Source organism: Lycorma delicatula, chromosome 2 (genome assembly GCF_047948215.1).
Source record: "Lycorma delicatula isolate Av1 chromosome 2, ASM4794821v1, whole genome shotgun sequence".
Classification (NCBI taxonomy): Eukaryota; Metazoa; Arthropoda; class Insecta; order Hemiptera; family Fulgoridae; genus Lycorma; species Lycorma delicatula.
In genome coordinates this window covers 151,375,655-151,586,274 of record NC_134456.1, presented here as the reverse complement: position 1 = coordinate 151,586,274, position 210,620 = coordinate 151,375,655, and the positions used below count along the sequence as shown (strand labels likewise).

The following is a 210,620-nucleotide window of genomic DNA, read 5'->3' as shown; positions in this document are numbered from 1 at the left end:
TTTCTATTGTAAGTATTTAAATCCTACCCAACCCAACCAAACCCAAGCCTTTGCAAATTATAGTAGAACAGGTGTGAATTTATCTACTTTTGTTTATTTTCTTGGCAAAGTCCTTTTATACTTTGATAAAAATTTCTTGTACTCTACTCTTCTTCACATTCCATATAGTGCTTTCGCTTTTCATCCTCAGCTCTTTAGGCAGTTATTTAAAACTTTTTATCACTTCAGCTAAAACTATAAGATGAATTTCTTGAGGTAAAGATTGATGATTTTGAGTAATTTAACATAGATAAAATAACTAGTTATAGGAAAATTGACTTCTCCAGTTACCTTTTTATTTTATTGAAAATCAGTTAAAAAGTTATTTAAAAAAAAGTATGTTTAGTTTTGTTCAAACCGAAAACAATTAATTGAATCTGCATTATACTCTTATAAATATTAGGATTAAATAATGTTATTGAGAATAATGCTAATTATTCTCTTAGCTAATTTGCTATGAACAGAGAGAAATCTTTTTTATTATCTTTTACATCTATCTAGTTCTTTATAATCTTCTGATGTTTTCTGGCTGCTTGAGACTTTGAAAACTGAATGGTACTTTTATTTCCAGAGTGGTTTGCTCTAGAGAGTAATCAAACCTATAAGTCTGTTGTCATGTTTTTGCTGCCATTGTCAGCTTGTGACCTACATATTGGTGAGGTGGTAAATAAATTAATTACCAATCCTGTAACAAAGGTTGAATCAAACTTATAATCACTTAAAAACATGAAGCACATACTTTTATAAATCTCTTAGTTGTTATACATACTTATGTTCTTAATATAAAGTTCTATTCATTATGCGACTTAATTCCACCTGAAGCTGATTTCATTCCAGACTGTAGCCACCAAGTTGGATGTTACCTCTGCAGCTGCAGCGTTAATTCAAAGTCATTTAGTTCAACAAGATCAGCAGGCTAAGGTGGTATACAAACCCAATCTTTAATGAAATCCCAAAGAAAAAACGTAGCAGGGTCAAATCTGGGGAGCGAGGTGGCCATGCAATTAGACCTTCAAGACCAATCCACTGACTTGGGAGCATCAAGAAAATTTTGAACTTTTAGCTGGTGCCTCATCTTGCTGATAGTAATGGTGTCTATCTTGGTGATCTCGTCGTCAAAATTTTGAAGCATGTCCAGATAAACAATACTGTTTACAGTTACCTCCAAGAAGAAGAACTGGCCTTACAGTCTTTGTTTATTTAGGGCACAACAAACATTGACCTTAGAGTTCTTACAAATGTGGTGAATGAGGGTTTTGCCACTGATGTGAAATGTTGATTCATCATTAAAAATTACATTGTCTAAAAATGTATTGTTGTCTGCAATACTGTCCATCATTTCCTCACAAAAACTACAACTGAGCAACTTTTTCATCATCTGTAATGTGTTGAACTATGGTTAGTTTGTATGGCTTCAAATGCAGTTGTTTACATAATATGCACCAAATAGTCATTTGTGAAATGCCAGTCTCATATGATGCATGTCCAGACAACGTGTAAAGCTTTCTCTGAGTTGTTCTACAGCAGCTTCAGGGATGCATAAGCATCCTGGTGATTTTATATGTTTAACAGCCTGTCTCAACAAAGGTTTTGCCAAGAGAAAATCGTATGCGTCCTAGGAGGCTCTCTACCTATCTACAAAAATTACATTGAACTGCAGTTGCTGACTGCAAATTGGAAACCAAAAAACACAGTGAGCACGTTCTGCTCTCATAAATGTCAATTTTTTACAGCACTGGTAGCCAAATTTGGTACTAATGAACTATGTAAGTCAAAATTTGATGTCTTTTGCTATGAAATGGGGCCTAACCAAATCTGTAAATTCTCTAAAAATTTTTATGTGGTTTTCAAGTTGTGAGGTCCTTTTTGAATCACCTGGTAGTAAAAGCTGTAAGTTTATGAAATTTTGCATATTTAATTTTAATAGAGGTTAAAAGTGTGTGAAGGCTTGAAATAATGTTATCCTGCTTTGTTAGATTTTTTATTGGTAATTAAGAGATTACAAAACAAACAAAAAAACATCAATAAATAATTACATCATTTTAATGAATAAATTTTGTTCTGGAATAAGGTTTATGCCAACAAGAGTATAAAATACCTTTTTTTTTTATAATTATCGCCTAAGTTAAAAATTAAATGATATTTGGTTTCATATCTTACTGCAGTGGTTCTCAAATTTTTTCCACTCTTGGTGCCCTAGCTGAACCTAGATTTTCCCAAGATCCCCTATAGCAAATTCTAACAAATACACTTTGGAAAATAGACACTCGTTTTTGCAAGAGTTGGGTGTAAATAAATAAAACATCTTAGATCACAAAAAAGTAATTGACAAATTCAACTAATTATAATAATTAGTGGGATGGATGAGCTTGTTAATCACTACACATTTTGCTTCCCTGCAGGAAAAAATTTGAAACATGCAGCTTTTCAAAAATTTCACATCAATATGCTAGTTTTACCAAAAAAGATCTTCACTCACAAAATGTTTGTATATTTGTTTTCTTGCTTTTTAAGAAAATAACAATTTCTTGTTACAGTTCAAATGTATGAGACAATCAGTACATTACCATGAAAAAGCTATTGTGAAGTGCAGTAGTACAACAAAACCATATATTTTGATCTATCCTTATGCAGGTTTTTGAAAAATCTTGCCTTCTACGGTCAAGTTTTTGTAAAGTTTACTAATTTTCTACATATTCTAAGACATGGTTCAATTTAGGAATCAGATATTTTGATATGAGTGCTTCCATGTGAATAATGCAGTGGGTCTACAGTGATTTACTTGGAATAAATGCCTGCAATCCTCCATGACAGCCAGACATAGAATGGCCAGCAACACGACAAAACGAATACAGACACCAATGCACTTAGTCCACTCCAAACTGTTTTGTGATATATATGTATCAAGGATCTCAAACAACTCTTGTGCCTGCTTATAAAAACTATCATTTTGTTGATTATTTCTTTTAGCTTCCTACTAAAGTAGTCACAAAATTTACTAATAACGCTGGGATGAGTGAATTCTAAATGGTGTCTCAACTTAATTGGTTGCTTGCACTCTGGTACTAAAACTTTTATACACAAACATATTGTGACCTCTCTTTGTCATTGACTTCTGTTGGTGTAAAATCAAAGTTCAAAAGCTGTGATCCTATTCTCAATTTTTTTGCTTCTTCACATTATTGTCACTGGTTAACTATTTGTCTTCATTTTCACTTTCATAGCTGTTTAGTAAAAACTAATCCACATTTAAAAATACATACCAGAAAAAATACTTCAATAACTTCACTTGATTGATCACAATAATATTTATTAATTTGATATAATTTCTGAAAAGTAATTCAATGCTAAAACTGCAAGACCAACATTTATTTATATACAAACACAAAATTTTTAGAAACTAATAAAATAATGAAGAAACTAGTATGGTGCTATCTCTGTCAAATGTCATGTCCGATGTCATTAAACTGAAAATGAAAATAAAATTATGAAAATTTTATAATATTTTGCAGTGAGGAAGCTGTGCCTCTCTAGGGTGCCGAGGTGCACACTTTAAGAACCACTGCCTTACTGTTTAGAACAGTGGTTAAATAATGTAGACCATAAAACTGCTGCTTCAGTGACTAAGGTGTAGTTTTTAGTTTACTTTTCTTTGTCTTGGTTGCTATAGAATTATAAACTTGAATGAACTGAAGTTAATGTGATTTTTCCTTTTATTTTCAAATTAGTTAGTTATCAGTCTAGTAAATCCTACTTCTGACTGGTTTACTTTTTCTATGAAGTTCTGTAACTTCTGAATAGAAGTTATCTAAAAGAAATCTAATAGAAATTATCTAAAAGAGTAGAATTAAAACTTAAAAGACTGGAATTAAATTGTGTACATCAATTGTGATTGGAATTTAACTGTGTATAAAATAAATTGTTCATACTTTGAAAAAAAATTTAACATTTTGACTATTCCTGTTGAAAGAAGCTTCATTTTTACATTATTAACATGATCAATAATAGTCGCTGTGTAAAATTATTCAAAAGTGAAAAATTAATATCAATTGTTTTGTTATAATGTAATGTTAAATTTTATTGTGAGAAAATTATTACTTAATTTGATACTAATTTATAATATTAGAATTAACAATAAATAAAAACAATTTAATCGAATTGAACATAAAGTGGAGGACATGAAAACAGACACAAAATTATCAATTTTCTGCTGTAATTTGGGTATTTGTTAGCCGATTTAAAAAAATAAAATATTATTTTGTTCAAAATAAAAGGCTTAATATTTTAGCAACACATACATTTTTATAAAACTTATATTTATGGAGATATAATAGATTGAAAAATAAACATGACCATCATTTTGTAATTTGCGAAGTTATTTAAGCCCTGATTTTTTGCTAATTTTAAAACTTTATTACAAAAACTCTTACAAAATATTAATCTGATTCCTCTATCCGAACTTGAGATCTATATTTTTTTATAAAAATAACAAAATGGCGGACAGTGGGAGAACGAACGAGAAATTGCCATTTTTGCTAAGGATATTTTTTGTTTAGTTTTACAATTAGAATCTGAAAAAGTATACCCAGCCCACCATTTTAGAAACATCAGTTAATTTATTGTTAAATTAAGTAAATGATGATTGTATATGATAAAATGTATTTTTATAATTTAATCTGGTAGTAATGTTTTTTAAACTCCAAATATGAGGTATGTATTTTAAGTACTGTTTTGATACATGCTCACTGCAGTATGGCTGTTGCCTTTACAGACATATGCCTGTTGGTTTGCTGCAGATGCTATTACATAATTGTTAGTCTTTGTTTACAGTTTCCTGTGTGTATTTAAAATACCTATGACTGGAGACAATGCCACTGATTGTGAAATACGTGCTGTAATTCGTTTCTTGATACAAAAGTTGTCAAAATTCATTGACAGATTACTGAGGAGTACAGGAGTAATGCTGTGTCCAATGGAATGGGGAGAAAATGGGTTGGGGCATTTTAAGAGGGTTGTAAAAATGTATATGATGAGGCTCAGAGTCTGTGATTGTCTGTCATTACTTACGACCTGGACATCAGTTTGACAGTTTATGATTTCATCACTGTGTAATTAATTTTCTTTAATTTCATGGGAGTTATTGCTTCATGACAGAGCTTAGCCACAAACAGTTCATTGCATCATTTGGCTGAGAACAAATTGATTACCCAGCATATAGTCCTGACCTGGCACACAGTGACTACCCCATTTGTTCCTAAATTTTTAAGCAACACCTCAACCTTCAGTGCCATGACGCAATCAAACAGCCATTCGACAATATTTATCTTCTCAGGTGTAAGATTTCTATGCAGCTGGGATGAAGAAGCTGATCACAATATATGACAAGTGCCTTAATATAAACGGAAATTATGTAGAATTGCAAATTAATATTCAGCCTTTCAGGCGACTATAAATTTTAAAAAAATTTGCTTGTTATTTGTTATATCAAAACATGCCTCATGGCATAGTTTGACAAACTTTGCCATTTATTTTTATGGTATGCTGTATGAAAAAATTATGACAGTTTAGACTTGGAAAGAATGCACCTGTAAAATCATACATTCAGAGTGGTAGATGGCTACTGTTTACGTTTGAAGTACTTCTGTTGATCATCTGCACTGGTTTAGATGTGTTCCTATCCTGAAAACAGACCCCAAACTCATTTTTTTTAGTCTGTTTAATACATTATATCAGAAAGTTTTCATATTTCTAATGTTCTTTAATTTTGGGAATTGTCAGAAACTCTCTCATGATTAGTATACCATGGTTCTCATGGATAATACACAGTTTTAATTGATTATCTGTCGTGGCCTTATTAGACTACAATTCAGATTTTTTCTTCTTACAGTAACTGTAATATTTTCAGTAACTGGTAAGTAGTAGTGTTGTTGGTTGATCATTTACCCTTGTTCATAGAGAACCATGCCCTTCAATGAAGTACACCCAGCATGCTCTTCAACTGCAAACCATGAATAAACATGCTTTTTATTGGGCATAGAATACTCAGGGTTTCAACAAACTGCTGTTGCATCTGTCAGTCAAGGTCAAGATATAAATTTTGTAGACTTCTTTTGAATCACAATTTTTTAGTTAAAATCAAACTTATTGTTTCTGTATTCGTTTGCAAATCATTGGCATAATCTCACATTTTATTATTGTGTCAGATGTACCAAATTATTGTTGTGCCAGGTCACAACAGATCTTTCACTCTTCACATTTGCAAAGGTGATCTATGTTTTTGGCTGTCTACTTCTGGGTTATTTATATGCACCTTCCTCCAATTTTTTAATTTATTATGCCTCACAAAGATGTAAGACATTTTCAGAGCAACCAAACCATAATACCTGCTACTTTCATTTCTACAAACACTAAAAGTTTGTGATAATTATATTTCAAGATGTAACTCATATCAAAATAAGTCTATATTTTTACTGGTTAATAAAATGTGAAATTTATTTGTTCAGCAAATAGAGGGCCCAATAACTTAATGTCAAGGTGCAGTATCACTTAAAAAAAAAAATTGAATTAGATTCAAATTATAGAGATGTAACCTACACAGGGATCTGCTGTTCTTTTTTGACATGTTAATCGGTACTGATTTTGTTTAAAAAAATTAATTTGTCATTATAAAATAAACTATTAGATTCATTTACAAAAAAAAAAATGACTAATTCTTACAAAGTTAGATTTCCTGTATAAGTGATTTCATAAACTTGTATGGTAGGATATTTTAATAGGCAGGAATGTTGACTATTTTGTAAGTATGCATGGTCTATTAAAAAATAACAGCATTGCAAAAAATAATTCTATTGACTATTTACAGAATTATTTAATTAATTTCCTTACTGTTATATACAATTTTCCCAACATTCTTTCCACTTTGAAAAGCAACACTTGAATGTGCTCTTTGAAATAACTTTCAGGCTATTTCTAGTAAATTTTATCATATTGCCTCAAATTTCTGTTCTTTCACCAACAGTTTTAATTTTGGAATTACAAATTCAGCAGGGTTAAGTCAGTTAAGATGACACTGTTCAAACTTTTTGTACAAAACTCCCGAATTAGCTGCTACATGTAAGTTAGTGAATTGTAATGATGAAAAAACATGGCATGGTTGTCATGCTAGGTCTCTTCTTCATATTTTTGTGGGGGACGTCTGATGACTTCTAGATAATATTGGCTGAAACTGTCTGTCTGATAGAAACTCATAAGCACCATTGATTTCAAAATAGATTGCCAACATCACGTTTGTGTTTGAATGACCTTCATTGCAGGTGTAGTCAATTCCAAAACAATGATGAATGACAGAAAGTGAGAGGGTTTGATCAACAAACTTTGTAATGTAATAGTAGGGGAATGAAACAACAAGATGGCGTCATCTGTCACTTTGTATGAAATTATGATCTGTTACCTTCCAGTGTTAATTACATTTTAATCATCCTTTGTAAAATTTATCTTAGGCACTGTTACAAGATCAATAGCCATATGAAGCTTGTTAATTACTATGATTACAAGAAGAAGGTTCAATGTGTTTTCTGGCTTACTAATTTTGAGTTTATTGCACTTGTTAGGTGTGAATATCATCATGTTTTCAGTGAAAAACCACACACGAAAACTGAAAATAGCATTTGCCGACAAGAAAAGTGATATAGAGGTATGGTAATGGAAGCAATCACATTCAGGTTGACCATTAGTGTCTGATGAGATCGTTGATGCTGTGTGAACAAGTTATTTACATAACTTCAAAAAATTTATGTGGAATTATTCTATACAATCAGGTATTCAAAAACAACTATTCACAACGTTTAAAAAAATACTGCTTTTCTGGTTATAAGATTTTAACATTAAAGAAGTACAAAATTAAATGATTTGAATTTCTACACACATTCTGAATAAGTTAATCATGATAAGGAGTTTTTAAATAAGCTTATTTTTAATGATGAAGCTATGTTTCATGTTTTGAGGGGAATACGCCAAAATAATGTTTGAATATGGAGTAGTGAATCTACACATGTCATTATATGACAGGCCAAGAGTTAATGTGTGATGCGCAATCAGATGAGATAGATTGTTCATTTCTTTGGGAAACAATTTCCTGGAAGTGATCCAAATACCAAAATTTTTGTATATTTGTGCGAGATTATCTAAACTAAACGTTTCATCATTGATGGGTTGGTCAAGAAGGGTGGATTAACCTGGTGTCCAAATCCTATTCTTTTCATTTTTATTTTTGAATTTATATTTGATGGATTTTATAATATCTGGTGTATATAAAGACAGATGTTGTCTGTTCAAATAAAATATTTAGACCATTTAAGTGAATGGATGATTGAAGTTGTTTCATCTGTCACACCCGTTCCTGTCATTATGGCAAAATGTTTAATATAGTCTTTATGTCTGTTAGGTAACTAAAGGAGCACATATCAAAATCTATTGAACAGATAACATTATCAGAAAGTTTCTCGTCATCTTTGATGTATACTTCATGTTTCTGTCATTGTTCATTTCAAAACTATTGCAATTTGAAACCTCACCATTATTTTACAGGCTTCTGTATATTACTCACATACATACATACATACACTAAGTACAATTTTCCACAATATTCTTTATTGAAAAATTTGATTTTAATCTTCAGTTAGAATTTTATCAACCTTTCTGATTTTTAACATTTTTTCTATAACATTATATTTCAAAGTTTTCTATAAAATTTCTTTCTGGATTACTATTATCCATGTTTCCATAATCATAAAGTACAAAATTTTATATAAATATTTATAATAAACTTTTAATTCTCAAAAGTATTTAGTAATATTTGTTTAAAAAAATGTATATCCAAATTTCTGTTATATAACTGAGATATAAATATGAAAATAAAATAAATAAATAAATAAAGAAGGAAAATACAACAGAGCATTCTACCAAGACTGAATAATGAGGAGAGAAACATGTAAAACTAGGGAAAGGTGGCTAAAAGAAGAATGTAGACATAGAAAATTTAGAAAAGAAAAAGAAGTATGTCAAGGTAAAAATTGCCGCATGGGATAGATGAAATCCTATTTACAAAATAAGAGAAACTGAGAAGAAAGATAGTAAGAGTGTTTATAAAGAAAAAAGAGATAAATGGGAAGAATAAAGAGGACCTGTATGTAGGTAGACGGAAATGGAGAACATGGGAAAAGCTGAGGTGGGAAAAGAAGTTGTGGAAGAGGAGAAACACGCAGCGATTTTGAGATCTGAAATTGTGAAAGCTATGAAAGACTTGAACAGGAAAAAACATAACTAGATGCTTCCAATTGAACTTGTTAAATGTTTAGAAAATGAAGGAATAGATGAGATACTCTCAATGTGCAATATAATTTATGATACTGGAGTACGGTCAGAAGATTTTGTTAAAAAAGTAATAATACAAATGTCTAAAACGGTTAAAAAATGTGAAGAACATAGAACTATCAGCTTAATATCACGTACTGCAAAAATAATGCTGAGAGTTATAAATAGAAGGTTGATAAAAATGTTGGAGAGTGCTAAAGAAGAACAGTTTGGATTCAGAAAAGCAGCAAGAGAAGCTGTAGGACTGATCGGAATGATTGGTAGAGGTGTTTTGAAAGAGGAAGAGGATTAAGCTTGTGTTTTATAGATATGGAAATGGCATTTCACGAGAGTACAGTGCTAAAAGTTATTTGAGATTCTGAAAAAAAGAGAGTTGATTGGAAGGATAGGAGACTGATTAGAGAATTGTATAAAGCAAAAAGCAGCAGTGAAAATAAACGAGAATCTCACAAATTGGTTAGAATTAGGCAGAGGAGTGAGTCAAGGCTACTGTTTATCACCATCACTGTTCACCCTTTATGTCAAGGAAATGTTAAAAGAAATATTGGATGGCCAAAAGGAGTAAGCATAGGTGGAAGAAATATAAATTGTGTCAGATTTGCTGATTGAGACACTCAAACATTACAAGGAATGATAAAAGCATTGTAAGAAGGGATGAAGGAATATGGGGTGAAAATAAATGTGAGGAAAACAAAAGTTATGAAGGTGAATGAGAGGGAAGACATGGATGTTGTAACAGCAGAAGGAAAAATTGAACAAATAAAAAGATACAGATATCTTGGTAAAGAACTGACTGGAGAAGCAAAGAAGAGCTTAAGATTAGAATTACAATGGCAATGGAAGCCTTATTTTAAAAAGAAAACCCTATTCTGCAACAACATGGATCTGAACCTGAGGAAGAGATTGGTAAAATGCTATGTTTGGAGTATACTTTTATACAGTAGTGAAACATGGACAGTGGAGAAAAAGGAAAAAGATAGGATCAAGGATTTTGAGATGTGGATCTGGAGGAGGGTGGAGAAGATAAAATGGGTGGACAGAGTAAGCAACATAGAAATATTAAGAATAAATGAAGACAGAACAATATTGGCAACTATCAGAAGGAGAAAAGGAAATTGGATTGAGCATCTAATTAGGGAAAAAAAAATAAATACAATTCTTGGAGGCTCTGTTGAAGGTGAAAAAAAGAAGAGGCTGAAGTTAATAAATGACATAAAGGGTAGTGAAGGATATGATGAGATGAAAAGAAAAGCATGGGACAGAAACAGATGAAGACAAAAATGATTCCTGGGATCTGTTAACAGGCAGAATACCGCATAATGATTATGAACTGAAATATAATCTGATTATTACATTTCAACCAAATTTTGTGACTTTTAATTGTGCCATGAATGAAGATTATAATAAAAAAATGTTTTAATAATCCTCATTGTAGAAATGAAATTATTATTTTTTTTTAAAGATACCTGTTTTCTTGATAGCGCACGCACATGCAGGATGTATTATAAAAAAATATACTGATTTAACTGAAAGTTTTTCATGATTAAATATAAAGTTATGATTGAATTTTTCAAATTTTTCCTCCTCATCTTTTACTCTTCTGGATAATTTTTTTCACTATTTGGGTTTAATCTTTTTATTTTTTATGGAATAAGTGAACATGTACAATCTTGGCAATGGAAATTAGCCTAGCACTGTCAATTTCATTATTGTTTAAATAACTACAAGGGTCAATCAAATATAAACTGAACTTTTGTTTTTAATATTTCTTAGAGCATATTAAAAAAAAAAAACAAATTTATTGCTTTTCTGTGTAGTTTCTCTGAGGTTCTACACATTTTTTTTAAATGTGTGAGGAGTTGCAGATCCCTTCTTCATAGAAATATTGTGATGAGCTAATTGCACATGAACTTCTCTATTTATCGCTGTTCTGGAGTGTTAGTAGGAGGTTATCCTACTAGTGTCCTTAAATGACCCAAATAAAAAATAATTTACAGGATAATAGATCTTGGCTGAACAGGAGATGTTTAATGTTTTCCAGTAAATTTCACCCAGTTTATCTCAAGAGCTAACTGCTGTGATGTCTGGGATTGTTATGAAGAAGAATCAACCCTCTATCTCTGACTGGGTGATGGGATCTTTTGAAGGCAGATTTAATCTTATCTAAGAACTGGCAGTAGTATGCAGCACTCACAGTGCAACATTCAGGGAGAAAATTGATGAGTGAGACGCCTTTCCAGTCCCAGAAGACGATTGTGAGGACTTTTCCAGTTGAAGGATATAGTTTTGCTTTTACAAGGCAAGGGTCTCTACTCCTAAGCCACTATATACTTGGTGATTTTGAGTCAGGAGTGTAATGACGGACCCAAGTCTGTTCACATATGACAATTTGATGTAAAAAATTATTTCCCTCTCATTGAAATAGATTAAGAGCTTTTGGCAGTTTTCCTGTTTGACCTCTTTCTGATTTTGGGTCAAAAGTCTTGCAATCCACATCGCACAGACTTTGTGAAACCCAAGGTGCTTTAAGGTAGTGGAGTGGGAATTTCTATGACTGACACCCAACTTCATCAATCATAGTGCTGATCTGATTATCTTCAATAAGATCACAGAATTGAATTGAATCAATTGAATGTCAATTGAATCAATTTCCATCACACTAGTCTACTGATACAGATTGAGATTTTTAATTTTTTTTTAGATTTACACCCTCCTTTAAATTTGCTGGATCATTTCTAGATAGGATGCGTAATGTCATATCCCTACTGTGTTCTTAATGTTGTTAAAATTTTGGAGGGTTTGACATTCTCATTCGTGAAAACTTCAAAATATATGTTGTGTAACCGATAATGGAACCTCTTGCTCTGACATGACAAGACATGAATGCTGACCTGATTGGAGCATTCATAACTTTTATATTACAGTATAATAGTAATTTCATGAATGATAAAAAATATTCACGAAAATTAAGTTTTACAAAATAACTCTTAAGTACAAAATACTTCTAAAATGTTGTATTTTTAATGCATATTAAGCATATAAAATTACTAATGTGGTGTATATCGATAGAATGATTAATATGAATTATTATCTAGTTATTGTTTTAAAAGAAGAATTTTTTTGAGATTTTAAATTTGCAAAATCTGTAATATCTTCTTCTATTGCTAAAAGAGATAAATCATGTAAACATTTTCCTCCAGTAGAATTTCTTAAATAATTTTTATTATTTTTAATGTAGAAAAAGATCTTTCTGCTGTAGCCATAGTGACTGGTAATGTAAAGGATAAAAATAAAGCGGTTAGAACATTTGTAAAACTTGATGACAGTGTATTATATTTAACTACTAGCTGACCTGGCAGTGCTTCACTATTGCTAGATTTGAGTATATATATATATATATAGATTAAATGTACACAAATGAAAGTTTGATAAAACATTAAAAAATTGAACATTATTACATCATAAAATTTAATCTTTTCGTTAAAATATTTCTTTTCGTGTAACTAATATATATTCTGAATATGAAAACAATCTGACCACAAATATAATTTTTTTAAATATCTCGATCCTGGCAGTACCTAGTGGGTCCATATTTTGCAAAAATATTTATTTTCACGTAAATAATACATATTCTGAATATGAACCAAATAGGACCATAAATACAATTTTTTGAAATATCTCGACCCCAGCAAGTCCATTCTTTGCAAAAAGTATTTCTTTTCATGTAACTAATATATGTTCTGAATACGAGTTGAATCAGACTATAAATACAATGTTTTGAAATATCTCTACCCCAGCAGGTCCAATTTTGCAAAAATATTTATTTTCACGTAACTAATACATATTCTGAATATGAACCAATCTGGACCATAAAAACAATTTTTCAAAATATCTCGATCCCAGCGAGTCCATTTTTTGCAAAAATTATTTCTTTTCACATAACTAATATATATTCGGAATATGAGCCAAATCAGACAAATACAATTTTTTTAATATCTCAACTCCCACGCAATCTAGCGGGTACAAACTAACTCAGAAACCTTCACAAATGTACGCTCAACTCACCAAAGTTCCATTACAATCGGTTGAGTGGTATAGGAATGTATATGGAACAAACAAACATTCATTTTTATATATATATAAAATTAACAGCTCGGCAAATTCTTTCATATTTGAAATTGTGACAATTTCATCCCTCAGCATGGCAGATAACATTATTAACTAACTGCATAGGAAAATTATTTGTTAAATGTTCTGAGTAATTTGACAGAAGCGTCTCAGCAGAATTTAAAATTCCGCTTTAATTTCACTAAATTTTCTGGCAACATGTATGAAAATAAATTTGTGATATCATTTATTCCTTTAAACCCTTTTTAAATTTGATTAAAAACTAGATCTAGAATTTCATTAAACACATTTACCTGGAAAATGCCATATTCATTATCAAAAATCTATGGTCATTGGATAATTCATCAAAATGTTTTTTTTCAATTCTTTTTCTTTTTCGAAGAAAAGTTGGAGTGATATTCCATTTAGTTGCTACCAACACAACTTCATGTTTTGCAGAACTATGCATATCTATATATATTGTTATAGATTCTTATATGCTGTTTGTAAAGATTTTGTTGCTGTCATAAGGTCTAAAAAATTTTTGATTGTAATAATGTAGAAGCCAAGTGCGTTTCACTAAAATGTTTGATAAAATTACGCAGCGGAAAACAAATTCAAATCCATTCATTTTTTTATAACCTGAGATGCTTATTCTCATTCTTCTTTTTTATCACTTTTCAAAATTAATTCAGAAAGGGCTTTCAATAAATCAATAAAATATAATTTGATTGCCGCAAGTGAAATGTATCTTCTGGCCCAATGAGTGGGATTTAATTTTTTTAATGTAATTTTAGACTCATCTGTAAATTTTGACAGTAAGGTTCCACCTTTTAATACTATAACCAAAAAATTTGTATATATTTTCCACAGATGTAAAAAATTCAGAAACATTAAATTTTACAGCATAGTTGATAAGTAAATTTAAATTATGAGAGAATGAATACATTTATTATTATGAGATAATAATGAATGATGTACATGGCATTAGGTTTATCTTTCTTACCAAGAGCCTGGACTCTGTTATATGCTCCACTCATAATGTTTGCTCCATCATATCCTTGTCCCCTACATTTTTTTAATTTTAAGTTATAGTTTTCCAGAAAATTTATAATTTCTTTATATAAACCCGACGCTGACTGATCGTGAAATTAATTATTTTGTGCCGGATCACATTTAAATGATCCGAGGTCTACAAGAGTCAGATAATATAATCATTATTTTCATATCGTGTGTAAATCAATATTTTATTTTGAAAATTTGCAATGTCAGTTGAAAATGACGCACAGTACTCTCAATTTCAGTCTCAAAAACTTGTTGAGCAAATGTGATTTTATCTTCCTCCACATTTGAATGAACATCCTGGAATTCTGTTTCCATCTTTATTATCATTATTGTTATTGTACAGCTTTTCTTTGTTCACAGACATGCTTTGGTTTTCTGGTTTTGTTGTAACATGTTTTAGGAAATGTATTAATTTTGCTACTTTAATTCTTTTCTTAATTTTCTTCTTTTAGCTACATCACTAGTACTACTTGATTTCTTTTCCATCTTCACCCCTTAAAATTTATAATCATAACAATACATATTCATAATAACTGCACTGTTGTTGAAATGGAATAAAAAGATACACCACTAGAAACTTATCTAATTTAAATTAGGTTTAATTTTAACAAAATTTTGGGCCACTTTTGATTTTGGGCCCTGGGGATGTGCCGTATTATAGTTCCACCACTATATTTGACTGACTCTTGTATTTCGATCACCTGTAGTGAAGACGATCTTGATAAATAGATAATTTTTATTAGCAGTCCTCATTTTAAATTATCTGTTAAAACAGATTAAGAGTTGGCCATGTAGCAACTGCTATTTTGCAAATAAAGAATTCAAGTGTTGAATTAAAAAAAAGTTGTTTTAAAATTATTATGTATAAAAAAAAAAAAAAATAGTAAGAATCCTGAAAATGGTAGCAGTTTAAGCAACTGCTTTCTGTAACTTTGTTTACAATTGTATGTAATGAAAGTTTAAAATTTAAATAGAAACAGCCGATACAAACAAGATAATTACCTTTTATTACTAATAACTTCTACAAATATTCACATTTTACAATCTAAATTATAATTTATTTACAAAAACAGGTTGAATATTGAATAATAACACTTATTTTTTTTTTAGATATTCAGTAGCATTTGCAATTAAACTCTCTTCATCTATTCCTAACATCTTTTGAATATTTGGTTTGATTAAAAAATTAGGTGATAAACTTTTTATTTTCTTCTTTTCCTTGTATACTGATTTCTGTTGAACTGAAATAAAATATCATGTAACATTAAATTACCAAATAAGATAAACACAAAAAACTATTATTTGTTTCATTAAACTTAATTAACTTTGGTGTGAAACACTAATTATAATATAATAATCAATCTAAGACAGGACTGTTTTTGAAAACATTAGAAAAACACAAAAGGATTTTTAAATATTTAAAAACTGATTAATTTTTATATAAAACAAACTATTACATATTACAATACAATTATAAAAAATTAAAAATAATCTGTTCAGAAGTAAAAAAACAAAAACCAATAACTTAGTGCTGACTTCAATAAGTCAAAATGTAAAGGAGAATTAGAAAAGTATTGTTCTTTTTTAGTGTAGTTTTTAAAGCTTGCTTTAACCAACAACAAAAAATCAGTGTCTTTATAAAAAATAAGAATTGCAGAGAAGAAATGTACACAGACTGGGAGTGAGCTAAAGCTCTCTGGAATGTGAAAATATTTATTTATTTTATTAAAGATTTTAAATTAATTTTCTTCAATTTTCACATAAAAATGTTTTGAATAAAAGAATAAAAATCAGGCAATATACCATTATACTATGATAATTCAATTCTAAATAACAATATATATATGAGACAACACATTCATAAAGTAAAGGCTGTTCGGTCATTAAAAAAAATTTAACTTGCGAGAAAAGTTTTTACTTACAGTTTTGGTTTACTATAAATCTACTTCACTTTTCTACATAATCGCCATTCAGTTCTAAGCACTTTTTCAAATGCAAGAAGTAGTAACTAGGTGCAAGGTTGAGGGTCTATATGGAGGGTGGTCAAAAAGTTCTCAATGAAAACTTGAATCTTCTTGGTTGAGGCAGCGGTGCGAGGACGCGCGTTGTCGTGAAGTAGGATTATGCCGGACGACAGTTCCCGCGTCATTGATTGGATCATACGTCTCAGTTTGGTAAGTGTTTTGCAGTACATGACAGCTGTAATTGTTGATCACATTCCATGAAATCAATGATGCCTTTTCGTCCCAAAGAACGGTTAGCCAACATTTTTTGATTCGAGGATGGAGATTGCTTAAACTTTTTCAGTTTTGGGGAACTTGAATGGCGCCACTACATTGACTGTTGTTTCGATTCTGCGTTGGAATATATATCCAGAAATCATCACCCGTAACAATGTGGGAAAACAAATTATCTACATCTTGTCAATAGTGGTACAAAAACATCGGTGAGCATTTTCGGTATCCACATTGCACACAGTTTATGATATCCAAGCTTTTCTGTGACAATCGTGTAGATAAGAGGTGCGTCCAACATGTGGAAATTCAGCAGCCAGATCACTAATCATCAATCACATCGCAGTTTTAGGTTCACCTGTTCAACGATTTTGTTGGTCTGAATACTGGGCCTACCACTTCGCTCTTCATCATGCACATTTCATCGCGCGGCCATTTTTAAAGTCTCGACACCATTTCACTCATTACTGAGGTCCATACACTAGGCACAACTCCCGAAGAATTTTAGCAGTTGAAGATCCTTTTGCACACAAAAATCAAATCACAGCGCATACTTCACAACTGGCAGGAGAAATGATTGCCGCAGACATTGTGATCTGCATTCACCGGGGCAGGCAAACGACTAGCAATCAAAACAAGAATTACAGTGGCTTCATAAACAGTTGATGGCCCTTTTCTTTTTCCTGTTTAGCCTCCAGTAACTACCGTTTAGATAATACTTCAGAGGATGAATGAGGATGATATGTATGAGTGCAAATGAAGTGTAATCTTGTACATTCTCAGTTTGACCATTCCTGAGATGTGTGGTTAATTAAAACCCAACCACCAAAGACAAAGAACACCGGTATCCACGATCTAGTATTCAAATCCATGTAAAAATAACTGGCTTTACTAGGACTTGAACGCTGGAACTCTCAACTTCCAAATCAGCTGATTTGGGAAGACGCGTTCACCACTATACCAACCTGGTGGGTTTGATAGATGGCCCTGCATGCATGAAACTGTGTTCAGACCCGCTAATATTTAAATATAAGCCGATGGCCCTTACTTTATGAATATGCCTCGTGTATGTATATGTATATATATACACACATTCAAATCATTTAAGTCAACAGGTTTTTTGCATTTTAGTATTGTATTCTGCTCCAAATATATTCTTTTGCAACGTACAATTAAATACAAAAAAAAAATTATTTCATAATAATTATTAGGCCTTATCAAATCCTTCTCATATAACTTATCTTAAATACAAGTATTGCTTCCTATTTATATAAAATTATTCAACTAATCGTGCTATTAGTGGTAATGTTCTAATGTAACAGAATATGTTCTTTGCCTATAGCTCAGTTTCTTACTTCCTTGTATGAAGTAAAGGAAGTATTGTGATCGCAAAAATTTTAGTTTTCAGATTTCAACAAAAATATACATTTTGAATATATCTGAATCCATTTTGACTATTTTTAGCATGACATTTGAATCTCACATAACTCAAAAATGATTAGCAGTAGGATTTTGAAATTTTGGTTTTAGGACTGTTGTAACATCTAACTGTGCATCTCACCTTTTCATTGCAATCGACTGGACCAAAATGGCTAAAATCCAAAAAAAATTGGATTTTGGAATTTTTTTTAACTGCAGTAATAAACCATCATTGAGAGCTTTTCAGTGATATATCGTAAGTGGTACTTATTTTTGCATAGTTATAGTGAAATAAAATTCTAATTAATGAAATATTTGGATCTTACAAAGAGAAGGCACATCGGTTTGACCGACTTCATCTCATTTTTTTTTTAAATTTAAATATATTGATTTATTAATAATTATTAACCTCTGATTGTAAAAAAAAATTTACAATAAATATTACTTCAATAATAAAATAAAAGAAAAAAATATCGGAAGTTGTTAATGAAATTATGTACTTTTCATTTAAAAAAAAAAAAATTGTATATGTAATTTAATAGGTGTAAAGGAAGCCATCATGTGATGTCCACAGTTGTCGTTTGTCCACAACAGAAAAGACAATTTAATTTTCACAAAACCTGGAATGTCAAAGTAGATTTTGTCACCCGATGTGTTTGTTTATATCTTATAAAAAGCTGAATGCTGGCATTACAATGAATCAACACTCAGAAGTAAAATAGGGAATAGAAAGTGTACACAGTCAGAAGGTAGAGTAGATTGTCTTTCTCTATAATACTGTTTACTTACTCATGGGCCAATAAGTATACCATAGTCAATTTTTGTGAAAAGTAAATGGAGATGGAGAAAAAAAATTATTTGAGGGAGCTGTGCATTAATCATTTATTGCAGAACTCTATTAAAATTGGAGAAGGATACACTGTTTCAAGCATGGGAAATATATCCACAATGGATTTTTGGAGGGGTAGTTAAGAAAATGAAAGAAACATTCCTGTATGTTGTATCTAATCCTTAGCATAGTAACTTAAAACAGCATCAAAGATACAATTTTATCAAAAAAAAAAAAAAAAAAAAAAAGATTGACTTAGTAAAGGATATCACAGCCTATATAGTGATGAGGACATGCAGACTCTCCAACTCAATGTTAACTGTATGAGTGCAATGTATCCTGCTACGAATGCTTACACCAAATTATAGAATTAATATGGATCAGCAAAAAGACGTAATAAAACTGAATGCAGGACAAGTAGAGATTTTCTTGATTCATATTTATATGACTCCAGTGCAGACAGTGGCACTGAGAAGCGGTCTGTTTCATCAAATATTCAAACGTATCATTGAATTCTAGCGTATTGTTTAACATGTTGTTAAAATCTTATTAACTCATTTTTGATTCAAAAATAGCATTTGCAGAGATATAATGCAAAAACCCCAAGAAGACAAGTAATTTTTTATTAAAAAATACATTCCACATCTTCAAAAAAATATGTATAATTAAAAATTCAAGTAGCTTTCTTTATGAAAAACAAAGAAATCATCAACTTAGTGTAGTTTAGGGAAGAGTAAGTTTTGAATATAAAAAAGATATGTTTTAATTGCTTAAATTATGTTTTTATTTAATCTTTTTCAACACCCAACTCATTAAACATATGATGGCTGGAAATTACAGATTGTTTGTTTTATTTATTAACTTAGAAAAATAAGAAAACACTTAATTCAGTCTCAGTTAATAAATAAAACAATTTGCAACTTCCAGCAATCATATGTTTAATGAGTTGGGAGTTGAAAGGGAGGAAAATTTAATCTTATGAATCAGATCATTACTCAAACAGAATCTAAAAAACTTACTATATATAAAACTGTGCTTTGATGTAATGTAACCGACTCCCAAGCTATAGACGCGGGAAGCATTCTCCCATCACCAGAAACCATACTGAGGATATTTTTATGGACATTCCAATTATAAAAAAATATAGTTCACTAACATTCACTTATTAAGTAGTTGATACTTATTAAATAGTCCATTTATTTTATAATTATTTCTATAAATGGGAACTTTGCACATTCATCATCATGGTCCAACCAACATCTGTTGGTATTTGTCAAGTATAACATTTCAAACCTAACAGTAAAAATATTCTTAGATGTTATATTTTGTGTTCTTAAGATTGAAATTTAATATTATGAACTATTTTTACTTCTCATAACAATTTGATGAACTAATCTAAAGAGATGATTGGAGCTGATACATGGAAATTTTCAAAATATTTAAAAAAAAGAAAAAATGCTCATAGAAATAATACACCACACAGGTAGTACATTTACTATATGCTACTTTATACACTAAATGAAACTGTCAATGAAAGGAAGCAGAAAGATTAAAGTAATCACTGCAAATGCAATTCAAATGTTAAGTGTAGTGTAAGCCAAAGAAGTTAGAAATTTTCTTTGTACATGTTGGCCAGACTGCAGTTTGCGTTTGTCTATGCATGTACTAATACACAGCCGTATTACTGCCATTAGCTGACATGGAGCGGTGGAGTAATGTACTTAGTAAATTCGCTTAAAAGTTATACTAAAATAATGTGGCTGCAACCCATTTGTATAGTATTACAGAGGCATCTTCATTGCTGTGATCCTTTAACTCTATTCATATGATAATTACCTGGATTAGGAAACAACTCAATTTCAAAGCAATATCCACAGCACAAAAGAAAAACTTACTGGTAAGGCAAAAAAAAAGTTTACACACCTCCATATGTTATAGCCGTCTGGGTAGCTGTGACTGACCCAAGTCTAGCGATATTGAATGACTATGATATTGAATATTTATAACATATTGTGTATAAGTTTACAAAGACTATATTCAAAAGTCTTTGAATATAGAAAAACTGCTGTTTTTTTTTTGAGTTGAAACCCTTTTATTATATAATTTCAAATAAGATTGAAAATGACAAACATTTCCTTCTCAATGCATGTTAGATGAAGCAAAATTCTATTTAAACATTTTTTAAATAAATAACATTTCTGATAGAATGCATTAAAAAATCCAAGGTAGCATGCATGATCCTGTCACACAGAATAGTTACCATTTGGTGTGCTATCTCATCCTACGGAATTATTGAACCATATTTCTTTGAAAATGAGATTGATCGCTAAGCAACTGTTACTGGAGCTCGATATGTCAATATCATTGAAACATTTTTAACTGATGAGTTAAGATGATTTGAAGGATCATCTTTGTTTCAACAAGGTGGTGCAACAGTAATACTGCTTGTGTCTCTATTAGTGCAATGCAACATTTATTTGGAAATCATGTCATCTTGAAAAATGGAGACATCCATATGACAAACATGATCTCTGGATTTAACAGAGATCATGTTGTAAGGGTTTACAACACTAGATTTCAAAGTATTGATGAATCTAAAAAATAAGATTAGTGAAGAAATCACAAATATTACTGCTGAAAGTTGTGAGAGACTTTGAAAATGTAGAGGTGGACATTTGAAGGTGTAATGATTATAAGATACCTTGTAAAGGTCATATTTTGTTTTAAAATCTATAAGGTTTTCATATTCTCATTTCTTTGGCCCACTCTCTATAATAAAAAGAACAGTAAGTAGAATTTGTGGCACAAAAATGTATGATCAAAAAAGGAAAAACTTAAAAAGATGGAAAAACATAAGAGAAGAATTAAAATTTTATTTAATAACTATGGTTGCATAATTTAAAATAAAATACTTACTGTAAGGATCAAACCAAATAACTTCCAGTTTATCTGCAAGCCGTTCTCTTGCTGTCAAAAATGTATGTCCACTAACCATACTTTCCATCATGACTAATATATGCCTTGAAAGACAACATACACATTAGTAGTTTACTTTTAGAATTAAAATAAATCATTATTAAGAAAGTAATTTTTAATAATAAAACCCCTGATTTAGATATGCTATGAATAAATAAAAATCTTTTAAAGAAAAATAACTTTTCCCTCAACAAAAAACAGTTATGAATTATTTTAGGCTCAAATGATGTAAATAAATCCTTTATTCAGAATGGTACACACTTACGCATTGCATAGATTGTTTTTATAAACAAATTATAGGATAAAAAAAAAAGTTCATGTTAATTATTTAAATACAAGCATATTTCCAGATAATTTAAATACATTAAAACATAAAAAATTATAACAAAATAATTCACAATTAAAATAAGACGGACCAGTTGTATAACCAGATTGGTCAAAATTTTATATACACATTGAATGGGATGCAGAAAAATCAGGGTTTTTTATTATTATTAAACAGTTCTGTTGTCTTGTTTGGTGGAGGTGAATATTGTTATCTTTTTAAACAATAAATGATTATTTTTAGCAGAGTGCAGATTCATAAATACATAGATAAGTTAACATATTTAATTTTTGAAATGCTAGTCTATATATAATTCATTGCTTGTCAATACTTTGACAGCCCATTTTTAGCTTAATGCTCTGACAGCCCATCTTAAAAACTTGTTCTGATTTTTTGAAGGAGCCCAAAAGATAATATTATCAAGGTACTTCATAACAGAACAGAATGATTTGATTTGGTTACAAATGAAATCAATCTGAACATCCAATGAAAACTTGTTATCTAATAAAATACCCAGAAATTTTGCTTTATGGGCAACAGAATACTATTGTTATCATTAACGTTAATTCTATCCACGTGATCAGTAATGTTATGTCTACCTGAAAAAGACAATACAAATGATTTTATTTTTATTTAAAGTTATATGGTAACAATTCATCCTAAGAATAGTTTTTGGAGGTGGTGTCATTCAATTATCAATTGCTAAAAATAATTATCTTAACATGTTGATACGTTTGTCTAAGAATTGGGTTACAATCAAAGGTTTACACCTTTCAGACAAGTCATTAATAAATAATAAGAAAAGTGAAGTGCTCAAAACACTTCCCTGAGGCATCCATGTTTTACGCGTCTTAAAATGAAGATACTAAGTTTATGAGGACCATAGCTACTAAGTTTTTTCATCAGTAAAAAGTATGGATGAAGCCTTATGCTTTACTACTGAGATCACAAAAAAATCAAAGTTAAATCTTTTTGTTATCTGAGCAATTTAGAATTTTTTTAAAAAGTAAGAAATGGTTCTGTCAGTAGACATTATTCCCTAAAGCCAAGCTGAACATTTGTTATGTGTTACGCTTTTCAAGAAATGTTACAGTTAATTTTTCAATTTTTTTCAAATTCTTTAGAAAATATGGATCATATAATTGGCATAAATTTTTGTAAATTAAGTGAACCTTTGTTAAGGAGGGGAATAATAACTGAAGATAATAATACTCTGTTGTTGAAAGATTCGTTAATTAAATTTAGTGATAATACTTCTATTTATGAGTTCTTTTAAAGTACCGGCAGGAAAATTTTCAATATGCATAAAATATTTACTCTTTGTATTCAGAATACATTGTATTCTAAATTTGTAGTAATTACAATCCCCCTATAAAAAAATCTCATTGAGTATATGATGTACTAAATTAGGACTATTACTAACCAAATACCTAGAACCTTGTTGTAATATAATACACTATACTGATTACATCAATGACATAGTTATCTGTGAAATGGCATAGAAAACCAAAACTTGTTCACCAACAATAAACTAATTTTTATCAAACTGAAATATCACCTTATGATTTGATGTATGTAATTTTCAAAGGAATAACTACTAAAAACATGTTGTATTTCAATATGTCTCTGAACTAGGTTACTCAATTCAAAAATACATTTTTCATAAAGCTGTGCAATTACTCTCAAATACAGAACACAACATTTGGGATATTTCATCTTCCAAAAAGAGATTGTTTATTCTAATAAATATTTAAAAGTTTTAAATATAAAAACTGTGGTGGCTTTCCCGTTTTTCATTCGATCGGTTCTGGGTTCAAATCCCATTCGGGTTGGCATTTTTTAAATGCAAAAGAATTCAGTTATCACCAAAAGGGGTGAAAATTGCCTTTATGGTAGAATAGGCTTCTGAGTGAGATGAATATAAATATTATTCTTGGTACGTTATCATTCTTCTGTGTTAATAGTTAATGTCAACCAGTTGTCTAGTAAAATAAATATATTAACCGGCGGGAGTGTAACATCCAATTCGGTAAAAACAGAATTTCGAAAAGTTACGTGCATGTAGTATGTTATTATTTTAAACCCTGTCAAAGATTTTGTGTACAATCAAAATTAAGTTTAAGAAATAGTTGTTAATGAAAAATAAACAAAATACTGTTTCCACAAAAACCATAAAAAAACGGAAACAAGCAATATATTTTCCACTTACTTGCTTTTAGCCTTTTTCAGAAGAACATTTGAGAGGAACATTTTTAATTATTTTAGATTAATTTGTAATAACACACATGCGCAAATCTAACCTCAAATATCAACATTCACACTCAGTTTCATCGGGCTACGAAGTTGCCATAACACCTTACAATGCCTTATTAATTAGTGTATTCTTAAACCGGTAGATAATATCTAGCAAGTAAGAGAGGAAAACAAAAGTTTACAGCTGTTCGTTCCTTGTCGGTTATTAGTGCTATTCGTTTTGCTACTGACTAGTCATTTCTTGGGATACGTTGAGATACTGTGTATTTAAATTACTGTTTTCATTTTCATATCTTTCTGATTGTTATTAACATTGAAAGTAGTCCGTTTATTTATCTCATGGGATATAAATTTTAAGAGACAAGGGTGAGTAATTAGAAATAACCTCAAATTATTTTTTTCTATAATTATTATCATCGCCACCGACTGTTACTTGTGTTATATTTGCTTTTAATTTCAAAACACTGAAAATTTTTATTACTGTATTGTCATTACTTTTGTTTGTTTTAATTACGAACGTCTAACGCGCTTTGGCGATATTGATAGTTTAATTAGTATGATGAATTTCTATATTCGTCAGTGTTTAAAAATATTAGATTTTTTTAATATAGAGCTTGTAATAAGTATTCATTACGCATTAATAACAGACTGTGTTCTTGGGAATTTAACTCGCTTTTACTACATCAACTCTTATTAACGTTTACATCAGTTGGTTCCGTTACAAAATCGTATCATTTTGTTTATGAAAATTTACAAGATTGGCATTCGGAAGTCGTATGGTACTATATCCTTCTGAGCGATATGTATATAATTGTTATTCTAGGTATGTTATTATTCTTCAGAGTGAATAGTTAGTGTAAAACTGACATAAGAATGTGTATGATCACACAATGTTGTAATATATCAGATCATTAAGGTTAATATTGATAAGTTTTATTTTGTTGGACATTTACTATCAACTATTCTGATCATTTAACTCTGTCAATTCAGATGAATTTTACTGGCATTGAAAATCGGCTAATTCATAAAATATATTAAAAAGTTGTTTATCATAAAATAATACATTTAATATGGCTTACTTTAAATGCATAGAGATATGCTTACTATGTTTTGTAGGTTTGGCCTATAAATTTATTACATTTTACAAAATCCAACACAACACATATTTTTTAATTTGGTTACATATTTCAATAGAGTTTCTTAATTTGTTTAAGATGAGTGTCTTTAACACAGTGTCAGTTTCATACACCATTGACAGAAGTTAATAGTTCTGAATGGGTTTTCTGGAAATGTATTTTATCTGTTAAGAAAGGTCTTATTAAATTTCTTATTTTATAAAATATTAAACCCTATTGCAATTGTTATTTTCTACTTAATCATTGGTGTTTTTTATATGTTTACTTAATTGACAACTTATGTTGATTTCTGAGAATTTGTTGGTCTTGTTAAAAGATTGTGTAAATGAAATGTTATATAATTTTTTACTTTTTTATTTAATTCAATGTATTTAGTAGTTGCTGATTAGCTTTAAATTGAGTGAGTTAATAGTACTTATTTCTCAAAATAAAGTACGTCAAGGATGGCATTATCTTTATCATTTGGACATTGAATACAAACTTAATTCAACAAATAACATGAAAACAAGAGCCAACATAAAAGTTAGACTGTAAATGCTGGAATGTGGATGTAAGCAGAAGATATGGTGTGATTTTATCACTCGTTTGATCAACCAATCTATGAGATTAGGTAATTGGTGATCTTAGAGTCCACCTCTTCAAGCTTCTTGATGTTATAAAAGGCTTTTGACTCTAACAAAGTTTACATTATGGCATTATGTATCACACTTAATAGTCATCTGATGATTATTGGAGCCTGTTGTAAAACTTCTATGCAGACTAACATTAACTCCGATTTTAACCATTCAACCTAGAGTTGTCCGAGTTGACTTGATTCTTTTCTGGTAGTTAGTTAGTACACCTGATCTTATGAGTAGTTTCTCTCCAAATTAGTTATGCCAAAATCATAGCTCACCACTGTAAAGGTGTTAATATAATCTTGGTTTTCAGTATACTGACAAACTGGAACCAACTATATTGTGACAGATCCCTTCTGCTTTTCTAAAGTATCCAAATGGGAGAAGTGTCTTATAATCTGATTCTTTATATCAAATGATTGTGAAACAGCCCATAATAAATTTTCCTAATGTATTCATGAATAATCCTAACTCTCGGAGCAGGAGATCACCTCTTGCTGGTTCCATATACACATAACAATATGTTCAGCCAAAAACAAATTTGTAGTCTAACTCAAAACTCTTCAGAAGTTTGATATGACCAATATTATCAGATACATTTCTAAGATTGAAATACTTATTGTAGACTTTTTTCATTTAGCTTATAATCTGTTTTCTCTGAATTGTTTACATATTTTTTACCACATTCACAACACAAGGCATTAGATCACAGTGGTCAGGAGAGTAAATATTTCATACAAAATTACACTGCCAGGTGTATTATCTTCAGTATCGTTCATTATTAAGAAAAATGAGTCTTATTTGTTATACAAACACTATTTCTGCCATGACTTATATTTTTAACTTCTTGAAACCAGTACTGGATTAGGATAATATGTATTTTTAAAAAATAAGAAAAATTTATTATTTGTAAATTTATTAGAAAATAAAAGGTAAGGGAAAAAGTTATTTTGAATTGTAATGTAAAATTGAAAAGGGTTTTTATGTTTAAAATAAAGTTTATTAAGCCAAACATATGCCATTTTGGTCAACCAACTTATGATATTTGAGATAAAATCATAATTTCATCACTGTATAACTTCCAGATTTGGAATGAAAAACTGATAACTGCTTTTCATAAGCCTCTTTTGAAGCAAACTTGAAATTGTTAAGAGAGTTCTGTGGAGACCAAAGTTGTAGTCATGTGGTGCAAGTTCAGGACTATGTAAGAATGCATCAAGACTTTCCAACCTAGCTCTCTCACTTTTCGATGCGTCACCAAAGATATGTGAACTCTGGTGTTATGGTGGAAGACGACCTCTTTCCTATTAATCAGTTTTGGCATAATCTTTCTAGTTGTTGAGAGTAGAGGTTAGAATCATTCATTTGATGTGGTGGCAGCAGCTCATAGTGAACAACTCTTTTCCAATCCACCTTATACTTGGCTGGCATCACTTTTTTTAGTATCAGTCTTGGCTTTACCACTGTTTTTATTTATTTATTATTTTTTTTAACCTCCAGGACCACTGTTAGGTATTACTTCAGAGGATGAGCTGAAGTGACAATTTTTGTAGTGTGTAAAAAGCCACACCTGACCGGGATTCATACCTGGGACCTGTGGATAAAGGCTGAGACACTATCACTCGCGCCATGGAGGCCGGCTTTATCATGTTTGCAGAGTTTCACCTTACATTTCATCATGATCTTTTCTGTACATTATTGTCATATGTGATCTATTTTTCATCATCCTAATGAGCTGTTTCTGGGACTTTTTAATATTGTCTTTTGCAATAATTGTACATTTCAGAAGGTGTAACAATTTGATTGTTGACTGTCCTTTGAAGGCTTGCTTTAGTCACAGTCCTTTTTACAGTTCTACCAATTCCATCACATGGCCCTTTTCAGTGGTATGAGGCAAAAAAAATGCCATTCAGCGGCGATTTAAAAATCTTGATGGCAGCACAAATTTATGAAATTTTTTTGTTTTTATACTGGGCTGAGGAGTCATCAGAAAAAAAAAATTATTTAACTTGCGGTAACAGTGTTTTTACTTTATAACTTGCTTTTGGAAGCAGTAGAACAATGTAGTATTGTGCTTCAAGTACTCACTAATCACAAGAAGCTTTGGCTTTGTAATTTTCCTTCTTTTTTAAACTATATGAGAAATGGATGTACTGTAGCATCAATTTTTGACCAGTTATATGACTGGACTTCATCCTGTATCACAAAAGGAAAATTTTGAGAGAAGTCTCCCATTACAATACATTTACCATCAAACAAGTTTTCATTTTTAATGCTGAGGAAATTAGCTTATTTCGTTGCAACAAGATGATGAAGCCTGTTTAGATTATTTAAATTTTTAGTAAGTTTATCTAAGTACTCTTGAAGTGGAAGAATTTGAGTAGTTAGTTCACAATGGTCAACAGTAACCCACTGTTTGAAGATAATTTCAGAATCAAAATCATCCCAGCTCTCTTGCAGTAATCTGAGCACTTCATTAGTGCTTGGACATTTTTCACGCTGTGACAGCATGCATGTTTCATTTTCTATATCACATACCATGGTTGAAAGGAGAATTTTATAATCAAATTCATTTTTAGAGCAGATAACATGAGTTTTACATTTTGGTGGGTGACTCACACACACACACAAAGTGAGTACCTGGCCCACCAACCGGAACACAAAATTTAGGTTTTAAATCAGAAAATTTTGAAAAACCAATTTTTAAATTATGTTTTTCTTTGAAGGCTGTGAACAATTCTTTTAAGTTACATAAGATTAGCCTTTTTTGAATATTAATTTTCTTCCCGTCAGGTTGTCTTACAGAGACACAATCCTTCTTGCCTGGCATCATTTGGCTGTGCTCATCATTCTAGTAAAAATTTTGGACACATTTAATAAAATTTTCATCAATTACGTGACTGGGTTTCTTTTTGCTGATTTTTGGCAAAATTCCACTTAACTAATTGTTTGGATTGATGACTTAAATACTGACTAACACTAAACTCATTTTGAATTTTTTGAATGCTCCAGCTGCTTGGTAATAAACTTAAACTATCTTTTCCTGGGTTGATGTAACTGTTTTCATTTTATCCTTTAATTTAATGATTAATTCTTTATATTCCCTACCTAAATCGGCATAATTTTGTGGTACTAGACTGGTTTCTTCTGTAGACATATTTAAATCAAAGGAATCGTTTAATTTACAGGTAACTGACAGCTATTTTTTAAAATTGTTCCTTTGCGCTGCTTGATATTTTTGAACCGTAATAGGGGAAATGCCAGTTGCTGAACAAGTTTTATTCATAGACTCGACTACAACACATTGAGGCTCAAATATATCTTGAAATTCCGATTTCATTTTCTGAATCATCTTGTGGTTTTTGTATTTTGTTTAAGCATTTTGTACACAGTGCTCTGTTTTGAAAAATTTGAAAAAACAACAATTTGTAAAAGTAACTTCAGTAAACATTACAAGATGTGATTATGTAACAAAATGAATTTTGAGTACACTAAGATGAAGTTCCAGCTTTACTTTTTCTAAAAAGCCCTTTTGGCCTCTGTTTGATGTAAAATAAGAATGCTATGGAAAAAGTGACAAAAATGGCCGTTTTTACCTGTTGGCAAGTTAAAAAATAGTACGAATTTAATAGAACTCTCATAAAGGACTAGATTAAGTGAACCGTAAGTCATCATTCAAAGTCAATCATTTATTTTAAAGATTCATTTTCAAAAAAATAATTTAAAAATAAAATGAATAACGTATTATGATGAAAAAAATTGTTAGAATACAAAAAAAATCATAATTTATAAATCGATTTGTATAATTTCAATTTCGAATACGTAAATCCATTTCATGCAATTAACACGTGATCGCAACGTAATCGTAAAAATTATTCGTACTTCAGCTTGGTTTATTAATTCTATCTGAGTGTTTTATATCTGTAGAATATATATATATATATTAAATAATGAGAAAATAAATAAAATTTCATGGAATTGTATCTAATACTTCTATCCGATATAAAATAAACGATTCCAACTTGTCAGCAATCCAGGTAGCGAGTTATCTGGTTGTTAATTATCCCGTTATTCCTTAAAATTCTATAAAAATTTATAGATTTTTATTTTTTAAATTAAATTCTAATGAAATATAAATCACATTTATAACTATATATTATCACTTAATTTAAATTTATAATAAATCATTCCACAAGATATATGGATTAATCACTATCAATAATATAAACTATCAGTTAAATTATTAGTAATTAAATCTAAATTTAATTTAGTAATTAAATTCATTGATATATGAGGAACTCGTTGATGCAATTAAAAAAACCAAAAATAGGAAATCGATGGAAATAATATAGAATTACTGAAATACGGAAATTTTTCCTTGGACTGGAGATCGATTCATCTATTCATCATGTGTTGGATCATGTCTATTGTTCCTTTGTCTTGGAATACGGTAAAAATGATAAATATATTTAAAAAAAGGAAAATTAAATAATCCGGCTAATTATAGAGTTATAGTTTTACCAAATGTAATTTATAAGCTTTACGCTACTATTTTTAACATGCGTTTAAAGGTACTTATTGAGAAAAGGAGAGAATTTGATTTGGAAACGCATATCATTTTCATTGACTTTAAGAAAGCCTTTAACTATGTGAATAGGAGAATTTTATGGCGAATTATGCAACGGAAAGAATATCCAAGTCATCTAATCTCGGTTGTGCGGAGTTTATATGAAGATACTACGGTTTCTATTAAAAAGAGAAATGGCTTGGCCATATGAATTCTAACTAATAAGTGTATAAAATAGGGAGGTTGTCTGCCTCCAATTCTTTTTAAAAAATATATATATATACAGACAGGATACTTCAGGATTTGAAAGTAACGATAGATTCCGTGGTAAAAATGTATAAGTACCGAATGATCTTTTTCTTGTATGCAAATTATAATATTCTGGGGGATGACAATGAAAATAATTTACAAAGATCTATTTTGTAGAAAGACAATAGCTTTTTTGGCCGGCATCCTGTTAGGTCTACGATAGTAATAAATGACGTCTTTCTTGAACAAGTATCGAATTTTAATTAATTTGTTGGTCCTATTTAAAAGATAATATTGTGGTAACAAATTTTAGATCAATATGTGGTGTTATAGATGAAACGTTGAAAAATAAAACAAGGATGGTTTTACAACAATGAAGTGTTATAAAACAACGGACATACCTATCTTGAAATACGGAAGTAAGCGTGGGTCGCAGCGGTATGGGAAAGATCTTTCATAAGGCTGCTGAAATGAAGTTTTTGAGTGCGACGGCTGGGTATACCAGATTGATAGAACAGTGAGGATGTACGACGAGAGTTACAAGTGATACCATATTATATACTTTTTACTCAATATATACTTGTTACTCAAGAAATATTATATTATAAACTATTATATAAAATATTATAACCTATTATAAAATATTATATACTATTGTATACTTGTTACTCAAGAAAAATTTTTTTAAAAATATAAAAAAATATTTTTTGGCCACTACAAGGTGGGCAGTTATCATGTACCAAATATCTTCAAAATCAAAAATAGTGATTCAAAAAAATTTTTGAAAATTTGTTGAATTAAAATGGAATACCCCGACTGAATGTCTTTTGTGGGTACCAGTTACTGAATAGACAAAATTGTTTGGAATGATTCATTGTTAAATGCACATAATTCATGTCATAACATCATATCCATGCCATAAGTAAAAAAGTGAAGGAAGTCGGTCAATTAAAAAATGTGTAAGCTGTAGTGGTGGGGACAATGGTGTTATAAATATGGATACATTATTTCTTAAAAAAATTAAATTGTTTTGTCAAACATTATTAAAACATAAACAATTCAAGGTAACATGAAATGAAGCCCACGCACAAAAAATGCATGAACTGTGGTGGTCTTATAACCATAATACCCAGAATAATTAATACAAGACCAGTGATACATCAGTCTGCAGTAAAATTAATCATTATCTTCGCTTCACTGATAGTTGTTTTGTGACCTTTACGGATTTATTGTACATTAGAAAGATATCCATTGATGTAAAGGTTTTACCTAACTTTTTTACAATTGATTCAACTGCTTCAGGTGGAAAAAGGGAAATGAGGTTATAATTCTCACAGTCCGTTTTCGTCCTGTTGGTTTCATTTTTAAAGCAGACAATGTGTTCCTACAATTATTCACCCACAATATCTTATTCCCACTAGGAACAGACGCGTATCGATTTAAATTGAAATCTCTGTGAAATAAACGCTGTGTTACAATAACAGAGTCATTATTTATAAAATAAGCTTCAATCACAAACGCTTGTTCACCCGACCATGACATACTGGCTACTGAAATAGCATGAATAGACCTGTCGATGTACAACACTCCCGCCTTCTCATTGACAGTGGTGCCAACATAACAATTACAACAAAATCGTCAGATTCATATGCCGGACCCTGTATATATATCAATTGGATATTCAGGTAAATGTGTCTTTTCCATTTCGAATAAGTTCTGCTTATTCTGAATTGTATTCTTCAATGGAGGGGCCTAATTTCTTTTACTGGATTCAAGAAACCAGAGTTTAGTAAATGTAAATCCAGAGGATGCTTAAAACACTTTTCATTCAAGAATAATAAAACTATAATAGTATGTATATGATTCACTAATGTAATGCTTGATGAATTGATTTTATTGGTAGTAAAATGTCGAAAATATTTTTATAATATTAAATATATGTGATTTTTTAAGCATAAAACATATGAAGTATTGATGATTTTGTTGTGTAACAAATGGTTTGCCTCTTGAGAAAAAACCTTCAAAAATGAAAACTAATAACTTTAAAAATTTTTTTCAGAATCTATTGTACCTACCATATGTTCATTTTTAATGTTCAGTTATGTTTTAATTGTCTTCCTTTCTGAACTTGTGTGTCAGTTGACTATGTGATAGATTCCTGAACATTCGTTCTAGTTTAGATTATTATTTTAATATTTTTTTTTATTTTTATGGATTAAATGAATGTTTTTTAGTTATTTTAAAATAATTCAGTCATTAGAAATGAAATTAGAAAACTTTCTTAAAAACTGCTAAAAATGTTAATTTTTCTTTTTTACTTTTGGCTTTAAATTTTTCTTTGAAGTGTTTCTTACATATTTTGAAATCATTGAAAGATAAAACAACATTTAAGACTGCCTAGTTATTCAAATTCTGTTCATGCAGTTTTAATATTACTGTGCATTACATTTTTTAATTGTCATCTGTGTCTTCAAATTGTTAATGTTGTCTTCAGATTGGAATAATTGTAGTTATGTTAAAATAATTGCTGCAGCAAATATTTCTATATTTTATTATTATTGTAATTTTTAAATTGCTACATTTATACAGTTGTTAACCAAAGGATGGTTTTTATTCCATCTGCAATTTTGGGGTTGATAGGTTGTGTTAATCCTTAGTATGCGTTATCAGCTAATCAGTTAATGATTATATATATAAAAAAAATAGATTTTATAATAGAATAGACTGCACTTCCTTTCTTGAGGGAGCCATAAAGTTTGTAATGATACTTATAAAATATTTTGGGCATTTAGTTTAATAGAAATTTTGGTACTATGTATTATAACAGCACATTTAAAAGGCAATCTGTAGTTAGTCAGTTAGTCACTGTAGTTAGTCAGTTGGTTGTTAGGTGGTGCCTATTTTTCTTATTTCAATGTAGCCTTTCAGGCTACATTGAAATAAGAAAATGTAAAATAAGAAAATGTAGCCTGAAAGGCTACATTGAAATAAGAAAAATAACAACTAACTAACTACAGATAGGATTCTAAGTGGCCCCATTATAATACACAAGTACTAAAATTTATAAAAGTTGTTTCTCGTAGAGTTGGGTAGGTTTTTAGAATTGTGAATCTATAAATAACATTTTTTAATAACAACCAAACTAAATTAAAAAATAGAGTGTTCTTAATAACTTACTTCAAAAGTTTTCATTTACTGTAGAAGTCATTTTCAGTGATTGATTCTGCTTCTCTTAGCTTAGTGTCTTCAGATTTAAATCATAAGACATTTATGTGATTGTTGTTGGCCCTTTTTTTTGAATTTGGCAGACAAGTGTTTAGAATGTGATCAAAAGATGAAAGGACTGATCATAGTCAAGAGATGGTAGTAGTGTACATTTTTAAGGTTGTTCTTAGTTTCCTGTATTTCTGCTAAGAATATACACCAAGTTTCAGTCAGACACTTTTTGTTATTGGTAGTAGTTAGAGCCGATCAAGTATTGTGATTTGTGAAAAATGATGAAAGAGAATTTTATATGACTATCAAACATTACTTTTTGAAGGCAAAACTTGTCGGGAAAAACTAAATTGAAGGCAGATAAATAACATAGTGAGTTTTCTCCATTGATATGAATAGTTTACAACATGTTTGGTTATTTTTGTCGTATGAGCATAAATGATGCTGAAGTTGATACTGCAGAGAATGTTGGAAAAATCCATAATATGGTAATGGAAGAAGAAAATTAAATATGGAGGAAATTGCTAAGTCAGTAAGAATCTCAAATGAATGGTGCATTATTTTTACACGAATATTTACATAATGAAAATTGTTTGCTAGATGAATGGTGTGTTCCCTCACTGTCATATCAAAAGTGTGGATGAATAAACATCCTAAGAGTGATTTGAGCCTGTTTTAATATAAGTGAGAGGAATTTTTGCATCGTTTCACAACAGTTGATTAAATTAAGATACATCACTACCAACGTTTTTGTTACCTCCATACCTCCACCTTGAGAGCAGACCTGCTTTGATATGAACATAGCTTTAAGGGAGAATCCTAATGGCTTATTCACCCCTGAACTTCTTACATCTTTGTATGGATGAACTTGACCAACATCACAGACACTGTGTGCCACATCAGTTTGGTTCATAGCATAGACCCTATGATGTTTAGAACCCTAGACGTATGTGTGGTATCAGTGATTGGTATTAACCCTTTGTGTGAGACTTTGTTGGACACAATCCACCACTGCCTTCTTTCTGGTTTTTTTTTTATTGATGCAGATTCTTCCAATTCTTCTTTCCATTTTCTGGAGTCTGTCTGTCTTTGATTGTTCATTCTGGTGGAAGAGTGTTCCTGCTGCTTAGTGGCTTGTGGTTTTATTACTGTGTTGTAGTGTCTTATTTTTTGCGTTTATTGATAAACATTTTTTATTGTAAGTGTTCCAGGTTAATTCTTGAGTTTCAGCTAGTTTGTTTCTTATTTGGAACAAGGTTTTTCTTTTGGGTTGTTTGTTCTTATTTCTCTCATTTAAATTGGTTTACTATTTTGATTTTATTACCATTTATGTTACTTCCTTTAAACATTTTGTTTTTTTGAGGCATCGTTTTTGTCTTTTCGAATGATATTTTGAGGCCAATTTTATTTGCAAGGATTTTGAAGTTCTAATATCTGTGATTTAACTTTGTTGTCATTTGCTAGCCATACCAAGTCATCGGTGAAACCAAGATAATTTGTTTTCACTTTTCGGCTTATTTTTACTTTTGGGAGGCATTTTTTGAGCCATTCCTTCATTATCATTTCTAGAGCACAGTTGAATAATAGCGGTGAGAGCCCATTGTTTTGGTGCAGTCCTATTTTGATTTCAAATGGTTTCGATAGCTAGCTTTTAAATTTTACTTTTGACTTATTGTTAAAATTGAGGGTCAGTTTTATCATGTTTATTAATTTGGTGTGTAGTCCGAGGTGTCATAGAATTTTTAGTAGGGATTCTCTGTGGATGCAGTCATAAGGTTTCTTGAAATCGACAAATGTTATCACCATTTCTCTGTTTCTTTTCCTGTTGTAATCCATTATTAGCTTGAGACTCATGATCTGGTCTTGACAGCTCCTCCAGGGACTAAAACCTCCCTGATACTCTCCTACTTCTCTTTCTCAAGTTGTAAACTGATCCTGTTGAGGATGATTCTTGAAATAATTTTGTATGTTGTGTCTCGGAGTGATGAGATACCTTGTAATTGTTAGGGTCTGTTTTGTTCCCTTTTTTCTGTAATGGATGGATGAGGGCTGTTTTCCACTGTTCTGGTAGTTGTTCTTTGATCCAGATGTTGACAAGCAATTGATGAAGGGCAGTTTTTGCTGATCTTCCTGTATGTTTCCAAATCTCTACAAAAGTCTGATCTTCTGCTGTTTTGTAATTTTTCATCTCACCCAGTGCTTGGTAGACTTCTTTTATTATGGAGGGGGGTTGATGTTTTCTGGTAGTGTTGTTATTGGGGGTTAATGTTTAAGGTTAGGAATTTTGTCGATTCTTCGCAGTTTAGGAGTTTATTGAAATACTTAGCTAGGATTTCCACATTGTCTTTATTGTTATGGGCCAGTTTACTGTTTTCATTCTTTATTAATAGGGTTGGGGGTTTGTATTTTTGGAGCTGATTCTTGAAGGTTTTGTAATAGTGTCTTGACTGTGTTTTATTGAATTCTTCTATTTACTTCAGTGTGCCTTTATGGTGTTGTATTTTTATTCTCCTTAGTGTTTGTGTGCTTTCTTTAGTTTGTTTTACTAGATTTAGGAAGGATGTTTCTGATTTTTGGGATTTGTGAAATAGCCACTTGATGTCTTTTCTCCATTGTTTCATCACATTCTCTGTACCACTGTTGATGCTTTTTTACAGGATTTTATGGAGCTAATTCTTCTGTGATTCGTTTAAGGCTGCTGACTAGATCTTCGAAGTTACTCATGATTGTTTTTTTTCAGTAATTTTCATTCTTGATTAGTTGGGTAGGGTCCATTTTTTTTTTTTTTTTAGTTTTAGGGGCTTGGTTTTGTTGCTTTCTTTGGGGAGAAAATTGAATTTTAATTTTGACTACATAGTGGTCTGAGCCTGTGTCTGCTACTTATAGGACTTCTGCATCGTAGATCTCCTTGTGGTGGTGTTTGTCTATGAAGACATGGTCTAGTTGCTATTATTCTCCTTTAGTGTAGTCTGAGTGGTTCTAGGTTTTGAGTTTGAGGTTTCCTGTTGAAATATGTGGATTTGGAGATTAGTTGTGGTTTCTGCAGAGATCGACAATTCTCTGTCCATTTTTGATTGTTTTCTTTTGGGTGGACCATTTTCTGATGATTTTGGTGGTATCTTCTTTCTCTGGCCTAGTTGAGTATTGAAGTCTCCGATTAATTGTTTAACATGGTTTTTGGGGATGTTATTTATAATCAGCTTAAGTAGATCCTGGAACTTTCCTGTTTCTGTACAGTTTTTTTGGAGAGTTCTTTTTCTTTTTAGTGGGTGCATGGGCATTTATTATAGTGTAGATTTTATTAGATGCTTTTAAGGTGAGTGTTGGGTAAAGTTAACAAAAAACACACAGCTAGTATTTGCCAAAAGAAATTGGACTTTATTGAAAGTGTAACAAATGAACTTATGTTATAATTATAATCTTAAAACAAAACAGGAAATTATGAAATTAACATAACTTAATAATACTTAACATATCAGCTGAATCAACAAATGAATAATGCTGTTAAATACAAAAATACATGAATAAACCTTTTTAAATACACAATGTAACAGAGCCGGAAAATAAGAGAACATAAAACACCTTAATTTTAAATTAGATGCTTAAGACATAACATCAATAGAAAGTGGAACTGGAAAACAGTTGCACTACTAACATATACTGTACTATGAAGATTAGCAATGAACAGATTTCATTAGGTTAGGAAACATTAATTACAATAATTTCAGTATAGAAGGCGTTAAATCACAATATAATCACATTAAAATAAATAATAATATAAATAGAATTTATTCTAATAGTAAGCTTTCTTGAAAATATTAAGTTACAAAGAAGTACAAAAACATAACTTCATATCAGGAGTAATTTTCTTTAGATTAATTTAAGAGAATATGAATTCAGTGCATGAATAGATAAGAATTAATCTCGGCGATTATGGACGAAGAATGGACGCGGTCACTAAGGATGACGGAGGGAGGGTCGAACACGAGAACAAATAATAAAACAGGTAGTTTTGACAAGCCCAAAATACGAAACAAAGTGAAATTTAACATTCCTGTAACAAAACAACGGGACCCACCCTAGCTTGGAATTCATTGAAAATAACGGAAACTTTACGCTAAACGGCGTAAACAGTGAGCGTTGAGATTCTTGGGGATTGTAACTTGAATACTTGTACGGAATTTATTATTTTGAGCCTGACTAAAAAGCCTGTTCCAAACTGTGGGACAATTTTTCATTACTCTCTTCCCAGGTATACCTTAGTAGAGTCTACATCCTTGAGATTTCATGAGTCCTTGTTGGTGTTTCTTATTTCCTGCAGAACCATGATGAAAATTTTGTGTTGGTCCATTAGGCCAGTTATTATTTTTAGTTTACTGGTCTGCATGAGTGAGTTTACATTGTGGGTGGAAATGTAGGTGATTTGCTTTGGTTTGATTTTGGACTTTGTACTTTTCCTGTTTGTGTGTGTAGTATTGGAATATTCCAATGGTTCTAATTACATGTTTCTTTTAACTGGCAGCCCACTGTATCCAAATGATGCTTTCTCTGAACTCTGGTATTGCTTGGTTCAGCTGGTGGAGTATTCCTTAAAAGACCTTTCATGATTGACTGTCAAGAGGTCAGGTGGTGGGACTAGGTCCCAATTTGCAACCCTAGATGTGATCTAGAGGTGTGATTTGATGATGAATAAAGCTGTGAAGTTTGGTTAAATTCAGTTCACCAGACAAGTTTCTCTTATTTGTTTTGCATAATATCCAGGCGCACCTTGTGGAGGCTCAATCCGACTTTTGTTAAGGTTGTTATTTTTACACACACACACACACACACACACACACACATATATATATATATATATATTTATACAAGGTCTGTAAATAAAGTAATGAGACTAGTTTTTTTTTTTTTTGGCAGCCTATTTGGCAACACTGTAACACATGGTACACTGTACATGGTTATATGAACAGCTGATTTATATTAGGTATTAATATTTTTATTTCTATTGTTGCCTTGTGAGACATAAACAAACTTTTCATGAAACAAGTTTTTGTTGTGTTTCAAAAATGAGTGATACTAATTATGAGCAACGTTGTGCAATCAAGTTTTGTATTAAACTCTGTAAGAATGCTACTCAAACTTTTTTAAAATTGAAAAGGGCGTGTGGAGATGATGCTCTGTCAAGAGCCCAAGTTTTTAGGTGGTTTAAAGCATTTTCAGATGGCCTGGAATCAGTTGGAATCCATACTCTGGAAAATCGTTATTCAAAAAGTGATGACAGTGTTGAGCGAATCAGAGACTATACAGCGCAACCAGCGATTAACTGTTAGAATGATTGCACAACAATTGAATTTGAACCATGCAGTCCATCAAATTTTGACAAATGAATTGGACATGAAAAAAGTTTTTGCAAGATTGGGCCCAAAAAATCTCACTGTTTAACAGAAAAACAACAGAGTGGAAGTGTGCCGCAATCTTCTAGGGCGAATTGAAAGTGATCCTGATTTTCTAAAAAAATGTTATTACTGTTAATGAATCTTGGATATTTTAGTTCGATCCAAAACAAAATGCCAGAGCAAGGAGTGGCACTCTTCAAACTCACCATGTCCCAAAATAGCAAAAATGAGAAAATCAGAAATCAAAACCATGCATTTGTTTCTTCGACAGTAATGGTATTGTCCATAAGGAGTTTTTGCCTACAGGACAGACTAAATCAATATGTTTACCGAGAAATTCGTGAAAGACTGTGGAAAAGAGTTACTCGCATGAGACCAGCCATCAAAGACAACTGCATGCTGCATCATAATAATGCATCTTGTCACACTACACCTTCAATTAACAAGTTTTTGGCAAAGAAAAACATTCCTGTAGTTCCTCAACCATATTCTGGTTTCTGAGTTCCAACACTGCTAAGAAGAGTGGGAAAACCATTTAAAGCATTGCGTAGCTTCCCAAGGGAACTCTTTCGAAGGTGAGTCAATGTATAATTGGATTATAAGTAAAAATTTTTCTGAACCAGTCTCATTACTTTATTTACAGACCCCGTGTATATATATATATATATATATATATATATATATATATATATATAATATTATTATTATTGTTATTAGATTTTTAAATTCACCTTATTTACTACCCATTATAAAAAATAAAGGGATTGAAGATCTCATGAAAAACCTTATAAAGAAAAAAAAAGTTCATCTTTAATAATATAATTTTTAAAAGAAATACTTTGGTGCTGTTGGGTGTACAAGTGTCTATACTTTTATATCTCTTAAAGTATTTAATGCTAGATAAACATGATTATTGATTGTTTTTTTTTGATAATTTATCATTGCCTACCATTCATTTTAGTTTTCTTACTGGTTATTTGTATAAACAGATTTGTTTATTTAATTAGAAGTTTGTGTATTCATTAGTGATAATTACTTATAGTAAGTGTAACATGGAGATCATTCATCATTTAATACTCTGAATTAGTTAAAAGTTATTATTGTTTTTTGATATATCATATTGTGTTTACTAAAGATTTGTTTTATAATACTGTTTAACACACATTTAGTCTAGTTAAAATATGATGTAATTTATAAAATTGGATCGCAGGTTAATTTTTTGTGAGTACCAACTTAAATTTTTTTTTGTGATACTGACTTAAATATTTTTTATTGTTGTTCTATATTTATTTACTTTTAATTACCGCATTTATTTGATTTATGTGCAGATAGTTTTTTTTTAATGAAAATAGTTGTTGAAAAATAGGTGCTTATGTTTTGAGGTGGATAGGAGTAATTTATTTTCAAGCTATAATTCAGGAAAGTTTATTACAAAAACAGAGCTCTTCAAATTCGAGTCTTATTAGAAGTATGTTTAATGTTTGACCCTTGCTCTCCAAACCACGTAGTTCAGTTTGGTGACATCTGTTATAAATATTTGGAGATTATGAGAAATGTGAATTGTTTCATTCATCATGCCAATACAAATAAACAATTTTTTAACATGTTTTCTTATATTCATCTGTTAGTGTTTAAAAATTAGATGTTTCATATCCCATCCAGAAAGTTTTGTTTTTCTAATTCAGTTTTTGCAAATTTCTGTTCCAGGCTAAAATTGTATGTGGCTGGAAAAAGATTTGAGAACGTCATTTTGTCTAAGAAGAATTGCTCAATTCTTAGGCAATATTAACCAAATAAACAACCAGGAATATTTTCACCAGAGGCATAACTATATAATCAGTGCATCTGTTCAAGGAGACTTTTGTTTGTTGAGAAGACAATACAAAGTATAGGTGAGCTTAGAATTTATAATTTATGTAATTTTTATGTACTGAAACTAAATACACAAAACAGATTCAGCCTTTAGAAGCTATCTAATAGAAATAGAATACACTTTCAGACTTGTTAGGTGATAAATTCTTATGGGTCAAGAGAGGAAATGCTATGTACAAGTATATATGTTCTGTATAAGTATTGTATAAGTTATGAACTTGTCACTTGGGACGAAGTTTCCAGCAAGCTGAAAATTTGGAATGATGAAGATATTCATTTTATAAGGAAGAAGGGAAAGATCCGATTTCACCGAAATCGTATCGGCCCCTTACGTTGCTGCCAGTATTGGGGAATCTGTATAAAAAAATCTTGTTTACACGGATTTATAATAGAATGAATGTTGGTCTGTTATCAGATCATCAATATGGTTTCTGGCCTGGTAGAGGTATGGAGGACGCGGTGTCATCGTTGTTTAAAGATGTAGAAGAATCAGAAAGCAGCTATGTCCTGGTATTTTCCTTGATATCAAGAGCATTCGATCAGATATGGTGGTCCTCAGTATTATATCAGTTTAGTAGGCGAGGAGTGATTTGGGAGGAGTTTGACTTCCTAAGGAGATAGTTCGAGGAAAGAGAAGTAATGCTACGGCATGGAACAGCAATGGAAGAAGCAATTAAGCAGAGGGTGTCCACATGGGAGTGTGATGGGACCATTGATGTGGATCGTGGAATTTGATTCATTTCTGCGGTTGCGGTTACCGGAAGGCTGCAAGATAAGAGCTTATACAGATGACGCCCAGCTAACTGTGGAAGCCAATTCAAGAACGAAGTTGGAAGAGCGACCCGGCAGGGCGATTGAGGTCTTGAGGAAATTGAGTCTGCAGCATAAAATCATTTTTAGCATGGAAAATACAACAATGATGATTCTTAAGGGATCCCTATAACGAAAGCCAGTAGTGAAGATCGGGGTCTCTAACATCAAGTATGTCAAAACTCAAAGCATTTGGGTATTGTGATCGGCAAAAGAAGGACACAACAGCAGGTCAGTGGACGAGCATTCGACACGTTTAACAAGATTAAAAGAATAGTCAACAGCAAACGGGGATTGGATTTCCTGACGCTAAGAATCTTGTATGGCTGAAGGAATAGCGTTATACAGAGCGTCGATTTGGGCGAACAGGACGGACTTAGTACGTTTTAGGCGGATCCCATTGAGCGTGCAGATGTTAATTCTCTTGATTGTAATAAGAGGATGTAGGACTATCTCAGGGGACGCGGTGTGTGTGATCAGCGGAGTGAAGCCACTAGATATAAAGTTTGCCTCATGTATTGGAGGCAAAAAAAAAAATTGTAAACGGACCACACAAGTTAGGTGTTAGGGAATAGAAAGAAGAAAAAAGACGCCAGCCGAAAAGAAAAATTGAGGAAGAAGACATTGTAGTCTAAGAGATTTAAAAGAGGCAAAATTCCAGCGCTAAACCATGCGTAAAAATGCCCCTGGAGGCTAGAGAATCTGCTGCTGATTGGTGTGAGAATCAGTTTAGGTTTCGATGACGGGTGAGGAGGGCCATCTTTGCCCAGTGCCAAGTGCAGTGTTGTACAAGAAAAGTATGAGGGTTTAAGAAAACTACTGACAAAAGCCCTTTGGCTCTGAAGCAGCACGGGTGGCGGACTACCGGTAAAGTCCATAATGGGATCCTCTATACATCACTAAAGGTGTCCTGGTCATTATTTATTGTTTACAACATAATTAATTTAATTATTCTAGTTTCTTCAGATTTATTTAATTTATTTTCATAATAGCTATTTGTTTAAAACAGCTATTGATTTGCCGACATTTTGTTTATTTTTATAGATGCCTGCCATTGCTTGGATCTTGTTAGTAAACATTACTTTGTTTACTGGTGTTTGTGTTTGTTTTAGTGTTTTAGAAATTTTTTTTTTGGTGTTTTGTGTTATGATGTCAGAGCAGGAAGGCAGACGACAGGTTAGGCCCAGGCGGGGTAAACCCAGCGAGGTTGTTGCTGAAGTGCGGCTTGATGATTCGTTGTAGGAGGTTGGTGAGGGTGTTTACATCCAAGATTTTGAGAGAATGGCTTGGGGTGTTGGTAGTTCAATTGTGCTCACTAAAGTATTTAAAGAACGCTTTGGTGAGTTGTTAAAGATTATTGAGAACTCTAGGGTTGCTCTAGGTAAAAATCATTCTTAAATGAAAGCAGCTTAACCGATTGTGACTGCCCTGGTGGAGGGGTATGGGCGGTTAGCTGCTAAACCCACTGAGATTTGGGAGGTTGTGGTGAGGGAGACTGTTCCTGTTTCGGTCCTGGCTTAACAGCAAGTTACAATTCCTCAGAGTAAAAGACACAGGTATTTTAAAAGAAAAGTGTAAGACATAAGGTGGTCTTCATGTTTTTGAAGGTGGTCTTTGTAAATTTAAGAGAAGAGACAACTATTAAATCCAGCAAGGAGAAGGACGAATTTCAGGTCATCCTTAAACAAAAGAGGTTGAGCTTGAAGATTCATAATATTAAGGAAATGAAAATGGGGTTAGTCGTCATTGCAGAAAACAAGGAAACCATTAAGGTTATTTCTGACTCTCTAAAGGTCGGTAAGTCTGATATGAAAGTCGACCCTAAGTACAAGAGGCTTCCAAGAATAATAGTTTATGATATAGATCGAGGATGAGTTGATGACTCTCATTAGAGAGCAGAATACCCAGATGGATGAGACTTCTGTCAAGGCTGAATGTTGGCTATTGTTTAAATTGGGTAGGCGCAAGGCAAAGCGCTACCACGGTATCTTCGAGGTCAGTAATACTTTATTTAACAGGTTCCCTTAGGAGGGTAGGTTGTTTATAGACTTCTCCTCTAATCGAGTTAAGAAGTATTTAGATGTCCAGCATTGTTTTAAGTGCTGCAGGTGTGGTCACAGGGCTAAGTTCTGTAATCCGTGCAGTATGTGCTCATTGTGGTGACGAGGGGCACAAGTGTGATGGTGTCCTAAGAAGTCAGATGGTCTGACTTGCATTAATTGTAAATGCTTTTGAAAAGATCACAACCACCCTGCCATTAGTAAATAATGTGACACTATCTGAGAGCTGTTCAAATGTATTACAACTCAATATTTAATGGTTATATTTTATCTATAAAATGCACAGGATGCCTGCATTGTTCAGATTGAGCTTGGTGAGTTAGTGCTATGTCGAGGGTTGGCTGTTGTTCTATTACAGGATTCATACATTGTATCTAATGAACTGTCAGGTTTTTCTTGTTGGAAGAGGTTTTATTTTGGTTTAGATAGTACGTCCTCTGTTTTGTGCAGAAGAGAGGTTGATTGTGTCTTCATTTGACAGCTTTCAAGTAATCATCATGTTGTCCATGTGAATGTTCTGGACATGTATGTTGCAAGTTCATATTTTTAGTATAGAGATCCTGTTGATCGTCATCTTGAGGTCTGGGATAATATCCTTTACCAGATTCTCTGGTAATAGTCCAATCCTTATTGAAGTGTATGTGAACGCTAAATCACTTTTGTGGCATTGCAGTTTCACCGATGATGGCAGTGAATTAGTAGAGGGTTTCTTAGCTCAGCATGGTCTTTAGATATCTAATATACCTGGGGAGTTGCTCACCTATGCAGGTAATGCTTCCTAAAAACAACTGTCACCCATCTGGGTGACAGTTGTTTTCATGCCGCTGAAAATTCAATTCCCAGTAGTTTTTTCAAGAGAGGCTTGCTCCATGTTGGAGCAGGGAATTGTCAGCTTTGAAACAGGCTGTCAGTCGTTTATGGAGAGCTTCTCAATGTGAGGGGTTCTGAATGGAACGGCGGGCAGTTCTTGTTCCTGAATACAGAAATCGTAGATCTCAATATTTTCACAAAGTTGGGACGGTGAAGAGGGATTCCTGGTGTTCCTTTGTGCATGAGCAGAGGAATAAGGATCCCTGGGGAGTTTCTATAGGGTAATGGATCACAAATGATGTAAAAGGATGTTCTGTGTGCCTTCTCGTCCTGGTTTGATGCAATTTCAGACATGTCTGAGATCTTACGCAAATTACTTGATGATTTACTGCCTGACGACAGTGAAACTGGAGAAAGCGCATACCATCTGTGGGTGCAGCGTAAGGTTTCTCAGTTTCGCTGGGGTGCAGCGTTCTTGACGATTACTGATGTTGAAGTGCGTCAAGTTATCTGCAGTTTCGATAGGGACAAGGTCCCAGGCTTCAATGGAGTAACAGGGGAGCTCCTTGTCGCTTGGTTAGGGTTAGTGAGAAAACAATCACTCACGTGTTTAACAAATTATTGTTTGGAGAATACTTCCCAGTTTGTTGGAAGAAGGGTATTATTAAATTATTGTTTAAAGGGGATAACATGGATCCCGTTTTTACTTCATCATATAGGCCTTTGATGTTCCTGCTGATTATTGGTAAGGTCTTCGAAAAGGTTGTGTACCTGCATATAAATCAGAGGCTGATCTTATTGATGGAAAATCAATACGGGTTTTGTCCCGGAAAGGGTACTGAGGACACCATACTCTGGCTGATGAGTGTGCTAAGAGCTAGCGAGAAGGAATATGTCCTGGGAATTGTCCTGGACAACTGCGGTGCTTTCAACAACCTATGGTGGCCATCTGTCGTTTATCAATTACAAAAGAGACAGTGAACTGCGAGTAATGCCAAGTTACTCCAGGCATTGGTTACTGCCAGGCTTCGTGAGGGCAGGCATGAGGTAGGCAAGACGCTGTCCAAGGGTTGTCCTCAGTGCAGCGTGTTGGGTCCATTGTTGTGGGTGGTGGAGTTTGATTCCTTTCTGCAGCTGAGATTGCCCGGCGGGTGTCCTATTATGGCTTATGCCAATGAGATGGGCTCCTGTTGGTCGAAGGAAGCCTGTGGAGGGAGTTTGAGCTCCAAGCCACCCATGCGTGCAGGATACTTGAGTTGTGGGATCATCAACGTAATAAGACGACGTTCAGCCTGGAGAAGACCATGATGATGTTTCTTAAAGGCCGTGTGATAGTGAGGTATCATGTTCGTGTTTCAATGTCAAGCCTTCATGTTAAATATGTTCAAGTTCAAAATTACCTTGGGGTGTTTGTTGACAAGAGATTGCAGTTCAAGAAGCACTATAATTATGTCTTGGAGTAGGCCTGTTGTGCCTTCTTTGGTATTCGACGAGTGGTCAATCCTGATTGGGGTCTTAATTTTAAGACTATGAGTATCCTACATCCTTATGTAGGATACTATGCCCATGCCCTTGCATGATACTTTACATACCCTTGCGTGATACTTGCACATGCCCTTGCATGTGCAAGGTAATTATGCTATATGTGGCACCTGTTTGGGTTGATAGGCAAAAATTTAAAAGCTATCAGGGTATATTATTAAGAGCTCAATGGCTTATATTATTAACAGTAATGAGAGGTTACCGTACTATTTCTCAGGAGGCAATCTTGATGATTGCCAACTGATAGATTTAATTGTGTCAGAAAAGCAGCAGCATTATGTTGCTAAGAAGTCCGGTGAACTGACTTCAGAAAAAATTCATGAGATAAAATGGAATGGCGTGGTACTGCTTTATGGCAGGCCATATGCGATAAGGCAGAGGGTGGGTGTTATATACATGATCTCTTTCCAGATGTTGGTTTACAAGCGCCCCTCGGGTTCACCCTAACAAGTATGTGATGTAATTTCTTTCTGGCAATTGTACCTTCTGAGACGGACTCCACGATTTGGGCTTCTGGATTCAGGTGTGTGTCCAGATTGTGGACAACTTGATGATGTAATTTACCATGTAATTTACAAATGTGCAAAATACGAACTTATGCACACAGAGATTATTTGTTGGCTTAACATTATCGGGTCAACATTGGATCTCCGTGAGAATCTGAAAAACCTGGCTGAATGGGTAATCGTTGAAAATTTCATCGGGTACGTGGCAAGAGAACAGATCGCTGAGGGAATTTAGGATCCCGCCTGGTCTTTCCTGTGTTTAGGTTTTGTTCTTGTGTTATAAGGTTTCGTATTTTTGTTGTGTTTTATTTTTAAGTTTACTTTTTTCTTGTTTTGTGTTATGTTATGGTTGCGTGTTGAACTCATTTCTAACCTATCGGGTAGGTAGTTGCATTTTTAATTTCAGTTCCTTCATATAATATAAATTATAGATAAATGAAGGCAGCACTTCATATATTTGAGTATTCACTTTCTGTGAGTATTTCAATGATATTACACTTTTCCAAATGATCTCTTATCCTAAAAGTAAATATTTATTCACTCTAAACTCAATGTTTGCTTAAAAGCAAACACAATACTGAGAACTGAATGCTTTTAAGGTAAGTTACCACTCACGAGTGATTACTTTTTTTTTATTCACTAGGCCCATTATGTAAAAAAGTTTAAATTGCATTTCATTATGATAATTTACAAATGATATTATTAGCTAATTGTGGTAACATAGTGACAGTCAGTTAATGGTAATGACATTGTTTTTCCCATTCTGCTCCATTATGATAAAAATGTCTATTTCTGTTAATTTTTACTAAATATGGGAGAAAGTCAGGAAATTAATCACTCTGAAGTAGGACAGCTAAAAATAGTAGAGAAAATTCTAAGTGTCATTAGGTTACAGTATACACTCCAGCTCAATAATATTCAGGTAATAATAATGCAAGAGTGTTCTTAGCGCTCAAAGAAAAAGCTCAATAATATTTGACTGCAGTTGTTGGATAGCAAATACGTGCATATGTAGCTCAGTTTAAATTATTCACAAGGACATATGTTATAAGGCAACATGCTATTGTGCATTATTTGTGGGCAAACAGATTTTTGGCAAAGAATATCAATAAGTAAATGTCTTTTATTTAAAGTAAAAAGTGTTTGTTGCCTAAAATGGTGCACGCCTGGCTCGATATCTCAAGGGTGATCAAATGATTTTGACAAAAACTGACCTATTTGTCATGTTATATTGTAAGTGAATCAACTGTACAGCAGGTTAAGATGATTCAACCTGATTAAATTATGAAAGTGACATCAATTGGGTATACTTATGGTTTAGCTTCCATAAAATGTAAGCTAATCTAATTTTTGAAAGGTGTGCTCACATTGGCTGCCCACACAATTGAAACAACATACACAGCAACCAGGGGAAACAAACATTATTGATTATTTGGTTATTTCTTTTTCTTGTTGTAAAGAATACAAAATTAATAAAATGTTTGCAAAATCCTTCTTCATGCACAGATTAAGGAGAAGATATGTTAAATAGTATTGTTGTTGATGATAAATCATAGATGCATCGCTATTAAACTGAATCAAAATGTGATCAGTAGAAAATTTTCTCATTACCTAATAGCCAGAAATTCAAGATTATACTTTCAACTGATAAGGCTATACTTTCATTGTCTTGAAATTTACAAGAAGCACTGGTTACCCGGTTTCAAGCGTTAAATGGTGTGTGAATGCTCTATCGTGCATTCACATACCTATCTACATTCTGTAGGTATTTTGGGCTACAATTCGGAAAAAAACACTAGGTATCGCCTTTAGAAATACTGGTTCATACATGTCAGACTTCTGATTCTGTTTGAGACAGCCATCCTGACAGCAGTAGCAGGTTTTAGAGCACTGATAAATTGATGGGATGAGTGTTTCATTGTTGGTAGAGATTTTGCTGAAAAATAAATTTACTTAAATTTTAAATAAAGTACTCTAATTTAATTAAAGTACCTCATTAGTATTTTTATTATTCTCTTAAATTACTAGTTAACGACCTTGTGACACTTTAATATCTAGTGATCTGTTTACCGACTTTTCCTTGTTAATTTTCATTTGATATTTATATTTTTCTTGTCCTCACTTTCTTTTTCAAACATTCTTTAAGTCTAGTTGGGTCATTTTTTTCTTGTTAACACCTGTAATTAATAATTTTGAAGTATTGTTTCAGATGTTCTTCAGTTTAGTGTGCATGTAGATATGCTTAACATTCTCAAGAAAATTTGTTTTGAATGGTAAAGAGAAGAACAAACATTTTGTTGTAATTATAATAATTTATTCTTAATCGATAAATTAAAGATGGGTCATAAAGAATTTATGTAAAAAGTTAGCACTATGCAAAAGGTAAAGGAAATCATATATGTTTTTATTGTCATGTTAAAATTTATTAATTTTTCCTTTTATTATGAATTAGATTTACCCCTTTTTATAACTATTTCATAATGGCATGTGGATATTTTCATTTTAAAATTGGTTAACATTTTCGTTAGCAAATTAACATCATATAAAAAGTAGAATGGACCTCAAAATCAGTTATTTTGTGAATATAGTAGTAGTATATTTTGTTTACATTCGGGTGTAAAGTGGTGGGGGGCAATTACAGCCGTATGTAAACATCTTTTTTATGTGCGCTGATTGGTCGATTCTCCCCCCACCACTTTATGGCTCCGCTCCTTGTGCTCAAACCTCACCATCTTTTTCACGCGCGCTGAATGTAAACAAAATATACTACTTATAGTCATTAAGGTCCTTTTAGCAAAATTAAGTAACAAAAAAATATTTATTTATAAAATTTTTCTACTACCGGTTCTAGCCATATTCACAAAACTTGATTTTGGACTTTATTTTGAAATATAGATTGTATCTGTGTTAGTGCTTAAAAATAGAACGTTGAAAGAAAATATAATGGAGTGATGAGAAATTATATAATTTTTTTTTTTATTGATGACACTGAAGCAACATTTTGCATTCATTTCTCTTTCCTTCTGACCCTTTTCATTCCTGGTTTTCCCATAGTTTTTCATTCTTTCGCTTTGTTTTTGCCCTTCCTCTTCTAACCAGATGCTCTCTGTTAATATTTTCCTTTTCTTGGTAACTCTTGTACCAGTTTTGATATCTTGTATCAGTTTTCTGAACCTGTGGTTTTCTATCTTGTGTTATTTCTTCAGATATTTTCATTTATTTTAGGTCTTTCTGGGCTACTGAGGTCCACTGATTTCCATTTTTTTTTTGTTGTAAATGTGATTAAAGATTTATTTTGTGAGACTCATTCATTATTTTTATTTTTATTTTTATTTTATTTATTTTAATCTTATTTTATTTTCATTATTTTTATTTTTTATATTATTTTCATTTTTTTTATTCTTTTATTCATTATTTGTGTATTTTGTTAACGTTCATTCTCATAAAAATTCCAAAGAATTTGGCTCTTCTTTTTCTAATGGAATCTAACATTTTCTCATTTTCATTGTATTTATACAGATCTTTATTATTCATGAATTTGTATCCATTTTCATCTGTTTTTATTGGTCGTAGGATTTTTTTTTCTGTTGCAATTATTTCATTAGATTTCAAACTGCAGATGCATTTTAATGTGTATAGTCTTTCTGGTTTAATTCCTGTATTGTAATGCTTGATTTTGTCCGTTGTTGAGGTGTTCTATTTGGTGTAAATATCTTTTGTAAGTTGATAGGCAAATTCCGTATTTCTCATTCTTTCTTGATTGGCACAAACTAAACCATTGGTTTGAATTATTTCTCCTAGATATTTATATTTATTGACTTGATTGATTTTTCCATGATTGCATGAAAGTTTTATTTTTACTTTCTTCTTCTGGAATCTGTAAGCCTGCAGTATAATTGAGGGTGCTGATATTTTCAGGATTTTTATCAATAAAGATTTCAGTACCCTTTGTATGATAATCTTTCGAGCCCTGTATTGATAATAATATTATGAAACATGTATTATTTTAAAGCATAATTATTGTATTAAAAATATCATTGTACCTTTACATATTTTTTATATTTAAACATAAAAATTATTTAACAATTAAAAAACATGTCATTTTTTATGAAAATTAGTTTTGTAAAAATATAATTTTATTAAAAATACCATCAACATCTGTATTGGACAGGTAACATCTAAACTTTTATTTGGTTCGAATGTATATATGATAAGGCATGGCATTTTTCACATACTACAAAATTTTCCTGGCAAATGTCTTATATAATTTTCAAGCTTGTGTGATAAATTAATCATCAACTTCCCCCACAAGAAAATTATGTATTTGTGAATTTTTATTTATAGAAATTGTAAAATGAAAAGCTGTATAAAAATCACATTCACATTTTGTTTATTCTGAATCAACCTTTTTCTTCAAAATGTATTTGCTTGTTAATTTTTTGCCAAAATGTGGCCTACTTTTGTAATATAGTAATGAAATAGAAACCAAATTAAAGCAAGATTAAATAATGTTATCTTTTTACTGTAATAGATTTTTATGTAGGAGACTTTATTTTGAGTAAATTGTGAAAATAATGTTAAAATTAGGTTTTTCACAGAATTGATCAAAAAGGGTAATATTTAAAATTTATATCAGTAAATTTGTTTTGCAGTGACTCAAAATCAAATAAAAGAATATTGATATTGTTTAAAAATATCACCTTGAGATCATTTTAGGATGCCTAAAGACTATATGTCAAAAGAACAAGGATTTTCATCGTTCATTAACAAAAGATCAAAAAATTGCTAAAAACGTTTTTTTTTTGGACTAGTTGTTTCATTTCATGAACGTCAGTGTGGTAGGTATACAATTTAAAATTTGTTTAAGTCCTCAAAATGTAAAGTCTGTAATTCAGTTTGTTAGAACAGTTTTTTAGAGATTTTTTATATAAGCAAATTAAATATTTTTTATGTACTAAAGAACTTATGGAATTAATATTGATGGTCAACTCGAGCCTTTTTTTGACAATTCCAGTCTCTAAAGATGTAGAAGTTAAACATGATATTGTTGACTTACTATAAACTGCAGACAGGGAAAGTTCTACTGAATTACACTTTTTTATGATATGCAAAATAAGTTTTTACATGCGTTCATCTTTGAGAAATTATATACCTGATACAACACAAAGGCATAGGTACCTAATTGATAAGTGTGTATAGTGTTTACATCTTACAAATAGATTAACATAAAATTTACTTATGCATAAGGTATGTACCCTCCTTCTTAGGCGTGTGCAATTTTTTAAATACTTGTTAGAATAACCATCACTTATTTCTCTTTAGTTTACTTTGTTAAAAGAGAATGACAGAAGTAAAAAAAAAAAAAAAAAAAATAGACTTTTTTTATTAATTGAGGTACTTTGAATAAAAATTGGGTAATTATTAAATTTTAATTTGTTTATTGGTATGTTTCAGAGTTTGAGTATTATATATAACAGTATGATAGTACAGAGATCACATTTATTTACAAAGTGTTTCTTTCATGCTGTTTCTAAATCATCGCTAGCTTCAGATAACTCTGTTAAAATTATCAATGCAGTTGGTATGTATTTAAAACTATCTGTTGTTACTTGTATCTTATATTATTTCTGGTCTTTAATATTTGTAATTGGACCCTGTTCAAAATGTTTTTTCTTTTTCATATTTCTTCAGAATTTTACATTTTCTATCTTCACCTCATTGATAAGTTATACTACTTACTAGTTCTCTGTATGTCTTCATTGTTATTTAGTATAAAACTTTTATTATTTCTGAATTTAATTTGTGGTATTAATCTTTTTGATTATTCTCTTCTTAAAAAATTATTTTGTAAAATTGGGAAATTTAAATTAGAATTGAAATTTTACAGAGAATATTTCAAAAAATTTTATTAAAATACACCTTATCTGCAGAATAATTATATTATACATGATACTGGGAAGCCTCTGTGCTGCAGGTGATAGGATTAGGGTATTTATAGTAATTAATTAATTTCATAACACATGTATCTGTCATTTTGACCAATTAATTTTTTAGAGGGTCCACCTTCATGTTGTGCGGATTAGTAAAAGCACCTTCTTGTGTCCTATTAAGAAGTTTGAGTGCAGTTGTGTTGAAATCACGGCATAACACAAATTCTTTACTTATGTTGTAACAATATTAAGCTACATGTATCTTGATAATACCTCACATAAATTATTTTTTTCATTAAGATAGGGATTTCTTAGTGCCGAAAATAACAAAAACAGTAATACGGAGTACCACATCCAGTCTAGCGGCCAGGAAACTTTTGATTTAGGAATGCTTAGGTAGAGGAAGTCTAAGGGTGCTCCATCATGCTGAAACTGTATTCATCCCATGAGATATTTTTCTTCAAGCTTTTTTTATTTTAAGTCATGCTTTCACCAATGAATGTCCACAACCTCATAAAATGTGATGTCATTTTGACCTATATCATGATTTATGGTGGATTTTTTCATTAATCTTTTATAAAATGAGGCTGTTGTTCTTTTGCTCGGAAGAGTAGCTCTCTGGTGCACCGACTGCAGTAAGTTAATTATCTCAGTCTACTTCAGCTGTTCATTTACAAGGTCATTTTGTTGGAGGATTACCCTATATATGTTTCATTGGATTCAGCAACAGCAGCACATTTATTCAACTGGGTTGGTGTTCATACTCTTTGAAGCTTATCTTTAATGCTGTGCAATTGAAAAAAGTTTTTATCAAAGTAAGCATTATTGCTTGGTGAACTTAAAATGTTACCACTGTACATTATACATTTCTTTTGTGTTTGTCCCTTGCATTGATGACATCAATTGTGCAGTTACTTCCTGGGCATGCTGTACATTTAAAAATTTTCACTTTCATTTTTTCTTTTAATGTTGTACTCATTCATAATACATTATTACTTCTTCATTCATATCTAAAAATGAATATTTAGTATTTTTATTACTAAAAATACTAAATATGTTAGAAATGTATTTTTAAATACATTTTTAATACTTCCACCAGCGAAAAAGGGTTTTGTCTTTCTGCTGGTTGGTGCCTATTAACAGTATAGTTACTATTGTATTTATTACAATATAATTGTACAATAATAATACAATATTGCCCTGGGGTAGATAATCCCCACATCTGGAGCATAACATCTACGTTCCATGATCAGGGTGGAAACAGCTGTACATATCTACTATTTGTAATACTGGCTAACTGGGCTCTGAGTTTTTCCTCGGATATTGAATTTTCTTTGACCTAATTCCTCCTACAGGCCGTAACACAAAGACTGGTTTTTCAGCCACCTGCAGATATGAAAAACTTAATGATTAAAGAGATGGATTCACACCACCTTTAGAGCTGGCAATGTGGTGGCCAGGGTTGAAGTGTGTAACGTAGGTCCTTCCGCTCTCCACATGCACCCCGCAATGGCAAGCATGTAGTTAAGGTGCCCATGAATGTTGGCGCATGGGAGCCCTAAAAACTTCAGTGTCAGGCCTGGAGTCAGTGCAGAGACTCCTCTTCCCTCTCTGCCAAGACATATGCTGATTTCACTGGAGTACTGGATCAGACTTCCAGGGTTGGTAGACCTGAAGTGGGGGTGTACCCCGATGACTAAGCTCTGATACAGAAGGGATAGAACCATGCATCCTGGTCAAACATCAAACGTGGCAGAGGGTTCACAGAAACACCCTCGTTTAGAACCATTTACCTGAACCGTTTTACCTGAGGTGAAACTGAGAAAGAGTACTGAGTCAAGACGGCTAGAAAATTAGGCTAAGAGCTTGCAAAGAACTTTTTTCAGGAGTAATATACCACAACCAAAGTATTTGGTATTTATGAAAGGTGATGGAAATTTCTCAAGGGTAAGTGCTTTTTTCAATGTTCAAGAAATAACTAAATGTGCTGGAGGCCCATTAAAGAAATAAGAAAAATTTATAATGGACTTCATGTGGAGACTACTAATGATGCACAATCGCAAAAGATCCTAGGGCTCAAGAATATTGGCAATTTTGCTGTGGATGTCAATTCGTACAGCATACTCAATACTTCAAAGGGTGTTGTGGTCTGTCAGGATCTTCTGAACTGCACAGAGCAGGAAACGGTTCAGGAATTGACACCACAAGGAGTGATAGAGTGTCGCAGGTTGAACATGAGAAGAAACGGCGAAGTTGTTCTACCTTCGCTTCTCGTGTCTTCACCTTTAACCTACCAGCCCTGAAGTTTGTGCAGGAATCCAACATTCAAGTGCCAACATTTTGGCCACACCACTGCCAGATGTGAGAGACTGCAAATATGCTTGTGTGGTGAAAAGATTCATGAGGGGGAACCATGTAAAGATCCCCATTATTTGTAAATTGTAAAGGACAGCATTCATACAGATCCCGAAACTGTCCTGTTTACAAAGATGAAGTAGCTGTGCAGGAAGTAAAAACCCTGCAGAAATTCAGCTGCCTTGAAGCAAAGAGAATTGTTAACGCCCGCAAGCCTAGAGCAACAACAACTTATGCTCAGGCTGCAGCTGCTGTTCCTGCTCCTGCTCCTGCTCCAGCCAGTGTCGATGAAAACCAACTTCTTAGTAAACTTGTGCCCACTTTGGCTAGTATGATTGAAAGGATAATAGAAAGTAAAATGAAGTCTTTCAGTCTTCATTTAACCGTGAAGCCATCAATAACAACAATACAGCCTCCTGAAGACATCTCAACGAAAAACAAAAGTGCTTTTAATCAGAAGAAAACAAGACACCAAGCCAGAGGGCCATGTCTGTTTGCGTAATATTGGATGATAGTGCGAAGAAAATGACTGCTTCGCAGCATGTTACAGAGGCTCCTGAGCCTCCTGCAACCAAGGCCTCTAAACCACAGAGGCCACAAAAAACCACATATGCAGGGCTTGTGTCACCCCTGCCTGAGGCGGTGACTGGTGCAGCTCCTACATGGGGTCTCCCAGGTTCCCACCTCTCAATCGGGACCTAAACCAGGTGCCGATCCATGTCTATTGTCATCTGCGGCTTCGATGGTCTCCGATTCAGAGGCCAGTAGCTATACGGGCGACACAATATAAACAAACATGAAGCCGTTTGTAGATTGAAAAAGAAGAGGAGAAAAGCATGGCCAAAAGGCAAACCCAGACAATAAAATAACTGAACGTTAGTTAGTTGACTCTTCAGTGGAACAATAATGGATATTTGTCAAACATCCATGACCTCCAATGCTTGTTACATGATGTAGACCCAATTTGTATATGCCTGGAAGAAACACATTTCTGTAGAAATAAAAATTTCCAATTAAGAAGATACGATTCATTTCGGCAAGATCAACCGCCAAACATAAGAGTTAGAGGTGGAGTAGCCATATTAACATCGACTAGAGCTACCATCGAAGCTGTTGATCTAAATACAAATCTACAAGCAGTCGCAATCAGAATGAAGAGTCTGCTTCAGGTCACTATGTGCAGCATATACTTGCTGAATTTTGATTAGAAGGAGATGACATAGCACACTTAATTGATCAGATTCTCCTGCCCTTACTACTGGTGGATGACTTCAATGCACATAATTCTCTTTGGGGGTTGGATTGAGTAGATCCCTGTGGAAGAGAATTGGAAAAATTCCTGCTGAATTCTGATTATGCTTAAATGCTTAAATGATGGTTCAAGAACTTTTTTCAATGCCAGAAATGGATTAATGTCTTGTATAGATCTAGCACTGTGGGTCGATAACACCGAGTTACACTTTCCATATTTTAGAAGATCTACATGGAAATGATCATTTTCTGGTGCAAATTGTAACTGATGTTACAAGAAAAATATATCCCATCTCCAAAAGATGGCTGTTTGATAAGGTCGATTGGACGAGCTTCACAGCTAGGATGATACTCCCTGAAACAACTGGAGATATTGAAGCCGATGTCGGCGCTATAACTAATGCTGTACGTGTCTCGGCATCAAGATATATTCCCAAAACATCTGGGAAACTCAAGAAGTAACCCATTCTGTGGTGGAATGATGAAATAAGTGAAGCTATTAAAAGAAAGAAAAAAGTGTATAATGCTTTTAAGAAAGTCCAACACTAGAAAATCTAATTGCGTTTAAAAAATACAGGACATATGCAAAAAGACTTATGATAGATTCTAAAAAACGATCCTGGCAGAAATACATGTCGTCCATTGACAGAAACACAACTGCATGAGATGTTTGGAAGAAAGTGAAGACAACTTTAAGAATGCATGCTTTGTTCCCATAACTTGCCTTCAATATGAAAATGATGTTAAAGATACATCATACAAAATTGCAGAGCTACTGGCCAGTTATTTTGAAGAAGCTAGTAAGATGGCTAACTACGATGAATATTTTAAAATGCATAATACAGAACCTGAAGATCTACTAAATTTCAGAACTGAAATAAGTTATTCATATAATGTACCTTTTAAAATAGAACTTGTGATAGCGTTGGAGAGAGCCGGCAATACAGCTGCTGGTCCAGATGAAATTCATTATGACATGATCAGGCAGCTGAACACCACTGCAAAATGTAGATTGTTAGAACTATACAATCGGATATGATGGAATGGGATGTACCCACAGCAGTGGAAAAAAGCACATATTGTTCCAGTGCCAAAGAAAGATATTAATTCGACAGATTCCAATAGTTACCGTCCTATTTCTTTGACATGCGCTATGGGAAAAATATTTAAAAAAATGATAAATAATCGACTCGTTTGGATTTTAGAAAAAGAAATTCTCTTATCCTCAAATCAAGCAGATTTTCGGCAATGTCACTCTACTAATGATCAACTTAGAGAACATCATATACAACAGCGTTATCACAAGAAAACATTGTGTCGGAGTCTTCTTTGATTTGCAGAAGGCATTCAATATGACCTGGTGACATGGAATAATGCTACAAATGCATGAATGGGGCATTTGTGGCAATCTGCCAGTTTTACTCAGCAACTATATGAAGGACCGTACTTTCTAAGTATGCATCAACAACGAATATTCATCAGGAAAAAGATTGGAAAATTGTATACCACAAGGCTCGCCGTTGAGCGATACCTTGTTCACAATTGCCATCAATAAACTAATATTAGCCATTTCGCAAGAAATTAGCAAAAGTGTCTATGTTGACATAGACACTTTTACTGATAAACTCTGGCAGTTGTGTATGCCAGCAACATGACAGCTATGGTGAAGTACAAATTACAAGCAGCGATTAACGCCCTTAACAAAGTTGCAAGGAATAATGGATTCAAATTTTCACTAGAAAAAATGTGCTGTGTACATTTCTGTAGGAAGAGAATTTCTCACTGAAGTCCTGTTTTGACCATCGACGACAATCCAATAGAGTATAAGGATGTGAAATTTTTAGATTTGTTACTGGATAAATCCCTTACATATGGATTACATATACAGGACTTGAGTGATAGATGCAAAAAAGCCCTAAACATTATTAAATGTTTATCCAACATCAATTGGGGTTCAAATAAAGAAATACTAGTGAGGCTGTTTAAAGCATTGGTTCAATTGAAACTCAACTACAGATGTACTTTATATTCATCCACTAGGAAGTCGCATTTAAGAAAGTTAGATGTAATACATAACAGTGGAATAAGATATACGACAGGTACATTCTGTACAAGTCCGGTGACAGACTTGTACAGAAGACGGAATCTAATGTCACTACATTGTAGAAGAGAGATCCTATTGCTAAGATATGCAGCAAACATGTGGACCTTTCCTAACCATTCAAATAATAAAATATTCAACAATCATCCTTTGGCTGCATTATATGAACATCGTGCTACCTATTCCAGACCTGCCAGAATAATGTATCATGAATTGACAAGAAAATGTGAAATTACTTTACCAGAGATATTAGCAATTTCTACAAGTGAAATACCGCCATGGGTTTTACCAGCGGTAAATACAAGACTGGATCTCTGTCAGAAAGAAATAAAAAAGAAGCCAGCAGTAATCATCCAACAGGAATTTTTATCAACTGTCATTACTTACAAAGAATACATTAAAATTTATACTGATGGTTCTAAAACCGAACATGGTGTAGGATGCTCCGTTTATGTAAATGGAGAAGCCCATTTTTGGAAACTGCCAGATATGGCCAGTGATTACACGGCAGAACTTACTGCCACACAGCAAGCTCTTTGCTACTCGGAACACTACTGTGAAGAGAGAGTGCTAATATTTTCCGACTCTAAGTGCACTTACTGCAATTCAGGACAAGAACATCCTTATTGCAAACATCCTATCCATTTTGTACATTTTAAATCAATGAGGACAGCAATGTGTATTTTGTATGGACTTCAGGGTATGCTGGTATTGCAGGGAATGAAAATGCAGACGAAGCTGCCAGAAAGGCGACAGTCTGTGATAACTTGGATATAATTCCTGCACGAGTGGCAGATATTAAAAATTGTCTAATTAATACAATGAGAAACAGGTATAGTACTGATTGGAAAAGATTAAATTCAAAACTAGTCAGTTAAAACTACATATAAATGGAAAAGCGACATGATGCTGACTCACCGAGAACAAGTGGCTATGACCAGACTTAGAATTGGTCACTCACGAATAACAAATTATAAATGTTTTGTGTATTTTGGTGTTTTTAAATAAAATGTAAGGGCCTTTTATCTCCTTACATATGACAAAACTGATGGTGATCTAAACTTCTTTTAAAGAATGTGACAAGGGCTAATGATCTTAGAAGTCGATGCCATATAAAAAAAAAAAAAAAATTGGTGAATATAACAATATGATTTACTATTTTATCTTTTGTATGTTATTGTATTTCCTGTATTTATATTAAAAAAAAAAATCCCTTTCGGCATGCCGGAAGGTGGAGGTAGATTTCACTGTGCCAAGTAGGGGATAAAAATTTTTATCTTAAAGCTAAGAAAAACTTCAAATTTACTCAATACAACAATGTTTGCATGTGAAAAAAGTTTCACTTGTTTAGCATACGACAAGCCCCATCTTATAATTCAAGCAACATTTTGGTCATCCTTTGCCGCAAGGTTTGGTCATATCAAAAATTGTATCAAACAAAAGTTTTACATAATTTTTAGAGGACTAACGACCATGTTAAACGGATTCGATACTGTGCCTATTAATGGAGGTATGATTTTTTTGTCTTTGTAACCCCATCTTTTCCACCCCCTGGGCCAATGGTTGGGGATATCAAAAAACTTTACTTAGATAAGTTTTAGGCTCTTATACAAAGAATAGTAGGAACTTTAAATGAATTTGATGTTTTACTTAATAAGTTATATCGATATTTTGTTTTTTCAAATAAGCCCCCCTCATTTCAACCCATTAACAAACTCGACCGAGATTTTGGATCATTATATTTTATGTATCAATTTCAAAGTGATTGGCGCAAAATTAACATTATCATTATCATTAAAATCCTAGCATGTTGAGGGATGATGTTTAATTTAAAGCACATTTTATTAATGTATTAAGTGTGTTATATAAAATCTGAATGATAATTTTGCCTGGTCGGCATTCCTAATGATTTTTCTAAAGCGAATATTTATAAGACCCATATTCCTCTGTACCAGTATATTATATTTTTATAATCAAAAACCAACTTGAACAACCCAAGTACAGTAAATGAAATAACACTTACCCTTATCCCTAAATAAGCCATGATAAAGATAAAAAATTCCCAATTTATTAAATATATAACAAAAACAAAAAAATTTGCAGAAAGATTCAGAATGAAGCAGGAAATCAAACATGTATATTATAAAAGAAATTTAATATAAAGTTATATAATGCACACCTCCAGTTGGTACAGGTCTTGGAAGTTGTAATGTTTGGTTATATTTGTTTTGTTATTGTATTTAATTTGTTCAAGACTAACATTGAAATTCTTAAAAATAAACTTAATGACTCCAAAAATTTTTAAATTAATAATTTGTTAAAATCTAGAAATAATAGTAATAATAATTATAATTACGTTTACAATGAGTAGTATGGTAATATTAGGGGTTTAGACGATTATAAATTGCAGGAAGACAACAAATGATACTCTTAATGATTTACATTTCAAAGATGGACTTGTAGATTCAAAATTATTTAATAGTCTTGATTTGATTAATTTTACTAATGTTGATTTTACTAACGTTGATGATAAGGAACAGTTTATCATTGCTGATGCATTTAAATTTAATTTGAATGATGGTGATAAGAATAATGTTGTTAAAAATATAGTAATTGATTCTGTAATAATTATTAATAAAGTAAATCCTAATGACAAAGAACAATTATGTAATATCATTAGCATTAAAATTTGTAAAGTTAAAAGTAAAAATTTGACTTTCAAACAAATTTCCAAAAAAATATTAATAAAAAAGTAATTTTACAAATTAAAAATAAATTAAATAAAAATAATTGCATTATTTTAAAATTGGATAAAATCAATACACCTGTACTTATGCATACTGAAAAATATAATAATTTGATGAAACAGTATGTATTAGAAAATAATTTCAAAGAAATAAATGACCCCCCCCCCACTAATAAATTTTTAAAGATAATTAAAAGTTTAACAAAAAAATACTATAATATTTTCAATTATAAGAATAACTTAAAATATCATTCTAGATTATACCCATTTGAACCAAGTTCACCAAAATTAACAGGATTCCCAAAAATACGTTAACCTAGTATACCTATGCGACCTTTGATAGATTTCACAACTGTTCCATCTTATATTATATTCAAAACAATAGATAAAATAATTAGGATAAAAATGAATTTGGATTATAAATACAATATAAAAAACGGATTTGAATTTGTAAATAAATTAAGATTTAACAGTTGGAGAAAAAACTAAATGGTATGTTACAGAATTAGTAATATGTACCCTAGCATACCCATAGATAAAACAATTCAAATAATAAAAAACAAAATACAACAAAGAAGACCTGTTATTTGTTAATAATAATATTACTATTGTTACAAATATTTACCAACAAAATTACTTTAAACTTAATGATAAATATTATGTTCAGGAAAGTACTTTACCAATGGGGTTTTCCATTATCAGCCTCAAGTCTGAAATTTATTTACAGGATTTTGAAAATAAAATTACTTATGACATTCATACCCATGATATCCTATTATGGACTTTGTATATTGATGATGTCTTTGTAGTTTATAATCGTATTATACACAATGAACATTAATAATTATTAATAAAATTAATTCATACTGTAATAGTCTGAAATTTACTTTTGAAATTGACATAAATAGAAGAATAGATTTTCTAGATGTTAGTATGAAAATTAACAAAAATAATCAATTTATAATGTCATTATATAGGAAATCCACAACCAATAAAACTACAATACATAGAAATTCAAATCATCTGTGGTCACACAAAGTTAATGCATATTCAAACATGGTTAATAGAGTGATTAATTACACACATAATACAAATAAAAGTAAATTAAACAAAGATATATATATTATAAAACAAATTGCTAATCATAATGGTTATAATGTTTCTTTAATTACAAAAAACAAATTTCAAAAATTAATAATACTACAATTCTTATACCTATAAATGATAGACAAAAAATTGACAATGTATATTTAAAATATTTATACACTGATAATGTTGTTGGAAATATAACTAATGTTTACAATAAAAGTAAATTTATACCAACTTACAAGACAGACAATTATATAAGAAAATATTTAAAAAATAACTATCACACTGACTTATATATATATATATATATATATATATATATATATATATATATATATATAATTCATGCGGAATTTATAAAAATAAAATGTAATGATTGTGACCATATGTATGGGTGAAATTAATGTCTTTTAAATTTAGATTTTTAGAACACATTAGAAATTATAAAAATGGTAATTTGGGTTTATCTAATGTTGTTGACCATGTTATTAAGAAACATTCTGCATCTAATGTTTGAACAAATTTTGAAATAGTGGAAATCAAGAAATTTAATTAAAATAATAATAGTAAAAGTTTGGACATTTTAGAGAGATTTTATGTATATTTATATATATAAATACAAAAGAGATTCCAACTTGATCAACCTTTCAGACAGAGCAGAGTATGAAGATGACAGTCTTATAAAAGCAGCAACATATGGCAGCACAATTTTAGATAAAAATAGAAGTAATCATAGTATATATAAATAATTTAATTCAAATCCACTCAGTAATGTAACATTGAATGGCCAGGTTACATAGTATAAATTTGTTCTGTTTTATTTGATTTAAAAAATTTAATTTTAACTTTAAATTTGTAATTATAATTTCATATTTATATATATGTAATTATTTTCTTTAATTGACTTCATATGTTTTTGTATATGTGATTGTAATTTTAATCTTTTAATTTTAATTTTTCTTATGTTTGATTTGTAATTTTATATAAATATATACAACTGATGATGCGGAATCTCGCGAAAGTACTTATGGAATAAAAAATAAGGTAAGTGTCATCTCATTTACTTTGTAATTCTGTACTTGGGTTGTTCAAGTTGGTTTCTGATTATAAAAATACAATATATTGGTACACAGGAATATGGGATTTGCAAGTATTAACTGTAGAAAAATCATTTGCAAATATATTTGATTGATTTAAGTATTCCACGATATGAACATTAAACATCTTTGATAATAGTGGATTATATGGTATGATCCACTTATTGTTACACTCCAATTTTGCTAAACATTGCTGATTCGGGTAAGTAATTCGACCATAAATCCTCCATTGTTAGGACAGTGTCAATGATATTACGGATAAATAACTATCTGTTCCTGTTTTTGTTGACTTTAAAAACATTCGCAGATAGCGCTTGTAAAATCTGCTATTCTTCATGCACGGTGAATTTGGATTTAGCTGATTGTACAGTTCATGCACCTTATTCTTTGATATTATATCAAATAATTCAGGATCTGTGTTGCTATCAGGTAGCTCTGCTGAAATGTTCAAAGTTGAACCTTTTCCTTTAGCTAAATATGCATATCTGGCAAGCCTTGTTTCTGCCATTCTATGGAGTACATCCAACAAACAAAATCTGAAAAAATTTCATGGCGAATGATAACAACCATCTATTTTGAAAGATTTTATTTAAACACTCTGGAAATAACATTATTGCAATCAGAAGCTTGCTCATTGCCTTTCAAAATAATTTCAATTTCTGACCATTTAGGGTTGCATGTAAAGATACTAAATAGATCTGGACAGCCATGTTTTTGAAAATAAGTCATGGCTTCCTGTGTATACTCATGAGGTGTCACGGACTGCCCGTAAATGATGATGGTAAATACACATTTTTATCTGCATCTTGAACTGGAACATCTAATTGTATCGCATCTTGAAGGTGAATGAATGTGATCTTCACATCACAAACGTTTTTGATTCAGTATGATATACAATAGTCATTCACTTTGGATTTTTGCATACATATCTATGATGGATTAATTTAACAGTTGTCTGTATTTAAAAATGTGTATTGGTCATGATTAACATATGATAATTACACTTATCATTAAGAGAGAGCAATAAAATGATTGAGATGATATTTTCTTTGTTGTCAGTATTCCAATGGTAGGGTCGCTTTGAACATAATTGAAGTGGTATCACTTATTAAGAAAATAAATGTTTAATACTATGTCAAATTTTAGTAATTATCTATGTTTCAGTAGAAATTATTGCAACAAGTTGAAAAATAAATCATATTTTATATATATAATCATTAAATTGTTAACAAAGTTGTTTCTTTGTAATTATCAAAAGTGTAGTAAAATTTTTAAAAAGTATATACTAGTTCTATAGAAAAAAATAACTGGATATCTTGATCTTATCTTATATTTATTCAAAATTTAAAATCTGAAATATATGTTTTTTTCTTTTAAAGAAAACTGATGCAAGATAAATCTTTTTTATATTTAGATAGGTCTATTGTTCATAAAAGTAATTTATTGGTAGTTATTTTAAGCATGGACAATTATAAACAATCTCTGTGTGCTGCAGTAGAAATGTGTGTAGTGTATCTAAAATAGTAATATTTACTTTTCTGATTTTGGAAATAGACTTCTAATATAATATGATGATGATTCTGTATGGTGACTGTTTCAGGACAATTGGAAAAATGTCAGAGAACAGAAATATTGAACACATTATGGAGTCGCAGAATCAACATGTACACTTCATTATGTTCAAGTGATTTATCTAAAATACAGAATGAAAATTTGATTCCAGTAAGAAATGCTTCATCGGCAGGTAGAAAAGGAAATTCAGATTCAACTAACTCATCTCAGAGTGGAGATTCCAAAGATTCTAAATCTAATGGTAAAGATACAAATACTAAAAAGAGTGACACCACAACAGCTTCATCTAAAGACGCTGTATCTCCAGCTAAATCAGATACCACTGAAGAAAATGTTGATTCTAATAAAGATTTAAATAAAGAACCATTTACAGCTGCTGTTAGTACTGTTCCGGTTAATTTATGCCTGAAAAAAGAATTAAAGAAGGAAACTGAAGTAAAGAAAGAGCCTACTACTGCTGCTGTTGCTGCAGCGGCAGCAGCTGCTGCTGCTGCTGCATGTGCAAGTAAGTAAGACAAATAAAAAAGAGAGTTGAATAAGGAAATAATTAGATTAGTAAATTAACAAAATTTTATTATAAAATTCTAATGACATCAGATAGTCTCATTGCAGTCATCATTCTGAATTTCAAATAATTAACATTTCAAAATTTAATAATACAGTGGAACGTCTCAATTATCTGAATTTTCTTTTACAAGGCAGAATCCAGATAATCGGAAATTTGAATTTCTGATTATCCAGTAAAGCAAGGTAAATGAGTATCGCACTTATTAAAAAAATAAAAATAAATTAAAAGATACTCAGAGCGTAAGTGAAATGTAATAAAAGACTGACAATAATTATTTACAAAAGATTCAGCGAATCAAAATTTTCTAATAAAAGAATCGGAGTTTATAAAATTTTTCAGAAAGAAATTAAAATTTACTACCCTACTGTTTTTTTAAAATTGACATTTAAGAAACTTATTAAAAAAGCTTACAAAACATATTTGATTGAAATTGAGTTCAGATTGTGTTATTTCTTATAACACCCCATTTCTTATAATTTACAAAAAATAAAAAAATAATTACTGTATATTTAATAGAATATAATCTAGTGACAATTAATCAACCTTTAAAAACACTATTTCTTAAATAATTCTGTGATCTGTATTTGTTTTAATGTTGATCTTCGTTTATGAGTTGCAAGATCACATAACTGTTTTAAATAAAAACTGTAGAATCACATTTTTATTTGTCGCTTCTACCAACGTAGCAAACATTCATGAGATTTTTTGTGTGGTGGCCCTAAATGCAGGTCATAACATTATAATTTACTACTGACCAATAGTATGTTTCCACCAGTCTTTTCAGAAGTTAATTTTATAACTATTTTAACACAGGCTTAATTTTTTATACCTTATAGAAAAGTCAATTAAAAAACCTAGATAAAAGTACATTTCCTGTAGAAGCAAAAGTTTATTTGAATAGTATTATATTTTTTAAAAATAATGTACATTTTTAAAAAAATTCCCCAGTGTGGCTGTAGCAGTCTAATTAGTTGAAAATCTGGAATATTGTCATTCAAATAATCAGAGATATTTTTGTAAGAAACAAAATCTCTTTCCCTTTTACCAATATTCTGTAGACCAATCTATTCACTAGGACTCTACCAGAATCCTTACTTGAAATATCAATTTCTTTTAAACTTAATTTTCAGGATCTAGTATTAATATCAATGACATAGGAAATTTTTAAGAACAGGATTTCATGGGACCCAACTTAAAAGTTTTAAAAAATTTTTCAATTTTTTATAATTTCTGATGCTTTATCTGTTTTCCAAGTCATGGCTGTTATTAAAAATGTATGAAGTAACTGACAAGCAAGGTGGTCAAAAATGGATTCCATTTTTTTAATAAGAATTTTGAGTTTTTTCTCAATTTTACTTTTAATATTACTTATAAAAACCACAAGGTTTACTTTAAATAAAACTCTGTCAAAGGCAAAGTCAGGAAAGTTATATAATATTTTATATTTTATAAAATCTATAAATGTTTTTAAAATTTATATAATCATTTATTATTTCATAGAGGAAGGTTTTTTAGTGAAGGTTTCATTATAAACTTTTTTCAGATAGAATCTTAAGTAGAATAGTTTTTAAATAAAAAAGTTACATTTTTTACATAGATGATTTTTTATTTTTTGTTGCCTTTATTGGATTACTATTGGTAATGGTATGTAGCCAAAAGTGATAATATTTAATGATTTTGGTGGAATGGAATAAAAATGATTCTATTATAAATTTTTACATGAATATCTACAACTTTACGATTTCAGAAAGCTCTCATAATGATCATTTACTTTCAGTTAATGATCATTTAATGTGACATTGTGGATTTTCGTGACAATTTTGTCGGCTGTAGTGGTTTTTTCATCTTTCATCATGAATGTTTGTACAACCACATTAAAATTCAGCAGTCCACCTTTTACTGTTGAAAACAAAAGGGAAGCATCCTTTAAAGAGGAATGTATCTTTTTGAATGTCTGTTGAAGGTAAACCTTTTAAAACAAAGTTCTTTATAACAGCTTTAACTTCAATTATATCCATTTTTCAGAAAATGTCAAAACCTGTTTGCTTTATTCAATTGCCATAAACAAGTATCTGAAACTTCGCAGCATGCCGTCTAAAGTACCATCCTTGACAAATATCATAGTCATTGGCTCGTAAGTTTGCCATCTCTTCGGGCTGAAAACTTTCTGATCGACCCCTGGTATTATGTTGGTGTTAGCAGTTACAGATACTGCACTTGATTAGTTTTACACTTACTTAAATAAAATAAAACGGTACATTAAAGATGTAAATATAGGTGTTAAGGATGAAATTAGGTCACATATTTTAAAGTTCCTTACAATGGAATTTGGTGTCCCAGAGATCAATCTTACACCCTTTTCTTATATTTTATTTACCTAAATGAAGTAGGGAGTTTAATACATGGAAGTGTTTACATATATGCAGATGGCCAGTCAATCTGTTCAGGTAAACTTTTATTTTTTCTCATTATGTATTATTGCCTAACAGATTTTCCTTTAGCCTATGGTGTCTATATAAAAACATTTTAATAATAAATGAGGAAGAATTGTTATTAACAGAATGCTGATAACTTTTCCTTAAATTCATCATTTTATGAAATTGTATGCCGCATCATTTATTTATATTGAGAAAATTATTAACATTTTTAATGAACTCAAGTTAATAGAGATGTTTCTTTTGTGGAAGTCAAAGCATTTTTGGGGTTTTATGTATTGTGGAGATGCTCAAAGCATCTGACAAATTTCACCAACGTGACGATTTAAATGACAATATATGCAATGATATATCATTGCAGGTAATACAGCTGTATCTATCTGAAGGTAATTATGTGAAAGGATTTGAAAATTCAATATTTGCTGTTAAAAAAATTATTTACTAGATGGATTGTAACCATCTAACTTTAAATATGGATTAAACTGCAGTTGCATTGTGCTTCTCATGTAGTTGAAACTACTAATTTTGTGGATAGAATTTCTATTAATATTAACAATTTTATTTCTGTTGCCCATAAAGTGAAATTTCTTGATGTTTTATTAAATGACAAATTCTTTTGAGATAATTAGATAAAAGACAAAACTGACATTTTGTCTTAAGGGTACTTAGTAAATATTAGTTGAAAAATCGATTTTTTTGTTTTTTTCCGGATTATTATGGAGTAGAATTAATTCTTTAAAATGGCATATAAAACATGATGATGTTTTATATCATGTTCGTACATCGTAGTTCTAGCAGTAAATCAATTTTTTAGGGAGATTTTCTTTATTTCTGATGTTTTTGTAATTTCAAATTGACTAACCTGAACTCTTTGTAGAACACTATTTATTTATAACAACTGATTATGTACTGTTTTGGTTTGGGCTTTGTGTGTTGTTTAGCGTGTCATAGAGTAAGTTGTGGAGTTGTTTAGTTTTTTCGTGTGTTTTGAAAGTGCTCTGTGTGTGTATAGTTAAAATTTCTAGAAAGCACTGACTTTTTAAAAAGGAGGAAGTTCTATGGAAACAAATTTACGATCAGTCCTTCAAAACTGCTGCAGCCTATTTCTGTGCCGATCCTAACCATCAAGATAAAAGTTGTGATAATTATTCACCATCATCTTCGATTACAAAGTAAGTCCATGCTTAAAATTGTATAAACCAGACAGTGTAAACCAGTAGTGATTGGCAATATGATATTGTTAATTTGAATAAATTATAACAATTATTGGATAATATTGCGGTGTGTAAATTTTGCCATTGTGGATTGCAGTTATAAAGGAGATCATTGTCTGGACTGGCATGTGAAATAAGTTTGTTTTGTGTTAATGGTAAATGCAAGGAAAAAGTGGTTTCTAAAATCTGTGAAGTTATAGAAACCACAATCAATGATGAAATAAAAAAATTTGATGACTTAAACCTTAGGTTAGTTTATGGTCTACGCATTATAGGGAAGGGCAGAGCAGCAGCTGAGAAACTATGTGCTATTATGAATATCGGTCCTCCTGTGAATTTGTTCCACATACATTCCAACTATTTACAATCTATTTCAGAACTTGTGTGCAAAGGTTGTTTGACAAATGCGGTTGAAGAAACGGTTTTAGAAAATGATAACAATAGAGACTGCACTGGGACGTGGCAGAAGCGTGGACACACTTCCCTCAATGTAGTAGTTTCTGCATCATTCTTAATAACTGGAAAAGTAGTTCATTGAAATAATTTCAAAATTATGTAATTATAAAGATAAACTGAATAATAATCACAACAATAATTGCATTGCAAATAATTCAGGATCAAGTGGGGCAATGGAGGTAGCTGGAGCTGTAAAACATTTTCAACAATCTGTACCATCTTACAATGTTCGTTATACTGAATTCCTTGGCGATGGTTATAGAAAGACCTTTGCTGAAGTATCTTCATGCCAACCTTATGGGAATGATGTAGTATTAAATAAAATCAAATGCATAGGACGTTCAGAAGCATATGGGCTCCAGATTAAGAAATCTCAAAAAGAAAACTAACAAACTACCTGATGGGACTCTACTTGGAAGTAGACATAATCTAACTGATGCTGCCATCCTGCAACTGCTGACCTATTATAAACTGGCAGTTAGAAAAAACCCAATAACACTGTTAGTAATTTAAAACAGGCAGTTTGGGCAGAGTATTTTCATGTAATTTCATCAAACGAGAATCCACTACATCAGTTGTGTCCAAAAGATGACGGAACTTGCGAACTTGGTGCAAGTTCCAACAAGCCATGAAAAGAGGAGAAAAGTATAACCATGATGATCATTTCCATTTGCCCAAAAAATAATGCAATTTATAAATCCCGTTTTTCAAGATGTAGCAAACCCTGAGCTGCTAGAAAAATGCCTTCCTGGAAAAACACAGGATGTTAACGAGTTATGTATCCAAGAATGCATTTGTACAGTGAACTACATTGAAATTTGGTGTATCTCAAGCTGTAATACACTTCAATGATGGACATATTGGAAAATGTAAATTGCTTGAAAAAATTGGACTGGAATCTGATAAACGTTGTCAGTGTAATGAGATCATTGGACCTATGACAAATAAAGCAGGCGAAAAAAGCTCAGTTAGAACTTGAGAAAAAAGTTAGGAAGGATAGGCAGGCGTCTTGTAAAAAGGAGGCTAGAAGATCTGATTGAGAAGGAGGAAGGTGAAAATCCATCATATGCTGCAGGAATGTACTAAAAGAGGCAGGCTCCTATTTATATTTTTTGTTTTTGCATTTTCCGTAAATTTACTTTTTCAGTGGTTTAATTACTTTTTTTCAGGAACTATTAGAGATATCACCTTCAATTTTAGTTTTAGCTTGTTCAGCAAAAAAATCTGCGTAAGTGGAACTAACAATATTTAAAAGACAGCACAAAATTTCAAAATGCAACATAAAAAACTTCTAAAAAAAATCAGACGTTTGTAAAAAAGAAACTAAAAATATTATGAAACATTATTTTTATAACGTTTTTAGTTCAACATATGTAAAAAGATGTGTTCTTTAAAACAAAACAGAAATCATGTTGATAGCTATGTTGGTTACCAAAAAAAGAAAGTTTTATTAACATTGCAAGTATAGGACCAAGTGGTCCCCTTAATAAAATGCTTCTGGTTTATTGTGCTAATGTTTATTTCTGACTGAAGTTTGATGTCATCCTTTGGGGCTCCATCAAAAAGTCTGAATGAATTTTGAACAAATAAAAATAGTCATCAGATCATTGTTTGTTGTCCATAAGTATGAATCATGTAGACTGAAATTACAAAATTAAAAATGTTAGCTTATCCTTGCATTTATATTGATGAGTGTGCAATATTTACTAAAATGAATAATCATTTGTTGTAAAAAAAATAAACTACATATTACAGAAAGCCTATCAAGCAAGGCAGCAAAACTGGTTTCTTGTAACTCATCACAATACATTGGCTTATGAGATAGGGCTTTATTATGGTTCCATTAGAATTTTTAATAAGTTACCAGAAGATTTAAAGAAAAAAATCTTCCTACTGTTTATTTACAACTCAATTATAGAAACAAATATTATTGATAAATTTTTAAAAATTAAATTAAATTTTACTAATTAAAATTTTTTTTAAATCTCAAATTTTCTGCATTCTGTTCAACAGGTGCATAAATATTTGTCCATGTAACTTTCATTTACACCTTCTGAATTTTGATTTGTTTTGTAGTTATTTTTTATGTTTATTGTTTTAATATCCTCATGTATTTACCATAACATTATTTCATGTGTTTATAATTTAAATAATTAATATGAACTTTAATCACATGTATTTTATTAAATAAATAATTAATTGTGTATTTTGTGGTGCTGCTGTGATGAAGGATTTACCATGGTTTCCCTTGATCCATTCTGGCAGATTCTGGAACAGTTCCTTTTTTATCTATGGAGTAGCACATCTACCCATTCTTAATGTTACCAATATAATGTATTATTAATACAAATCAATACCATTTAAGATAAAAGATTTATTTATTTATTAATATGTTAATGTTTAGCATTGTTTTATAGAGAGAAGATGTGGTCATTAATTTGACATGCATGTATAAATGGTTGTAAAACAACTAAGCAAAAAAATTTGAAATGTTCGACCAGGCAGCTAATTAAAAAAGAAACTGTGTTACAAAATTATTTTATTTTGTGTATTTTTGTAATAACAGTATTCTGTATTGGATATTATATATAAAATGGGCAAATAAAATTTTTTAATATTATCACCTCTTATTTTCATTCTATTATTTTTACTTCTTTTAACAGCTAAGAAAGCAGCAAAAATAAGGCAACGAGCACGTGTTGATTTAACTGCATCATCTGTTGAACGGAATTTTATAACACCAGGTCGTGCAATGTCAGATTTTCTCTTAAAATCTTCAGATCTGGAAGGACTCAGACCTAGTAAGCGGCGATCACCTTTTGAAAATGAACCACCAATTACTGTCTACTGGAGGAAAGATGTTGAAGCAAAGTATGATTTTTTTAATTTTAGTGTATATATTTTCATATGCTTTCTTTTTACTTGTTTATTCACTATGTCTGAAAAGTTCCCAAACCAAATAGAATAAAAATATAGATTTAAAGATAAACAAATTTACTCGCATCAGCCTTCTACATAGAACCCTTCTCTAGTTATACACTTGTTGCAATGGTGGTAGAGCCCGTCAAATGCCCTGGTGAAATCACTTTGTGGGATTGCCTTCAACTACTCAGTGCAAGCCCTTTGGATAGCTGGAATGTCACTGAAAAAGTGGTCTTTCATCTTCAGCTTTATTTTTGGAAAGAGAAAATAGTCTGCTGGAGCCAAGTCATGTGGGATAAGACGGTGATTTGATTTGCAGCATAATAATGTGTTAAAACTATTGCCATGTGTGCTGGGGCATTGTTGTGCAAGAAAGTCCAACTGGCTGGATTCGACGAATGCAACACATCAGGCATTTCATTACTTCCAAATAGAATTTAGAATTCACGATTTGATCAATTGGAACAAATTCATGATGAATCAGGCCCTTTGGGTTGAAGAATGCAGTCAATATTGTTTTCACTCTTGATTTTTGTGCCTGACTTTCACTGGTCTTTGTGCTCCAGGACTCAACCAAGCAGCGGATTGACGCTTTGTTTGCGGGTCATACATGAAGCACCAGCTTTCATCCCCAGTTAGAATTGTTTGCAAAAAATTTGGGTCGCTATCAGCAGTTTCAGCAAAGTCTTGAGCGCAAGAAAGACGCACCTGTTTTTGTTCTTTGGTCAAGAAGTGTGGAATAAAACGAGCGTACACCTTTCAACGGTTCATTGTTTCTGGTAGAATTGTATGTACCACCTCTTTACCGATGTTTAACACTTGCTTTGGCCTGAAGGATAAGATGAGTTTGTTTGAGCAGAGTGCGCGCACTTTTGCAATGTTTTCATCGTGAACAGCTGTTGACCTGCCTCCTACTTCGTTTGTCGTCATTTCTCTGATGTCTTTAAACCAATTCCACCACATCTGTGTTATAATACAAGATGCAGCTTCATCACTGAACGCTTGCTGTTTCATAGAAAAAGTTTCAACCAAAAATTGTTTAAGTTGAACACAAAATTTTATCGCACTTCTCTGTTCCATATCGCAAACTTGCAGAAGGTCACATGAACACAACATATGCGGCCAAATATAACTCGAGACTAAAATGACGAAATGTGATAAAATTTTGTACACATACTTGTCAGACATTGTACTACATAGTTCCTTGATTGTCTGAGAGACTTGTATCAACTACAGAAATTTAGTTTGGGAACTTTTCAGATCTACTGTGTATAATTACCTCATCATAACAGACTAATTCATTTATAATCATTATTTCTTGTTATCCTAAGAGTTAAAGACTGCTTTTTTCAAGAGTTTTAAGCCGGTGAGAAATATTTTTTTTATTTCAGGTAGAGTACTTGCTATTTATGTATGTTCTTGTATTTCAATTTTTGCTGGATAAATTCATAGCACCAGTACATTGAATGAATTAATATTTTCAATGAATGATGTGAACATTCACATTATTTAGTGAACAATTTAAAATTGAACTGAGCCAGTTAATTTGAGTATCACCTGCTACTTACTAGCAGCATTATTGATTGTTATGTTACTACTCTCATCTAATGTTGTCAGTTATAAATTATTAATGCTTCAATGCAGTATAGTTTCATTCTTTGTAGTTGTGTTTTTATAAAAGGGTTAGTTTGAAATGTAAATGAAATAGGCAACCTTCCGTTAGGACTCCAGAGGTCTTTGCTGATATTAAAACAAGAATTTCTGGTGATCTGAAAAATCTACATTTTAATTTTTTTTACAAAGTAGTGTAAAATAGACATCTTGCCATATTCTTCATGATTTATGTCGTGTGGGAACTATGTAACAACTTAAGAGACAAACTGAAACATCTTTATTGTGACTGGTTTCTCAAAAACACTGTTGATGGGCAAAGTGACCTGATGCTGTATTACTTGTAAGATGAGGCATGATTTGCTGTTTCTGGTAATCTTATAACAGGACCAGAATTTTTGACTGGACTGTTAATCCACAAGTGTACCATACAATCTTTAAAGAATAGTTAACAATCATGAAAAAGATAATGGCTTCTTTCAACCAGTAGGAGCAATCTGTCGCACATCAAATGATTCACTAACATGTGTTCATGTGGCTTTTTACAGAAGATTGAACAGTCAGGAGAGAGTGGTGGCCTCTGCATTCCCCAGATTTGTCTAGTTGTGTTTTTCTTTCGAGGTTATTTGAAAGATAGAGTTTATGAATCAAATCCCCACACTATCTATGAACTGAAAGCAAACATTCAACAAGAAATTGAAGGCATTGAGAACAACTTTTTGTGTCAGGTGATTATATTATGTCTAAATATTATTATTTGAGCACAAAAGTTCATTGCTATACAGGGCAGTCACTTCTAACATATTTTATAAAAATATGGTAAATATGAAAACTTCCTAATGTAAACACAAAATTTAATTTAATTCTCTTTTTCATGGTTTTTTTTTTACATTCATAAAATGTTGCATGTCACAACCACCATCCAGTTTTAAGTTGCTCGTCGGTAGAATGTACATCTTTTACTCTTTCACTCTTGTGGTGTACGAGAGTTGTCTCAAAAGTCTTGAGCTTAACGTAGGAAGATATATTTTTTCTGTCAAACATAGTTTTATTTTTCAACAAAGTCTCTTTTCAAGTTGATACACTTTTTCCAGCGATGCTCTAACCTCTCGAACCCTTCCAAATAGTAGCTGGCATCTTTTCCCCCAAAATAGGCATTTAAATATGCTATAACCTCTTCGTCTGATGAAAATCTCTTTCCTCCAAGTGATAGGAAACAAGAAAAGGTCGCTTGGGGCCAGATCTGGTGAATACAATGAGTGGTCAACCAATTCAAAATGCAGTTCATGAATTTTAGCTATGGTGACTGTTGATATGTGAGCAGGTGCATATTCCTGATGGAAAAGTACTTTCTTCTTCAAGTGTGATCATTTTCTTTTGCAATTTCTGCCTTCTGCTTGTCAAGTAATGATGTGTAATACTGTTTCATTATTGTTTTACCTTTTTGAAGATAATCAACAAACAAAACTCTGATACTATCCCAAAAAAAATAGTCGCCATTACCTTCCCGACTGTTGGAACTGTTTTCCCCTTTTTTCAGAGGAGGTTCACACATTGCAGTCTACTGCTTTGACTGTTGTTTCATCTCAGGAGTGTAGTAGTGGATCCATGTTTCATCTACAGTTATGAATCAACACAAAAAATCTGACTGGTTATGCTTAAACTGCTCCAGAAGGGCCTTGGAAATGTTCATTCGAATGCGTTTTTGGTCCAAGTGAGCAAACATGAGACCCAACACCTGGATAGCTTACACATACCCAATTCTTCAATTAATACATGACAAACACATTCTTTCGATATGTCTGTAGCCTCTGCTATCTCTCTAACCTTAATTTGTCGGTTGTCCAGTACCATTTGGTGAACTTTTACGATGATATCGGTGGTGGTTGCAGTTTTTTACAGTCCCGAATGCTCATCATCAACATGGTATGACCATGTTTAAATTCAGCTGCTTTTCTTCCCATGGTGGCAAATGATAGGACAGAGTTCCTGTAAACAGCATCCAACTCTGTTTTAATTTGCACATAGGCCTTTCAAATGTAAGTATTTAATCATGGCACAATATTCAATTTTTTTCATTTTCACAAAAACACTCACAATGACTTTCTCAAATGATTATCAAACAACAACTGAGCGTCCAAAATGGCTGAAATTTCATTGGGTACCTTTCAACTCATGTGCGAATACATTTCCTAACTTTTGTTGAGTGCTACCATCTTTATGTTGAGGTTCAAATTTTTTCAGATAACCCTCATACTGTTTATCCAGTTCAAACTAGTGGATGGTGTTCAGTTACTATACATTCATGCTCAGAACAAGATGCATAATCTACACATAAACATACAAATGTATCACCACATAATGCTACATATATAAATTAAATTCTGTCCTTGAAATCTGTGGTAGAATGGCAACATCAGGCATTCATTTTTTTATAATTTTTCAGAGGAACAAAAAGAAAGTTCGATTTCATATTAAAAATCAGGTATTTTAATCATGAGCCTAACATTTAACCACAATTTAAATAATTTAATTTGTAACATACCCTGTTTTTTGTAAACTAAAGACTTTGAAAATGAGATGCTGAAGTTTTCAATTATCCTGATATTACAGATCTCAGGACCAGCCTTATTACTAAATGGGGGAAAAACATTTTTGAGATGGGATAACTGTATGTGCCTTTTCATTGCTTAAAGATTTTACAATAGTTTTTCAAAATATAATTTTAACTATTTTATTAACACAAAAAAAATACAACTTAAAATTATAATTTTGAGTACCATGTACTCCAACAAATTGTAATTGAACTTGCAAGTGTAATTAAATGAATAGTTACATTTATTTTTTCAAACAATGTTTTAATTCTGTTGAATAGTTACACCCACATAGGAGATCATATGTAGGATGGATGCTCTTTAATTATTTAAATTTTGCACATTACTGGAACATTTTACAGAAGTAAAGTTAACCAGTATATTTTTTATATAAATAAGTTTAAAACACTTGTATTCATATACACTTTCACACTGTTTTATTCAGATGCAAGAGTATTTGAATAAAGAGGATGCAGCACTTGACCGTAAACAATTCTGCCTTACTTCAGTTGCCCTGTGAAATGCTATATTGTAGTGATTTAAAAAAAAAATGGAACAGAAGAATTTTAGTTTAAGGCTCACGAAGCAGAATATTAAGATTATACAAATGCACTCCAAGCAGTAATAATTAATGTTGATGAAAAGTAGAAGGATATTTGGGTATCTTTTAAAGGATAACATTTCAGTAGGACCCTCTTGAGTACCATCTAATTGGCAGCCACACAATTTTCATCTCCAAATCTAGTCTGTATGTATTAATCACATATTGGAAAAAACTAGAAGCAGTTAAATTTACATGCTGGGTGCACAAAATTGTTTTTTTTTTGTTGTGAAAGACTGAGCAATATTTGATAGTGAAAAACTAGAGATGATCGAATTAGACAATTGGTAGTTGTTAACCAAGCCCTGATTGAATTTGGACAGCAACTTGTTGGCAGTGAGAATGCTGAACTAGGAAGAAAATATGTAGAACAAGTTAGACAAGACTGTAAACAGGAATTAGGCCAGACAAGATGTAGAAAGAATGAGACAAAACTCTGTGTTGTCACATTGGTTAGTCTATATGCTCCAGGACATGGTAGTAAAATCTATAGCAGTTATTGATAATGTTCAAACTGAGTAATGAGGGTATGGTGCAAAGTGAAGTTCACTTATTGTTAATCTCTAGAACAATGAAATACAGGATTAACATGATGTCGGTTTTGTTGAAGTTTTGCTTTTGTAGTTCCTCCCACTGAATGTTTATTGTATACAAATATGGTTTATCATATTAAAAATAAATTAAAAAACTGCAATTAAACAATATTTTAAACACTATTCTCACCTTTACTATTATTACTACTACCAGATCTTTTCATCTGGATTAACATTTTTAATTTAAGTTTGACCTTCAAAAGTCTTTTGTATATGGTTGGTTATAGGTCTTCAGTGTTTTTATATATCCACACCACTTTTTCCAATTGTCTGGAGTAATGCTTTGTGAAGTTTTGATTTGTATGCTTTCATAATTCTGAATGCAAAATTATGAAATACAGCTAACATTATTCTACAGCACTCAAGTCAGAAGATAAAGTGTAAGCGTATTATATCATGTTCTTTTTTAAGCTGTTCACCAGTTTGAATTTCTTTCCTTTTTCTCTTATAAATCATATTAACATGTAAAGTTCCACTTTTTTAAGTTATCTTCTATAAAACTGATTTTATTCATCTTTACCAGTCTACTGTAGAATTTTTGTTTCATGAAAAAATTGGTGGCTTATCTTCTAGGGCAGCGTTTCTCAACCTGGGGTTCACGACCTCTACAGGGGTTGTGGTTATATGAATGGGGGGGGGGGGTGTTTAATTAGCCTATAACTTTACAAGTAAGCAATAATGAAATCATTTTATGAAAAAAATCATTTATTCTAAACATTTGTAAGTTGACGTAAACATTTGTAAGTTGACTTGTCAGTAAATTAACGAGATTGTTGCATTTGTTTTTCATTTAAAAGTTTCTCCGTACATGGATGGATCTATGTTAGAAACACACAAAAGCAAATTGTTTTCAAATAATAAAAGATGATTCCTACATTTAGGCTTTAGTACAACATATATGGGTCTATAGTGAATGTCACTTTTGCCACCCTCGTCCTTGCGGCTAAAATTCAAGACTGGCGGGTGTGGGAAGGTTATACAGGGAGTGACCACCAGGCTGTCATTATGACGATTGACGATGGTAGACATCGTGTCATAGGGTGACCCCTGACTCAAGGATTGAGTGTGAAGGGAATGGACCCCCAGTTATTCGTGGATGCTCTTGATTTGAGGAAGGTTACCGAGATTATAGTGGCAGAAGGAAAGGTTCAATTATTAGTGGATGAATTGATGAGGGCTTGTGATGGTCTGCTTCCCCGAAAGTGTTACAGGGCTGGTTGTCCACCTGTTTATTGGTGGAATGAGTTCTCATGGAAACACAGTCAATGCCTAAGGGCCGGAAGGGAAATTCAGCGAACTTATTTCCACTCAGCTAGGGAACATTGTAAGGTACTTTACAAACAGAGAAGGAGGGAGCTACCGAAGCTCATAAGAGAATCCAAGAAGGCTTGCTGGGGCAAACTTATTGAAGAGATTGAAAAGGATCCATGAGAGAGACCATACAAGATTATTGTTAAATATGCTGTGAGCCTGGATACCCACTGCTATGGATGTGGAGGCAGCCCAGCACATCATTGATGAATTATTTCTGCATGAAAATGGGGTTCCGACAACTACCTCAGGTGAGATACTGGATCTACCAATGTTCACGAAGAAAGAATTGATCATGGCAATGGAGCACGTCCCTCGTGACAAGGTCCTTGGTCCTGATGCGTTACCGAACCGTGTGATTAAATTGGCAGTCCGAGCTAATATAGATGTATTTCTCGACATTTATAATACCTGTCTGAGAGAGGATGTATTTCCTGAAACATGGAAGGTACAGTGTCTTGTATTGGTGCTGAAACCTGGCTGTGATGTGGTGCTTCTATCATCTTATCGTCCACTAGCGATGATTAATACATTGGGGAAAATCATGGAGCACATGCTCCAGCAAAGGTTGGTTTGTGCAGTGGAGGATGCAGGCGGCTTCTCGGAGAGACAATATGGTTTTCAAGCTGGTAGGTCTGCACTTGATGTAGTGGAGAAGGTGATAGGCATGGCTCGGATGTACTTTGCAGAGCATAAAATGTGTGCATTGGTGGAGTTGGACATAAGAAATGCATTCAATTGCATTTCTCACATCATGCGAATGCTCTCTGGAATCTGCAGGTTCCTGCATATCTGTTAAAATTATTATTGTCTTACTTAAGAGACAGGTGATTGACTTATACGGCAGAGAATGGCATGATTGTTAGGACCATTGGTCGAGGTGTGCCACAGGGGTTGGTCCTTGGACCAACCTTATGGAATACGGTATATGATGGAGTTCTTCGAATTTCACTTCCAGAGGACGTTGCTGTGGTTGGCTATGCGGATGACATAGTATTCACAGTCGGGGCTACTTCAAAGAGAGAGATTGTGGATAAAATTCAGGCTTTGTATACTAGGATCAGCACTTGGAGGCTGGGGTTGGCCTTAAGATGGCCCCTGAAAAGACGGAGATTGCACTTATCACCTCTAAGAAAAAAGGTCAAACACTGTCGTTGGAACTGGCGGGAAGGAGGGTTGATTCCAGAATGGCCATTAAATTACTTGGCCTAGTGCCCGAGTGAGGTACGAAGTCCATTTTGTGGAAAGTTGTGAGAGAGCAGAGAGGACAATATGTGCAGTTGCCATCTTACTTCCGAACACAAGGGGGAGGTTATTAACAAGTGTGGTGTATTCTTCCCTCTTATATGGGGCAGAGATCTGGGCAGATATTCTGAGGTGTAAAAGGTATATGGGATTACTTGCTGTGCTGCATAGGAGATCCTGCCTTCGGATTTCGGTAGCTTATCGTACGACCTCGAGAAAGGGTGCAGAGATGCTGGCTGGTGTTATGCCAGTTGACCTGCTAATTGCTGAAAGAAAGAAGTGTAGAGAATTAAGGATGTTTCCTTTTTCGGAGAAGAAGAGATTGATTGTGGCCAATTTACAACAGTTGATGAATATTTGGCAAGAATGGTAGGATGCAGGAGAGAAAGGTTGGTGGACACCGTTTGATTGGGAATGTAAGGAGTTTGTGCAGTAGGACTCATGGATCAATTGATTATAGTAGTCTTACGCAATTCCTGGCTTGGCATGGTGGTTACAGATCATATCTGTTTAGCCTCACTCTTGACCATTCAGACTGCTGTCCGGCCTGTGATGTGGAGAAAATTCTGCACCATGTCTTTTTCTGTTGTACGAGGTTTCCAGATGCACGGAGGTGCATGTTGGATGCCCTGGGTTGGGTGGACATGTTCAGACTTGAGGATTTTCAGCAGATAATGCTTCAAGGTGTGAAGCAGTGGACTATTATTGCAAATTATAATAGAAAAGTTTTAGAAGAACTCAGTAAAACAGAAAAAAAACTCGTAGGAGACGGCGAGCATTGGCGCAGCCTGCAAGGGAATGAGGTGTCGGAGGGTGCCGGGTTGGACAGGTCTGCGGCTGAGTGCCTTGAGGGCCCTCTGGAGCATGAAGGTGGTCACTGGTGTGGTGAGGCTGTGGACATCCAACTCACAGGACCTGAGGGCGTTGCTCACGTTTTTAATAATTATGGTTGATGGTCGTGTGGGTAAGTGGTAAGTGGTAAGTAGTTGAGTTGTGTGTGTGTGTGTGTGTGAGTGTGTGCACATGTGTATGTATGTTAGTTGGTGGGTGTGTGTGTTTTATATACTATGGGTGAGATTGTGGAAATTTAATTAACTTTTGAGTGTACTTTTTGTGGGTAAGTTGTCTTATGGTCATGTCTTCTTGATTGTGTGCACTTGTCTTATGTTGGCTTGATTGTATGACTGTATAAATGTGTGTGGTATGTCGTAGTAACTGTTAGGTGTTCTATTTTTTCTGAATGTTTTTCTCTTTAGGTATTTGTGATGTGCAGTTTGTGCTTGTAGTGGCTTGGTGTGGATGATGTTTGCTAGTGGAAACCGAATGTGTGTGTGGGTGCTTACCCCCCTCCTGAACTAATGCTTTATTAGCAGTTTCCCAGGAGGTGGGGATGCCAGGGGTGGAGGTTTAGTCGGTAGAGCACAAGAATACATGCACATTTTCTGTAACAGCTTGTGGAACCTGTTAGCAAGTTTGACACTGCTTTGGCGCCCGTAAATGGGGTTCCTCCACCTCAAAAAAAAAAAAAAGGCTTTAGCGCAACCATAGATACAGAAGTAAGACATGGTGAAAGGATTAATATTTACAATGCTTCTGTGACTAAATTTCCATATTCACTTTTACAAGCAAGCCAAATATCTAAATCTTCAGATGTGAAATGTAGTTGTAATGTTTTGTTGGTAGATATTTCGAAGAGCTGGTCGTGAATCTCAACTGATAACTTAGCAGCTGCAACAACATTGTCACTAAACACGAGGGCTGATTTTTTTTCAACTTCCAGTGTGCTGTAAAAAAAGACAAATTGATATAACAAAATGATTTTATTATCAAAATTTGAGTAATATATAACTTATTTTTCTACATAATTTCAAAAACAATTGAGGAATTTGTTGTATCGTGACACCAGCTTTCCAATGCCCTCTTCAAAGAAGTTTGCTGCCAGTGAGGTAAAGTACAGTACATCTTGACAGCCTGCTAAAGTTCTTCGTTGGTGATGAAGTGTTGTCCACCCAACCTTGTCTTCAATTCTCAAAAGATGTGAAAATCACTAGGTGCTAGATCTGGACTATATAATGGATGGTTGAAAACTTCTCACTAGAATTGTTTGAGAAGGTCTTGTGTCACGTTGGCACAGTGCAGTCGTACATTGTCATAGATTAAAACCACGCTGGACGAGAGCTTGTTTCTTTGTTCTGGATCACTCTGTGGAGGCAATTTGAAGATTCACTATAAACTTCCTTTGTTATTGTCCTCTGCTCCACAAAGTCTACCAACAAGGCACCTGTCCCAAAAATACTGTAGCCATTGTTTTCCAGTTGCACAGTGTCGGCTTGTTTGGAGAAGAAATGGGCATCCACTACTTAGACTGTTCTTTGGTTTCTGGTGGTGGGTCCCAAGTCCCATCGCCAGTAATAATAAAAAACGCCCCTGGTGTTTTTCGCCCACAAAAAAAAGAAAAGTAATGATAGACTTTAGAAATCTTGCCCCTCATTATTATAATGCATGAGAAACATTAAGGCTGATGCCATTCACTGTTTTGAATGTTTGTGATCGGCACTCAACATTTTTGGGACCCATGTACATACTGTTTCCAGTATCCTAGGTCTCTAGTTACAAGAAAACTTGTAAATTTTCTGTCCTTGCCCACCATCATGGATGTCCATTTGCCCTCTTTAAATTTCCTACACCATTCCTGTACATTACCATCACTTATAAAGTTTTTACCCATAGCTTAGGCTCATTCTGCGATGGATTCAGCAGCACTACATCCTTCTGTTTGCAGAAAAAATATCACACTTGGCAGAGCATCGATTGTAGCGCCCATGTTCAATTGCTCATAGCTCGATTCAGACTAATGCAATGGAACCAGCAATTGCAGAGGTTAGGGTGGGAGAGCAGCGCAATTACATGATGTGCAGATCTGGGTCCTGCCTATCCCTTGTTTGCTTAGATGTACGATCAGAGGTTGAAAAAAAAACTCATACATTCAGTTCCTATCTTTTGAGAAAAAATTTTATCTTCCAGGAAATACTCTGCCAACTGAATTTTTAGCTCACGCAAATGCATCTTCATGTTATCCAAATGTGGTGAATAATAGTGTTGTCTTCTTCCAAATCTTCCTCATTATAATCAGTCATGAGTGGAAACATCAAAATTTTTGCTTTGAAGGCAAATAATCGAGATATCAAGCTTCTTATTGAAAGCATGAACTTTGTCTGTTATTAATAAAATATTTTTATCACGTCCTTGTAAATTGTGTGCAAAAATATCGCTCAATATACATTGAATGCAAAAATACATCAGCTAAGTACGCATATACTCATTGTGTAAAAACATTGAGATTGGGATTTGTTTATCCTAGAAGAATATTATTAATTTATATCGCAATTCCAAAAACCAGGTTAGTACTTTTATAATTTCCCTGCAACAGCTATCTAATTTTTGTATGGAAAAGAAAAGATATTTTTCTTTTTGTCTATTTCATCGCATAGTTTAGCAAACAACCTATTCTGTAATTGCCGACTTTTCATAAAATTAACCATTTTTACAGCTTTACAAAGAATTTATTTGAGATTTTCCAACATATTTTTTGTGGCAAGAGGTTACCTGTGAAGGAAGCAGTGCATCCATTCCGCCCTTTGTATAATTCGGTCTTCTAATTTTTTCAGAAATCCACTGAACTTTCCTGTTATCACCTTTGTACCATCACTACTTATTGCAATACATTTTGTCCAACTATGTTGTAGTTTTAGTAGCTTCATAAAAATCATCAAAAAGACATTTGCAGAACAACATACAGTCAAATTTCTGTATAACGAAGTACCATATGACAGTCCCGCAAAAAAATTTGTTAAATGGAAAATTCGTAAAATAGATTAATACAGTAGTAATACTGTAGTACTGTAATCTTATTTACATAAATAAATTTTCAGAAAATATGTACTGTTAATAAAAACTAAATTACAAGTTCTGGTGGCCTTCATGGCGCGAGTGGTAGCGTCTCGGCCTTTCATCCGGAGCTCGTGGGTTTGAATCCTGGTCAGGGATGGCATTTTCACACATGCTACAAATCATTCATCTATCCTCTGAAGCAATACCTAATGGTGGTCCTGGAGGTTAAACAAAAAGTTATATAAATAAGTTCTATATTTAAATACTGTACTGTAATTGTCTTTTCTTTTTTTTAATAAAAAAAAGAATAGTATTATTATATTAATCCAACAGTTTTTTTCTAATTGACAAAAATAATAAAAAAAAAAAAAAAAAAAAAAAAAAAAGTAAAAACAATCAAAAAGTAAAAAAACAGTAAAAAATTAATAAATTCGTTAAATTAATGAGTGTGTTTAAAAATCTGTAAAACAATTTGTTACAAAGAAGTCTGTCATTTTTGTTTGGATTGTTTTGCTTCCGAAGATAATTTTATTTTCAAAAAAGATTCTAAATTATTCAAGCAATTATACATAATATCTGGTACATTTTCAAATGTATTACTACTTCTTATCATACTGAATGATCGCAATAACTCATCATTAACAGTTGTTACATTATCCATTTCATCTACATCATCTTCAATTTGTGGGTCCATTAGTTTTTTGCATCTGCGTCTGATTATTTCCTCATCATTAGGACACTCTTCTACCACTATTCCATCATCGATCATTAGGTGTTCATCTAATTGCAGTTCTAATTTTGTGTTGCTTTGCAATTTACTGCAGTTGTCAGTAAGAAATTTTGAAATTTCGAGTTCATTTACATTTTCAGTTGTAAAATTATTGTTATTGATGGCTGTTACTGTCTCATTTTTACTTAACCTGGATTTTTAAAGCCAGGTTTAATAACGTTTTAGGTGTTACATAATTGTTTTAGGGGTTACATCATGAGACTATGCTTTAGATATTTCACAATACATTCTTCTAAAGTTATTAAATTTTTAACCAGAACATTGTCATCAATAGCTTTAAAAACCTTCATTAGAATTTTTATTCTATACTGTACTTTTAAATTTTTAATTATACGCTGGTCTACTGGTTGCAGTTTTTAAGTCATACCTGGTGGAAAGTAAGCAACAGTTACAAATTTCATGTTTACAATTACATGACGGGGGGGGGGGGAGATGGGCCGGGCAGTCATCAGATATAAAATAATTTTACGTTTTTGTCTTGACATCTCATCTTCAAGTTTTGTTACGATTTTGTATAAATTTCCGTTGTCATCCAAGCTTTTCTGTTGTAATCATATGATTTGATGGTGTAATCTAATTCGTGCTGTAATCTAAAAATCTAAAATCTAATGTTTAGTCTAATCTAAATCTAATGCTGTAATCTAAATGTAATCATATGATTTATGTTGTAATGTAATGATTTGATGCCTTTAAAGCAATGCCTTTTAGCGACCTCATTGCTTTACTAGAATTTTCCAATTACTAGAATTTTGAGCTTCTCATTACTGGTCATGTTAGTAGCGAACATTACAGTAACCCGTCTTTTGCTGTTCTTTCCACCAAAACGTTTTTAATTTTTAAAAGCTAATGTTTTGTCTGGAAGGCATTTAAAAAATAGCCTGGTCTCATTGGTATTAAAAATATCATTTTCATCATATTCCTGCAGTAAACTAGGCAAGATATTTTCCTTCCATGTTAATACATTCTTCTTTTATATCAGCCCTCTTGCTGCATAAAACCTTTGGACAAGAACATTGTGTAATTTAAACTTGACAAGCCAACCAGTTACTAGATTGAAAATCAGGACAATTTAGAGTTTCAGTGAATTCTAAATTCTTTTCTTTAATAATGGTTCCTGATAACTAGTAAATTTTTTTCATGAACTACAATTAACCAATTGACTACAGCTTCATCAATATCATCGTAAATACAAGATCTAAATCTCTTTCTATTATTATCAAAATTTTCTGTTTGTTTTTTTAATAGAATCTTTATTGTTTAATATTGTGGAAAGAAAATTTGCTGGATACCAAAAAGAATTGCTCTGTCTTTTTTCTTATCTCCTTTTAAACTTTATTGATTACCTGCATTTTTTCTTTGATATACAAACACTTTTTTTTTGGACATTTTTAACAAATCACATACACAATAATACCAGTACACAGAAAATACAAGTTACACCAATATATGGTATAGTACAGTACTGTACTTCAAAAAACAATACGGTGAAATACAGTATTCAAAACTACAAAAAATGCAATGTACTATTGTACTTGCAGTAAGAAAATCAAAATTACCCAAAAATACTACTGGAACAAAACAAAACCACTAGGTCTGTGTCGTACAGTTTAAAGATTAGGACTGAAAAGCAAGTCACTTATACATTAAACTTACTTTTGCAGAAGCATAACACAAAGATAAGAAAGGAATGCAAAACAATTTTAGTTGCTAACATACAGATTCTGGTAACTTTTTGTCATTCATACAGTACACTTATTGTCAAAAAATAATGTAGGCCTACATAAACACAATGCAGTACTTATTCATTATTTTTATCCACTTTATTTTTTTTGTAATTTTCATTTATTACATACAATATACATACTGTATTTACAACAAAAAAGTTTGTTATATAGAAATTTGACTTTGCTAAGTAGAGACAATTTGTAATGTAAGGACAACGTTCACTGTTCAAAAAATTTTGCCGAATGGAAAATTTGCAATTTAGATATTTGTTATATGGAAGTTCAACTGTATTTTCTTTTGATCTGTCCCTTTCGCATTCATACCTCACAAAACATAAAAACTGAGAAATGTTTGCAACATCTGTTGATTCATCAAATTGAATACTAAAATATTCGCTTGAATTCACTTGCTGAGTTATCTGATTGCAAACATTGGCAGCCATGTCATTGATTCGTCTTGATGGTATGTTGTTAGACAGCAACATTTTTTTTGCTTCCTCCATGCTATTAAAACACTGATCATATCAATTGCAGCAAGCAAAATCAGGTTTAAATAAATCATAATTTAAATAACTGTCATTATACAATCTTGTCTTTTTACCAATCGATACACTGGATGTAATAGCTCAATTCATTCTTTTACAAATTTAACCATTTTGCATTAGAATCTAATTGGAAAAAAAAATTGTATCATTTGATCACACAATAAAAAACCAAAACCTCAGTTATTATTTTTTTCAATGAAACTATGCCTTTAAAAATGTAAGTAAAGGCACCTGACATATGCTTTGGATTCAAAACTAAACTGATGTTCTGCAGTCTATTCTCTTTTATACTGCTGAGAGCACGATGTGTTCAAACATATCATGTGCATGAATAAACATGATGCTCTCACAGTGAATATTATGTAAGCAGTCCTAATTACAAGATCATACACATCAAGTTGGAAGCTTGTAAATTGCCCATGTTTGTACAATTATACATGCATGTTCATACCTGTTGCTATCTGACATAGCTAAATAGTTTTAACTAGGTTTCATTGGGTTTGGGTTGGGGGTCATGAGATGTTCATTATATTTTTTTATTTATTTTCATCGTGTACTTCTGTCATAGAGCTAAAAAGGTTGAGAGTCACTGGTCTAGGGTGTTGTGATGTGGTGGATTGTCTATTTTATTATATTATTTTGGCCAAATCAGGTTTAAATCTCCTGTTATACACCTAGAAAACATACTGTGACTCATATATGAGCTCAATGAAGAAATTGATTTCCATAAAGCAATCACAGTTAGAAATGAAACTGCCTGTATTATATCCAACAAGGAAAATTGCTATTTTGTCACCTTTCAAAATTGGGATTGATATTCCTTCTCATTCACATCATTGCTATGGTTTTGTTAGCAGTATTAATTCAAAATGCAGGTTTTGTCAATAATTAAGCGGAGTCTTGGAGCAAAATATGAAGCTGTTTCTTTTTAGTTGACAAATCTTTTATATTGAATGTAAAACTTTCAATAAGAATTTATTATTTTGAACTTTTTTCGACGTAAAACCTATTTATGTCAACAGAGTAGCTATGCTGCTTTTGCCACCACTAAATACACACCATTGATTAATTTGATAGGAAGCTTTTGAAGAAATTGAAAGCTACCTTCAAACCAATGGAAAGCAATTACTGCCTGGTGAATGGAATTGCTATCAAAACTGTCTGTGTTAGCCATTTCTTTGAAGCTTTTTTCTTTATGATTTAGGCCTTAGCTTCATCAGTTATCAATTTCGTTATATTTATAATTTCTTTTATTTGGTGTTAAATTTCTTTACTGCCTAATCTAGGAATTATATTGCCTTATTAAAGGAAACATTAAAAATTTAAGCAACAAAACATAAAGTTAAGAATTTAGTAAAGCAGACAATATAACCTGTTTGCTATAATCAATAAAAGCCGTGATGTTATTGCTATGGAATGGGACAGACAGCTTAAGTACTAAACACACACACACACACACACACACACACACACACACACACACACACACACACACACACCACAACCACCTCATGGATAAACAGCTAACCACATGACCAAGATGCATTTTCTGTGAATTTAAGTTCTTTTAAGGGTGAGAGCTAACCTAGAATGGTCATAGGTGATCTGTAGTGGTCTGAAATAAATTAACTATCAAAAAGCTCATTTTCACAGAAATGTAGCTTTATCAGGTTATCTATCAGTCTTTGTTTATGAATAATTTATAAGAAAATTATTTAAATTTTTATTTATTTAATGTTATGTATGATTTTATTTATTAAGAAATATTTTTTTACAGGGCAATAGAAAAGTGGGGCTCGTTAGAAGCATTAGAAAAGGAAAAACTACAAAAAGAACTTGAAAGAAAATTTTATGAACAGAGTAAGTTATGGGTTTTTTATGTCAGTTGCAGAATTATAAAACTTTATTCTTATGAAAATGAACTGTTTAATGTTTTGTTTTTTTATCCTTTTAACATTGTTATCTTATCTGTTCATCAAAATGTCCTAAGTATTTTTATTTTTTCACATTGGTTTGTTCAGTGGCAGAACAACAAATTTTGGGCCCCCAGGAAGAAAAAACACTTATATTTAGTTATAATTAAAATATAATAGTAATTCCATAAGTAATAGCAAATATTCACAAAAAGAAACAGTTATACAAAATATCTCCTAAATATAATATACTTAAAAAACTATATTTTTAACGCATGTAGAATATATAAAATCACTAACATGGCATGTATCAATAAAATTACTAATAAGTATTATCATCTAGATTGTTTTAAAAGGTGACAATTTTTTTTTTTGAGATTTTAAATTTGCAAAATCTCTTATATCTTCTTCTGTTGCTAAAAGAGATAAATTATGTAAATGTTTTTTCCAGTGGAATTTCTTAAATAACTTTTTATTATTTTTAATTTAGAAAAATATATTTTTGCTACAGCCATAGTGAGTGGTAATGTTAAGAATAAAAATAAAGCAGTTATAATATTTGAAAAACTCGACGAAAATGTATTATATTTAATTATTAGTGGCTCAGCAAATTCTTTCATTTTTAAATTGTGATATTTTTATCCCTCAGTATGGCATATAACATTATTAACTGCATAGGAAAATTATTTGGTAAATCTTCTGGGTAATTTAATTGAAGTGTCTTAAGGAAATTTTAAAATTTCTGCTTAATTTAATTTCACTAAATTTTCAGGCAGCATGAATAAAAATAAATCTATGATATCATTTATTCCATTAAACTTTTTTCAAATTTGATTAATAACTAGATCTAGAATTCAATTAAACACATTTGCCTGGAAAATGCAATCTCCATTATCAAATGTGTGGTCATGGATAATTCATCAAAATGTTTTTTACAGTTCTTTGTCTTTTGCAAAGAAAAGTTGGACTGATATTTCATTTAGCTGTTTGCTATTACCTGCATTACTTTATTACCTGCATTGCTTCATTTTTTTGCAGAAGTACATATTTCTGCATTGTTGTAAATTCTTATATGCTGTTTGTAAAGTTTTTGTTGCTGCCATATAAGATCTAAACTTTTTGATTGTAATAACTTAGAAGCCATGTTTGTTTCATTCAAAATTTTTGATAAAATTACGCAGAGAAAAACAAATTCAAATGTATTCTTTCTTTTTGTAAGCAGAATTGCTTTTTCTTATTCTTCTTTTTTACCACTTTTTAAAATTATTTCAGAAAGAGCTTTCAATATATCAATAAAGCATAATTTGATTGCTGCAGGTGAAGTATATCTTCTGGCCCAGCAAGTAGGATTTAATTTAACATAATTTGTGATTTCCCTGTAATCTTGATAGTAAGTCCCACCTTTAACTATAACAAAAAAAAAAAGTATAAATATTTTCCACAGTTGTAAAAAATTCAGCAACTTCATTACAACTGTTTGCATCATCATTAATTACTAAATATAAATTATGAGATATGCAGTGAATGTGTACGTATAGCATTAGGTTGATCTTTTTTAAGTAGAGCCTTGACTCCATTGTATGTTCCACTCATAATGTTCATCATATCCTTGTTCCCTATGTTTGCTTAATCTTATGTTATTGTTCACCAGAAAATTTATTGTTTCTTTATATAAACTCAACGCTGATTGATTGTGAGTTTCAAAAAACCCAAAAACTATTCTCTTGTTTCTATTCTTGTTATGTAATCTCTTTCATTTTTAATAATTTTTACAAACCTAAATATTTGACTGAGTTGGGGGTTTTTTTTGTTGTGTCTTATGTTGTATCCATTATAATAGTGAAGAAAGGTGCATTATTGATATCAGATATTAGGATTGTTTTCAAACCTGTTGCAAGGCTTTTTAGGAAATTTGTTAATTTTACCACTTCAGATAAACACTCCTGTTCTCTTCTTAATTTTCTTCTTTAGCTGCACCACTTGTATTACTTCATTTATTTATTTCTCATCATAATTATTATAGTATTATAGTAAAAATTATTTGTAGTCATAAATATTATAACTAATAATAATTTTATTATTTTGTAGATACACTTGACACTTCCATACAAAATAGCTGTTTGAATATCTGTTATATGAAATAGATGTTTGGTTAGATTTTTAAATGCCTATCTCACTCATTTCTTTTAACTATAGTGAGCAACAGCTACAGCCAGTGGCACTGCCAGGCAGACATCTTATACATTATCTTATCCAAAAGTAAGAAAAGAAAATATAGATGTCGTAACTACAGGGCTGTTTGCAATTCTTCTAGAAGAAAATAAATAGCAAAATTTGTATGTACTTTAATTATTAAATTCACTAATTTTTTAACTAATGGGGGCCCACCATATGTGCAACATGAACAAAAAGATATTTTTTTATAAGGATATTTTTAATCTAATTTAAATTGGGATAATTTTAACAAAATTTTGGGTGCTTTCGACTTGCCCCCCCCCCCCCTGCTGATGTTAACTTGTTTGTTTTTCCTGGTGTTGTTAAATTTGTTTGGGTGTAATAGTTAAATGTTTATGTAATCTGGTCATAGGATTTTAATATTGTTTGATCAGCCTTGTTTGTAACTGTTGCTAAAACTAGATTTTTATTATATATTTTTTAAAAGTACATGTTCTTTTCTTGTTATTTACAAAAAAAGTTGAATTATTATCTTTACTAAATTGAAAAACTAATCTGGGAAGTTAATAGAATAGCATGTTGTTATTGTAACAAGAAGTGGCAAAATTAATTTTTTCCATGGAATGCCATGCACCAAATTCCAGAAATTTGTGTTTGTATTCACTCAGGATTTATTTTTTATGTTAGTTTTGTGACAATCTACAGTTGCTGCTCTAATAAACTGAGATAGCGTTAAAATGTTCCCTGAATATAATTATTTTATAGAAATTCTCTGCTTTAAATTTTTTACATTGCATTTCTTTCTAAGTATTCTTCTTTGGTAGTTAAACTTTTCTCAGTGATCAGAAAGTTTTTAAAAAAATCCTGAAACAGTTCTTAGAAGTATGATTCATCTGCTTAGAAATATCATTTATGTCAGTGAAGATGAATTAACAACCTTATTCCCTTTCTTTCAGAGACAATCTGAAGCAGGGAAATAAGTAAAAATCAGCTGATGCAAACTTGGGTTATAAATAAGTAATAACAGTCTTTTCATTATTTATAATAATATTTATTTTTATAAATAATAAATATTATAAAATTATAAACTATATTTGTATTATATTATTGTGATATATAATATAATATATTAGTATATTATTATAAGTAATAAATATTAGAAATAATTAAAAGACTGTTTGTGGTTTGTTTTGGTTTTTCTTGATCAGTATAAAGTAATATGTTTGTAACATTTTTGGAATGGATATAATATTTTTCAGATATTTTGGAAAATAGCATAACAGTTTTGAATTAATATTTTAACTGTTGATGTTATTTACTTATAGCTTCTCTTTATTATTTTGAACCCATGTAATTTTTGCTATGTCATGTTAGAACATCTACTGTAACAGCTTCATACCATCAACACAAACATAATCTTCAACAGAAATGGCAGTATCCTTTGTAAACTTGTTTTTTTTTACTACCAGTTTACCTACCTTCATATCTTTTCATAAAAAAAATCTTTACATTTGAGATGTCAATTTCTGAAAACAAATCATTTTCATTCATGGTTTAGGCGACTTTCCTGTTCGGATTCCAGAACATTACGGTATATAAAGTTCATCATTGATTCTGAAGTTTACCCTCAGGGTGATCTTCAACCTGCAGAATTATAAAACATGGCCATCTTCAGTAATCTGTCTTCTAGGATTCCGTACTATTTTTCAGTTATACATTTACAGTTTTAACATTTAATTATTGACATAAACATTGACATAGCAGTCATGCTCGACTCCATAATAATGGCAACTGACAGAAAATGAGATTGGTATTTGTCAATGATTTGGAATATTAGTAGTAGGGGAATGAAACTGGAATATGGTAGTACTTGTTGCTTTGTGTGGCATTTGTTTTTCTGTTATGTTCCAGTTTACATTACTTTTCAATTGTCCCTTGCAGCACCATATGTCAAAAAGGCTGTAAGAAAATATTACTAAAATTATAGACAGTTGAATTTCTGTAACTGTACAAAGTAAAAGTTAAATTACTTCCAGCAAAATTTTTAATAACCAGATTTCAGTTGTTTTTTTGAAAGACCATATGAAAATTAGAACAATTTCTGTGACTGTACAAAGTAAAAGTTAAATTACTTCCAGCAAAATTTTTAATTACCAGATTTCAGTTGTTTTTTAAAGACCAAATGAAAATTATAACTTTAAATTAAGTTTGGGATGAAGTTGAAAATTTTGGTTCTAGAAAAATAAAAGTTTTTATGGGAAAAGGTGTAATTAATCGTTGGTGAACACAGTATATCCCAGTCCCAGTTGTACTTCATAATCCTAATGTTTTATTAAAAAGTATTAATTTTAGGATTTTTGTTACGATTTAAAAAATCAATCCAAAACTTATTTATACATAAATGTTCAAATTGCTAAGACCTTTTTTTATTTAAAATTAATACATATTAATGGCTCTTGCAGGCAGAAAATTGTATCAACTTAAAAAATTTCTTTTGTAAAATCAGTGTTTTGTATTGTTGTTGGTGTTAAAAGTGTTGCCTCAAAATGTTAACCCTTATTTCAGTTTAGAATGAATAAAGGCAAAATATATTTCTTGTGACAGTTTAGGACAAATAAACTTCAGATGATAAATATCCTTAAATTTGAGCAAAGAGTTACTCTAAGGTCTCTACCCACCTTATATCTCCAGAACTACTGGACCGATTTTGATCTAACTTTGTCAGATTACTTCTATATATGGGGCATTGATGCCCTAAATTTTCAGATTAAGCGGTCATGGGGATGAGGCTGTAGAGTAGTGTTTTTCAACCATTTTTTTATGGTGGACCAGTAAAATTATTAAAAAAAAAAAATATGTGGGACCATCAGTGTAAATTTTTTGATGAGCAAAAAAGGAAAAAAGTACTTATCATTATTTATTTTATTAGTAATTAAATTATATGTACATAATAATTAATATCATTTCTCTCTATAAACCAACAGAACAATGTTTTTCTTTTTTTTTGTCTTCAATCATTTGACTGGTTTGATACAGCTCTCCGAGATTTTCTATCTGGTGCCATTTTGATGTACCCCTACATTCGTAACAATTTTTCCTATCTGTCTGTCCCTCCAATACCAAAGCGATTATTCCAGGATGCCTTAAAATGTGGCCTATAAGTCTATCTCTTCTTTTACTTATATTTTTTAAAATGCTTCTTTCTTCATCAATTTGCCGCAGCACCTCTTCATTTGTCACTTTATCCATCCTTCTGATTTTTAACATCCTCCCATAACACCACTTTCAAAAGCTTCTAATCCTTTCTTCTCAGATTCTCAGATCGTCCAAGTTTCACCCCCATATAAAGCTACGCTCCAAACATATATTTTCAAAAATGCTTTCCTGATGTTTAAGTAACTTTTTGATGTAAGCAAATTATATTTCTGACTGAAAGCTCGTTTCACCTGTGCTATTCGGCACAGGTGAAATGAGCTTTCAGTCAGAAATATATCGCTCCTGCTTCATCCATCTTTAGTAATTCTACCTCCAAATAACAAAATTCTTCTACCTCCTTAGTCTTTTCTTGTCCCATTTTTATATTCAGTAGTCCATCTACTTTATTTCTAATACATTTCATTATTTTTTTCTGTTCCTTTTTATTTTAATGAGGTACTTCTTGTGAAGGACTTCATCCATGCCCTTCATTGTTTTTTCTAAATTTTTTTACTCTCAGCTAGAATTACTATATCATCAGCAAATCGTAGCATCTTTATCTTTTCACCTTGCACTGTTACTCTGGATCTAAATTGTTCTTTAACATCATTAACTGCTAGTTTTATGTAAAAATTAAAAAGGAACAGGAATAGGGTTATTTTTAAAAGTAACATTACTTTTAAAAGAACAAAAAAGGCAGTCCTTGTCAAACTTCCTTTTTTATTACTGATTCATTCTTATGCTCTTCAATTATTACTGTTACAATTTGGTTCCTGTAAATTTTAGCAGTTGTTCTTCTATCTCTATACCTGAACCCTAAGCTTCTTAAAATGCTGAACATTTTATTCTAGTCTATGTTATCAAATGTCTTTTCTAAGTCCATAAATGCCATATAATTTTTTTTACTCTCAGCTAGAATTACTATATCATCAGCAAATCGTGATTCCAGAGATATTCTTGGTCTTTGTTACTTAAATTTATCTTATTGCAGTTATTCTCACTTAAAGGTTTAGTTATCCATAAATTCATCTCCTTCAAGTTTATGTTTGAAGGGAAATATTTTTCAAATCCATCATATAATGACTGCATATGTTGACTTTTACTACATTCCTATTATCATCTAATAATCCTTTTGTGTAGTAATAAGAATTAAATACATTAGGATTATTTTGTTCAATTTTTTTTTTAAATGCATCAATTTTGTTAAATATATTAAATGTAATTGTCATACTTACCGGCAAACTTAAATTTAAGTTGTTTATGTAAGAAAATATTTCGCTTAAGTATGCCAGTTTTGCAGTCCAATACATATTGGAAAAATATTTTGATAACAGAGACTGTTTTTTCTATCAAAAATATCTCTCTACTTCTGCTCTTAATTTGTAAAGTTTGATGAGCACTTTTCCTCACGAGAGCCATCTTACTTCTGCATGAATTAAAAGATCTGGTCCTCCCTCTTCGTAAAGAATGGCAAATAATTGATGGCAAATTAATTGTTGATTCCAGGAAAACATCATTTAATTTAGGTGAAATATTTCTGGCTGCTAAGTGCTGGCGATGTATTATGCAGTGTGTTGGTAGTATATCAGGACAAGTGATTTCTTGAATCCTTTTTGTTACTCCACAATGTTTTCCAGTCATATTTGGTGCTCTGTTGGTACACAGACCAATACAATTGAATTAAGGAACTCATCACTATTTTCTGTATAGCGCATTAAATATTCCAAAACAGATCCCATTCAAATTTTTTTTGTGATTTTTTAAGATGTGTGGCACCCAATGTGCAGAAATCTTTCTGAAGCCTAAATGGTCATAAACAGTGTGACCAATAACAGCTCTTGAAACATTAGAAAAAAGAAGGGCCAGGTCAGAAATTGTTGAGGGACAATCTTTTCTGATTTCATCATCAACGCGTTTCAACAAGTCCTCTGTGATTATCAAGGGCCTCCCCGAACTTTCTTCATCATCCACATTACTTCTGTTATTTCTAAATCTTTCACACCATTTCTGGACATTTCTTTCATTCATTACATTATCACTATACACAGCGACTAACTGCCTTTGAATTTTAGCTGAATTAACATTTTAATGGCTTAAAAAACATATGACTCCACATATTTCACAGTCTGCGGCTGCATCGATTTTCCTATTCGCTTTATAATGTAATAACTCAATAGTTATCAAACATACTACAACACGACAACTTACAGACAACAATGCAGAATGTACATTACTAGTGTGGTCGTGAACAACACAGGTTTGCCAACCTTAAGGAGAGAAATGTCCCAGCGGTCTTTAGAGATACCCCTTGTAATTGTGTACCTCTGTTTTTGATTGCAGTCAACTGGACTAAAAGTGTCCAAAAAACCCAAAATTCAAAAAATCTTGATTTTGGACTTTTTCTTAACTGCAGCTGTCATTGAGGGCTTTTCAACGATGTATCATATGTTGTACTTATTTTCATTGGTTCCAGAGATATAGACAAATATAATTTTAATTAATGAAATATTTAGATCTCACAAGGGAAAGGCACATCAGTTCGAATCCAATTTCATCTCCTTTTTTTAACTTTAATAATTATTAACCTCCGATTGTAAAACAATCTTTTACAATAAATAATAATTCAATAATAACAATAAAAAAAAATGAAAAAAAATATCAGAAGTTATTAATGAAATAAAATTTTATATATACCTTTCATTTAAAAAAAAAAGTGTATAATTAATTTAATAGGTGTAAAAGAAGTCATGTGGTGTCCACATCAGAGTTTTTAATTTGTTTCTCATATTTTTGAAGTTTAATTTTTTAAGTGGTATAATTTGTTCAGGGACCAGTAGCATTATCTCTCAGATCAGCACCAGTCCTATGGACCAGTGTTTGTGAGACACTGCTGTAGAGCAAGGTAACAATCAGTTTATGAAAATTTTGCCTAATTAAAGTCATTCTTTCTTAGGCACATTTGTTAACAATTAAAAAGTAACAATATTTGCAAAAAAAGATTTTTTGCAAAATTGCACCCCCCAAAAATGCTGTTCTAGTCATCTGCTTTGTTATGACGTCACATGTGAGCAGTAGAATTGAATAAATGAATAATATTTATTTATGTAAAAAAGTAACTGTCTGGCTGGGTTTTGAATGAGCTGGGTTTCACCCAGTTGACTTGGTACTTAGGACATTAGTCTCGCAGCTACATCAGTCTGCTGATTGTTCAAGTGAAATTTCTTCTCCATAAATTCTGAAATTAGGAATCTGTATCATTAATAATATATTACTGTATGAAATTATATAGTTTTTACCTACCAGTAAATGAACATTTTGTGGTAAAGTTTACAATTAATGGTTGTAAATGGTAATGTATCACTTTGAATTACGCAAAATTCAACTCGACCTTAACTATCTCTTTTTAAAGGATAATTCATAAATAAATTATGATTTACATAATATTAGTAAAACTTAATTTCATCAAAGAAAATTGTTGTTAAATTTTACTAAGAAAATTATTCAGTATTGCTTAAATTTAAAGAATTTCTATGTTATTGAGCAAGATAAATATGTAAATTCATTTTCTGATTGCTATAAATTTAGATTACTGCTGATAAATATGAACGCTACAAAAAAACGCTGTTTTTTTTTTTTTTGTATTGGGAATATTACTTTATTTTTTCAAAAAACTGCGTTGGTTTGGTTCCCAGGAAGGATAGTGAGTCTTTATGTATTTTGAGTGACATCACAAAAAAGATTTTCTATGACAAAACATTAATTGGTTGACTGATTTTTTTACAGTAGTCAAAAGTGTTCTGATATTGAAAATAAATTGCTTCCATTTCTGTGTCTATATGGTTACTGTTTTTTGTTTCATAGCAATATTTACAACTAAACGACAAATGAGAGAGTTTAGAAGAGATGTAAGCAGCCAGACTGAGATGGCTTTAGCACAGACGTCTGGTATATTTTCACCTTCTGGCAAAGTGGTAGTTATTGCTGTTTTCATGTTAGTATGGAATTCATTTACTTAGTTCACTGTTTGTTATTTGAAATTAATTTATATTTTATTCTAACCAGTAATACTAGGGAGGTTAGTTTCAGGTATGATGGTAAACTGCATCCCCTACAAATAAATAGTTTTACTGTCCCACGAATTAATATCCTTGAATTAACGTTCTGGATATTGCAACATGTGAAATAATGTTAAAATATCAGTAGCTTAATTAATTGGTTCTTGTTGACCACAGTTAAACGATGCTGGTTATAATTTCACTGTGTACTGTCTAAATTATAGAAGAAAAAAAAATAAAAACATTGTTACATGCTTCTCAGAAATAGTACAAAACATAAATCTACAAACAACAAGATATGACATCACAGCATTATTATTTATAATGTTAAAAATTATGTTAACTCAATATTATTATCTTTTAAGTTTTTTTATTTATATTTATTTTTTCTAAATTAAACCTAATGAAATGAATGCTGTAATTGTCATACTGTTAAACAACTATTTACTATTTCATTTAATTAATGAACCACCAATTTTTCATTTAACTGATGTGGAAACTGAACAATAAAGTTGTATATTTGTGAAGTTTTCAAAGAAAATATGCCACATGGTAAATATATACCACAAGGTTTTTTCTTGAAATTTCTTTCCAAATGATGACTGAATATATTCCCCAAAGAAAAATTTTGAGGGTTATTTATTTTTACACAATACTCTTAAGTCTTATCTGTGAAGAATGTTTAATTCATTTATTCAGTATCGTACAGTCACGTAAGTTTTTAAACTGTTCACAATAGAGTGTAATGTTTGGTGTAATTTTTAAACAATTGACACCTTGTAAGGAAAATAATTAAACGTTTGTTCATACACTGTCATCTGCCTGTTATGCCAATTTGCTTCAATGATTTGGAAGGACTTAAATTTCATCAGAAAGTTTTAGAATCCTCCTGAAAAAAATTATGTTAACAACTTGTCAGTGCATCTAGATGCAATCTGGGGCCACTGTTTTTAAAATACATTTAACATGCCTAGAAATATTCAAGAAAGACATAACATATTAAAATGATCATTAAACAATTGAAAATATCAATAGCTAATTCATACAAAGTTAGATAGTGCTTAGAGTACTGCACCGTATTTATAAATATGATTTAGCATGCTAATTGCAAAAATTTTTTTTTGGTGTTTATAATTTCTATTTTTGAACTGCATGTATAATATGCTTAAAAATATTCAAGAAAAACATAACATATTTGGATATTTTCTATTGTTATTCAAGGAGATTCTTCTTGCAGTTTTCATTACAATTTTTAATGTCTAGAAGTAATTCGCAATAATTTATAAAATTCATTTAACGTATGTCTTTTGACATACTGAATAATTGGTTTAGAGTAAATTGTCTGAACCTGAACTAACTTAAAATATCTTGCACAGTTCAAAGTCTTTATCTGTCAAATATAATTTAAACAAATAATTTGAAACTGTATTTAAAAATCTTCGCTTTTTGGGTTTACAAATTAAAGGCAATTTTTCATAGGTTCACCAAGTTGAAAATTAGATGATTACTTGTTATAGGACACTATTTTAATTTTTACTGCGTACATTTTATTCTGAAATTTCTATATGCCAATTATAATAATGTTTTTTTTTCTTTCTAAAAGGAATGTTAAATAATTTTCTAACAATAAATTTTTAAAGAATTTTGTTAATTTATAAGTGTTATACATTATGCTTGATTGTGTTAAATTAAGTCAGCAGTCAGGAAAATTTTGATCAGTAAAGTATAACTAACTGTATTCTGTTATTGTACAAGACCATTGCACAATAACAGAAATACATGCTACTGAGCATGTATTTCACACATGCTCAGTAGTGTTAATTGCTTCATTTGCTAGATATCTTTTCATTACTCTGTTGTTTGCCTTAACATTGGAAGTAAATAATGATGACTAGAATAGTAAGCAACTATCTTCTCAACTTAGAAGATCGTAATGCTTCTGAAATTCACACAGTAACAAGTAACAAGTACAAGTAAACAACAGTAACAAGTAACAAGTACAAGTAACAAGTAAAAGAATGATGATGCAATGGTATCGTTAGTTTACTGAAGATCATATAAATGTTCATGATAAATAGTGGAGTGGAAAGTCTTTTGTTTAAAAAGATGACCTTATTTAAAGGAATGCAAATTAATGCTTACTATTAAGTTTCCCAGAATTAGAATTCTTCCACACATTTCATGAAGTAAAGTATAGAGAATTATTACTGCAAAACTAGTTTATTGTAAACTGTGTGCAAGATGGGACATGAAAGTATTGACTGATGCACATAAAAATCAAAGGATGGTATCTGCACATGGATTTTTGGACTGCTTCAAGAGAGAGGAGAACAAATTTTCTTCTTATAAAACTGATGATGAAATGCAGATTTCATACTTCAATGTCAAATCAAAACAATACATGGAATGGCGTCATTCAAGTTCACCTAAGCCAAAACAAGTTAATCAAATTCAGTCAGCTTGGAAGATCTTTGTGACTGTTTTTGGGACAAAAGAAGCATGTCCTACTTGTGGATTTCATGGAACTGAGAATAAAAATTACAGCAGAGGTGTACAAGGAATCATTTTCAAAACTACAATTTGTAATTCAGAACTGGTGATATGGGATGCTGTCATTAGGTGTTTTTCTCATTTATGATAATACATGCCCACATATTACTATCTGCGTTGTTGAAAATATACATCAATATTGATGGAAACTTTTTCATCACCTTCCTTATAGTCTGAAGTTAAAAATAGTTAAAATGAAAAAGGTTTAATTTAATTTTATATCTAAACCAGTTTATAATTCTGTTGCAGTTAGGATCCTCAATTAAGTTCTGAAGAAGTTTTACAGTTTTTTCTGACCTAATGAAAACTTAATTAAGAGGTATTTTTACCCTCGTAACTAATTGTGTCATTACAGCTTTAATTGTATTTTAAACTAATAATATTTGGTAAATTTCTCTTGACTATCTTGAAATTATAGATTCTAAATATTTTATAATTCTTGTTTAATTTTTTCAGCAACGGTGCAAACTTTTTATTTAAGTTATCAGCATGGTTGTATACTGGATCGCATTGTATGTTTTCTGAAGCAGTACATTCATTGGCTGATACAATCAATCAATTAATTCTTGCCTATGGAATACATAAATCAGTTCAGGTATTTACAAATTAGTCCTTCAAGCAGCAATATCTTATTTGGAAAATGTTTTTTTACTTAGATTTATTGTATAAAAAAATTTAAGAAATTCACTTGTATTTTATATCAGATTGCTTAATCCTCCATGGAACCCTTTTTTTATATAATATATTTTAGAAATCCTCACAGAGTATAAATATATTTGTGATTGATGGATGAAGGCTTCACTTGATGAAAGTCCATTATAACAAAAAGAAAATGAAAATGCATTTTTATGTATCATTGTCAGTGAAAAAATAATAAGGATACTGCTGCTGCCACCAATGAAGAATTATATATGAGGTTTCCTTTTTCTCATTAACAGCTTGTCAATATTTGCTTAAACAAAATATAAAATCCTAAAATACTAGAAGCTGTGAAGATTTTACATAGTAATGGAAGCTCTAGGCAAGCCTAGAGCTTGTTTCACTTAAAAAAACAAACACTTGATGCAGAGACATTAGTAAGTAGTTTCAAACATACACTACAAAGATTTCTATTAAGCTGGAAATACCCATAACAAGTTTACAAAAGTTTCTAAATGAGCTGAAGCTTCAGAGTTAGTAGCCAAGGTTATTTCATGAAGATGATTTTGGCTGAAAGGGCAAATTTTATACAGAATTTATTATTATTCAGTCTGAAGCATGTCCATTTCTCTAGAACAGCGATTTGGCCCGATGTTGAAGTATGCTTCAAATTGCCCTAGTAAACCTACATAATTGTAAAAATGTCTGAAATAAAAATGTTTGTGTAATTTCAGGACTTAATGTACTTGGAGTTCATGTTTTGTGTTGGATAACAAAAAAAGGAGTGTGTTGGAATTTAAAAATTTTTGATTGAAGTGTGTTAGGCAATTCATATCTTGAAGTGTTATTCCTGAGCTGATAAATAATTACATATTTTACTTCAGCCAACCCATATTTAATGGGCTTCTCTGCTCTTTGCTATTCAAGTTAGAGACTACCTTGATCAAACTATTCCTGAACTTGGAGGACACTGAAGAACAATTGAGTTTTCACATCATGTTCATGTGATTTGGCGCCTTGTGATTTTTTATTCCGGTCAATTGTCAAAAATATGGTATTTTGTTTTAATCAAAATAACATTAATTGCATCAATCTGTTATTGAAAAGGGATTCCATTGATTTTATAAACCAGGAGAATCATATTAAAAAGATTTGGAATTTAGGGGCTATACTGGATCAAAAGTGCACAAGGCCCGATTGATGATATGTTGAACATGTTCTCTGACATGTATTAAATATATAACAATATTAAACTTTTTTTTTACAAATTAAAAATATTGTAAAAATTGTTTAATAATAATTGGGGAAACTGACTTTTATATGACCCAGTATTTAGTAAAAGATAACTAATGACAAGGTTAATAGTTAGGCAATGTAATTTTTGTTAATTATTGTTTTTTTATCAATTATTTGTAGGCCCTAGATTGTTTTTTGTTATCCTTGTCAACAAGTAATTATCTTCTAAATAACTTCTAAAATACCTTTATCCTGTCTTGCTAGTGTTTTAAATAAAATTATGAAACGTGGAGGTTAAATATCAAAAACATCTGTTTTGTAAGGATACTTTTGAAAGTCATTAATGAGCATACAATACTTAAGATTGGAGTGTGCACATAATGATAAATAGCAAAATTTATTTATTATCTTGAATAAACAGTTAATTACAAACTAACTGTAATAATGAATAAACAGTTCATATGAACTCATAAATCTTGGAGCATGTATATAAAAATATCACAACTGCCCTTATTCACTTTCTTTAGGTTTTTGCTCCCCTTAGAATTTCTACTAACTATTTTTAACTATTCCAATATTTTACACATACTCAGAAAATCATATGCTAAATAACTGAGTTGTATAAAATTAATCTTTTACATAAAATTAATATTTACTGTTTGGACGATTAAGTAAAATTTATATAAACTTTTTTTTGTGTAATTGAATTTTTTATTTTTCTGAAGTGAATTCTGCAGAAATATTTTATGGCTTTTACGCCAATAAATATCCCTAATGTGCATGAAACAAAAATATATAGATTGAAATAATATTATGTATTAAATACAGATACTAAATTCCAGTCTCTTTTTTGTATATTTAACTAATAAAAGAAGTTACAATAAAATATCATCAGAGGTAAAATTGCATGGAATGGTATATCTGTTAACAACAATACATCGCTGAAAGTTATTGTTGCACTGCATGATGTAAGAAATTTTTGTAATTAAAAAGAAAAAAGATTGTTCTGAATGATGATTATTTTAAAATAAACATTCTGTATGTTAACAGCCTATTAATTATTAATTCAACACACATTTCTACATTGAATCATAGTATGTACAATTTAAAAGTGCATTTTGTATTAAAATATAAATATAAAATACTAATTACTAACAAAGTATGGCAACCCTTAAATAACTTTTCAACAGTTAAACATAGAAAAATGAAAATTAGCAAATACTTCTACTTGAATATGATTTATTCTTGATATGAGATGATGAGATTTTGTTATAACTCAGTACATCTCACTATTTGGAGTGTAGTGTAGGCCATTTTTAAATCTAGCTGTGAAAAGTATTCAATGACTGCCATTTTGAGTTAAAGATTTTTATAGCCTGAACTTTTTTATTTTATTTTTTTTTAATGCTCTCTAAAATCATGTATCACAGCCTTACTCATGTCATTCAAAATGTTTGAGTTGTTGCTCCATGGAGGCTTGTGGTATGTATGGTGATTTCATATTGAAAAATAAGCTATTTTAAGATAGAAGTATTTACTAAATTTAACTTTGCTGTGTTTTTAACTGTTGAAAAGTGGTTTAAGGGTTACTGTATTTTGTTAACACTTTGCAAGTTGTAGTTGTTATAAAATTTGTCTAGAATGTTGTGTGAAGGATTAATTCATGTTTTTTGATTTTTTTAAATTTTACTATGTGGAAAACTAAAAATGTGTCACTACATTTCCTTATGAAATGTAGTGGAAATGTAGTGTTTTTTTGTGAGGTGTTGATTGTGTTGTATATGTATGTGAGCATTCAAACTACCGTATTTATTTGAGTACGCCCCCCCTGCCCCTGAATAAGCCCTGCACCACAATTTTCCGGACCGAAAATCTAAAAAAAAAAAAAATATTGAGTATATACTGAGATATTTTAAGGTGCAACAGATATGGTAAAAAAATACGAAAATATTCAGAAAGTAAAGCATTTAATTCGTTCATTACTAATTAATTACCTTAAGTACTAGTTTAGTTCAGAATCAGTAGGCTAGTAAAATGAAAAGAAAGTATCATGTTGAAAAGGATCATTTCAATACACTTTTTAATATGGGATTTTATTTTTAATTACACACTGTCACTGTCAATGTCTGTAGAAGAGTTATACCGGTAGTCTCCACATCACTCTGCCAAAAGTGATCGTCTTCACTACCATCAAGTTCATTAGATATTCCACATTTTTTAAAACTTTTCCTTAATAATTCTGTGGAAATACCTTCCCAATCATCTTTTTTCCAAACACAAATCTGGTTAAAATCTGGGCATTTGATTCTTCCTGTAGGCGTGAGAAAGAAATTTTCATCAGCCATCCATTTACTGTACAGTTGTTTTAATGCAGATTTGAATGGTTTATTAATGCAGGCATCTAGTGGTTGCAATAGAGATGTCAATCCGCCTAGAATTATTACTTGGTCTGTCATACGCTTTTTTAAAATGTCTTTCACTTATCAGTCGTATGCCCCCGATAACTATCCATTACTAGCATACCGGTATTTTTTTTTATTAAGTAAATCTCCTGATCGCTTTTGCCATACTCACCTGATCCAATCTAAAATTAAGGTTTCGTCCATCCAACTTGATTCCTGTGCTCTGGTAATAACTCCATTTACCTGTACGGTAGGAAGAGTTTTTCTTTTAAAAACAATGTACGGAGGTAATTTTGATCCATCAGAAGTAATGCAAAGCATAACACTACATCTTTGTTTTTCATTACTACCAGTCCAAATTGTAACACTTTTTTCACCTTTTTTGTTTACGGTTTTGTCAATGGCATTTCAAAATATATGGGTGTTTGATCAGCGTGTTCTATTTGAAAAGGCAAATAGCCTTTATCTTTTCTAAGATTTATTATGTATTTGTGAAAATGTAGTATTTTTTGTTCATAAGTGTCTGGAAGTCGTTGAGAAATGGTCGATTTCATCTTATTGACAAATCATTTCATGCAAAAAATTGTGTTATCCATCCACGGCTTGCTTTAAAATAAACTTTATTCAATGATTTAATGATTTCCTGAGCATATGATTGACACATTTCTGTCGTGACAGCATAACCGCATTTCCTTTTTTCCATAACAAAGTCATACAATTTTTTTTCTATGTCTGTGTATTTTGGTTTTAAGCCACGAAAAGCCCTTTTATTACCAGTGCCTTTCACCAGAAGTTATTTCTTCTTATGCCAGTCTTGAATGCAGCTTTCATCTACGTCAAATTTTCTTCCTGCCGCCCGATTTCCAGTTTTTTCAGCCTCTTCTATAAGGTACAGTTTTTCATTTACTGTAAAAGATCGTAGACGCTGTCCTTTTGTACTCATTTTAATGGCGTAATTAAAATAAATCACCTTATTAAACTTTACAAGATAAACTAAACAGATAAAATGTACTTAACCATCCACATATACAAACAGTATAATGACTGGCAAATAGACAAGATGATGATGGGTAACTGATACTGTAACTGTAGTGTCATTAGAACCAGATGCAGCCTATACATAATGAATCAGTTTTATAAAAAATGCTGTAACTTCGTTCCTATCAATATGAACAGGATGTTAATAATTATTTAACATCCTATGTATTCTGTATAAGCGGCATCCGGTATTGATAAATGAAAGCCTAATGTAACTATATTTATGTTATTGAATTTAGGTACTTCTAAGAAAACATTTCCTTTACGTAAATTATCCTGGCTAAAGGCTATGTTTCAAGTACGCCCCGCACCCTTATTTTTTCTCTCCAATTCCAAGAAAAAAAGTGCGGGTGTACTCGAATAAATACGGTATTATCTGTTTTTCTTGTTTGTGAGGATCCTTTTACAGCCTTGAATTTTTGTTTATTTTATGTCATATTTAAAAATTTTATTTCAGTTCTGTTATTGTATTTTACTTTTTCTGAAAATTTACATCAAAACTTCCCATGGTTCATCTGTACTGCGGTATTTAGTTGTATGCAACTTTCAGGTGATAATGAGCACCCAATTGTTTCAACCTTAAAAAAAAGAAGAGAAATAAGTCTTAATTATTAGATCATCTATTATAATACAAGTGGTGGTTTTTTAATATTTTTATTTTCTGATTAATTTGAATCTATTTTTATATTTAATTTAATTTATAAAGTTTTTTTATTCAATGGAAAACTAAACTTTATAAAATTTATCAGTTATCAATAAAGTTTATCAATAAGTAAACTAAACTTTATAAAGTTTTTTTTTGTTTTATTTCATAGAGAGCTAACCAGGATCATCCATATGGTTACACAAACATGAAATATGTAGCGTCACTTATATCCGGAGTTGGTATATTTTGTGTTGGTACAGGACTATCTGTATATCATGGTATATATGGTCTGTTAAATCCGGAAGAGATTGAATCATTCTATTGGGTAAGTGTTCATGTTTTTGGATATTAAATTATTTATATTTTATAGCTCTTTTTTGTTTTTATTATGTTCATTATAAACTGATGATGATTATTACATTAACTCATGCTGGGTCATTTACCATCCTCTTCCATCTCTCCCTGTCCATACACCATCCTTCCTGTATTTCCCTATATCTCATCTTCTCTCTATCTAGGTCATCACATTATTAACCCATATTTCCCTTGGTCTCCCTCACCTTCTCTTAACCACTTTCACTGTACTGAAGGAATTTTTTTGGCAGTCTTTCATTCCCTATTCTGTTTACATGACCATACCACTTCTCATACCATATCTCAATTTCATCTACTAAGCTACTGATTCCAACTTATCCTTCTTATTGTATCACTTAAGTACTGTATCCATCCTAGTTTTTCACATCATATTTCTCTTAAATTTCATTTCGGCAGCCTGCACTCTGTTTTTTAACTTATCCCATTACCTAGAAGTCAGGATTTGGGCATAGTTTGATTTAAATAGAAATTTCTTGCAATCCTAACACCTCCTTATCTCACTAAATTACTCATACTTTAGTAAAAACCATTTGCACTCACTTCCTTAACCAGCTTTTCATCGTGAAACTGAACCCAGACAGTTTAAATGCTTGACATGTTCTAGTGCTACCCATTTTACTTCTTCATTACTTTTATTTCCAACTTCTCCCTCCCTGCTTTGTACCAACTTTGTTCTTTTCAACACTAATCCTCATCCTACACTTCTTTATTTCTTTGTTCTACTCATTTATTACTTCCTGGACGTCCTCCTCTGAATCCCCTCTTATCATCATATTGTCTGCAAACAACTAACGTCTTGCTTTTTTCATATTCCATCTTCTCTGTTTCATCTTTTTCATTCTATTTATCAAAATTATAAAGAGAAAAGTGATATTACACTGCTTTGTTGAACTTGACTCTGCTCTAAACCACCTCGATCTTCCTAACACATTATTCACACTACAGTTGTATTCACACTACATTCACTTCTTTCATATATAGTTTAATCATTTTAATAACTCCTGCATACATCTCTTTCTTTTTTAACTCCTCCCATTTCTCAGTCAATGCTATCATACACCTAAACAATGTCCAGAAACACCATTACCTGCTTTATACTCTTTTCCCATTTCTTTTCACAAACTTGGCATAGTATAAATATTACAGCTATAGTTGATCTCCCTCTCCTTAACCCCATTTTTTCTTCCAGTAGTCCCTCTGATTCTCTTCTCTAATGTAAGATCAAATAACTTCATCATATATGGTAAGGGGATTCTTCTGTAATTTTTGCAAACCAATCTGTCACCTTTTTAAAAAGTTGGGATAATAAAGCCTCTCCCCATTCATTTGGAACTACCTTATCCTGTTGAATGGCACTAAACATCTTATGTAACCAGTAATTCCAATAATCCCTGTCACTTTTACAACCTTTTTTTTATAGATACATCATCTATACCAGTTACCTTCCATTCTTCTTTTTCTTTAATCCCTCTTCTATCTTTCATTTTGTTTCCTTTTCTTCCTGAATCGTTTATTCCTACCCCATACTCCTTCGCTGCTCCAACTACAGCTTCTTTAGATTGTGTCCATTCCTGTTCTTCCTCTTTTATTTCACTCTTTGGTATTAGTTTCCTAATTTCTCCCCGAAATTCCTGCTTCTCCGCCTACTTTTTAAATTTCCAAACTTTTAAGTTATTCTTTCTTAATTCCATTCATACAGATATTTTACCATTTCTAAATTTATCAATCATAATTCGGTTATCCCCTCCTGTAACAACTTCCTCTGCTACAGTTGTGGTGTCCATTAACTTCCTTCTACAATCTTTCTTTATTAAGACATAATGAATAACACTTCTGGTACTTCGTTCTCCTCATCCATATCTGGCTACTTTCTTGCTATCCTTTTTTCTAAACCATGAATTACCAATAATAAACCACTTCTTTCACAAAAATGTAGCAGTTTCTTCATTTCTTTCCCATGCCCGTGTAGTCCCATTATCTCTTCTGCTCCACTTCTTTCTTTCCCCACTTGCCCATTGAAGTCCCCTATTATTATTGTTTGTCTCTTTTGAATTACATATTCCATTCTCTTCAGAAAATCCTCAGTTTTTATTTCTGCCCTTTCCTTCTATCCTCATTCTCATCCTTAATATTTACTTCTACATTTACAGGGATCTTTCTACATCTTCCCTTACAATAAAACCTACCCATTTCTAACCACTCTTCCTTTGCTTCAAAAATATCACAAAATCTTCCCTAAGATCCTTTTCCTTTCTAATCTTCCCTGATCCTTTCCATTTTGTTTCACTCAGTCCTAGGATCACTTTGTGGTATTTTATAGAGGGAGAAGTGCCACCAAATACCCCATCTTGCCTCAAGATCATCACTGCTTGTCTGCCACTGTTTATTCGAGTCTCCCCTTATTTGCAGCTAACCATCATACTGATGATGGCCTTTCCACCTATCTGCAACTTGGGTATGCACCTAGGTTTATCCCCGCTATGCTGCAGCTAGATTCCCAAACATTGGCATTGTATTCTGTTTGTATAAATTTTCAAATTAAATTATTTACAATGTTGTTGTTGATCTTTGATTACTGATTAAAGTAATAAAAAATTATGTATTTTTAAAGACAAACTGAACGGAGTTTGCTTTAAACTAACATTTTCTAATCTTAATATTTTCAGCTATTTTATAAAAACTGAAAAAGGTTTTTGAAATGCATTTGTTGGAAAAAGATTAAAAATTAATTTGTCTCTTCAAATTATATTCTACAAACTATTCTTATTTATTAAAATGCACAGTCAATAAATTGTTTAATTAAAAGAATCACCCTTATAATGGTAGATCTGTAAAATTTTCTAAATAAAATTGACTGAAATTATCTCAGTTATATTTTTGCCTTTCTTGAGGCAAGATTTAGTCTCTTTGCCTTTTCAGAACTTCCAATTTTATTATTTTTATATAGCAATGTAATTGTTGGCAGTTTTAAAATTGCTTTGTATGAATTTTTTTACTTCCTAGTACAAAGTAAAGGAAGTATTTGATTGTGAAAAATTTCTGTTTCCAGATTTCAACAGAAATATCCATTTTGACCATCACTGAATCCATTTTGACTAGTTTCGGCGTGACATCTGTACATACATATGTATATGTGTATGTACGTATGTATCTTGCATAACTCAAAAACAATTAGCCGTAGGATGTTGAAATTTTGGATTTAGGACTGTTGTAACATCTAGTTTTGCACCTCCCCTTTTGATTGCAGTCGACTGAACTAAAAGTGCCCAAAAAAAAGCCCAAAATCAAAAAACTAAATTGGATTTTGGACTTTTTTTAACTGCAGTAGTAAGCCCTCATTGAGAGCTTTTCAATGATATATCATAGGTGGTACTTATTTTCATTGGTTCCAGAGGTATAGCCAAAATAAATCTTTATTGATGAAATATTTGGATCTTATAGGAAGACATATTGATTTGAATCAGACTTCATCTCCTTTTTTAATTCTTTTTTTTTTAGTTTAAATATATTGATTTATTAATAATTATTAACTTTTCATTGTAAGAAAAAAAACAACAAATTACGATGAATAATAATTCAGTAATAATAATAAAAAAAAAAAAAATATGAAAAAATATCATAAGTTTTTAATAAAATAAAATTTAATGCTCTTTTCATTTAAAAAAAAAAAAAAAGTGAAAATGTAATTTAATAGACGTACAAGGAAGTTATGTGTTGTCCACATCAGATTTTTTTGTATTACTGACAACTTCTCCTTGAGCTATGTTTTTGAGAAAGTTAATAAAAAGATAATAAACAAAATTATATACATCTTTTAAAATTGTGTGGGGATGTGATTATAATCAGTGTAATCTTGGTGAGAGATAGTTACAATGGATAATGATAACTGATTCTGTGTCATAATATAAGGTTGGTGATAACCAAAAATAATCTGTTTTAATTAAATTAAATTAATGGTATATGTAAAAACTGTTGTTGGAGTCGCCATCATCTAGTACAAGAACTTAGAAATTTCTATTGTATCACCTAGAAGAGAAGATCCAGTGATTGGTGCATGTTATACAATAATATTACTAGTATAATGAATTAGGAAAACTGATTTCTTTATTGATTAATATAATTTTTTTCATTATTATTGCTAATAAAGTAAGTAAGTCTGCTTCTTAACATAAAATTCTGCAATATGGATCCTACTCTAGTCATATTATGAATTTTTTTTTATATCCTTCAGTGGTATAGTTTTGTTCTGAATTATCCTTTTAATTCATTTTTTGTTGTGTTATATAACTATTATTCATCTATTTATTATTATTATTTTATTGGGCATCTTTTTCCATAATTATACGAAGTCTGTTCAGAAAATAATCGAACATTTTTAATTATGCACCAAGATATCTAGTGATGTCCAGTTGGCAGCATTGTGTTCTGCATAACCTCCTCTGTAACAACATGTTCTTGGATTGTTGATATCTCGTTTAGTTTTCGTGTTACTGTTATTTGAGTGCAAAGCGTTTAAGTGTTTTAATGTGCGATCTTCAGGAATAATGATACAACATAAAATTTTGCGTGAAACTGGGGAAAACTTTCACAGAAACGTTTAAAATTTTAAAACAAGCTTATGGAGATGATGCTGTGGGTCGGTATGCAATGTTACGAATGGTTTTCACGATTTAAAAGTGGTCGTCAGTCAATTGAAATGATCCTCGACAAGGAGGGCCTTCGACTTCAAATGATGAAACCCACATTCAAAAAATTAATGATTTGGTGTGTGTAAATCACTGATTGACTGTCATCAGAAAACTTGCAGAAGAGATCAGCATTTCAATTGGATAATGTCATGACATTTTGACTGAAAAATTGACTTACATCAAGCAAAGTTTGTTCCTCATTTGATGAACGAACAGCAGAAAGAACATAGAGTGAACATTTGTTGGCAACTTCTTGAACAAGCTGGTGACGATGAAACATTCATGCAAAGCATCATAACGGGAGACAAAAGCTAGATTTACAACTACGATATTGACACAAAAGTTCAATCATAACTATGGATTGGCAAAAGATCCCCACACCCAAGGATGCACATCAGTCTCAATCCAGTGCCAAAGTGATGGTGCTCTTTGTTTTTTTTTCTTTAATGGAATTGTGCATTTTTATTTCTTGCCTCCAAGGTGAAACGGTGAGCTGTGCATACTATCAAGATGTTTTGCAACAGTTATGTGAAAATGTGCAAAAAGAGACCAGAGTTTTGGCGAGACTACTCATGGTTTCTTCACCAGGACAGTGCACCCGCACACTCAGCTCTGTCAATTCATCAGTTTTGTGCCACAAATAAGAACTTCCCTCAGCATTCCACTTGCTAAACCTGGCTCCTTATGACTTTTTTCTTATTTCCTAAATTAAACTCTGTGATGAAAGGACACTGTTTTGAGACTATTGATGTCTTTAAAGAAAATTTGTCACAGACCTTAAAGACCATTTCAAATAAAGCTATCCAGGGCTGCTTCGTGAAGTGGAAACACTGCTGGGAAAAGTGTGTGAATAGGGGATGGGGAGGGGAGTGTTTCGACAGGAACCAATAATTTGTGAGATTAATATTAAAGATTAAAAAAATAAAGTTCACTTATTTTCTGAACAGATCTCATATTAGTGTTTGGGTTTTTTTGTGTTATGTAGGTGTAAGAAAAAGTGTTCCTGGCTATTCTGTTTTAGATTGTGTATACCAAAACTAACAAAAAATAAAATGAAAATGATTTCTCCTTCGTTTTCCTTCTGTCTGTCATTTTATGGTTTTTAAAGAAAAATTTATATCTCTTAATACTGATTTGAGAAATCATTAGAATATTTGGGACACATGTTTACAGCATTGTTAAATAAAAAATTATGGTGTAAACATGTTCACAAATCTCAAAATGGAGGCCATGTTAAGTTTTCAATCTTTGATATTCTGTTAATTGTTAGCGTTATCAAAATTAACTTTTTGGGTAAAATGTAAAACCTTTCATTGTAAACAAAGTGACTCCTTTTCTTTGAAAATAGGTCAAAACTTGGAGTTAATTTGAGAAAATTGATGATGTAATTTTCAGACAAATTATTAACTCCTCTTATCTGTTGATAATGATTGTAACATTGAAAATGATTATTTAGTTCTAGATTTTAAGTAAATTTTTTTTTGTAAACAATATATGAATCTTTTCTATTTTTAAATCTGTTGTGCATAATTTAAAATGCTGATGGCAGAGTGCTTAAAATTTCTATTGTATTACCACCTAGAAGAGGGGATCCATTGAGTGGTGTATGTTGTAGAATAACATTAATAATAGTAATTTAAAAAACCAATTTCTTTATTGATTTATATCTTTTTTTTCTAGTTTCTTAATATAATTCCTTATTCATTTTTAATTTAATTCCTTATTAATCTTCTCTTGTAAAAATCTTAAAACTTTTCTTTCTGACATTAGCCTGATTGCTTTTATAAATATTTTTTTGAAAATTGCAGGCATATTTTGTTCTTGCTGGTTCATTTGTTTCTGAAGGAGCTACATCACTAGTTGCTTTTAATTCTATTAAAAAAGGTGCACGAGAAGAAGGCTTATCTTTTACTGAATATGGTTGGTAATATTTCATAAAACGTAATTTTGTTCTGTCTTGTCATTTGTTTTACAACTCCACTGACATTGCTGGAATGCCAGTGGATTAAAACTTAAACTTACTGGATTGCTAAAATTACATAAAATAAATAATCCTTTACCTTTAATAAATTTAAAGCAGCACCTGCATATTTCATAGCTACAATACTTAGAATAAAAATGAATCTTAACTATAAACATTGTGTAAAATATGGTTACGAAGTCATAAATAAATTAAATTCTATTAAAGTTAATTCTTACACTAGAATGATTAAATTATGATATCACTAACCTGTACCCTAATATACCATTTGATAAAACAATAGCAATAATAAAAAATAGTTTAAAGGGAACCCTAGAATACATTAATGCGTTAATCATATGTCTTCAAATTTACTTTGAATATGAAAACGATTGTTATTCATAAACAGAAGATTACCAATTGGGATCACCTGTATCTGCTGTTATATCTGAAATATTTATACAAAATTTTGAAAGTATAATAAATAGTTCATGGTTTATTAAATACACACAAAATACCATTATGGACAAGAGATATAGTTGATACAGAATGTTTCAAAATGGATATCGGGGTTTTAAAGTTATGTAATATTTATTAAGTTTTACCTACATTGGTAAATTATACATGAAATGAAAGAGCAACTCAAACAGTTTTTTGTATAAGTGTTCAATATACCATTTGTCACATGGCATTCATTCAGCCCCCATACCTTAATCAGCAAGTCTGGAGTAATTGATGCGACAGCTGCTTCAGTCCTTTGTCTCAAGTTGGGTAGGTCAGCTGGCAGTTGTGGGACATACACTTGATTGTTTATAAACCCCCAAAGAAAAAAAAATTGTACGGAGTCAGATCAGGCAAACGTGGAAGCCACGGCAAACAAGCCCTGTCATTTGGTTCCTGGCAACCAATCCAGCAGTCGGGGAGAATTTCATTCATAATGCTATACATGTATAGCATTATGCCAGTCAGGAAGCGCACCACCTATTGTCAAATAAAGTTCTGTCGTTTGTATTATGGTTGAGGAAAGTCATAGTTCTAGCATATCAAGTTAGTTCATTCCAGACGCAAAACTCCAACAGTCTCAAGTCACATGATATTGGTGGCCAATTCACATTACCTTGCTATGAAATAACAAAACAATTAAATTTTTCTTACAATAACTGCATGGGGTTTCATGGCAGTGTGGCATTTTGCCTTGTCTTGTTGAAACCACATGTGTTCCACATCCATATCATTAATTTAGGCCATAAAAAGTTTGAAATCATCTCAAATATCGAACTCCACTGACAGTAACAGCTTCTCCATTTTCATTTTTGAATAAGTAAGCTCCAATTAATCCCCCAACCCAAAATCCACACCAAACCATGATTCGTTGAGGATATATAGGAAGTTCTTTTTTAGATTCCCAGATCCTCAAATTCAACAATTATCTTTATTGACAATTCCGTTAAGAAGAAAATACCACATTTTCTTCTTAGCACTAAAGATGATATTTTTTGAAAACTCATCAACTCATTATATTTTACAATTTCTACAGGTTCAAGTATTTATTTTTACATAATTTAATCACAGTGTTTACTGATACCAACATATAAAAATCTCTGCTCTGGTTTTACAATGAAAAAAATGGTGCCAAGTTTTAAATATCAATTCATTTTGGAACATTCTTTACAAATATAAAGGTAATAAATATAATAAAATCTATATTGGTGAAACTAATAGATCATTTAAAAAAAAGATTTACAGAACATTACAATGCTAGCAGAAATAAAAAAATGAGGTGTATTTAATGTGGCTGACAATTTGTCAATGTAAGCATAGTATTTGTGGTTGTAAAAATAATTTAGAAACTTTGGAGGTTTGTAATAATGATAAAAAATGAATGTACTTGAAAAATATTTTATTTATAAATTTAAACAAAAGTATGAAATATTGAATCACCAGATTACATTTTAGATGATGTTTTGGTTAAAGATATAGATTTTAGCGATTGCAAACAGTGATATTACAAACAAAGGGAAGTATGACGTTTTAAATTTACGTCATTCCAGTAATGGCAGTGGAGTTACCTGTTTGTCATGACAAATTTTATGGTTATAATAGTGATGATTTAAGTTTTCTTTTAATAATTGATAGATGTAGTTATAGAATTGCATACCAACTGATGATGCAAAAGTCAATTATTGTTAATATTTTTTTAAGTTTACTTAATCTTACTGCGTTTTGATGGTTAAATTTTAGCTAATATTGAATTTAATTAGCGTAGCGGTCAATATGTTAATGAATTATATGAATTTAAAAAAAAGTTATATATTACACATCATAGTTGTGATATGAAAGATGGAGTCAATGGCCTTTATATTTTCTCAAAATTATTTCTAGACGATTCTTTTCATTTCTTAATGCTTTTAATATAACAATGCAATTTAAATAATACTATTAAAGTACAGCCCCTTTTAATTTTTCTTCTTATTTATTTTTCATAATTGATTTTGTTTCTAAATATTTTACTGTTTTAAAGTAATAACTCTTGCTTTAGTTTAAAATAATACAGTTTTTCTGACATTTCAGTCAGTTTGATTTTCATAAAAGTCAAATTTTTAAAACTCATGTTCAGTTGATGTTGCTTGCATAGATTCTCTCTGAATTAAATTCTCCATAAATTTTGTTTGTTTACTGATAATATAACAAAATTACTGCAGTCAAACCTACAAAAAAATAAAGTTTAAATCCCATTTTTTGTTGTACAATAATTTTCTAAAAAAATTACTAGAAATACAATTTTAGGACTTGTTTTATTCATTTTTCAAGTCAAAAACGATACAAAACTATAAAATTTACCCCTTAATTTTAGTTCCAAGTATTTCATTTTGGCTTCTTTTTATTTTTTAGAGCAGAAATTGGGGCAACATTTTTGACAAGCTACTGGTAAATCAAGGAAACAAGAAATTTTTAAAATTAAATATTCTTCTGAAAAAATTATATTAAATTTATTTATAACATTTAAATAGAAAAAAAACATGCTGTTTATGAATACATAACTAAAATTTATTTTTTGATCACATATTGCAGTTTTGTTCCATCTCTGGGTAGATATTTCTGCACTCATAGTGAAACTCAGTACTGTTCAACATAACATTTCAACAGGAATTTCAGCAATTGTTCTTTGAATCTTGGATTTTAGTTCTTCTGTCATAACAGGTCAACCAACTACTATACGTAAAAGGTTGTTAATGAACTACAAATATCAGCAGGAATAAGCATTAATTTTTATTATTAACTAAATGAAAAGACATTTATCTTATGGCTACTACAACATATAACATTAACCAACAATATAAAATACTACGCACTTTGCCTTTAAGATGACCTCAGAAGAAGAAATTGCACACCGACAGATCAGAACTTAAGCCTGGAATGTCACCATTTTTCAAAATTGTGTGGTTGCCAAACGATTGACACACACAGCCTGTTTTGTGCTGTGTTTAGCAAAGTTTTAAGTAATGAATAGAAAGAAAACACAATTTTAATGGGAGAAAAATTGTATAGATAGAGAAAAATTACTATAAAAGAAACGCATTTTGTTTTCTTTAACTCTTATAGCGTCTTAACAACACATACAAGGTCTGTTCAGAAAATAACTGAACATTTTTAATTACGTGCCAACAGAGATATTTAGTGACATGTTGGCAGCTTGTATCCTGCATAATCTCCTCTATAACTACATGTTCTTGGATTGTTGATATCTCGATTAATTTTTATGTTATTTGATTGCAACATGTTTAAGTGTTGGTAGAGATTTTTGTAATGTGTGATTTTCAGGAGCAATGATACAATGTAAAATTTTGCGTGAAACTGGAAAAACCTTTCACAGAAACATTATAACTTTTGAAGCAAGCATACGGAGATGATGCTCTGGGTCATATGCAATGTTACGAATGGTTTTCACGATTTAAAAGTAGTTGTCAGTCAATTGAACTTGACCGTTGACCAAGAAGGCCTTCGACTTCAACTGATGATACCCACATTCAGAAAATCAACGTTCTGGTGCGTGAACTTGCAGAGTTCACTTGCAGAAGAGAACTTGCAGAAGAGGTTGGCATCTCAGTTGGATCATGCCATGACATTTTGGCTGAAAAATTGAACATACTTCAAGTTGCAGCAAAGTTTGTTCCTCATTTGATGACTGAACAGCAGAAAGAATATCAAGTGAATGTTTGTTAGCAACTTCTTGATGGTGAAACATTCACGTAAAGAATCTTAACAGGAGACAAAAGCTGAGTTTACGACTATTGCATTAAGACAAAACTTCAGTCATCACAATAGATTGATTGGCAAAGGATCTCCATGCTCCAAGGAAGCACATCAGTCTCAATCCAGTGTCAAAGTGATGCTCTTTGTTTTTTCGATTTTAATAGAATTGTACATTTTTAATTCTTACCTCAAGGTACAGCACTGAACCATGCATACTATCAAGGCATTTTACAATGGTTATGTGAAAAATCTGGAAAAAGAGACGAGAGTTTTGGCGAGACAACTCATGGTTCCTTCACCATGATAATGCACCTGCACACTCAGCTTTGTCAATTTGTCAGTTTTGTGGCCAAAAATAAGAACACTGTCTTTCCTCAGCCTCCCTACTCACCAGACCTGGCTCCTTGTGATTTTTTCTTATTTCTGAAATTAAAATTGGTGTTTAAAGGATGCCGTTTTGAGACTGTTGATGGCATTAAAGCAAATTGGTCATGAACCTTAAAGGCCATTTCAAATGAAGCTATCCAGGACTGCTTTACAAAGTGGAAACACTGCTGGGAAAAGTGTGTGAATGGGAGAGCAGAGTACTTTGAAGGGGACAAGGACCAATAATATATAAAATTAATAATAAAGATTAAAAAAATAAAGTTCAGTTATTTTCTGAACAGACATTGAACGTAAATACCTTAATTAAAATTATTTTAGAGACATTTTATAACAGTTCAAAGGTACTTGGAATCAAATAGTATAAAGATAACTCATAGATACTTGTTATTCTTATTAATATAATTTTTATAGTTATCAGTGCTTTGAACATTGCAAATTCTACTTGCTTATAATTTATACATAGTTCATGTTTTGGGCCACCAGAAAGAAATCAGGTTACATGTATAAACACATAAATTTTGTGCATCAAATTGATATAAGTAGTGGCCTGTAGACCTTTGTCCATTCTAAAAACTTCTGGATTCAAATAAAAGTTGTTTTTAGTTACTTTTATCATAAAACTTCAAGGAAATTGTCAAAGAACTATTCCTCTGAACAGAATACTCAAAACTTATCTCACTATCTGTTTTATATACACTTAAAAGGTTTCTAATTGGAAATAAATGTGTGATGAAGACCTCTTATGTTTTATATTTGTTATTGGTTGAAACCCCTGGAGACTTTCAAAAATATAAGAATTAACTATTCTTGGGGGAGGTAAAGCTTGGAAAACTTAAATCAGCCAAAAGTTTTTATCTCATTATGAACTTCATAAATTGAACATGACAAGAAAACTTTATTTCTGGCAAAATTTGGAAAATTATATATATGTATCTTTAGTGAAACAGTTCAAAGAGATAGTATTCTCAAAACAAGTTATTGTAATATGATTTCATTTGGTACATACCATATGTAAATCTTACACCATTATACTTGAGAAGTTTTATAACTTTCTTAGCACTTTCACAAAATAATCCATTCTAACTAGATAGTGAATTTCTAGAACACATCAACATTTGTTGATCTCAAATTGGGAATTTTAAAATTTCTTTTATGAAACATTAGCTCTAATAAATAATACATGTTACCTGTTTTGAGTTTTTTTATTGTGGGTTTTCTTGTGGTAACCTAGTTTTTAAAAATGTTTGAAGTTCTGAATTTCTGTTGTGGTAGAGTTGGATTTTTCATGTACCATTTTCTTGTCTTTCACATTTAAGTACATGTAAAATTAAAAAAAATATTTATTTATTTTCTATGAAAAATGTTTTTTGTAAAATAAGGGAAATTCTATAGAAAAAAATCAGACCGTTCAGTCTACAAATTATCTTTCAGTTACAACAGTAATTTAAAAGAAAAAATAGAATTGAATTATAAAAATAATGCATGTTTTAGTGCTTTACACCAAAGTGTTATGAGATCTGTAGATAAAGTAATGAGACTGGTTCAGAAAAACGTTTTATTTACAATCCAGTTATACTAGGAATCTATCACCTTCAAAATAGTTCCCTTGGGAAGCCATGCAATGCTTCAAACAGTTTTCCCACTCTTCATGGTAGTGTTGGAACTCAGAAACTGGAATATCCTTCAGATGGTCAGTTACATTTTTTTTAATGTTTTCTGCTGTTCCAAAATGAGGTGTGTTTTTAAAGTCGGGAACAGGAAAAAATTGCAAGGACTCAAGTCAGGTGAATAAGGCGGTTGAGGAACTACAGGAATGTTTTTCTTTGCCAAAAACTCATTAATTGAGAGTGCAGTGTGACAAGGTGCATTATCATGATGCAACATCCAGTTGTCTTTGATGCCTGGTCTCACAGTGGCAACCGTTTACCACAGTCTGTCTGTAGGCAAAAACTCATTATGGACAATGCCATTACTATCAAAGAAACAACTAAGCATGGTTTTGATGCTCTTTTGGGACGTGGTGAGTTTGAAGTGTGCCACTCCTTGCTCTGGGGATTTGTTTCTTCGTCGTACCCAAATAATAACAAAGATTCATCACCACTAATAACATTTTTTAGAAAATCAGGATAAGTTTCAATTTGTGCTAGAAGATCGCGGCACACTTCCACCCTGTTATTTTTCTGTTCAACAATGAGGTTTTTTGGGACCAATTTTGCAAAAACCTTTTGCATGTCCAATTCATTTGTCAAAATTTTATGGACTGTGTGATGATTCAAATTCAATTGTTCTGCAATCATTCTGACAGTTAATCACTGGTTGTACTGTATCAAGTCTGATTCGCTCAACATTGTTGTCACTTTTTTCAGTAGCACTTGTTTCAAAGTTTCAGTAGCATTCTCACCCAAGTTTAACACATAACTTGATTATACAATGTTGCTCATAATTAGTATCACTCATTTTTGTAATGCACAACAAATACTCGTTTCACAGAAAGTTTGTTTATGTTCCACAAGGCAACAATAGACTAAAAATATTAATACCTAATATAAATCAGCTGTTCACATAACCATATGTTTACTAATAACAGTGTTGCCACTTTGGCTGCCAAAAAAAACTAGTCTACTTTTTTTACAGACCTCGTATAATATATAATTAGTGGCAGTTTTTGAAGACGACCAGTTTACTTCTATGAAAGTATTTCATGGTTGTACTTGAAACCAAATTAAAGTTAAGTTCTATTAGAATAAACAAATTAAAAGTTATTCCATTTAAATTTTATTTATTTAAATATTTTGTTAAAGATTTTAATAAAGCCATCAATATATTAACAAATATTTTAACTGTAAAATTAGAGTACAATGGTATCTATTAGTTAATACATACTTCTGCTGGTTGGGCCCCAAATATGGTTAATTCAACTCAGGGTTATAAATATATAGTTGTAAATAAAAATTGTAAACATTTTTTTAAGGTATTATCGTAAGTTATTAGGTAAAATAACTAAAGTCATGTTTTTTCCCTTTGTTGCAGTATTAAGAGGTAGAGATCCAAGTGTTAATGTTGTATTATTAGAAGATGTTGCTGCAGTTTGTGGAGTCTTGGTTGCTGGTGGCTGTATGGGTTTATCTTCATATTATAATAGTGTTGTACCTGATGCTGTTGGATCTTTGATAATTGGTGGTATTCTTGGCATTGTGGCATCCTTTATTATTTATTCCAATGTAGCTGCTCTTGTTGGAAGGTACAATCTTGTAATTATCTTTAATATTTATATGCTGTTATTATTTATTTTATTACTTATGAAGATCATATTTAAAAATGTTTTTTTATTGAAGTTTTTTGCTGCAGGTTACATTAAATATTCATAGACTCCTTTGTGAGGGTAATAAGCATAAAGAAAAAGAAAAATCCAATTAATGTGTTCACTGCTATGTTGCCAGTAATTACTGGTTTACTGGCTTGTAATCATTTTTGTGATAAAAGTTTTTATATTCAATAAAATACATGTCTGCATCTGATACTATTGATGAAAAGTGCTTAAAACTACATTTTCAAGCTAATTGTATGGTAACCAATCTTGCCTTATATCTATTTATCCCAAAGTAATTTTTATTTTTTTTGTAAATGTATATATATGAGGTGTGATCAAAAAATACGGTGAATAATTTTTTATTAAAAAAAGTAATAAGGTTGCATAGAATTCGATTTAATCTCCTTCAAAGTACTGTCCTTGGCTAGCAATGCACTTATCCCAACGTTGACTCCATGACTGGGAGGCATTTCTGGAAGGTGTCTTTCGGAAGGGCTTTCAGCTGCTCGGTCGTGGCCCTCTGAATGTCAGCAATGGTGTCAAAACGTTTTCCTTTAAGCACAGTTTTAATTTTTGGGAAGAGCCAAAAGTCGCATGGTGGTAAATCCGGTGAGTATGGCGGATGTGGACAGACAGGAACATTTTTTTCGGCCAAAAACTCGCGAATGAGAAGCGAGGTGAGACACGGCGCGTTGTCGTGGTGAAGAAGGAAGCCATTGGTCCATTTTTCTGGTCATTTTCTTCGTATGTCGTTTCGCAAACATTGCAGTACACCCTTATGAAATCAGAGTTTACAGTTGTTCCCCTTGGAACAAGCTCTGATCGCACTATGCCCTCACTATCGAAAAAAACAATGAGCATGACCTTGATGTTGGATTTTGACTGACGTGCCTTTTTAGGGCGAGGAGATGAACTGGTTTTCCATTGGGAACTCTGCATTTTGGTCTCAGGGTCATAATAGCCATAGACCCAACTGTCATCTCCAGTTACAATTTTGGCCTTAAAGTCTGGATCTGCATGAAGACGACCCTTCAACTCCGTGCAAATTGACACACGATTTTCCTTGCGACAGACACGATAAACACAACCTCACTCTAGCGGCTCTGGCAGCTGACTGGCAAGCTCGAACATGTGCCAACTTGTCCTTGCATGTCTCAGTTGATCACGCTCTTGGACAAATTACAGCATATGGATGTAGCGTCGGCAGTTGCCGCTATAAAAATTCATTCACCGTATTTTTTGATCACTCCTCGTACAGGCTGCTAACATATGACAACCCGTAAAGAATTTCTCATCAGTTAAACAGTAAAATGAAATTCAGTGAATGCTTTTCTACCTTGAAACATATTTTTTTGCATGAGACCACCATATCCCCAAACCTCAGGAGAGCAACTCGCAAATTTAAAATGAAAAGGGTCAGACTGTACACATGATTTTAAAGGTCATGGAAAACAAAACAAAAATATTGCCTAAAATATTTCAGAATATGACAACGTCAACCAAAGTGGTGGACATTTAATATTTCTCACAGCTAGTTTCAAAAGTGACCTGTACAGTATGTCTGAAAAGTTTCTGAACTAGATTAATTAAAAATACAGATTTAAAGATAAACGAATTTACTCACATCAACAATCTACATAGAACTCTTCTCTAATTATACACTCGTTGCAGCGCCGGTAGATACCATCAAATGCTCTGGAGAAATCACTTTGTGTGATCACCTCAACTGCTCGTTGAGCAGCCCTTTAAATAGCTGGAATGTTGGTGAAAAGCAGCCTTTCATCTTCAACTTGAGTTTCGAGAACAAAAAATAGTCTGCTGGAGTCAAGTTGGGTGAATAGGGTGGGTGGGATAAGACTGATTTTATTTGCTGTGTAATAACATATTAAAACCATTGCCATGTGTGCCAAGGCATTGTCTTGCAAGAGAGTCCAACTGCCCGAATCCCGGTACTCAGGCCGAATTTGATGAATGCAATGCATCAGGCATTTCATTACTTCCAAAATAGAATTTAGAATTCATGGTTTGACCAGTTGGGCATACACTTATAACATTTTTGTCCTAAACAGCTGTTGACAGCCTCCTGCTTTATTTGTCACCATCTAAAGACTCTCTACCGTCTTTAAACCCCTTCCACAATGTGTATGTTGTACAAGATTTGGTTTCATCACTGAATGCTTGCTGTATCGTAGAATAAGTTTCAGCAAAATATTTTTGAAGTTCAACACAAAATTCTATTGTGCATTCTGTTATTGCGAGCTCGCACAAGGTCACATGAACACAACATATATGACCAAATATAACTCATGACTGGAGTGATGAAATTTTGTACGCATGCTTGTCAGACATCATACTACATAGTTCCTTGGTTGTCCAAGAGATGGCATTACCTGTATCGACTACAGAAATTTATTTCAGGAACTTTTCAAACATACTGCATACAATACACTCCAAGTAGTGGTCTCACACCAAATATTTTATATTTTTATTTTGTATTTTATGTATTTTGTTTTATATTTTTGTTTTCTGGGCAATGATAATGTAAAAATGCGTTCTTCACACCCCTCCAAAAAAAAAGTTTGTACAAGACCTGATTTACACATCATATATATCATCCTCATCTCATTGGGTTATGGGAGATTGCTTATTGTTCACTACTTGAACAGATTGCAATGTACACATTAGGAAAGAACAATATAAAAGTCTTACTGGGCTATTTATACCGCTAGCCTCTTTACCTGTCAGACTGGGCCCAAGTCGAAGCATAAGAACATTTGATCGAGGCATTTGTTGCCATGAATTTCAAATCTGGTCACTTCTCACCGTTCAACAGGTGTTCATTGTGTGTCAGCGGGCAGTATAATAAAAGACGATTGTAAAATGGACCTATACTTTCCAAAAAGGTTTCTCCTTTTTGTCCCTTTCTGGATTCCTACAATTATTATACTTTACTCTCAGGCCTGTTATACTGGTCTTGTTACAATATATGTGTTTAAAAAAATTGAATAAATGTATGAGATGAATGAGTCATTATTGAATAACTCTCATCTCAACACTTCATTCTGAATGATTCGGAAACCTTGCTTCATTAAAAAAAAAATGAGCACATGACAGCAAACAAACCAACACACCATGCTTCTTGAAACAAATGAAACAATAAAAGCCTACAACTCGTAACTTTCCAGAATTTCATATTTTCTTTATCGTATGTTATTTTATTCATTTTCTTTATATTATGTAATATTTTTAAATTGTTATAAAGTAAGTTAAATTTCTGTTGTTATATATAAAACATAAAGAAGAAGTATAAAACATAAGGAAGAGAGTAGAGTATTTCAAAACGCATAGCGATAGAATCATTGTAATAAGGATAAAATCAAAACCTAAACCGACAACGATTGTTAACGTCTATATGCCTACAAGCGCCCATGATGATTGAGGTAGAGTGTGTATACGAAGAGATTGATGAAGCAATTAAACACGTAAAAGGAGATGAAAATTTAATAATAGTTGGAGATTGGAATGCAAGCATTGGAAAAGGCAAGGAAGGAAATATAGTGGGTGAATACGGGCTGGGCAAAAGGAATGAAAGAGGGGACCGACTTATAGAGTTTTGCACGAAGTATAATTTAGTAATTGCCAACACCCAATTTAAAAATCATAATAGAAGAATATACACTTGGAAAAAGCAAGGCGATACTACAAGGTATCAGATAGATTATATCATGGTTAAGCAAAGATTTAGAAATCAACTCGTTGACTGCAAAACTTACCCTGGAGCAGACATTGATAGCGACCATACTTTGGTGATAATGAAATGTAGGTTGGGGTTTAAAAACCTGAAGAAAAGGTGTCAGATGAATCTGTGGAATTTAGAGAAGCTTGAGGAAGAGGAGGTAAAGAAGATTTTTGAGGAGGACATCGCAAGAGGTCTGAGTAAAAAATAAGGTAGAAAATGTAGAAGAAGAATGGGAGAATATTAAAAAAAAATTCTTAAATCAGCAGAAGCAAACTTAGTCGGAATAAAGAGAACTGGTAGAAAACCTTGGGTTTCAGACGATATATTGCAGCTGATGGATGAACATACAAAATATAAGAATGCTAGTGATGAAGAAAGTAAAAGGAACTATCGGCAATTAAGAAATGGTATAAACAGGAAGTGCAAACTGGCAAAAGAAGAGTGGATTAAAGAAAAGTGTTCAGAAGTGGAAAGAGAAATGAAAATTGGTAAAATAGACGGAGCATACAGGAAAGTTAAGGAAAATTTTGGGGTACATAAATTAAAATCTAATAATGTGTTAAACAAAGATGGTACACCAATTTACAGTACAAAAGGAAAAGTCAATAAGTGGGTAGAATATATTGAAGAGTTATATGGAGAATGTGAATTAGAAAATGGTGTTATAGAGAAAGAAGAGGAAGTCGAAGAGGATGAAAGGGGAGAAACAATACTGAGATCTGAATTTAAGAGAGCATTAAAAGATTTAAATGGCAGAAAGGCTCCTGGAATAGACGGAATACCTGTAGAATTACTGCGCAGTGTAGGTGAAGAAGCGATTGATAGATTATACAAACTGGTGTGTAATATTTATGAAAAAGGGGAATTTCCATCAGACTTCAAAAAAAGTGTTATAGTCATGATACCAAAGAAAGCAGGGGCAGATAAATGTGAAGAAAACAGAACAATTAGTTTAACTAGTCATGCATAAAAAATCTTAACTAGAATTCTATACAGAATTGAAAGGAGAGTGGAAGAAGTGTTAGGAGAAGACCAATTTAGTTTCAGGAAAAGTATAGGGACAAGGGAAGCAATTTTAGGCCTCAGATTAATAGTAGAAGGAAGATTAAAGAAAAACAAACCAACATACTTGGCGTTTATAGACCTAGAAAAGGCATTCGATAACGTGGTTTGGAATAAGATGTTCAGCATTTTAAAAACGTTATGGTTCAAATACAGAGATAGAAGAGCAATTGCTAACATGTACAGGAACCAAACAGCAACAGTAATAATTGAAGAATATAAGAAAGAAGCCGTAATAAGAAAGGGAGTCCGACAAGGATGTTCCCTATCTCCGTTACTTTTTAATCTTACATGGATCTAGCAGTTAATGATGTTAAAGAACAATTTAGATTCGGAGTAACAGTACAAGGTGAAAAGATAAAGATGCTACGATTTGCTGATGATATAGTAATTCTAGCTGAGAATAAAAAGGATTTAGAAGAAACAATGAACGGCATAGATGAAGTCCTACGCAAGAACTATCGCATGAAAATAAACAAGAACAAAACAAAAGTAATGAAATGTAGTAGAAATAACAAAGATGGACCACTGAATGTGAAAATAGGAGGAGAAAAGATTATGGAGGTAGAAGAATTTTGTTATTTGGGAAGTAGAATTACTAAAGATGGACGAAGCAGGAGCGATATAAAATGCCGAATAGCACAAGCGAAACGTGCCTTCAGTAAGAAATATAATTTGTTTACATCAAAAATTAATTTAAATGTCAGGAAAAGATTTTTGAAAGTATATGTTTGGAGTGTCGCTTTATATGGAAGTGAAACTTGGACAATCGGAGTATCTGAGAAGAAAAGATTAGAAGCTTTTGAAATGTGGTGCTATAGGAGAATGTTAAAAATCAGATGGGTGGATAAAGTGACAATTGAAGAGGTATTGTGACAAATAGATGAAGAAAGAAGCATTTGGAAAAATATAGTTAAAAGAAGAGACTGACAATATTTTCAATTCAACAAAGCTAAAAAAATTATAGTTTACAAAAAAAATATGGTTACCGTGATGCCCTCTTTCTTGTGAAATTGAAAATCAGGCCAAAGCTGGGATGTACAGTAGCCTCCACACAACAGCGAGCATGGATGATCAGCCTGCACGTCATTACTGTACTATTCTCCGAAACATTGGCACACCATGATTAGTCACCTCTTAGTAGCATAAACATGATGAATTATACAATGGGTAGTAATTGTCACCTCTCCAAGCTTGCCATTACTTGGCAGCAACTGTATATACATATATATATATTGTCGCCGAATGGCTTCGACGGTACGTGGTACCTTAAAATTTTATGGTAGCCCTGAGAACAGCTGTTTGAAGTTCCTAGTTGTGGTGACTAACCTGTTTTTCTGCTGGTTAGAGACTAGGTCCATTCCTCAAGCTGACATAGACACCATCTTCAACTGTTTGGAAGAGAAAGTGTTTTGCTGGTGCGGCTCTGTCCTGCATCCTGACAGATAATGGAACTGCTCTCACAAGCTGGAAGTGGAAGAAGTTATGCTGCCAACACATTGCACGCTGGACTACACCTGTATACCATCTGTGGGAAAATCCCACAAGTTTCGTAATGAGGAGGTGAAGCAACACTGAGAATAGCCCTCAAGCAGGATGTCCAACATCTAACACATCTAACCTGGGATAAGAGTGTGCCACAAGTGCTGTTTGCATTAAGAAATTGGGCCAACGACGTGACCAGCATGCCACCAAGCGAACTGCTCATTGGGAGACAGTTAAAGAGACCCGGCTTCAACCCATTGAGGAAAGATAGGAGAAAGCAACATCACACGAGGATGTCTACTGTCAAAAGACTTTGATAGACAACAGAGAAGAGAAAGTGAGCAACTGACATTTGAGGTGAATGACAAAGTGTTTGTCAGGCAGCACGCCAGCCCTGCTCGAAACAGTTGATATGCAGGATTTGAGGCTCCATGGGAAGGCCCATACATTGTCCTTCAACAATTCATTGACCCAAATTAAGTGGTAAAGTTTGTGGTTTCTTATGTAATTTGAGGTGGGAAATAGGATAAGACAGGTTCCCAGAACTATAACTCCAGTAATTTTTAAGATATCCAATGTAAAATACAAACTTCAGTGTCAAAAAACATATTTTTTTTAGGTTTGTAGTACAATAGCTTTGTTAAATGTATACTATTATATAAAGAGGAAGAGGGTTTTTGTTTGTTTGGGATAAACAAAAAAACTACTCGGATCAACTGCAACCAAATTTTTACCCATGTTTCTTGGCCTAACTGACAAAGGTTTTTGGGTATATTTCATTTTGAAAAATCTCAGAAAAAAACATATTCTTATAAACTCGTATTTAGTAGTGGAGATTTGCTGGTTGAAGCATAAACTTAAATGAATTGTATTAATGAACTCTGAGTTTCTATCACTCTATTGTGGGTTGGGTTTGAACTGAATGATTCGAATCAATTGAATGAATAATACTACAAAAATAATAAAATAAAGTTTACATCAAATAAAATAGTATGAAATTAATGTAAATAATTTCTGTATAATAATAATGGGCTTCCTGTGGAGACTGCATGTGAGGCTACAATGCTAAGGTATGCAAGCACCTCGTAGGAGGCTAGACCAATCATCACCATCAACTGATAACAAATAGGGTGTTCCTGAGGTGCTGTTTGGGAGGTGCAGTGGGGTACTCTTATAATATCTCTGCAAACAATCGTCCAATTTTCAAAATACAAGTGTGGTATTTGTTAAAAGGTTGAAAGCTAACTTTTGCATGCATCAGGTTCACTCTCTATCTAATAGGTAACAGTTATTTGGAAATATTGTTGTATCTTCGCAACCAATCTTCCGATTTTCAAAATCAGATGGGATATTTGTATATGTATGTATAAAGTTTGTCTGATTGTTCTGACCGATTACTTTCAAATCTGTAGGATACATTTGTGTTATCCCAGGGAAGATTTTAAGCTGTAGATCGAGACCCCTAGCTCCCCCGAAGGTTAAGAAATCTAAAATATTCATTATTTCTTCATCCTCAAGGAGGGTGAAACTGTGAAAAAAGATATTCATTAAAAAAAAGATTAATTCTTTTACATCATTATTACATTTCTGCCACTACGGCAAGAGAAATAAGTTATTAGTTTTTTGTTGTTAAAGATATTTGTACTTCAGTTACCATAGTTACTTCTATTCTGTCTTTTGTAATTTAGTTTCTTTTTCAGATTTCTATAAAGCCTGAATATTGTAATTTTTATTTATTAGTATTATTCTCTCAACCATGGGGATAATAACCGGGCAATGATAATGTCAAACTGTTTTTTACCCACAAAAAACAAAAAAAAAATTGAGGATAACAAATAGTGCGGGGATCCAAGGGTGTGAACATGTGGTCAATTATAAGTTCTCATGCCACCAGAGAACTGTCACAATATAAATTTTATCACTGGTACCTGATGTCAGGAGAAAACACACCACTATGTTTACAGTGCGACTGCCATTTAACTGTGCCCCCACATCCTTGTGGATTGCATATATGTTATGTGACCTATTGTCCTACATTTAAATTGCCTTGAAACATTTGTTGAATCCTGGGCAATGGTAAGAAAGTTTTAGACTGGATGTTGTTATTTTTCCGACTTGCTAATATTCTACATAAAATTTAATATTGTGGTGTATATATTTTGTACCAGTGTTGAAAAGTTATTTTAATGTAGTTGTGTTTTTTCTTTTAATTGTTATATGAATTTTATGTTATTTTTACTTCCTTGTATGAAATAAAGGAAACATTGTGATCATGAAAAATTTCGGTTTTCAGATTTCAGTGGAAATATCCATTTTGACCATCCCTGAATCCATTTTGACTAGTTTTGGCATGATGTCTGTACATATGTACATATGTATCTCGCATACTCAAAAACGATTAGTCGTAGGATGTTGAAATTTTGGATTTAGGACTGTTGTAACATCTAGTTGTGCACCTCCCCTTTTGATTGCAATCGACTGAACCAGAAGTGTCCAAAAAAGCCCAGAATCTAAAAAATTGTATTTCGTAAGTTCCAAAGTTATAGCCAAATGAAATTTTAATTAATGAAATATTTGAATCTTATAAGGAGATGACACATTGGTTCAAATCAGAGTTCATCTCCTTTTTTTTAACTTTTTTTTTAATTTAAATATATTGATTTATTAATAATTATTAACCTCTGATTGTAAAATTATTTTTACAATAAATAATTATTCAGTAATAACAATATGAAAAAATATCAGAAGTTATTAATGAAATCAAATTTTATGACCTTTTCATTTAAAAAAAAATGTGTATATGTAATTTAATAGGTGTACAAGTAAGTCATGTATTGTCCACATCAGATTTTTTTATTCTGTTATCCAAGAAGGGGACCTTTTTATCCCTCTCAGACTTTATTAAATTTTGCCTTTATATCCCTCTCAGACTATTAAATTTTATTTAAATTTTTTATTTTTTATTTTTTTGTTTCTTTTTAAATAAAGGTATTTAAAGAAGACCATTGGTATTCTGGGGGACTACTTATTTGTCTATTTTTTACCTGAAACTCTCAGTGGTGAAAGATATTTCTTTACAGCTGATCTTCCACTTTTATTCAAAAATTTGCCACTAAATATATACAACAAATGTAGTTCGTGTTGGATAGGGCTCTGGCTTATTACATATTATAAGTTTGAAATCGCCTAAATCAAGCATATACAAACAGATGGGTTGGTTGAGGAGGCCCACTAACATGTCCTGCAAGGTCTCCTGATCTCTTGACTTTTTCAAATGCCAATTTTTCAAATCTCAACCCTCTTGACTTTTTGTTATGGGGCCATTTGAAGACACTTGTGTATGAAACCTCCATGAATACCATAGAAGAATTGCAGACAAGAATTTTAAATGGGGTTGAGAGGATTTATCAGATACCTGATATCTTGGAAAATTCCAGCAGTCAATGAAAAAGTGCCTGGATGCATGTATTTTGAATGATGATCGCCATTTAGAACAGCTACTGTAGTTTCTTTTATTAATGCTTTATTATCTGATATGTTAATTTATTGTTCTTAAATACATTTTTATTGAAAAAGAAACTGTTCATTTAATGACCAGTGCCTCTCCACTAAATAAAATTTTATTAAATTTGTTTAATGTTACATGATACATTAATAAAATTATTTCATTTGAGATCATTTCAAGTTAATTTAATTTTATTTGGGAGAAATGAAAACTGGTTTTTTAATCTAGAGTGACTCACTTAAAGAAGTTTTGCCATAACTTTGTTATTTACGAACGGAATTGAATAAATAAGGTGTCATTTTCTTTGTTATAAAATGCTTAACTTTTTTTGTATACATAACATTTAAATAAACCAGTGGTTACAAAGATATTAACAATTAATAAGTTTACATGGCCACCGTTTTGAAAGTGTGAGAGATGAGGTTCATTATTTTTGTATAAGTAAACTTCTAGGTATCTTAGCAGTAAAAGAAAATTTTATTTTTTTTTAAATTTTAGATTTTTTTTAAATTTTAATTTTCAATATATATAAATAAAAATCTATCGAGCAAAACTAGAAAAGTTTTGCAAAAGTTTTGCACAATCTTTTGCTGGCTTTTTTTCTGTACTCTGTAATTACAGGTTGTTATCTATTTTAACAGTTCTACAAGTATATATATACACACACACTCACACCATATTTGGTCTAATTGTCAGACATTTTAGTGATTTATAATTTTTGTTTTCAGACTTGTTAAGTAAGATTAGACTGAATTAAGTCAATTAATTGAAGTAAATAATTAGTTCAATAAATAAATTTTTAAGTTCTTAAAAAAAGGATGCTTAGTGAGACCTGTACTTAAAATACCAATTTTTTAAAACTTTAGTTTTTAAAATTGAAAATCTAACTATATCTAATATTAAAGTAACAGTATGGGATCTTTCGTAAAATGAGGGTTTTATGAAATCCGAATTAAGAATTAAAAGATATTTTTATTTTTTTAATAATTTCTGATACTGTATCCGTTTTCCAAGTTGTGACTATTATTAAAATATTACATGAGATAGCTAAATGAAGCAAATAAGATTGAAACATTTTTACTAAAAATTTAATTTTTTTCTTTAGTAATTATACCATATAAATACAGAATAATTTTGGTGATAAAAACTTCATTTGGTCATTGGGATCCAACATTTTTTACTATGATTTTTTTTCAATTATATTTTGCGTAATGTTTATATTATTTTATCAGCGGGTGAGATTGTACCCAAATTTTTTTACTGAACATTTTGATATTTTTCATAGGTTTTTAATTTTTATTTTTTTGTACTCTATATATTCCAAAATAAAGTAATTAAGATCTAAAAACCCTCTGGCGTATTTGAATAAAAATCTGTAAGAGCAAAGCCAGAAAAGTTTGTTGCAACCTTTTGTTGGCTTTATTCTGTACTCTGTGATTATAGCTTGTTATCTTTTTGAACAGTTCCACTAGTATAACCCAAGCATACTTTATGAGAAATAACAGGTTTTAAGAAAGAACAGATCATCACATGTTATCAAGTGATTATGGCTATGGTAAGACCATTTAGAATATATGTGTGAAGGGATGTAAAAAAAATATCACAATACTAAATATTTGCTTCTTGATTAGTTAACTGGGACAGTATAATCTTTTTCTGCCCTGAGGTCTCAATTCAGCAAAGATATCTACATAAGAAATTGCTGAAATATCATTTGAATGATTGATGTGATGCTTGTACTTATATAAAAGCAGTTAAATTTTTTAATTACAGGAATGACAAATGATTTATTTTTATTCATTTATAGGTCAATACCTGAAGAATATCTTAATAAGATTAATGCCGAGTTGGAGTCAGATGTTATGATTAGAGCGATATATGATGTCAAAGGTATTGATATTGGTAATTCACTTATACGTTACAAGGCTGAATTAGATTTTGATGGAAGAGAACTGACTAGGTCATATCTTGATAAACAGGATCTTAATACGCTTTTAGAGGTATGTATTCGGTATGTAATAAGTTGATATGTCATTAAAATTATATCATGGTATCAGCCATATTATTTCAGATTTTTGTTATTTATAGATAAAACTTTAACAGGGGATGTTCCCTTCCAATCATACATGACTAAACATTGATAACAAACTGTCAAAAAAACAGTTTTTACTAATTATTTGTAAATAATTAATTATTAGCAACAGTTTATTATCTAATATTATTTAATTTATGATAAAATTGATTTTTTTTTACTACATTTTCAATTCAGTAGCCTCTTTATTAATTACGTCTGTAGTAGTAGGTAGTCAATTAAGTGGTGTGGTTGAATGGGGAGTTTTCCTATGAATAACTGTTAAAGATAAGAAGTGATCGCTGCTTTCATAAAATGAATATAGTGGTTTAAGGATTGTATATATTACTTAAAAGTGATTTTTAAATTTTAATTTTTGTATATAGTTTTACAAGATTATTATTTAAAGCTGTGAATAAATACATTTTGCAACTATCATTTCTTGAGATCATCAGATTTAAAAACAAAACATAATTTTTAACATTTAAATAATTGTTATAATTAGTTGCTTTTAAAGCTAAATGTTTAAAATAACCAACTATTTAATCAATTTATTTGTTAAAATAAATATCTCATACAAGTTGAGTTGCTTACTTAAAAAAAATACATGTTTATTGGGGAAAAAAATAAGCATAATAGATATATAAAAGAAATAATGACTTTTTGTGTTAATTACTTACTAATTTTCTATTTTCTATTGATAAACTGACAACAATTTTAAAATAGTAGTAATATTATTCAAAATTAACAATCGTTCAATTCTTGTTAATAATTAATCTAGTACTCTCACTCAGTTACTATTATCATTGTTTTACAAGATAATTATAATTTGATTTATTTTAAAAAATAGCTTAACAATCTGTTATAAAGAAATTACTATTGTAAAACAAGTAGATATATACAAATATTATAATATTTTTACAAAGATATCTATACTGATAAAAATATTGTACAATGTTAGCAATTTACAATTTATTTCATAAAATAACCAATTTTAACCAGTATACTACCAAAAAATGTAGAATAACTATAGATGGATTCACTGTTTAATATACTGTATTTACTAATACTGTTTATTTTTATACCTAATAATAAATAATATATTAAAAATTAAATACAAATTCATTAATATGTATATATGTTTTTTATGCTCAAAAAAAAAAAAAAAATCATTGTCATCCTTCATTACAAAGAGTTTTGTGTATTTTGAAAACCTTACATAAAAATGTATATATGAGGTGTGTAAATAAAGTAATGAGACTGGTTCAGAAAAACTTTTTATTTACAATCCAATTATACATGAACTCACATCGCCTTTGAAATACTTCCCTTGGGAAGCCATGTAACGCTTCAAACAGTTTTCTCTTCATACCAGTTTTGGAACTCAGAAACCGAAATATCCTTCAGATGGTCAGTTAAATTTTTTAAATGTTTTCTGCTGTTCCAAAATGTTGTCTTTGAGGTGTGCTTTTAAAGTCGGGAACAGGAAAAGGTCGCAGGGACTCAAGTCAGGTAAATAAGGTGGATGAGGAACTATAGGAATGTTTTTCTTGGCCAAAAACTCATTAATTGAGAGTGCAATGTGACAAGGTGCATTATCATGATACAGCATCCAGTTCTCTTTGATGGTTGGTCTCACGTGGGAAACTCTTTTCCGCAGACTTTCAAGAATTTCTCTGTAAACATTTGATTTACACAGTCTGACCTAGAGGCAAAAACTCCTTATGGACAATGCCATTTCTATTAAAGAAACAAATTAGCATGGTTTTGATTTAATTCATGATGCTGCATCATGACAATGCACCATGTCACATTGCACTCTCAATTAATGAGTTTTTGGCTAAGCAAAACATTTTTGTAATTCCTCAACCACCTTATTCACCTTATTTGAGTACGTGCGACTTTATCCTGCTTCAGGTTTTAAAAAAACACCTCAAAGGTTTAGGAACAGTAGAAAACATAAAAAAATGTAACCAACCTCTGAAGGATATTCAGATTTCTGAGTTCCAACACTGGTATGAAGAGTGGGAAAACCATTTGAAGCATTGCTTGGCTTCCTAAGGGAACTATTTTGAAGAATTTATATATAATTGGATTGTAAATAAAACATTTTTCTGAACCATTCCCATTAATTTATTTACAGACCTTTTTATGTCATTAATTGCAGAGGAATGAAAGTTAGTCAGTAATGCAATCAACTTATCAAATTAGTCAGTAATGCAATCAACTAGTACTACTGGAATCACAAACCAAAATTATATTTTCCACATACATCTTTATATTATAAAACACCTAGTTTTAACAAATTGCATTGAAAAATAAGGTGTTGAACTGTATCATTTATATTGTAATTGCAAACAGGGCACTTTCTTTTTCAGTCAATATATGACTCATTGTATAAAAATACATGACCTATTTGTTGCTAGATGAAACAGGTTATTTTTTTTCTGTTGAGGCTTTTATTAAAAATTGATCATCTAACAAAAGAAATTTGATTATAAAAATGTATACTTTGGAGTATGACCTCTTATGTGGCATCTGTTTGGGCGCATAGGTTGGAAAGAAATCGAGCACTTATTCAAAATTTAAGGATTACCCAGCACAGAGCTTTAATTGTATGCACTGGTGTTTTTAAAACAATCTCCTACAAGGCTACCATTGTATTGGGAAAGGCTACCATTGTATTCACCACTATATCACCAATTGATATAGTGGTGAAAGTTCAGGCAGCCATGTGAAAATTGCGAAGAGGCAGGGAGGCTGAGGTATTTGGGATGCGGTTTCGAGCCAGGTCTGTACCAGAGCTGATCTCAATGCACCGGTTCTAAATTTCAAACAGTTGCCCATCTCCCACCTGCAGAGGAGGCTTTACAGCCTTGCGATGGAAGCATGGCAGCAAGAATGGCACACCACGACTAAGGGAAGGTCCTTGTATAGATTTATACAGGATCTGGGGGGTGGTATACCTCTCATTCGTTTTTAAGGGCAATGGGAGCCTGAATGCTCTCCAACCATGTAAATTTAAATCAATATTTATTTCGGTTCCACCTGGCAGCTGATGAGCTGTGCATCAACGGGGAGGTCCAATTGAACGAACACATGATGTTCGATTGCCCAGCTCTTGGGGTGGCCAGAACCCAGGCCACCCTGGAACTTAGAGGTCAAGGGGAAAATTGGCCATTCACAAGCGGTGAATCAATGTGGTGAGAGCCGCATTTTCAGACTATGTGGGAGTTCCGTGATGTGGTTGATTTGTTCAACTGACATCAGTAGTTTACCTAAGAGAAAAGACTCCTACCCCGTGCTGCTGTAGGAAGCTAACTGAGAGATATGGTTGCCAGATTAAGGCTTCAAGTGCTTTAATGTTGGTGTTCTGTTCCACGTCAAGCCGTCCAGTGCTGCGATCTAGTGGGAGCTAGCGCTTACCGGAGATTTCCGCTCGTACTAGTATTCGACGCTAGAATCCTGATCCAAGGTAGTCACGTCCTACTCTTAGTCCGGGTGGACTCCATTCTTTGTTTGGATAAACGTTAGCTTTAATGTTTTATTTAATCTTATATTTTTTATTTTTATATATCAAGTTATACGTTATGTTACAATTTATTTCATTAATTATCAATACGACAATTCATTAAACCATTATTCAACAAGCAACAAGGCGTTGTCTTCATTCATCACCTTTGAACATACAGTCCAACCTCGCTCTAAAATCTACCATCTCTTCATGGTCCTCCGGGCCAGATATATCAAGTGGATAGCCGGATAGTTAAGTCGACGGATCTACCACATCTCTTTATGGTCATTCGTTTTCACATTCAAGAACCAGATGGTCAAGTCACCGTACCTACTGGATCGACTACTGCATCTTTTAACCTATATTTCATCGTCAAGTTGCTGTATTAACGACACGGATTTAGCCGCTCTACAGCATTCATCCGTGAGTTTCAATATGTTCAAACCAAGTCAAAAACACTGTATTTATAATTTATTTATAAAAAGTGTATCAAAAAATTAAGGTGTATGTTAAAAGTGCAATTAAAAAATTAACATGAGTAAAACATTCAAGTTCATGAATATTTCAATAGTTAAATATTTCAATGTTTTATAATACAGTTAAAATTGTATCTATGAAGCTAGCCAAGTATAAGAAACCAACCCTTGATTCCAGTTTGGACAAGTTTCACTTTATTGTTCTGTACAAAACATGCGCACATATCTCAGGCAATCTTTCTGTTGTTCGCTGACCTGCAAACAGCAGATATTAGCAATATCGTATCATATTTACAACCAAGCCAGTTCTTTCTACTTTATGCATAAGCTATACTTTAACAATGTTATTGTATATGACATTTATCTTTTAACCTTATTTTATAATAACTTGTTTCATTCAAATTTAATATTATTTTGTATATGATTCCAATAAAAATGGTATTCAAGGATTTAATTAAAAAATGAGGCACTATGAAGAATAGTATAGCCAAATTAAAAACATTCATTGAAAGCTTTGATCTTAATTCAGGCGATAACGATCTATTTTCCATTAAGTTTGATAAGTTGTTAGAATAAGAAAAACTATTTTTTGATGTTCAATCTGAAATCAAATTGAAATCAAAAGATACGACTGATAAGACCTTGAAGTTAAGTTGACCTTGATATACTTAAGTTAAACCATAAAAAATTAGAAAATTGTTTCAAAATTTCAGAGGTAACTGATCTAACTAAAGTGATTAACAAACCTAATCCAAATTCTTTAAAACCTATACAAATTGAGCCCTTTCACGGTAATGTGAAGGCTTGGCATAAATTCTTTGATCTTTTTAATAGTTTAGTTCATAACCGAGACGAATTTTCTAATGTTGAAAAATTGTATTACCTTACAAATTTCTTAAGAGGCAATCCTCTTGACGTATTAAAAAATTTATCAGTAACGTCTGAAAATTATGAAACTGCAATAGAACTACTTAAAGCTTGTTATGATAACAAAAGGCTAATAGCATCTAAACATGCTTTAGAAATTATTAATTTAAAACCATTTAAAAAGGAAAATTCTGAAAATTTATCTAAATTCATTTACCAGGTTAATTCAAATATTAATGCATTGAAGAATCTGAATATTGACTATTTAGAATTTATTATAATACAGTTAATTACTCAAAACTTAAATTTAAATACTTTAAGAGACTGGGAAAAAACATTGGAAAATAATGAATTTCCAAAGTTAGAATAACTCATTTCTTTCTTAGAATGTAAGCGCAAACTACTTGAATTCACTGACACCATTCAATGTAATCAAAAGGTACAGCGTCTAATGTAGGTTTTTTTAGCGGCAAAAAATATGATTATTCATAACCTAGTTCTAGTAAAAATGTATTTTATGTAAATAATTCCAATAATTTTATTTGTACATTATGTAAAACTAGCAACCATCCATTGTATCGATGTAATACGGTTTTAAGTTATAATGTTAATGAAAGGAAAAATTATGTCTTAATTATTTAAATAAATGGCATATTGTGAAAAGGTGTCAAAGAAATCGTAAATGTAAAAAATGCTCACAGAAGCATCATACGCTAATTCATTTAGATAAAACGCTGCAATTAAATCTTCTAAGCCGAATCAAGCTCCTTTGGCTAATAATTCATATTGTACTTTGAAATCAGAACCTAACAAGTCTGTTTTACTTGCAACAACTTTAGTTAATGTAAAAGATAAAAAAAAGTAATTTCATCCAAGCCAGGGTCTTGATTCCACTTCGATGATTTCATTTTGTACTGAAAGGTTTGCCGCTAAAATTGGGCTTCAAATCAAACCTGTTTTAATGCCGATCACAGGTATTAGTAATGTTGTTACTACATCTAGGCTTTTTATTTTTATATGTCAAGTTATATGTTATGTTACAATTCATTTCATTATCTTTCAAGATGACAATTCATTAAACTGTTATTCAACAAGCAACAAGGCATTGTCCAATCTCGTCTGAACATACAGTCCAACCTTGTTTTAAAATCTACCAGTTGGACAGGTACTTACTGGCATTCAGCGGCCTAGGTGTGGCAGCGAATTGCTATCTTTGACAAGATAAATTAATTATTGATAGTGATATACGTTTTAGTAGTTGACAGGATGCACGTACCCATTTTAGTGATATATGACAAGTGGGCGGTGGAACACACAAGCGAGTGATGTATGGTATCATGCTTATTCTGCTCATGCTTTTAGGTTAGCTCTAGGAGCTAGTTAGGACACTGGTTGCTAAACTGTTTCGTGGCTCAGTAGCTGTTTGTGGCACAGACATTCGGTCTTATGCTTTAGGGTGATCGAATGAGGTGGTGGTGGGATAAATGCCAAGTAAACCAACCAATATACTTTGAAGAAATGTTTAAATTAAGAGCTCTCTGGTTACTGAATCAGAAAAAAAATGTTCCAGAATATATATTAAACATGTATAAATTACTTCTTAATTTCCCAGAACATTACCTTGTTAATAAATCAAAATTAAAAAATAATCAATTAGTGTAATTACAGATTTTATTGACTTAGGGTATATGTTTAACCAAATTTTAATTAGAAAGAAGTTTTAGCTTATTTATTTTTAAAAACATTGTAATTTTTGTTTATTTTGAAACAATTTTTTTGCTGTAGTTTTCTTTTTATTTATTATTATTGTTATTACTATTTTTATTTATAATATATAATCAATCTATCCTATTAGGCTGCAGTTCCATGTTAATGTATTACAGTTTCATAGCTTTTTGTTCCACCTTCTACCTTTTTCTTTTGTTTCACCTACTATTAGAGCTGCTGATTTTACTGATTGTTTTAATCTTTATATTATAACTTATGGTATACTCTTATATATATATATCTCATTTAGTTTTTTTAATCAGTTACATTTTCTGTAAAACCACTATCATTTTCTTATAGTACAGTATTAAATAAAAAATGAAATCTGTAAATTGGAAAAAACTAAACCAACTTTATTAACAGGAGTTAATAATTATATGGTACCACTTAATTAGTTAAAAAAAAAAACTTCACATGGTCCTGCCATGGACAAAAACAGTTACTAAATACAGTTTAAAACAATTTGTTAAAATTGAACTAACATGTTATAAGATTTTGTAATAATACTGTTCAAAAAATAAAATGTCATGTGTAAAAAAGATTTAAACATTAAAAATAAAAAAATTTTTTTTTTTGATTTGTGTAACTTATAAAATTATGTACAATATAAAAAGAAAGCAAACAAACTATCTTTTACTTTTGTTTATTATAATGATAGCATTGTATTGATTGTTTATCCTGGAGGATCAAATAAAGGGAGTCATCTGTCTTACCAGAAAAATAATCAAGTATTATGTCAGCAGTTATTCATACTGAAATTGTGATGATAATTTCACATGATATGAGCTTTTTATAAGTACCAAGTAATAAGAAACTGTACCACTAGACACTTTTAAAACTTTAGTATTTTAATTACTTGTATGACATTAATTATAGGTTTACATATACAGTACAGTCTGACTGATCCAAACCAATTGGGACCAAGCCCTGTTTGGATTGTGAAATTTTCAGATTAACAGAATTTATTGCAGTTATGCAGCAGAAGCAAAAATCATTCAATTCTGATGAAACGAGTTCACTAGTGTCACTGACCTTGAGCATGCACACAGCACAAGGTCAGTGATAGAGTGGTGAGTCGCTTTTGTTTGTCATACTGTACCATAGTGATACCATATATCATTTTATCACAACATTTGACAGTTTATGACCGTTTTTAAGTAGTAGTATTTTTTTTCTAATTACTTTTTCCTTGTTTACCTCACAATATAAAGCAAATTAGAGGTAAACTACTGTACATAATATGCAATTTTTATAATACAGTTCAGTATCTCTTTTATTTCTACATTACATTATATTAAAATAATATGTACATACAGTACATTGAATGATTTAGAACAGTTTATACTGAAGTAAAACATTCTTGCCTTTTTTCTGAGAAAACAGTTTGCCTTCTCAACTGATATTTTCCAATGTATCACTACTCGGTTCTCTGCTATAATTGTGTCAGTTTGGACGTACCTTAGTGTTAAGTAAATTTGTTATTTGTTGTGTAGTAGCATTTATTAGCTGAATGCTACTAAATTTGAAGTTAATCTTTACAAGAGTACTATACATACTGTATTTGTAATGAGACTGGTACAGTGGCTAGCAAACAGAAGCATACTACATGTACACTTAAAGATAAGCTAGACGTTTTGAATTGTTAAGATATGGTGAGAGTGTGATAAAATTGTTCATGGAGTTCAGTGTAGGTAAAGCCACAGTTAGTGATTGGAAGAAAAACCATACAAAAATTGAACAATTCTGTGCATCTTCTTCAAAAAAATTTCTTGAAGGCCAACATACATCAAGATCATCATAATATGAATAGTTGATGAAGCCCTGTTTCTGTGGTTTACATAGGAGAGAGAAAAAGGCACGCCCTTAAGCGGACCTCTTATTCAAGAGAAGACTATTTATCTCAATAAATTGATAAATGGTGACAATTCATTTACAGCAGGCATCTGGTGGTTAAACAGGGGAAGAAATGTCACAGGATTTGTGAGTTAACTATCAAAGGAAAACAGCTGTCAGTAGATCATATTGTGACAAAGGAGTTCCAGATAAAGTTTGCTGATTTATTATTACGGGAAAAATATTCTCTTCCAACAATGCTGATGAAACTGGCTTGAACTTCAAGCCATTGCAAACAAAAAGTCTGGCATCTAAAGAAGAAGCCCATGCTCTGAGCTTTAAAATCAGCAAGGAGGATGTTATATTGATGGCTTGTAGTAATGCTGCAGGAAATCACAAGCTACCGTTAATGATGATTGGAAAATCTACAAAGCCTTGAGCATTGAAAAACATCAGTATGAAGACTTTTCCAGTATATTATAAGAACCAAAAGAAGACTTGAATGAATAGAAATCTTTTTAAGGAATGATTTCAAAACCAATTTGTTCCTGCAATAAAACATTTTAACAAATAAAATGATGTACCAGCAACAGCAATTCTGTTAATAGACAGTGCTCCATCTCACCCCAATGTGGGTTTACTAACTTGTGGTAAAATCAAGGCAGTCTTCCTACCACCTAATGTTACACCTTTATTACAATCTTTGGATCAGGTTGTCTTGCAAACTTTAAAGCTTGCATATAGAAAAAAATTCTTAAGGAATTCTTAAGACGATATGAGTTCAGATTTTTTATTTCAGAAAATAAAACAGGTGAACATAAGGATGTTGCTTATTGGGTATCTGAATAATGGGATGCTGTATCTGAGCAGTACTTAAGAAAATCTTGGAAAAAAATGTGGCCGACCCTCAGCTTTGTAGAAAGTTCAAATCAGAACAATGAAGCACATCTACTTGAGCTTGTATATAAAACTCCCAGTTGTGAAGAAGCAGTCGATGATGACATAAACGAGTAGATGGCAGCGGATGGTGAAGGACGTGAAAATCTTTTGAATGAGGATATTGTGGCAACCATTACTCAGTAAAACTCTGAGCAACATGATGACGAGGCTAGTGGTAATCCAGACCATAGTCTAAGAAAACATGTTTATTGATCTCATCAGATTTTTAATGAAGTGGAAATGAATGATCTTGAAGAACAGTGTGTTAAATTTTGCTTCAAACTTTGTAAAACTTTCACAGAGACATTTGTTGAAATGCTTCAGCAACAATTGTAGAAGTCTGTATAAGCAGATCACCGCAGTACGTATGATTTAATTATTTTTTCCTTCTATTTGAACAGGTGATTTTTACATTGATGTAATTCATCCTTTGGTTTGTAAAGATCACTGTTTATCTGTGCAAAAGATTGTTGAGGAAGTGAGCATCAGCATAAGATCATATGCAATTTTAATGAAAAAACATATATTGCATCTCCTGCAAAATTTGTACCATGTTTGCCGACCATTGATCAGATATAGAATCGTTTTAACACTATTCAAGACCTTCTTGAATGACCTTTACACCTATCTTTCTCCTTGAATGACCATTTTCACTGGCATTGTACTGATACTGGTAAAAATATTTTGAAAAAAATTATAATTAGGATAAGGTTTATGGTTACAATATTGAATCAAAGATGCAATTTTTACAGTTTGTGGGAAAAGGATCACCCTGATCAGAAACCTTCATGAGTCAATCAAACATGAAGGTAATGTTGGTGGTTTTTGCTTTGACTGGAAAGGCTTGGTCCATTATGAATTCATTCCACGTAATTGAACAGTAAACAAGAAGTTATACATGGAAGTTTTATTACATTTGACAGATGTTGTACACAGAATGAGGCTTGAACTGTAAGAAAACCAGAGTTAGAGTAAGAAAACCATCCATCATGCTAATCCATGCATCACTTTTTTTCTGTGATTACCTGGCAAAGGTTGATACAGTCATTGTGCCTCATCCACCCTTCTCTATACTTGGCCATAGCAGACTTTTATTTGTTTCTGAAATTGAAGGTAACCTTTAAAGGACGTCATTTTCAAACCATAAACAGATTGAAAAACATATAATATAACAGCTGTTTACTTTCTTAAAAAGCATATGCCAGGAAATGTTCCAAAAGGGGATAAAAGATTGGGAATGTTGTAGTGCCAGTAACAGATAACTACTTTGAAGGGGACAAGCCTGTGTACATTTTTAAATACATTAATAAACTTTATATTATACAAATTAAGTCTTTCTTTTTTTACAACTTGTACATTCTTAAATTATTTTTCAGTACCCACATCCAGTCGTGCAGTATTATTATGTACTGCACATTTAATGAATTTTTAACTCATTTAATAAATATAAGTTGATTGTTCTGTAAACTAACCAATTTACTACGTAATGGTAGACTCGTAATGGTTTGATCTATTTCATGCTGGAATTATATATACATAGATCATCTTGTAAATTTAAACTATTATGTTAATTAGGATTCATTTTACTTTTTCTTCTAATATTAAAGTTTTCCCTCAATTGTAAAAAAAAAAAAATGTTAATGTAAAATATAAAAAGTTCTTTGTTTATAAGTTTTACTCTCGCCAACTAATAGAGTTTAATGGATACATTTTATTACCAGCTAATGTTTAAATTTATGTCTAAAACTATTCTCAAGCTTAAATAAAAACATTGCCAAAAGAATCTTTTAGATTGGCCAAGTAATTCTTCAGTTTTAAAAAACACCAGTACTTGTACATTTATACAGACGTTTTGATTTTTACATAAAGATAATAATTTTGTAGTTGTTTGTGATTCTGGATGTCTGTTCTAATTTAAGGAAAATTTTATTGAGATTTTATTTCTTTTGATTATTTTTCTTCCATTCTTAAAAGTGGAAAAAAATAAATAAAAAATAGATAAATCTTTATTCTAGATGCAACATTAAACTACATTACATACATAGACCTTGTTAATAAGTCAAATTATAAATATAAAAACACATTATAAGATAAATAATTGATGTTTCTAAAGTTCATTTTATTTTGTCTTCAGTCATATGACTGGTTTGATGCAGCGCTCCAAGATTTCCTATCTAGTGCCAGTCGTTTCATTTCAGTATACCCCCTACATCCTACATTGCTAACAATTTGTTTTACATATTCCAAATGTTGCCTGCCTGCACAGTTTTTCCCTTCTATCTGTCCTTCCAATATTAAAGCGACTATTCCAGGATGCCTTAATATGTGACCTGTAAGTCAGTCTCTTCTTTTAACTATAATTTTCCTAATGCTTCTTTCTTCATTAATGTGCCGGAACAGCTCTTCATTTGTCACTTTATACACCATCTGATTTTTAACATTCTCCTATAGCACCACATTTCAAAATACATTCTCGTATTTCACCACGCTTCAAGTAAAGTACATATACTTTAAAAATGTTTTCCTGATATTTAAATTAATTTTTGATATAAACAAATTATATTTCTGAATGAAGGCTCTTGTTTTGCCTGTTCTATTCGGCATTTTATATTGCTCCTGCTTTGTCCATCTTTAGTAATTCTACTTCCCAAATAACAAAATTCTTCTACCTCCATAATCTTTTCTCTTCCTATTTTTATACTCAGTGGTTCATCTACATTATTTCTTCTACATGTCATTACTTTTGTTTTGTTCTTGTTTATTTTCATGCAGTAGTTCTTGCATAGGACTTCATCCATACTGTTCATTGTTTCTTTTAAATTAATCTCAGCTAGAATTACTATATCATCAGCAAATCGTAGCATCTTTATCTTTTCACCTTGTACTGTTACTCCGAATCTAAATTGTTCTTTAACATCATTAACTGCTAGATCCATGTAAAGATTAAAAAGTAACGAAGATAGGGAACATCCTTGTCGAACTCCCTTTCTTATTACGGCTTCCTTCTTATTACGGCTTCTTTCTTATGTTCTTCAATTATTACTGTTGCTGTTTGGTTCCTGTACATGTTAGAAATTATTCTTCTATCTTTGTATTTGAACCCTAATTTATTAAAAATGCTGAACATTTGATTCTAGTCTATGTTATCGAAAGCCTTTTCCAGGTCTATAAATGCTAAGTATGTTGATTTGTTTTTCTTTAATCTTCCTTCTACTATTAATCTGAGTGCTAAAATTGCTTCTCTTGTCCCTATACCTTTTTCCTGAAACCAAATAGGTCTTCTTCTAATACTTGTTCCACTTTTCTCTCAATTCTTCTGTACAGAATTCTGTTTAAGATTTTTTATGCATGACTAGTAAGCTAATTGTTTTGTATTCATCACATTTATCTGTTCCTGCTTTCTTTGGTATCATGACTATAACACTATTTTTGAAATCTGACTGAACTTTCCCTTTTTCGTAAATATTACACACCAGTTTGTATAATCTATCAACCGCTTCCTCACCTGCAATGCACAGTAATTCTGCAGATATCTGTCTATTCCAGGAGCCTTTCTGCCATTCAAATCTTTTAATGCTCTCTTAAATTCAGATCTCAGTATTGTTTCTCCCCTTTCATCCTCTTCGACTTCCTCTTCTTTCTCTATAACACCATTTTCTAATTCACATTCTCCATATAACTCTTCAATATATTCTACCCACTTATTGACTTTTCCTTTTGTACTGTAAATTGGTGTACCATCTTTGTTTAACACATTATTAGATTTTAATTTATGTACCCCAAAATTTTCCTTAACTTTCCTGTATCCTTCGTCTATTTTACCAATGTTCATTTCACTTTCCACTTCTGAATACGTTTCTTTAATCCACTCTTCTTTTGCTAGTTTGCACTTCCTGTTTATAGTATTTCTTAATTGTCAATAGTTCCTTTTACTTTCTTCATCACTAGCATTCTTATATTTTCTACATTCATCCATCAGCTGCAATATATCATATGAAATCCAAGGTTTTCTACCAGTTCTCTTTGTTCCGCCTAAGTTCGCTCTTGCTGATTAAAGAATTTCCTTTTTAACATTCTCCCATTCTTCTTCTACATTTTTTTTACTTAGATTTTTTCCCTACACTTTCTACCTTATCTTTTTTACTTAATACCTCCTATGATGTCCTTTTCAAAAATCTTCTTTACCTCCTCTTTCTCAAGCTTCTCTAAATTCCACCAATTCATGTAACACCTTTTCTTCAGGTTTTTAAACCCCAATCTACATTTCATTATCACTAAATTATGGTCGCCATCAATGTTTGCTCTAGGGTAAGCTTTGCAGTTGATGAGTTGATTTCTAAATCTTTGCTTAACCATGAAATAATCTATCTGATGTCTTGCAGTGTCACCTGCCTTTTTCCATGCGTATATTCTTCTATTATGATTTTTAATTTGGATTTTGGCAGTTATTAAATTATATTTTGTGCAAAACTCTATAAGTCGGTCCCCTCTTTAATTTCTTTTGCCCAGCCCATATTCACCCACAATATTTCCTTCCTTGCCTTTTCCAATGCTTGCATTCTAATCTCCAACTAATATTAAGTTTTCGTCCCCTTTTATGTGTTTAATTGCTTCGTCAATTTTTCTTTGTATACACGCTGTAGTCACCACCCGGAGATGCAAACAGGGGACTAGCTTACCTTCGGAATATTTTATCAAGGAAGGCGCCTCCGTCTTTGTTACTATAGAGAGTTACATTCTCTTGGAAAAAAAGCAGCTGTAGTTTACCGTTGCTTTCAGCTGCACAGTACTCAGACGATTGAGTGATGTTGATATGGCTGTTTTAAGTGTTTCTGACCTATGCTCTTAACAACTGCTAAAAGAGCTGCTGCTCTCTTTCAGGAATCATTCCTTAGTCTGGCTATCAACAGATACCTTTCCAATATGGTTACATCTTCATTTCAGCTATTCTGTATCATTGAGCACTCAAGCCCCCTCACCATTGGCTAGGTCTCATGATTCATAGAGGGAGCTAAAGTCCATATTAATTATTTAAATACAATCACATGAAATAACTAATGCTTTTTAATTAATATTATTTAAAAATTCATTAACAGAGTAATATTATTTCCATAGAAGAAAATCTTTTAATTGTATTAATAAATTGGTGAGAAGATTTTTCAAATTATTTGGCAGTTTATTAAAAATGGCAATGGACACATAATAAAGCCCTTTCTCGTAAGCCGAAGTTTTGTGTGTTACATAAAACCAGTTCTGTTGTCTGGTTTGGTAAAGATTGATACTTTTATTTTTTAAGAAAATAATAATTTTTGTGTTTAGCAAAGATATTCCATATTCATAAATATAAACATAAAGATAAGTTAATTGTATTAATTTTCTAAATCTGCCAATTTCTGTGGCAGAGTAGCTACAACTCTGCCACATTCACATTCTTTGTATTTTTTTATTGTGAATTTTTTCATCAGTCAAGAAAAAAATCTATCTATACAATTTATTTTTATGAGTGCCAGATGATGATCTGACAGCATAGTTTTATATCTTAAAATCTCATTCTAACTTTGAGAAAGCCTCAACTATATGAAAATATGTGCAGGCATAATAGATATCTATATAAACGTAATTATTATATTTAACATCCATTGTTTACTTTTAAAAGTTAAAAATAAATTTTAATATTTATAATTTGTTGATCCTTTTTTTACTTTATTTAATTTTTTTTTGTAGGAAGTTAAGAATTTTAAAGATATTGATGAATTGGAAGGTTTCATGTTAAAACACAGTGAGGCTATTATTGACATGATGGGTGGGGAAATTGACAGAATAGAATTGAAATTGAGGGTAAGTATTTTATACAGTTCTTTCATTTGTCTGCTTTATTTTTCATATTATTATTATTATTTACTTAAGAGTTTTATATAATTTGAATTTCTTAAATTTATTGTCTTAAATTTCTATTATCGATGGAGGGTCCTCATTTTAAGTGCGCTGCCATTGGAATCTTGTAAATAAGAAAAGGTACAAAGAACTTAAAATAGGGAAGTTTCTTTGACTTTTGAGTGCATTAAATATACTATTGGCATACTTGAGATGTCTACCATTTTTTCAATATGGTGACCAACTTATTTTTTTTAAATGGGAGCTTTGAACATTTTTAGATACAGCACATAATTTTAATTCATGTTTACTAATAGACATTTTTTCTAAATGCCACCTTTCAGAAGCTACACTTAATCTCCATTTGTACTTTTTGACAGCAAAACATTATATATAACAGATTTCTCAAAAAGTGAGTCTTACTTAGACTTTCACCACGGTTAGTTGTGAATTTGTTTTCATAAAAACTGTATATGTCTTATGGTGTGTGACTTTATGAACTTATTATAAAAACCTTATCTTTTTCATTGTCCTTTTATAGTTTTTTAACAGAAATTCCATCCAAAAATGTTGAGATATTTACAAAAATTTTATAATCCACCTTTCTCTATGAAATAAATAATCATGTGATTTTACAATTTCAGATTTTCAAATTGGTGGTCATTTTAGTTTTGTTTAATCGTTAATATCTCAATAAATATTTACTCAGTCAAATTATTATTTTTTTAAATAATGGCACATCACAATTTTTTATTATTTTTTCAAGCAACCATGTTATGTAGGATATCATAGCATGTAGCAAGGCTCCAGTTCATAGAACCATCAATATTAATTCTGTGATATAGAGCTATGATTTCAGTTCCAAACAGGTTATTGGGCAATAATTATGGTTAGGTGTATTTTTCATTCGCTATCAAATTTCTGTTCTGAAAAACTAAAATTAAATTACTATTTTTTTTTCCAATTTAAATTTCTATTTTTTTATACTCCTACAAACTTTGAGGTTATATGGTAAATTAATCGTAAAGAAAATAATGTTTGTTAATTTTACTGTTTAAACCCATCCTTAGCGATAAATGGAAAAGACGTGGCTAAATTTTTTATGGTGTTGAAAAATGGACAAAAAATGGAAAGTGACCGTCTTGAGATTCAAAAATTTATTTTATTTTTTCTCAAAAGCTAGAGCTGTGTACATGATTCACTTGTAATCTACATAGTTCTGAGGAAATGTAAAACTTTACGTTGAAATTTTGCTACTAGTTCAGTATATGAAAAAACATGTTTCATTTTGTAGTTTGAGTAATTATGATGATGACATCTCATTCAGTTTGTGTAGTTGAGATAATTTTAAAGAGTGTGAACGGTTTTTTATGTACAAGTGATAATGAACGTTTTGCAGATTCTGAAAGTATATTGATAGTAATGGTAGTAGTAGTACTAATGATAATATGACAGGGAAGTATGTACTGAAATAGACCTAAACAGAAGTGGGTATGTCATCATAAAGAAAACAGTGTGTTGAAATCCTGATTACTGATTATTCTGATATATTCAGAGTTATTCAGATGATAAATTTTCAGTATTATATGATGCCATAAATGAATTTCTGGATGAAACATTTTGAGTTCATGTTGTAAATGAAACAAAGGCTTTTGCCAGGTAAAACTCAAACGGTTGGGTAAGTGTTGCACCTGATGAATGCTTCTGTATTTCATGTTTAATCTAATGTCAGAGTATAAAAAATGTATTATAAATTATTACTGGTTGTCTAGAAAAATGAGCCATGGTCTGAACTAATGCTATAAGACCAATTCAAAATTATTTTTAGATATCTCCATTTCTGTTCTCTCCATATTCTCTTCTACTACTGTCTATGAAATGATAAATTACAAAAAGTAGTTGTTGAATATTTATGTGACAAATTTAAAAAGTACTTTACACCAGGTAGAAATTTTTTGGTAATGAAAGCCTCATTGCTTTCTGGGGAGAGCTGTTGTACATTCAATCCAGTCCCTAAATATGTGCCAGATTTGGAATAAGAATTTAGAAAACAAATGTTGTCAAAACTGGATATTGTCATAATTTTAAAATTTATGTTAAAGAGGATCAGGTAAACCCTATCAGAAATTTTGGAGTTAGTAAACGAATGGTATTTAATGTAAATAGAGACCTCCTACAAAAGGGCAGAATATTCTACTTGGACAATCCCTTAACATATTTTTAGGATTATTGAAGCAGGGAACTTATGCAATGGATACAATTAAAACTAATTGAGTAAGCTTGTGTTAAGAAATTTTAAAAATAAATTTGAAAAAAGGAAAATGAATTTCTTCTTCTTACAATGTGTAGTGTCTAAAATGTGTGAAAGAAAGAAAAAAAAATGTTGTGATGATGTCTTCTTTACAAAAAAACTCTATTATGTGTCAGTTATTCCTCAGAGGGAAAATAGGAAAAAAATGTACAGCCTGTTTTAAAGCTAAGTTGTTAATGAGTATTACAAATTTATTTGTGGAGTGGATAAACAGGATCAAACACTATTTGCTTTTGCTCCCATGTATTGTTAGAGCAAAGGGTGTAAAAGAGGGTGTAAAAGTTGTTTTTTTATTTATTTGATGTGGCAGTTTACAATGTCAGTGTGATTCATAGATTACTTCTTAAAAGTAAAACAAAACATGCCCAAACTGTCATTGATTTTCTGTTAAATGTAGCTGAAAAGTTACTGGAGAGAGTAACACTACCTTGGCATAAAAAAAATGAAATCTAGGGTGTCCACTTTCATTAGCTGACAGCCCAATGCATCTGCAAGCAGAAAGGGAAAAAATTCCATCTACTACTATAGCAGTCTTCCAGAAAATATAGAAATTGTAGTCCTCACTAAAAGAGATCAGAAACCATATTAGTGCAAAAAGTATCATAGCAAAAAGTATAAGTAGTTAATTATCAGTGTTAATAAAAATTAGGACTTAAAATAAATGCAAAAGAATAATGGCGTCAGTATAAAATAAGGAAAGAAAAATTATGTGATTTTACGGTTAATTAATAGAGATATTGCATGTAGTCAATGAACAGCATGTACTGTGTAAAAGTAGCTCAGTTGCCACTGACAATTTATCCAGGAAAGATTTAGACTGAAGTGAGTTAAACATTTTAATTCATTTTTTTAATTTAGTGTTTTATAATATTTAATATTCAGAAGTGATGATTTAGAATCTGATGTAATCAGCAAAATTCCACATTTCTGTTAGAACTGTTATTTATTTTATACTTTTATAATAATAAAAAATGATAACACATCATTTGCCATAATTTAAATGTTATTGATTCAAAATAAAAGTAAACCTGATAATTTCAGGTTGCTTTTAATAACAAAGCAGTTGAAAATTGGACAGTTGATGAAGACATTAGAATTGGGCTTACTTTCATAAAGTTAAATATAAAACTTATATAAACTATATATAAACTGAGTGGGATAAAATATCATTAAACAAATGTTTTCTTGTAGAATTTAGTTTGTTATTAGTAATATTTGTAGGTGATAAAATCTACAAATATCGTGATCACAGTATGTTGATTATAAAATGTTTTTTTCTTTCTTTCACACTTCTAGAATGTCTAAAATTAGTTTTAAAAAAAGAATTGTTTAGCTACAGCACTTACACAATTATGTTTCAGAGAAAATTTCCTGATATTCGGCATTGTGATCTTGAAATACTGTAATAAATTAGTTGCAGATAGATAATGAAATGTAAATTGTTGAAGGCTGTGATATGTAAGTACTTATTGTTAATTAAGAAGTAAATATTTGTGTGTATTTTGAATTGAAGGAAGGTATGATTAAAACTTTAAATTGCACTAATGTAACATAGAGTTAATTTTTAAGTCTAGATTTTTCTTGTTTGATATTTAATTATTAGTTTCATATTATACAGGCTAAGCAACATAAAACCAAACCCATAATGAAACCGCTATCCAACAGTATTTATGAAAGACTCTCGCACAACTAGTACGACTAGTGGGTGTGTATGTTACTACTGATTGTTGCTGTTGTTTGTCAGGTGGTTACATGTCAGTGCAGTATAAGTTTTGTTGTAGAGTAGTTGGGTTTGTGTAAAATACCTTATTCAATCCAGGAGAGGATAGCTACAGTTGAGGCCTATATTTGTTCTGGATCGTTTGAAGAATCACATTAAGTATTCGTAGAAATATTTCCAAATGCCTGTATCCCAATGAAGAGTAGCATACATGATTTAGTTAAAAAATGGCGTACAACAGGTTCAGTTTCAAATGCAAAATGAAATAGACAACCTTCCATTATGATTCCATAGGCCATTGCCGATATTGAAAGAAGAATTACGCCAGTTCAAATAAATCACTACGCAAGTTATCCCAACAATTTGGTGTTAAATATACATCTTATTGTAAAATCCTGGATGAATCCTGGTTTTATTTATCCGGCCATGTTAATTCGCAGAACAACAGGATAGTGAGGAATCCTTAGGAGATATTCGAGCGTCCACTTCACGATGAGAAAATTGCTGTTTGGTGTGCAGTTTTTGGTAATCGTATAGTGGAACCAATATTTTTGGACCGGACTGTCAATACACAAGTTCACCTCACAATTTTTGAAGAATTCTATGCACAATTAACTGATAATAAAAGTGAAAACAAAGTATAGCTTCTTCCAACAAGACGGAGGAATGTGTTGCACATTAAACGTTTCACTGAATCGTGTTCATGCAGCTTTCACAAATGAACGAGCTGTCAGCAGAGGATGGTGCCTCCATGTTCCCGAGAGTTATCCGTTTGCGATTTTTTTCCTTTCGGGCTACTTAAAGGAATCCCCACAATATTGATGAACAGATTGTGAACATTCAACCAGAAATCAACGCAATTGACCGATGTTTTGCGTCAGACGACTCTCAATATGATCAGTTGAGCACAAAAGTGCATCAATGCCCAGGGTGGTCATTATGAACATGTTTTATAACAATAAGGTAAAAAATTTCAACATTTAAATTACTTTCTATGGTTTTCTTATTTAATTTATCCTCATCATTCATAAACTTTCATTTCAACTTTAACTGACCAATTCTGCAGCGGTTACGTTATGGGTTCAGTTTTATGTTGCTCATCCTGTATTTATTTTTTTAGATTTTTATCATAATAAAATAATTAATTAGAAAATAAAAACAAGATTTTTCTGTGATTTCCACAAAATTTATTTAAAAATGATAAGTCAGTTTTAAATAAATTAAAATGAAATTTTTAAATAAAAAAACATTTCGTTTTCATTTTCTAGTTTGTTGTTATTGATTTTCACCAAGTAAAGGCATTTTCCATCAATCATAAAATAACTTTTAGTCTCTATGTAATATACATAATAAAAGTAACATCTCTGTTCTCTGGTTGCTATGTAGTCCAACTACAAGAGATAGGTTTGTAGTTTAAAATATTCATTATGAATTATGTTCAAAAGTTCTAATTTAGCAGACTTTCAAAGTATTATCTTTTAAGATGTTACGTATTTTATGGTTATCTTGTAATGGTTAATAATATAAATTTAAATTATAATTCTTGATATTTTAAAATCTGTTAAACTTTAGTCTTAATTCTTATACAGGATTATTCAAATGAATTTTACAATAAAGAGAAAAAATATTCTTACTCTCTGTTTGGGTGATAACTTTTGCTGATCACTGTTATGTTAAAATTCTATAAATTTTAATTCCGACAATAAACTACTGAGGGAGGGGGCATTAATTCAGCAAAAGAATGGAGGACTAGTGAGAAATCTTTCTTTGTATCTCCCTATTTTGAATTGAAGTAGCACATTTTTGTGATTATTTCAGAATAGATTTAATAGACATATTTCACCTTTAGAATGCTATCAAGTAATGTAAGGACTCTCTTGGGCATAAGTGCATTATTAAAGGTTAACACATAGAGCATCCCTGAAATTATGATGCAGTAATGAAATGACTACAGATTGCCTTTATCTAAGGTTCATACTAATAACAAAGTGGGTTTGCTGCTTGAAATTTCCCATTTAAAAGTTTTGCATATTCTCAGGAAATGACGATCTACTCTTACAAATCGTAAATTTGGCATTCTCTCAAAAATTAAAAAGATACAGAGTAGTGAGTGACTGGTAGGATATGCGGCTTTAAATTTCAAAAAGTGTATGATTCTATGATCAATTTATGAATAAATTATGATTTTTTTTTTTTTTTTAGATTAATTCACTTTCTTAATCTCTATATTAAAGTTAGTTGACTCAACATTCACCTGTGTGGGAATGAGAGTAAATAAATTAGCACCTGAAAATGAAAGTTCAACATTGGATGATTTTTGCTGTGACTAAAATTTATGTTTACCTTTCTTTTATGTTAGATAATATCTCTCATTCCCACCAAAAACACCCTTTTTGCAGAATGTAAATTCTTCTCTTTTATTTATTTTTACTCTTCTCAAGATAATAAAAGTTTTAAGTATTGGCTGCCAAAATTTCTTGACCTTATTCTGTTGAATTTCTTCTTTTGGAGTTTATTGAAAATTTAATTTTTTTATCCCATGACACTTAAACATAAAAACTCAAGAATTCATATTAATTCATGACATAGTAGACATTTATCAGAGTATGAAAAATAAAGACTGGGATGTAGTTTTATATTGTGTTAAAGTGTGTAGATTTACTCATAGAGTAGCCGTTAAAGCTAGTATAGGAAAGCGTCAGTTTACTAGTGGTACTTTGATGCGCATAAAGTGGCCAAAGAACAAATTTTTGGCACCCCCTTGCAAAATTTAGTTTTGAGTGCCCCTACAAAGAAAAGCAACTGGTATTTGGTTATATTCTTATTAAAATATAGTAGTCATTCTATAAATGACAAAAAGAAATGAATACAAAATTTCTCCTAAATACAATATACTTAAAAAACTATATTTTTAACCCATTTTAAATATATAAAATTACTAACATGGTATCAATAAAATTATTAATAATCATTATTATCTAGTTATTGTTTCTTATTTTGAGATTTTAAATTTGCAAAATCTCTTATGAATCCTTTTTTCCACTACGTTAGCAATTTTTGTTTCTATTGCTAAAAGAGATAAATTATGTAAATGTTTTTCTCCAATTGAATTTCTTAAATAATTTTTTATTATTTTTAATTTAGAAAAGATCATTCCACTGTAGTCACAGTGACTGGTAATGTTAAGAATAAAACTAAAGCAGTTAAAGTATCTGAAAAACTTGACAACAGTGTATTATATTTAACTATTAGCAGTCCAACAAATTCTTTCATATTTTAAATTGTGACAAGCTCATCCCTCAGCATAGCAGATAACATTATTAATTGCATAGGGAAATTATTAGAAAAATTCAGCAACTTCATTACAACTTTTTACAGCATCATTAATAACTAAATTTAATTATGAGATACTCAATGAATGTACATAGCATTTGGTTGATTTATTTAAAAATAGCCTGGACTCTGTTGTATGCACCACTCATAATGTTTGCTCCTTCACATCTTTGTCCCCTAAATTTGCTTAATTTTATGTTGTAGTTTTTCTGAAAATTTATTGTTTCTTTTTATAAAACAGATGCTGTTTGATTATGAATTTAAAAAACCCCCAAAAATTTATTTTTTTTCTATTCTGTTTGGTTCGTCTCATTCATTTTTAATAATTTTTACAAATCTAAATATTCGACTGAGTTTGTATGTTTTTGCTATATTGTTTGTTGTATCCATTATAATAGTAAAAAAGATGTATTACTGATACGAGATATTATAATCATTTTCAAACGTGTTGCAAGGCAATTATTTTGTGCTGGATCTCTTGAGGTCTACATGAGTCAGATAATATAATCATTTTTTCACATTCTCTATCAATATTTTATTTTGAGAATTCACAATATCAGTGGAAAATGTAATCTCAATTTCAGTATCTAAAACTTGTTGAGCAAATTTGATTGTAACTTCCGTCACATTTGAACATTCTAGAATTCTATTTTCATCTTTATTATCATTATTGTTATTGCCCAAGTTTTCTTCATTGTAGATGTGTGTTGTTTTTCTAGCTTTGTCGTAACAGGTTTTAGGAAATTTGTTAATTTTGCTACTTAAGATAAGCAATTCTGGTCTCTTCTTAATTTTCTTCTTTTAGCTGCACTGCTAGTGCTACTTAATTTCTTTTCCATCTTCATTCCTTAAAACTTATAATCATAGCAATATATATTCATAATATCTGCACTGTTGTTGAAATGGAATAAAAAGCTACACTAGATACTTACATAAATTTTTTGTTGTAATATTTCAGTTTACAATAATTTATAATACATATAATTATTATAATATAGGTAATAATAATTTCAGTATTTTGTAAACATACTTGACACTTCCATATGAAATAGCTATTTGGATATATGCCTATCTCACTCTAACCTATAACTATAGTAAGCAACAGCTGCAGCCAGTGACACCACCAGGTGGACATTTTATACATTATCAATCCAAAAGTAACAAAAGAAAATGTAAGATGTCGTTATTATAGGGCTGTTTGTAATTCTTCTAGAAGAAAATATATAGCAAAATTTGTTTGTACTTGAGAATAATGGGGGTCCACGCTGTGCAAAACTTGTACAAAAAAGTATTTTTAATCTAATTAAATTAAGTATAGTTTTAATACAATTTATGACCCTTTTCTACTTTGTTCCCTCCCCCGTGTTGCGGGGTCATGCAGTATTATAGTTCCACCACTGCCTACATATATCTTTCTTCATATATTCAGTGGTTAACATTAGTTACCAAAAAAAATTGAAACTATTGACTTCATCATGAAAAAGTAATATTTCTGATGACTTTTATGATGGATAGATGAATTTAAAAAGTATACCTCTCTTAAAATTACTTTGATCAACAGTTCATTACCATAAGTGGTTTTTAGATAGCGATGAATGTTACTAATGTTCACTTTTTCTGCTGTTAAAAATTCACTCACTGTGCATTGTTTAGAAACATTGAGCATGTGTACTCAACTTCATTATAGTAGTGACTGACCTATCACTTAATGTTATGCAACATTTTATTCTCCAGTTATGTTCCAGTATGCATTACATTTACAAGGTTTTTTTTTTAATATACAATATTACTCTGTTTATGAATTTAAAAAAAAAGTGTGTGATATATATATATATATATATATATATATATATATATATATATATACAGTGTATATATAAAGTATATACTCAATTTTAAATTTTTAATATGGATTTTAATAAGATATTTTCTTTATATTATAATTAATGGTAGTGCTTATAAAAATGATCTGATTACAATTTTTTCTTTACATAAAGAATATTGTTTTAAAGTTAATAATTATCTAATTTTGCTTTATGGAAAGCAAATTAAGTGCTAAATAACATATTTAAAATAAGGGTTCAACCTCATAATTATAAACACTTGTGTATAATAATAATTTTTCCTAATGTGTGGAATATTGTTATAGAGGTGGTTTATTATTGTATATTAAATCCTGGTTTGATAAAAACATCTTAAAATTTTATTAAAATTACCATTATTTAGTGTTTAAAATTAATATTAATTAGTATTTGTTTAATGCTGAAATAAACAAAATTCTGAAAACAGTTAAAATCATAACTACTGGTTATAAGATTGAAATTTCTAAAAAAGAAGATTTTTAGTATGGAGAAAGATGTGTTAGGTTTGTGATATCTTTTTTTTTACAGTATAAACAGTATACAGTAACTAATTTATGTATATATTATTTGTAGGTTTAGAGATAAGCTGTATTAACCTGGTGTGTTGTAGTAGACATTTCCAGTTGTGCTTGCTGATATTTTTTAATTAGGTAAGTTGATTGCTTATGCTTATCAAATTATTAATTAATGCTTAACAAACTTTTTGTTTGTTCATGTTAACTATATTTAAATGATGATTAATCTGAGTTTTTTCCCAGTGATAACCATGTAACATTAACATTTATAAACGTGGTACTTAGAGAAATCACCTAGGGAATATAATCATTTTTGATTCCAATTTAAAAATGTTTAAATTAATTCTTTAATTAAGAACGACAGAACGTTTTAGGTAGGTTTCATTCTTTTTGATTATTTGAGATAGCATAAATCTCTGCTGTTTTCTGAACACTGTTTACTATTGGCTATCAACTGACTGGTATTTTTTACTGATTAGTTTGTTGGGATTCTGATCAGCTGATCCAATGGAAGTTACCAGCATTTCCCACACTATATGTTAGGCTGATTCTATTGCTGACTGAGGTCTCTCACTTGACTTAAAATTCAGTTTGAAGTTTTTTGGTTGATGGTATATCCATAATTTTCATATTTTTGAATTTTTTTGTTCTTAGAAGGTGGAATAGATTGTGACAATTTGGATGCATAATTGTAGAGACAGCATAAAGAAATGGACAAACTCCTATAACTTACATTGTTGTATATTATGGCTTAATTGAAAAACGTGCTGAATATGTCATTAGTTTTTAATTTTTATAATTTTTCTCATAAGTTTAATCATCTCCTTTACATATGAGATTAAAAAAATTAAACTAAATTTTTTTTCTCTGGTGCATATACAGGTATTTTGAAATGTGCATTTAGGGTCATTACATTACACAGGAACTTATGAATAAACCCACATTTGTCTATTTTAATTAGTTTCTGTGTAGTATTCATCTAAGTAGGCATTGATTGGGTCCTTCAGTGTGATTTTTGTGATAACTGATTTACACAAACAAAGAATTACAGTGATTTTATGTTAAGTTTGGCAAAAATTTTATTTTAACACATCTAAGAGACATATGAGGACACCCTCGCCACACATTACTGCTTAGTTAGTGGTTTAATCATTTTAAAAAAGAATCTATGGAAGATGATGAAATCATATAAGTAAAAAACCAAATTATTAAAAATTTTAAGATGTGCTCCTACTAATTAAAGAGCCCTTCCCAAACAAAAGTGAAGACGTATCTCTCGTAACAAAGGGCTAATACCTTTGACAGAATGGCCCCAAAAGTTGTCTCTAAGTGGCATATTAATTGATGTAACAACTTCCAGGTGCCTGCACCCTGACATATTTTACCCATTTCTTACCTGTTATGCAACAAACCTTTTTCATGTTTACACATTAAAACTTCACAGTAAAAGTTTCATCCTTATAAAATATTCTTTAAGCTATAACATACAGTAGTAATTTTTATCAACTGTCACCATAGCAAAATATCAAAATTTTTTATATTTCACTGTGAATTTTAATATCCTTCATTTTAATATCCTTTGTGTAACATGCACCCAATCTTTGGTCAAGTTAGGAAAAACTGTATGCAAGTTTTTAATCAAATAATCAAATAAATATACTACATAACAAAAAGAAGAAGAAGTCAGCTATATTTAAGTTATTAGGCAAAAAAATAATGTAAAACATTAATTTGAATTTATGAGGTCGGTTCAAAAAGTAACCAGTTTTTTTTAAAATAAAAAATTATTGAATATTTACAGCATTAAATAAGTAATCACCTTAAAAATACTCTCCATCCTGTTATAAACACCTTTTCCAACATTCCTGCCCATTTGACAGGCGCCCACTATGAGTGTCATCTTTAGTACTAAAACACTTATGCCAGTTGTAAACCTCTATTTTCTTTATTGCCGATTCTCCATATGCTTGTTTAAGCTGCATTAATGTCTTAACAGTAATTTTTTTTAAGCAAAATGCAAAATTTGAGGTTTGTGAACCATCAGTAACTGTCATTTTTCACTGATGTACATGATGTGAAACAAATTACTTAAGTATTTTTGTGTGCAAACAGGAAATGTTTGATATACAGCTATGTTATGATGTCATACTGCAAACATGAAAACCAATAATTTCCTCATTATAATTGTTATTTTAAACTGATCGAGTCAATTTTGGGAACTTTTAGAACATAAAATATGAGTGGCTCCCACATAACAATTGCTGGAATCTTTTAATATATTTATTGTTAAGTTAGTTACTATTATTATCTTTTCTGCCAAGATCATTGTAGTTTCTATGTTTAGTACTGCTTATCTTTATTAGCTTCATTCTTTTATCTCTTATTGACACATGTCAGAACCACTCCATTGTCAAAACTTATTATATTGATATCTTGTATTTCTGTTGATCATTATACAGTGTTTAGTCAATGCCTTTCCCTATATTTGACATCATGCCTTATTTGGTCTTCTTCTTGCTTATTTGTTATTAATGGTTATATTTATCTTTTAATTTTGTTTATCTATTTCCCGCTTTCAATAAGTCGAGGTTCTTGAAAAGTATATTCACTTGATTATTGATCTGTTCATTTATGATTGTTCTATTGTTACTTTTTAATTTAAAAATTTCTAGATTTTCTAACATGTTCATTTTTCTCCCTTTAACGCACTTGTGAATTAATTTTGTTCCATTTTTAATTGATTTTGATTCTTCCATTTTCATTGCGGGTATGTCCCTTTCATTGAATTAATTTTGTTGATTCTTCCATTTTCATTGGGGTATGTTCTTTTATTGATTGCATTAATTAGAATCATTTTTTGATTTTTGAGAAATCAAAGAGGGACATACCCCATTGAAAATTGGAAGAATCAACAAAATTAATCCATAAATGTGTTAAAGGAGGAAGAATGAACATTTCAAAAATCTAGAACTCTTTAAATTAAAAAGTAACAATAAAACGATCATAAATGAACAGATTAGTAATCAAGTGAATGTCCTTTTCAAGAACCTCAATTTATTGAAAGTAGGAAATAGGTAAATAAAATTAAAAGGTAAGTATAACCATTAATAACAAATAAACAAGCAGACGATCAGATAAGGCATGATGTCAAATATAGGGAGGGGCATTAACTAAACACTATATAAAGATCGACAGAAATATAAAGTATGAGTACAATAGGTTTTGACAATTAAGTGGTTCCGAAACGTGTCAACAAGAGATAAATGAATGATTCTAAGAAAGATAAGCAGTACTAAACATAGAAACTGTGTATTGTTAATTGAAAATATAATGTATTATATATTAATACATTTTCTGTTTCTGTTTTTCAGTTAGTGCAGGTATATTGTTCATGATGTATCCTTAGAAATTTACTTAAAGCACTTCTAACAAGGATCTGCATTATTATAAACATGTTATTCCTTAGTATTATTCTGCATATATGTATGTACATTAATATTATGAAGATTGTTTTATGGAGGTAACAAATTATATGTGTATGATATTTTTTGTGGCTGTAAAAAATTTGCCTTTTAACAAAATCAATTGTCCTATATAGATGAAAGTATGTAATGAAATTAAAGTAATGAAAATTTTCTATAATTAATTTTTGTTAAATGACATTAACAAGTTTCTCAGATAAAAGTGATTCAGTTTTGTGGTGAATAATAAAATGGTATTTAATTTACAATTACCTGTATATATTATTAGAACTGTTTGCTAATAATAACCGTAGTACGTAAAATTTAATTTATCCTCCAGTTGTATCATTAATATTATTTATTTTATATTATATAATTTTATTTATTTGAACTTTTAATGACTGTTTTATTTTAATTTTTGCTTTCTTCTTTTTGATTAAGTTAAATATCATGTATTTAAAATGCATACATAATAATATGATTAATTTATTAAAATGAATTAAGTGAAAGAAATTATTTTTTTTCGCTTTATTTTTGTAATTCAAGAGGAGTTATGTAGTATTGTATATGCATGTATAACAGATACAGAATTTATTTAAATGAAATTTTTTGGGATATCAGAATTATATGTTCTATGTTGAGTTATTATTTATATCAAATATTTATTTTTTCTCAGTTTTGGCCATCTGTGGTCTGTGTAAACAACTTTATATATGGTTTAATCTTTTTAATCTAGATTTTCAATTTTTTGTGAATGGAGCAATTTTCTCCTCAGACCACACAAAGTTATTGACTTGTTTTGTTAGTTCTTGAAACCCACTGAAATTCTTGATGTTGTCTTTAAATATGTTTTGATTTAGTGTTTCTTCATTGGTGATGTTTATTTGTTGTATATTTTTGTGGGTGTTGTTGATCCATCTGCTTTTTTTTAAGCTTTGATGTGCTTGAGGTTTAGTGAGTGTTTTCATTGATGTGAGAAATATGGCCTTAGAATAGGATCTTGTGTTTAAGATTATATCAGTGAGTTTTTCATACTGTGTGAAGTTCCTTGTTGGCACAGAGTATGTAGTTATCATTCCTTTTTCTTGGCCTAGGATTTTCCTGAGCATATTTCTTTTTACTATATCTGTAATTATATTATTATATTTGTTATTATTATTATTATTACTATTATTATTATTATAAATGTAGTATTAATTATTATATGAGTATATTGTTTTTTTAAGTTTAGATATTCAATGTAACATAGTATTTTACAACAAATTACTATTAACTACAAAGACTCTCAAAGTATCATGACAGGGATTTTTTAATTGAAGAATAAGTTGTTTTAACTCTTCTTTATTATTATTTTTTAAATTGATAATAAATTAATAACATTTTATTTAACTACCTGTGCAAGAATGATTTTATTGATCTGTTTAATATTGTGTAAGTTATTCTATCTATGCAATTTTATTGATTTGTCTATAAGCAGCTGATTCACTTGTTAATGTATGGGTAAAAGTTCTGGGCCTCACACAGAAATGGCATTAGTACCCTTAATTTCTTAATGGCATTGCAAGATTTCAGTCTTCATTAGTTTACTAAAAGAGTTCCAAGTTTCTGCATAACTTAGTATAATATTTACAGGTCATCAAAGTGGAGAATTAGGGCCTATTTTTTTGGAAAGTGGAAAAATCTTGAAATTTGTACAGTGATTAAATACTTTTTTTGAGAGGTTTGTGAAAAGAAAATTAAAGAAGAGCTTGATATGACATTGGGAGACGCTTCTCCATCAAATACAATAGTTAAATGCTGAGTCATGGAATTTAAAATGGGTCGAACCTGCACTAACAGTAAACCACACACTGACTATGCCAAATAATAGAAAAATTACACAAAATCATTTTGGCAGATAGACGAGTGACAGAGAATGAATTAACAGAGAGTGTAGGGATGTCAACAGAATGCTTGCGCAACATTTTGCACAAACATTTGGACATGAACAAGCTGTGTGTTGGATGGGTCTGTGTTTGCTCATACCCGATCGTAAAAACATTTCAAGCGATTGTCTCAAGCTATTTCGGCATAATCTAGAGGAATCTCTATGTTGATTTATAATGGTTGATGAGGCTTGGGTTCATCATTACACTCCCGAGAGAAAAGAGCAGTCAAAACAATGGGTTGAAAAATATCAACTTGCTCCAAAAAAAGCAAACGCCACTTTTCGCACAAAAAAGTTATGGCAACTGTTTTTTTGGGATGCATGTGGGATAATTTTTATTGATTATTATCTTAAAAAAGTATAAAATAATAAGTGGAAAATATTATGTGACCCTATTGCAGCATTCCAATGATGAGATTAAGGAAAAACGATCACATCTGTCAAAAAAATAGTGCTTTTCCATCAAGGCAATGATCCAGCTCACCAGTGCTTCAGTCATTGCAATGGCAAAAATCAAAAAATTATGGTTCGAATTGCTCCAACATTTTCCATATTCACCAGATCCAGGTACTATGTTTCCTAATAATAAAAAATGGCTTGGAGGGAGGAGATTTTCAACCAATGATGAAGTTAATGTCACCATATATAGTTATTTTAAGGAGTTGGATAAATCGACTTATCAAAATGGTGTTGTGCTCTTGTGAAATGCTGGGCTTAGTATACAGACCTTAATAGTGACTGTGTTGAAAAGTAAATTGAAATGTATCCAGAAAAATGTTGTTTTCTTGTCCAGGCCTGGAACTTTCCACCCTGCCTTCATGATAAGAGAACATGCAAATTTTGACATCCTTGAATTGCCAAGGTAGAATGGTTTTCAATTAGAAGTCGATAATAGAGCGGTGGCTGGGAGACATTATCAAGAGCCGATGTCTTTAAAATATAACTAGTCCAGCCAGCCTTGAATTGCTTATCTTCTGCATGGGAAAACTGAAGAAAGATGATCTTCTTCCTTTCTACCTAAGAAAGGTATGTGTTGTTGACAACAAACAAGTATAGAGAATACTTTCTGTTAGTACACACACTGTACTGTACTCTTATTGGTGCAAACATTAACTCTTGATACCAATATGACACTCCTTTTTCAGATTTATTATTTTTATGTGAGATTAGCTAATTTACAGATATACTTTTTTCAATTAATTAATTCTTTTTTATTGCCAACAAGCTTATTGTAAAAAAAATACTATTTTTATTAAAAAAACTTTTAATATTAAATTTTTTTTATTATTAGAAATTTCAAAAATTAATATAAAAATTGTTTTGAATAATAAATATTGATAAGACTTGAATCTTAGTGACAAGAGTGATATTTTCAATTAAACAGTTATTTACTTATTTACCAGCCCCAGTTTTGATTCTTGAATGTTTTAATCTTATAAACTTATTCAAAAGTTTTTGGATAACCATAGAATTTAATTCAATAATAACCATTGTATAAAATTGTGATTATTGAATTATTAAGGTTAATAGTTAATTTTACAAATTTGTCCTTAAATATTGACACATTTAATTTAATTTTTTTTTTGTAGGAATTGATTCAAAATTCTTGTTCTATTGTAAGTCATTCTCCTCATCTACATGTTCTTGGAAGCACTACCTCTAGTTATCTTTTCATTATTGCTTATTTTGTCAGACCCATTACCTTGTTTGTTTTGGATTAGATTTGATTTTATTTAGAATAGAAAGTCTGGTTTCCACACATTGGATTAAAATAGGAATAACAATAACAGCTCAGAAGGTATTTCATCCACTAGTTTGGTTTTTTAAAACTTGTGGATAGAAAACAGAATATTTGGACCATTTGAAAGGTATGTAAAGACTTGCCACTCTAGTGAATCTATCAAAGAAGTTGTTGCCTTGCTTGCTTTTAGAAAATGTAAGTATAATGCCATAGATGGATAAAGAGTAATAACTGACTCGACACCCATAGTACTCATCTGATGAATAATGAATAAATGAGAAAAAAGGGAAGGAAGTAAATGAAATTGGTCAACCCAAAAGTCTCTAATTATAGTCATTTACATTATTGCTTAAGTCTATTAATACCAGGTAATGCTAAACATTTGTAGATTAATTATTGCAGTGGAAATGCTACATAAGCTATCATCTTTTTTCTATCATTGTATATGTATTTCTTGTTGAAGCAATTCAGAACAAATTTCTTTATATTGCATTGATAGTGAGTATCCATATACTTTAATTTTGTGAACTGTAATCTTTATGTTTTATTTAAATGTTTGCAAAGATTACCTTCTCTGGGGTACATAAAAAAATTATTAAATTCCTGTGGGAAAATTTTTATAACTGGTTAATAATGCATTAACATAAAAATGACAGCTAAAACAAATGAATAATTATGTACATTTTTGGGATTGTGGTTTTTTGTGAGTACGTCGTTAAATATTTATTTTATTTTTATTATTAGAACTATTTAGTTTAATCAGGAAGATGAGATGTATGATTAAATGATTGGAGTAAAGGTGCTAAAGCTTGACAGAAATCAAACACAAGACCAGTTGATTTAGTCATCAGTGTACTAATTTAGTCATTGATGTACTAAACTCTACTTAACTGTTGTTTTTGATAACACTTCTCTTATACTTCTATTAATATATTCGATTAAAAGCATTTTACTTTATTAATTTGTATTTGATTGCACATATAAAAAATTTAGACAGACTGACTCATTAATGAAAAATGTATTATTAAAAATGATTTATTAATATAATTATTAAATGAAATTCAGCTTAGATTGTTACCGTTTTTAATTTTTATTACTCCCAATTTAGTTTTGTGATAATACTGTCTGTTTTGATACACAATTTTCTTACTTCATCTTTTTCCATAAATGTTATGTTTTCATAACATTGCTGTCTATAAATATTAAAATTCAGTGAAAATTATTGAAATATTAATTTAAAGGTTTATCATACTGGTATTAGCATATACATATTGCATGATTAATGTTGGGTTAAGGAAAAAAGTTAATTCATATTTTAATGCAAAAGTAAATGCAAAAATGTTTTTATATTTCAAGTGAAGTTTATTAAACCAAATAAATGCTATTTAAATCAACCACCATAATAATTGTAAATATATAATTATTAATATATAACAACCTCCATTTTGCCATTTTTGAGGTAAAATCATAACCCGGTCACTAAATAAAATAGTTTTATAAATGATTTTCACAGGCTTCTTTTGAAGCCTATGTTATACCATTAAGAGAGTTCTGTAGATATCAGACCAAAAAGTAGTTTGATATTGCAAGGTCAGGCAGGGTATGTGGTAAAACCTTAATGAATCAAAGCTTCCAAGCTCTCTTAATTTTTGATGGCTCACCAAATATGAGTATGTATGGGGTCTGATGTTGTGAAGGAAGATAAAAACTTTCCTATCAATCAATTCAGGTCACTTTATCACATTTGCTTTGTGTAATCTTTCCATTTGTTGAGAATAGCGAATGAAATCTATCATTTGACTAGCAGCAGCAGCCACATAGCGAACCACTGTTTGCAGAGCTTCACTTTACCTCATCCTTGATCTTTTCCATACATTATTGTCGTGCATGATAATTTTTTAATGTTGTATATGATCATTACTGTTTTTCATAATTTGTAATGAACCGTTTCAAAAATGATTTGATTTTGTTTTAGCAAAAATTTGCAGATGGAAATTCCATTCATTAATTTTTTCATTGTTAAACCATTTAGCATCCGAAGATTGAAATTTTTTTATATCCAGCCTTCTTCAAACGATGTAAAACTGTTTTTTGGTCGAAACTGTTTTCTGATATCATAACTACAGATTTGGTTAATATGACCAGGGTTATGCAATCCTAAAGCCTTCTGACTACTGGGAAGATATGCTGAAAAAAACCAACACCCCTAAAAAAAAATGTGTGTATGTATTATATAAATATATATGTATGTATATATATAATATGGAAAGAAAGTTTTAATTAAAATTTTTTAAATTATAACAGAATTAATATGCAATGTTTAATAATCTTAGGTCAATTTTGTGTATAAATTTTTGAATTTCCATGGTAAAAGAACGTGATGAGAATGGTGGTAGAGGTATGGTTTCTCCTGTCTGATGGAAGTATGCTTATTAAAATATCTATTTTTAGGCTTTATAATTCTCTTATCATAATTGTTAAATACATATTTTTTATCGTTTACAGTATTGTTTTGATACTTTTGTAATTTATTACATTGTAAAAAAGAAAACTACTTTATAAAATACAAAAAACATTTCTGTGTAATGTATTATTTCTTTTAGCTTGAATTTTTATAATTTTTTAAAAAATCCTTAAAACTTTTTTCACTTTCCATAAGTTTTCTGATACCTATAATTTAAGTGAAAGGATATTTTTATAGTGCAATCAGTTTTTGAGTGAACAAACCACATTTTCCAACACAATGATATGAGATATACATTCGAAATTTCAATTAATTGATTTTTTAATTAAGAAAATCAGAATCATTTTCTAGGTAAAAATGCTTCATTGAGAAAAGTTGTAATAAAATTTGAAGGATGACAGGTATATTAGTTACTTATAAAGAAAGTAAGAAGTACTATTATTTGATTAGTCAGACCTCGGATGAAGCTGTTACATAAGCAACAAGTTGTGTCACTTTTTATTTTTATTTTTTTCCCGGGCCGGTTATCCAATTAAGTATATGCAGCCCGAGGGAGTGTCCTTTTACTCTAAGGGGGCCTCCCCACCCACCGGCTGTACGTCCGACACGGCAGTTTGGCTCCCCCCAGTCGGATCTTTTCTTTTATTATTGCCTGCCTCAAATTCCCAAGACCAGGACCGAGTCCGGCTATGCCATCCCCAGCCCAAGCCCCAGGAACTGGGTCTCGGTCTTGTGCTTTGCCTGCCTCTAACCCCGCAGAACACCGGCAAGGCCTGACTATGTCGTTCCCTACCGCCCCCCGCAGGGCCGGGACTCAGTCTTGAATTTTATTACCCCATTATTAATGTTAAAATCCTCTCCTTCTTCCCTCGTCATCCTTTAACCTTATTACTTGAGTTACGAAAGATTCAAATCTGTGCCAGTTGTTCTTATCGGCTGTCAGGAACGATAGCATGTCTAAAGCAGTCAAAACCTGTATCCCATAGCGCCATCTCAGGGTTAACCATCTGGGGCATGTGAATAAGGTATGTTCCGCTGTGTTCTTCTCAACACAAAACATACATGTTGAGGAGTCTCGACGTCCAAATCGATGTAGTTATTTTTCGAAGTTTCCATGTCCTGTCATGGCCTGTGTGGTATAAAAACTCATTTCTCCATGTTTTCTTTTAATCCATCTTCGGATGTCAGGAACCATTTTTCTTGTTCAAGAGGCAGTCACGCATCTGTCCCATCTCTCCTGCCACTTATCATATATGACTTCGTTGGCCTCGTCTTGTCCATGCCGTGAAAACGTAGCCATCGCTCTAGGACCAAGAGTTCTATAGGTGGGACTGATGCCAACACGCATGCTGCCTCATGAGATGGTGCGGTATGCGCTTATAACCCCAATCAGCATCCTCCTGTGCACACTCTGAATGCATCTGACATTTTTATTGATGTTCATAGCTCTATGCCAAATCGGGGCGGCGTATAACAAGGTAGAAGTCAATGCCGAAGCAATAATCTTTCGTTTGGAAGCTTTCGGCGCAGCCGTTCTTGACATAAGACCCAGCCAAGATTTCAGTAACCCCTCAGATTCCCCACATTTACTGGCTATGTGGGAGCTGAAGGTCAGCGACTTGTCGATAATTACTCCTAGATATTTAGTGTGTTGTACTCTCCGTATATTATATCCGCCTATTTTGAGGTCTAGCTTACGAATGTTTCTTCTGCTTGCTAATATGTTATACTCACATTTTTCAAGGGACAGGGTCAGACCGACACTTGTCAGCCACTCATGAATGGCACCCAGAGCGATGTTCGCAATAAATTCTAAGTCATCTACAGCTCTGGCCCCGACAAGAACAGCCAGATCGTCAGCATACGCCACTAATTCGGTGCCAGCAGGCATTTGTAATCTCAATATATTTGTCAAAAGCTATAATCCATAATAATGGGCCAAGAACCGACCCCTGGGGAACACCGCCCAATATCTGGTGCCTGATAGTTCCGTCGAGTGTTTCAACCTCAGTCCACCTTTCGTTTAGATAGTCTGCCACCTGTCTCTGGAGATATGGGCTGATCTGTTTTCTGTGCAGCGCCTCCAAAACTGAACCCCACCTGACTGTGCCAAAAGCGTTTTTAATGTCTAGCGTGATAAACAGAGGAATTCTCCTGGTTCGCCAGGACCCGGCTCTAGTATCATGTGCCCAGGATAGTATTTTATTAATGGCATGAACTGCCGACTTTCCCTTTCTGAAACCATATTGGTTATCATGTAATCCATTCTTGTCTTCTAATTCCTGGGATAACTTGCCGGCAATTAGCCTCTCTGCCACCTTGCCCATGTGATTAATTAAACTAAGGGGCCTGTATGCTGTCGAATTTGCATCTGTAGTTCATTTAGGTAGAAATACGGTTCGGGAAGCCTTCCAGCAGTCAGGGAAAATTTTGTGTGAGACACCAAAATTGGTGATGTTGGTCATCTCCCAAGGGACTTTTCTCATTAGTCCCTTGAGGATAGCGGCTTGAATGCCGTCAGGTCCCGGACTTTTTATATCTCTAAGGCGGCCTATTGCTTCTTTGACCTCTTCTTGCGTGAATCTATATCTTTCACAGTCCGGCCATTCAAATCGGCAAGCATCTCTGACAGGGAACAAATCTGTTAGTTGTGCTGTTGCATTCTTCGACGTGAGGACGGGCAGACGTCGTCCGAACCTCTTCATAACTATTTGGTAAGCCCGCTCCTAGGGGTCGGAGGCCAATTCGGAGCATAATTCCCTCCATCGGTCCCTTTTTGCACGCTTGATCATGCAGTTAAGCTCTCGCCTTGCCGCCGCAAATTCATTAAGTGCGGCTTCAAAAGGAGGGCCGCCTCCTGCTCGTAATCTATATTTCTTCCTTCTCCAGTACTGTAACCTGTTGCGCTGCAGTGCTATTTCTGGTGACCACCAGTAAACTGGATGCTTTCTATTAACCGATTGGTGGATCCTAGTCGTTTCCTCTGTAATTATATTCTGCAGGACTAATGGTGTGAGCTCATTACTATTTATCAATTTAGCAGCAGTCCTATTGACAACCGTATCAATTTGCCATCCGTTTAAACGTGGCGGTTTAGAAGAGGCATGGGCAGGAGATTGAGAGTTGTCCATGACCAACAAGGTGGCGCGATGGTCACTGCCTGTGTCCGATTCGAGCACACACCAGTGGAAGGTGTGTGCATCCCATCTACTGTCGACCAAGGAGAGATCAAGAACCGCTCTGTGTCCTCTTGCCTCGAAGGTATGTGTGCCGTCGTTAAGACAAATAAGGCCAGTAGCCATCATCATATTCGTGAAAATCTGACCTCTGTTGTTTGTGTATTGACTACCAGCTATAATGGCTTTGCAGTTAAAGTCACCCATTAATATGACCCTTATGGGTGCTTGTATTATTATGATTGTTAGTCTATCGATATATGTCTTGAAGTCTTCAAGTACAATGTTAGGACTGATATAGCCTGCTACTAGTAAAAATTCAGCAAGTGTGATGGCCAGGATCCCCTCCTCCCGGTGGTGCAGTTGCCACGGGCATCTGTTGCTGTAACTCCTGATTGCAACATCACCAGCAATGTCGGCTGTCCAGACATGACGAGCAGCTTCGATTCTGTTTGGGTCGGTTATAATTAATAAATCGGCCTCAACTTCCATAGCAGTCGCTCCCACTAAATCATGGGAGAGACGGCTCCTATTAGCATTGGTCATCAATAACCTAGGTATTTCCTCTGGAGCCACACTTCACGCCTCTGGTGCGGTGAGATTCGCTGCCACAGTTCAAACACTTCATGCCCTCTCTGCAGTCCCTTATAATGTGCCCTTTTGCCCCGCATTGAAGCAGGGGGCAGATCTATCGGGTCCCTTACAATCTGCGGTCCTGTGTCCAGTAGCCCAGCATCTGTGGCATTTATCGTTGTCTATGCGAATGTAGGCCCTGCAATGTACCCAGCCTATCTTTAATCTGCTGGCAACTAATTTGGTTGCCGTTCTGTAGTTGGTGATGACTGTGGCATTGCGCGTATCTCCGTAGGCATGTCTGAGAGATGTCACTCTGAATGTCTCGGCAGAGCCCGCCACTGCAGCAATTGCGTCGTTGATTTCCCTTTCAGTAGTGTCAGCATTTAGGTCTTTGATGTGAACAACTGGTCGCCGATCTCCTCTAGTCCGCAAGTCGACTTGCAGCTCCGCTGCTCTGTCTCACAGGGTGGTCGTAAACTGTGCCGCTTTGTCTTCGCCCTTGATTCGGACTTCCAATTCGTCATTTCTGCCCTTCCTAAGGGACAGTACTTCCCCTGCCTCTTCCTTAGTTACTGTATTTTTTACTGTCTTGAGTAGATCAGCAAAGTCTTTGCCTTGTGCCTTCACTACTATGATTTTACTTCCCTCGACAGGAGGTGTAGCACGTCGTCTGGAGGCAGACCTAGATCTTGTCCGGCTTGTATCAGCCATCCCAGGGACAACTAGGGAGACCATCGTGGCATTATTCCTATTCATATATATTAACAGCTTTTTAATAATGTTTCCATGGGGACCACCGGGCAATATATATGTGTCATCAGTTGTTTTGTCCAACACTCTCCGTAGTGCTTTTAATAAGCATCCGGCCATCTGTTTATCCTCCTGAGTCGAGTCGTAGAAAATTGTGAATTTATTCTTTTGTTTTGCATTCTCCTCTATATCTGTCATCATAGTAGAGACGTTGTGAGCTATCATCCCAGGTAGGATTTGTTCAGACGTAGCTCTTCTGGATTTAGGAATGTCTACAAACTCGCATGTATCCCCCTGACCGCCTGCGGGGGAGGAGACCGCCTTAAATTTCCCCATGGCACGTGAGGACCATCTTTGAGGAAGTCTCTCTATCAGTTCTTCATCAGTGAGCTCAATATCTAGTATATCGGCTTGCTCCAGTGATATCGCCTCGGTCTGAGTTGCCTGTGTCACCACATTTAATGGTGGTGACATCTCAGATAAGGCTTTCAGTCCCATATATATTTTCTTGAGTTCCAGTTCATGCTCACCAATGTATTTAGATAGTCCTGGGCCCATATGCTGTTTTAGGGCCATCATAACTAGGCCCAGTTAGTACGTGATGCTGCCAAGACTATTTGGGTTTGACTCTTCTTCCTCGGAGGAGCCCTGCCTGAATCGTTTTTTGCCTTTGGAATCGGCCACCTTTTTAACTGACGCGGTTTTGGATGTTCCAGCACTTTGTGCGGTCATTTCTTCCGTAGGAAGGGACCCACGGCGTCTCATTGTCTATGGTTGTACTCTTTGGACAATTCCGCGTCCAACGAGTACCCACACGATATAATAGGAGACCCCAACATTTTGGTTCGGTAAAATGTATAAGTTGAAAAATGAGGTCCAAAATTGGTGGAGGAGGTGTCAGGGGGTAGGGAAGTTTATGAATCGAATTTGGGTCAAGGAATTTTGGTTCTATGGTCTATGGATCGGGAGTTATGATGGAAAGACTGTTTCCCCTATATATCGCTTACTAGGACTTAGACTAAATTCGTACAATTATTCAACTTGAGTGGAAAATTTTTAAGTGTTTGTTTACCAGTTAGAACTATGCAGGTATTGTCCAGTCAGTTTAACTTAGAATATTTCAGTAAAATTGTCTATTATATAACCTCAATTTTTTGTTATTAACTTCGTAAAAAATAGTTAATACTCAAAATAGATGTATGTTAATATCTTCTCTTATGTCACTTTCACATAAAATCACTATGTATCACCAAAAATATAACTTAGAGCCTCCAAAATGAGGCATAAAGTTACCTTATAGTCACTTAAACCAATTCAGAAAAAAAACTCTTGATAAAAAGGTAAATCCACGTCCAAATCTCATAAAAATTTACAGTTGTATCCGTTAACCAAAGCACTTAAATTCCCAACAGTCCAAATCAATGAATTCGCCAAAAAACCAATCGAAAAAACTATAAAACGCAGAGCTCAAATAGACAAGTCTTTACAGACTGAGTATCCTCACTCGACTAAGTTGTGTCACATAAAGCTGTGTAGCCGCACTTAGTTATTTTTCTTATAAATTTGGCATCACAGTGATGTCTACTTCTTGCTATTTACTGCTTATATTTTATATGCAATGTAAATTATGTTTTTTGGTCAAGATTTTCTCATTTAGGTTAAGATTTTTTGTGATGTTTGGGAGTTGGGCCATCAGACTATGAAAGAGAAAAGATGTAGAGAACAAAATTCAAAATCATAAAAATGTAGTTAAAAATCCTGGTCAGGAAGAAATTCTTTGAATTAGGTCATTCTTATAAAGTATTTCTGTTTGTGAGCAAAGGAGAATGAGTACTTATGCAAAGAGTACAAAATTAATTAAACACTGAAATAAGATTCATGATTAAATTTTTTTCTGTTGGCTTTAGACAGTGGGTATGATGAAATAACAATGTTTGTTTCATTATCATAAATTTGTCAATTTTAGTCGTAAGACATAGTGCCCATCATCAGTGGCCCTACACTCTGGACACAAGCCTGAATTAATCAAATCAAATCTGGCCAACCTATATCCAAAAGCACCATGTTCAGCCCTACACTCTGGACACAAGCCTGAATTAATCAAACCAAATCTGGCCAACCTATCTCCAAAAGCACCATGTTCAGAAAGAAACTGTAATATGCTGATTGGGGAAAACCCACCTTACTACCTGCATGCTTCTCAGAACAGGAAAAATACTATACATGTAATGGCCATCGAACAATTTAGTCTACCTGATTGCCATAAATGGAAACATTGGTCGTCTATTTCTTTTATGCACCCAGAGGTAAGTTGGTCTACCTTCTTAGGGTCGTAATGTAATTGGTGAAGTTATAATGCTTACAGCATTATAACTTCATATACACCCTTATATAGAACATGCATGGTTCTGAAATTAAGCCCCCAATCGAATTGAACTAGTCTCTGAACACTGAAGGAAGTAGAACAAGCCTTTTTGGCAGCATTTGTAAGCGCTTCTTGAATCAAAGATTTTTATCAAGGATAACACATTGATACTTCTGCAGCAGGACATATATAGTTTGTTGACCTGCCTTTGATACAAGAGGTTGTCATATAACAGCTAGCTTGCCCTTGAGCTACATTATTTTTGTTTTCTCTGGGCTAAACACCATCTTATGTTGCAAACTCCAAAATCATCCTGCAAGCCTGGGTTGCCCTGAATTTGATCTCATTCCTCAAATCTCCTTTAACCAGCAAAAGCTCATCATCCGCAAACACAGTGAACAGCATCCACTGGGTAACCTCAACCACATCAAAGTATCGGATTCAACAAGCCAGAGCAGTGTTCCTAAAACACTCCCTGGCAAACAACCTTTAGATAGTGTTTTTTCCTACTTCTGAGACAACATCTCAGAAGTATGAAGTAACTATGTAAAAACTAAAAACTAACTATGTAACACATACAGTCCATTTTGTGTACAATCACTCTTCTACAGCTGAAACAGGGCAGAGGGCCACCAAAAAATTATTAAAAGCCCCTGATATATATAAAAGATACCTAAGCTGTACTCGGATTCACTAGAAGAAACAATGTTCATAACCTTAAGAATAGCATTTGTGCCCCTACCTGGGCAGAAACATACTACTGATCATCCAACAATAACTTTATAGAATTCAATCTATCAGTAACATGAAGATTCAGTTCCTTCTCAAAAACCTTTCCAATACTTTCTAGTCAAAGTACCAACATAAATCCCGATAGACAAGGAGCTCTTCCATGATTCCATCGAAACCTGGGGCTTTATTCCTACCAGAGCTGACGTACCTCTACTTCTGTAATTTCCACAGATAAAACATTAGAGCTAAAAGCAGCAACTTCCTCTCAGACTGATGATATTAGGTTTCCTCTCAGACTGATGATATTAGGTTTCATTAGTCACAACATCATCTGGCAATAAATCATTCAATAGAATATCTAAAACCTCAGCTTTATTAGAAACAGCAACCAGCTGGGTCGAGATAGCCAACAAAAGAATATTTTTCTTTCCCGTATTTCCTTGGTCTCTTAACAAAAAATTGCCAAGAATCCCTTTGTTCTGACCCAATAAAAGTATTCAAACTTCTGCCTTTGATAATCAACTACCAAAACCGCTTGCCACTCAGGATTACTCTTCCCCACTGAGCAGCTCTCCTGAGACAGTACGCAGACTGATTCAACAAAGACAACTATCTAATCCACCAAGGAGCAATTCTCTCTTGACCCGAACGACAGGGAATTGAATTCTCAGTGGAATCGATGAAAGCCAAAGAAAACCTTTCTGCCAGGTCTTCCAGTTAAAATCATCCAGAATTAAGTCTAAGACATGGAGTTTAGCAGAGAGATTATTAACAAATTTAGTCAATCCGTCTTCCTGTGCAGGAAGTGCCCCTGATAAACAGGGACATTGTATCTATAAGCATCTTGCAGCTTCCTAACCAACTTGTAGATAATTAATTGATGATCAGTAGAAGAATCATCAACAGACCCAAGCATCAACCCTATCAGGAATATTCTTTCCAATAATATTATTAATATTTGTTGCAGCAAACAATCTCCTCATCTACCGTTCCAGCATATGCTGGTAACTCACCATAAACATTAAATATCTCTAATCCATAGTGCAAGAAAGCCTTCCAACTAATTCACCACTGTCATCTGTGATTCCACTATGCCAAAGAAGTGACTTAGCATTGACACCAGCACCTAGCACTGTAGGACAGTTACCAGTGAGACCAAGAATTTTATTCCACTTTTTTAAATGTTCCTCACTGGGATCTCTATACTAAAAATATGAATTAACAACACAGAAATCAAGACCATCAATAACAAGTTTAACAGTGTCTTGATTGAGTATCAGAAACTTGCCTCAAAAAGACACAATCCAATGTCCTCCGACATAGAACTCCAAACATACTGTTACTTCCTGTGCAAAGGTTTTGGCAACCAATAAAACCTTGCAGATTGCTCTGTACCATGGCAATGTATTATTTCAATATCCATTTTGAAATATCTGGATGTTGCAGAATAATTATATTGAGGGACCTCCTTTTAACAGCTTTACCTAACTCTATCTGAGCAATGTAAGCACCTTGAGAATTTATCTGTTGAAACTTAACTTTGCAATTAATTAACATATGAGGTCTGTAAATAAAGTAATGAGATTGGTTCAGAAAAACTTTTTAATTACAATCTAATTATACATAGACTCTATCACCTTCGAAATAGTTCCCTTGGTAAGCCACACAATGGATTTTCCACTCTTCATAGCAGTGTTGGAACTCAGAAACCGGAATATCCTTCATATGATTGGTTACATTTTTTTTATATTTTCTGCTGTTCCAAAATGTTGTCCTTTGAAGTGTTTTTTTAAAGTCGGGAACAGGAAAAAGTCACAGGGACTCAAGTTAGGTGAATAAGGTAGTTGAACTACAGGAATGTTTTTCTTTGCCAAAAACTCATTAATTGAGAGTGCAGTGTGACAAGGTGCATTGTCATGATACATTGATGATCTTCAACTGATCAAATGATCTTCAGTCTTTCCTGCAGGCAAAAATTCCTTATGGACAATGCCATTACTATAGAAGAAACAAATTAGTATGGTTTTGATTTTTGATTTACTCATTTTTGCTTTACCTAAAACTTGGGCTCATGACAGTGCATCATTTCCATACGCCCTTCTTAATTTTTAAAAAGCTTCAGTAGCATTTGCACCAAGTTTTAACACAAAACTTGATTGCCCAACGTTGCTCATAATTAGTATCACTCATTTTTGTAACGCACAGCAAAAATTTGTTTTACAAAAATTTTATTTACATCTCACATGGCAACAAGAAACTAAAAATATTAATACCTAATATAAATCAGCTGTTCATATAACCATATGTTTACTAGTAACTTTACAGTATTGCCACTTTGGCTGCCAAAAAAAACTAATCTCATTACTTTATTTACAGATCTCGTATGTCTCAACAGCTCTCAAAAAACAACCACAGTCCTTTCTGTTGACTGAGTGCTTGCAATCTTTGCACAACCTTCTGCAATTTACACAAGTAGGAGCCTCAGGTGTTTTAGGATACCTTTCACGCTTGTAACTCTCATTACCATAATGCACACACAGTGAAGGATATTGACAGTATTTAGCTCTATAGCCAAATCTACAATGCTTAAAACATTGCTATACTCCTTGACTCTACAAGAAGAGAAATCCACAAACAACCTACTCTCAGCAACAAACTTGTTAAACAGAGTAGGCCAACTTTAAATATACCGTGATACCTTTGGGCATCCAAAGTTTTGAACAAAATCCTGCACTCAGACTTGAATGTCACCTCATCCAAGTTTGTGTTTTTCTCTTGTATGAGAGAGACAATTTCCTCCTCAGGCAACAATCTGTCATAGTCAGTGACTCGAGGCCTCCTTTTAAGTTTCTGATCACCTTGACCTCCAACTTTTACTAACAACAGATTCTGAAATTACTAACTGTTTCTTTGTCATTCACTACAACAGTCTGACCTTTCTTAGTATCCTGTATGTTGCTAATTTTCAAATTTGACCTCTTGCCCTGAAGTGCAATTTCAAAATCCTCTCTAATTTCTTTAATTGTGTTTGTGAAACTCTCCTTCCTGTTTAGGAAGATAATTTCTGGCTGCTTGTGGGCCTCCTACTTGTCTTTAAGCAGTACCTTGGTGTAACATTTCCACTCCACTATAATAGGCACAAGTGTTGGTACCAGGTAAGAAACTGCATTTTTAACTACAACCTCCTTGACTTCAGTTGGCTTAGAGGCAATCCATTCTCCAGAGCAGAAAACATTACCTTAAACTCTTTAAGGCTTGGATCACTTGTCCCCTTCAACTGCTTCAAAGGCCTTCAAAAAACCCCAACAACTGCTCACATTGTTACTCCAATTGTGCTAGTAGAGGGACTAAACTACCAGCCCTGCCTCCAGCCTTAACAAAATCACTGAGACTAGGTTTTGGTACCCGGGTAGATGAGCCTGCCTGACTAGTTTGGCTTTCGTAATTGAAGGAGAAGGTGGAAACATCCTACACTTTCTTCTCAACAACCTCTTCATTTCTAACGTGTTTGGGTTTTCCCTGAGACTGTCCAGACTGTACAATCAATATCTTCGCCAGTGCTTCCCAAATAAAATAAGCTGATCTATCTACTTACTTATTGATATGTACTACTTTGTTGGGCAAGCCCACAAATGTGATAACTGCTTACAGTGAGACACGGGTAGCCAGAGATCTGATTGTCCTCCTGTCACTCTTTGCATTTCTTAGCTGCTGCTGAATCGTTTACACAAGTCCAAACAATTAGGAAAATATTGATTATAACCCTGCTCTGAAAAGAGTGCAAGCAGGACTAGGACAAGCCCAACCTGGATGAACCCTTGCTTGTATCAGGCTGGTTGTAGCAGCAGTCGTTGCCACATGCCTGGTAGAACAAAAACTCGATCGCTTTACAAGGTCCTCTATGCGGCAGGTGCATGTCTTCAAACATCAGATACCAAGAATGATCTTGGTGAAAATATCACCATCATGTGTTTCAGGCAAGTGATGAGTGCTCTATTCTTTTAATAGAGATGCTGTTAAAGCCTTAATTGGTAAGAATGCAATTTAAATGTAGGTAAAATTTAATTTTTTTTAACTTTATGTACCATAGTTTTTATGCATTTAATATTTATGGATGTAATTCATTAACCATTTTTTTTTTGTTCACAATACTTTTAGCTAAAAGTTATTTATTTTTTTTATAATTTTCAAACTAAAACGTTATAAATATGTATTATTGTTATTATTATATGTACTGTATGGATGTATAGTAAAGTTTAAATTTACATTTTTGTGTTTATAAACTTAACAAAAAGTATTTGCAAAATCTCCTTACAACATATATAACCTAACTACTTGACTTTGTAAAACGAAAACTGGATAAAATAAACCTGCATAATAATGGATTCTTGTACATTCAGTGTGTTCAAGTGCACTACATCAATATATAACTTTGACTTAATTTACATTTGTTTTTGGAAATGGTCACCTTGAAGATCCAGATATATCTCCATGTGTTTCTTCTTGTCCTCACAAGTTCTTCATGCAGAATCTTCTTGGTGAAATCACGAACAGCAGTCTGGAGTTTCTCGATGCTGTGGAAGCTTCCTCAGTAAATGTTACTTTCTGCATAATCCCAGAAGTAATAGTTTGGTGAGCTTAAGTTTGGAAAATGAGATGGATGCAAGGTCTTAGAAATGACTTCAAAATCCTCTCACAATAACTTCATGGATTGCTTGATTGTATGGATGGTGGCATCATCTTGTTGAATCTGAGCATTGTTAATATCATCCTCAGTTAGCTCACCCATGAACTAGTGAATGATTACACAATAAAGGGTTGAATTTATTGTTTCTTGAAGAATGTTAGCCTGACTATTCTTCTGAATATTGCAGTCCACATCCCAATCTTCTGGTCTAGTAGAGGAATTTCATATGTGGGTTGTTGGCAGACCATAAATGTGAATTCTGTGCATTCCTTGACAAATAGAACCAAGCCTCTTTGGTGTGAAGACAGTCCAAAATATTGTCAGAATTGTCTACTAGAAACTGATGAAACCATTCATAGTATTGACTTTACTCTCCATAGTCTGTGGCCAATAACTTTTGAACTGCTTTCAATTTATATGGGATGAGACAGCTCTAATGAATTGCCTTGTGTGCAGTTTCAACACTGATGATTTTTTGTCCAGCCAACTTTTGCAAGGAATTGCTGGGACCAGTGGTGGCTCGTAGATAAAGTTAGTGGGGATGCTGCTCCAGAGAATTTGTTTCTGAGTCTTTTCAAGGCCATGGTTAAAGTTTTCTGTGAAATAAAAGAACCAAAAAAAAAAAAAAATTAATCATATAGAATAGCTGGAAGAAGGATAATAATCTAATTCTACACTTTATTACATTCAAGAATATAATACATGATTTTTCAAAAACCATATTCGGTTTAACCGAATAAATAATAAAATAGTAATACAGATAATATTATTAGATAATAACTTAATAAAATGTCCACTTATAGTGGACATTTTAGTCCAACATTATAGTCCAATGGTGCTTAATTTAAATTTCTACATATACAGAAACAAATACAAAATTAGTTTTTACTAATTACCTTCTCTTTCACCCTTACAGCATGATTTTGGACAGATTTGGCAATCAAAGAGCCCTTGCTTTCCTTTTTGACATCTTCTGATCACTACTGAAAAACAACTACACACCTTCATATTCCTTCCACTGACTAAACTAGAAAAGGAAACGAACAAGGAACATTCCATACACACATTGAGCAAAATACCTTCCACCAGCATTCCAGGGTCGGCACTGCGGGAATAACTGCTCTCTCTTCCTCACATGCAGATTCCTATGCGCACAACAGCCAGACACCATGCCGCTGGAACTGTGAAGCCCATAGTTCCATACAAAGATTTTTGTATGTTTTTCATAAATTGGGGGATGGCTACTAACATTAAGCTTAAGGATTTTATATATTGTACAATTATAAAGAAAGAACTAAATAAAAAAGGACTCATTATGTTGTTATTAATAATATTAAGTGGCAAATGTGGGTGCTGCAGTTTCACAGTGCCTATACGCGAGCTGCCACTGGTTGGGACTACATGCATAGCAGCTGATATGTCTTGCCAGTTTTTTTTTTTCATTGAGTGTTAATGGTCTACCATTTCACTGTAGTCATTTACTGATACTGTCTTCCTAAATTTCTTCATGAGCACTCATACAATATGTTAATTAAAAACCGGTTTACCTGGAAGTGTAATGGAAACTGGTCCTTTACTGTTTATGTGTACTCATTCTGCTCATGGAAAATGTGTTCAATTAAAATATTTCCTTTTTTAAAGTTAACACCATTCTGAACAATCATGTAAAGACAAGATGTCAGTCGTTCAAGGCAATGAACACACAATGAACAAAAAAAAAGACACACCTTGTCTCAACAGCATGACTTGTTGTGAAAGGAGAATGCACGCAATGCAGGATTACCAATCTTTGCAGTTACTAGCAGCATATAGAATAAAATCCCTCAATGTATAATCATATCTATGTAGCTGTTTAATTACGTTTTGAATTAACTGATTTTTAATAAGAATAATGATAGAATATAACAACACTATTACATAGATTTTTGCCAAAACCTTTCTTAATGTTAAAGCCAAGATGAATGAGTAACATTCATAAAGTTTTCAGTAATGATTCTATTTGTTTACATAATTAAAACAATGGTAAAACATTAAAAAAAAAAAAGAGGCTGAAATTCAATAGAACGTGATCAGTGTTTTAATAGATAATAAACAAGCTGAAATGTTGGTATTATTAAAAATTATAATGAATTGTCTTTATCGGGCTGAACAGTTATTAAATATGCTCATGTACTCATGAGCATATTTAATAACTGTTAACAGTTTTTTTAACTAAGATTGAAATTACTCACCACTTTAGTTTGTATTTTCAAACTATTCTCCTGAGCTGAAAATTGCTGTTAATGACCTGCAATTTGATTACCGAGTGAACGTTATAAAAAATGTAATAACAACTGAAACTGATTTTGAAATAAAATTCCAAAAAATCTTTTAAACAACAATAAAAGTTGGGCCATATTTCTTCAATTACTTGCATTCATTATTGATTTAAAATTTCTTTAAATCAATAATCCCAAAGTTGGGCCATATTTCTTTAATCACACTTTAACAACCATAATGAAATAGTTATGATAATTCCATTTTGCATTTCTTAGGTATTTTTTGTGGACTTATTTTTAGAATTTAGTTACAATACTTTTATTTTAATAGTTGTTGTAATAATTGATCTATTTAATTTATTTTTAATTTTGTAAGTACATTTTCAATAATCTTGTGGTGCATAATATAAAATAAGTTATTTTTCTTAATGATAAAATTTGCTTAGAATAGTATCTTACAAGATAGTTGTATCTTACAATATAGTCAATTAAATCAGGTTTTATGCCATATCTAAAATTTATTATTGTTTCAATTATTTTGAAGAAAGGCTGTAAGAATTATGGTGAATTTTGTATTTAAAGTTTCTCTTTTTTATTTGTTTTCCTGGCTTTGCCGTTTTAATATTTCATAATTTTTTTAAAAGATTACATAAAATCTATTTAAGAACAGAGTTTTATCTGTTGTTTGTTTTTGAACCTGTGAGATAATAGAGTGCAATATCATGATCATTTTTTAACAAAAAAAAATTCCTGTTTTTTCTATTTAAATGTTTTTTTATGGCTATATGTTTTTGAATTATATATACAACTGAAAGTTGTATCTTTAAGATGGTCATTATTAAACACAAATTTCATTATGATACAGGTATTCAACCGATCAAAATCCTTCCTTTTTTCAACCACTGACCAATCAGAAGCAGGTTATTATTTAACGTATCAACTATTTTTTTTTACTTCTATTTTAATATGATTTAGTAGTTAGCAAGCAGAGGTTAATTTCAGAGTACATCAATAGGTAACTACATTTCTATATTATACTGTTTATCGTTTTGCTAATTATGTAGGATTCTGAGGGAAAATGTTTTTAACACTGATTGATATTAAAGAAAAGGCAGAGCTTATATTTCATATGACCTATTGCCACAGTAATGTATTGTTTAATACATTTTGTCAAAAATAAAAAAAAAATAGTCCATAAACAGTTTTTTCTATCACTGTTTAAATCAATAATCCCAATATTTTCTCAGCCGTTGAAAAAATATGGTATGCAGCTCTCTATAATTGTCATTAATGCACTCTTTTGAAAATTTACGATACTCTCCAAGGCTTGTGCCATCAATGGCTATCATTTTAGGCTAGTTGGATAATGTACTATAATAACACTATTACAATACAATCAGTTTCATAATTTTCTAATTGATAAGTTGGAAAAAATTTCTAAAGAAAAAAGAATGTCTATTAAAACTTGTGGGATTCTCAGTTATTTGTTAGAGAAGTAATAGTTGAATTATAATACTATGACTGCTGTTTTTTTTCAACCTCTGCATCTAAGTAAACAAGAGATAAGTGGGAGCCAGGTCTGCGCGTCATGCAACTGTGTCATCCCCACCACAACTTCTGCCATTGCTGGCTCCATTGCATCAGTCTGAGCCAAGCTATGGGCAATTGATTATGGCTGCTATGATTGATACTCTTGCTAAGTGTGAGTTGTGAAATGTAATACAGTTTCTGCAAGCAGAAGGATGTTGTCCCGCTGAAATACATTGCAAAATGAGCCTAGTGTATGATGAAAACTTTTATGAGTGATGGTAGTGCACAGGAATGGTGTAGGAAATTTAAAAAGGGGAATGGACATCTTTGACAAAGGTGGACAAGGACACAAGCCTGTCGCTACTGTACAGCTGGTTGAGCGTGTTGATGATTTTGTCTGCGACAAACGGAAGGTTATGATAAGTGAACTTTCTGTAGAAATCCCAGAAATTTCAAGGTCTTCTTTGTACACAATTGTGACTAAAACGTACGATACTGGAAACTGTGTGCACACTGGGTCCCAAAAATGTGCAGGGATGATCACAAAATGCAGTGAATGATAATGAGGGGGAAGAGTTTTTAAAGTTTATTGTTACTGGCGATGAGACTTGGATCCAGTTTGACGATCCAGAAACCAAAGAACAGTTTAAGCAATGGATGTACACTTCTTCAAACAAGCCAAAAAAGTTCAGACGCAGTGCAACAGGAAAATAATGGCCACCTTTTTTTGGGACCATAAAGGTGTCTTGTTGGTGGAGCAGAGGACAACAGTAACAAAGGAAGTTTATTGTGACTTTACATCATCTCTGCAGAATAAACAAAGAGGCATGCTCTCATCTGGCGTGGTTTTGATACACAGATACACAACAATGCATGACCACACTGTGCTAATGTGATGCAAGACCTTCACAAACAATTCAATTGGGAAGTTTTCAACCATCCTCCGTTTAGTCCAGACCTTGCATCTAGCGATTTTCATCTCTTCAAGAATTGAAGGCTTCGTTAGGTGGACAACACTTCGCCACCAATGAAGAACTTCAGGAGGCTGTCAATACGTACCTTATCTCACTGGCAGCAAACTTCTTTGAAGAGGGAATCAGAAAGCTGGTGTCACGATGTGACAATTACCTCAATTGTTTTGGTGATTATGTAGAAAAAAAGTTAGATACTACTCAACTTTTAGTTATAAAATCATTTTGTTATGTCAATGTGTCTTTTTTTATAGCCCATCGGAGGTTGAAAGAAAATAGCCCTCATATTTACATACTGTAATTGTATTGGTACAGTTCAGTATAAAAAATTTCTTACCTTTACTAACAGCCAAAATAAAAATTTTTATGCTAATGGCTGGCTACCTCATCTAAACCAATTATTGGAAAAACATGTTATATACCTAAAAGACATGTATGGAATTAAAAGAAAAGATTAAAAGAAAAAAAAGATTAGAATTAAAAGAAAGATATGTATAGAATTAGTAATTTCAATATCTTTTAATTAAGTTATTGAATGCTGAAATTAGACTATCAACAAATAATGGATGATTTTTATGAGCAATTTTCTGTGTTAACTGTAAATTTTCTTCAATCACCTTTTTCCTATTTAATCTAATGTTTGTAGATGTAACTCTGAAGAAATAAATCTCTTCCTTTTGAGAAGTATCATAATTTGTTATTCAGTATTAATAATTAAATGTTTATTAAAGATGTTTATTTTCTACATTTTTAATAGATACAGTTATTAAGCAGCCGATGTTTTTAGGATGTTTAATTTGTCACAAGCAATTATTCATCATAAGAATACCTTGTGACGTTAGTATTTTGGCTGCTGTACAATCAAGTATATTTTTATTTTTATTACTATCAATCCTAAATATTTACACCATTGTTTTAGAACACCATTTCCCAAGCTTTTCTTATAATGGGAACATTCAGTGAATCTTGAAATTTAATGGAACCTGATTATTTTGTAGGATAGGTAGGTATGATAAAATAAGTGAGGAAATTTAAGCGTTAAAAAAGTAATAACTATTCATTGTCAAATCATAATTATTTAAAACATAAAAATCATAAGATAAACTAACAATGCATTTTATATATATTGTAAAATTACATTTTGGATGACTTCAATGTATTTAGATCTTTGAACTACTTTGAACTAATTGAACTACTTTGAACTAATTTAAATGTGATATTGGGCACAATATTAGAAAGTCAAATTCTCATACCTGATGTAATATTGAATCTGTTCCTAGACTTATATTTGTTTGCAGCATAATATCAGAATTCTACTGCAATAATATGTGGTTGTAAAAGAATGTAAAACATGAATAGTTAAATAAAAGTTTAACATGGTGGGTTACTTCACTGTTAAATTTATCCACAAATCATGTAATAGCAGTTTATTGTTCTTTTTTCATTTTAAATTTGAGTCTATAATTAACTGGATTAGTTTTTCATAATCATTTGATGTAAAGTGTCCGGCTTATCTGTTAAAAATTTCTTTGGTTAAAAAATTTGTAAATTGCAGGAAAACAATCAAAATTATTCTCTTCAGTGGTAGAATTCCAGAATTGTAACTTCCTATCATAAACTGTAATTTTATCTTTTATTATAAATTGCAATATTCTTTCCTTATAATGTTATTTTTATTTCATTGCTCAATGTAAAAATAGCTTCCAGTTACACAAGATTCAACAACCATAATGAATTTATTAAAAATTCAATGAAATTTTATCTTAAATTATTTGACATTAAGAATGGACATTTTATTGAATGGATACCTCTGTAATTCACTAATGCTTGAAGATGTCATTGACAAGCCGGATAAGTGATTTTGTTTGAACTTGCAGTATTTAAAATCATTAAAGGTTATTATTAGTTTTAATAATTTTTCACAGTTATTTAAACCACTTATTAACTTCTTACAGGACATAGTTTCAGAACCGCTGTTTTAGAACATAAGATTTAATAATTAAAAATTTTTTAATGATTAATTAAACATTTATAAAGGATTATTCTTAATTATTTGTATAATTTGATTGTTAATTAATCTATACTATAATAAATTTTTTGGGTTTCCGTGAAGAAGAAATTAATTATTGTAAAATTCTATCAAGAAATGTAAGGAGAATAAAAATAAATTTTAAGTTCCTATGACTAGGTATATGTGTAGAAGTAATATGAAGTATGTTTTCTTTTTTCACATCCTTCTATTGTTCGTAAACTACGTAGTATTTTTAGTAGTTATTATGTATTTTTGGTAGATAACAGATGTCATTTCTGTGATGGTGCTTATCTATCTGTAGAATAAATGTTTGTAAGTTTGAAAAATGTGATTCATAATCTTCAGCATATAGTCTCTTTTTTTGCTGTCTTAAATCTTTCCTTTTTTTGTTTGAAACTTCTTTCTCTAATTTTATTTATTTTTATTAATAATACATTTTTGTAAAATGAAAAATTAAACAAAATTATATATAGGGAATACATGTTATAATATTAATATTTGTAGCAATTTAGTTTTTATTTTTATTTTTCTGGCAATTGGTACTTAAAATAGTGTCTATATTTTTTAATGGGTATTTAAATCTTTATGTTGTAAAATAAGGTTTTTTTGAATTAGAAATTAATAGAGTTATGGGAAAAAAATAATAGAAAGTATAGAATACAGTATACTATATACTAAAACTAATTGCTTCCAAAGATTGATTATTTGTAGGAACAATGAAAAAGAAAATTGTTTTTATCACAAACCTTATAATTTTGCTTAATATTTTGACATGAAGAATCATTATTAAAAGTGTTTTTTTATTAACTTTTTTCTTTTAAAGCATTAATGCAATTATAATTTTGATAACATGTAATTAGTTTAGTTTTTCAGCAGTTTGACTAAATTAATAAAAATATAATGATATTATTCTTTCGTTGATTATAGTGTAGTAATGCTTATGTGTACTTTTCTTCCATTGACTTTAGATTTTATTCATTATTGTATGTATCATTTTTTATTTTTGTAAAATAGTTAATACTTACTGATAAATTTATTACGTCTCTTATCTATTCTTAAGTTGTATGCAAAAGTAATAAACCTTAACAAATAAATTAAATTTAAATAACTTTTGTTATGAAATTTTGTTAAATTTTTTTATAATTAGCATTCATTTTCTCAGTACCTATGATATAAATGTCTCTTTTGTTTTACCACTCCTGTATTAGAAGTGATTCATATTAAAATATGAGAAAACCAGTTTTTCTTTTTACATAACTTATCGATTCGAATATGTGATACAAACTTATATAATGGGTTTTTTCAGATTTATTCAATGGATTGGTATTTCATCCTAGACTGTTTAAAGCCTTCTATTTTTGCTTTGTATAAGTGATTCAGTTTTAATTACATCCCCAACTTTTTAAAGTTAACCATTTCCTTTACTATTTTTTTTTTTTTATAAATGTTAGACTGATATTGTTATGTTACTATAATAAATTTAAGGAGAATACATATTTTGATAATTTGAATAAAAGAAGTAATTTTAACATTTATAAGTTATTATTGATTCATATAAAGTCATTTGCTTTATTTTTGTAAAATATTATCTTGTAGCATGGAAGTAAAATTTAAAATATTATGTATTGTAAAATAAAACAGTGTTTATGATAATATTCATCACCACCATGCTAAAGTAACGAATGTGAAAAATTGCATTTTCCAGATTCGTCAGTTTACGATTAATCAAACATCCTGCATCTTGTGGTAAATTATCCAATGCATGTCTCTTTTAGGAAGGCTAGTTTAAACCTTTTCACTTTTATGAATATGCATTCCTATTTAAAATTTAGGAAACTGTTGTTCAGCTCCTCAAAAAAGTTGAGTTTTTCACATTCGTTACTTTAGTATGGTGGGGACAATGATGTATGAATTTTATGTTCTCTTTTATATGAGACATTGCATCACATTTTTAACATGCATCTGTAATATGACAGCAAACCATTTCATATCCCAAGAAATTGTCAGATCTCATAGCATGCAATTTTTCTTATAGGAGCAAAAAAAATCTCATAAAACAAACAGAGCTTTAAGATATAGTAACAAGGGTAACAAAAACGAATGGACCGGACTGAACACTTAATAAGAGGAAATGATCACTAGACTACATTATGGAGACCTCAGGAATGAAAAACAGTGGGAGGAAGATATGAGGAATTTGCATAGAGGAGGGTGACTTGTCTGAGAGTTGCTTGGGATAGGACAGTGTGGAAAATAATCATGCCTGTTTTCTGCAAAGTATGATGTAGATATTTTGAAAAATAGTTGATGCATGTGAAGTGAAGTAAAGAACCGTAAATAAATTTCTTTTTCTTTTAATTGAATCCTCATAGTATATTAGTATTATTTGATGATGATTTTTAACTAAAAATTATGTAAACAACTCTTTATTTTTGTTAACCTCAGCCAATGCTGATTGATGAATGAGGTGCTTACAGGGGTATTCAAAATTTGTCTGGAAACAAATTCACCAGACTGTCAGTGATGTGTATGGTTTCATGGACCCCAGACAGGAGCATACACCCAATCAATAGAAAGCATGTGGAGTTCGAGTAAGTAACGAATAAAGTGGAGGGTGGCACCAGTCGAGAGTAGCTGGACTCGTACTTGGTAAAGTTATATGAGGCCAGCTTCACTAAAGTCATGATTTATTTGAGCATATTCTGAGAGAAAGCTGGCTACTGGCTTCCCCAGTGAAAGTGTGTGGTAATAATTTAGTAATAATGCAATTAATAATAATTATTATTTATAATTAATTTAGTAATAAAGATTATAATAACATAATACAACTTAAAAATTGGTTAATTTCACTTTCTTGACACTTAAAAAAAGTTTAGAGATTCTATTCTTTTTAAAACCAAACTGTTAATCATCTATACATTCAATTCAAAGTTGTAAACTGTTCTAGTGTGTATTTTTGGTAATCAGAAGCTTAAACTGATAGTCCAGCATTTCTTAAACTTGCAAGTTTAAATTTTCAGTCTCTGAATCAACACAGATTTTTTTACTTTCATCTTACAATGAAGTGTATTGTAGTCAATTTTATAAATATTTCAATTTAAAAAAAAAGTTTGAAGTTAAAAATTCTTAACACGTTGCTTGATGACTATGTTTTTTTTAAATTTTATGATTTAATACAAAAATCTTAAGTCTCCATTCAAACATTTTTTGTAACAGAAAGGTGGCTTCAAAATTATCATTTTGATTTCCTTCAACAATCTAATGTTTTATCACTTCAAAAGCATTCTGCTTTAAGTTTGGAGTAGACACAATTTCTTTCAGATTTATATTCATCTTTATTATCCTGTTTTTATAGACTAGTTTAACTCCACTTAAAATTAGTCACTTAATTGATTTGATAGTCCCATATTATTGGTATACTTAAGTCATTAGCATCAATTAGAGAAATGCCAATCAAATCTAAGTGCTGAACTGTAATTGAGCTTACACTCAGAAACATCAAAATAAAAAACAAGTAGTTTTAATGAAATAAACTACTATAAGTAAAAAAGTAGAAAAAACAAAAATTACAATTATGGTAAACCCACTTCTTAAGTTCACAACATTTTGTTTTTAAAATTATCAGTAGTAATATATTTAAAAAAAAGGTTTTCTGATTTAAATTCATGGCAAGACAGGAAATAAAAAACCAATTTGAAAGATTAAATTTACCTCGAGTATATGGTATGTGGATGGCAGGCAATCAGTTTCACTGGAGTTGGGTTACGACAAGAAAAAGTACAAAAACATGACATAGTTCTACTATGTAACATTTTCTAGCGCTATTCCGTATCACTTCAATGAATTATCTGTATTAGTAAGAAAGGAGTGAGTGAATTAAATAGTTCAGTGAGAAAAAGGAAAGGGTAAAAGACTATAAAAGTAGCCTACGTCATTTAGAAGTTCAGTACGAACGATGCAACACCCATGACTTGATGAAAACAATTCAATCAATCTTACCCTTCTTCGCTCCCCATCATTCAATTTCTACTCTTCGCTAATTAAAAACTCTCCTTTAGAATAAAAGTTTTATCGTATAGAAATTACTTTAACAGATTACTTTAATTCAGTAACTTCAGTGCTACTTCTCAACAGTTGTTAATCTAAATCTAAAAGTTAGCAGTATAGAAAATTTGTTATGTAATTTGTTCACTTTTCTCAGATTGAGAAACAAAAAGAATTTATGTCATTTAATTGTATTAACAGTGAATAATAATATTTAATTACGTTATTACGTTAGAAATTCTCATTTGATGTTTTTTCAATCAAATATTCAAATGCATGTTTATATAATAAGTAATATGAACAAAAACAAAAAAAATAAATAAGAATACTTGTTCATTTAAATTTGTTATAACTCTTCCATTTATTTTTATCGACATCCTCTAGCCCTAATCCAGATATTTCCACATCACCAATTATTCTCTTATACTGCATTGTTAATAATCATCACTTTTTTCTTTTTTCACCCTCTGGATTGGTCTAGTGGTAAAAATTGTCATTATAAATCAGTTGAGATCAAACTCAACAGTTCTAAGGTTGAAATCTTAGTAAAAGTAGTTGCTTTTATTTGGATTTGAATACTAGATAGTGGATACTGAATTTCTTTGGTGGTTGGGTTTCAGTTGATCACACATCTTAGCCTCTCTCTTTTTCCTGTTTAGCCTCCGGTAACTGTCGTTTAGATAATAATACTAAAGAGGATGAATGAGGATGATATGTATGAGTGTAAATGAAGTGTAATCTTGTACATTCTCAGTTCGATTATTCCTGAGATGTGTGGTTAAGTGAAACCCAACCACCAAAGAACACCAGTATCCATGATCTAGTATTCAAATCCGTGTAAAAATAACTGGCTTTACTAGGACTTGAACGCTGGAACTCTCGGCTTCCAGATCAGCTGATTTGGGAAGACGCGTTCACCACTAGACCAACCCGGTGGGTTTGCAATGGTTGGCCTGAGTCTGTTTAAGACTACATGGTTACCAGTACATGTGCACAGCATTGATAAGTCACTAATGACTAATTATTGACTGTAAATTAAAAATTATTATTTTTCTTCTTTAATCTTCTTCTTGCTATTTTATAACCTTTGACAACTTTACAGATAACTTATGTCAGCTATCCTCTCTATATGAACAAACTCACCTCAGCCAAACTTTCTAAATTAGTTTTCTATATTCTGATCCATATAGGATCATAGTCCTCAATATGATCTAAATAAAAAAGAGGATGTATGTAATTATTATTATTCTTCATTTAATTAATGATAGTTCTTTAAATGAAATATCATTATTTATTTACACAACAGGTGGTTTAACATTCTAATAACCTTCTTATCCAAAATTATCTTTTTCCTTTGTACTTCCACTTTTGAAATTCCATTCTTAGCTAAAATTGAACGTGAATAACAGAAACTTATTACTTTTACTTTACTGGTTGTATAGTTATACTGTACAGTACTATCTAAGGAAAAGTATGTGGATCTGTTCATATTTTGCATGTCACTTTCGGGTTTTTTCCCAACCTTGACATTTCATAACCCCCCTCTTAACAAAAAAACATAATTTCATCATTGAAATATTCCAAAAGGATTTATGTGCATATATAATTTTGTATGTTAACCTGTTATTGGTTGATATCTCCAGACTGAATTGACTGATTTGAATGAAATTTGGCATTATAATTTCTGTATACGTGGTGATACCTTATACACATGCCTTTAATTTTTGTTACAATCAGTAAAGGGGGCAAGGAGATACAGACCTCATACATCTTGCATCTCAAAATTGTAATTGAAAGTTAGATAAACCTTTTCATATAATTTGATATCCCTTAGGTAGCTAGAATAGTTACCTAATATAAAGAAAGCTAGAATAGCTTTCTGATGGTGTTTGGTCTTGTTAAAACCCCCATAAAGGGTTGAAAAAAAACTTTTATCTTTTTTTGTTGTTTCTGCATCAAAGTTGCATTCATAAGCTAATCAGATGATTCATTTACATTAATTTGCCACTTATATAATGTGTTGGGGTGATTTCACTCAGAAGTAGAAAATATATTTATATTTTTTTTTTTGCTTTTTTTCATCAGTTAATGTTTTGCTTGGTGTATTCAGACTAGATTAATTGATTTTTATTAAATTTTTTATATCTTCTGAATAGGGGACGTTGATGCTATTTTATTTAGGTTAGTCAAAGAATAGAATAATAATTTATTTACATAATTCTTCACTTGCATACTTACATGTTTTAAATACAACACTTAATTTTTCTGCTAATTAGTAGTCTGTTGAGGGTAGCCCTTGGTAGCCAGAGTTGTATGATTAATACCAAGCTGGGAAAGATATTTAACATTTTACCAGCTTTTATAAATCTTAAATCAGTTCAATTTTCTCACTTTTTATTCAGTTTTATAAAAATTTATTTTTGTGCCCCACTTCTAACAGTTCTGAAGAACTTTCTTAATTATGAAATCAGTTGTTTGTGATATTATTTAATTGTTTGCAAATAAAAGATGGAATAAACTGAATCCATAATATCTATAAACTCATTCATTTGTAATCAGACCACCATTACAAACTCATTTTTGTGTAAACACTAAACAGTATGTATGACATAATTCTATGAAAAGTTGTTAGCAGTTTGGAACATTTGTCCCATATTTACATTTGATAATGAGAACCTGCTTTATAGTTTAATACAACCGACGTACAATAATTACGGAGATCTTGAAGTCAACCATTTGTTTCCATAACAACTTTCTTGTAATTCTGTCACGTCCTTTTTCCCAATCTACAAAAAAAAATAAACTGCTGGTCTTTAATTTTGTCCCTATATTTCTCTAGCAACTGACTTAAATGAAAATATGGTATACACAAAATGTGCTAGAGGTAAATCCATATTATTTCTCCACACACAGAGTGTAACCTATTTTTTATTAGTTTTTGCAAAGACCGTCACTAACATACTGACTATTGACTTCTTACTATTGTAAACCCTCTTGGATAATATAAACTTCCATAATGTAAACAGGGTTCAACTATTTTGTTTATATCTACTTTCCATTTAACTGTTATCCATATGTAATGATTATTTTGTTATAGCATACAGTGCAATTAATGCCTCATTATGAAATTTGATTGATTCAAATGGAAGTTATTTTTTATTTTTGTGCTACATTGATTTATTTAGAACAAATTTTCTGACTATTTAACTAAAAAAAAAGTATACTCTTTTTTTTGCCATAAAATATAGCAAAAGGTATAAATTTGTGAATAATATAGCTGATAAAAAAGAAAACTAAATGCACTTATTGACATGACACCTTACAGTCAAATTTAATAATTTTTTATCAAGAATAAATAATACTAATAATAATAGTTAAAATATTCTCTCATTTGAGTAAATTATAAGGTTTTCAACTAATTATTTAATTTTACAGTTATATGACAACAGACTTATAACTTGCTTATATTTCTACCTCCTTGTATGAAGTAAAGGAGTATTGTGATTGTGAAAAATTTTTGTTTTCAGATTTCAATAGAAATAACCATTTTGGGCATCCCTCAATCCATTTTCACTGGTTTCGGCGTGATGTATGTATGTACGTATCTCGCATAACTCAAAAACGATTAGTCATTAGGTTGTTGAAATTTTTGATTTAGGACTGCTGTAACATCTAGTTGTGCACCTCTCCTTGTGATTGCAATTGACTGAACCAAACGTGTTAAAAAAGCCCAAAATTTAATTTCTGTTAAAAGTTTAATTTCTGTTTAATTTTATTTAATTGTTCTGGAATTTCTGTTTAATTTTATGTACATTAAAGTTAATTACCGAGTGACTGAAAAAATAGACCCTCTCAAGAACAACATATACACTGAGGTATACTTGCCCAATCTTTAATAAATTGTAAAAAATTCTTATCTTTTAGTTCATTACTCCTTGATATTGTCAGAATATTTAGAATATTCTGATATTGTCGATATTCTCCCTAAATCGGAGTTGATAATCATCTTGATTATTTGTTTTTTGTTGCCAATCATTTAATTGCCCTTTGGTTTGATATAATTCTTCTGATTTTAATTTGTGTACACGTTCTCTAGTTTAAGCAAATTTGTAACTGTCCACTTTATTAAAGAATTGGAAGATTGTATTGCACCTTCAAATGAAATAAGTTTAAATGAAGTGCAGCAAAAAATGTGTATATGTAATAATTTGATAAGCATACAAGGAAGTCATGTGGTATCCATGTCAGGTTTGCCTTTATTTCTGCAATCAAAAGTGTAATCTGGTAACACTGGTTTTAAGCATCAATAAATAAGGAAAATAAGTAAAATTTTTTCAGATGTGGCTGAAGATATTCATGAAACTTCTTTCTAGATGGTAGTAGTGTTAAAAGTACATCTTACAATCATTTGTTCATGGCTCTAAAGAACCAAAATACTCTGTCCTCACTTATCCAACAATTATCACCACCAGACAAAGACCTGTCTAGTTTAGATGATTCTTCTCACCAATTATTATATCACCGTATTTGTAGACAACAGGTCTGGAAACAACCATTCGATTGCCTAGCTGTATGACCCATTACTATATACTGTTAAAACCACATTTCTTTTCTGTTTGAGGAGAAAAGAATTCTTCAGTCATTTAAATATGTCACTTAGTCATGACAGTAACAAGATTCCCATCATTGTCCTCGAAAAAAAATGGAGCAATTATTTCAGAGGCTGTTGTTGTAAATCATATGGTGACTTTAGAACTCTTCAGTGGTTCTTAATGTACTTTATTAGAATTGTTTGTTGCCCAACACTAAAAGTCTGGGTTTATTTACATACGTTAAATACCAACATTCATTAGCTTAACTTTTATAACATTCAAAATTTGTTGGCAAAAATCATACAATTAAACCAGTTTAGGCCATTTAATGTTTTGTACCGATGGATTTGAAGTTTTTATAATGAGTCTTTCAAATACTGTAGTTTGACAAGATGAGTGAAATTTAATGATGATGGGGTGATCATTTGAGGTTTTACAGTATCACAGCTCTTTTGCTGTCTGTGTATAAATACATTACTTTGCTTAACAGGAGGCGTCTTCGTTAGCACTGAATGATGTTTTACAAAATTCTGTGCCCAGACTTTATTAGCATGGGTTGATGGTAACACATCATTCTGATTGATATTGAAGCGGTGTCGAAACAACCCTTATGAAGCCATAAAACTATTGCCATTTTTTGTTGAATGCTATGATCCCAAACGCACACCATTTACCCTTTTAATGCTCCATCAAAATTAATTGCTATATTGGGAAGAATTTTGTGTTGTGGGAAAAAATGACATGTTTGTGATCGCCTGTTTCAATGGTTCACCATTGCATTTTCCAATCCATTATAATCTTCATTTTAAATTTGTGTGGTAAATTAAGTTAAACGGAAGCAAAATAGAACAAGTTGCCAGCCTCCATGGTGTGAGTGGTAGTATCTTGACCTTTCATCCAAAGGTCTCGGGTTCAAATCCCGGTGTCAGGCATGGCATTTTCACACATGCTACAAATAATTCCTCTCATCCTCTGAAGGAATACCTAACAGTGGATCTGGAGGTTAAACTACAAAAAAAAAGAACAAGTTAGAGAGTATACCTGTTTAGGGAGTAAAATAACGAAATATGGTAAAAGTAAGAGAGATAATATAGGTAAAATCAGTAATAAAGAGATCTTGTAGATAATTGGAGAAAAAGAAGTTTTTGGTAAACTATTGTGAAGAGAAGGGATGAACTTATTGGCCATATTGTGAGTTGGGAAAGCTTATTAAAAACAATAATAGAAGATTACATAGAAGGAAAAAAAGGAAGAATAAGACCAAGACTAAGTACATGAAACAAATTGCTAATGATATGGGATGTAACTCGTATGACGAGATGAAACGGAGAGTGCAGATTAGAACAAAATGCAGGACTACCACAAACCAATCTGAGAATTGTTAAGTAAGGAAGAAGAAAAAGAAATAGTCATAATGATAATCTTTTATCTCCCTCTAACCTCTGATATTATCAGAGGTAAACAGTGGTAAGAAAAATAAAGATAACCAATTTATGAATAAATAATAAATTTAATGTTATGTGCTACTGGGTGTTATTTTATAAACATGGTCAAAATTTTTTCCGTCTGATGTTGGGATGATAACGCTGAAATATTTTCCAGCGAGCTGAAAAAATGGCCTTTATGATGCAATCGTTATTACACACCTTCCTCTTTTTCTGTTTAGCATCTAGAACCACCATAAGGTATTATTTCAAAGGATGAATGAGGATGATACTCGTACGTATGAATGTAAATGAAATCTAGTCTTGTAGTCTCAGGTCGATCGTTCCTGAGATGTGTGGTTAATTGAAACCCAACCACCAAAAAACACCGGTATCCACAATCAAGTATTAAAATCCTTATAAAAGTAACTTGTCATTACTAGAATTTGAACCTTAGACTCTCGACTTCGAAATCAGCTGATTTACGATGACGAGTTTAACCGCTACACCAACCTGGTGGGTTGTTATATATCACATACTATTAATATTACGGTGTGCCGGGCGGCCACTTTGAATATCTGTTGTTAAAATATAGTAAATATGTACAGTTTTGCTAATGTAAATTAAGAATGTAATTTTATTTATGTTCTCTTTTTTTTCGTTTTATTCATAATTATGAGAACTGTTCTGTTAATTCGTTTGAGAGAAATGGATATTGCTATTTTTTTTTTTTTTTTTTTTTAAATTAATTGACTATTATTTTTAACAGAGGTTATTATTTTTTTAAATACACACATATAAATAATGTAATATTTAAATAAAATCGCTTTTTACTTGGTTTGAATGTACATTCTAGCTTAATTGTAGAGTAAGATTTACATTTATATTTGTATCATGTTTATGGTCTAAATTTTCATGCGTTAGAAATTGAAAAAAAAAGAAGAAATTATTGCTTTGATTGAAGAATATATAAATTTTTGTTAAAATATAAAAATATATTATTTAATTACATATTTTTATATAATGTATATTATATTATTTTAATTTATATTAAAATGTAATTTGTATATTAAAATTACGAGTAATATATTAAATAAAATCAGAAATTAACAAGAAAGATAAATGTATATGCTAATAATTTAATAATAACGGTAAATATTATTTGTAATATAATAAATTTAAAATCATTCTCCGATAAAGCGTCTATTTTAAAAAATGAATAGATAAATAAAATTGCATGCAATACAAAAAGTTGTGATATTCAGAAAGTACGAGTAAATATTGTGTAATTAATAATTAAATTAGCAGTGACAGAGTAGTATTGAAAGACATCACGTACAGAAAAAAATGTTTTAGTGGTCTTTTATTAAAAGAAGTTATTGTACTTTGACGTCAGAAATGTATAAAAAAGTTTATTTCACCAAACAGAGCCGGTTTGTTGCTTGGCTCTTTGCAACGTAGTAATATTAGTAGGAGGCGTTCGCGTTGTTTAAAATTACTTACGCATTCAGAAGAGTGTAAATATAAAGGAATATTGTTTGTTGTGAAACGCGACAATAAATCAGTAAAATGGAAATAATTTGATGCATAAATAAAATTATTTCTAGAAATATTCTCTTTATTGTTTTATTTTTTTACTGAAACATTATACAGTCATAATAGAATCTCTTGTTTGATTTTACATATTGTACTGGATTAATGAAGATATATTTATGTATATAATATAATTTTTCAATTTTATTCACTTTTAAGAAAAGGGTGTAATTCAAAATATAACACTAAGATTTAAAGTATTATTTCAAAAATACATTTTTTAACGTATTTCACAAAAGGAGGAGATTTACAATTGACTAGTCTATAACCTAGACCCACCGGTTTGGTCTAGTGGTGAACCCGTCTTCCCAAATCAGCTGATTTAGAAGTCGAGAGTTCCAGCGGTTCAAGTCCTAGTAAAGTTAATTATTTTTACACGTATTTGAATACTAGATCGTGGATACCTGTGTTCTTTGGTGGTTCGGTTTCAATTAACCACACATCTCAGCAATGGTTGAACTGAGAATGTACAAGATCACACTTCATATACACTCATACATATCATCCTTGGTATTATCTGAACGGTAGTTACCGTAGGCTAAACAGGAAAAAGAAAGAAAGAGCCAGCCTATATGCTAAAGACTTTTCATTTCTACTTTCCCATATGTAGTTCTATTGTCGCTACAGCAGCAGCAGCAGCAGCATAGCTTTAAAGGGAAAGTATAGCGATCGGCCAAAATTTTGGGTATTGAGGTTTTTCAAAATATTGACGTTTCAAGAACCCCTTTAGTCCAAAAAAAGTTGAAGTAATTTCCAGATGTACGCATATACGCGAGTTTGTCTGTATATTGATTAATATTTCCGGACTGGCTGGATAAATTCTTCGAAAAAGGTTAAAAAAATTCCAACGATGGGACGTTGAAAATTTGGGAAAAAATTAATAACAGGAGGAGTCTTTTCGATATTTTTAATTTTTGTGCGGTGGTTGTAGAAAATTGAGGTTTAGTATGATGAAAGTACTTATTAAGTTATTTAAAATTCTTGCGCGCGCAAGTTTTAAGCTGATCGGTTTTAGGAGTGGAATGATGTACATTATTTCTAAACAGTTTTTATCTCATTTCTTAAAAATCTGTACAACCTTCGAAATTTGACACAAATACGAGTATTTGGCTATATATATTCTAGCTTTGGTCTGATTTTCGACCCTATCGTACTACTAGAGGGCGTCATGGTACTCATATTTTTTTTGTTGCATTGAACTATAATTTTTTTTAGCCTTGTTGCACCAAATTGAGCCAATTTATTGATGTAAATAATTACTGCAGTATAAATAAAGCCTCCAAAAACAAGGAAAATTAAATGATATTTCACTTATAATGTTAATTTTTTTAAACTTTAATTTTCAATATTGAGAATATTTTATGTCTATTGTGAATATAGATGATATGGGTACTTTCTCAAAAAGGGATCCTATGGACTTGACTTAAGAATTTAAAAAAAACATTTTAATTTTGTTAATAATTTTTTTTATACTTATTTGTTTTTCAAGTTCTGGCTGTTGTAATAAAATATTATAATTATATAAATATATATTATACGATTAGTTGTTGACCGAGGGGTCAAATGGAACCCAATTTTTTTACTAAAAATATTTTTAAAAATAAATTATACTTTATGTATATATATATATATACATAGTGTAATTTTATAGATAAAAACAAAATTTTGTTATGGGGGTCAACTAGAACCCAAAATATTTTATTAAGAATTTTAATTTTTTTTCAATTTTACTTTTAACTGTAATGTTTATTAATTGATTGATTATTATTTAAAGACCGTATGGCGTATTGGTAATAAAAATCTATCAAGGACAAGCCAGGAAAGTTATGCATATTTTTTCCGAATTTGTTTTTCTAGAGTAATCAGGAAAATGAAACTTTTTGTTAATAAAATCCAATTTTTATTTTGAAAAAAATAAAGAAAAAATAGAATCTTTTTCTCCAAAAATGTAATTTCTCAGACTATTGAATAAATTATAACTTTAGTTTCCACATAACTAACTGGTTTTGTAACTGTATGCAATATTTAAAGGAGTTCAAACAGATATTTTTAATAAAAATGCAATTAAAATCGTTTTTAAACGACTGCCCAAAAAGTAGAGTAATAATATATTTAGGGTGTATGTATGTGTTCCACCATAGCCACTTAACGGCTGAACCGATTTAAATGTATGATCCCGCGTTGGAATTCTTATGTTACCGGGATTGTCATAGGCTAAATAAATGTGTGTGTGTGTGTGTGTGTGTGTGTGTGTGTGTGTGTGTATACATTTTTAAATGTATTGGGGGGAGCTCTTTTATATAGAATAATTACTAATTATTAATTATAGTTTAATTGAGCTCTAATATAGGACAGTGACTGTATAGAGCCGCGACTGCATTTAAAAATGTTATTGAAGGACAACATTTTCTTACTATTGTAAGACCTGGTGAGAACTTGATCATTAGACACCTTAAATGCATGCTATTTCTACAACATGAAAAATATATTTAAATAAATTAAAACTGTTTGAAAGTCGATTGATCACCCATTATTTTATTTATTTAAATACTGCGTAACGATATTTAGTCCTTTATTTCCATATCTTATTTCTTTTTTTGTTCCATTTACTGTCGTTTTTTTAGTTCAATCATTTTTTATTTTATTTTTATTTTTTTTTTGCAGCGTGTTTTTTAATTTTTAAATTATTATTTTTTATTAATAATAACATCATAGAAAATAGGAATAAAATTATTTATTTTTTCGTGCATAATAACTTGGATTGAAACTTGAAAGAATGAGACAGCGTTATTATTTTTTTTTTGACATAATATTTGTAATTTTCGTTGAACTACCATTATAACAGATTTTGCCTTTACGTACATCATGGATGGATGTAGCAGGTTTTTCAATTGCATGACTTTTTTTTGTAATTTTTCATCTTAAATAACGAATTTCATTATACGGTAAAAATTGAAGCCAAAGTGATAAAGAATCTAGTGGTACCAAAATCTCAATTTCTTTTGGATGTAGCTGGTTTGCAAACGGATACTCAAGTAGTATACACGTTGTTGAGTATTTTTTAAAGTTTTATGTGTGTTCAAACTTCATTCATTCTCAAATAGGCCAGTTATTGCAATAATTCATTGTTTATTTTTTAGAGTAACTTCGAATGCCTAACCCCTTTTAAAGTTTTGTTTCTAGATAACTAAGTAGAAGATTACTTTAATAAAAAATAACATCTTTGACGATTTCAAAACCTTTTCGTTGTCACGGTCATTAATTATATACGATGCATAATCAGGAGTCGATAATACTGGCCTATACATATCGCGTGCAACCGCCGAGGCTTTTGTGAAATTGAAATTTGAACCTTATTTCACACTTTCCACACTCACGAGATTTGGTGCCCTGCGATTTTGTGCCCTGCGATTTTCACTTAATTTCGCAATTAAAGAGGGATATTAATAGTATTCATTTCACCACGGATGATAAACGTTAAAGGAGCAGTGAGATTGTTGACTAAGAAAAGGCCTTCCCAGCATTCTTCCCTGACGAAATGAAAAAACTGGTTCATTGTTAGAAGACATGTGTAGTTATAAACTTCGCATTTAGGTTTTTGTAGCAAATAAAATGTACTTAGTGCCATATTTCTCTCGTTTGATCATCACTTCTCATTTGCGAATCATGAGCGGCTGTGCATTATATTTCAGTTATCTCTCGTAGCAACAGAAGCATAATAAGGTTTACTTAGGGCTATAAGTCGAAGTGTTGTAAATTATACGAAAAGACTTATTGTTTGGTTCGATATAGGTGAATATTGTTTCTTTTTAAGAATAAACGAGTATATTCTTTTTTTTAGTCAAGATTGTACATTTATAAATGTACAATCATGACTAATTTATAAATGTATTACTTATCGGTTTACACGATCTATACTTATGGTTGCTAAACATTGATCTGCTAGCCAATTTTTGTGTTTTGAAAACTTGTTCTGACTTTTTGAGGGAGCCCCAAGAATTTATTATGCTTGAGACGGGAATATACCTGTACGTAATAATAAATATTTGATAACGATGACAAGCTTAGTGTTTTATTAAGTAGCAATTTTTATCTTCTACTCGTCAATCACCAAATTAACTAAAGTTGGATGTCTTAATAAATACCCTAACATTCTAGTTCGTCTTTTTCAAAAAATAAATACTTACTCAATTCTTTGTTTAATTTCTATTACTCAGCATTAATATTAAGGGGTTTTATGCTTATAATTTAGGCCCTGAAAATTGGAAAGAAAATTAATTTTTTTTTTAATATTATAATTTATAATTTATTTTATAATTTATAATATAGGTTTTTAAAATCAAAATAAGTTAATTTAATAAGTCTGAAATTAATTTTTTACGTTTATATAACTTCATAATAAATTTCTCTTACTACACTTCCAAAGAGAAGTTGAATCGGCTGATTGAGAGGGATGCACGTGGTGATTTTTTAAAAAAATCTTAATAATTATTTAATAATTAAAAATCTGATATGGAAACTACATGATTTCCTTGAACGCCTATTACACTACGTATACACAAAAAGTACATAAAACTTAATTTCATTAATAACTTCTGATATTTTTTTTTTATTGTTATTATTGAATTATTATTTATAGTAAAAAGTAAAAATACAAATAAGTATTAATACACAGCTTCATAGTCGGGAAAGTAAAAATTACATTTGTTTTCACTGTTTAGAGTCTTATAAACGGTTTTTTTCTTTTTCTGTTTAGTCTTCGGAACCACCGTCAGGATTACTTAAAAGGATGATGAGGATGATATTCAGGGTCATTCACGGGAACCGGATGTTTTTAAAATAATCATAAAAAATTGAATATTTACTTAAAAAAAGTTTTATTAATACTGAAACACTTGTTAAATCAAAGCATTTGTTACTTACTCATGAACGAAAAATTATGTCCGGCAAGTGATGTCCATTTTGGGCAATACATTGTTGTAGCCTTTCACGGTAACTGGCCTCAATTCTTTGCAGCATGTCTACATCAATCTAGGTGACGTGATGATGAATTGCGATCTTTAGGTCCTCCAATGTTCGCGGCTTATTGCCGTACGCACGCGATTTCAGAAACCCCCACAGAAAAAAATCACAACTACTCAAGTCGGGGAACCGAGGGGGCCAAGGAATGTCGCCAAATCTGGAAACGATCCGTCCCGGAAACAAGTTACGGAGAAAAGCCATAGTTGCCCTCGCTTTGTGCGCTGTAGCTCCATCCTGCTGGAATAACACATTTTGAAAATCGATCCCCCGGTTTCGTAACTCAGGGTGAAAAATGTATTCAACATCGCAATGTAACGATCAGCTGTTACAGTTACTGCAGCGTCATTTTCTTCAAAAAAATTTGGCCAAATAACACCGACTTTTCCTATTGCACACCAGTCAGTCACCTTTGGGCTATGAAGTGGTCTCTCGTGAAGCTGATATGGGTTTCTTTCTGCCCAATACCGGCAATTCTGTTTGTTGACGAAGCCATTCAGATGAAAATGGGCTTAGTCACTCATTAACAATAACAAATTTTCATTTTCTTCAAAAATGGTAAACATTTGTCGACAAAATTGTAATCGCTGCGTGAAATCTGGCTCGTTTAACTGCTGCACGACGGCTATCTTGTAAGGATGGAAATGCAGGTCTGTATGCAGAATTCGTCTTACCGTACTTGTGCTCATTTGAAGCACTGCTGAATGCCTCTGAATAGAGCGGCGTGGGCTTCTGACATTGGCTTCCCTTACTCGTTCGATGTTCTCCGGAGTGCTAGCAGTTCGTCGGGGACCCGGTGGTTTTTTCTTCAGTATTGAACCACTTGTTTACCCATCGTAATATTGTGTTACGAGAAGGGACACTTGCATTACGATGTATATTAAACTGACGGCGGAAATCTCGCTGAACAGCAGTTACGGATTCGTCATTTCGCACAAAACTGTTATACGCATACAGGCGTTGGTCTAGCGTCCACGGATCCATCTCAACGACTAAAATGTAAATGCTATGAACAAAGGAAACGTCAGACACCAGCCACGTGCCCCTCCCACCACGAACGCCCGAGTACAACCCACTTCAAAAACATCCGGTTCCCGTGAAATACTCTGTATATGAGTGTAAATGAATTGTAGTCTTGTACAATCTCAGGTCGACTATTTCTCAGATGCGTGGTTAATTGAAACCCAGCCACCAAAGAACACCGGTATCCACGATCTAGTATTCAAATCTGTGTAAAGCAACTGCCTTTATTAGGATTTGAAGGTTAGAACTCTCGACTTCGAAATCAGCTGATTTGCGAAGACGCGTTCGACCACTAGACCAACCCGGTGGGTCTTATAAACGGTTGCATTAAGGAAAATACACTGAAGAATAAAAGTAATTTTAAAATATTTATTTCTATTGAAAATTGACACTAAGGGCTGCTATTTAAAAAATACAAGTCGGCTGCCAAATTGGAAAAATGAAGATGTCATTTTTTTAATTCTTAGGGGAAAAAGGACTGTTTTTATTTGAAGTTTTTTGTAGTTTTTACAGTTTAAAAAGTATTAATTTTGGCCACACTAATAATTTAGTAAAAACTTGTGCATTCCACTGGAGAACATAAAAATCCTCTTACGAACGGTTTTAAAAGGATCATATAACATTATGTAATTTAATTATAAAATTATAATTTAATGGAAAACATATCCAAATTAAATTATGAACTGTAGTATCGTGTATATGATTTATTATTTTAACTGTGCTATCGCAAAGAAAATTTGTTGCTCATAAAGTGTAGAATTTAATGTTTGAACATACAACATTAATTACATAATTTGTTGGAAATAAATCGTAGTTTTGCTCCGTATATCATATAGTTAGACACTTCTGAGGGTTTTATTAGTGATTATAGTTTCATCTATTTATATATAAATATATATATTAACTTACATCGGTAACATTTGATAAAATCATACAATTTAGAACAGCTAAGTTAAATTACATCAAGTTTGTACAGTACAGTTTTAGTCAGTTCAACCTTTGCGTGTGTTACTTTGAAACTATGTTTCAAGTTATATTCTGTCTGCTTTGCCCGGAACTGCAACAATACATACTGCAACTATCGGGTAGAATTAACTAAAAAAAGAAAACAAAATAAAAATACAACTACCACTATTACACCAAGACTGTACCACAATAACAACTGAAACATGAACATTTTCTTCTCTATGCCCCCGAATCTAGCATGCCCTTTTACAGTCAGTAATGTATATGTAACATTGCGTGCAGTTTTCAAAAATTCTTGTTAATAGGAAAATAAGTTTAATTACATATATTTAATTTTTTTAAATGATTAATGTAGTTTAGTTTTGATATAAAAAATCGCGCTACTCCCTTGTTTATTTCCAAATAATTTTCGGTATTTTATCTGACAGCAAAAATTATAGTCTTTTTTTTATATCTTCTTTAGCCGGCGTATAATGGCCACCGTAATAATACGAGTAAATACAGAATGTTAATAACGTATAGGTACTCTAATAAACTTTTAATAACTTATAGATAGAAAAATGTGATTAGCAAAAACTCCTTCAAAACGATTTATATTTCCACATGAGATCACTACTTGGGCTGTCTGTAATGTAGGCTACTTTTGAAACTAACTGTGAAATGTTAAACGGTCGTCATTTTTATTAAGGTTGTCTTAGCCCGATTTTTTTACTTTAGAAGTTTTAGTTTTCAATGATCATTAACACTATGTTTTACAATCTTACTTTATCCACTCAAATCGTTTAGTTTCCCTCTTTCTCCCGTGGGAGCCCACTAGAAGTTTTGGGCGTGTGTTAGTCTCACGCCGAAAAATCGTTTCATTTGCTAAATTTGCATACAACTGTTGAAAAGCTATTTAAGGGTTTCCCATTCTCTGTTAACAAGTACACGTTCATATATATATATATATGTGTGTGTGTGTGTGTTTGAAAAAGAACTCAGTTTTAAATTGAATTTACTTCATTACCTTTAGGATTACAAGTTTGAAACAAGAACAAAGGACAACAAGATTTTTTAAATCTTAAACAAAAGAACTTTTAAAAAAAATTTTAAACAAGAATTTTACCATGAAGTCTAAAGTTTTTTTTGCCTCGTACTGTAATTTTAAATGAGCTCATTTACAGTCCTGCAGTCGTCAAACCAATTATCCACCTCATTCCGCATTCCGGCGAGCATGTCTGCAGGAATCACTTTCATGGCTCCTGTTAATATTTGGCGTAAATGGTTAAGGGACTGGATTTTTCCTTGATGTACGATGTCTTTACTTAACCCGAAAAGAATAAATCCATCGGGGTCAAACAGGAACTTCGCGGTGGCCAAGCGATGGGTGGTTTTCTGCATATACGGCCTTCTGGGAACCTGTCGTTGAGCGCAATCCGCATAACTTCTGCATGATCTTGGGAAGCTCCTTCCTGTTGGAAAATTACGCCTTTCATATTTTCAGTCTGCGGAAACACAACATTTTCTAACAGGTCCGAGTGTACTTTGCTTGTAATAGTCTGCTCATGAGGAAAAAATGGCCAAAAAATTCGATTGCTTTATGTCACATCAGACATTCACTTTCATATAGTTGCGGACAAATTCCACCGATTCGTGTGAATTTCCGGAATCCCATAATCAACAATTATGGGGATTTATGACTCCATAACATTAAATTTTGTTTTATCAGAAAATAAAATACGCTGCACTTGGTTTTTATCAGCAGAAATTGAGTCTAACATGGTCTGTTGAAATCTAAAATTGAACTGTTGTAGCTTATTATTAGGTTTAATATCACGGATTCCTGCAGTTTATAAGCACGGAGTTTCAATAGTTTGCGAACATCTCGGACATTGCTTTTAGAAATATTTAATTGCGAGTAACACTGCGAATTTTTCAACTTTATCGGAAAGATAGTCGAATTTTTTTCTGTGTTTTTCGGAAATTTTTTAGGCCTACCCAGTAAGTGTCTTTTCAAAACGCTTCCGGTTTCCAAAAACTGTTCTCACCACTTACGTATGCTTTTGTCACTCGGAGAATTTCTACGATAGACTCGCGTATAATTTCTTTGTACGATAGTCGCTGATTTTGATTTTGCGAACCAGTCAGTACACGTATTGTACTTTCTCTAGTTGCTACCCCATGTACTGATCCCGGACTCAAAACAGCTTTGTCTATGCAATAGTTTAACGCAGTTGCTGTCTGATTGAAAAAATGAAAGCTAAACCTGATTCATTGCCACTTCAAGATTACTCATAAAACACTATTGAGAGTGCTGCAGATAAAATTATATTCGTTTTTAAAACCCCGAAATTCTTTTTCGGACACCAAACGGTATATACATATACATACACACGCGCACGCGCGCACACGGAATAGAGAGAGTGTAAAAATTCTATAGTACTTTTCTCGTAAAGATAGTGAAAAAGTACGAATAATCATAAGTCTGGTAACGGTTTGTTTTCGAGTTAGGGCTAGCGAAAAATTTCGCCCAGATTTTTGTTCTAATAATACTATTCTAAATAATAAGTATTCTAAATAATGATCTACTCTAAAACTCTAAACTTGAGAAAAATTAGAATTTTATTTGCAATCTAACATTAAACATGAACAAATCGAGTTTTACGTTTTGATAGTGCAAGATTTTCAGAATTGTTTATTTTTTCTTTAAAAATGGATGTTTAAAACTTTTACTCACTTTTTATTAATTTTTCGCGATCACAATACTTCATTTACTTCGTACAAGGTAGTAATAAAAAAATATCAGGGTAGCATATAAACAGATCTTCATGACGTATAATGATCTGATTTATTGTAATAGTTTTTCTAATGTAATACATACAGCTGAAAGCAACTGTACTACTCTTTAATAAAACTACTTATCCTAAATTTAACGATACTATTTTTCCTTAGCGTAACGTAAACAGAACAAGTGCTGTATTTCATTTAGATAATTGATTAATTTTACTGTATTATAATAATAATAATAATAATAATAATAATAATAATAATAATAATAATAATAATAATAATAATAATAATAATAATAATAATAATAATAATAATAATAATAATAATAATACGTAAATATAACAGAATAATTATTATAATTTAATAAAATGAACCAAAATGATTTAACATTTTTAAATATAAAGTTCCTATGAGTTCTATAGAGGATAACAAAAATCGATGGTAGATTTGTTTTAAAAATACAATTTAACGCCACTAAATTACATTTTGACATTTCAGTGATGAATTGAATAGAGTAATAATAATGAAGTACCCCATCCTTTTCTAAAATGTCATCTCTGTCGTTTTCTGGTTCTTAATACGCAGCAAAATAAATGCACTTTTTATCAGAAATATGATTTTTTTTATTATGTTGCCTTTAGTCTATAAAAGTAATAATATTCATCCAAATGTTACTTGATTTGATTTTTTAAAAAAATTAATGTTATTTAATATTATCAATATAACTTTTAATAATCTTATACAATTCTAATATTTGTTTTGATTAAACAAAATTATAAAAATTAA

At 31.5% G+C, this 210,620-nt stretch overlaps 3 protein-coding genes across 5 annotated transcripts; 1 reads left to right on the top strand and 2 right to left on the bottom strand.

Annotated features, from left to right (window-relative positions):
• Positions 1-15,567: 15,567 nt before the first annotated feature.
• mRpL33 (mitochondrial ribosomal protein L33) lies at positions 15,568-24,756 on the bottom strand. Its single transcript, XM_075356461.1, has 3 exons — positions 24,576-24,756; positions 21,982-22,085; positions 15,568-15,824 (listed from the first exon to the last, which is right to left on the bottom strand). The coding sequence occupies exons 1-3, from the start codon at positions 24,614-24,616 to the stop codon at positions 15,679-15,681; spliced, it is 291 nt and encodes a 96-aa protein (XP_075212576.1). The 5' UTR covers positions 24,617-24,756; the 3' UTR covers positions 15,568-15,678.
• Positions 24,757-24,777: 21 nt separating this feature from the next.
• On the top strand, positions 24,778-163,593 carry ZnT49B (solute carrier family 30 member 9). 3 transcript variants are annotated; one of them, XM_075356459.1, is made up of 17 exons: positions 24,778-24,985; positions 41,505-41,689; positions 49,607-49,779; positions 52,852-52,978; positions 65,567-66,043; positions 72,875-73,082; positions 89,816-89,898; positions 99,183-99,312; positions 102,383-102,521; positions 108,057-108,212; positions 114,759-114,870; positions 122,582-122,792; positions 134,460-134,652; positions 149,844-149,957; positions 153,666-153,762; positions 159,793-159,869; positions 163,106-163,593. In XM_075356459.1, exons 3-15 carry the CDS (start codon positions 49,771-49,773, stop codon positions 153,708-153,710), a joined length of 2,004 nt encoding a protein of 667 aa, XP_075212574.1. In that variant the 5' UTR covers positions 24,778-24,985; positions 41,505-41,689; positions 49,607-49,770; the 3' UTR covers positions 153,711-153,762; positions 159,793-159,869; positions 163,106-163,593. The 3 variants fall into 3 exon arrangements, with proteins under 3 accessions (XP_075212574.1, XP_075212573.1, XP_075212575.1); XM_075356458.1 differs by having other exon boundaries at positions 49,596-49,779; XM_075356460.1 differs by lacking the exon at positions 49,607-49,779.
• An 8,460-nt stretch (positions 163,594-172,053) lies between these two features.
• Positions 172,054-173,049, bottom strand: LOC142319981 (uncharacterized). Its single transcript, XM_075357660.1, has one exon. The coding sequence runs from the start codon at positions 173,047-173,049 to the stop codon at positions 172,054-172,056; it is 996 nt and encodes a 331-aa protein (XP_075213775.1).
• Between the last annotated feature and the right edge of the window lie 37,571 nt (positions 173,050-210,620).

Bases quoted from the DNA above. Each gene is read 5' to 3' on its own strand.
- mRpL33 (XM_075356461.1), bottom strand. From the start codon at position 24,616: ATGTTCCTCTCAAATGTTCTTCTGAAAAAGGCTAAAAGCAA. The intron at 22,086-24,575 runs GTAAGTGGAAAA...TTGTCTTTCAAG, and splicing joins CTGAAAAAGGCTAAAAGCAA to GCATATATTAGTCATGATGG. The intron at 15,825-21,981 runs GTAAGTATTTTA...ATTTTATTTCAG, and splicing joins TATTTGGTTTGATCCTTACA to TTCAACAGAAATCAGTATAC.
- ZnT49B (XM_075356459.1), top strand. The intron at 89,899-99,182 runs GTAAGTTATGGG...TTTGTTTCATAG, and splicing joins AAGAAAATTTTATGAACAGA to CAATATTTACAACTAAACGA. The intron at 122,793-134,459 runs GTACAATCTTGT...ATTCATTTATAG, and splicing joins GTAGCTGCTCTTGTTGGAAG to GTCAATACCTGAAGAATATC.
- LOC142319981 (XM_075357660.1), bottom strand. From the start codon at position 173,049: ATGACCAATGCTAATAGGAGCCGTCTCTCCCATGATTTAGTGGGAGCG.